Source organism: Barbus barbus (assembly GCF_936440315.1).
Source record: "Barbus barbus genome assembly, chromosome: 44".
NCBI classification, from domain to species: domain Eukaryota; kingdom Metazoa; phylum Chordata; class Actinopteri; order Cypriniformes; family Cyprinidae; genus Barbus; species Barbus barbus.
Window position 1 is genome coordinate 2,773,145 of NC_136722.1, and position 261,835 is coordinate 3,034,979.

Below are 261,835 nucleotides of genomic sequence, written 5' to 3' on the forward strand. Positions count from 1 at the left end.
ATCAAAATCCGATCTGAAAAAGCGACCTTGAGAGATTAGTCTTGATTGAAAAACATTCTGGTGTATGTCAGTATTCTGAAAAATAAGTGCAACAACCCCTCTCCATAAATATATCATGCTTTGACATTTGATGTTTTCGTAGAACAGTATATTTTATTGCAGTAGCTGCTTGTGTGTTATCCCGCAAGTATTTGGTGAAAACAAAAAGGAGCCAAAAGGTGAACCTCGAGGAAAAACAACTGCAAAGGCATCAGGAGTGCAAAGGTAAAAACGCAGAGATCCAGGAGATAGGTTCCATTCGTTGTACCAGAAGTAATAAAATTGCTCATAGGAAGTGTCAGTGTCTGACAGAATCACTTAGGCCCCTGCTACATTTTCCTCTGTTGCTGTGCTCAGGGGGTGTCTGGTAGACTTCCCATCTGGTCTTCCCTCTTTGATTGGAAAAACACACGCTCCCTTTGTGTTTTGCAGTTGTGTCAAAGGAAGCCCTATTCATTAGCTCCAGTGGACGTTCAGGTATTAACTTTCAACCTTTCTTCTCTGACTTCATATGACTAGGCTGAAGAGCTAATTCAGACTAATCCTTCAGTTCTTGCTCTGGGTGTGACCTCGAGAGTTCAGCAATCACCTCACTGGCCGCAAATTGGCTTTATGACCTCTGGAACAAACCAGCCAAGGACTTCATGACTGTATCTTGGCGCCCTCCAATCGTTTGTGAACCCAGTAGACAAATATTTGAATGGCTGCTGTTCTTACACGCACTGAAGTGAGTGAGAAGTGTCAGCATGTGCGGCAGTGGGACCTGGGACCTCTGACTATGATGTAACGAGGGGAGCGCTGCATTCTCTGGCCCAAGCAACAGGCCAAAGCAGCTGGACTGGGTGTTTAGACTGCAGCCTCTCCCCCTCCTCCAAGAACAATTTCCCACTCCGGTTCCACCCCTCATTTCCCACAGCTCCCAGTAAACAGAACACACCCATGGCAGGACTTCAGACACAGCGAACAGACAGTCGAACTTCCAGTCCTGGCTCACAAACACGTATATACACACACACACACACACGTGTGTGTGTGTGGGAGTGAGAGAATGGACAGTCATAGCTGCAGTGTGAGGTCTGGTCAGACACGGATCTTTCCGCAGCAAATGTAGAGGCGAAGCCGAAAAGAGTAAGTTCTAGGCCGCTAAGCAATTTATCATTCTCTAAAGCTACAGCACTTTTAAACTAATGTAAGCATGGGATATCTTCTCCATTAGTAGAGACAGTAGGGAATTTACAACGTTTACAGAACACGCTGGAGGAATTTTTATGGAGCCACCTTCAGAGACAACCTTCGGGAGATGGTGAGAGATGAGAAAGGTGCAGGATTTGTCCAATAGCACTTTTCCCAACACCACATAAAGACTTCAACACTTTCCTTTGTCCTATCCAAATTATACCTAAACCCAAACCATTGTGCAGCATTTCCAGTGAAGCATGCTGTAACCAACCATGTGATTAAGTCCTACCTTGAAGTCGACAGGTAAATGAATTGATGAACTAAACCACACACTCCCTCTAAGAGGAACATCACACATGGACTAAGTCATGTCAGTCATGGAGACCACCCGGCTGAAGAAGCCGTTGTCTAAATGAATGATGACAAGCACAGGTAATTGGACATGTGTGGACTAAATTAAGTGTCTCATGCAGGGGCCCACGTCGTGATGGATAGGAGAGGGTCTAAGGAAGAGTGCACAACATGACAGACAATGTTTGAGGCTGTGGATTTGAACTCCCTAAAACAATTTGTCATTCCCGCCCAGCCCCAGAGCCCAGAGATGAACTCTCAGATTGCTGGAGGTGCAGCCCAACATGTACAAACATTTTTTGGATAAAGAGAAGTGATTGATTACTCTGGACACTTTCCATGCCGTCTGTCCCTTCAAAATGTATATAAAATAAATACTGTTTTATTTTTAGATGGTATTTAGGAGAGACATACTGCATATAATCAAACACTTTGACAAAATGGTTTAATTTCTTTTTAACCAAGTCAGCATTTTAGTCACACTAAAAATGACAAAATTTAAGGTACATGACATGCTGAAAAATTGCCAAAATCAAAGGATATTTTTTGACCAAAAACAAAAATAGGTTTGTGTATGTGTATATGAATCAAACCAATGACTTTGACACTCATGGGTTGAGATCCTGATTTATTTGCATATAATGAAAGGTGGATTGTATTTACAGCATGGAACATTATATTGAAAGGGGTCTGCTCACATATAAAAGAGGAAGGAAACATTTCCTGGCTTGAACTCTCCAAATGCTTTGAATTTGCTCCCTATGTCTTCAGTTACATATCGGAAAAGGTCTTGGAGGTGTTGGCAAGGAAGGGTTAAGCATTACTAAAGTTTGTCTGCAAGATTAATTCCTCTTTTGAGGACACGGAGCCATTTAACAATCAGACAAGAGCCCAAGGGAGCACCTATGTATAATTCCATTCTGAAATAACATTGATTAAGTCATATCCATTTCTCCATGTGTCACAACACTGTGGCATTGGATGATCAAGTACAGCTGGAAAAATGTACAAGGAGCCTGTTTTTCTTCCACGTTTTTATGTATATTCAAGACTTGTGACCAGATGTTCATGCCAGGGTCTTACTGAGGATCTGTGTGCGGTGGAGTTTTGGGCGTATGTTTGGTGTGCCATGCATTATGGTGTTGACATTGGGGAAAAGCAAAAGGGTACAATTTTCTGAGTAATAAACATGGGAAAGGCTGTGGACTTAAGTGTGAATTACATTCTAAACCATGAATGTGATTTTACAATGATCTTTCATATTTCAATGTAAATCAGCTTGAGTCGACTAAACATGGGGAGTTAAATATCCTTGGGAGCCTGAACTACCCCGTGTAAAAAGCCACATGAGACTTACAATATGACATACACTTGTTTTCATATTCCGAGACCAACGCTGATGTGCAAACAGAAGTGGGTTTAATTCAACCAGAACCGATGTCAACACTCTCATGAGTTTTCTGTTATGGGAGAGAAGCATGCAAGGAAAATTTCCAAAACAAAAGTTTAACACTGAAGTTTTCTGAGAGCATCTACAGCACTCCAACCTAGTTTGAGCAGTGTCTTAAAACACTATTGTTATTCTCGGATCAGCTTTACTTAGAAATGGTAAGTGTACTAGTAGTTAGCTACAATAGATTCAGTGCTGGGTAGATTACTTACCAAGTATAGTCTGTTAGTGATTACAAATTATGTTATTAAAATTGCAGTCAGCAATGTAATTGGGGGAAATGGGGGAAAAAATAAAAATTTTGGTGAACTTCCAAATTGTGAACACTACTGAGAGATGAGTCAAATGAATTAGTAAATTTTTTTTTTTTTTTTACCTGATTAGAATCATCTAAATGTACCGATTCTCAAGAACATACCATCTGAGTCAAGAAGTTCCCTAAAAAAATAAGATTTATCAGGCTTCCACAAGCTATTTGAGGACATGCTCACAGATTCTGTTTCATTACTTTCAGAGCTTGGCCCTTATTGCAAAAGTAGTTTTTAGAATGATAATAGGTATGGTTTAGCCACTGCTCTCCCCTAAACAATTTTCTGGGCTATCCTTAGTTCATTAAAATAAAATAAAAAACTATCACCTAGACACGCAGTCCCCTAGGGTGTACAGAGAGGTCAGAAGTCAAGTTGGTTTGCTTGCCAAACCAAGTGATGACCCCATAACCAGATGAGCAGGAAAAAGCCTCGCCGCAGAGGCTCAGGGGATGGGGGACCTTTTTATTGGAGGGGAAGTTTGTGGTATTTGTCTGAGTTCAGAATGACCAGTGCAAGGGAGGACGTCAATATGCGCTCTGGGACAGCATGCAAAAGCCGGCGCAAAACAACATGCCTGTTTCATTAGACGATGAAGGGTGAAGCCACAATAAGGACGAAATGGATTTGAAAGGGAATGAAAAATACATGATTTAACTGGCAAGCCATGAAGGAAAAAATCTTCTCTGCAATGCATCTCTGACAGGCAAGAGTTTTAAAGAACACTAAAACTAAACGCAAAATGATCGTTGGAGTGCTTGGAAGCGGCAGATATCGTGGAAATGGTCAAAGTGGACAAAGCATGCCGATTTGCTTTGAAAAACAAAATTGGGATTGTTTGAGTTTATTCAGATTCTTTTCATCAGCAAGGGAGAGAAGAAAAACTATTTAACTGCACTTGAACCTGTCAGAGGTTAACGTGTTTATGAGAGCGAACAACGGTTCTCTGATTGGCCCAAGTGGAAACTTTATGAAGACTGACATAATCTGACTAGCTCAAGTGGAAACCTAATGAAGAGTGACTTGTGAGTTAATTCACTCAACTTGACTCATAATGGTCGAATGTCACAACAACACACAAATAGTTTCAATGATTTTAAGCACCTGGAATCTCTAAACTTACATGATTACACGAGAAAAGGTCTTCTCCTCAGTAGATCACATCCAAATAAACACTTGATATTTGAACTGACTGGATCTAACGAGTGAACCCATTCCAGCTTCTTCTCATTAACTTTCTGGGAAGGAGTACACAAGGTTCAGAAGGAACACCTGTCAAACAGAAAATGCAAGTGAAAATTGGCTTTGCAGAGTAAATAAAACAACAAAAACATTAGGAACCACAACATGGTTTAAACGAGCCAAACTGTCAGACAAATAGCCTGACTATTTGATGATGAAAGAAACATGCAATTCAGAGATGCACACAGGCAACAACATTTACAAAAGTGATTTTATATAGGCCTACATAGAAAGCATGCAAGTGTCTACTTTAATGCTTCAAATAACGTTTGTGAAAATAAAATATGAGTGATGTTCCATCATCATTCAGCGTAACAGATATACTTAATGAAAAATTAAACAACATATTTATTCTGGCCTTATTAAAACACATAAAAGAAGAAGTAATCATTCAAAATTGTATTATATTTTAAATGATCAAAAACGTCTTGCTGACAAATGGGTGAAACCTATTGTTTGAAGCATAGTGGCAAACATTGGTAAAGATTTGGGGCCTGCACTGTGATACTTAATTGATTCTTTTAATGTCATTAATGATTCTTGTTCTAAATATGCCTGCTGAGATTTTATGGTATATGAACTACTGTCACAATGAATGCCATTTTTCTGTAAATCATGGTAAAAATTATTTTAATTTAGTTTTTCTTCTTTTCTTCAGCATGATATCAGGACAGTATTATATCACCCTAACATTTTTCTCTTCATGCTTAAAACAAACAAACAAATAATAGGATCCATTCTAATTGTATGGAATGTTTTGATGCAAGAAAACCGCTTTTCATTTCTGACCCATATTATTAAATCTGCATTCATTTAAATGTATATAATATATCCAATTCATGAAAATAAATTAATATGTAATATTTCATTATTAAATAAATTTTGTCAAGTTTTTTCATATCTATCATCTCTCTCTACAAAAATATACAAAAATATTTCTATAATTTTTAACAATAATTTAATTTATGCATACATGCACACGCACACACACTTTATATATATATAAATAAATTATAGAATTATAATATGACTTATTATTTGTATATGTGCAGATACATGCATAATTACATTATTTTTTAATTATTTTTGAGAGTGTAAGAGATTTATAGATAGATAAAATTAAAAATGAAATATTTCTTATTCATTTAAATGCATGCACGCACACACACACACACACAAAACATATAACAAATTAATCATTAAAAACCTTCGGCCTACAGGACAGACTTTTCTGAATATCTTACACCGTTTGTGTGTGTGTGAGAATGTCATCAGTGCTTCAGTGCAGACTGGACCACAGCTATTTCCTCTCAGCACTCCCACACTGTTCATTTGAAATCACACACAGAAACACACACACACACACTCCCACCACACACTCAAGGTTACTCACACTCTCACGTTCACTTTCTCTCATGAGACTAAAGGCTGTGGGATTCATAAATCATTAGATATTTAAAAACAAATACATTATTGGAGTGATTTTGTCTTCCTCAATATTGCTTTAACATTGGGACCATTCTATTGAGTCTCTATGGGAGTTGAGAGAGGCAGACTCATGCAGGGGATTGTGGGTGGACAGCAGACTGGAGGTTAGAGCATCCTAAATGTGTGCAAATGGTGAAATCTCTGTGAGCATAAGTAAATACAGACTTGATGAACAGGTGATGAACCGGTTGAATAAATCGTATTGACGTCAGTCATATCTGGGCACCACAACATCATGGCAAGTCATGAAATTCAGTAGTAATACCAACTCCACAAAGGGACACTGTCAACTTCAGACTGAGACGCCAACCTGGTACCTCCGAACCCAAGCTCCAAGAAGTTCACGCTTGCTCCGGGCTGCTGTGCAGATGGTTTTCCAATCCTTATCTTCAGTTTCTTTGTCCTCTTTATTTTTCCCATCTCTAAAACCGCAGGTTCACTCTAGGTCTGCTTAGTTCATTTCGGTGCTCGCTGGTTGCTCCAGAAACCATCCGCCGGCATAGCAACGGCCTACACATGCAAAACTGGAAGTGACGGCGGCATGGGTCACCTCCCATTGGCTGAGGACTGAGAGGTGCAGCGTGGGATGCAGGGAGGGGGCTAATGTCATGTGCAGCTGGTCGGGCTGGATAACCCGTTTCCTTCTCCGAACGTGTCAGCGGAACACAAACTGAAAACAGGAAAGCACTTCCCAGCGCTCTCTCCGGACTTCATATCCGGGCATCCTGAGATTCGTCGCACGGAAAAAGTGCGGAGCGACGTCAAACATAAATAAACAATGGTTTTGTGGCGATAGGAGAGGAGATTGAGTTCGGTTATCGTAACCTTCACACCTCCACCCGCTTTCATTGGGAGTAATTGGCCTCTTTGCATTGCAAGACTTCTGACAGTCAGACTCGTTCGGTTTTTACAGCGCTCTCCGGGGATGCCGCTGACCTTTGCCAAGTTCTGACCTTTACAGTTACCGACGCTCTCCGTGGCTGTCATTAAGACGGCCAACTTTAGCTGGAAAGTCTTCCCCAGCGAAGCCTTGGAGAGCTGACATCTGTTTCTTTATAGACATTCTGGGATTTGATCACACCATTATTATGTCAGCTAAAGGTTATTGGTTTGAGTCTTAATTGTCCGTTCTAACTAAATTTAAGGACTTTAGGGCTGAGTGTGCGACCTTGTGCAGATTATGATTTGAGCGTTATTTCGTCCAAGGAACTTATTTAAAAAAGTCTCATGTGAAATGAACTGGAACAGTATAAACAGATTACTCATTCAGGAAAACTCTCTTTAACTGCACTAAGCTGGGCAGATTTCTCGCAATGTCGTCAGAACGAGGCTCAGGACCTCTATGCTTTCCAACTTGAGCGAAACGTATCCATCAAAACACATTCCTTGCACCTGAGAATGCATACCTGTCTGTTTCATTCAGTCGGCAAACAGTGCCAGGTAACGTACTTCATCTGTGGAGATTTGGAAGTGTGCAACTGTCCCAAAATCTTGTGGGAACTGTTTTGCTTTTATCTACCATCAGACTATCTGAGACGTTGTTGTCATATGGATTGCGTCTTGCTTCGTTCTTGACTGACAGAGTGGCTTTCTAAACTTCATGCTTTCTAACCTTATCTCCACTTTTCCCCGTTATGTTGCAATTATTCTGCTTATTGTACATCTAAAATACAATAAGTTCATATCAGTAGTCCTATATTTATAACTCTGAACACACAGTCTCTCTCTTTCTATATTTTCTGTATCTATCTATCTATCTATCTATCTATCTATCTATCTATGAATGTTAAGCGGTTTTGATTTATATGCTGTTTAATGTTTATTGATCACATGAATTTACATATGGATCCGCTTACATACATGATCACTTGTTTCTGCCTCTTCTTCACCTGTTTTGCTCCAGAGATGCAGTACTCTTTTAGAAGATGTGTAAAACTTGCTAAGTACTTAAAATGCTCCAAATGTATGGCGCTATTTTACTGCCAAATGTCGAAAGTGCATTTTTGTAGCGCAAAAGTAGATTAATATAAAACTCCCTTTGCTCTCGCACAAAACCGGACGCACGCTCTCGGATGTACGCTGCTCTCGCGCAGAGAGAGTGCGCGCACTTATAACGTGTCTCTCCTCTCGCTCAAGTGTGCGTGTGTGAGCTCAAACTTTGTCCTTCTCCGTACTCTTGTGCTAGATATTAATTATTTTTCACACCTGGATTAAACGTCAAAAGTTTTCAATCAATCAGATGTTTCTACGACTGACCCGATGAAAATACTAGGCCTACGTGAAGAGGGAACTGATCCTGGAATTTCTCTACTATTTAGTCATATAAAATGTATATTAGAAATGGCTAGGAATTGGGTGCTTGGATGATTTATAAAAAAAAAAAAAAAAAAAAAAAAAACTAGTTTGTCTAATCATTTGGTCAAACCCCTCTGAGCGATTTATCTAAACAAACAAATAAAAAAGTATAGGATTCTTAAAGTTCATGTGGCCATACATGTATTACATATACATATCTTGGGATGAAATAAATATATATATATATATATATATACACATATATAGTGGTGTGAAAACGTTTTGGCCCCCTTCCTGATTTTTTTTTTTTTACATGTTTGTCATACTTTAATGTTTCAGATCATCAAACTAATTTAAATAGTAATCAAAGATAACACAAGTAAACAACATGCAGTTGTTGAATGAAGTTTTTTATTATGAAGGGAAAACAAAATCCAAACCCACATGGCCCTGTGTGAAAAAGTGCTTGCCCCCTAAACCTAATAACTGGTTGGGCCACCCTTATCAGCAACAACTGCAATCAAGCGTTTGCGATAACTTGCAATGAGTCTGTTACAGCGCTGTGGAGGAATTTTGGCCACTCATCTTAGCAGAATTGTTGTAATTCAGCCACATTGGAGGGTTTTCGAGCATGAACCGCCTTTTTAAGGTCATGCTACAGCATCTCAATAGGATTCAGGTCAGGACTTTGACTAGGCCACTCCAAAGTATTAATTTTGTTTTTCTTCAGCCATTCAGAGGTGGATTTGCTGGTGTGTTTTGGATCATTGTCCTGCTGCAGAACCCAAGTTCGCTTCAGCTTGAAGTCACGAACAGATGGCCGGACATTGTCCTTCAGGATTTTTTGGTAGACAGCTGAAATCATGGTTCCATTTAATCACAGCAAGTCTTCCAGGTCCTGAAGTAGCAAAACAGCCCCAGACCATCACACTACCACCACCATATTTTACTGTTGGTATGATGTTCTTTTTCTGAAATGCTGTGTTACTTTTACGCCAGATGTAATGGGACACACACCTTCCAAAAAGTTCAACTTTTGTCTCATCAGTCCACAGAGTATTTTCCCAAAAGTCTTGGGGATCATCAAGATGTTTTCTGGCAAAACTGAGACAAGCCTTTATGTTCTTTTTACTCAGCAGCGGTTTTCATCTTGGAACTCTGCCATGCAGGCCATTTTTGCCCAGTCTCTTTCTTATGGTGGAGTCATGAACACTGACCTTAACTGAGGCAAGTGAGGCCTGCAGTTCTTTAGATGTTGTTGTGGGGTCTTTTGTGACCTCTTGGATGAGTTGTAAGTAAGTTGTAAGTTTGGTCGGCCAGCCACTCCTGGGAAGGTTCACCACTGTTCCATGTTTTCTCCATTTGTGGATAATGGCTCTCAATGTGGTTCGCTGGAGTCCCAACGCTTTAGAAATGGCTTTATAACCTTTTCAAGACTGATAGATCACAATTACTTTCTTTCTCATTTGTTCCTGAATTTCTTTGGATCTCAACATGATGTGTAGCTTTTGAGGATATTTTGGTCTACTTCACTTTGTCAGGCAGGGCCTATTTAAGTGATTTCTTGATTGTGAACAGGTGTGGCAGTAATCAGGCCTGGGTGTGGCTAGAGAAACTGAACTCAGGTGTGATAAACATGACAAACTGCATGTTGTGTTTAATTGTGTTATCTTTGATTAATATTTAAATTAATATTTAAAACCACTGTGTGTATATATATATATATACAGGTCCTTTTCAAATAATTAGCATATTGTGATAAAGTTCATTATTTTCTGTAATGTACTGATAAACATTAGACTTTCATATATTTTAGATTCATTACAACACAACTGAAGTAGTTCAAGCCTTTTATTGTTTTAATATTGATGATTTTGGCATACAGCTCATGAAAATCTCAAAAAATTAGCATATCATCAAAAGGTTCTCTAAACGAGCTATTAACCTAATCATCTGAATCAACTAATTAACTCTAAACACCTGCAAAAGATTCCTGAGGCTTTTAAAAACTCCCAGCCTGGTTCATTACTCAAAACCGCAATCATGGGTAAGACTGCCGACCTGACTGCTGTCCAGAAGGCCATCATTGACACCCTCAAGCAAGAGGGTAAGACACAGAAAGAAATTTCTGAACGAATAGGCTGTTCCCAGAGTGCTGTATCAAGGCACCTCAGTGGGAAGTCTGTGGGAAGGAAAAAGTGTGGCAGAAAACGCAGCACAACGAGAAGAGGTGACCGGACCCTGAGGAAGATTGTGGAGAAGGACCGATTCCAGACCTTGGGGGACCTGCGGAAGCAGTGGACTGAGTCTGGAGTAGAAACATCCAGAGCCACCGTGTACAGGCGTGTGCAGGAAATGGGCTACAGGTGCCGCATTCCCCAGGTCAAGCCACTTTTGAACAGAGAAGCAGCACTGGACTGTTGCTCAGTGGTCCAAAGTACTTTTTTCGGATGAAAGCAAATTTTGCATGTCATTCGGAAATCAAGGTGCCAGAGTCTGGAGGAAGACTGGGGAGAGGGAAATGCCAAAATGCCTGAAGTCCAGTGTCAAGTACCCACAGTCAGTGATGCTGGTGTTGGTCCACTGTGTTTTATCAAGGGCAGGGTCAATGCAGCTAGCTATCAGGAGATTTTGGAGCACTTCATGCTTCCATCTGCTGAAAAGCTTTATGGAGATGAAGATTTCATTTTTCAGCACGACCTGGCACCTGCTCACAGTGCCAAAACCACTGGTAAATGGTTTACTGACCATGGTATTACTGTGCTCAATTGGCCTGCCAACTCTCCTGACCTGAACCCCATAGAGAATCTGTGGGATATTGTGAAGAGAAAGTTGAGAGACGCAAGACCCAACACTCTGGATGAGCTTAAGGCCGCTATCGAAGCATCCTGGGCCTCCATAACACCTCAGCAGTGCCACAGGCTGATTGCCTCCATGCCACGCCGCATTGAAGCAGTCATTTCTGCAAAAGGATTCCCGACCAAGTATTGAGTGCATAACTGAACATAATTATTTGAAGGTTGACTTTTTTGTATTAAAAACACTTTTCTTTTATTGGTCGGATGAAATATGCTAATTTTTTGAGATAGGAATTTTGGGTTTTCATGAGCTGTATGCCAAAATCATCAATATTAAAACAATAAAAGGCTTGAACTACTTCAGTTGTGTTGTAATGAATCTAAAATATATGAAAGTCTAATGTTTATCAGTACATTACAGAAAATAATGAACTTTATCACAATATGCTAATTTTTTGAAAAGGACCTGTATATATATATATATATATATATATACATACATACATACACACACACATAAACATATATATATATATATATCTTCTGATTTAAGATATAACTGAATATACAAAGCATTGCAAGACTTCATCAGCGAAGATGAAAAGAGGTTAAAAATGGAAAGTGATTGAGAGGGAACGTCACACATTAAGGAGGATTGTGTCCAAATAACACAGAACAACTGAAGAAAAGAGACAGCAAACATCAGTATTCACCCTGAACACCCTGTTTCCATAAAAAAAATGACCACAGAGAACTTCACAAAGACAAAAAAAAACATGAAACAGCTGCAATGGCTAAAACTTCAATCACAGACACTAATGCTAAAATGCAGATAATATGGTGTCATGACCGTAAAATCTGGACAGCTGAAGCACCACGATGAACTTCAGACAAATCGCCTGACAATCACCTGATTCCCGCCTTCAACGTCTTTGGAAAAAAATTACTGTACTTGATTGGCCAGCAAACTCACCTGACCTGAATCCCATAGAGAATCTATGGGGTATTGTCAAGAGGAAGATGAGAGACACCAGATCCAACAATGCAGATGACTATAAAAGCAACCTGGGCTTCCATACCACCTCAGCAGTGCCTCAGGCTGATTGCCTCCATGCCACGCCGCATTGATGCGGTAATTCATGTAAAGGAGGCCCTACCAAGTACTGAGTGCATAGAAATGAACATACTTTTCAGAAGCCTGACATTTCTGTTTAAAATATTTTTTTTTTATTGATCTTATTAAATATTCTAATTTTCTGAGACACTGAATTTTTGGTTTTCATTATCTGTAAGCCATAATCATCAAAATTCACTATATGTGTAATGAATCTATATAATATATGGGTTTCACTTTCTGAAATGAGTGACAAAAAATATTGACCTTTTTCATTATATTCAAATTGTTTGAGATGTACCTGTATTCTAAGAAGGTTTGAAGCTGTATTAAAGGCAAATGGTGGTAAAACACCTTAATAATATTGCCTCTAAGGTATTTACATTATTTTGTCCAACCCCTGCGTGAGTTAAACAAAACAAAACAAAATTGTAAGGCAAAGCAATTTTAAGAAAGCATCAGGTTTTAAGTGGACAAAACGATTGGAGAATTCAGCGTTAACAAAATGAAAAATATGCATAGTTGAACTTTTTAAAGTAAGATCAATAACATGCATTTAGAAAATAAAATTTTTCATTTCATGCCGACTATAATGCTCAACAATGAAAAGCTCTCGTGCCTTGCTCTCTGCATTCTCTCACATTGCTCTGTTATGAGTCAGTGTCCCCAGCCGCAGGAAATCGGACATGAAAGATTTGGCAGTTACACATCAGAAACGGTGCTTATTCTGCTGCACGGCTAAACAGTCCCAACATGCATTAGTGCAGAGCCAAAAGCCTTGAGAAGACAGTGAAGTGACCTTGCGCCTTCAACTCGCACCTGCGACAGCTCACAGCGCACAATGACGGGAATAAGATACTCAACAGAAGATAACAGCACTTCTGGACCATTTCAGATCTAACGAGCCACAGATAAGACACATTGTGATTTCACTGAACATGGAAAATATACTCTCTGTATATGATGAATTATAGAGATTATCCTTTCGGCCCAAGATAAGATGTTGTAGAGCAGTGGTCGGCAACAGGCAGCCCGCGGGCCAAAACTGGCCCGCCAGCAATAATATCTGGCCCGTGCCCGCAGCCAGATTATTTTAATAGCAGCTGGTTCTGAAATAGATCTGTCATGACAGCAACAGTTACTAACAATCAGAGTATCGGAGCGGAGCGCGAGTGGAGCGGTGTGATTTTGAATGGAACGAGGAGCGGATTTTTTAAAAGTCAGAGCATCCTGGTTTTCACTCGCTCCAAGAGCACTCCACTGCCGCTCCATCACGAGTACAATTCAGGCCAACGGCCTGTAATATAACTGCATATTTAGCAAGAATTCACATGTTAAACATATTTAGCTAGCTTGATAGGGAAGGATCACTCAAATCAGAAAGAATGTCAAGGCTGATAGTTCTCGAGGAATTTGTTTGTTCCTTTTAGATACTGAATATTTTCAGTTGAAAGCATGATTTAAACAAGTACTACAACACTTATTCACACGCAATCACTCTCTTAGTACAATTATAATCTTTCAGTGCTACCTCATCTGTATCTGATTTCGATTGAGCAGAAATCTGAAAGAAATGCATCGATCCGTAGGTAAAATAACTGACGAAAACGTACTGTTATTTTCATCACAAACAAAATTTGCACTGCAAAAAGCAGCAATTATACCTTTTAATGCTGACAATCATGTCATTAGCTTGTCATGTGGTAGGAAAAAAAGTTTGCACACTAGTGTTCCAATAAGCCACTTTGAAACTCTCCTGTTATTTCATTTATTTATTTTTTTTATATACGTTATGAACAGAACTGTGATATTTCAAACATACTGAAATACTTTAGACGCGGCGCAAAGGCGGAGCGGTGTTTCTGGTATCAGTGAGTGAGGAGTGGAGTGGGAGCGGGAAATGGTGAACCTGGAGCGGAGTGATTATTAAATGCTTGGGGAAAGGAAATTGTTGCTGCTCCACTCCGCTCACATAGCAACTCTGCCGGACAACGCCACAAATGTGGCTTTTTGATAATGACTGTCCTACTACAGGATTTAAACAAAGAGTAACAGCTCACTACCACTTACAAAAGACACTGTAATAGTTTGTCAGGCAATTCTAGTTGCATTTTTTATCAATTACGTGTGAATGTGTCATTATGTCATTACTTTTACATTCATAGTTTTCTCTCAGATGGACATTCACCAGTTTAATCACAACATTATCACCACAGTGCTAAGAAGCAAGGCAGTATTTTTCCTTTCCTGTCCGCTAGCCGATCACTGCAGGACTGTTCTCCCGGTCAATGAGACGTCTCTCACTGCACCTCGTTCTGAGTGACAGTCCGAGAGGCTAGCAGTTGGTTTACGGTATCATTGCTGTAGCCCAGCGTGTCTCTGAGAACCTGGATGGACCGTGTGCTGGCCAAACACAGGCGGCGGCATCGGATTACTGGACTCAAAACCACTGAAGCGCACAGTAGGACCTGCATGGAAACAATAAATGAAATCAATTAATTGTTATTTTGTAGTATGCATGCTTAAAATGTTACTGTTAACTGATAGAGTGCAGTTTTCCTAATTATTCACTGACAGCTCTCCTGTGCACATGTCGAGAGAAATCAGGAGTGAAGTGCATAGACAAAGCACTTCTTTCAGGCCGACACTTATTAATTTAACTTTTGGTGCCAACTAAAATATAACTTTTGGGTATTTGTTATTCAAAATGAACAAGCAAGCCCAGCTCAGTTGACAAATAGTAATGCAAAAGTAATGTAATGCATTAGTAAAGCAATTAGTTACTTTTTTGATGCAACGTTACTTTAAAAGTTACTTTCCCCAACACTGCATGATCCTTCCGGAATCCATTCCTTATTATTTTCAATGTTGAAAGTGTCTATATGGTCTATATTATTCTATACCTTTCAGTCTGTATTTATTTTACTTATAATTTATATTATTTTTGTTACAAAACTGTATGAAGATTTGATTTTTATTTGTTACTCTTAAAACTAGGACTGTAAATTGAATAAATAATTTGCAATTAATCTCCTCAATCTTCTTGGAAAATATGGGAAAAAATAATATTTTAAACTATATTAAATTAGTTAGAAATCCCATAGTATGTGTTTTATTTGCTCAGTTTAATTAAATACTAAATTTTTGGTTTAACAAAGTTTACATCAACATTACTATGCCACTATACACGAGAACGATGAATCATATCTAAAATAAGTGTGTCAAGTCACTAAACGGAGCTCAAATGTGGCAGAACATACCTAATTTAGGCCCAATTTAAACAGTATGGTAGTCAAAATACAAAACTTTTCCAATGAATTTTAAACAAAGACACCTAAGTGTAGGAGGGGCATTAGAAGAAATGGCTACTTCCGGTTACATTTACTCATATACGTCAAACCAGCAGGAAAGTCCATAAAGTAACCGATTTACAATCTTGGAATATAAACACAGCCTGTTACCCAAATGTGACATTTACAGAAAGATGATGTCAACATGGATGAGTAGGTCATCTGGGTGAGTCACTTCCTCAAAACTCAGATATTGCTGTCATTAGGCAGTATTAGCATATGCTTCCCTTTTCGTGCATCTCCTTTTTTCCGCAAATGTTAATTTTACTGAAACTAATTGTTTGTCCTCCCCCACAATTCTATGATTTAACCGACTCTTGTTCCACGAAAAAGGAAAGAGACAATTGGCATTCATGAATTGTTTTACGCAATAAGGGACACACACCTACATAGTTCACGCATTTCTTCCTTATTGCTTTGAATGAGTGCCGTCCTACGCAGCAACAGGTCACATTCCCATCAGTGCCGGAGCCAAACGCATCCCATAAATGTGTCTTGATTGCTTAACCTCCAACATCCAGCGCTTTTTCAAATGTTTTCAGGGGCCTCGCACAAAAGACGTGCGGTTTTCAAAACAGAGGCGAGGCCTGTCGTTGGGTTATTAATAGCACTTTGGAAAGTCTCATTCTTCAAACGGACTAAAACAAGACATGCAACAGATCACAGACTGGAAGGGTAATGTGGGCTACAGAAGCCCAAGTGACGGCGCAAAAACACTTACTTTCTATTTAGATTCAGGCTATACAGTACATAATCATTTCCATATGTTCTCTTTAATTCAGCGTGCTTCTGATGTGACAAAGATGAGCATGGAGCAGCCTGGCTGGAATGTCAGCCCTAGATAGTGTGAGCCTAATACTATGTATTTGGACACTAAAGACACTTAATACTTCATGCATGACATTATAAATCGATAACTGCAAACGTGATGAATGAACAAACTTTGCTTTTCAAAGTCAGTTTTAGTTTTGGTCAACTGATGTTGATTTTTAGTGGATGTATTAAGTCAGTTCTCCTCACATTTACACAATGTCCTAGATGAGTAACTACCAAGTGTCCAAATATTTTTGTCTTCATTTTCAACAGTATATCTATTGCTTTACAATTTAAAACTCAATTGCCATCTTTCTGTGTAACCTTTGCTTGAAAAGTGTGCTTCTGCTTTTATGAAAGCTCATTTTTTAATCCCCAGATGTATTATTTTAATACTCCAAAATGTCCAAAAACAAAACGGGCCACTTTTTATTGTTTAAAAGGGGCAGAAATTTCCTGAAAATGTACTCAACCAATGTGTTTCTTCATCGGAACAGATTTGGAGAAATTTAGCATAACACCACTTGTTCACCAATGGATCCTCTGCAGTGAATGGGTGCCGTCAGAATGAGAGTCCAAACAGCTGATAAAAACATCATTGCTTCTGGCTAAAATACGAGTCCTCTATCAATAATATTGCTTTCACCAGTGAAAAAGTTCTGAATCTTCTGAATCAGGAGAGAAATATGCACAGATCAAGCACTGTTTACAAGCCAAAACAGCTCTAAACAGATATGTGGGCGGATTTTGATGTGAGAGGACAACAGGAGATATACTTTTTCACTGGAGGAACCATTATTATGGACTATGGAGCATTGGTTTGACTTTCATTCTGACGACACCCATTCACTGCGGAGGATCCATTGGTGAGCAAGTTTTGTAATAATACATTTCTCCAAATCTGCTCCCATGAAGAAACAAACTCATCTACATATTGGATAACCGGAGGGTGAGGGTAATTTTGGTTAAACTATTCAGGATCATAATGCAATCTAAACCAGATAACGGTTTCTGAGAAGAAAAATCTAAGGGGGAAGCTCTAAAAAAAGTCTCAATTTGTTCTCATCTCATTACTATCTAAACAACTGAGATGATACAGATCGAGATCTAATTTGTGTTTCTTTGCCATGCATCGCCTTCCTCTGTTGGGTCAAGCATATGATAATCCACAAAATGGACCCAAATGATCACAAAATGAACTATGCAGACAGGTACTGGCGACTTTTTACATTAATTAAGATAAGAGATTCCAGACAGATGCAGAGAGAACTCCACACAGGAAATGCGGCAACATGAAGATGAGAGTCAAAGGGCCATTTAAATAAAAGAAACATCCAAAAAAGGAGGGAACAACAGATCTCAAACATGATTGTGTGCGTGTGTGTGGTTTCTCAGCCTCAGCAGTTAGAACCAAAGCCTTAACCACATCCTCTATCTCCCCCTCCCTCGCTTCTGACCGACTGGCCGCAGGCTCATAATTGCCTCTTGCTCCCACATCTGCTTCTCCTCAGCTGTTATCGTGGAGAACGAGGGAGCAGGACGCTCTTCTCCTCCGCAGGCACGGTCCAAGGTTTTCCTCTCGCTCTACCGCAACAAAGCCCGCTGTGTTCTCTTCTCCCAATCTCAACTTTATCCATTCTCGCTCTGCACCGCACACCTCAGAAGTATGACCAGATGACTAGACGCAAGACTCTGGACGTAAACTTACAGAAACATAGGGTCAAAAAATGATCACCCACACCTCAATTACAGGGACGTCACAGGAAACGGTGAACGGCTCTTCGAACAAGCTCTTTAATCTAATGACCTGTTCAGCATTAAACTAGACTAGATTAGTGTAATCAAGATGTTAATTTAAATTAAATGTTGTTATAAAGTGGCACCAATGGTTTGTAAGATCTTTACATATCTCAGGGTTCCCTTTTAAATCATGAGCGTGAATTCAAATTGAATTGGTCACACGATACAGGAAGTTGAAGAAAGTTAGAAAAGAGGAAGAAATTCAAAACGGGTAATGCATTGTGGGAAATAAAGTGTTCTATTTATGATAGTAAAGACATTTATAATGTTTTGTAAAAGATTTGGATTTGAAATAAACGCTGATCTTATAAACTTTCTCTTCAAAGAATCGTTCCACAAATTTCCACTAAGATATGAAGCAGCAAAACTATTTTCAAACTATGATAATCAGAAATCAGAAAAGTTTCTTGAGCAGCAAATCAGCATATTAGAATGGATTCTAAAGGATCACGTGACACTGAAGACTGGAGTAATGATGCTGAAAATACAGCTTTGATCACAGCATTCAATTACATTTTAATAGATATTCAAATAGAAAACTTATTTTGAATTCTACTATTTCATAATATTTTTATTTTTTACAGAATTTTTATCAAATAAATGTAGCAAAAGTACAAATCTTACTTGTCTTGAATGGTCATCTTTGACCAATAAACAGTAAAACAAGACACTGTCAATCCAACTTTAAAAAGCCAGAAATTACAGTTTTCCATTGAACTATTAAATACAAATTACAATTCTGTTTGCTGACTCAATTCAAAATCAGGATCCAAAAGCCTTTCTCAATTCAATTCTCATTGGTGCTTAACCATAAAGTTTCCATCCAACTGCATTCAGCATTTTTAGGACGCATTTAGAAATAAACAATGATATCAGCAAGCACAATTCTTTATTACTGAATCCCTTTTCCTTAATCTGTGAAGCACATAAACATCATGACATACATTTATGCTGGAAAAGCTTAAAAGAAGTTAGTTGTGAAATCAATGCAGTGCTGAAGTGAGATGTTAGTCAGCTCCGATTCTCTCGCAGTTTCTCTGGGAGACGGGATTGAAAGATTACGGTAAACCACACTGACATGCCAAATATACAATTGTGCTTCTGATCTAAATTGCTCCTGACATTTTCCGAGCGATATGCATGCATGCATCATGTGGGCCTCTGATTGCATGTAAATATCATCATCCAACCATAAAGCGCACTTTCCTTCCTGATTGAAAAAAGATTGAACTTTGTTTTCCGGTACTTCCATGAAGATTTCCCCACGCTAGTGGAAAACACTGAGTCAAACTTCTTTCCATTGAGTAAATATCAGCGACAATATGTTGTCGTGGTCATCACCTCATTTCCATTCCCTCGCAGATAATAGTTTCCTTGCTTCAAGAAAGATAACCTGTTAAAACTAGATAGTTCTGTCCGGTTCAGATTAGTTACACTAATCTATATCTGATCTACGCCACTTTATCTGACATATATACGGAAATGTATGACACAGATAGTTCCGGCTGTGAAATCTGAGTCACATTTGAAGCCGACATGCACACATCTGTGACCAAATAGATCAAATGAATTCTAAATGAATGTGGCAAGTTGCTTAGCAACTGTAAACAGCCCACATATAGGCACATATATCTTTGGCATCTCAAACAAACGCTTTATAAAAAGCCAAATAAATATAAAAATGTGTTTTTAAAATATAACGTTAAAGGTAAATATATATAATATTTATAATTTTGGGTCAGTGAGTTTTTTTCATAAATTATTATTATTTTTCAGCAAGGATGCATTAAATTGTTCAAAAGTGACAGTAAGTTTTTTTTTTTTATTATTATTATTTTGTATTTTGCATTCAAGATTGCTGTAATTTATGTGTTTTATTATTCCTGTGGCTTTGGTTTTGTTAACTTTTCTATCCATTAGGTACCCCATGTTAAAGAGACCACAAGGGAAGGGAAGGCAAGGGAAGGGTGGGTGGGTGGGTGGGAGGATGGGGGGAAAGTTTAACTGATATGTGATATCATGTTGTTATTCAGGTTTGTAAATTGTTGTTAATAATAATAAAAAGCGACAGTAAGTTATAATATGTTATAGTAAATTACATTAAATAATTATTCAATTAGAAAACAGTTATTTCAAGTTGTAATAATATTCACTATACCATGCAAGTGCATAATTATTGTGCATGATTATTTTTGTTCATAAATGTTATATATTAAAAATTGGCTTCGACTCAAATTAGTGTCATTTCATAAAATAAATAAGCACAAGAAGCTCACCTAATAGTATATCTCTATTTAGTTCACCTAAATTTAGCATTCCATCACTTGCTCAACCAGTGGATCCTCTGCAGTGAATGGGTGCCGTCAGAATGATAATCCAATCAGTTGATAAAAACATCACAATAATCCACACGCATTCACTACAGATGATCCATTGGTTGAGCATGTAATGTAATGCTAAATTTCTCCAAATCTGTTCTGATGAAGAAACAAACTCATCTGCATCGGAGGGTGGATGACAATTTTCATTTTTGGTGAACTATTCATTTAAGGAATTTAAGTGGGTTCTCTTTTGTGTTGTGCACAACAACGCTGTGGAAAACTCATAGTAACAGTCTCTCATGGCTTCATTCTTTGAACACACTAATTCAATATTTCAGCGTTATGGGCAATGGCAGTTAGTCCTCCCTCATGGCTTCCAGCCTTCTGGGGAGATTTTCCACTAGGTGTTGGAACAAGGCTGCGGGACACAAGAGCATCAATGAGGTCAGATGTTGGGATCTGGCTCACATTTACAGCATTACAATTAATCTCAAATGTGCTCTGTGAGGTTCAGGTTTGTGCATACTCTCTGTATGCAGTGTGTATGTGAAGAGCATCTCCGGTTCTGCATGGCTGACAAAACCAGAGGACGCGAAGGAAAGAGAATAAAGAGAATTTCCCACTGGAGATCTACAGCGCTGAGTGAAGTGAAGAGAAACAGGTCTCAACCGCAGTGGGGACTTGAGAAAGAGTACAGATCATTTATCCTGAGTATTGTAAAAGAGTGATGGGATTTCAACAGGCAGAGCTAGGACTATTACACATTAACAGTTATCTAAGTGTACCTGCTTGAATATGACAAAAGATTGAGTTTCACTGTGAAAATAGAAAATAGAAAGCAAGGCCATTGTTAGTCATGCAGCACTTATGTTGTGACTTATATGTTAAACCTTAAAAGCATAGTTCACCCAAAATTGAAAACCTGCAGAAAAATGTATTCAAAGTCATCTACATTTTGGATAGCCTGAAGGTCTTTCTTTATCAGAACAGATTTGGAGAAATGTAGCATCACATCTCTTGCTCACCAGTGGATCCTCTGCAGTGAATGGGTGCCGTCAGAATGAGAGTCCAAACAGCTGATAAAAACATCACAATAATCCACTAGTAATCCTCACCACTCCAGTCCATCAGGTAACATCTTGTGTAAAAAAAAAACAAATCCATCATTAAGATGTTTTTAACTTCAAACCATTGCTTCTAGTTAAAATACAAGTCCTCTCTCATTAATAATGCTCTCTCAAGTGAAATAGTCATCTGGTCTGAATCAGGAGAGAAATATGCGCTGTTCAAGCACCGTTTAAAAGTTAAAACAGTCCAAAACAGCTCTAAGAAAATATGTTGGGTGATTTTGACGCAAGTTGATAACAGGGGAGATCATTTTTCACTGGAGGAAGCGTTCTTATGGATTAGACTCATATTTGAGTTGGAAACAATGGCTTAAAAACGCGCAGCTTTTGGTTTCTCAAGATATTAACTGAAGGACTGGAGTGGTGTGGATTACTTGTTGATTATAGTGATGTTTTTATCATCTGTTTGGACTCTCATTCTGACGGCACCCATTCACTGCAGAGGATTCATTGGTGAGCAAGTGATGTAATTTTACATTTTTTAATCTGCTCCCATAAAGTAACAAACTCATTTACATTTTGGATGGCTGAGGGTGAGTACATGTTCAGCAACTGTTCCTTTAATGTAATCAACATGCATTACGTCTGTCATAATGTCACTGTCATGTGATTTAGCATCAATTGCGTTGTCTCACTGCCCTTCACAAATCCCTCTCCTTTGGCCTCATGGGACCGTAAAGTGTCCATCAGATGTGCATTTCAGAATCATGCCGGAAGTAGTATGTTAACAAGGTATTTTTCTTTTTATACTATAAATTTGGATATACTTTTCATACTCTGACATATAGTAGGGTATTCGGATGAACTTTTGGCAGCACTACTGGGCTTATAAAACCTAAGCTAAAAAGCATTGTTAAATCCTTCTGAAATCTTTGAATCTATATCCAAGATGTTAAATATCAATTTTATAATTACAACGCAAACAAGCACGCAAGTGACCCGTAAACAATCCAATACATCCAAATGTTTATTTATGAAAACCACGTAATACCAACATCCACATTTATCTCTCTTCCCGGGCTCTGTTTCTAGTTTGAGATGGAGAGAGAGAGAGATACAGAAAAAGAGTGGGTGAGATTCAGCGTGAATGCTCATGCGTCCCGATACGGCAGGCTCGAGCTGTCAAGCGGAGATGAACATCTTCATCTCAGGTGCTTTGAGCCCACGCAACAAGTAGCACCTCGCAGTCCTTTTATTAAACCTCTCAGATTCTTTTTAACTACTCACTGCATCTTTAATGGGCGAGAGAGATGACGACTGAAGAAGAAAAAAAACGGAAGCGGTGCTGGATAAAAGGAGAATGTGAAACATACATAAGAGTGGGAAACCTCATTATATTATGGCATGAGCAAAAAGAGCAAGGAATTCAGACTAGCTGGCAAGTGCGCCTACTCATATATGAATCAAATAATGTACGAGGTGCTAGCTTTGTACACTGAGACAGCAAAGAGACGGATATGGTCTCTGGATCTCTGGAAACAGTGAGTTACAGCTGATTCTTTGTTTTTTTAAAGGCAGAAATAAACTTTTATTAATTCTGGCTTGGTTAGTATGCAATGACTTTTGCATGTATTAAAAAAAGAGTATGGCCAATCAAACAGTGGTAAATAACATTATGAGCCCCCTCACTGTCCACATCCAAGGAAACACTAAACCATAAGCCAAAACTCATTTCCGACATAAAACTACAAAACTGGCACAGGAAGACAGGCTAAGCCCTGCCGTGTTATAAAAAAATGTTTTCAGGTTCAGTATAAAGTGAAGTTCTATTTGTGGCTTAATGTCCAAAACCCAAAATATAAATTCATCTCCAAGCGGTTGCAGCAGTGCATTTACAATGGAAGTCTATTAGGGCAACAAAAATTTGGAGCTCATATTTTTTCTTTTAAGTAACGTCTTGTGGCTACTTTAGAAACTTTGTGTATGGGTCAATGACATGATGCTCTTTTTATCTATTATTTCAAAAATACATAAATGTGATGAGAATACATCTCTGATAAGCATGTTTAATTACATTTTTAATTACATTTATTATACATTTATTATACATTACATTACATTTAATTTTTTACCCAAAAATTAATTCTGATAATTTTTTGAGATTATAAAGTAAAATTTATAACAGTTAACTGTCCTGATGTCATAATTAAAACAACAACAACAACAACAATAATAATAATGTTTACAAAACGTATTAAAAGAAGACAAATCCTTTAAAGGAACATATAAAAATGGACCCCCCCCCCCCATTTTTTCACAAAATTAATGTGGTGCAACTAACTTTCAAAAACAAAAAACAAAGTTTCATGACACATTTTATTATAAGTTCAGGCTGTGTGTGGTGTGACATCCCAAAAAGTTCACATTTTTGAATAATTAATTTAAAATGTTTCACTTAACCTTTAAAATATTTAACCCTCTGGGGTCTGAGGTGATTTTGGGGCCCTTGAGATGCCCTGATACTTGTGCTTATTTCAGCTACTTATAACAAACTATTTACCAACATGTATTTTTTTTTTTTGTATTTAGCACAAACTGTGCTACAATAATATGTGACCAAGATGGATGTACATGTTTGCATTTTTTAGAAAAAACATATTATGTGTGGTTAGTAAGTTTTGGGGAAAAAAATATAAGGCCAAAAATCCCACACTAAATCGTCCTGAATAAGACTTTTGAGTAATCAGTCTTGTACAATTGGAATAATTATGTCATTAATCTGTATTTTATTGTTACTTTTGTGTTCATTGACATTGCCACACATGCTCTTAAAGAGCCATAATGTGCACATTTCTTTTAATATAGGAAAATAGTCAGTATGTGTGACGACAACATCTTGTCCCATAAAACAGCCCAGAGAAACCTAAAATCATCAAAACTTTGAGACCTTGCCACATGACAAACAAATTCCCTATGAGAAGAGGAAGGTGACCTAAATGCTCCAAAAAATGAAAACAGCCTGAAGGAAAACTGAGCTTCAGAAAAAGAAATGCGAAGGCTTCTGATTTGAGAGCAGTCTCTGCTGCACCACAGTAAATGTTTGTAGTGCATACTTAGCTAAGTCTACAGGGGGCATTACGGCAATATCAGTGCTAACAACCCCAGATAGCTGGCTCAGGGTGACGTCAAAGCAGCGAGTGGATCTGACAGACTGTGAACATAAACGCTCTCATTCACACAAACTCTGGCCCCAGAGACAACTAAAACACATCTTTGATGTGAAAAGGATCATTTTTCAGGAGCTTCAGCTTTACTGATCTACCAGTCATCTTGTCAGGAAGACTTTGTGTCCGAAACAGTGTTTACCTCTTGATTTTCTCTCAGAAGAGTCCGTTCATGTGTTCTACATGTGTGGAAGAGCGATGAACGTATGTAAAGCTACACTAAATGGAAGAATCGATTGCTTTCATGTTTAAAAAAATTAATATTTTTTATGGATATGCATGCATTTACTGTACGCGAGTACAGATGTGTAGAGAGATTCGAATATCAATAGGTCAGAGGTACTTTTTTTTTAATAATGTGACTTACGAATTTACATTTTAATAAATCATTTAGAATTGTATGCAGCAATAACACAACCAACAGCAAATTAAAACTAAATTGGGTCAACTTTGATTTGTATGGAAGCTTGTTTTGTTTATATCTCGTAAATCGGACTTTTTTTCGCGCAATTGCGAGTTTAAATCTAGAATTTCTGTCCTTTTTTCTCACAATTCAGATTTTTTTCTTGCATTTGCGATTTTATATCTCACAATTCTGACTTTTTTTTTCGCAATTGCGAGTTGTGGGGGAAGTCGTGGCCTAATGGTTAGAGAGTCAGACTCGTAATCGAAAGGTTGCGGGTTCGAGTCCCCGGCCGGCAGGGATTGTAGGTGGGGGGAGTGAATGTCCAGCGCTCTCTCCACCCTCAATACCACGACTGAGGTGCCCTTGAGCAAGGCACCGAACCCCCAACTGCTCCCCGGGCGCCGCAGCATGGCTGCCCACTGCTCCGGGTGTGTGTTCACGGTGTGTGTGTGTGTGTGTGTGTGTGTGTGTGTGTGTGTGTGTGTGTGTGTGTGTGTGCATTTGTTCACTACTCACTGCTGTGTGTGTGCACTTGGATGGGTTAAACGCAGAGCACCAATTTCGAGTATGGGTCACCATACTTGACAATACGTCACGACTTTACTTTATATCTCGCGATTTTTACCTTTTTTCTCATAATTCTGACTTTTTTCTTGCAATGTTGACAAGTGCAAGTTTATCACTCGCAATTCTGACTTTTTCTTGCAATTGCAAGTTTGTATCTCGCAATTCAGAATTTTCTCTCACAACTCTGACATTTTATTGCAATTCTGATTTTTCCTTGCAGTTGTGAGTTTATATCTCACAATTCTGACAGTTTTCTTACAATTAAGATGTTTCGAACAATTTCGAATTTATATCTCACGATTCTGACTTTTTTTCTTATAAATTTGACTTTTTCTTGCAATTGTGAGTTGAAATTTTGCAATTCTGACTATTTTCTTGCAATTCTGACTCTTTCTAACAATTGACCGTTCACAAAGAGCTTAATTGACAGGCAATCTGACCAATCAGAACGCGTATATTATGTGCTGCCGCTGCTATCCGCCATCTTGCCCGACAGCTACGGCCTGTCTCCATAGAAATCCATGTTAAAGCGGGGTAAAAAAGATCGACTGACTTGAAACTTTTTCAATATAACTAAATATAAAAATGTGCGGAGGGTTAAGCTGTGCTATTGTTGGCTGCCATGGTAACGGTAAGCTAAGGTATTCCTTTAAATTACTTTTATGCATGGCTTGCAGCGCTTAAGTTAAATACTGAGTGTTAAATAATAAAACAATATGCCAAAATGTGTGCTCTTAAATATGTAAATGCGCATACGCAGTAGCTGCAGCTGTATCTCTTCTAGCCTTAACCACAAATCAGACAGGAGAGTAACGTTAGATTAACTTCGGTGGACTTAAACTTGAGAAATGGTGTGTTCCGCGGTTGAAATAAAATTCTTTCTGATGTTTATTCATGTTCATTTCATGCTTTAAGTAAATATGAAAAGGCGATACAGTGATCTGTCACGACACATTGAAGAACCACAAAGCGGTATTTATTGTATTAATTTCTTTAAAAATGAAAATTTAAAAGCTGAGGGTCCTGAGATCTTGTTTCATATCAGAAGCAACCTGCTCTGTCTTCTCTGTTGGTGTTGTCAGTTTTTTCTTTGCTCTGCGATGTATTTTTCACTGCGTGAGAACACATGTGTAGTGTGAGAGCGGCATTGTTTGACGGTCACGGCAACAGTAACTAAGGGTGGGCGGGTTTTGCGAATGGTGATTTGTGTATTTCTCTCTCACAATTCTGACTTCTTTTCTACCTTTTCTTACCTTTTTTATAATTTTTTCTTAGTGGCAGAAACTCATCCCATAAATTGCAGCATCACAGCAAAAGTTGAATAGCTGACAAGAACATGAAGCACAATAACAAGCAGGACTTATTTTGGGGGCCTTTCTGGATAAAAAAACTTCACCTGTCAATTCATATGACATTTCAGCGCAGACCAGAGGAGAACGGTGAGGGCGTTTGGGAATGTTACGTCAGAGGAGATGCACTTTCCCACCATCTCATGTCCGTACCTTCTCATTCGTAAAATTTCCCTCAGGACTGCATTCTTTCATCCGGGCCTGGCTCTGAGATGGAGGACGGGGGTGTTCAGCTCTCTGAAGTGTGTATACGTTTCAATAAGGTTACAGATGACAGGCACCAGGGCTTGACAAATCATCTAAAGTTCACATCTTATCAGTTCAAAACAAACTAACCGACCTCAATGCACAGAAAAGCACAGCTATGCGGAAATGACTGTAGGGCACATAAATGCTTATAGTATTGCTTTCAGGTGTTGATATATATATATATATATATATATATATATATATGAAGAGTTCAGATGCAAAAGTCTCTAAGTGCCGTCTGAAATGTTCATATAAAATGAGCATTTTTGTCAGGCTCCTATGTTTATGATTAGTCATTTGACTTTAATGGCAATGAAAAGAACCTACTCATTGCCATGAAAGGGAAATTACTGAACCTACACATGAGAAAAATTTTAATTTTAGTAGAAAATTTCAGATGGCATTTAGAGGTTTTTGCATCTGAACTCTTCATACACACACATATATATATATATATATATATATATACATATATATATATATATAAATCAACAATTTAACCATTCTCAGAAATGTTTTCATTATGCATACCATTTATTCTAAATCAAACTGCAGTTGAGTTATTTTGACTAGGTTAGAGAATAACTAAAAAAAACAGCTAACTAACACAATAAAACAATGAAAACATGATTTCTGAAATTTAAAAAAATGGAGTTATCTGTTTTTGCAAATAAACTCTTCATAGATAGATAGATAGATAGATAGATAGATTTTTCAATAACAAAAAATATACTGTATATATATTTTTAAAATATATATTTTTGGCAACTGTAAAGGCCTTTTTACACCTGATTTCTTGCACTACTAACGGCACTTGCACTACTTATTTAAAAAGTATCTCAGACATTTTCTTGTAAATTTAAAAGTAATGCATTACTTTAGTTACTTGAAAAAAGTAATCTGTAATGTAACATGTAGTAATCCGATGAAGTAATCCGATTGTTACTTGTAATTTGTTGCCCCCAACATCCCAATTTAAAATGCTAAATATCAAACGTGTGATAACACTGGGGTGGATCTGCAAGCAGATTGCGAGGTTTAAGATTTGAGCTGTAAACTCCCCACATTACCAGATAATGCAGTCCGAACATGATAACCGACCAAAGTCCTGGACAAGACTTTTTCTGTTTCTCCTTTAGCTTAAGCCAGATTTTAGAGAGACAGATTATACATTTCTGACCAGTAATCATCACTTCTAAATGAAAAAGAAAAGTCAAAAAGCAGAACTGTGTTATTCATAAGAGTCTCCCTACATCAGAGCACACTCCGTGTCTTCACACGTCAGAAAGTTGAGATGTTTGGAGTTGGCATATCGTTCTCAGGGTTTGTCAGCTGAAGAGCACATAATGTGCACCAGCATTTACGTGTTCTTGCAGAATACATGGACAATTACATAAGATTCTAGAAGATGGTTAAATCAATGTGTTATCATGGAACACATCAAACCCGCTAACGTCAGGAAAAGAAGAACTCCCAGCAGCGGTGAGGAAACCCTACAGCGGGGGCCGTTTCACCAAACAACGCTCTAAAACTACACACCAACAACTATAAGAGCAATTACCCTGATCATTTAATTGGTCATGAAACCTAATCACTATGTGTATTGCTTACTGTTATTATAGCTAAAAGTGCTGAAGATTTTTGAAATCATATTAGTTGTTCTTTTTGGACATCATTTACTCGCCATGTCAATCCAAACCCATATGCTGTTGATTTTTTGTTGAACTTTGTTATACAGCTCTAGGTCATACAACAAAGTCCCAGTCGCACAAAGAATCACCAGTGTTGGGGAAGCTACTCTGAAACTGTAGTTTGACAAGCTACAAGCTACTCGTAAGTTAAAGTAGTTAAACTACAGTCAAGCTACCCTTTTGGAAAAGTAGTTAGCTACACTACAAGTTACTATCAAAAAGTAGCTAGCTACATTGAAACTACTTTTGATTTTTTTGAACAACGTATATTATAAATAACCGAATAACTCCCGGTTTCACAGACAGGGCTTAAGCCTAGTCCTAGACTAAAATGTAAGTCTGAGCTGTTTCAACTGAAATACACTTGCACTGACTGATCTTAAAATATATCAGTGCCTTTGTTTTGTCTCAAGATGCACCCCAGTAATGTTTTTTTCTAAGAAAGTTTATAAAAATTACTCGAATGTCCTAATTGAACTATGGCCTAATCCTGGTTTAGTCTAAGCCCTGTCTGTGAAACCGGGCCTAAGTGTCTGAGGAATGGTTTAAGTAAAATATTTAGTGTTTAAAACAATGCAATACAATTATGATTTCAAAGAGTATTGTTTTATTACACACAACACTCAAATATCTCAGACTGTTACAAAAAGTGTAACCTTTACTTGTCGTTTCTTTGAGAGACATGAACTTGGACAAATAAGGCCATGGGTAATTAACGTTAGTTGTTTCTCCATCCTCCAAATCTGCCGCCACGTCTTGCTCCATCATGGATAATATGGGTGTGTCAACCCACTTCTGTACGTCAGTGAACCGTTAGCCGCAAGATGCGTGATTAAACAACAGGTGGCGGTAATGGCAAAAAATGAGTTTGTAATCTAACAAGAAGAATATCCTTGCATCGCGCTGATTCGCGCAGGCTCGACAAAACGCAATGTAGCTTTTGCTCGCGCTACACCGCTACTTGCTGCAAAAAGTAATTAGTTACTGGAAAAGCTACACTGTTTAAAAAGCAACTGAGCTACTGCCAAGCTACTGAAAAATGTAGTTAAGTTAGTAGCGTCGCTACTTGTAGTTAACTACTCCCCAACACTGAGAATCACAACAACAATTACTACAAACACAATGTTTGAAAAAACTCAGCAAAGATTAATGTTTACTACTGTATGACTCAAGATGACCAGCAATATAGTACAACAGACATAGAGACCACTTTTATTATAATTCTATGGTGTTTTTGTGTGTGTGTGTGTGTGTGTGTTTAATTTTTTTTGTGGTTCCCTGTAAAAAAAAAAAAAAAAAAAAAAATATATATATATATATATATATATATATATATAATATATTTCAAATTGTTATTTATATAATTTTCCTTACATTTATTTATTTATTATTTCATTCAAACTGTTCCTTTAAATGAAATGACTAAATTTACATAATTAGATTCCCTAAGGATATGTGTAAATGTGGGTTGGACATAACAGGAATATATTATTTTCTTAATTAACATTTGTTTTATTATCTAAACTTCCTTAATGCATTCATTAATTGTCATTCATTCATTATTAAAACATATGAGAATATATCACAAACTATTTGTGTCTTATACAATACTTCTGAATTAAACTCATCTTCAAGGATGTTAACATATTCCTGCTGATTTTTTTTTTTTTTGTGGGAAGGAAGTCAAACTTCGAGTCTGCTGCTATACTACACTGGTTTACTGGTTCATGCTCTAATTATTCTACACATGCACAAATACATGCTTCTCTGTTACCCACATCATCAGATATTCACCTTAGCCGGTCAGCTTTGCAGCATCACAGAGAGCCGCACACTCTTAACAAGAAGCTTCTGCCAAGGGCCTTTGGTTTAAATAAAGGGGTTTATTTTGGGAAGTGCCTCACAATACACTGTCCTACACAATCGCTAATGAGGCAGCTTCTCGCAATCAGCGGCACAAAAACATCCTCTGAGCCCATTTCGTCCTCGCTCTCTGGTGCCTTAAAAAAAGCCGGACGATGTTTCTTAACATGCATTCCTGTAGTTTCACCCACAAAGGAATGCCTGCGACTCTATTATCGTTATTCTGTGGTCGTTAGTAATTTGTCGATTATGTAATCCGATAACACTTGTTGCTCTCAGATTGTTTCGTCAAGCCCTTTTGGGCTTATTCAGCTCCGATACACCCCTGACATCCATTACATAATCCTTGCTTACAGTCGACGGCAGCTAATGGCCCATTTCGCGCCTATGTTATTCAGGACTCCATTTTTGGTTCTGCACATTAGATGCGAAGAACAATGTTGGGGTTTAGAGGGAATAAATAGCAAGGTACCAACCACTGAGCACAGAAACATCTTCTGCAAAACGTTAGATAACATGACAGAGTCAGCAAAGGCTCGGAAATGCTCCACATGTGCAGCTGCCAATGAGAAAACAGACAGAAAACACGGACAGACAGTGATCTTATGTTAACAGAAGTGGAAGATTAGAGGCCTCGAGTGTGCGCTGTAGTGAATTTATGGGTCAGGGGCGAGGAATGCGGAATGGAAAAAGGTGTTTGTTGTGGTTTCTGCCCTTTTTTCCAAGAAATTCTTCACAATCATCCTTGATTTGGCTCGGATGGAGACAACAAACGTGCAAACAATGAACTGGTAAACAACCGTTCGTAGCCATCAAAGGACCCGCCTGATTATCCCGGGTATCATTCCAGGGACAGTTGACGCAGAATGCATTTGTTTTGTGGCTGTGGAAGCATGCAGAATTCGTTGGAGTGCAACTTGAACTGCATTTTTGATGCATCCAGAAAAGATCAAATCGCGGAGGGGAGGATGGCTCTTCGCTGTGGTGTTCGTAAAAGGAAGTAAACAGACTCTTTGCAAGGTTTAACCAACTAGCCATGACAAAACCATTAGCGGTCCATTCTGCCAGTGTTTGCTTTTTAGTCACTGAAGGGATAAAGCATAGATCATTAGCAGGGGTCTTACGCTGGTGTCTACGTAAGTGGCGTGTATCTGTTTGTTTACAGAGCTGCAAACCACAACTAAATTCACTGTTAGTAAAACCACCTGTCTGGAGCGAGTCCATCAGGGTCTGACATTTGAAGCACCACAAAAACAGCAGGAATGGAGTCGCTGAGAGAAAAATGACTGTATGTTGTCTTAACAACAGCCAACATCTGCATTTAACCTTTCTAAAATATTGCCTTTCAGTTCCATTCTTTTCTAGGGGCAAAACGCACAGCAGACCGCAAGTCTGTCCGTTTTGGGGATCAATGATCGCTTGTTTCGCATATGCGGACGATCAAACGAAAGGACGAGTTCAGAAAGCGTCTCTCAGGGACTCTCACGCCGAAGTATGAAAGAGCATGGGGTGACTTTCATGTCAATGGAAAAACCTTTATTTCATTGAACGGACAAAGACAAAACAAAGCATCAAAATAAATGATTCTCCATGGTTCGATACAAGAGAGTCACAAAGGGAAGTAGAACTCTTCCAAGTCCAAGGGTCTGAGATGAGATTAAGTGCATGGCTGATTTTTGGAAAGATAATATAGAAAAGCAATATAAAGTTCAAGTGTAAAAAGGTTAAAGAAAGAGTTCATCCAAAAATGAAAATCACAGTTTTATTTACAAGATCCTTATCGTTACAAACTCGTTTGGTTCAGAAAACTTGGAATATAAACTGTGTAAGAAAATGTTCCCTTCTGTGTTCCAATGAAAAAGTTACATACACGTTTTGAGTAATGATGACAGAATCAAAATTTTTAGGCTCAACGCTGCAAAAAACAATGGGTAAAAAGCAATCTTATGCAGCGTGCACAGGTCTAAATGCTGTGAAATGACACTTTTCACATTTCATTTTAGCTGTGAAAGCCATAATATATATAGTTTACTATGCAGGGGCAATTTCTGCCCCTTTATCTTGAATTTATATTCATCTTGATGGCATTTTTGCCCTAAGATTTTCAACCCTGGTTTCTAATTTGCAGGTCTCAGTTTTACCTTGGAATACATGCTTAAAAGTGATCAAAATTGGGACTTCAGAGAATATTTTGCACTTCACCATCAGCAAATTCTATACAAACCTGGAACTGCTATCCTTCCTGATGTTGGGTGGTCCATTTCCAAAATAAGTCCATTGTGAGTAACCTGGGAATGGAGACAAAAGAACGTGAGCCAGAGACAATTACTCTCGCCAGGTTTTTACACTCCTTTTCTTGAAGCTATTAACTCACTGCCCTCTCAAAGACCACACAAATTTGCCATATTAACTTTGACTTTTCAACACTCAGATCTTTTATTTTACCAAAGAAAAACAAGGTTAACCGCTCAATGGTAATGGATTGTTACGGATGGACTGATGTACTGTTGATCATCATTTTGATTGCTCATACAAACATATGTTTCTCAACCTGGTGATACACCATAATTACATTAAACAATACGCCATAAATACATTTCTACTAATTTTAGTTTTGTTAGTTAGAAAAGGTGCAGCACTCACTCTTGAAAAGATCAAAACTTTATTGGTTAAAAATGACGTTTCGCCCATTATCAAGGCCTTCTTCAAACCTAATAATTTTAGTTGTAAAAGTTCACCTAAATATGAAAATTATGCTACTGTTCAAGCAATAAATGCTTTTATTCAGTAAGGATGCATTACATTGATCAAAAGTGACAGAAAAGACTCATGTTACAAAAGATTTTCAAATAAATGCTGTTGTTTTGAACTTTCTATTCATCAAATAATCCTGAAAAAAGTATTAAATATTAAGCAGTAAAACTGTTTTCAACATTGATAATAATCAGAAATGTTTCTTGAGCAGCGAATCAGTGTATTAGAATGATTTCTGAAGGATCATGTGACACTGAAGACTGCAGTAATGATGCTGAAAATACAGATTTGCATTACAAGAATAAATGACATTTTAAAATATAAAACAGCTATTTAAATATTAATAATATTTCACTATATTACTGCAATTCTAATTAAATAAATGCAGCCTTGGTGAACATATGAAACAAAAACACTGAAAATTGTTCTGACTACAAAATTTCCAACTTTCCATAAAAATTCTGTTAATTTTTGAAGATTTGTTTTTCCATATAAAGAATATAAATAATGTCTGGGGCTGCCAAGCTTCAAAAACGACCATAAAAATGGCACATACAACTCAAACAATATGCTCAAAGTATTTTTAAGCCATTCAGTAACTTTACTGGAAGTTATCATCAAAAATGTTATTTCCAGAAAATCTAAAATCACTGTCCTGTGAACGAACATCATCATCTGAAACTACTGCATGGCTTCAAAACACTTTGAATAAAGTACACAAGTCATATGGATAATGTTGTGTTGCTTTTTTATGTCAGTTTCCAGTTTGACAGTATCCATCCCGTTTCATTTTCATTATGAAAAACAGTTGCCAGGGTATTCTCAAATTTCGACGAAAAAAACAAACAAAGTCATACAGGTTTGGAACGACACAAAAATGAGCACATGATGACAGAAGTTTAATTTTTGACTGAACTATTCCTTTAATGCACTAAATTGTGTGTGGGTAAAGATGAAAGGAAATGTATATGGAAACAGATGATGTGCTGGAGTTGGCATCTTTTTCAGTTGTTTTGTTTGGTTCATGAGACTCCAATGCCACTCAAAGTCCGGCGTCGGTCCCACCAGAGTCCAGGGCTCTATGTAGTCTGTCAGAGTGCATTAGTGTCATTAGCGCTATAGGTTCTCATGTCACTGAGCTGAAGCCAGACAGTTATATAAGATGATGTCCAGACCACCAGACGTGGATGACACCCTTGTGCTCTCTCTCGCTCACTCTTTTCTGTTCTCCTCCCCAATGTTTCCCTCTGTGTACTTTTCTGACTCTTCTGGGGAAAGTTCCAGAATTTGTGAGATAGGAGCTCTGCACGATGTCATGCTTTATTTAGAGGCAGTTTGGATGCGTGGCGAGAATGCCGGCTCTCTTAGGGCCGTCTGAATGATGCGATCATGGGTAATGTGAGTGTTAAGGATGTGGCTTCTGATTAGAGAGCCATTCATCCAATCTCCTTCTCTCTCTTTTTTTTTTTACCCAACCTTGTTTTCTTCACTGCCTCTTGAGCCGGCTGTACTCTAAATGATTTTCTTTGTCCATTATGACTGTTTCTTATCAGATTGTACAATATGACAGCAATGAGATCCTGGGTTAAGTTCATGACAGATTGCAGGATGTCAGTGGTCATTCATGCTTGCTTTGATTTTATTTTTTGTGTTTTTCCTGGCTAAGACTTACATCTAAGATTGGGTGATTAGGTGTCTGAAAACACACACACACACGTTTGTTTCTGTGGGGACTTTCTATAGACTTCTATTACTTTTATACTGACCAAAAGATATTTTCTATCTTCTAACCCAACCCTAACCCTAAACCTACCCATTGTTACACTTCACTAAACATGTTTTCCTATTTAAATTTTTTTAATTAACCGCATGCCCCACAATGTCAAAAATGTCAGGGTTTACTATCCTTGTGGGGACATTTGGTCCCTGATTATAAATCGTGCCGTTTGGCTGATTTTTGGGACATTTGGTCCCCACAATGTAGCATAAACAAGTACACACACACACACACACTCTACACTCAATTATTTTATTTGTTCACTTGCATGAATTACAAGAGAATTGTAATTTTTTAATTTTGGTGAAAATCATGAAAAATTCCCACCTCAGTGTCATTTTTCTTTCTTTCTTTCTTTCTTTCTTTCTTTCTTTCTTTCTTTCTTTCTTTCTTTCTTTCTTTCTTTCTTTCTTTCATGCCTTTCAGAGATGAATATTTAATGTATTCTAAAAAAAATACAGTTCAATTATTTATTTACTTATTTACTTTGTTGCATAAATTGGCAAAATTAAAGCTTTTAATCAAAATGAAATAAAGTAAATGAAATAAAATAAAATAATTTTGAAAGACCGTTATAATGGGCAAACTTGTTTGGCGTTTTGGAAATAATGCCACAACTATGGGACAAGTGCAAAATGTGAAAAAAATAAACATTTTCACAAAGTAAAAACCCGTGATTATGTAATAACATTATGCACATTTTTATGTTGGATTTTTTCAGGTCAAGACTGAAAATCTAGAACAGTGGTAAAGTAGTAAATTCTAAATAAATGCTATTTGAAAAAAATAAATGATAGTAAAAAGTAAGTTTCAATGTGACCTTCATATAACAAACTGGAACAGCTGAAATCTAGTTCAGGTGAAGAAACATCAGCTGCTCTACTCACATTGTGTGTGTGTGTTTGTGTGTGTACATGCGTGTCCATTGGCTCCAATGTGGCCAAAACATTGCAGAAACTGACAGAAATCAGTCAAACGGCACAATTTATAATCGGCTGTTGGTGAGCATACTAAAACGATCCAAGACTTCCAATTTTGCTTGTGAAAACTAATCTCAAACTGAGTCTCAGATGACAAAAATCACTGTAAAAGTCCAACATGTGTGCATAATGCTTTAGTCAGTCTGATCGCATTCATCACAAAAGGCTCAATTCTGGGATCTGAGAAAGGCTTTGCTTATTTTTTTGTATCGCAAGCTGTAATATGGGAACGGTTAAATCAAGCTGGATCATTGGGCTCCTGGCCATGAAGCCATACATTCACAACTACCTCAGTCAGTGTGTGCATCATCCAACATATCCGCCGTCTGCCTTTGAAATGCAAATCGCTGAACGGAGGAAGGAAAGTGGAGTAGATGCACGGCAGCAGAGCTATTTTGTGGGGTGTTTGGATGATGCGCAGCAGGAAGAATCAACTGACAGACGGCTCTGTGTTACAACTGGAATGAAACGAAAATGCTAATAGAGGACAGAGCAGAGATAATGGGGGAAGCATAAAAGAAGGGAACAGGGTAATGATGATGTGTTTTCCAGGGAAAAGCTTAGTAATGGATCTGATGGAATGACTCTTTTTCAGGAGAGAATAGAGGGGGGTCTCCACAGTCCCCTACTGATGAAGGTGACCCTATGACCAGCGACAGAAACAAGCCAAACAGACTTTCAACAAGCTATAAGCTGCAGGAATCTCATACCTTTGAATGTGTGTGTTTTGCAGATGGGATGGCTGTTCTTATCCGATGAAAATGTAATGATCTAAAGATAAGCGTTAGAGAGTAACTATAAGAACTTTTCTGGATATAAGTGAGATGTTTTAGTTGCTTGTTGCTATTATAACTTGTTAGCTCCTGACAGATGACACTTGTCCTATAGTTTGTCTTGAATTCTTATTCTTTTTGTATATCCTTAAATAAATCTTAGGTGGTTTATGTGTTATTTTGACTGTAAAAAAAATGTGTTACTTGAAAAAAAAAAAAAAAAATGAAATAAATAATAAACAAAAAAACATAAAAACAAACATTTTATTTCAGCTAGGTGCCAAGGCAATTTCCAAGGCTAATGTTCGCTTAGTTTAACTTGATGTACTAAATTAACTAATGAAAAAAAAAAAAAATATATATATATATATATATATATATATATATATATATATAAAAATCCTTAAACTTATTTTATTTCAGCTAGTTGCCAAGGCAATTTCCAAGGCTAATGTTCGCTTAGTTTAACTTGATGTACTAAATTAACTAATGAAAAAAAAAAAAAATATATATATATATATATATATATATATATATATATATATATATATAAAAATCCTTAAACTTATTTTATTTTAGCTAGTTGCCAAGGAAATATTTATCATTTTCATTTAGTTTAACTTGATGAACTAAAATAACCAAAACTAAAACTGAAATACATAACTGAAACTACTATAATATAGAACTGAAAACTATTAATTAAACTGAAAATATAAAATATATATCCAAATAACTAAAAGAAGTGATTATACCAACTATATTATTATTAGTAGTAGCAGTAGTAGTAATAGACATGCACACAATGTCATAGTCAGTCAGATCCAGTCCATATCCAGACCAGATGGTGGACCTAGACCCAGGAACAACCAAAACAAAGCCCCTGAATATCAGTGAAGGCCACGACAATTAGACGAGCCCTCGGCACAGATCCTCAGAAAAGACCTTGACGGCTAGACAAGTTCTGGGCACAAATCCCACGTCATGAACCCGTCACGTCAGGGCCAGCCAGGAACACAACACTGTTTTTAATAAGATGCATGATCATAGTGCTTACAGCCTCTGATAAGCTAGCTGTTTTCTACTGGCTAAACAGCAACACTGCATTCTTATTTCAGCTTGCTGGATAAACTACATCTATCTCCCAATGCCAGCGTGACGTAGCTGGAGAATATCAGTCTACAACTCTGACTTGTGATGCAGCAGGAATCATGAATTACACCATGTTCATTTGCTTACGCCAGAAGAGAACTGGTTCCTCGACTGAGCTTTGTTTCTCCCAAGGTTTTTTTCTACATTTCTCTCAACTGATGGAGTTTGGGCTCCTTACAACTATCGTCTTTGGCTTGCTTAGTTTGGGTCTGAAAGACACTTAATATTCAGTAAGATCATCGATTTGATGGCACTGACACTGTCAGATGAGAACTAAACTTAAACTGATTTGCGCTGAATAATGACACTGTTGTCGTTTGTATTTGTTTCATAATTGATACATTTTTCAACATTTGAACTGAGCTGAATAAATACTGAATTTGAGCTGAAAATGACACCATGGTTGGAAAGTTTCCTTCTGATGCCATCTGCGCTCAGCGAGATTTCTTGCCCACATCCTCCCTTTGCAGGCTGAGTAACTTATGGCTTCTCCTTTATGAATTATTCGGTCAGAGTGACTTTGCCTAGGAATATGATGACCTGAGTGACGTCAGAAGCTCTGTGGATTGACATGTCAGAACGAATTGAGAGAGATCTGAGAGTTTCATGCGCTCAAACCCTTCAGAGTCATTAACTCTCTGAGAGCACACAGACAGATGAAGGAAGGAGCAGTTCAGAGGTGTTGATGGCTGATGGATAAGAATAGAGCGCTGCAGGCATGATGAACACTTGTAGGACAAAACCAGGAAACGAGTTCGCATTTTTGCACTTCCGCTTCCATCGTCCCGAAGTCAATGAGCTTTTTGGTTAATTGTCTGAAAGGAGGTCTATGGTAAAAGGGATAGTTCAACCAGAAATGAAAATTCTGTCATTAATTACTCACCCTCATGTCATTTCAAACATGTAAGATTTTTGTTCATCTTCAAAACACATATGAAGATATTTTTGATGAAATACAAGAGCTTTCTGACCCTGCATAGCGAGACTGACACGTTCAAGGCTCAGAAAGGTAGAAAGGACATCATTAAAATCAGAAAAAATATCTTAATTTGTGTTCCAAAGATGAACAAATGTGACTGAAACGACATGAGGGTGCGTAATTAATGACAGAATTTTCTTTTTTGGGTGAACTAACCCTTTAACATAAGCTCAAGATATTTACATGCTTTATTCTACATCATAAAATACATCAGTAATACTCCCTTGTGATTTTTTATATTGCCTTTACTTGTCTTGATAAAGGCAGTTACTAACAAGTCTTGAAATAGGACTACAGAGGTAGTTGGAAACATTAAATGTCATCATATCAACAGGTAAATTCATCTACCCACTAGTCTGCTTTTACAGCCACACTGTATTCATAATCAAACTTTTGCAAGCTGTTCTAACCCAAACGTTCATGGAAAATATTTTAAATAAAGACTGAAAGAGTTCTTGGAAGCTTAATGGTGGTAACACTGAAGTCATGTGACTGTGGTTTAGCTCGTTTTTGGCCAACAACTGTATTTAGGATTCAAATAATTTATAAAAATATTCATTTGTAAAGATTGTATGATGAACAAAACATGTAAAAGTCTAACGTGTGTTGGCCACAGTGCTTATTTTCTGTCATATGGAAAAGCCGGTGGAAAGACCCTTGTTATGGGAACCAGAGTGATGCGAACTTCTGGTTTAGCCCACAAAAATACATCAATGTGGCACTCTTTAGAGAACTCAGTATGTTCAAGAAATATTTTCTCAGAAAGAAACTTCCCTTTTTTAAAGATTAGTGGTGTTTGCATGTGCAAAGGGTTGCTTGGGCGTTCTAGATGGTTGCTAAGTGGTTCTTGTCAAAATAACACATCCGTACGTTCTGGTTTTGTCTAAAGACAAACCTGAAAGCTGATAATGTTTCCCTCCACAGAAGCTCTCGAAACATATTTACATCTGTAAAATAAAAACTAAAAAACTAACCAACTTCTAACAGCATTGGTTCGCTGGAAATCTCCATTGATGTCCTGGTATGTACATATGGCTGAAATGTTCTTGTGTATGTCATAATCAAACATGATTCAAATGGACAATGTTTATGTCAAAAATGGAGAATGACATGTAAGAGCCACAACAGTTTTTCAGCGAAGAATTACTTACTAAAGAAAATAACTTTGAAATAGAATCTATTGTAACAATATAAATATCACGTACTAGCATGATCCAAAGATGAAGAAGAGTAAAATGTTCCAAAACAAAGATCATTTTAACAAGCTTACCTTTAACAAGTCCAAATGTGTAACAGTTTGTACTCAAACACAAAGAACTGAACAAATTACGGAACTTAAATAAACACTAATAACGAACTCAAACACAAACAGCTGTGACGATTAAATGGATATCAAGAGGTGGCAAACCTAAAACAAAGACAACAGGAAATAGTCATAAGCAAACTAAAAGTCCATGATAATGAAAACTAAATTGACAGTTCGTAACAATAAACATTGCTGTTACTTTGTTACCTTGATGAATAAAAGTATTACAAAAATTTAAAACTAATTTTATTGCTTGGTCTTAGTTGAGAAGACATTGTATTAAGTCTGCACAAACATATATTAAAAACATTAAATGAATGGTTATTTTCGAATCCAGTCAACATTCAGAATGCTAAATGAACTAATAAACACAAACCCAGCCAACACTGGGATCATTCTGCACGTGTACGCGCCTGAGTGACTTCGCGGGAGAAACAGCGCCACCATCTTGTCAAGTTCACGCGTCCGGTAAGTTGCACTAAATACATGTTATTTTTTTAGACTAAAATTAACGAGAAAATCATGCAACATATTTGATTTTTTTGAGAGGATATTTAGAAATAGTTTTGAGTTGTATAACCGAAGAAAAGTGGATTTACGACAGTGTATGTTAAATTCAGGCGTGACGGCGTCTGGGAAGTCATTACACCGAATAAATATTTGTACTTTACGTTAGACTGAATTTATCAAAACGTTTAACAAGTGTAAATGTTTTATTTAAAACGTATATATATTATTTATACACAAACATACAACATATATAAAAGCATTGAGTAAGCGTTGTATGATATGTCTGAGGGACATTTAAGTGAAGGGAATGTGGTCTTTTACTTTGTTTAATCCATAAAACACTTAATATCAAAAGCTGTGTTACTATAGTGAATTTTAGCTAATTTTGGCATGTTTGATATTTTTGTGTTTCCGTGACGTGAAAAGATGTGAAGAAATCGCACGGTCTATCCATCTTTTATAAGCATTATGCTTAAAATTATTAATGTTAACCGAAATCTATGAAACGTGTAACTTAATGTAAACCACAGTAATGCGCTCATTTGAGGTTAACATGGGTGTGTTGAATGGGTTTTTACAGGTGTAAAGTTCTGCAATTGTCCCGTGAAGTAAAAAGACGACATTAAACGTGACTAATGCTGCGTTCCAGGCAGGTTTTTGAGCCCGTAAGTCACGACTTCAAACCAGGACTCACGACTTTGTAGCGTTCCAGGTACGTCACACCAAACTGCCTGAGCGCAAGGAATTGTGGTAGCTAGATGTAAACAAACCAGCATGGCGGACCGTATGGGACTTATGCTCATTTACAATATTACAAAATCGCCAAAGGTGCTTCCTTGCTTATTTGTGGGAAACGGAGGAGGAAAAACGGCGCATAAGGCAAGAGAAGCTGTTATACCTTTTATTTTACATTATTTGGAAATGCATCTGTAGGGGCTGCCATTATTGTGTCGCGGGCTTTGTGACGTCAGAGCGCGGAACTGGGAGTACATCGATCTAGTTCGAGTTCACGGGTGGGAAGTCACGGGTTTGACTGCCGTTTCAATGCACTTTCCCAGGTAGAAGGTTGGAAAAACACGGGTTACGGGCTGCCTGGAGCACAGCATAACAACAAGCTACGGTGAAATGTTTTCAAATGGGGGGGGGGGGGGGGTTAACGTTACATGGCGTTTCTGTTCTCGTGAATGGCGCTTCGGGATAGAAGTCCGTCGTGAATAGAATGAATATCATACCTTCATGCAAATCCTTCCCAGCTAACACACGCAGTACCAGTTATGTGATTTATCGGTACTGTACTTTTATTTGACGCGTTGCATGCTTGTAGTTTCTGCGCTTTAGTGAATATAGTGCGATAGAACAGTGCGTGCTACGAGCGCAATATAACATCTGGCAGGACAGGATAGTTCGCTTTTCTGAGATGAGAGATGTTTAATTTCATAAGTTATGAAAATAACGATAGAATAATGACAATAATCCTGTCAATATCTCATCTGATGATCTCATCTCAACGCAGATACTGAATTGGGACAGCGCGTTTTTCTCAGGCACTATTTACTTATTAAACTGCATCTGACAGAAGTCTCATCAGCTTTCATGCACGTCTTTTAAAATAAAAGTTTTTTGTAGTTGAAGTCGTTTCTTTGGCCACACACTCTGCGACCCACCAGTTGAGAAACACTGGTCTAGAGTAATTTTTTTCTAGTTGATTGAAGAAAATGTATTGTTACTTGACATAGTGTTTACAAGCTGATTTATTGTCATATTTCCGAGCTTGAAACACTGCAATTACAGTACATGAGACATGATTCATTTCAGTAAGTTGTACTGTTTCATGAAACACCTTCTGATGTCCATTACTGTTTATTCTGTGTTATAACTAGTAATAATGAGGAAGAGATCATCGTTCACATGCTGATTAAACTGAAGCAGCTACAGAGACCAGTCACACCACATTAAAGAGCAACACAATGTCGTAATTTGAAAAGCTGAGACTTTGTAAAAAAAAAAGTACAAATCTTATTGCAATTATTGGATGGCAGATGGGCTACAAATAATGTTTAGTGAAACAGACTAAACGAATACCGAGATCATTAAAATTGTCAACTCAGCCCTGGTTTTTGTGTGAACTATTCCTTCTGCTTAGAGCAACAGTACAACAGCAGGCTCGATTTATGGAGGATTTTTCCGTCACTCTGCATTCCTGTAATGAAAAATCTGTTATAACCACAGGCACACAATTACGCTTCTCTGAACTGTAAAGTGGCTTTAACCTCAAACAAACCTCAAAATCAGCAGCCTTTGTAGCGAGTGCTTATAAATTCGCGACTTAATCATAACTAAATATTAAATCTGACAGTGGCTTCCGTCTTCTCGGTGGACAGCACTAAATAATTAAATGAAACTGGCAGGCCCACAAAGTCATTTCAAGTTTTGTGAGACATGTGGACACCAAATCCGAAGCCCGAAGCCTGCGACCGTCTGTTAAACTCTCACTGCGTGGAGCAATAAAGGCCCATGTGCCAGCGAGCGCCTGGCACGGCGGCTCCATATGTGTGCCCTGTTGCCCCTGCCGTGTGGTTTCAAACCAGATCGCTGTGTCTGTGTGCTGTAAAAGGTCTGTTTATTTGTGTTTCTCTCACGTTTAATGGCTGCCTCCGAGGCCTTCTTTCATCCCAAGAGCTGGGTTCTCCTCCTCCCGCCGCTCTGCGCTTCAAGAGACGACGGTTGGACTGCTGTGGTGGCGTAGGAGTAATAAAAAAATAATAAGGCTCAAACGTTGATCGATGGCTTTAATTTAAACATCATATATGTGTTATTTTTGGTCCATCAGAATTTATTACGCTTGCACTTTCCGTTTTATGACAGTCAATGCGGCGCGTACGCGAGCTGACATGAAAGTTAAAGCAATCAGCTCCTGCCTATGGATCGAAGGAAGAAGGAGCTATTACACAGAGTCATTAAGTGTCACGTTGTCAAGCACTAGTGATATATGCTATACTGTTCGCATGCTGGAGTTATGGGATTCAGAGCATTAAGATGACTACTGCAGGCTGGGAATTACAAAGGGAATTTGTTTTGTAAGCTGATGTTAATTAGAGTGCTTGTACGGCAGGATTGTATTGAGATTCGCTAACATGCAGACTTAATTTAAAATAGAATTCATTATATCAAATAAATTTCCCATTTTTTATGTTTTCGCAAGAAGCTTGTTTCCGTAATGGGATAAAAAAAATAAAACATATAATTTGCCTTCCCTTTTCAGACTTTTAATCTTTCAATTCTGAATTTTAAATAAATAATAATAATAAATAAACTCAGCATTGTGAGATATAATTGCAAAATATATAAATAAAAAAGCGAGATGTTAACACAGAATTCTGAAAAATTGCTGAAAAAGTGCTTGTATGAAAGGGTTGTATGGATATTCACTTTATTTATTTATATATTTTATCTTTATTTTTTGCAATTCATTTGGCTGGAGTCACCTAACAAACAGACTTAATTTAAAATATGTTTAATTATAGGTTAAACTGTATTTTTCCAGGGTTATTATTTGTTTTGCTTTTAATATTCAAATCCAAAGATGAGTCCGCGGTGTCGACATCTGCATCTAGAACTAAGACGAAACTTTGCATGCCCTCTTCCCAAAACAATGCAACTGTAATGACAATCTAACACAGACGGGTCATGACTCAGAAATGCAAGGCAGTTCAAATTTAGATCAAATGTATGAGTTTAACGTGGACAGTGTGGTATGGAAAGTTTGCTTCAGAAGTGGGCATGCAGAAACAATTAGCTAAACCACTGGTCCACCTGCACCATCAATGGCAATGGATGAAATCAATCCTGGCAACTAGCACTGAAGGAAAACACTGCCAGGGGGTTACAAAGCAGTTTCTAAGGTGCTTGCTAGGGTGTTTCATGGCTAAATTACAAAAAAATATTTCTCAGTCTCAGTCTGCCATGTCATGCATTTTAGCAGTTGTCTATTTGATCATGAAAAGACCAAAGTGTTAATTTTTTTATGAAGCATTGAGACAGATATCAGTCCAATCACTCGAAACACTCAGGATGGGGTTTAACACGTATTCAAGACTTTGGTTGTTCAGGCAACATACAGTTCATAACCTTTACATCTCCCCAATGACATTACGTCAGCATTCTGAAGTTTGGGAGTTTTGCAGTCGACAGATGAGCGAGAAATCATACACGAGATAATACGGATGAAACGACAAGTGAAATTCAAAGACCAAACGCTGGATTCAAAGAATGTTTTCTGAAAAGTTTGACTGATCGAGATGATCAGTATATACTGTGTGTGAATAGTGTGGACAATAAATTGTTTGAGTATCAACTTCAATAATAAATATATGGGATTTTATTACGGTATTATCATCCACCATGCGGATATTGTACATCGGATTGCTTAGAATGTTAACAGTGCATCTTTCCCCAAAAATAAGCATGATTTGAGATATTTATATTTCACAATAACAATTCACAATAACATATTTTGCAATTGCCCAAGTAAAAAAAAAAGGAATATTCATTACATTAGCATGTATCACTAAAATTAACATTCTTGTGATTTATAATAAATACATAAATAATCAAACAAGCAAACAAATAAAACACAATTTTTAAATAAGGCTCTTATGTTCACCAAGGCTGCATTTATTTGATAAAATACTGTATACAGTAAAAAGTAAAATTATTAAATAATATTACAATTCAAAATAACTGTTTTCTATTGTGATATATTTTAAAATGTAATTTATTTCTGTGATCAAAGCTGAATTTTCAGCATCATTACTCCAGTCTTCAGTGTCACATGATCCTTCAGAAATCATTATATGCTGATTTGCTGCTTAAAAAACATTTCTGATTATTATAAATGTTGGACACAGTTGTGCTGCTGAATATTTTTTAGGGATCATTAATGAATGGAAAGTAATTTCTCCTTTGTTTAAGATAAAAGTATTAATTTCTGCACAGAATAGTACGGTAAACCCATCTGGGGTCAAAGCTGCTAGATGTGGTTTTAAGTAAACTGAATCTGAACTTGTTTGTTGCATATTTGCAAGTTCTAGAAACCAAAATGTACAGTTACACAACATGCAAACACGTGATTCTGCACACAATAAAGTATATAAAAACACCCTACACACAGATCAAACAATACCACTAAAAGTATTTCTCACAGACTCAACAATTCTCCACGGACTTCTGTGCACTGGACATTCGCTAATATATGAACTTGCCACGGTCAATTTACGTCATCGGGAAGCTCCGTGCCAAGACAGGAAAACAACTGCATTATTTCCCAAATAGCCTCTATGTGCTTTTCTCTCCATGAGTGCTTGAGCAGTGGGTTCACTGGAAAATACTCGACCCCGAAAAATTCCAGTTAATGCGCAACACCGCTTCCATCCCCGCAGCGGAGTGAGATCCCACAACATTCACTGCGCCGTTAATGCCTTTTCATTGTTTCGTCAATGATTTGTTTGCTTATTAGGTCATAAAATTATTACAGAGAAGTCTAATCACAGGTCACATGTGGATTATAGTGCCACGCTAAACTGTATTCAGCCAGGGCCTATTTAACTAAAGTCTTGAGACCATCAATTATTGGAATGAAAACCTAATACAGTCCAGATGTGTCTTGCTGGGTTTCAGAGAAGCTGTACTGAATACAGATTATTTCCTCCTTTCTAAGTATCAAACTGATCAGACTATTATGAGGTTTTGGTTAATTATGGTTAAACATGCAAAGCTTCCTCAAACAGGGTTGCATTCAAATCCAAATCAAACCCTGATATGGCTTAAAGTGGTTATGCATGATTTTTTTAATGCTGTTATTTCAGTCCATATTACATAAATCAATACTCTGGAACAATCTGACAGGTCTTAAGATCACAGATAGTATCTAGACTTGTGATACAGACATGATATTAAGGGATAAAAGGCCATTTCGAGAGACCTCGCATCCACTTTTTCACTTCGTGCAAATGTGTCACTAATGAATTCAATTAATCACATCTACAATAGTTTACAACCCTGATTGCACTGTAATCCAAGCTGGAATTTGATCCAAATGCTTGTCTAAACCAGCCTCATTATATTTCTTACAGATGGCCCACTTAAGCTCCTGTTACATCTAATTGCAACCGTATGAATTCAATGTGTCATGAATGCATCTGTTCAAAGCGCTCGAGATTTTGACCTGCCAGGTGTGTTTGAGGTTTGGGCACCGATGTACGAGTCCAGTTCAGGATTGGTATCGACATCGCGCATTCCTCTTTTTGCTTATGCATCCTGGTGGGGGGTGTTTTCCATTTTTGTTGATCAAAAGATAACGCGATGATGAGAACATCATGTTTTTGTGGCTTGAATGAAACAGGCTAAAACCTTTTCTCCATCTGTCCAAGTTTATTCCTTACTTTCATTTTTCTTTTCCATGCAAGCGTCAAATCGGCTTTCACTTTCTTTTGATATTAAGGCAGCTTATATGAAAGGATTAATCCACATGGTCCTGGGATATGGATATGATAAAAAATACATGAAGGCAGCTTGTCAGCATTGTATGTGGTCATAATGAACAGAGATTCTGAAGAAAGAGGTGCTGGGACTATAAATTCAGCTCTTTTCGTGTTAAAAAGCGGCATGTGTTGGGCAACAACATTTTGATTTTATCTGGGTGCCAAACAACAAAACCAAAGCACAACCATTTGGTCTCTCTATTTTGATACGTATGATCCTTAGAGTCTCCTGGAGGTTAAATTAGAAGCAGACACCTCCGGCGAAGTTCATTTGTCCGTCTGTGTGCGGCGCATGGCTTTGATTGCATCTCTTGGCTCTCTAATGACGATGGCTTATCTCCGGGCTGAACGTCTGACAAACACTGCTACGCTCAGGTCACAAGGAAGTGTTCACCGCACTCCTCTGGATGAAAGCGAATGGGAAATTTTCCAGGCCTGCAAGCTCATACGTCTCCACGTTTGATTTTAGCTCATTTCCTCTGCTTTGACGGCACATGCGCTGGATGTTAGCCTCATCAAGGAGCTTGTGTGGTGGTAAGAAGATATACATATAAAAAGGTGAACTAGGGTGATGTGTTTACTGCAGGGGTTGATGAATGCAAACATGTGGGGAGTCTGACATTCAAAATATCTGACTGAAAAAATTCATAAAAATCTGTTTTCGGGTCAATGACATGAGCTCATTTATAGCGTCATCTATTAATTTGATTTATTATTAATAACACTATTAGTAATATTATATAATATGGTTGGTTATTATTACATTTCTTTGGTTTTGTCCAGCTGTTATTTAATTAGTTTGCTTTACTGTTGACTCCTCTTTGTCTGTGAATGGTGCTATATAAATACATTTTACTTACTATATTATTCATTTATATTTTATTCTATTTATTTTTTTTATTTATTTGTGGGATATAAAGTCAAAAACGTCCGAACTGTCCTAATATTCTACAAATAAAAGTCTCAGTAAATGCACTGTTGTTGTCATCAAGTAAAACTCTTACATCATTTTCTGCAGTTGAAATAAAGCTGACATAAAATAGAAATATTACATTAAAAACTAAAGAAATAAAACATAGGAATTTTGCCTTGTTAGTTAAAAAAAAATATTGAAGTAATAACACTATTCAAACTGATATAAAGCTGAAATAAAAAAATAACATATAGGAATAATACTTCTAATATGCAGAAATTCTTTTGTTTTTATGTCATTTAAAAAACTGAAAAAGTGTATGATATTCATATTATAAATAGCACTGATAATTGTACAAAATGTATAATTTCCATATTTGTTTGATTAAAATGTTAAAATGTATATGTAAGATGTAAAGAAAGCAAACTAATAAAACCAATAAATCAAACCTTTTGTTGACAAGAACAACATTTTTATTTATTTAATTAATTTATTTATTTGTAATGTATGGAACCAACGTCTGGCACATTTAAATCCTTTTTATCATCTTTGTCACTGACCCATGAAAGCAATAAAGACAACTATTTTAATTTGCTGTTAAACACAAAATTGTAAATCTGATGGATACATTTATGTATTTCACTTCTCCATGACTTATGAGCAAAACATTAAGAAATAGAGAGCATATGTTTGTTTGGTGTCATTATTTATGTCAGCAATGGCCCAGAATAATAAAAAGCCAAGCATAGACATACTGAGAAAAAAAAGCTCTTCCAATGAAGCATCTGAATTTGTCAAACCTATTTGTCCAGTGAAAAATCCAAGTGGAAGTGTTTTTTTTTGTTTTGTTTTTTTTATTCAAAGCAAGTGTGATTGATACATGCTCCTAAAAAACATAAAATATATTAAAATTATCCTAGGTCTTTCAACTATAAAGCTTGAGTTTGTATTAAAATGGCCATGGCTGAGTTTTCTGGACAGACAAACACTGTTTCCCAAGACGGTAACTGATACTTCCTATTACATCTCCAAAGGCCTACAGGCAACGAACAGCTAGCTAGAGTAAAGCCCCAGAGACGCTCCTGAGGTTAGGCCATACTGTTGAAACATCCAATTTACCGCACACATTTCTTGGGCCTTCCGTTTTAAACCCAACGACATTACAAACAGCCCAGAGACGGCTGTGTTGACCTTAGCTGGGCTCAGATGGGAGTGAGGAACGATCGGGAACTCCAGCGTCAGCCCTGATCAAGTGTTTCGCAGCTTCTCACCGCTCACTACCAAAGGAGGAACCGGGAATGATTCTGTCTGAGCCAGCAACTGAATGTGTGTCTTGGCACGAGGCTCGTACTTTACAGACGACTGGAAGACAGCTGTCTGCGGAGGCATCGGCGTAACAGAAGCACGCTGAGGGACACGGGTTAAGGTGTGTTGAATAAGGAAGCTCTGCTTTTGATTAATGACTGTCAAAACATCATTTGATATCGTTGCATACTTCAAGACAGTTCGAGACCGATCCGGACGATGGAAAGGAAACCCCTCTAGCTTTGGGGGATCGGTTGGGCACATGTGTAATTTGACGATGCACTTGTCAGCAAGGCATGAGTGAGCAGATACATCCAACTTTACAGGTATTAAAAGAATTCAAGGTCTCTCATCATCAGCCAATTCCAGAAAGGCTTCTAAACTCATGAGGGGATCCATCATATACTGATGAGATATGTGATGAAAGAACCCACATATGCACTTCTATAGATGTTTCAGGTAGCCTTGAGCCAATCTGGCTCCAACATAAAGTGGAATTTGACAATAAAAATGCTGCTAAATCAGCACTGAGAAAAGCGTTGAGATATACATCATACTTATGCCCGATGACTCTCAACGTTTGGGGTATAGAATGACCATAAAGGCTACACAGTAACAAAAGCCGATGAGGCAAGTACATTTCGAAAGTAGAAAAGGTACAAAACAAATGTTGCTCAGGGGAAAGGGAGGGAAAGCCCTCCGTCAAGCTGAACTTCCTCAAGTCAGCGTGCCCAAGAAAACAAAAATGGCTGAATGTGTCCAAGAGGCCATAGCAGAGACAGGATCTACCTAATGTTTACACAGGTGGGCTTCTATTCAGCCATGTGGTTGGCAAAGAGAAAGGCAGACTGGGATAGGAAAGTGTGATAAAATTCAAACTGAGATAGACAGGGAGATACTGAGGAAGGGAAGAAAGTGGTGATGTAACAAAAACCATTATGAGGAAGAGTTACTGATTCATTGACAAAGAAGAATTGAGAATTGGTTGGCCCATGAAAGTGGATTCGGAAGGCCAAGCGGTAACAAATAATATGTGGTTTTACCCTTTTCTATGCTTTAAAAAATAATATTTACAAAAAAGTTAAAACTATACACTAGGGTCAGCAACCTTAAGCATTCAAAGGGAACAACAAACATGACAACACAAAAAGTATAAAGTGTTAAAAATATCAACAAACAAACTGATGCTCCAGAATGCATTAGAGCTGGGGGTAAAAACATTTGAACAGGATGAAGATGTGTACATTTTTATTTTGTTTAACTGTCAATTTTCATTTAGTACTGCCCTTCAGAAGCAACAAAAGATACTTACATGTTTCCCACAATAAAAATACAATTTAAGTTACAGTCACTGCTGGAAAGAGTTAAAATATGCAAAAGATGCTGGAAAACCAGAGAATTTGCGGGAACTGGAGGATTTTTCTGAAGAACAGTGGGCAGCTTAACTGTTCAAGATTCATGAACATTTTTATTCACATTCTACTATTTCCTCTTGTAGACTATGTGTAAACGTCTTTTATGCTGTTATGTTAAATATCTTATTCGCGACAGTAGTAAATAAACTAAATTGTATAATAAACATTAATAAATTATGTGTGTTTGTATGTATGTACACAAAGTTCTGTCATGAAACTCTAGATAGTTTCTAACTCAATCTGATATAATTACATCATTCACATGGCGCAGCTGACTGGTTTCTTTTCATATCAGCAGCTAATGAGCTTACTGCTCAACATTGGAATACTCGGCTAGTGCTTCAAAAATCCTCTACCTCCCCAGCTCCACCTGTATAGATCTGCTACAGGCTGATTCATGTATGCAGCATATGGGGGTTATTTGATATATGTTATATGTGCAGCAAAAGTTTTTCTTATTATTCACTGCATAATTCTATAATAATTAAATCTGAAAGACAAATCATAATTATGGTGTTGTAGATTAAATAAGACATGACCAAAGACAAACAATGTTAAACAATTTTAAAAGCTTAGTAGTATTATTAAGTATTTATTTACTGCAAAAGATCTTGCCAGCTTGTGGTCACCCTACTTTTTTATTTGAAGGGAGCTCTTACATTTTAGTAATAACCCTTTTTGTGTTCCACTGAATAAAATGATTGCAATTGGCATGAGGGTGTATACATCAGGAACAAATTCAGTTTAGGACCTGTAGAAACAGACACTAGATTTAGACACAGGAGTGTGATTTCTGCTGACACTTGTTAACCAATAATAATAATAATTCAACTTAATTTTCATAGATATGATAGAATTATATAATTATCATAGCCATACACTTGGCAAATTGGTCTGTTTCTGTTCCTACATGTGTTTGTGTGGAGAAAGTGAATAGCTCTCTTCAGCAGTAAGCGACTATCTGTGAAGCCCTGATTTACTTCAAATAAAGTTCCTTTGAAATCTCCAATTACATGCTGAGATTGTCTTCTCTGCACCCATGACAGAGACTTTGCCAAGTAGGACATATCTTTTGTTAATCCTGGAACAATGTAACTGTCAAACACAGTTCTAACGTATCCCTAACCCCGATCCTATCCATTAACTGACCCTAAAACCAAACTGATTTGATTGGTTGACAGAGATGTGGTTCAAAGACCAATAAGGATGCTGCTCTAGAAACCTACTTTGCCCTACTTGGCAAAATCCCGATAAGCGTTCCACATCACTCATGACAATCTCAGAACTAAAGGCCGATGGTGGCTCAGCCCCTTATTTATACACGGGCCACACTGAAATGTCTAAAATATAAAGGACATGGCCCAAAACAGTGTTTAGTATTTCTTTTTTTCTTTTCTTTTTTTGTTAACAACTGTTTATTGAGTTTTATTTTGTGGAACAGTAGTACAAAACAAAAATCAGCTGTACAAATTTAAAACCCACCCCAACCCATCCCACCCCTTGGTAGACTTAAAAAAATAATAATAATAATAAAAATAAAAATAATAATAAACTCATTAATTAATATTAATAAATGAACAAATAACAATCAAATATTTTTTTACAAAGATTTTAGAAAAGAAGACACAACATTAAAAGCTGAATGCCATGAATTTAGAGTTTTCACATTAGATCCATGTATACGAGAAGTAGAGAGTTCCATCGAGATAATGTCCAACAAATACACAGTCCAGGTTCGTCTGTCCATTGTGTGAGGAGGATTCCAACGGTTGACCAGCAATTGTTTTGCAGCTGTGAGAGCAGCTAACAGTAAAGATCTTTGTTGGACGGACAAGGTGAAGTCCCAAAAGTTATTCATGAAAAAATGGCACGGAGTCAAACATATCTCAGTACCCAACAAATAATGGGGAAGTCGTGGCCTAATGGTTAGAGATTCGGACTCGTAATCCAAAGGTTGCGGGTTCGAGTCTTGGGCCGGCAGGGATTGTAGGTGGGGGGAGTGAATGTCCAGCACTCTCTCCACCCTCTGCTACCAGCTGCTCAACTAATACCCAACTGCTCACCGGGCACCGCAGCATAAATGGCTGCCCACTGCTCTGGGTGTGTGTTCACGGTGTGTGTGTGTGCACTTTGGATGGAATAAATGCAGTGCACGAATTCCGAGTATGGGTCACCCCATACGCCTGTCGGACCGATCTAATGCGCAAATACATAAAAAAGGAGGTGCCTGCCAGATTATATTGAGTTTTAAGATTCTGGAAGGATTTTAAACCACTATCAATATCATAGATATCTCCCAGATTGTTGACAATGAAATGGAGTACTGCCTGACAAAAGGTTATTATTGTGGAAAATAGGCCTATGCCATTTTGTAACTAGTTGTGAACGTCTTTCAACATCCCTCCATGTGGAGAGGAGATGGCTTACAATGGGACTAAACCAAGGTTTACACTGCCTAAGTAGAACTCCAGAAAAAACAAGATGCTTCAATTTATACGGATAAACGATAGATTCCTCAATTGCTCTCCAAGACACAGAAGCGTCAGGATCAAACTAAACTACTAAAGGGCGGAAAAGACTTGAGCTGAAGCTGGAGTCAAGTCCAAGACCAGGACTAGTCGAGACCGAGTGAAGACCGAGTCCAAAGAGGCTCAAGTCCAAGTCAAGTCCAAGTCAAAACATTTTGAGTCCAAGTCAAGACCGAGTCCAAATGAGAGAAAAAAAGGATCCTCTTCAAGACCACATACTCAATTATTGGTAATGTATGTGATGCGAGAGACAGCATATCTTCTATTCTAAGAAAATAATTTTGCATTATTATTTGTAATGATCAAAAAGCACGTGCAAAGTAACAACTCTGTAGGTCACGTCGGTAGCGATCTTTTCAAAAAGCCCATAGGGTCGTCCTTTTCGGAACCTTCAGGCAATCCGACCAGACGCAGATTGCTGCGCCTATTGCGATCCTGCAAGTCCACAACCTGTTGCTCGAGCACGGCTACTCGTCTATCGTGATCTACAACAGCTTTCTTTTGCTCTCTCATCTCCCCTGTAAGAAGATCCAGTTTAGAGCATAGCGACTGAACAACTGACATGTGAGAAGCGAATTCGTTCCGCATCGCCGTCAACTCGGTTCTTAGAATGTCCTCAAAGTGTGTAACAGTGTTCGCCATCTTGTCCACCATATCTCTTGAGTTCGGTGACTTGGATTTCTTCTTAATCAGAGAAGTCGACGGAGACAACTCCTGATGTTTACGACTACATGCCATCAGGTAAAGCACAACCAATGAATAAAACTTAAAACAAAATGAAAAAATCAGCAAAAAGAGGCCAAACGTACGGAGCTCTACTCAAGTGAGACTAGGTTCATGAGCACGTCACGTGACTTCTGTTTGGTATTTCTTAATATAAACCTTGACTCCAAACCCAAGTATTTAATATGAGCTTTGGTATGTGTTGACTTCTAACTTTACACTTTTGTTGTAGTTTAAACAACAAGGCTGCCTAGTGTAATTCAGCAAAATATTAGTATTAAAAAAAGTTATAGGACAGAGAATTCTGTTCTTATTTAATGGAGAGAAGCCGTTGTGCCTCATTTAGAAGGAAACAATATTATTTATGCCGACATACCAAGACAGTACAAAGTTAAATATGGCGTACTTCATAACTTGACCCAAGAGCAAAGACAGGGCTTTGGCGCACAAAAGAGAGCATAATAAACAGAGCAAGCAGAAAAGCAGAGTTTATGATGTTGGAAGGGAGAATTAAGACTTCAGGGATGTAATTTTCTGATAGCCTTGCAACTGACGCTTAAGACTGTCATAACTGTATCATAAAGTTTTTCAAACCTGTACTTAGGACATTTGTTATGCGGCAAGAACCATATAGGTGGGCTTTTTTTGAGCCAGTAATCAACAATCTAAAACACCTAGCAAAACCTTAGCAACCACCCAGAACACATCAACATTATAAAAACCATTCTGTCGTACACAAGTTCACGTTGAGAGTGGTGTTCCAGCAGATGACGTAGGATGTAGGCATAGCATAAGCTCTGGAGAGAGAAAACCCTGCTAGTCTCGCAAGAACCAAGTTTTGTTTACATCAAAGTAAAAACAGTCTCCTCTTGGCTTTATCGAAATCCTCCAGCATCTTTCTTTACAAATCCTTATTTTGTACTTCTAATTTGTGACCGGTGTTTTGTTTTTCTCTCTCCTCTGTGCATCCTCGTTCAAAGTTTTAAATATTGATATTTTAATTACACAAATGCATCGCTTTGCTTCAGAAGGCCTTTATTAACCCCTCAGAGCCATGTGGGGCACTTATTATGATGGATGGATGCACTTTTTTGGACTTCAAAATCTTGACCACAATTCACTGGCATTATAGAGTTTGGAAGGACATTTTTGATATCACTCAGACTGTATTTGTCTTAAAGAAGAAAGTCATATGCACCTAAGATGGCTTAAGGGTGAGTAAATCATGGGGTAATTTTCATTTTTGGGTAAACTCTCTCTTTAAGAAAACTCTGCAGTCATCCACAATACTCTTGCAACTTATACTAGGAACAAAACAAAAAGAGTGAAATGAAACAAAACCTAAAACAAAACAAAACAAAAAATAAAATAAATTTGTAATAATAATAATAACAACATCAAATCAAATCAATTTAGGACATTGCAACCACCCACAACACTCTAGCACCTTGTACAGACAAGCACAACAGCAAAAATAAATAAATACATAAATAAATAAATAAAGCGAGTGAACTGAAACCTAAAATTAACATAAAACAAAACACAAACAAAAATACCATTCAGAACAATTTAGCAACTGCAAAGCCATGTTCGGCAACCACTCTGAACACTCTAGAAACAAAATAAGACCAAAAGTGAAGAGAAACAAAACTTTTTTATTTTGTTCTAATTATTGATTATTTTTTGTTTAAATCGCTCAAAATTTTACAACAGTAGCCAGGTGGTGAAGACAAGAAAAAATAAACTAAATAACAATGTCACTTGCAATCGCCGCTTGCACTTTCCACTACCTACGACGTCACTTGCATTCGACATGAATCATGTGCGTTGCCAATGGAGACAAGACGCTGTGGTGGTTAAACGATTAAAACTAATTTAGTACAATAACGAACACGGTCCTGCAAGTTATCTGCAGGAGAAAAAGACAACACCTGCAAATCCGTGTCTACAGAACAGCAGAATATGAACACAATGCCCAAAGTTTCTCGTTAAGCGTTTTCCTCCCACAGAAAACCATAAACACTTAATATGGCTTAATGTTAAGATAGTGCTATTAAAATATCAAATTCAATATACAGTTTATTAATATAATGAATATGTATATAGTATTTTCCTCCCATACCACAAAACATGGGATAATGTGGCATAATGGACTAAGATGATAAAGAGCAAACTCAATATGCTCCTCATCATTATTAAAATATACATAACTAATGTACAGGCAGGTGAGCCCAGAATAAACGCAACACACAAAGTTTCACGTTAAGCATTTAACCATTAACACCTCCAGCAACCCCTCTCTCCTCCACACCTGCACTTCAGATCAGCGAAGACGATGTGTGCCAGGTCTTCTGGAAGCAGAAAAGGAAAAAAGCACCAGGCGTACATTGTGTTGCACCAGTCTGTCTGAAATCCTGTGCTGACCAGCTGACCCCCATCTTCACACAGATCTTCAACATATCACTGGAACTGTGCGAACTCCCTTCATGCTTTAAACGCTCCACCATCATCCCCATCCCAAAGAAATCCAAAATTACAGGACTAAATGACTACAGGCCTGTGGCTCTAACGTCTATGGTCATGAAGTCTTTTGAAAAACTAGTGCTGGCCCACCTGAAGGACATTACTGGACCCTTGCTGGAGCCTCTTCAGTTTGCCTACAGAGGAAACAGGTCTGTGGACGATGCAGTCAACATGGGACTGTATTATGTTCTGCAACATCTAGATAGACCAGGGACTTATGTGACGATCCTGTTTGTGGACTTCAGCTCGGCCTTTAACACGATCATTCCAAACCTCCTCCTACCCAAACTAACTCAGCTCTCCGTACCCACCTCCGTCTGTCAGTGGATCACAAGCTTCTTGGCAGACAGGCAGCAGCTAGCAAGGCTGGGAAAATTCTCATCCAACACCTGTACGATCAGGACTGGAGCTTCTCAGGGCTGTGTTCTCTCCCCACTGCTCTTCTCTCTCTACACCAACGACTGCACATCTAAAGCACGCACGTATTGGCCTCATTCAGGACGGTGACGAGTCTGCTTACAGACAGGAGTTTAAGGAGCTGTCTGTCTGGTGCAGTTTTAACAACGTGGAGCTCAACACGCTCAAAAGTGGAGATTACAGTAGACTTCAGGAGAAACTCCCCTGCTCTCCCCCACTCACCATCATGAACAGCACTGTAGGACAGTGGAGTCAGTCAGGTTCCTGGGCACCACAATCTCTCAGGACCTGAAGTGGGACATTCACATAGACTCCATTGTTAAAAAGGCCCAGCAGAGGTTGTACTTCCTCCGCCAGCTGAGAAAGTTCAACCTGCCACAGGAGCTGCTGAAACAGTTCTGCTCTGCCATCATTGAATCCGTCCTCTGCACTTCAATGACTGTCTGGTTCAGCTCAGCTACCAAATCTGACCTCAGAAGACTACAGAGGGTAATCCGGACTGCTAAGTGAATCATTGGTACAACCCTCCCCACTCTCCAAGAACTGTACTTATCCAGAGTGAGCAAAAGGGCTCGCAAAATCACTCTGGACCCCTCACATCCAGCACACTCCCTCTTTTAACTGTTGCTGTCTGGTCGACGCTACAGAGCTCTGAGCACCAGAACGGCCAGGCACAGGAACAGTTTCTTCCCTCAGGCAATCCATCTCATGAACATTTGACAATAATTGTGGAGCACACACTATTTATACACTTATACACTTATTTATCTAACACACATACTTAGTCTACATTTAAAATTGCACATAAAATATCTGAACATACAACTGTGTATTGTTATATACCTGTACATACAATTGTCAATTTGTATATTGTTATTCCTTATTTAATTGTTCTATTTTTTTTATTCTTCTTTTTATTATCTGTGTTTTTTGTTCTGTCACTGTCATTCTGTTGCACTGTGGAAGCTTCTGTCACAAAAACAAATTCCTCGTATGTGTAAACATACCTGGCAATAAAGCTCATTCTGATTCTGATAATTTGATTTGATATTGTTGCGCTTATGTGCTAACAAAGAGCTAAGGACTTCCTCAGATATCTTTTCAATGCTAAAGAGGAATTTCAAGCTGAAGCCACTGCTATCTTCAGCTCAAAGTGTCATAGCTCTGACTTCAGGCAATCCGTGTCCTGTCACTATTTGGATACATGTGTGAAAGGCTTTTCGTCTGAAAGAACAAATCATCAACAATAACTAAAATCTCATTAACATGAGAAATCAGACTGGAGATTGAAAAACAGCTTTCAGGCAAACAGAACTGGTTTTCAGGCCAGATGGTAAGTCGACACTGTCTGTGTTTACATGGTGTACAGTAATTTGACTGTTGACCTGATTTTTTAAAATAATACATCATTGTGAATTTCTTTTTTTTTATTGCAAGGGTTGCTTATGCAGTAAAACTATCCACATTACCATTTACTGTACTTCGTGCATTATATCATGTTGTATCATGACTGTGGAGTTCCCCATCCACACTTAACATCACATTTTCTGTTATGCACACTGGAATTGCCTGCTGTACAAATAAGATAATTATGTCTTCCAAATATGACTGAACTGTCAGATCCAGTGGCATGATGCACCACAATTTCAGTTTCTATCCACCTATTTTTATGCACATTTTGGAATATCAGAATATTTTTGGAAAACCGCTGGATGGAAACACCAAGATGCGCATAAATTCTAAAATTGTGCATAAAAAAAACGTATGTGCACATTTGAGTAGGATAAATAAACCTTTTATCCGATAAGAAAAAATGTGCATAAACTACGATGGAAACACATTAACAAAATTCCTCCATGCGCATCGAAAAAGTCATGTGACTTTGCGATATGAGACGGGATAACTTGATTAGCAGCGGACCGATCTTGTTCACAGCATCTATATGTTGTTTTTGTCATTCTGAAATGCATGAGCAAAGTCTGTCAAAGTATTTCTGTATAATTGGCTTACACGACTGCTTTCCCAAATAGCTGGCATCCACCTCCGAAAGCAATGACTGCATTTATTGTGTTTCGTCTGCTCGCTATGAGGCGCAAGTAATTTATCATATATGAAAATGATTATATTCAGTGGCTTCTCCTAGTTTTCTTAGTGATATTTTGTGCCAGTTTACTAGGGAGTGACGATTTTGTTCTCTTTGACTTGTCGGATGGAAACGGTGCAAATGTTATATGCGATATTCCAGTTTGGCACATAAGTTTAATTCAAATCTTTGGATGGAAACATAGCTAATCTGGTCTGATCCCTTTCTCCCTTGCTTTCCTTTATTTTCCGGTTTGCTCTCTAATCTAGTAAAGGTAGAAATCAATAAACAATAAAAAGTTAAAAAGTCAATGATTTCATTATGCTAAACACAATCTTAAATGGGTTAAAGCACCAAACACTTGTATTTCACACAATTTTAAATGCTCCAACAGTCTTATTTGGACTATGCTGACAGATGATTGCTGTTCATGCAAACACAGCCTCTGTTGTTCGTTAATGCAGGGTAAATGTTGCATATTTCATATGATAAATTAACCTTGACAGCCCCAACATGTTATTCCATCGCTACAGGGAATTACACATGCTAATAAAGCACAGAAAGTTCTGACAAAATTGAACAAAATATTCCATTCCTTTCAAAGGTGAACTTGAAGCTATTCTTAAGGGAACAGAAGTGTAATGAACCATATAATTCTGTAAGTAATTGCTACACAACATGTTTCTGAATCTTTGAAAAGGAAGCATGTGGTATCATCTGACTAGTAGGCCACAGTACGGCCAGTCCTCTCAGACAACTCTCAGATGTTTTTCCCCTCACAATTACTCTTTTATTAACATGTAAACCGCCTCTTTCTGTAGAAATGGGACAATGTTGCATTTCAAACTACATTGTGTGACAAGCCACAGCATGCTGCTTCAAACAAAGAACAGACTAAAGCAATTGAAAATATAATATTCAAACAAAATTACTTCACTCGCGATGTAATCGTTCGAGACATATTGTGTAACAGCCTAGACAAGAAGTCTTGCCACCTGCTCACTGAGGACACCTAAGGCTTGTGATATCGATACCTCTGTGAACAAATTCATATGTAACACTTGATGTTTGATGTTTTGATTTTGATGTCAGGTTTCATTTCTCTTCTTTTGCACAGATGACAGTTTGGATTGGGTCACACTGTGGCTAAATATCAGATCATGATATAAGATATTAAGGGGTCAGATTGTACATTTTGTTGTTATATAATTATTTTCCCTGAGGTCTACTTAGAAATGTTAGTAATGTTTTTTGGGGGTTTTTTTCTGTACCAAACACAATCGTACTGTATTTCATTTTGAGATTTGAAACCTGACTTCTGAACTTTTTAGAAAGGTCCTAACATTAAATGTTTCCACAGAATGGAAGATGCTACACCGGTTTGGTAGCCTCTTGTAAGTTCTGGCATTTAGGAATAATAGCATTTATATCCTGCTTTCCTCTCATTACCTGACCCCCAAAAAGATGTCATATATATATATATATATGTGTGTGTGTGTGTGTATGATCGTATGTTGATTCATGGGATTCATTTGTCTTACAAAGTTCAGAACGGGTCGTATTTTCAACTTGGATTCAAAAAATGCTTTTTTTGGATTGGAAAGGATGTTTTGAGGTCTGAAAGTTACAAAATGTTTACAACCTACATCATATCTCAAAAGTCCAAGATGTCACGAAAAGGCTACTTGAAGCTTTCTATATGCCATTTTGAACAACTGGTTTGTCAGCAACAAGTCAAACACTGATGAAAATCTCATTAAATCCATAACTCGCTGACACACAGTTGCGCTCACATACATTCTGCGCTGTATTCTGGCAAAGGCGGGTAGGTCTGTTTGAGAATGCAAATGCACAGTAAGCTGTGGAGGTGAGCTCAGGACAGGAGACTGACCCAGATACAAGGGAAACTCTGAGGCAGATCTTTCTGGGAGGCACTCCTGGAGTTTCACCGACTGGCCACAGCTCAATGAATGTGCAGTACACTGAAAAAACAGATGACGGCCTACAAGAGGTGTAATGTAGGGCTGCCAATCAACTACGCTCGTAATTAATAAAAACAAAAAAAAATAGAACACTACTTTTAAAAAATTTGGAAACAGTCCACATTTTTTATGGAAACTGTTACTTTTACCCAGCATTAAATTGATGAAAAGTGATATTATAGACATTTAGAATGTTATAAATGGGTTTCGAATAAACACTATTCTTTGGAACATTCTATTTTTCAAAGAATCCTGAAGATAAAAATAAAAAAATAGAATTTCCGCGAAAATAGAAAGCAGCATGACTATTTTCAACATTGATAATAAGAAATGTTTCTTGAGCATCAAAACAGGATATTAAAATGATTTTTGAAGGATCATGTGACACTGAGGACTGGAGTAATGATGCTAAAAATTCAGCTTTGCGTCACAGGAATAAATTACATTTTAAAATACATTAAAATTGAAATCAGTTCATTTAAATGTTACCAATATTTCACAATATTACTGATTTTGCTATGTTTTTTAATCAAATAAATGCAGCCTTGGGAAACATAAGAGAGAAGTCTATCATTGGCCTACAATCCACAGCAATTCATTGTTTGTCAGTCCGAGTATTGTTCACACAGTTAAAAAATAAATAAATAAATATATATATATATATATATATATATATATATACACACACACACACACACGTTTGTTTGTGTGTGTGTGTATTAAAGTCTTTGTCTATAGTGTCACATTGTACTGTTTTTTTTTTCAAGTGTCTCACACCATGAGCTTCATGTTGTTTGTGTGTCTGTCATTTACCATTATTTTTCATATAATACAAATTTCACTTATTTGTCAGCCTATAAGCAATCATATTACAACTGTTATGTCATGATTTTGTACAGTGCCTATAAATATTATTCACCTCTTAAAAGTTTTTTTCTTTTTTTTTTCGATAATGATCGACAATATTCTTTCAAATCAAAACTATTTTCTACATTCAAAATGAATTACAGTCAAACGCAAAATGTATGTTTTGTATCCAGCTTTGAGTCTGTAAGTTTCTATCATCATCGCACATCTGGCCACTGCGGTCCCCATTCATCTTTGCAGAACTACTCCAACTCAGTCAGGTTGCATGGAGATTGTGAGTTAATAGCCTTTTTCAAGTCCACCCACAAATTCTCAATTGGATTGAGATCTGACTTGGCCACTCAAGGACATTAACATTGTTTTTAAGTAATTCCTTGGGCTTGGGCTTTATACTTGGAGTCATTGTCTTGCTAGAAAACACATTTTCACCCAAGTCACAGGTGTCTTGCAGACTCCATCAGGTTTTCCTCCAGTTTTTCTGCATTCACTTCACCTTTACTGGTCTCTAGGCATCCCCACGGCATGATCCTGCCACCACTAGGACTCGTGGGAATAGTTTTTCTCTGACGATGCACAGTGTTTAACTTACACCAAACATGGCATTTGCTTTGATGGCCAAAAAGCTCAATTGTGGTCTCATTGGATCATAAAACCCTCTTCCAGATGGCTTCAGAGTCCACCACATGCCTTCTGGAAAACTGTAGGCGAGATCTCCATATGACAACAGTGGCTTTCTCTTTGCTGCTTTGCCATAAAGCTGTGACGGGTGAAGTGGGCAACACTGTTGCATGCTCATTTTCTCCAGTCATGTAACCGCTTCATTGGTGTCTTGGTAGCCTCCACAGGCCCGCTTTTTGAGGGCAGCCTGCACTAGGTAGATTTACAGCTGTGAGCATACTCTTTCCATTTGTTAATTATTGATTTAACTGTACTCCAAGGGATATGGTGTAAGTTCTGCCATAACACTGACTCACTAGAAGTTGGACTTTCCAGATAGATGTGTATTTATACAACAATCAATTGAAACCTCTTGAGTACACACAAGTGAACTATTTATGTGACTTCTAATAGCAGTTGGCTGCATAAGGGATGATTTAGGTGTGAATACTTATGAAATCAATTATATTGGAATTGGATTTTATAATCACAAATATTTTGGATAATTTGAGATCTGCTTTCACTTTGACATTAGACTTGATTTCTGTTCAAAAGCACTGAAAAATGTTACGTTCAGACAATTTAGACTATAAACCAGCTTGGAATAGCATGGAAATTCTGTTGTTGTTTTTTTTCAACTGCAGTCCTCCATCAAAGTTAACAGTATTATTGAGTAAATAAATGTATGAAAAATGCACATTTTGCCCAATCGATGATACACTGGAAAACATGCGTTTTGCTGCTTGCTCAATTTACTTAATTTAAATGAGCTTTACAACTTGTTTTATAGAAGACACAATTGCATAACATTTTACCACAACTTAATTGTATTGTATTCAGTCCACTTAAAAATGGAAATTGAAAATTTTACATTTTAAAGAGTTGTTTCATTCAGTGAACATAGCTGTGATATCGTCAGTGCAGTGATAAAAGAAAACATCAAATTAAGAAAAAAATAGTTTACACCTTTATAAATTAGTCAAATTAAAAAGTATAATTTTATTGATTTTTCTTTATTTAGTTATGTGGATTGTACTTAATACCATGTGTGAATGCAAGAACTCGCAAAGGAAAAATTGAGTACAATTTTCTTAAAGTACATCTGCAGCAAAGATTTGCCAGATGATGAATCCATTGTCTGAGATGCTTTAAAGAATTGTATTTGTACTACGCCCTTCAAAGCATATTTGTTGTTTATGAAATCTGTGTTAAGAAAAGCAAGGCTTTTTTTACAATATGATGCAACATCTCTTGAAATTTACCTTGAAATTGTTGGTCAGCTGTAAAAAGACTATCATAACAAAGGCAACAAAAGACAGCAGTGCCACACCTCTTACAGCAAAGACCCTGCTTTATTTTACGATCAGGTGGTTACTGAGGTAGATCAAAAATTAAGCTCTTTTTAAACTCTGCCGCTGAGCAAAGACGCAAGACAAGAGGCACACGACACTCAAAGGATTGCACAGGTTTTTATGCAAGCTGCCAAAGTTTGTAACAAAGGCTGGTCTGATGAGACATAATGAGTGAAGTCATACACACAGGATGGGTTCAAAATCAGAACACATTTTTAAAACATTTTAAAATAATAGGCAGCGCTCATGGCGTGAGACGCTGAAAAAAATGTGAAAGGTGAGTTGCAAAGGTCAAAGATGACTGTCTAGTGCATGTTTACATAGAAATCACTATTTTCAATCAGATTAGCTTGCAGCTAAGCAACTTCAAGGTGCACAGGTTTTTATTAGTCTGTCAGGAAAAACAACAGGGATGGGCAAAACTACTAGTTGGTGGTTTGCCTGAATGACTAACCGGTTGTGTATAATTGCACTGGTTTCATGTTTCCATGGGGCATTAATAATTTTGCCATTTAAAGCAAATGATCTGTGGAAGCTGTGAGTCGAGTAGACAGACAAAATTTATACTACAGCATTTTACACAAATGCTAATGATCAATTCTACAATTCTGTTTACAATTGGTATTCATATAAACCAATGGTTGATATTTAAAATCAACCACTTAGCATTCTTCAGAAATGCTTGGTTTGATCCTTATCTAAGAAAAGTTAAGATATATTGTGACTTTTATTTTGGATGTTCTACCCATTGAGAGGATGTTGACTTTGACTAGACAGTGGAATTGGACTGAGTCACCCGTAACCGTCTTTGCCGTGTTCCCACGGGAGGCGGCTGGAACACGTGACAAGCTTTTAAGTGCTTGGAGCTCGTGTAAGATTCATCCGTTAGACCACAAACATTTGGGACAGGGGAAGCATGGTGCAGTGTACAGACAAGGACAAGAAAAAGATAGACATACAAAAGTCAGGAGACTTATAAATACTCTCAATTCTGGGTTCCAAACTTAGCTAGAATTATCACTTCTATTTTATTGTTAAGAGTAAAATAATATATTTACCTTAAAAGTTTTGTGTTATAAAAGTAATTTTATGACGTGACTCAACATTAGCATCTGGTTTACTTCAATTTTACACTGAGTGGGACCTGTAATACATTTTCACAACTTCTGCAGCCAACATCTTTATATTTTAGTGAAGAGCGCATTTTCAGTCTGGAAAAAAAGTTTAAAGGGAACCTACAGTATAAGAAACCCACAGATCATCCATTTGTCAAACCCAAGTAGTCAATAAATCTCTTTGGACCGAGTTTCTTCTTTCTTTCATTTAGTTCAAAACCACAAAATTTTTCTGTAACTCCATGAATTACATTAAAACATTTGCACGCTGCCAAAACCAGAACTCCCTATAGGGTTCAAAACATATTTGACAGTGACAGGCAGATTTTCGTCCATCTTAACAAATGTCATATGGGCCAAGAATGAGCATTTGGTTTAAGTAAGCGTTTTTTTAATCCATGCTGTGATTAACTATGTTTTGACATGTTTTTCAATCACGAAAGACATTACTTTTGGATGACATGAATCTAGGATGAAATTTGATCGATTTTCCAAACCAATATCCAAAATCATGTCAAATTTTTTTTTTTTTTAATCAAAGAAATTAATGGTATTATCATGTCACAATCTCATGCGTTTGGAATCTCAATATCAAATTAAATTGTTGGTCAAAATGCATCACGGCAAGCTCATTGAGTTTGATTGAGAATAATTCGCAAACAATGGCCACACAGTGAGCAGTGTTCAAGAGCTGGCCAGAGACTGATCAACAGACTGTTCTGAACAACAAACTGAACTGCCAATCATCATCACGACACTGAGTGGCACAAAACACATGATGGCAAATCTCCCTCCTGTGGCTGATAGAAATCCTTCCTCCCTGAGGGAAAATCAATATTGTTTTGAAATGTAAAGAATGCGGATGGGCTGCCGGCTCACTCATCTCTAATTGTGAATGGATGAAGAATCAAAGCGTGTCTGTTTTGCCCACTCTTTGGAAAAAGCCCGAGTGGACTCTAAAGGTTCTCAGACAGCTTTGCTTTGCTTTTGCTTGGCATCAGTGTTGTCTTAAACAAACATTTTAACAGTTCACCTTCACAATGTTCAAAAACCATCTGATTTTTTCGCGTCCACATTCAAGCAAAAATAAAAGGGTTCAGAAGAAATGGTCCATATGACTTATGCACTTATGCACTATATTCCAAATCTTCTGAAGCCATATGCATTCGGATTAAGATTTAAGTCATTACTGAGTGAAAATCTTGACCTTTACCAAAGCTAGTTTTTGTATATTCATGAGAGGAAAAAATGTCCAAAAACTAGCTAGGATGGCAATGTACAATTGTGAAAGAATGAGTTTTGATGATCAATTCACAAATAAGACTTATTCAGTTCCTTAGTTTATATGGACAACTTCAGACAACTTCATAAAAAATAAAAAAAATGCATGAAAACAGCACTGAAAACAGTCTTCATGTCAATTTTGGGGTGGACTTTTCCTTTTCCATTTTGCTTAAAGGCGTCAAGTCAACTTCATTCAGCAGAAAATTGCATTGGCAACCAGCAGATGATCTTGAAAAATTAGCTCTTCAAAAAAGATAATGCTGTAAAGACCTTTACCTCACAAAAAAAGCACACTGTCTGTACAGTGTATGAATAAAAGCCACCTAAATAAATAAATGGCTCACATCTGATGATTCTCTGACAGAGATGGTATCCAGAGCAAAGAGGACCTCTATAGACAGAAAAACAGATTACACCTGCAGCACATTACAGTAGTAAAATATCATCCCTTTACAACTTAATACTGAAAGAAAATAAGTATAAACAGTAGACCACCATGAACCACACCAAAGGTTTAGTGAGTAACAACTGTAAACAACACAGATGAGTTGAGACTTCTAAAATCTGAAATGTCACTAATTGTGTACCAAGCTACATAGACAGCCAGACATAAATTAAGACCAACTGCCAGAGCAACTCTCTGATCTCATATAAATGCAGTGTAAAGTTTACAAAATATGTCAGCTGCAGACCTTTGAGAGCTGCATTCAGACAAAATCTGAAAATTTCCCCCAAAACAATCCTGTTGTTTTGATACCTGCAAGATCAGTGGGGGAAAATAAGACAAAATGTTTCAAAGTTTGTTGACAAATGTAAATGTTTCCCAGGTGCCTTGTGAAGCAATTGTGAAAACAACAAGCGATGGCTGGGGAGTGTCCGGTAAAGGTCATTCTGGGACAGTTCCCATGAACAACCAAACACTCTCCTTACTGAACACAGAACAATTATGTGATTTATCAAGTGTGATAATTGCTTATCATAGCCAACATCTTGACCTCATGTTCTTACTAATAAGCAATACTCTGTACTAAAGCATTCAGAGTCTCAGTCTGAACTTCTTCAGTGGCCAGGGGTATAACAATGCATCAGATACTGTAAATACGTAAGGCCTGTTCAAACTAGGAAAACATTCTGTGCGATAAACATTTTATTTTGTATGAAATACATTCGTTCAGACTTGTGTGTGTTCTAATATCTTTTCCATCACACCGTGAATAAAGCTGGCCAACCAATAATACTCATGCTTTTGGTCATGTGCCCAAGGTGTTATGCTACTTTAAACTATGACTTAGTTGTGCTCACAAACAGACTACTTTTTATAAACCACAGTGAATAGCAGAGGAAGAATCTGGAATCGTCTCTTGTTTATCTGTACACTTCACCCGTATTGTTGTTGTTTGATATACACATAAGGAATACAAAAATCTGAACAGCAGTCCGAAAATATATACTGTACATACTGTTTGACTTCCTTCTATGAAAAACAGGTGTCTGAACAGAAAGTTATGCAGTGGTTTGTGTACCAGGGTAAACAGGATATTTCTGCTTTACTGTAAGCACCACCTACTGTCAGAAATTAAAACCTGCATTTTACTTTATTCAACCAGTCTGTAGTTTTTATGCATGGGTCTTGAACAGACAAATTGCATGTGAAACACGGTCTGTGAAAAATGCATGATGTAAACGGACCTTCGCAATCCTACTTATTACCATAATTTAGTTTCATATATTTTAGCAAGAAGTAACTTTTTTTGTCAGTTTTTCAGTAACAGCATAATCGCAAAGTGGAATGTAATGTGTGTTGCTGTATTAACTTCATATGACAAGAACAGCGAGAAATTAATTTTTATTATAGAAGTTTGTTTGTTTATGTGCGGATGTGGCCATAGTCTGAGTCAATCATTACTCACCTAAATGACGCACGTGTTTTCTGTAGTTGAATTCTGTATTTATGTAAAAATGTATAGCAGACTGAAGAATGCCAGCAGCCTATTGAGCAAATAACCTATTTCAAAGGAGTGGGGAAACAGCTGTTGAAAATAACTGCAGCCCTCAACTCTTGAAACACTCTGTACCAGAAAAACCAGTCTCAAATTCTGGACTTTTAAAATTCTGCTAATACATTAGCTTGAAGTATCAAAACCCTCTTCTGATACCGCAACATTTGGATCACAGAAAAGTTGATAAGATTCCACCCTAGGGGCGTTTCACTTATTTCTCACATGTGAAGATCTCATGATGTTGCATTCGAGGTGAAAATATTGGACTCACACTTTGCAGTCTTATAAACACCCTTTATTTGTTACAGATGGTTTGAGCTCCAAACAAGCAGATGAACCTGGACATTTGAGAGGATTCTGTGCCAGCAAAGAGTCTCATGACGGACCAGATTCTCATTCGGGAGTTCATTAAGCTCCGGGCGGAATCATATGTTTTTGACGGCCATTACTCTCTGCTCCTGACCTCTAGGGGCCCCATGGCCATACAGGGCAGGTAACAGGAAGGACACTCCATAAATCAGCTCTCCTTCTCTATCATCCCTTCATTAACATCTTAAGTAGTTAATGAGAAGGCGTTTGAAAGAGAAACCCGTGTGCACTAGAATTCATTTTGGATCATCAGACATGACGTCATGGAATTTTGGAAGTCGGTCTGAAACCAGCATCCATAGGACATACCTCGTACCAAAAAAACACTGCCTGAGAAGTCATTGACTGACTGGGCAGCTGCTTTAGGTTACGGACGCAGCCAGGAGGATTATCATCAGTTGAATATCTCCACCTGCAGCTCATCATATGAAGACGTGCACAGCTGTGCTGATCCACACCATCATCCAGGACCATTAAAGGAAGACCCTCCTATTCTGGAAGGTCTGACCGAGAGGAAGTTGAGGTGATGGCTTGAGGACAAGTACAGATTTAAAGCAAAGCATCCATGACCGCTGGAGGCGTATAAAAAGGGGCATATCAAAAAACCTTCCAGCACATGTGTAGTGACATTTATGGAACCGTGTAGACATACAAAGTTTACTTTCAGAGCACGGTTTCCTCCTTCCTCACCCTCAGAGGATGGCAGGAGGTTTGGGGGCCATTTAGACTTATAAATGTCCTCCCACAAGTCAAAAGGCATAAATTATTCCATATCACAATGCAACAGGAGATGCTTTTACATCATCTCTGAAACTCTGAAATTATTCATTTTGGTATTCAGCCTTGTGAAACAACGCAGTCCATGAACACTTGATTGTTGATTTAATTTTCATTTTTATGTCAGAAATCAATAATTAAGGTGCACTAGGCACTGTAAAGGAAAATTTTGCTTAAGTTACGGCATTCAACAAATGTGTAAATGAATGAGGAGAAGTGTCAACACCACAATCACAGAAATTCCTCTCTAGACGGATTAGATTTCTCTGAAGCTTAAACACACTAGGTGATTTGTACACAAATTTTTACTGAGATTGTGCAAAAAGATATGTGTTTGATTCTGAGAAGATTATAATCACAAAATGCATCCGCAAAGCACAAATTTATCTGACCTAGTTTGGTCCAAATAGAGAGGAGAAATGGGAATGTGATGCATTATGGGCCTGAATCGGGCACTACAGCTTTTTGTGCTTGTGTGAGCAGAGGTCCCCAATGACTGGGTCGTGACCCAGTATCGTGCTGTGGAAAGTTGCTACTGGGTTGCAAGAACATTCTGGCAAAAATGTGCATAGATACTGACACTGTTATGTATTGCGAGTTAATGATTGTTCTCATTATTCTGTATTTTCATTGTATGCGATTGCTATGGAGTAGCAAATTGACGATTTCATGTAAATTAAATGTTCAATTAATGAAAGATTGCTCTGATTTCTCATTTATTAGGGGTTAAACAGATCGCAGTTGATCCGTGATATGTATCGACCAGACCCCACAGTTCGGCATGCATGTGATTCGCAGATTAATTTGCCAATTTGCACGTCCATGTGATTTTAAACCACAAGAAGAAGAAACGAAAGAGAACTCAATTCGTTACGCGCGTGCTGTTCTCACACACTGCCAAAGCACGCACACGCATAGACATGTTTCAGACAGCCCACGAATACCAAGTTGATTCCTCTTTCACTCCCTGCATTTAAGATAAATACACATAAAATAATGTTAAAAAAAACTTCTCTGCATTCTAATTCTATGTGCTTTATTTATTTATTTATTTATTTTGCTTATCCGAAAAATCATCTGATCTGTGACTCAAAAACCACAATATGATCCATTGAACCACTATACACTATATTGCCAAAAGTATTGGGTCATTGGGTCACCCCCTTCTAATGAACAGGTTTGACTACTTTAGTAATTTCCATGAGTACAAATTTTAATGTTTAAGCATATAATGATATTCTAGGGAATTGTGTGCTTCTAATTTTATAGCAACAGTTTGGACAGAACCCTTTTCTATTCTAACATGACAGTGCCTCTGTGTATAAGACAAGGTTCAAAAAGAAATGATTGATTCAGTCAGTGTGGAAGAACTTGACTGGTCTGCAGAAAGCAAAGTCCTAATCTCATCTGAACACCTCTGGTGTGACTTTAAATGCAGACCTTGAGCCGAAAACTCATCACCAAACACCAGTGACTTGTATATGGGTACAGTCATTTTAGACACTTTCAAAACTGTTGCAGCAGAGAGGGAAATACAGTTTTTAAATACGTGAATTATGCTTCCATCTTTGTTGCCACAGTTTTGGAAGTGCCGCCTTCTGTTTTAAAGAAGGGGGTGCCCCAATACTTTTGTCCATATAGTGTATGTACAAATCATTGGCGTTTGGTGATGAGTTTTCGGCTCAAGGTCTGCGTTTAAAGTCATACCAGAGGTGTTCAGCTGGGATCAGGACTTGGCTTTCTGCAGACCAGTCAAGTTCTTCCACACTGACTGAGTCAATCATTTCTTTTTGAACCTTGCCTTATATCAATGTGTGTGTGTGTATATGTGTGTGCAATTTACAGTATATAATATAATATACAGGGAATTTTAATGCCAGTGTACACAGCATACCTGCTCTGTGTCTGCCAGGCTGGTCAGCCTTACAGGTTCAATAAAGCTACAAAGTTATAAAGTGTACTTCTACTTGTTTGTAATTCTGCAATATTGGGTCTGTTCCAAAACCTACTGAGGTGACTCCTGACATCTATAGCAGCATCCTAACTGAAATTACACCTCATAAGTGAATGATTTTTATTTGACCATGCAATTATCCAATAAATATTTTTTTTAAATATAGGCCAATAACCAATATGATATTGTATACAATATTATAGCACTGCTTGATTAGGATGAAGATTAGGATGAAGGGAACTGGAATAATGGTTAGTGTAGCAAATAAATAGTTGACCCATTTCATTTCAAAACTGCAAAAAAAAAAAAAAAAATTACCACATATTTAACTCTATGATGTTTGGTCACAAGACAAGAGTCAATGATGCTTGATGTTATTGATGTCAAACTTGCACTACAATTTTTTTTGAAAGCTGAACAATGACTTCATCAGCAAGAAAATAGCGACTTCAGTTTTAGTTTGTTCATTACACAAAGGGTCTGAAATTAACACTTGCCAAGCACCAAATACAAGGTAAAATCTGTATTGGTGAGTATATGAAACAGTGTAACTAGCCAGTTGGTTGTTTACTTTTTTAATGAATTCTAACAATGCCAGGGAATGCAATGTGGTTTATGTGTTGCGATTAGCATTTTGAAAATGCAACATGCACCAAACATTTTTCCAAGTTTGTTGAGAGTGGTTTACAAGAGAATCGTTTACAACTAATTTGTAAACCATTCTCTTTAACAAACTTGGAAAGATGTTTGGTGCATGTTGCATTTTCAAAATGCTAATCGCAACACATAAACCACATTGCATTCCCTGGCATTTTTGAAATTCATTAAAAAGTTACCGGACAACTTGCTAGTGACACAGTGTCAATTTTGGCAGGCATTTTTGATTGAGTCTTAGCCTTTATCTTGAGACGAAAATGCTTAATTGTCTTAGTCACATTTTAGTCATTTCATAGTTTGTCTAGTTTTAGTCGACAAAAAGTCATTGCATTTTTGTCAACTTTTATTCATTACTTTTAGTCAAACTGCAGTTACCAACATTTATTTTGGTAGCTATTTTATATGTAGTATTCTAACAAAAATAGAAATCAATTATTTTCTCTTTAGACCAAATCAATTAAGTTTTTGAGAAATTTGAATCAAGGATTGAATTAGGAAACTGGAATAAATTTTCTGTTTTTGGTAAGGATACAAATTAAACTCATTTTTCAGATAGAGTAGGTTTACTTAAGTATACATTTATTTAACATCTTTTGTTGGTGAACATTGATGACAGATAATTAGGAGTGCTGTCCATTTAAGACGGAAGGTATGCATGTAATACCGACACACATTCAGTTTTCACCCACCTGTTTACGCTCATACACCATAACCGACTGTATTTAAGTGAGATACTCTGACTCTACACGACAGACATGTGAACTGTTGTGTATATTTGAGAACTGAGAACTGATCGCACGCTGTATGAGAACTGAAGAAGTGGAGCGTGCATGAGAGAGAGCACTTCTATCAGCGCGATTCCGCCTATCCCACCTTCACTAACTTTAAGTTAATCGACAACGAATTGTGACTCTTGGGAAAAACGGGACGTCTGGTCACCCAGTCCCTAACCCTTCGGGTGCTGAGGCCATTGTTTCAGATCGCTAGTTCGCGTTTTGGTAGCCTATCCGTCCACTGCGGCTGCCATACTTTACAGTTCTATATTATTATAACGATATTTTCTTATTGATTTAAACATTATAATTTGATTAAATAATAATAATATTAATATTTGCAATTAGAGTCCCCAGCCATTGGCAGATGCAGTAAAATATTAGTTTTAGGCCCTGCATGGAATGCAGCCCTGCTGTATGGAAAAAAGCTACGTTCACACCTTTTTGTTCCACAGACAAAATAACATTTATGGCTTGGAATGCAAACTTTTCCTTTAAACTATAAAATAGTCATACGTGTGGTACCAGACGCTGGGTAAAAGGTCAGTTTAGCTGTAAGTCATGCAATCTGGCCACCCCCATCGAAGTGATTCAGCCATATGAATCATCACACTGATTTTCATTTATGACATTCTCTCTGATACTCATTTGGAAGCGCATTCGTTCGGAAACGCAATTCGCTGCTTAGTTTAACATTTTTGCTAGTACCCTAATGCAGGCCAGATGTCCACTTGTACAATACACTCTTAGTGAAGCTCATTCCACTCAACAGCTGTTTAGTTTAATTGACTATGACCACCGGGTGGATCCCATTGCACTGTTCATGTGAAAAATGCACCACAATCACGCTCTTGCCTTTCATTCACTTCGCTCCTTGGGAGCTTAATCCCAAAGAAATCAAGCAAACAGTCCGCTGGCCGGTCAGAGAATATGGTGCAGTGACTCAGAGAGGACGGGGTGGAGAGCGGCGCTAGGATTTAACGCTCAGCCAGCTCAAACTCAGAATACACAACGTTCCATTCGAGACGCTAGAACTTCCTCCAAGACGTGCGAATGAAGGATTACGGGGAAGAATTTGACACAGTATTATGTATACCAATGTACTGCCAAGGATGAAAAGAAAAGTTGTGATCGAGGAAGCAGGCGATTGTGCGAACTGAAATATTTGCGAAGAAAATAAATGATCACGTCTTGTTTGACTGACTTCGGCAGATTTGCAATTACTTCGATTTATACTTAGACGTACTTATCAGCGGAATTTGTAAATGAACAGTTTTTTATTTTTTTTTATCCCACAGATGGTTACTCTATACAAAAATATCAAAGATGGGTGGACTTTGGATGAAGACCATGGGAAAATCAGAGGTTTGGGAATTCACGTTGTAATTTACACAAGCCCTTTCCCTGACATTCACACAACGACTCCAATAATTTCTGTTACCCCTGTTTATTCTTGCTAGTCGAACTGTCCAAAAGAAAAATAGCACCAACCATACACCAACATCTCATGGAAGTATCATCTATACTAAGATCCAGACATTTATTGACTGCAACACAAAGGAAACTGTCTGAACTCCTTTGTCATTGCATTGCTGAGAACGTCTGAGGTTATCCAAGCTGATGACAAAACATTGGATGGTAAATTCACTTTTACATGTTGTTTGAACATAAATGTGACCCTGGACCACAAAAAAAATCGCTGTTTTTTTTTTTTTTTTTTTTTGTAGCAATAGCAAAAAATACATTGTATGGGTCAAAATGATTTATTTTTTCTTTTATGCCAAAAATCATTAGGACGTTAAGTAAAGATCATGTTCCATGAAGATATTTTATAAATGCCCTACTGTGAATATATTAAAACTTAATTTTCGATTAGTAACATGCATTGCTAAGAACTTCATTTGTTGGGTTGATTTCTGCAGAGCTGACTTTGACAGGGTAAAAAGGGTGTTGTTTTACACTAACATTGAGAAAGTTTAACCAAAGTGCGTTATAGACTTTTCATTAAGACCCTAAAGAATCATATCAACTTGTGGAAAATAGGCACCGATGAACCCTTTAACCTTTAAACTAGCAAATTGCAAACAAATTTTGGCACTTTACGATTCAAAAAGCATTCAAAAAGCTTTCAAAAATTGAGAGGAAATTAAAAAAGTATTTTAATCATTTTTTAAAAAATTCAATTTTTACAAGTTAAGTCATTATAATTTATTTAATATATATAACTAACAATTATACACTCATCGACCTCTTTATTAGGTACACCTGGTAACATTAGGTAACACAAATTGCTAATCAGCCAATCACATGGCAGCAACTCAATGCATTTAGGCATTTAGATGTGGTGAAGACGACTTCCTGAAGTTCAAACCGAGCATCAGAATGGGGAAGAAAGGGGATTTAAGTGACTTTGAACGTGGAATGGTTGTTGGTGCCAGTGAGCGGCAGTTGTGTGGACGAAAATGCCTTGTTGATGTCAGAGGTCAGAGGAGAATGGGCAGACTGGTTAGAGATGATAGAAAGGCAACAGTAACTCAAATAGCCACTCGTTACAACCAAGATATACAGAATACGCACATCTGAACGCACAACACGTTGAACCCTGAAGCAGATGGGCTACAGCAGCAGAAGACCACACCGGGTGCTGCTCCTGTCAGCTAAGAACAGGAAACGGAGGCTACAATTCGCACAGGCTCACCAAAATTGGACAATAGAAGATTGGAAAAACGTTGTCTGGTCTGATGAGTCTCGATTTGTGCTGCAACATTCAGATGGTAGGATCAGAATTTGGCGTAAAGAACACGAAAGCATGGATCCATCCTGCCTTGTCTCAGTGGTTCAGGCTGGTGGTGTAACGGTGTGGGGGATATTTTCTTGGCACACTTTGGGCCCCTTAGTACCAATTGAGCATCGTTTAAAAGCCACAACCTACCTGAGTATTGTTGCTGACCATGTCGTGGAACGGGAGATTCACATGCTATCATGTCAATATGGACCAAAATCTCTGAGCAATGTTTCCAACACCTTGTTGAATCTATGCCACGAAGAATTAAGGCAGTTCTGAAGGCAAAAAAGGGGTCCAATCTGGTACTAGTAAGGTGTACCTAATAAAGTGGCCAGTGAGTGAGTGAGAGTGTACACACACACACATTTACATTTAGTCATTTTGCAGACGCTTTTATTCAAAGCGACTTACAATTGGGGAATACATAAAGCGATTCATCTTGAAGAGGCAATCAGACAGAGGAAGTGCTCGTACCACCAAGTCTCAGGCATTGTTCAAATAAGTACAAGATAGCAAGGGAAGGAATAAATAAACAGAAAGATAAAATTATTATTTTTGTTTTTTGTTGTTGCTTGAAGATTGACAGGGATCCAGTATTCCGGATAGGGGTGGGAAGATACAAACACACTGTATATATGTTGTTAAAACTGAAGTATATATATATATATATATATATATATATATATATATATATATACACACACACAGGTACATCTCAAAAAATTTGAATATCAAGAAAAAGGTCAATATTTTTTGTCACTCATTTCAGAAAGTGATTTTGAATATTACATAAGATCAATAAAAAAAAGGATATTTTAAACAGAAATGTCAGGCTTCTGAAAAGTATGTTCATTTATATGTACTCAGTACTTGTTTGGGCCTCCTTTTGCATGAATTATTGCATCAATTCGGCGTGGCATGGAGGCAATCAGCCTGTGGCACTGCTCAGGTGGTATGGAAGCCCAAGTTGTTTTGATAGCGGCCTTCAGGTCATCTGCTTTGTTGGGTCTGGTGTCTCTCATCTTCCTCTTGACAATACCCCATAGATTCACTATGGGGTTCAGGTCAGGCGAGTTTGGCCAATCAAGCACAGTAACACCATGGTGATTGAACCAGTTTTGGTACCTTTGGCAGTGTGGGCAAGTGCCAAGTCCTGCTGGAAAATGAAATCAGCATCTCCATAAAGCTTGTCAGCAGAAGGAAGCATGAAGTGCTCTAAAATCTCCTGGTAGATGGCTGCGTTGACTGTGGACTTCAGAAAACACAGTGGACCAACACCAGCAGATGACATGGCAGCCCAAATCATCACTGACTGTGGAAACTTCACACTGGACTTCAAGCAACATGGATTCTGTGCCTCTGCAGTCTTCCTCCAGACTCTGGGACCTTGATTTCCAAATGAAATGCAAAATTTACTTTCATCTGAAAAGAGTACTTTGGACCACTGAGCAACAGTCCAGTTCTTTTTCTCCACAGCCCAGGTAAGACACTTCTGACGTTGTCTCTGGTTCAGAAATGGCTTGGTAGCCCTTTTCCTGAAGACGTCTGAGCGTGGTGACTCTTGATGCACTGACTCCAGCTTCAGTCCACTTCTTGTGAAGCTCTCCCAAGTGTTTGAATCAGCTTTGCTTGACGTATTCTCAAGCTTGCGGTCATCCCTGTTGCTTGTGCACCTTTTCCTACCCAAATTCTTCCTTCCAGTCAACTTTGCATTTAATATGCTTTGATACAGCACTCTGTAAACAGCCACAGCTTTCAGTAATGACCCTCTGTGACTTACCCTCTTTGTGGAGGGCATCAATGTTCGTCTTCTGGATCATTGCCAAGTCAGCAGTCTTCTCCATTATTGTGGTTTCAAAGAACAAGAGATACCCAGAATTTATACTGTAGGGATGGTCATACACTGAAACTCAAATGTAAATATTATAATATTTTGAGATACTGATTTTTGACTTTCATGAGCTGTAAGCTCTAATCATCAGAATTAAAACAAAAAAACGTTTTAAATGTCTTACTTTACATGTAATGAATCTAAAATATATGAAAGTTTCACTTTTTGAAATAAGCAACAAAAAAAAGTGAACTTTTTCACGATATTCAAATTTTTTGAGATGTACCTGTACACACACACAGTATATGTTGTTAAAACTGAAGTGTGTATGTATGTGTGTGTGTGTGTGTGTGTGTGTGTGTGTATATATATATATATATATATATATATATATATATACACTATATGTTGTTGAAAATTGTTATAATATAATATAACTACAAAACATACAAAAACTGGCACAGTTTACCCCACTTTCCTCATTCATGAATTGCTGACGTCAATCAGCTTGTCTTTTTTGAATACCTCCACAACGTAATTCCATACTCAACCGAATGAGTCAGTTACACAAATGTTAAGGTCTTTTGAGGTTACTCAAAATTTCCAATTGTTTTCCTCCCACCAGAAAACAGCAGTGAACTTCACTCCAACTGTTTCTGCACTCATTCATTGTAAATACCAGAGAAATAAAGTTCATCATGTGGACTAGGATCCAAGCAGCGTGTGTGTTGAACTATCTAGTTACAGTACACGGGTCATTTTCACAAGGGCCCTAGGCAATAACAATGGGGAACATCCTCAAGTCTTCAGCCAGGAAAGAACAACTGGAGTCGGCTTTCAGAATAACCACCATTACTCAAACATTACAGTGACAGAGACTATGCAAACTTACTGGAGCTTCTCACGTGACTGGACCAATTACTGCAGCAATGGCGTTCGTTCCTGCCGCAGCGCTCCCTGCAACATCTGTTTAAGCTCCACTGCTTGGCTCTTCACTCATTTGGGTGCATTTGAAGGTCCACGGGGCCCGGAAACATCCCTGTACTTGTAAACATTCAGTGGAAAACTCTGCTGTGAGACAACACCAAGGTCGGTAATTATCTGTTATTGTGTGCAGCTGGTTTACTCCAACATTTCCAAGTCCACTCGAAAATCATGGAGAGATGTATTTCAGGAAAACTAAAGGTCAGCATTCAATGCTCTGAGTCACACTTAATTTTTTTTTTTTTTTTTTTTGTGAGCAAATAATGTCGTCATTTAGGCATTGGCAATTATTTCCATTCATACAATTCATAGCGTTGGTGGCTTCTCTGCAGTTTTCACAAATACACTTTGATGATAATTTAAGCAACAGAGACACAAATCACAGGTTTTTGTAAGAAAATGACACAATCCAAAATATTACATATCAAATATAAAATGAATCTAACAGGAAAAGTAGCTAGTTTTAAACCGCATGTCCATTTCCCTCCTTAAAATAGTGATTTGACCTGTTCCACGTCATAAGTCTTAACCGTTCTGGCTATACCCAACAACAAAGATCATACAACATCTCATAATTTTGACATTATTGGCTGAATTTATATTCAGTTACGTGCATTATATTTTTATCTAGTTAAAAATTATGATTTAAAAAGTAATTTTTAAAACAAACAAACTAAAAATAAATAACACCAGGTTTGTTGTGCTTGTTATGGATGCAAAATGTTGTTCTTATATATCAGTATAACTAATAATAACTAAATATTATGATTATTATTTTAGACTTATACTACATATTTACTATATGATTATACATTACTATTTTAATTACACTTTTAGTATTTAGAAATCAATTTAATTATATAACAAGTTATATGATGATGATAATAATAATAATAATAATAAATAATTTCATGGAAAACTGCAGGTTGCAGTCCTAATCGTGTTAAATTAAATTACATTTATTAATTTTATTTTACTTAGTGAAGTGAAGTGAAGTGAAGTGAAGTGACATTCAGCCAAGTATGGTGACCCATACTCGTAATTCGTGCTCTGCATTTAACCCATCCAACGTGCACACACACAGCAGTGAACACACACACACAGCAGTGAACACACACACACAGCAGTGAACACACACACACCCGGAGCAGTGGGAAGTGCTCCGGGTGTGTGAGAAATTAATGAGAAATACAATATGTGATGCTAAACGACAAAGTTTTGAGTGATAAGCTTAATTCAGACTAAATTTGCATCCCGTTACTTGTCTATTTAATCATGATGTTTATGAATTTACACTGCTAGAAAAAAGCTGATCACAAAAATCTGTGCATTTAGATTTAAATTGCATTAAAATTTTCACCAAACTTTGGGACAAAAATGACAAACCTTGTAGAAAATATTAAATTTAACAGTTTGTATAATATTTAATTTGGCCTAGTAAGGGTTAACGATTTCCTGCAGGTTTTCCAACAAACTGACAGTGAATAAATAATTGTTTTAAGATATACTTTGTACCCTATTAGTGGAAAGTGCCTGATTATATCTTTTTAAAAAAAGTGGCATTATATCTTAGCATATGGTGAAGGTGAAAAATGCACAAAGTTGAATGATACAGAACATGAAGCTTTTTAACATGCTTTAGCAGTCATGTATTTCTCCTAGTATTGAACAAAAAAAAAGGTAGACCAAAGATTTAGACCAGAGATTTAAAAAATGATAGCTTGACTTCATAAGTCACAACAAGCTGGAGATCAGGGCGGTGTGGATTTCACTCTAAGCCCTCCGTGGATAGTTGGAACGAACTCGGGTTTAGACTCACTATGCAGTTCAAACAAGATTCAGATAAACAGGGTTTCATTCACACATGCACACACTCAAACACAACAATAACATTCAGTTATTCAGTTCGGCTTGGAAGCTCAAAAAAGGAAGAGACTCGTATCCAGAAATTCTTCTCCTTCCTTTTTTTCATTCGTGTGAATGCTCAGCTTTCAACCATGCTCACATCTGGGAGCCATTTTGTCCAAATCCAACATCTGGGCCTGGCACCTGATATGACAGGAATGATGCTCTGGAAATATTCAATATTAATATTAATATTTCACCGGACCTAGTCCAGGTGTGAGGCTCGGCGGTGAAACGGGCGATAACCTGCACATTTTTGCTACATTCAGACAGCAACCGGGGACCAAGATTGACTGCCAATAGCTCCAGACCAAAACATAACCCGACTGTCACGAATGTGATTCTTTAAAATGAAGTATGAGCAACATGATACTGTGCGCATGGGGAGCATTGAGGAATAACCCGAACGTCAAGCAAACATCACTGGAAACTGGAAACGGGGCCAGTAAATATCACTGAAAAAGTTCAAATGGTTCAACAGGGATTTTTTCCACTTGTTTGATGACAATAGAGGTCCATCAAAAAAAATAATAATAATAATAATATGGCAACGGAAACTCCACAGACAGTCTGAGACGCCTAACAACACTCGTTATTCGTTTTTTCCCCCAACATTCAATTGGCTACAAATTAAGCTTTAGTAATTTTACCGAAACCCAAACATGCTTCAAAAGACCAATGGAAGATGAAAACGAGCGACTTAACCAGAAGTTATCATCTGTGCATGCCTGGATAATTTCTTCAATACCCAAAAAGCGACTTCAAATCCCACTTGGAAGAGAGAGAGAGATCTGTGTGGTTTATTAGTTTCCATTGATGTAGAACATTGTTTATTTGTGTATCACAATCAAGTGAGAATTTTATAAGAAGGCCTGTGAGCACTTAAATGTTGACGAATGTTTCAATTACATTCAAATACAGCCATCATCTAGTCTCAGCTTCAGGCATCATGTCCACAAACCACTGGATGAACGTCTGATGCATATAATGGCACACGAAATGGGAAACGCTTCTGGAAGTCATCATCTGATTGATTGAATTCTATAGGACTTTCGGGAGAAGTGCGTGTCACGTTTTTTATCAGTCTGCCTAGAAACAAAGCAGTCGTGACACCAAATTCCCTCATAGAAGAAGAAAACCATCATGTTTACAACTGTGACAATGAGCGTTTATCAGAATCAACTAAACACTGGATTTTCAAAAGTATGTAAAGTTCACGGCATAGACTCATGACGAGTGAAGACGATTGAATGGATTACTGGTTGCACAATGTAAGATTTTTCAATTTAACACCCCTAAACAGGGACACCTTTTGCATTTTGGGGTCAAGTATTTTGAGTTATTTGATAAACACCAAAGCAAATACAAAAATGACTGTTTGAAAACTGTACTACTGAATTGTGTACCGGGGGAACAATTGTAACCGCAGTATTTCTGCTGTTTTATAAGCGCCACCTACTGTCAGAGTGTGAACTTGCATTTTTATTTCTACTGTTTTTATTCAGATCAATGTGAAAATCAGACTAAATTGTCATACAGTAGACACGCAGTGTTGTACTATGTAAGTGGTCGATGGAAAAGCGGCTAATACTAATAACAATTTTAGAAATTTTATTTTGAAGTGCCCACGATAACAGCACACCACACTGACACTGTTATTACACTAACACAGTGTCTTCAAAGTGTTCGCGAATGCCGAATTAAACCTCCATTTCAACATCTTTTCGCAATTAAATTCCTATTTTGCCTCTTCTCTGCACCAGACAAGGCCACCAATGGAGCTACGATCAACTTAGGCCTAAGATGCTTATAGAAACGCTGCCCTGATAGTGCCACCTCTTCATTTTCAAACATTAAAGCACACTTTATCACAGTTATTATTGCCAGGCATTACTGTCTGAACCCCTGGCATGGGGCCCCCTGGTGACCACAGGGGCCCAATGCAATCACTATTACCGCTTAGGTAGGGCCAACACTGCCCCTAAACACGGCACTGAACAAAATAAACACTGACTGGTTGCTTTGCTTTACATGTCAGTCAGATGGCCTGCTGGGCCGATGAAAGCTGTGATGGAGTCCAGACCTGCTCTCAGTCTGAAGGTCTGGCTATGCAAGACTAATCCCAAGTAGGCCTTTTAGAGGTTTCCAATAGTTCCTAGAAAGAAATCTTGAATTATTTTCATGCAAAAAGAGGACTTGGTAACTTTTCTAACTTCAGAAAAGGTAGATGACAAGAAAAACAGGAAAAGTTGAAGTTATGCTTCATGAAGAAGAAAAAACACTGAATTATAGTGTTTCAATAGGCCAAAGTTATAGGTGAAGGTCACCCGAAAAACGTCTTATTTATCGACCGGGCTAGGTTTCCTTCTCTGGTCAAAACCCTAAACCCTATTGATGTTCAAGCACTAGCTCAGTTAATCAGGCCACATGACCTTGTGCTTGCTATGGAAGCGCAGCATTAATTTCATTGACCGCCCTACCAATATTCCATCTGCTTTCCTCATTTGTCTTGTCGTAGCGCACCTCCTCATGCACTAAGTCTTAATATCACCCACTCTATCTTGCTCTAATACTAACCTCCCCATCCATATCCTCTCCATCTGGTTTTCTGTCCTGTACATGTGCAGCTGTCCCTTCGCCTGAATCATCTCCTTAGCTCGCTCTTCACGTCTGTCGGCTAATTTCCTCCATGCCCTTGCAGCTACTGCTGATTTCTCTAGTGAACGCTGGATGTTTTTGGTTTTCGCCGTTTGGTCAAAAGGAGCAATGGCTAACAGATTTGTGTTGTCCTCTGACAGATATTATCTCCAGATGGAATCATCAGCTTCGGCTGTCAAAAGTTCACAAGGACGCGATCGTGCTGGGCGTTTCTCAGAAGATATGGACGTGAGATGTGCTGTATATCTTCTGATGGACGTCCAGACACTAGACAAAATCCTTAGAGATGCGCTGACCAGTTTAAAAAAACTGAATGCTGAGACTATTTTAGGGTTAAACAACCCAATTTCATGAAAATGAATCCATTATCCCATTTTATTACATTATTGTAGATGATTATTTTATGATTAATTAAATCGATGGCTTGCAACTGAGTTTCAAATCCCACGAGAGTAGAAAAAATATTCAAATTTTGCTGTTAAACAAGGCACTTAACCTCATGTTACTCCAGGGGGAATGACCCTAGTATACTGCAATAGCATCTGCTAAATAGTAGAGAACTACCCTGACAATGATTGACAACCTAAATGGTGCAATAACTGCAAATGAGGCCAGGTTGATCTCTTACGTCAAAACAGAAGACATAAGTTGTGTATAAGATATTTATCAAAATAAAATTTTATATGTGGTAATGTCAGTGGTGATGTTGACAAAAAAAGGCAAAAAAAAAAAAAAAAGGTCAAGTGTGTCTTCAATTACACACATGGTCAGAATTGCAGGTACCCTTGGTAAATAAGATCAAAGAAGGCTGTGGAAATAAGTTTTTCTCTAATACACATTGGACACAATTAATGGTACACTTTTATTCAATACTTTCTGAAACATCTATTTGTCAGTTTAACAGCTCTAAATTTTCTCCTATAATGCCTGATGAGGTTAGAGAACACCTGACAAAGATCAGAGACCATTCCTTCATCCAGAATCACTCCAGATCCTTCAGATTCACAGCTCCATGACGGTGCTTCTTCTCTTCAGTTCACCTCACTCATTTTCTACAGGGTTCAGGTCAGAGGACTGGAATGGCCAGCAGAAGCTTGGTTCTGTGCTCAGTGACCCATTTTTGTGTTGTTTTTAAGGTTTGTTTTTGGATTATTGTTCGGTTGGAAGATCCAAACATGGCCCATTATAAGATTTCTAACAGAGTCAGTCACTTGTTGATTTTTTAACGGTTGGTATTTGATAGAATCCATGATGCCATGTGTCTAAACAAGATGTCCAGGACCTCCAGCAGAAATATAGGCCCACAACATCAAAAATATATTTCATTGTACACATGGAGTACTTTTTATCCCTGTGTTCACCAAACCCATCTTGAGTGTTTGCTGCTAAAAATCTAAATTTTTAGTTGCAACTTACATCTGACCATAGAAGCCAGTCCCATTTGAAGTTCCAGTTGTGTCTGATAACTGAATATGCTGGAGATTATTTTTTTGGTGAAAGCATTTTCTTTTCTTTTTTTTCTTGAAACCCTCCCAAACAACATGTGGTGATGTAGGTGCCGTTTTATCATTTTTTTAAAGGTTTTCTGACCCCCGAAACTCAACCTTTTTCTGCAATTCTCCAGCTGTGGTCCTTGAAGAGTCTTTGGCCACTCAAATTCTCCTCCTCACCGTGCATTAGGACGATATAGACACGCGTCCTCTTCCAGGCAGATTTATAACATTTTCTGTTGATTGGAAATTCTTAATTATTGCACTGATGGTGGAAATGTGAATTTTCTCTTTTCTTAAAGCCACTTCACTAATTTGTGAAGCTCAGTTATCTTTTGCTGCACATCAGAAATATAGTCTTTGTTTTTTCTCAATGGGATTGTTGATTAATTTGCAATTTGGCCTCCTATTTATATTTCTGTGAAACAGGAAGCCATGGCTGGATAATTTAATGTTCACCATGGACTGCTCAAAATTGTGAATTTGAATGGGAATATACTTCAGAGATATTTTACTCTAATTTTTAGGGGTGCCAGTAATTGTGTCCAACATGTATTTGAGAAAAAAAAAACATTTATTGCATAATGATATTTCCCCCCATTTTAAATTCTTATTCTCCAATGAAAGGTTAGATTTTTGTGATTTTTTTTTTTTTTTTAAATAAAATATCAAAATGATTAACATTGCACATTTATTTTCACAGCCTTCTTTAATCATATTTACCAAGCGTGCCAACAATTCTGGCCACCTGTGTACATGCACTTTTTCCTTTTCCCTTTTGTTATATGAATATTACAAAACTATCTTGTAATTTTTTATCATGCCATAATTTATTATTTTATACTTTTTATTCTTTTTTTTTTTTTTTTTTTACCTATACTTACAATCTTTTCACTCTTTGTTTTTTATGAAAATCCAAAGACAATTTGAATAGCATTTCAGAACTGATTAGCACACATTTTTTAAACAAATGTCTCATTTCCACCACAAACATCAATTTTACCCCAATAAAGTCATTAAAAGTTAGTGAGATACATGAAATATGAGTTGTAATTTTGTCAAATTATGCAAAAAAAAGGTGAAAATAATTATTTAATTTTGTATATTTAGGTTTATTTATTATGTTCTAAAATTTATTACGTTTTCTAAAAATCAAAAAATGCAGTGTCGAAAAAGGTTTCGAGTGAAGGGTAGGTTTAGGGTTAGAGTAAGTGGATAGAAAATAGAGTTTTTACAGTATAAAAAACATTAATTCTCTGGAATGAAACCATATAACATGGAAACCCAATTTGTGTGTGTGTGTGTGTGTGTGTGTGTGTGTGTGTGTGTTAGCTAAACAAAGGATTTGGCCTTTTAATTCCAATAATGTTTCAAAATGTAATTTGCTTCAAACACAATACATTATTTGATGTGTGGTGAAAATGACACTGTGTGAATGTTCATGACGTTTCAGACAAGATGATAAAAATAACTTTCAAACACATTGTTAGCTGAAAAATTAAACTAATGAGTTTATGAGGGGTGTTTTCTATATTTAACACATGGTATACATGTTCTCTTGTTGTTCTCTGGCAGATACCAAAACTTTAAACTGTCTTTGATTACGTAACTATGAATGACTAATATGTTTTCAAATTCTTTGAGTAAAAGTGGTAGTGAAAGGCTAAATATAGCTAACCGCATAAGGAAAATTAAATATTGGTAGCCTCACTAGAGGTTCAAATGAGTGTTTCGAATCAACATGGACAAAAACAATAACTGCTAATTCTGATCATATGATGTGGTAGAGCGAGAGCCTAGGTGCGCTGATGGGATCTTTAAGTGCATGCACTCTTTGTAACAACATGTGGTAGGAATTAAACATTAGTGTGTGTATGTGAGAACGGGAACTTCTGCATAGTTGGTGTACAAAATCGGGTTCAAATTGCAGCAGTGTTAAATTCCTTGCTCTAGGGGCCTGTACATCTGATAGTGTTTCACTTTTCACTTTATTAGCTACTGATGTTGATCAAAGAAATGATCTTGACTTGTTTTTAAGCAATCTCGGCAATAACAGTGGACACTTATTTTTCTGGGTCATTCAATAGGTACTACCAGACAATCTATTACACTTATTATTTTATGGTGTAACTCTGTATGTATGGACTCCCAGGGGAGGAACTAAGTAGCTAAGAAGACATGCTACTAACTTACCTACTGTGCATGTTTCAGTAGCCTGACAATAAGCTATTTAAAGTATCACTTTTCCCCTAAAAGCTGCTTTTTCCCCAAGAACTAACATTTGTGTGAAAAATACTTTGCAAAATAAAACATTAAAACAAATGAAGCAATAAAACGCTTTACCAAATAAAAGATTATGACTTGAAATATTGCTTTCTATTAAATTATAATCTTTCTTTTTATGGAAAGTTGGATTATTTTTTGTCAATAAATTCAGACAATTTATGTGAATTATATATTAAGAAAAAAATTATGTCTACATCTGTTTTATTGCTTTAAACTATATAGGGGTGTAACGGTACACGTATTCGTACCAAACATTTTTGGTACGGGTCTTTCTGTTTGGTACGCATGTTTTCCCGAACAAATCATTCAATTTTTTCAGCAAATTCAGACAATAAATGCCATTTTGGCGCTCTTTGATGTAACGCGACAGATCGCTGTATAATGCCTCAGTTCTAACGGCAGCGTGGAGCATAATTGAGCGTTCATCCCTTCCTCTTTATTACTAGTTTTAACGCGAAATAAACATGAATGAACATCTCATGCCTCATGTAATCGCTCAAGTAGTGTTTCAACCATGGAAAGACATCAGTAAAACAGCTTGCAAACAGAATGACATGTAGCATTTCATTTACCTCAGGCAAGTCATCAGTGTCTACAGCTCATTATTTGCTAGAGAGATGAGTGAAGAGCATGTTGTGAAATATTAGACTACACTTCATTATATTTACTTTACCTGTTAGTGACTAGTAACTGTTAGTCTTTATTATTTAATGTTTAAATATTTTATGAAAAAGGTTATAATTTATAAACAATTTATGTGTTTGCATACATTTTTTTTTATTATTTGAGTGCTGAATATTATAGTTAAAAATAAATAGTAATTGAATTTAAGTTTGGGCTCTGTTGTTAACTGTAACCATATAGTAATGTAAAAGGGCTACCTATTGTTTAGAGCAGAAGCTGAGGTAGATTTTTATCCCTAGGAAAAATGTATTTAATTTTTTTAAATTTATTTAAAGAGAGTAATTTGTTCAGTTAACATTTTTTTTTTTTAAAGCAATTTATGTTTTCTGTACTGAAATCATACCGAACTGTCATGTCATAAAAAAGCTCAATCTAAAAATGACAACAAAAAAAAAGTTAAAAACTAAAAACTTCAAAATTAAAACAAAAAAGAAAATAAAAAAACAAATAATTTATTTATATATATATATATATATATATATATATATATATATATATATATATATATATATATATATATATATATAAGCAATGCACTATATTATCGGACTGATATCGGAATCGGGCTATAATGGCTTTAAATGTAAATATAGGCACCGGCCCGATATGAAAAAATATGCCGATATGTCTTGCCGATAAGAGGAATACATTAACTCATATGAAGTGAAGTGAAGTGAAGTGACATACTGCCAAGTGACCCATACTCGGAATTTGTGCTCTGCATTTAACCCATCCAACGTGCACACACACACAGCAGTGAACACACACACCGTGAACATACACCCGGAGCAGTGGGCAGCCATTTATGCTGCAGCGCCCGGGGAGCAGTTGTGGGTTCGGTGCCTTGCTCAAGGGCACCTCAGTCGTGGTATTGAGGGTGGAGAGAGCGCTGGACATTCACTCCCCCCACCTACAATCCCTGCCGGCCCGAGACTCGAACCCGCAACCTTTGGATTACGAGTCCGACTCTCTAACCATTAGGCCACGACTTCCCCGATGTGCTCAGGGTGTGCTAGTGATTAGATCACGTCAGCAGTGTGGCTCATTCGTGAAGCAAAGTTGTGTCTTAATGATGATTAGATTTACTTTTTTGGATCACTGCCTTTAATCTGTGAAAGCATGTACAGAATGATGTGTTCGGTGTGATAGAGTAAACAGTACTGACTAAACTAACACATGCAGTGGCAGCAGTGACAGCCTCCCCCGGGTCCTAATGTCCGTTCGGTAAGGAGTTTTAATCTGTATGGGGTGCTGTTGGCCTAATTAAAGGGGTCTTATGATGCTATTTTAAAGATCATTATTTTGTGTATTTGGTGTAACAGAATATGTTGACATGCTTTAATGTTCAGAAAACACATTTTCCATATACTGTACATAATTGTAGTTCCTCTATGCCCTGCCTCTCAAACGTGACATTTTCTACAAAGCCCCTCCTTACAACAAGTGCAGTCTGCTCTGATTGGCCAACTGACCCAGTGCATTGTGATTGGCCGAACACCACAAGCACGTGTCGGAAATGTAACGTCCCTCACCATAATCGCGAGCTTCAGCTTTCAAGTTAGTTTTATCAGTTCAAGCCCGAAAGGGAACATAGTCGCGTGACAGACACAGTGACGATGCTCGTATGTATTTGCAGTACACAAGCCTCAATTAAGACGATTTCTAATGGGCTGTACACTCCGCTGTGATATGACCCTGTTCCCCTCACACACACACACGACGCGTTACGTGCAAAACTCCGTATTTGAACAGTCAATAGCAAATAATGAACTAATAACAAAACATACTTACAGTCGCTGATTCAGAAGCGCCAGATTGTCTTAGCAAAGTCGGAATTGACCCTTTTTTTTTTTAAATAGCCTTTTTGCACAGCCAGCCTTGTACTCTACTAGGTTCATGAAACTGTCGTCCATATAATGTGTTGCACACATTCGAACATTTGGGTTGTTCTGTTGTGTTGTAAACAAATCTTAACCAATGATTCCTAATTGCATCTACTTTCGGAAGGCCAAGTAAAGTGCTTTTGTTTTCGCATAGAAACACACAGATTCTCCCTGACATGGCTGCATCAACACTACCGCGGTTACTGAAACCACGCCTTCTTTTTTTGCGTGAACATTTGGGCTGCATTACGCAAATATTTCCACATCGTGACGTAGACAGGTGGGGGCGTGTTTTCATGAGCCATTTTAGGGGGGCGTGGACGAGACTTAACTTTCATAAAGAATATCTCTTTGGGTTTTGAGACTTTAGTCTTTGCAACTTTAGGAATCTCATCTATGCACGAACAGCTTGTAACACTCCAAAGAGAAAGGAAAACTTGAAATCGCATCATATGACCCCTTTAAATTAAAAGTAAAATAGCCTACACAAGTAAAATTTAGACTGTTTCTGATTAAATAAAGCAGTAGTTGATGTCATAAAATGAGTATGTTTTGATTTAAAGGCCAGAAGCTATAGCTTGCATGAAAAAGAAAATCACAATCATGGCACTTGTAAATTAAATAATTTTATATACACTGATTATTCATGTGTAATATGTTTTATTTTTTAAACAAATCATAAGCTCTAAAAGATTTTCTGAATTTGTACAACTCTTTTGCTTTAGACCATCTACAAATGTTAAATCTTATAAATAAAATAAAATATTAGGGTTAACACTGCATCTTTATGGGGGGGGGGGGGGGGGGTGCAACGATTGATACATAGTTTATTTATAGGAATTTTCAAAGCTTCAATGTGCTGTCAAGAAAAATATGGTTTATTTAATTTTAACAAATAAATTCTTGTTAAAAACTAACCAAAATGAAAAATATTTTGCTTATAATTTCTGCACAGGAGAGACTTGGTGTTGTTTCCGAACAAAAAGGAAATATATCAGTATCAACCAAAATAATTTGAAAAATATCGGCATATCTGATATCGGCAAAAATCCAATATTATGCATCCCATATATATATATACATTTTTTACAATGTCAGACCTCCCAACTCCCAATTTTCTAGTGACTGATTACATCTAAATTTTTCCATTGGCTCAACATATTATTTCTCATTGAGCCAATGTTAACAGACTGTTGCCACAATTGATGAAATTCAGTTAGCAGAAATTCAATTGGGCCAATGGAAAAATGTAGATGTAATCAGTCACTAGAAAATTTTGAGTTGGGAGGTCTGAAATTTTTTACAGTGTATAGAACTATATACTGTATATCGGTATGGGAAATGTTTCGCCTTAACAACTGTAATATGAATTCATGTTTGAACAAGACATTTTACTTAAAAGACATTTTTTACAAAAACAAGTGTTTGCACCAAGTTCGGGCCGCCACTGTTTGAAATCACTGATGTGACCTCAAACTAGCCTGAGTGTTGGCGAACACCTGCTGAATGTTGTTGATAGGGCCGCAGGGGACCCTTTGAAGTGTCTCAACCACTCTCCAGTCATCTCTTGCATGAACCTGAGGACATAGGCCTGAATGAAGGTCTAAGAGCAGACTGAAGGGAGGGTGCTGGAAAACGGGGCACGGACACGATAACATAAGTTGAAATGCAAGTCATATGTGGCCACTTCCCCTCCTTGTCCCTTCAGGACAACAGCACTGTGTAAAACCACCAACACACTTTGAAAGATTTCACTTAATATGCCCACTCTAATTAAAGTTAATCCGGGCTTCTCTTTCGAGCAACATTGTAAACATATAAGGTTTCTCATATTGTAAACATGCTCTCACACACCATGTCTTGGCCTTTGGTGACTGATGCTGATTCATCCAGACAGAATGTGCCCTTTGAATTTTATACCGACTTTGGTAGATTTTTTGCACAGAACAGTCCCATTGTTGCCAAGAGCATGGTATGCGAACAAAATGTTTCAATGCCAACAACCATTAATTTGGTTTCTTAATAGAATGGTTTCACAATTCTCAGACATAGACCACAAAATGCATCAGAAACTGAAAATTAGGTTGTGACAAGGAAAGAAGCAGAGACAAGGAACATCTTTGGTTTGCTATTTTGTTTGCTATTTCTCCAGCATATATCAAAAAATGTAGTCAGCATTAATTGGAAATGATGCATCTTACTCATTTTACTTTTGGTAAAGCTGCAGAAGATTTTCAGCATATAAGGACTTAAATTTTAGCACATGAGCTTTTATGGTGCTTTTGCATCCTCAACAGCCCCAGTACCCATTTACAATGATTGTATGTAAAAGAGCAGCATGAACATTCTTCAAAGCATCTCCTTTTGAGTTATGCAGATGAAAGTAAATCATATGAGTTTGGAAACACAATGAAGGTGAGTAAATTATAACAAATACAAAACAACAAAACACACACACAATAAATAAATAAAAAACATAACAACAGTAACAACAAACACCAAAACAAACAAAAAACAAGATTATAAGCCAAAAAAAAACACAACAAAACACAAATTAAAACAACAATAAATAAACAACAACAACACAAATTCAAACCAAAAACAACACCTAAAACAAAAGTAAAAAACAAACAAAAAGTCAAAACAGGAAAAGAAAAGAAAGAAAAGAAAAGAAAATATAGAGCTGGAGACCCTCAAGACGGTGTGTGAAGGTCAATATGTCTTAAAATATCAGAAACAACTATACTGATAATTACGAATAAATACACATTCAAGATGTGAAATGTTTTTAACTTTACATCACAATATTTTTAGTCTTTAATTTTATTAAATTTTAACTTGCATAAATAAATAAAACCTACATGAATTCATTGCTAAGAACTTCACACGTTTTAAACTATATTTTTAATAGATTTCATTTTATTTATATTGAACACTCATTTGTCATTGACCCTTTAAAAGAAGGTAATTTCAAAGGTGGAGCAAGTTATTACATTTTGATGAATGATAAAAAAAAAAAAAACACATTATTTCCTCAAACATTTACCGTCTAAAATAATGTGGACAGATGAATAGTGCACAGCGCTCACAGGTTTGGTTTAGATTTCATGTTGACTTTAAAGGAAAGGACGCTTACCTCTCGGACAGAATCTGCAGCAGCTCTTTGCAGTGCTGATCTCTTAACTTGTTGCTTTTGTACTTTGGGCTTTCTGCCAGGCCATTCATGCTCAGAACCTTGGCAAACAGACACGTTTGATGACAGAACTGTTAGGAAATGTGAAGCCTTTTCCCATCAGTCAAAACAAATGCACATAGCTATAAAATATGACTGTGACTGAAATGTACAAATAAAGATTAGTTAGATTTATTAATATGCGTATTTGGAGTCCTGCTTTATTGCACACTTTCATAAATTGCTGGTCATTTCCTGCTGCCACAATCAAATATCCATCTTTGGTCTTGAAACCCTGCAAACATAGAGATTTAATAAGTATAAAGAGCAGACTGCCAGCTAAGTGTAAGTAATAAAGAAAAACCTCACACACCAACTGCCATAAACAGAACGACAGCATTGGAAACTTTGATATAATTAAATTTATGACTAACGCAACCATGCAGTATTTCAAGCAAATCTGCATCTAATGTTTATTTTCTCTAGGATTCTCCACTTAAAGGGGTAGTTCACATACAAATGAAAATGTGAACATTTACATCTGAGATGTAGATGAGTTTGCTTCTTCATTTGAAAATTTGGAGAAATTTAGCATTATATCACTTACTCACCAATGGATTCTCTGCAGTGAATGGGTGCCGTCAGAATGAGAGTCCAAACAGCTGATAAAAACATCACATAATATAATATACAAGTAATCCACACCACTCCAGTCCATCAGTTAATGTCTTGTGAAGCCAAAAGCTGCATGTTTGTAAGACACAAATCCATCATTTGGACATTTTCACTTTATACCATTGCTTCCGGCTAAAATATGAGTTCATAATTCATAATAACGCTTCCTCCAGCAAAATAATCCATCTCCTGTTGTCAAAACAAAACAAAAAGCAACCACATATATGTTAAAGCTGACTGTTTTCACTTGATCTGTGCATAATATTTCTCTCCTGATTTAGGCAAGAACACTTTTTCATTGGAGAAAGGATTATTACAGATAGAGGACTCGTATTTTACGCCGTTTTAAGTTAAAATGTCTTGATGGATTTGTTTCTTACAAACATGCAGCTTTACTTTCTACTTCTGGAGTGGTGTGGATTACTGTGATGCACGTTTTTATCAGCTGTTTGGATTCTCATTCTGACGGCACCCATTCACTGCAGAGGATCCATTGGTGAGCAAGAGATGAAATACTTAATTCCTCCAAATCTGATGAAGAAGCATATCTATATTCTGAAGGATTTTACAGAGTACTTGAAATTTTCATTTTGAGAAAATGGCTTTCAAAGATATGTAACTGAAATCTAAAGATGATAGATAAACTGCAATTAAATAAACACATAAATGTGTATTTTGGATGTTTTGGAAGCAAAATAGCCCAAAAAGTCAAAATTGTATGAATTTACCTGCAAATGTTTTGTGCTTCTCAGTGACCTGTACAACTGAAGTTGTGTCGAATGCTCAGGGTGAATCAGAATTTTCAATATGCACATTAGCGGTTTGAGGAAAAATCTTTGAAATGAAAGATCAGGCCCAGAAATTCTTCAGGTTGAACTTTGTGGGGCCGTGCTCCCCGCAGAAACGCCAATCCATACATTCCATCGAACCCTACTTTATAGGCTCAATGCCCGCTGGTAAAAAGCACATATTCACTTGAAAGCAGCCAAACCGAGCTTTTCGCAGAGGTAGGATAAACAATAATCCGCAAGAAAATAGCACTAACAAGACTGGCTAGAAACAGAAAAGGTCAAAGATCCAAAACCCAAGCGGCACCTCTGGGACGATCTTCCGATGCCATTGAAACCACAATGAACGGAAATCAACCAGCTTACGTTCAACATGTCAAACGCAATGATTCCCTTCACAGATCATTCCCATTTTTTTCTCGACAGCATCTCGTGAAGAGCAGATGGGCCCAAAGTTCAACTAACGTGACCTTCTCAAATGCAATCCATCAGCTTCCATTGGACTATGTGCATGAGTAAATCAAGACATCGCTAATCGTCTTTTGGCCACAGCAGCACACCTCAACAAAGCGTGCATTCATCGCCTCAGCCTCTCTTAGCACAAGTGCTTCGCTCTATGTGTGTTTAATCTGGTGCCCTCTGGCAGTACAATAGGTCGAACAAGAAACAAAGTGCACGGACCACAGTTAATGAGACAGTGTTTTGACAAAATGTAGCCCATCAGATTAAATGATTTCAAATGAATAAATCAAGCACGGGCCAAAAGGTCACATGCCTGGGGGAGTCCAGGAAACAGCAGGAAGGCGAATACACACACAGCAAACGCATCCGCACACAAAAGCGCTCCAGCTTCATCTTAGCGTGGGCCCGCTTTGACTCGTTCAGCGAAAGAGATCAAGCCCAAATTGTCCTGCTACCAGGATGTTTCCAAACTCGTGCGAAGCACCCTGGGGCTCGCTGGATGCCACTTGCGTGTGTGCATAGAGCTTGATGATGTTCAGCCTGACATCTTTTCCTATTGTGATCGGTTGCACGCAGGAGCCAAAATTAACACTCGCCAAACTCCAATTGCGGGTAAAATTCAGCTTTGGTGAGAGAATAAAACGCACGCCAACTGAGCGGTAACTACAAAACATGTTGACTCACTTGTCTTTAGATGACTTTTGGTTTATCTAGAATGACAACATTTTGTTTTTCTCCAGGATTCGATGTGGTGACACATTGAAAATTTTAACTGAATTATAGTTTTGAAGTTCTAAAATTAGGACTATTAAAGTGTATTTTAAAAGAAAATACTATGTTTAATTCAATTGCATTTCTTGCTGTTTCTTTGCAACTGTGAAATATGCCATCAAAAAGTATACTAGCAAAGAGTGGAAATTTTTCTGGACCATTTTTTCCGTGTTTGTTTACTGTACATGACAAAAATGTACTAAAAACGGAAAAGTTTATCCTTTGTGTTTTTGAAAAGTTTTATGTACAGACAATGTTCATCGTCTATGCACAGGGCTATGCAGGTGCGCATAAGCCATCAAAAAATAAAAATATACCATGTAAATCATTTCAGACCGTTCATTTGAGTACCGACATTGTTGACAGCAGCTAATGCGCAATCGCCATTTTAGATTGACTAACTGTAATCCCGCATAAGATTCCCATCTGAAATGAATGCATAAATTTAGGCTACGTGCTGCCGGTTTTACAACGTAATGCCAAACTGTGACATTTACTGATGTGCTTCACTCTGCAGCACTAAAACCAACAGTGCATATATTTACTTGCTGGCAACCTGGCAAAATCAAAGCTTGCTCATTTTATGAGCACTATTATTACTATTTTTTATTATTTTATTTGAAATAGTTATATTAAATGGGTCACAATATGTGCAGTATGAGCACCAAACTAAATCTCCAGGTTTTCTCATGAGAACCAGACTGTACACTGAACCAACAACACGCATGTATATGATGTAATTATATTTTTGTAGTTTAATAATGCTATGATTTTTAAAAACTTGCACTTTGAAACCCATTTTCAAAAGTTTGCATTTTCAGGCCCCCAAAACGCTGTTGTCATGTAAATGTATGTCCAAAACACTTTTTAATGTTTTTAGTTGGAAATGGTATAGTGTAAACGACCCCTAAAATTAAAATTCTGTCTGAAATTGAATCTCTGATTAATTTCATATTATGACTGATAAATAATGGCAAATAATGCACAATTTTGTCTAAATAAATTAAAGATAGACCCTCAAAACTATTTTGAATGCTACAAATTAATGTAGGCATCACAACATTATAGAGTATAAAAATGTATATTTATTTTGAGATGTTACTAAATGTTTATATAACTGAGTGTTAGATGATGACAAAAGGTAATCTAAATGCAAAAATATGGGAAAAGAGCATGCAAAATGAAATATCCAATATCAACCGATACAGTTTAAACCCTTTTAAAAATCATCAAATTCAAGTCTCTGCATTCATTTTGCAAGTTATTTATACTACAGTTATGCTTTTTATGAGAAAAAAAGCAAAAAGTGAATAGTTTGTTTGTTTGTTTGTTTGTTTGTGTTTAAAGGGGACCTATTATGCAAAAATCACTTTTATAAGGTGTTGTGAAAATAACCAGCCTGTAATGGTAAAAATCCACACACTCATTTTTTTTATATCATGAACAGTCTCTCAGAACGAGCTGTTTCAGATTCTCCCTCTGTTCACGTCACAGAGGGGAAAAAGTCCCGCCCATTTGTGACGCTGCCCTATAAGCATAGACACAGCTCTGAGTGAGAAGCTGTGGTCCGCCTCCGCCATCACTGATCATTTGCTGTAGCTGCTGGAGATATACAATGTCAGCGCCAAAGAGGCATTTCAAGTGTTGTGTTTTGGGATGCACTAACGAACATAGCAGTCTCCATAGACTCCCTCCATCTGAGCCGCTGAGGTCACTGTGGTTAAGTTTCATTGTCTAAGGAAATGTCCCGGAAAAAAAATCAGTAAAAAAAACGTGTAGGGATCAATACCAACACTTCGTGCGTGAACGTCAGCTCCAGACAAAGGAACAGTGTTAATTTTGGCAGGCATTTCTGATTTAGTCTTAGTCTTTATCTTGAGACGAAAACATTTATTTTGGTAGCTATTTTATATGTAGTATTCAAACAAAAATAGTCATCAATTCTCTCTTTAGACCAAATCAATAACATGTGAACTGTTGTGTGTATTTGAGCACTGAGAACTGATCGCACGCTGTATGAGACTGAAGAAGTGGAGCGTGCATGAGAGAGAGCACTTCTATCAGCATGATTCCGCTTATCCCACCTTCACTAACTTTAAGTTAATCGACAACGAATTGTGACTCCTGGGGAAAATGGGACGTCTGGTCACCCAGTCCCTAACCCTTCGGGTGCTGAGGCCATTGTTTCAGATCGCTAGTTCGTGTTTTGGTAGCCTATCCGTCCACTGCGGCTGCCATACTGGGACTAGATATGCAAACGCCCCTTATCCAATGACACAGACGCACATTTTGAAAGACAATACAGTTAACTTACCTATAGGAAGTATTTTGAATGTCCGGTAGTCCTCAAATAACATTTTAGTCCCGTCTCGTCTTGTTAACGAAGACACAGCATGCATTTCGTCAAAGTTTTTGTCATCAGATATTAGTTTTAGCTCGTCAACATCTCGCCTTAGTCACAGAAAAAAAGTTTGTTGACGAATATTTTCCGTCGCCGTCTTCGTCGATGAAATTATATGAAAAGGTTTCATTGCCTCTGTCTGTTTTCACTGGTGCTGTCTTCATGAATGATCGTGAATAGGAATGTGGTGGTTAAAAGTTGCATATGAAAGCAATGCAGGTCGATCGCTTGAGTTTGTCGAGCTCATAATTACGAGTGGGACTTATAAAAGTTTGTGATAACATGCCATGCATCATGAGACCAGCTATGTTGTTATTTTTATCATGCCATGCTCCCCGTCTGTGTAATTCATAAATGCGAATTTATTATGCACGGTACAATCAGATGACTGACTTTGAAACAGAGTACGTTTTCTGTAAAGATAACAGGCTTGTACTAGTCGTGGAATGTTTATTTGCAAAGGCTAGCGCTGCTAATGCCGAGCTTCAGCTCTTGAAGCTCCGCCCTCTTCTCCGGGAGCAACAGCTCATTTGCATTAAAGCAATATACTCAAAATCAGAGCGTTTTGGCTCATACCCTAAAAGTGGCAATTTTAACAAGCTGTAAAAAATTATGTTTTGGGTATTTTGAGCTAAAACCTCACATACACACTCTGGGGACATCAGAGACTTATTTAACATCTTGTAAAAAGGAATATAATAGGTCCCCTTTAAAGCCATTCCAGCTTCTGTGGCTATTTTCATGGCGAGAAATATTATGACTGAATTATATCATGTTTTTGCGAATAGTTAAATCAAAATCTATTTTTAACAATTACTGTCTGTGTTGCGTGTACATGCATGAATATTGCACAATGAAATTTGTATTCTAAACAGCTGACACTGGCTGCTGCCTTTGGGCTGTTATTATAACGAGTTTGAGGTAGGGGGATGTGTAACTTTTGATAAAAAGGCTTAAGATATCCACCGTGAGACAGTGCTTCCAGTAAGGAGACTTAAATTATAATATATCATCATGTTTTCAAGCCGTGTCCTGCTTACAAACTGAGAGGATTTGATTAGATTTTCCACTGAAGTTACATTTACCAAACTTCATTATGAACAACTGAAACACCTGCTACTGACTGCAATCGTCTGATATTATACTGCAAGCACTCATACAAAACCAGCAATTTCAGACCCAGAGCAGGAGACAGATATTCTAAATTAAACCACACTGACTTTACTCATGTAGAGCTGGAATGGCAAAATAAATAGGCTTATAACTTTTAAAAAGGAAAATAAAAGCTTCCGACATACTTTTTATATTACATATAGACTATGTTTACAATCAAAATCAATCAAACAAATTTTGCATGTTAAAATGGCTAAAACTAAAGCAACATTTAGCCCTGTGTTTGATCCAAACAAACAAAAACATGTATAAAACAAAAACAAAAGTATAAATCAAAATTGTTTATGAAACAAAACAGCACACAAAACAGAAACAAAAAATATTTATGAAACAAAAACACAACAAAAAGGTTTATAAAATAAAACACAAAACAAAACTAAAACAGCATACACAAAACATTTTGAAACAAAAACACAAAACAAACAGATTCAAAACAAAACATGTTTATCAAACAAATCTACACACAACACATAAAACAAACACAAAAACAAAAAAGCCTAGCTGTTTATCAAACAAAACAAAACAAACGTATAAAACAAAACACACAAAAACAAAACATTAAATAAACAAAAACACAACATACAAAACAAAAATGTTTATAAAACAATACTCAAAAAAATACAAGATTAAAAAACAAATATGAAAAACCAAAACAAAGCACAAAACAAAACTTTTTTTTTTAAAAAGCAAAGCAAAAGAGCAAACACAAAACAAATATTTATGAAACAGCAACACAAAATAAAAATGTTAATGAAAGTAAACATAATACACAAAAAAACACACACAGAAACAAAACCACTAAAAAAACGCATCTTTTTTTAAATATATGGTTTGAAAGCATTAGATTAAGTAATTTTATTGTATATTTTATCGTTTTTTTCCCTCCCTATTTTTTGTTTTTGTTTCTATTGTGATTTTATAGTTGTTTCTACATCTAACAATAGACCCTCTAATAATGGGTCAAAAATACAGTGTCATACAAAATATTTAATATGTCTGATTATATTTCATGTGTTTATAATCTTTTTAAGTTTCACAGTATAAATCTTATATTTTAGGAATCGGGTCCCTAACAAGGGGATCATCGTTTTTTGGGAGTCCATCTCATCAAAAAGTCTGACATCCCCTGTTCTAGAATAGAGAGGAGAAGTTTAGTCCAACCCCTCCCTTGCTTTCCCAACGGGATTCTCACATAAGAAAGGACAATTAGCACACCCTAATTGAGGTCCAATCTGAAAGTAACCTAATCAGTCAACATTCATTTTCAGTTTTGATTAAGTGCTGGCAGAGACCTGCAGCCTTCGTGTGACCCTGGGGAAATGGAGACATGAAGAAAGTTCTCACGGACGACAAAGCCGTAAACAATCTATGCTTTATTCATTACATTATTCATTATATCATATTATATAAATGGCCTATGGGATGGGACACGGCATTCCAAATCAGTGTCCAGAACCATAAGACCTCTGATACGAATAGTCATCTAGCAATATCAAAAGAGAGGTTTGAGTGAATAAACACAGCAAACAATAAGTGATTTAAAAAGACATAAACCATTTCCAGAATTTCAATGAAACACAGACACATTTTTTTTTTATCATTGGGAGAAAAGGAAAGGGTGTCTTTTATTAGAGCCGTGCCTGAACACAGTAATTGTTTTAGGCTTTGGCTGCACGTCCATGTGGTTTTCCCTCAAGAACATTCTCAATTTACATTATCAAGCCTATCCAACTATTATGTGTGGCTTAAGCTTATCTTGCAGCTCACAAATATCTATTAAGCAAATAAAATGTTAACACAAGCATAATTGTAGTGCTAAACACCTATTACATTGATAAGATGTTTACACTTCACTCCTGGATTTCAAGTTACTGCTGTGCAAACAGTGTATGTTTCACATTTTGCATGCTGGTTTGCCTTACCAGATTTCTTAACTACGTTAACCCTGCGAAGCCTAATGTATCATATTCGATACGGAAATTTAAAAGGCCTTTAAATGATCAACATGGTAAAAATCGAAAAACTCAAATTAACCTTCAGTCGTCTGATAATTTATACTTAAACAAAAGGCCTTTTAGTTCTCTTTTAGGTTGTGGTTCACTTGACATTTTTGCTGTAAAATCTGTGATTTTTATAAAGTAACTGTAAGAATAACTTGTTTTATTGTTAGTAATAGTTCAAGATGAACACTTAGTGGACTCAAGCAATTTAGGTTTATTATCCAGACATCTTTTTTTATTTTGAAAAATCATGTTGAAATGTTAGTTTCAAATTTGATACAACAGGCTCTCAATAATCATTGCCACCGAATACATTTTATTCTAGTTCTTCACGAAATCATCTGTGTACTATTGTTTTTAAAAACTCATATGAAGAACATTAAGGTGCAAAGAGCAACTCAAGTAGCGTAAACAGCCAAAATAGGTTGTTGATGAGAACCTTATTTAAACCTACCAAGGAAAAAATAAAACAAAATAAAATAAAAAGAACATACATATTTATTTAGAAATTATCACATATTGCAATGCATTACATGTTTTGTCAAAAAAAAAAACTCTACAGAGTTTGATTTTAAAACTAAGCATTCAAATATGATCTTTTATATTACTGGAAGATACAGAGTGATGACTGATAATTATTCATTTTCTACTGCCATAAAGATCTTATCAATTCACATTATAATCAGAAATATACTCACTTTTTGTCCACATACATATCAGAAATTGCACCGAATTGCATATTTTTGCCCAGTTTGAGCAAAAGGGTGTTTTGATTATTTGTTTTGTTTTGTGTATTTCTCCCTATAACATACTATGTGAGTCATAAAAGTCTGATGTATCAAATATGTTGCTAAACAAAAAGCGCATATGCAATTATTTTAATATTTTGTCTAAAGCCTCAACAAACTGTTAAAATTTAATTTAATTTTATTTATTTTTTTTCTGGCTATTATTTCATATGTCATGCTTTACAGAATTAACCAGAAATAATTTCTAGGTGGTATACCATCTAAACTGGTATTTAACACGAGTCTATGCTGGTGTTTTCAGCAGGAACTACAACATAAGGCCTCATATTTAAAGAATCTAATAGTTCATTACATCTTGCTATCAGACATTTCCACAAGTGTGGGAAGGCCTCGGTGTTGGATTAGTGGTTGGGCTAATGATATCTGGAGGTTTAGTGGTGTAAGATACAGCTTTTCTTTCAGGGAAGTCTGAAAGCAAACCGCTAGTGCTAGTTTTTTGGCAAGCGTCTGTCCAGAGAGAGTCCCTCGGCTAGACTAATGCAACACAGCCCCACTGTGGCTGAGATACAGCGAGCTTTGAATCAATATCTGATCTGCAGTCGATGAGTAAGGAAATGGCACACAATTCACTGATGATTCCCAGCAAACACTTGAGGACAATACAAAGTCAAAACATTCAGCTAACATTTCATCCGGCTTTGATTTGAAGAGAAAGCCATTGTCTCTTGTTCAAATCCATTTGCTTAGCTGACTACTAAAGCACTACTATTTTTCTTTTTCGTTTTTTTGTGAATTAAATGAGTGATGTTTATTTGTGCTGTGGGTGGGCACCCAGCCACCCCAGTGGGTGGTTGCCAGGTTATGCTATGTGGTTGGTAAGGTGTTATGAGTGGTTTAGAGCAGAGGTTTTCAAACTTTTTGGTGCTACGGACCCCCAAAATATTATTATCCCCACATATATGTTGTCTTGTAAATAAAGGCAAAATATCTGCAAAATATTGCCAGAAAAATGTCATTTATATTAAACTGACACCATGCTTTGCACACCATTAGATAACTTTGAGATGCAGAAACCCGAAGAGCAACATATTTAAAATAAATAATATGAAGTATAATAACAATAACTAAAATAAGTAAATAAAATAAATAAAAATACAATTTTCTGACGCTACAGACCCCCATATTAGGCATGGGCCGGTATGAGATTCTGACGGTATGATAAACTTAAAAATAAAAGGGGAAAAAGTTCCAGGGATTCATCTCCTTTGGCCATCATCCTACACGCAGGTGACTCTCACTGACTGCTCGCACCAACCGCAAGGGGAGGGGCCGTGTGACTCGTTACGCTCTTCGCTGCACCCAACTGAGGGAGTCCTGCACGTGCCGTCTTTACATGTCGTCAAAAAAAACTGCGCATACCGCAGAAACGGTATAACGGAAAATTTTTGTGGTTTTGAAACCGTGACTTTTCCAAACCGCAGTATACCTTGAAACCGGTTATCGTCCCATGCCTACCCTATATTTTATGATCTCCTTTATGAGTCTAATAAATACAAAGCATATACATGTATTGTCACGGTTCATAGGTTCACTGTGTCATCCTCGCTCTGTTTTGGTGTGTGTGTGTGTGTGTGTGGTTGTGGCTGATTGAGGCTGATTCGCTCCAGCTGCGGATCATTATCAGCGCTATATCAGTCGCTCTCACGCTGTCCTGTGTTGTCAGATCCTTGGATTGCCTGCCGTGTTCCTGTTTCCGGAATCTTCGCTTCCAGATCTCAGTCGTCTCCTGGACTCCGTCACCGGACACTTGGCCGCACCTTGCATCCCTGCGTTACCGAGCCTTTTTGTGTGATTAATCGCGATTAATCGCACACTTATGAAATTAAGCACATACCATTTATCTTGCTTAATATGTTAATTTTGTCATTATTTAATATATTCAACAAAGTAAACCAAAAGATTGAAGGGAGATTCTCACAAAACTGTACTTTCTGCAAGCTTATTGCAAGATAAATTTAGATATATTTTCAAAAAAATGACACTTGGGAGACTCCAAAAGGACACCATTTTTGCACCTGCCTCTCGACCTGTCACCGTTTAGAGGCAGCTGCCACCGCTATATGCGCCTGTCACCGGATTCAACGCGACTATGCATCTGCCACTGGACTCCTCGTGGTTAAACACGCTCGCCTCGCGACCTGTAACAGCTGTATAAGCCGGTCACGGGACTCATTACGGCTATATATATAAATGCTCGGAATAATAAATGTTCAGTTTCACGTATGGTCGTTCCGGGTCGAGTGCTATGCGCATATAACGGTGACAGGTCGAGTGCCGGTCAAAAAGATTTTACTCCCTCTCCAACAAGAAGAGCTTGTGTTTTAAAGCAAAACACACTGGAATTAAGAATTCACTGAAAACGCTACGTGAGTATCTATTATCTCCGCCATCTCATATGTAATCAGCCTGGTTTTCTTTACATTAGCTCTGTTTTGGACTTTCCTGGAGTTTGACTGAAGTTCAAGATGCTCACGCTCAGGCAGGTCGCGCCCCAAATCAGGTTCAAGGACTGGTTTGTCGCGATCGATCTAAAAGACGCAGACTTCCATGTCTCCATCCTGAGGTTTGCTTTCGGGGGCAAAGCTTACCAATATCGGGTACTTCCCTTCGGCCTAGCACTCTCACCCCACACTTTCACGATGTGTGTGGACGCCGCGTTAGCTCCGCTGCGGCTACGGGGCGTCCGCATACTCAATTATATGTACGATTGGTTGATTCTCGCTCATTCAAAGCGGAGGGCGGCTCAACATCGAGATGTTGTTTTCACCCACATGAAGGTGTTGGGGTGAAGACTAAACGCCAAGAAGAGTGTTCTTTCTCCAGTACAGAGAACCACTTATCTTGGTGTAGTGTGGGATTCGACCACGATGCAGGCACGTATGTCTCCTGCTCGGATCGAGTCAATCCTCACGGAAGTCAGGAGAGTGAGAAAAGGCCTGTCACTCACTGTAAAGCAGTTTCAGAGACTGCTGGGTCTGATGGCGGCTGCGTCCAACGTGTTACCTATTGGCCTGCTGTACATGAGACCCCTACAGTGGTGGCTCAAGACCACAGGGTTCTCCCCAAGGCGAAACCCGCTTTGCATGATCAAGGTCACGCGGCGGTGCCTACGTGCCTTGGACATGTGGAGACAACCTTGGTTCTTGTCCCCGGGCCTGGTGTTGGGAGCTGCTTGTCGCCACGCAACGCTAGCGACGGACGCATCCCTCACCGGTTGGGGAGCGGTCATGAGTGGCCGCCCTGCCCACGGTTGGTGGAGTGGTCATCATCTCGCCTGGCACACCAACAGGTTCGATATGCAAGCCGTGTTTCAGGCTCTGAAACACTTTCTCCCAGACCTGAGAGGTCACCATGTGTTAGGTCACACATCGGTGGTCTCTTATATCAACCACCAAGGAGGTCTGCAGTCGCGCCCCCTGTACAGGTTGGCACACCAGATCCTTGTGTGGGCCCAGGGCAAACTCCTCTCACTCGGTTTACATCCCTGGGCACCTAAATATGGGAGCAGACACCCTGTCAAGGCAGGGGCTGTTATCCGAGGAATGGATGCATCACACCAAGGTGGATAGTGGACCTCTTCGCCTCTCAAGAGTCAGCGCAATGTCCCCTCTGGTACTCTCTACGTCATCCAGCTCCGTTGGGGCTGGATACAATGGTACAGACGTGGCCGAGGCTTCGTCTGTACGCCTTTCCCCCGATCGCTCTGCTCCCCGGAGTTCTGGAGAGAGTGCGCCGGGACGGACTTCGGTTGTTATTAGTAGCCCTGTTCTGGCCGGGCCGAGTATGGTTCTCGGACCTGATTTCCCTCCTCGACGGCTCTCCATGGGAGATTCCAGTCAGGAGCGATCTCACAGGCAGGAGGCACCATTGTGCACCCCTGCCCGGAGTTGTGGAAGCTGTGGGTGTGGCCCCTGGTGCACTGAGGCTAAGGTCTCCGGTACGGTCCCGGGTTCCCCCCTGGGACTTGGCTGTGGTTTTGAACGCTCTCTGTAGGCCTCCCTTCGAGCCTATTGAGGAGATCTCAGATCGCCATCTCACCCTGAAGGCCGTGTTTCTTCTGGCGATCACTTCTCTGAAGAGAGTTGGGGACTTGCAGGCCCTTTCTGTGGCCCCTACCCATTTGGACTTTGCGCCTGGCATGGCCAAAGCCTTTCTATACCCTCGTGCAGGGTATGTCCCCAAGGTTCCTTCTGTCACACCACAGCCTATCGTGCTGCAGGCCTTTAGTCCTCCTCCCTTTCGGGAGCCTGACCAGCTGAGGCTAAATCGTATGTGTCCAGTGCGAGCAAAAGCTGCCTTGTGGAGGAAGGCGGACCAACTGCTTATTTGCTTTTGTCCCCCTAAGAGAGGTTTTCCTGCTTCCAAGCAGACCCTCAGTTGGTGGATTGTGGAGTCCATTCAGATGGCTTATGAGTCTTCTGGTCTCCCCTCGCCCATGGGAGTCAGGGCTCATTCCACGAGGAGTGTGGCGGCCTCCAAGGCCTTTCTCGCAGGTGTCCCTATCCAGGACATCTGCAACGCTGCGGGATGGTCCACGCCCCTGACCTTTGTCAGATTTTATGGCCTGGACATGAGAGCCACTCCAGGTTCTTCTGTTCTCTTGCCCTAGCTGTGCTCCGTATGGATACACACAGGGCAGGGACTTGGAAGTCTGGAGCCGTGGGCATCTCGTTCCCCAAAGCGTCTCCTGACGCAGCTCGAGTTCCTGAAGAGGAACGTCTTAGGTTACGTATGTAACCCCAGTTCCTCGAAGGAACGAGACGCTGCGTCGCGAGGCCACACTTCCGGCATCCCTGCCAGCGCTTGCTTCATTCTAGAAGCTGACGCCGGTTGCACCGCACATGCTTTTATACCAGCTGGTCATTACGTCGCCTCGCCCGTGACGTCCCTCCCATGTTTTGGACAGATTTCATTGGTATTCAGAGCCGGTTACACTGTAGGCGTTCCCCAAAGCGTTTCCTGACACAGCGTCTCGTTCCTTCGAGGAACTGGGGTTACATACGTAACCTAAGACGTTTTACGTTAATTCCATTAAAGGGGACCTAACACACACAGTTTCACCCAATCTCATGTTAATCTTGAGTACATATAGAGTAGTACTGAATTCTTCATATCTCCAAAAAGTCTTTAGTTTTATCATATTTATAAAAGAAAGATACAGGTTTACGATTCTCTCCGGAAAAAGCTGAGCTCCTGGAGGCGCGCCGTGTGGGCGGAGCTAAAGGGAGACGAGCACTTGCGCCGATCGCCAACAAAACAGAGACATTTGATGCCGTTTCACTTATCGTCTGCAGTTCTGAATCATGACCGGGATCTTTTATAGCTGGCACTGCTCCATCTTTCAGTATTAAACAATGTGCAAATCCAGCGTTGAACTGGGCCTCGTTTATAAAACGTTCATCAACAAACACACTTGAGAAACTCCATTGCTGCCCTGGAAAATCAAACTGCATGCACCGTTTACATAACGGTGGGTTCTTTTGGGAAGCTGAACAAGGTTATCTTTTCCTCACAAGCAAAAACACACTTCTTTAGAGACATTCTTCCCAAGCGAGTCCCATGCAGTGCTGCCGAATGAAACGCGTTGATGAGCGCCCATATAAGGAGTTCCACCGTCGTTTGCGTCAGCAAGAACCACGATTGAAAAAAACTCTCTGAAACTTGTCCTAACCCGGAAGTGAGATTTTTGGCACAGAAATACTCTATTATATGTCCAAATTGTTTTTTGAAACTTTGTCCATGCTTAGCATGACAATCCAACTCTTCAACAGTGTAAACAACTCTGAATATATGAAACAGCATTGTACCCCCACTTTAAATTATTTTACCGCATTAAGGCTTTTGAATTAATTGCATGCGTTAATGTTGACAGCCGTAATACCGTATACGGTATACATATATATACATATACACACATATATGAAGAGTTCAGATGCAAAAGCCTCTCAGTGCCATCTGAAATTTTCTTCTAAAAATGAGCATTTTTATCATGCTCCTATATTTATGTTTAGTTATTTTACTTTAATGACAATGTATAGGTCCTTTTATAAGCAATTAGAATAAAATTACTGAACCTAGGAGCCTGACAAAAATGCTTGTGTGTGTGTGTGTTAAAAAAAAAAAAATTGTTAAATATTATTCGCATTAATTTTTTTCCAGAAGATCAACATAATAATAATAATAATAATAATACAAATAATAATAATAATAACAGCAACAAAATAGCTGTAACATTTTACAAATATTTTGTAATTATTATTATTAGTAGTATTATTAAGATTGATTACAGTATAATTAATATTAATAATACTAATATAATTTAATATATCATAATTGCGTGTATTTTATGATAATATGAATAGAACAATATCATATTTTAGGCTCCAGTCCTCCAGTGACCCTACAGAAGATAAGTGGTTTGGATAATGGATGGATTAAAATTTTTATTTCATAATCAATTATTGTAAAGCATTTAAATGTGCAAATTTGACATTATCACTGTTTCAAGAGTAATAATTCCCACATTAAACTATTTTAATTGAAAATAATATGTACTATTTTAATACTATTTATTACTTTAGCATTATATCTTTTTCATTTTTTTTGCTAAACTTTCCCATAGACTCTCAAGCTCCCTGGAAAACCCCTGGTTTGGAGTGCATTGCTCTAGGGTTGCCAGAGTGTTCTGGGTAGTTGCACACAAAGCTTTGTCTCATGTTAGTGTTCCAATAAACCTTTGTGAGAGTCACTGAAAGTTCTTGGACTTCCTGAACTCTCTCTAAGCCCACCATGACACCTCAGTTATACATCCTCAGTCAGACATCCCCGCAAGCCTGACTCATCCGCTCCCACAGTCAACAGAACAAGAGCACAGAGCCCCGAGCCCCGGTTAACCAACTGCTTCATCTCTATTCCGTGAAAGGAACACAGCGCTTTCACATTGAAACCAAAACCCAAACCACTGCTCTTTTTTTTTTTTTTTTTTTTTTGCTGTTTTTGCCTTTTTTATTTGATAGGACAGTAGATAGCCAGGAAACGAAGTTAGAAAGAGAGGGGGGGGGGGGGCGGATCGGGACAGGTCCGCAAGCCGGGACTTGAACATGGGACGCACGATGCGCATTGGCGCTACAAGTCGACATGCTGCCCAAAAGACTATCGGCGCCGACCACTGCTCCCTCTTTAGCCCAGACAGGAGAGCAGGGAGGAAACAGTGGGGGGAAATGGAGCACAAGTGCTGTCAGCTAACATGAGAGATTAACCCAAATATGTCACGGTTCAGGGTGCCTTCTCAGCTCCTCGTGCTGTCTGTGTTGTCCTGTCATGTTCGGTAGCTCGTGGTCTGGGCAATCAGTGCTGATCGTGCAGCGGGACGGCACGGATCACGAGCTGACTCTCCCCCACCTGTCGCTCATTCCCCCACTCCCATATATGTCCCTGTTTTTCTGTTCCTCGTTGTGAGTAGATTGTTTTGTCCTTGCTCGTGTTGTGTATGAGAGTCTCACTTCTCTATTTTGACCCTCTGTTCCCTTGTGCTACAGGACTCTTAGCACGGAGATCCAGCAGCCTGTGTGGTCCGCAGACGCTGCCGGCCAGCTCTGGAATCTCCGCTTTCTTAAGCCGCTGTTATATATTGTTTATGTTATTTTGTGTTTTGGTGGCGAAAATAAAAGTTTCTCCTGCTCTACTCTGCATCTGAGTCCTCTATTACTCACACCGTGACGGAATCTACTCACCACATTATGGATTCAGCAGAGGAAAGGGAGTTGCGCCAAGCCCTCTCGCAGCAGGGCATTCTACTGGGTCGGCAGCAGGAAGAGCTGGAGGCTTCTCGTCACCCCTATGCGGTGGTTTCGCTCCAACTTAGCCAGCTGGTGGAACGGCTGGACCAGCTACAGGTCAGCTCTTCGGCGACTCTTGGTGTGTCAAGCGAGGGAGTGGGGCACGGCCATGTGGGATGGTGAGCATGCCTGCTGTCAGTCGTTGGAGGTGTTCTCGGAGAAGCTGCACAAGGTGTTCGATCGCTCGGCTCAGAGCATTGAGGCGGCACGCGCCTTGTCACTGCTTCAGCAAGGCATGCAGTCCGTGTCCGGTTACTCCATTGAGTTCCGTACACTCGCCGCCTCCTGTGGCTGGAACGAGAAGGCACTCTGGGATCACTTCCTCCACGGCTTGGCAGAGCACGTGAAGGAGGAGATCTATTCCCTTGAGCTGCCTGCTGGCTTGGATGGGTTGATCGACCTCGCCATTCGAGTCGACGACTGGATCGCTCTCCGTTCCTGGCACCGAAGAGGGGGATTTTCCCGCGAGAGTGTCATGGGCGCCGAGTCAACAACAGCTTGTGACACGCTGTCTCAACGCCTCGTCCTCCCGGAGCAGGAGCCTATGCAGGTCGGAAGAGCACGTTGACTGTGGGGGAGCGATGCCGTCGCTTGGCCAATCAGCTGTGTCTCTACTGTGGGGACGTGGGTCATGTGGCAGCTGCGTGCCCTGTAGCGGGGCGACGCTCATTACGCAGGGGAGAGCATATGGTGAGCGTGACTGCCACTCGACTGCCATCTGGTGGTCGTTTAGAGTTTCAGGCTCCGTTACGGTTCGGGGGACCTGTTTCCCAGGTCTCTGCATTAATCGACTCTGGACCGGAGGGCGATTTTATGGATTCCGTATTGGCCACACGCCTGGGGATTTCGTCTGTTGCCCTGGCCGAACCTATTTCTGCTAGAACACTTTGTGGCACCCTACTGACTAATATTACCCATGTTACTAAGTTTGTTACGTTAACACTGTCTGGTAATCATGCTGAGGAGATCCGTTTCCTCCTTATTCACTCGCCCACCGCTCCAGTAGTGATGGGTCACACCTGTTTGGTCAAACACAACCCCCATATTGATTGGGATCGCAGTTCTGTTTTGGCTTGGAGCCCTTTCTGTTTAGCTCAATGTTTGGGTGCTGCATTTTGCCCCGGTCATGTCTTGTTCTGTGTTGCAGGAGGAGCCGGTGAGCCTGGCGAATGTACCGGAGGCTTACCATGACTTGAGAGTGGTTTTCAGTAAGTCCCGAGCTTCATCTCTGCCTCTGCACCGCCCGTACGACTGTGCGATTGACCTGTTGCCTGGCACTTCCCCACCTAAGGGGCGCCTTTACTCTCTGTCCGGACCAGAGAGGGAGGCCATGGAGAGATATATACACGGTTCTCTGGTAGCAGGCATTATCCGTCCCTCTTCCTCTCCAGCTGGGTCAGGGTTCTTCTTCGTGGAGAAGGATGGTTCGCTGCGCCCCTGTATAGATTATCGGGGGTTGAATGACATCCCGGTAAAGAATCGTTATCCTTTGCCGTTGATGTCGTCGTCCTTCGAACTCTTGCAGGGGGCAACCATCTTTACGAAGTTGGACCTCCACAGTGCTTATCACTTGGTTCGGATCAGGGAGGGGGACGAATGGAAGACCGCCTTTAACACCCATTCTGGGCATTTTGAATACTTAGTTATGCCGTTTGGTCTTTCAAACTCCCCGGCGGTCTTCCAGGCACTCGTCAACGACGTGCTCAGAGACATGGTCGATCGGTTTGTTTTTGTTTACATCGACGACATCCTGATCTTCTCCCAGAATGAGCGCGATCATGTCCAGCACGTCAGGCGAGTGCTCCAGTGGCTGCTGGAGAATAATTTATTCGCCAAGGTGGAGAAGTGTGAGTTTCACGCACAGTCGGTTCCGTTCCTGGGGTTTATTCTCTCGCCTGAAGGTATCCGAATGGATCTTGCCATGGTAAAGGCTGTTGCTGATTGGCCCACCCCAGATAGTTGTAGAGCGGTCCAGCGTTTTCTGGGGTTTGCCAATTTTTACAGGCGGTTCATTCGGAACTTTAGTCAGGTCGCCCTTCCTTTGATTGATCTCACCTCCACCAAGAAACGATTCTGTTGGTCGTCCCAGGCCCAAACTGCGTTTAAGAGTTTGAAGAGTCGGTTTATTTTGGCTCCCATTTTAACGACCCCCGACCCATCTCGGCAGTTCATTGTGGAGGTGAATGCGTCCGATGTGGGGGTTGGGGCAGTTTTGTCTCAGAGATCATCTTCAGACGAGAAAATGCATCCCTGCGCCTTTTTCTCTCATCGTTTAACCCCCACGGAATGGAACTATGACATCGGGAATAGGGAGTTACTAGCTGTCAAGCTGGCGCTGGAGGAGTGGCGTCACTGGTTAGAGGGTGCGGGGTTTCCGTTTATCATTTTGGCTGACCATAAAAATCTGGAGTATATCCACACCGCTAAAATAATAAATTCCAGGCAGGCTCGCTGGGCATTATTTCTTGGATGTTTCAGGTAAACCTGACGCACTGTCACGGATCTTTGAGGCTAAGGCTAGTCCCTCCCCCCCATGGCTATTCTGCATCCCGAACGGGTTGTGGCGGTGGTCACCTGGGGGGTGGAGACCAAGGTCCGTACTGCGCTACGCGATGCTACTGTTCCCGCTGGATGCCCAGAGAGTCTGCTGTTCGTGCCCGAGTAAGTTCGAACTAGCGTCCTACAGTGGGGCCACTGCTCTAGCCTAGCGTGCCACCCTGGAGCGACTCGTACGTATAGGTTAATCAAGCAGCGTTTTTGGTGGCCATCCGTGGCGCGGGATGCTCGCCGGTTCGTGACGGCCTGTCCGATTTGCACTGCGGCTAAGGGCTCCAATCAACCCCCAGTAGTGCTACTCCAGCCGCTGTCGGTCCCTTCGCGACCCTGGTCACACATAGCGATGGACTTTGTTACTGGCTTGCCCCCTTCTGATGGCAAGACGATAGTCCTCACTGTGGTGGACAGGTTCTCAAAGGCGACCTACTTTATTACCCTCCCCAAATTACCCTCAGCGAGGGAGACAGCGACTATTGTCTTGGATCACGTGTTCCATATTCATGGCCTCCCGGTGGACGTGGTTTCTGACAGGGGTCCCCAGTTTGTGTCTAAATTTTGGACAGAGTTCTGTCGACAGCTGGGGGCGACTGCAAGCCTATCCTCCGGATATCACCCGCAGACTAATGGTCAGGCTGAGCGTGCCCAGAAGGTCTGGTTGTCTTCTAAGGACATTAACTTCAGACTTCCCTCGTGTAAACTGGGACCCAAATATGTTGGACCGTTTATTATTGCTAAAGTGCTCAGTCCGGTGACGGTGCGGCTCAAATTAACCCCACAGTTTAAGAAGATCCACCCGGTTTTCCATGTTTTCAAGATCAAGCCCGTCTTTCGCTCCCCCCTCCAGCCCCTGATCTCCGTCCTCCTAGACTCATCGAGGGGTTGCCAGCCTATACGGTGCGGCGGCTCATTGATGTGAGGTGTAGGGGTAGAGGTTACCAATACCTGGTAGACTGGGAGGCTTATGGTACGGAGGAGAGATGTTGGATTCCGGCTCGCGACGTTCTGGACCGCGCTCTCATTGATTAGTAGCCAGGAGGCGTCCCTGAGGTGGGGGGTACTGTCACGGTTCAGGGTGCCTTCTCGGCTCCTCGTGCTGTCTGTGTTGTCCTGTCATGTTCGGTAGCTCGTGGTCAGGGCAATCAGGGCTGATCGTGCAGCGGGAGGGCATGGATCACGAGCTGACTCTCCCCCACCTGTCGCTCATTCCCCCACTCCCATATATGTCCCTGTTTTTCTGTTCCTCGTTGTGAGTAGATTGTTTTGTCCTTGCTCGTGTTGTGTATGAGAATCTCACTTCTCTATTTTGACCCTCTGTTCCCTTGTGCCACAGGACTCGTAGCACGGAGATCCAGCAGCCTGTGTGGTCCGCAGATGCTGCCGGCCAGCTCTGGAATCTCCGCTTTCTTAAGCCGCTGTTATATATTGTTTGTTATTTTGTGTTTTGGTGGCAAAAATAAAAGTTGCTCCTGCTCTACTCTGCATCGGAGTCCTCTTTTACTCACACAGTGACAAAATACAGTTAAAAAAATGTGTGTATATGTATATTTATATTTGTATATTGTATAATGTATACGTTTTTGTTTAGTTTTTTTTTTTCAACAGAAAAGAAAGGTAATGTGTTAGGGGTAACTTTTAGTTTAACTTGACACACTAAACCAACTAAAACTGAAATAAAAAATGAATATAAACTATATAGACATATAAAAATAAAAACTACACAAAAATTTTGTCAAATTTGACACTAAAATAACACTGGTATTTTAATAAACTGACACGGATATTTAAAATACTATGTACTATATTCAAATACAAAACAAAAAATATTTTAAATTAAAAATATTATCTGGAAAACATTGAAATGCAGATTTTTATTTATTCGCAATGTAGTTTATGGTGCACTTTGTTTTGTTTTTTTCTATAGCTGTATAAACCTTTAAAATGAAAAATAAATAACTACTGAATAACCTACTACTGAATTCAGTAAATATGTTCAAAATTGCTACATAAATGTTAACTTGAACAGCCCTTAAAAAGAAAAAACAGAAAAAAACTACATTTTTTTGAAGTTTGTATTGTATTACAAAATTGTACAATATTGTGTTTTTAATTTTCCATGAACAAAAAAAATATTATGAGTACCTTGAGTTTACTGACCCAAATAAAGACTGATCCATTTCAATAAGAATCTAAAATGATAAGAATGCTGAAATTCCTCTGTTTTTCCAAGGACTTGTTTAATGGCAAAACAGATCATCCTCAGAGGAGCTAAACAGAGACTTGAGACGTCTCGCTCCAGTCCAGCGCTGAACAGACTGAGGGAATTACACGAGTCTCTGCTGTAACTGTGTCAAACCCTTTCAGCTTAAGGGGCTTTTTTTCTTGTATAATAAATAATGAGGTCCAGGTAACAAAGAACAGTCGAAGAAACCAATAAAGACACACAGCCATATTAAAGAGACCACTGGAAATGATGGGATCAGATGATTATAGCACTGTATTTCCTTTTTTCGTAGTACAGACACTAAAGTCATCCTGTACTACTCCTTAAACAGGAAAATTGTCATGTACTTATGGCTATGAAATGACTTGTTCTCCTGTGAAAGGTCAAAAGTTGTATAGCGCGAATGGCCACCTCTCCAAATAAAGCAAAACCATAAAATGTTTATTAAAGGTGTCATATGATGCGATTTCAAGTTTTCCTTTCTCTTTGGAGTGTTACAAGCTGTTTATGCATAGATTCGATCCCTGAAGTTGCAAAGACTAAAGTCTCAAAACCAAAAAACAGTGGTTAAGTTGTATTTACAACGCTATTTCAGAACAGTTCAACACAAATATTAGAGTGTGTGCAGCGCATTTTATGGAGGACTATTTCCTGAACCTGGAAGAGTAACGTTAACATACAATGCTGGCTTGCACAAAGGCTTTTTTTATAAAGTGAGGCAATTCCAACTTTGCAAGGACAGTCTGACACTTCTGACTCACAGCCTGTGAGTACATTTCTGCTACTGACGATTCAAACGCAAGTTTTGATCAGTGTAAAGTAGTACTTGTTGTTTGTCATTTCTCCGATCACAAATGCAGACCCCAAATTTACAATTCTGTCGTTTATTCACCCTCAAGTTGTTTCAAACCTGTATGGGTTTCTTTCTTCCGCAGAACATAAAAGAAGATATTCTGAAGAACGTTAGTAACCAAACCGTTGACGGCACCCATTGACTTCCATAGTATTTTTTCTCCTGCTATTGAAGTCAATGGGTACCAGCAGCTAAAATACATTATTTTCTGTTCAACATATGAAAGAAACTCATACATGTTTGAGAATAACTGAATGATGTCAGAATGTTTATTTTAAGATGAACTGTCACTTTACTATGTCAGCGTGATACCAAGGCTTAATCCAGTGATGCTGGATTGGCGAATATATAAATGAAGCGTGCACATTTATAAGCGGATTTAAATGCATTGACTTTATTCCATCTGTGACCATTAACCTCACGGTATCTCCAGATGGGACTCGCTTTGACCTCACAACATACTTTAATTTACCCTTAGAGTGAGTTGATAAGTCACGTCAGGTAAAGAGTCCAGCACACACAGGTCAATGAGGACCTGTGTCACCAGATGAGCCAGCGCAGAAATAAATCTGCACTTAATAAGCGTTTCTGCCTGATAGCGCTCCTGAGGTACTAATGAGATTTGGCATTCAGCCTAGACACTGAGGTACCACGTTTGCTGGGGTGAAACTCAATATCCTGAATGAAACAGATGCCACAGAAAGGCAGCGGTGGGACGTCGGATCTATTGGGGGAACAGTAAATGAGACAAGCCTCAGTTTTTCTAGTGTGATTTGTACAGTGAGTGATTTGAAGCGACCTGTAATCAGTATAAAGCTTTGATGCATAAACTGCAACATTTGTTCTAAAGACATGAATGACAACCCAAATTGAGAGGCTTGAGGTGTGCTATTACTTTTCTAAAGTGATTAGACTTACTAGTAAGCAAACACTTAGCAATGCCTTAGCAACTCCAACACCCTAGAAACTAGAAGTGGGTGGTGTGATGTATCATGGTGGTATAATTGTGTAAATCAGCTGAATGATCGGTTAATATGGAGACATGTAAAAAAAAACTAAAATATAAATAAATAAAAAAATCAAAAACCTGGGGCGATACCCTTTGAAAAGGTACTAATATGAACACTTTAGGCTCTAATATATACTGTACTTTTAAAGTAGTAATACAGGGGTAAATATGTTACAAATATGTACCTTTTAACTTTTGCACATTAGGGTGCCGCCCCAATGACAACCTTTTTTCTGAGAGTGCATAAAAGCTAGCAAAGTATTTCACATCTTTATAATTATTATAATTATCAATTACTTATTATATCATCTACATCATAACTTATCATAAAAACATTAGTTTTTTTGTCCCCAATGAAAAAAAGGTAGAATAACATTATTTATTTATTTATTTATTTGTATTTGTATTTGTATTAGTAAAATTCTTAAATAATGGTTGTTCTGTAAAAATAATTAAATAAATAAACAATATGTTAGCTTAAAGGATATTTAAATGAAAGGATAAAGGACAAAATTAAATATAAATAACTAAAAAATAAAATGCCAAGCAAATCAAAACAAAATACAAAGCCAAACAAAACAAAACAAAGCAAGGCAAAACAAAGACAATAACAAAAAAAAAACAAAGCAAAACACAACAAAACACAAAACAAAGCAAAAGAATACACAAAGAGCAAAAGAAAACTAAGCAAAGTGAAACAAAAGCAACATCTATACCATTACTGTTAATGTTATAGAATGATGTCTTTATATGATGTTTCTGTTGACTGAAATAAAAATACATGATTGTCATAGTTTGAGCGACGAATGCAGCGCAAGCATAGTTCAGGCAGACCACGGCGTGACTGCAGCATCAGCTGACGCTCAGCTGATCGTAACTCCTCCCACTACAATTAATAAGATATATAAGATCATCCGTACTCACACTTGCCATCGTCTGTTGAACAGACATGGGCTTACCCTCCTCCATCCCCAACTCCTCCTCATGCAGATCGATGATCACTTAACTGCTCGATACATCACCTACACTGCCCTCCAAAAATTTGTAAACACCCCTGGCAAAGTGTGGTTTTGGACGATATCAGCATAAATCCTTCTAACTTTTTGGTGCAAATACATTAAAGTAACTTGACATTATCATTGAAGACCGGCCATATATACATGGCAAAGTCAGACATACCCTTTGCCAGCTGTGATGCCTGGTTACTGGTTTAAACTTGGCCCAGGTTTTTTTGGGTCAGCACACCTTAATACTGTAGCTTCAACAATTGATTGTCAATTCAAAGTCAATGTTTGAATAAACTGACAGCTCGGATACCCAGATTATGCAGAGCTGTAATAGCTGCTAATGGTGGATATTTTGATGAATCGAAAATGTCAGTTTTTTCTATGTATAAACTGTTTATGTAATAAAATATGTTTTTGTAGTTTGTGTTGTCCCTTATCAGTGCAAAATTATCACAAATTAAAAAGGATTCATGCCAATACTGTCCAAAACCCCACTTTTCTAGGGTGTTTCCAAACATTTGGAGGGCAGTGTATCCTGCTCATGTTGCTCAATAGTTAAATATTATCCACCATACGGTGTTACTCTACTTAGTGTATATTACTGTGCATATTAAAATATCTGGCAATTGCTTAGGCTTCGGGGGGGGGTTCAAACCTCAGTGAGGTTTGCCTGTGGATAGATCAGAACTGAACCCTTCAGAGCAAAGCCTGCCGCCAAACATAAAGTTCAGGACCTCTACAATATTATGACATCGAACAGAGTGGTCCTGACTGAAATATTGATAATGTCCCATTTGCACAGCTATTAGTGGCTTTACTTCATTTACATGTGAGAGCGATGGAGAAACAAACAATAATGCTAAAACATTATAGTCTATACTACCTGTTGTTTAATATGTTCGTTTTTTTTGCTTTTGATTTTTTTGTTTGTTTGTTTTGTGAAGCTCCGTTTATGCCAGCCTTTTCTGTTTGTGTCAAATAATTTACACACAGGCATTAACAGTAGCAGGTTTTTTTTTTTCAATTAGATAGATAGATTAATCAAAATGCATTTCTTTACAGTGTCCTTATTACATTCAGAACTGTGCAGCCATTCATTGACATTCACCATCTATAATCAATCTATCTGCACTTGAAATGGTGCAGAGGCCTTGTTACACAACGCTACAACTTTATAGTACTGCGAGCAGCCAACAGGCCAAACACTCAGCACCTCAACGCAAATATGGGAGCAATTAGGAGTTCTTTGAAACCGAGAAGGTAATTAAAACAAGATAGACCCTGGTTCATTGTAAATCTTGCCTTTCACCACACACATTCCCTCGCTTCTTTTCTAGTGCTCTTCTACAACGAGCGCTCAGGATAGAGATGAGAGCGCTGAGGTGTAACCAACCTTTCAACTTTCAGTCCATGTGGAAGCTAAAGATTGTTAGAAAACGATAGCTGGAGGACGAATGTTTCTTCACTGAGTGTTGGTCCATGTGGCGAGCCAATAGTGCCTTAAGGACTTTCTGAGAAAAGACTTCTGTTCTTAGTGTCCTGCTGTGGATGAAATTACACCCTAGCCATTCAGGACGTTCCACTGGTCGCCCCTCGTCAATAAAACTGAGAAAAATCAAACGGAGGACATCGTACGTCACACTGTGAACATCTGCCGACCAGAGCTGCCAACTAACGCAGAAGCTGTCTTCGGTCTTCCTGTTTCGTACGTGCTATACGAAGCGATATAGACGTTTGCTGGGAAAACGGGGTCCAATGTTTATCCTGGGAGAGCTGTCGGAACATGAAAGGCCGTGGCTCATTAAACTTAAGTGAAAATAAATTAAATGTTGTGAATGACAACAGAAGAAGCATTTATGGACCGTCTTTGGTCTTAACCAACAAGTAAACTGTTGTGACCAACTGATTTTTGTTCTTTAATATCATGACCACAAGGACTGGAGATGTTAAGTTTATTCCTGTATGGCCATATTTGATTGGTTAATGTTGTGGTAGGTTTATTGCCGTAACTGTGCTGTATAGATGCCACATGTCAGTCTGATTAAAAATAAATAAATAAAATAACAAAACTCGCTTTGAAGAACTGCACTACCCATAATCTTGACGAGAGGATCCACCAATCAGAGCCACTGGAATGGAAATGAACATCATGCCAACAAATGAACTGTAAATGATAAACTGTACTGGCACTACTGTTAAAAAGTTTGGAGTCTAAGATTTTTAAAAGGTTTTAAACAACATTTCTTCTGCTCACCAAGGGTGCATTTATTTAATCAAACATACAGTAAAAACAGTAAAACTGAAATATTATTACCATTTAAAATAACGTTTTACATTACTTTAACTCATCAAAATAAGTTAAGCAATTTTCAACTTTAATTTAAATCATATTTCAACAGATTTTTTAAGCCAGTTTAATGTAATTTAAGTTGAAATGACTTAAACAGCTAAGTTGATTGTACTTGAGAAAAAAATAAATAAATTGATGCCGTAAAAAAAAGTTTTTTACAGTCCACGTTTGTGAAGAAATTATACAAATTTTATGTTTTTTTTTCTTTTTTTTTTTTTTTTACTATAATACAGTAATAGGTTGCAAACTAATTACCAACCCCAGTTAAAAATGCCAATCAACCTGATTTGATGAGAATTCGTAAGTACTGCACAAGAAACTTCATATAAATTAGTACAATCTGACTCTTATAAAAGTGTATGATTTGTAGGTTTATCCCCAAAACTTAACCCTCAGAGCAGCGCAAGAAGAGCACACAAAAACATACAAAATGAAACCTTATCAACGATTTCACCAAATCATGAATAACTCGTGATGGAGGCATCCCGCCTGACATGTCTGACATGTGCTAAAATGCCCTCATGACAGTGAGGCTGCAGTTTACAGCGTCGTTGCAACCTCTCATGTCTAAAAAGTTAGTTATATATATTTTTTTTTTATGTGAGAGATTAATATGTGAACACACTGACAGAATAATCTCATATAGAATATGTGATTTTAATCATATTTCTGAATCATGTTTTTATTAAACTAAAAATAGAAAGCACAAATTGGATTATTTGTTCATCTTCATGTACCAGCAGCAATATTTCAAAATAATCCACTTCACTGACAATAAAGAGCATTTTCCTCTGCTTACATAGATTGCTGGCCTGCTATGAGACGTGGGAGCTGTCAGCTCTTTTTTCACTCCTCTCCTGTCCTGACTGTAACACATACTCTCAAATACATTAAAGCTGAGGCGTCTCAAACAAGCCTTATAATAAACCAACAATAACCATACGCAAGTACAAGCAGCTCCATCAAATATCATCATTAGTATTAAACCATAAGCACTTGGGTAAATAAACAGTAAAATGAACATAAAATGAGAGTCTGTTTTCCTCTAAGAGTGGATAAAGAGGCGTTTGGCACAACGGTGTCAATCAATTCCAGAGATGCAGTCATCCGACAAACATTTGATCAGATTATCTTTAAAAATCCTCTCCATGAACAATTGTGTAAAACAAACAAAGGTTTGTATGTTTGTATGCACTGATCAAACGTATGCACCAGTCAAACAAATGTTTGTATGCACTGGTCAGTCCTTTCTCAAACATAATCACTCACAGCAGAGAAGTGGGAACAGATATGACTGGACGAGACTAGAACAGCCACACAGGCATAACAAACCATGTGTTGACTCATCAGGGCAAATAAATAATGATCATAAATAAGGGCCTGAGAATAAGTGATCAAGAGTCTTAGTCTTTTTTAGTTGAAACATAAATGTTTTATTAAATAGCATAATGTTTTATTCAATAATGTTAAATTAAAATTAAAAATTAAATAAAAAAATAAAATTAATTAACACTGAATAAAGCAACGTTAAATTATATTGTATTAAACTGCAATAATTTAATTTAAAAACTTAACTGTATTGCAATAAAAATTAAATTAAATAAAAAATTAATTAAAGGTCACATATTTTTCACCTTTCTGGAGTTTTATTTTAGGTCGCACACTTCTTAGCAGAAAAGTTTCAATAAAGTCTTGTCTTTTGTTGTTATGGGTACATTAAGATGTCGTGTATGAAATAATGTAAAACAACAAACTGACGATTTGTAGCGTAATTGTATATTGTTTTGATTAATTGTGGCTGGAATAATAATGTAGCAGTAAAAATAGTTAAATAAAATAAAAATAATTAAATTAAAAATCAAATCAATTAAATAAAAAAATCTTATTAAATTATATTATTATTATTAAATATTAAATTACACTTAATTGTATTAACTGAAAAAAATTAATCTGTTACACTGAATTAAATTACATTAAATTGCATCAAATTAAATTATGTTGCACTAAACTGCATAAAATAAAAATTACAAAACTGTGTTAAAATTCATTACATTACAAAAAAGTAAATGATGAAATTAAATTGCAAATTTTTATTTGCAATTTTTGTCATTTGGAAATTATAAGCAGCAAATAATGAGGACAGCGGAAAGCTTTAAGCTTATATAGCGAGTGTTAGAAATGGTGCTACCTGGTAAGGGCCAATGCTCCCGTGGGCAGTTCCCCATCGTCTGGCTTCCACACCAGCATTGAGGTAGTTGGCAGCGATGTGAGTTAGACAAGCAACCTGTAGACAAATTGAAGAAGAAAAAAGAAAATAGTTAAAAATCTTAAGAACTGTCAGAAGGCTCATTAAACCCTGCTGTTTTGTGAAATTTTTCATGGCTGACACAGCAGTTCATGCGACCGTGCCGTAAAACCTTCCTCCAACTGGAATCCACTGTTTGTTATTTTGGAAAATGAACCAACAAAAACTTCAACACTTTTAACAAACACCTAAAAAAGTCACATAGCATTTCAGCTTTACTGTAACAATCATCTTGGTTACAGCATTTAAATAAAAGGCGTTAAAAAAAAGGTCCCAGCTTTTTACGATGCCCTGGTGACATCATATCAGAAGCCATGCAGCTGAGACAATATTTTGCAATGTACAACCATGTACTGAGAGGACACAGAGAAAATTAAGGGAGGTGGAATACTTTGTCAGATCAAAGCCTGTCGGTGATGATTTAACAGTCTGGACAGCACAGAACTCCTTCCTCGGCCCGTCCTGCCCAACACCTTGAGCTGAACCCATTCTTCACTTCCCAGCTGCTTTATTTCCATGACGTCTTACGCTGAGGCTTTTGTTTACTGAAACTTTGGTTTCTGTTTAAACGGCTGGAAGCAATCTAATTTTTGTCCATATGCAAGCAAAAAATAATTTATTAGATCAGCACTAAATCATATCGGTGATATTTCTTAACGTTCTTCTTCTTTTACAATATTAATTTACATTGAAGTAAAATGGAGCTAAACATGTATGCCTTGAAAAGAGCTGCTTGGAGGCGTTGGAAATAAGACCTTCAAGTGAACTGACTTGCCTTACAGGGACTGAACTTAAGTTATATAAATCATATCATAATATAATATCAAAGACAGAAAAGCCAAGTAGCATCTTATTACACTCACAACACTGATCTCACCACAGATCTTTAATTTAACATACGATAAACGTTTACATTTTCTTGTAAATGTCTTTATGTTGTCAATTTGATTTTTCTTCAAACAGCTGTTCAATTTACGATTGACAGTTCTAGAATTAACTTACTTAGGGTGGCAAAAACAAAAAGGGTTGCAACTGCAAAGTAAAAACAGCAGAAGTCAAAATCTGAACATGCTCATGTCCCTGCTACAGATTCTGCGAGAACGACGACAGACTGAGATTCAGAAGTGTGCAATCAGTGAAAGCTTTGTTATCCCATAAAACCACAGGAGACGATGAGCGAAGATATTAAAAAAACTGAAAAACAAACGAAGAACCAGGCAGCTTATTCAAAGTATAAGAGCTACAAGAAAATGTGTTGTTGTGGTTATTTATGGAACATATGAGGTCGAAGGTCAACGTTAACATGGCAGATATACTGATGTATAAGGATGAGTACAAACACGTTCAATTCACAATGCAATTTCGATTCACAAGCTGTTTTATTGACTTCTTTCCACAGATGACTGAGTGATTACATGAAAAATTATTCATTTCAGTAAGTTGTACTGTTTCTTTCAAGAGCTTGAGATGTTCATTCATGTTTATTTCATGCTATAACTAGTAGTAAAGAGAAAGAGATGATCGGTTCACATGCCGCTTGAACTTAAGAGGCTGTCACGCCACATTAAAGAGTGATAAAATTACATTTATCGTCTGTATTTTGTGATAAAACTGACAAAATATGAAAGCTGAGACTATTTCATTTCTAAAGGATAGTTTCTGTATTTTTCCCCACCTTGTCATATTTGTGTTCCTGGTCAGAAATGACCAGCCTGCAAAAAACAATGGCTTGAAAATCTCTCATTATGTTATATTATTACTAGGGATGCATGATATTATCGGAACAATATCGGAATCAGCCGATTATGGCTTAAAATGCACGCATTGGCCAGATATGAAAAATTATACCGATATGCCTTGCCGATAAGATGAATACCTCACATATGTTCAGGGTGTGTTAGCGATAAGATCACATCAGCAGTGTGGTCATTCTTTAAACTTTTCGGCATTGGCTATGGGCTAAAATGAGTTGAAAAATATCAGTATATATTGTCAAGCAACTAGTTAATGGTGAGAATTGGTCCCTAAACTAAAGTTTTACCAATCATTAACCAACCCTACTCTAGTATGTCCAGAAATATCAACAGCCAAAAAGCATAGAGGAATTTGGGCACAAACATAATCACATTAGCCTATATAATTGAATCGAAGAATAATGATTTCCAAACAACTTAAGGTTTTCCTAGGACACAAAATGCTGCCCATAAATGCCTGTGTTTGCATCTGGATTAAGGGAAACTGTGTGGTGTGGTTATCTAATGCCCTCTGTGCTTTTGCTTTTGCAGAGAACCTATAAATTTGCTGAAGGGTTAGATTACTACAACCACAGGATGATCGGTGGGGAATGTTCGGAAAGAGGCGGAACTCACTTATCTCTGCCAGCTTAGGGTCTACCGCAGAAACCGTGACCCATCATCCCTTCAGCCCACAGATAAGACACATGTATCCGATAAACTCCTACCAGCCAAGTATGAGAAAACCCATGCACAATATCCAGCACAGTCATCGAGAAGAGCCTGGATGACTTCTCCTCAAATGGGAAGCAATTAAAAACGTATGAGAGGTACGAGAAAAAAAAGTTCCAAGAGAGAATGTACTCAAACCACAATAGACGATCACAAACAATCGCATTATTGGAACCATTTCTGGAAACCACATCCTTCTTTCAAAGTGGTATCATTCAGGGGACAAGTGCTCTGACTCGTTAGCTCTGCACAAAGGTTTTGCGGTATCATGTCAGAAACAAGAGTCGGACAAGTTGTGGATCTTTTGAACGAGCTTTTCAGAAATCTAAAGGGACAAGATGACCGACTTAAAATACAGCTCTTTGCAAGGCCGGCGGGACAACAGATTTAACTCAGATGCCTAATTCTGAACCCCTTTATTCATTTGCTAGGTTTACACAGAGTCCAAGGCTCTGTTCCAAAACACAGCTACCTACGTAGGCAGCACTTTAAGGCAGCATAATAACAAAAAATTATTAATTTGTTACATTTACATAGCGCTTTTCTAGGCACTCAAAGCGCTTTACATAGTAAGGGGATATCTCCTCATCCACCACCAGTGTGTATCATCCACCTGGATAATACGTCGGCAGCCATAGTGTGCCAGAACGCCCACCACACACCAGTTTATTGATGAAGAGGAGTCAGTGATGAAGCCAACCAGTAGATATGGGGATTGTAAGGAGGCCATGATGGTTAGAGTCTAATGGGCAAATTTGGCCAGGATGCCGGGGTTACACCCCTACTCTTTTTCGAAGGACATCCTGGGATTTTTTATGACCACAGAGAGTCAGGACCTCGGTTTAACATCTCATCCGAAGGACGGTGCTTTTTACAGTATAGTGTCCCCACTATACTGGGGCACTAGGACCAACCCAGACCACAGGGTGAGCACCTCCTGCTGGCCTCACTAACACCACTTCCAGCAGCAACCTAGTTTTCCCAGGAGGTCTCCCATCCAGGCACTGACCAGGCTCAACCCTGCTTAGTTTCAGCGGGCAACCAGTCTTGGGCTGCAGGGTGATATGGCTGCTGGCAAAAACAAGGCCTTCTAAAAAACCTTGTTTTGGTCAGAATCTAACGTTGCATTGCAAGTGTTCTTGGTGGGGAAAAAAAGACAATTACAACTGACGCAATAACAATATGTATAGATAAAAGGTTCAAACTAATTAAAATTGATAATTTTACCAAATATTACTGTGCAATTATGAGATTTTATTTTGTGTTTATTTATTTATTTTTATTTGTATTGTTTTCAAACAACATTGCCAAAAAAAGGTTTGGAGCTAGTAAATGTTTTGTTTTTTTCTAATTGATACTTTTGTTTAGCAAAGATGCATTAAATTGATCAAGTGACAGTAAAGGCATTTATAATGTTACAAAAGATTTCTATTTAACATAAAATATTTCTTATCAAAGAATCAGAAATGTTTCTTGAGCAGCAAATCAGCATATTAGAATGATTTCTGAAGGAACGTGACGCTGAAAACTGGAGTAATGATGCTGAAAATACAGCTTTGCATCACAGGAATAAATTACATTTTACAATATATTCACATAGAAAAATAGTTGTCTATCATTGTAATATTATTTCACAACACTATTGATTTTACTTATTTTTTTTCTGTCAGCTGCCTTTGACGTCATGGCTGAGGATAGTTGATAGTCAAGCACTTGGTATTTTCCTGCATTTTGAGAGCGATTAGTCACATAGCAATTAAAGCTCAGCATGAGCAAAGACGGCAGATTTCCGCCATACTTCCGGCAGGTCCTTCATCACCCGAGCAAGAACATTTAAGAAGAATGCAATCAGATAGACCTTCCTGCAACAAATGAAGCATGACGCATTTTTTTCATTACAATCATATTTCAGGATATTAACAGATTAGATCTAAAATGAATGTTGACTCATTCGCCTTGAAACTCTTAATTGCAACTCACATTTCTAAATAACGTGTTCCTCAGTCCCTCCACATTCTCAGTGATTTAGCACAGTTTGAAATGTCCCATTTCTGCAGAACTCAAAGTGGTTCTCTTCAAATAAACAACAGAAGATTCAGACCAAATCTGCCTTGTGAGTTTTGGACTCTTCCAATGCATTTCTGATTGAGGTAATCTTCAACAGTCATTATTATGAGTTTTCCTCTATTATTCTGTTTCAAAACACAATGAGAAGCTGTGAGGAGGAAACACTTTTGTCATTCAGCATAAAATTAAAAACATGTTTGCTGCATGCAAATATTTATCTATCAAGACTTCAGTCGATCTAGAATTTCAGCTCGGAAAGCAGCCGCAGCTGAAGAGGGTATTTGAGGTTTCAGGTAGTTACTATGGTGAAAAACTCAACAAAAAATCCTGTTAAGTGATACTGCAGATGCAAAAGTCATTTGAAAGAAAATTGCTATACTGAACGTCTCTGTCTTTAAGTTTTCAGTAAACACATGTAATTGAAAAACAAGAAGGGAGTATAAAACATTCACCAAGTGAACCAAATGTCATGCATCAGATTTCTCCTGGCACACAGTGAAGTCTGCTGAATATCAACGTCAACACACGCTCATGAACAAGTAAACTTAGCATCCTACACTCCATTGATTCCCATGATGCTACACTTTTGGAGTCTCAATTGGCTTCTTATGGCACTGACGTCTTCTGAGCGAGCGCTGCTATTTAGATCCTCTGTAATTTTGCATTTCTGGGCAGAATTGGCGGTAGGCAGGCCAGACGCGCTACGAGCGGCATGATATTTTTTGAAGTTACTCGTTCAAAAACCAAAAGAAAATGGCAGGCGCAAATTATTCAAAATCACATTTGTAAACGGTGTGCTATTTTCTCCACAAGGACAGGTATTCAACTGCTTCAAAACCTGTTTTGTTCATGAAATGTGCAGTGGCATGGCAGGAAAGCCTACTGCTACTTACAATACATAATACTTATGAATTAGCATTTACCTCTTATCATGCCTACCACACCATTATTTACGACAGGAACAAATTGAGTCACCACTTATACAACGAAGAAAAGTCAATCCAAAAAGTACATGTGACTAATCTTAAAGTTCAAGTTTGAAGTGACCGCATGAATTAGAAACTTTACTTGAACTTTCCTTAAAAGCCATATAAAGGTATAATTTACTAAAACAATATTCAGGGTGAAAAATGAAAGCATACACTATGAACATTATGAAATATATATTCTATTCCCTCAAAAACCACACAAAGTCAAAACTACCAAGCCATCACGGTAAATTAAATCGCACACGCTGAAGTCTAGTAGCTAGGGACAACGATTGGTTTATACGCTTATACAGTTATGGAGAGCTGATTTATTTATACTGTAAAGTAAAACGCTCATGTTTTCTCTTGAGTCGGGAATGGGTCAGATTAAACTCACTTCCAGGGAACTGAATTCTTTCAAGCCAAAGAAACAAACAGAGTGGTCTGGTTCAATTTAAAAAGTTCATTTCATGTTTTGAGCAAGAGACAATAACTGCAGCCCTGAAATCAGAATAAAGGATCCTTCTAAGAGCTGAATATTTCATCATGCAGATAAACTACGAAGTACTGAACGCATCAAATGCAGTCAGTGTTATTGAGCTCTCAGTTTAAGAGCATGAAAGTGAAATGATGCTCTGTATCAGAACATCAGAAAAGACTGAATCACATTAAAGAGGCTTTCAATCGGTTCTGCCTCCATATGCATATCTGCCTCTCTAAATGTTTTCTGAATGAGAAATTATATAGTTTACTGAATTTATAGAACACATATGGTTTTAAATCAATGCTACTAAATTAATTAATGGAAGTGAAATCTTAATTTGAATGTCAATTATTCTATAATAAAGAGACTGAGATAATAAAGAGACTGTGATCAGTTGCCTGTAACAAAAATCACTTTACTGTTTAGAAGAAAGGGAAGTGGTGTGTGGCCAAGTATGGTGACCCATACTCAGAATTTGTGCTCTGCATTTAACCCATCCAAGTGTACACTCAGTAGTGAACATACAGAGAGTAGCGGGGAGCAGTTGGGGGTTCGGTGACTTGCTCAAGGGTCTCACCTCAGTCGTGGTATTGAGGGAGGAGAGAGTGTTAGTTAATCACTCCCCCACCTACAATCCCTGCCGGACCTGAGACTCGAACCCACAACCTTCAGGTTCAAGTCCAACTCTCTATCCATTAGGCCACGACTGCCCATGTCATTAGTGTCATTATACAAAAATATTGGACTGAAATTAGAATCAAATATTCTAGAGACCTATGTAATAACCATATCTTCTGAAAATAAGCTAAAATATTTGAAAGTCTATGTTTAGCATGTGATTAAAAACATTAATATAATTATTTCTCCAATGAATTTGTTTTTAACCTCATTCTAACATTAATTAATTTAATTAACATTATTTCAAAATGTTTTTATATAAGGGCTCTCCAGGGGCGTCCAATTTGTGTGCATGCAAGATTAGTGAATGAGACCCATTGTTCATTGTATTTTTGTTCCTTGAATTTGTTACTAAATTAAATGAATAGTTAACTCAAAAACAAACATTTGCTGAAAATGTACTTACCCTCAGGCCATCCAAGATGTGAATGAGTTTATTTCTTCATGGGAAAGGATTTGGATCAATGGATGCTCTGCAGTGAATGGGTGCCGTCAGAATCAAACAACTGATAAAAACATCACAATAATCCACAAGTAATCCACACCACTCCAGTCCATCAGTTAACGTCTCGAGAAGTGAAAGCAGTGTGCTTGTAAGAAACAAATTCACCATTAGAAATATTCACAGATCAAGCATCGATTACAGTTGAAAACAGTCCAAAACAAATATGTTTGTGGATTTTGATGTGAGGAAAACATAGGGATGAACCTTTTCACTGGAGGAAGCGTAATTATGAGTTATGCACAGAAATGATGGTTTACATTAGGGGTGGGCGATATGGAAAAAATATCATATCACTATTTTTTTTTTTTTTTATATCACGATTCACGGTTTTATCACGATTCTTTGTCATGTAGGTTTTACTATTTTGGTTTTACAAGTTGTCTGAGAATTACAGCCAAACTAGAAAGACAAAGCCTTTCAAGGTAACAAAAAAAAAAAAGACATGGCAGATATTTAGGCCAAAGTGGGCGAAGATAAAATCTTTGTCATTATTTTATCTTCCTTATTAAAAAATAAGAACAAAGATACACATTACAAATACACATAATATACAAATAAAACAAACAGTGCTTTATTTTCAGGTACAATAGGTGTATTTAGCAGAGCATTCAATGAAATTGAATGAACAAATATAAAATAAAACACTAAATAGACTGATTCCTAAAGCAACTGTATTAATGTTTTTCAGTCAAGAATAGTGAGTGATTTTTCTCTTTGCGTTTTGTTATTTTATTAACGTTAAATGAATAGTTCTCCCAAAAATAAATATTCTGTCATCGGTCTGTCAATTCTGTCATAATGTTTTATTTTTATACCATCATTTACTCAAAAGTAGTTTTAAACCTGAATGAGTTTCTTTCTTCTGCTGAACATAAATGCTATTTTGAAGAAGGTGGAAAACCAAACAGATGCTGGTCCACAGTGACTTCCATAGGATTTTTCTTTCCTATTATCAAAGTCAATGTGGACCAGAAACTGTTTGGTTACCCACATTCTTCAAAATAGCTTATTTTGGGTTCAGCACAAGAAATTAATAGAGGTTTGGGACAGCATGTTTAGTGTCCTGTCTCTTTAAGACCTGCACGCATCTAATATACAGACACACATCTGTTTCGCTCTCAACTATTTACTTTCATTTTAGAGATAACCAACTCTGTATGTAAACCTTGTGTGTTTTGACAGTATTAGTGCAAAAGATAAGTTAGTTGAGTAATCAGGCGCTCTTAGACGCTGTTTTTAGTGCGTGCTTCAGGTGTATGCGCTCAGAAAAAGAGCACATCAGACCAGCGCGCGAATTAAACATTTAACCAGCAAGGCTTGTGTGCAAATAATGCACTTTTGCGATCGCGAATAAGTGCAGTGTCCTGTCAGAGTAACTCTACCGCTGTATGTCGTGTTGTACAGTATATAGAGACTGATATATAGAACTGTATTTGATATAATGTGTGCTGTAGCACGATACTACGATATTTCTTCAAAAGCAGATCGTGGAGACATTTTTATCAAATATCTAGTTTACAATTAAAACTTTTGAGAATTTGTTTACTACAAACACGTAGGTTTTGGCTTCACAAGACATTAACTGATGGACTGGAGTGGTGTGGATTATTGTGATGTTTTTATCAGCTGTTTGGACTCTCATTCTGACGGCACCCATTCACTGCAGAGCATCTATTAGTGAACAAGTGATGAATGCTACATTTCTCCAAATCTGTTCCCATGAACAAACAAACTCATCTACATCTTGGATGGCCTGAGGGCGAGTACCTTTTCATTTCTGGGTGAACGTGCCTGCTTTTGTTTGCAGATGAGTAAATGTCATACCTGTGAGGACAGAAGATTGCAGTCTATATGAAGGCCTCGTCCTGTTTTCTGTCGCTGAAGCAAAGCAGCCATGACGGCTCCCTGAGTGTATAAACCAGTGGCCAGATCTGTCACAGCAACACCTGGCCTGACTGGATCTCCATCCTTAAAACAGAAAAGTTTTTTTAATGTTAGAAACAAATGGTGTGGGTTTGGGAAGGGTATCTGTCTCTTCCACCAATATTTCATAATTTGTTGATGCTATAAATTACAAGCACATCAGATCATTGCCCTCACCTCAGGACCAGTGATGTGTATCATACCAGGCAGCGCAGACGCAATGGAGTCATAACCAGGTTTGTACAAATTAACAGACGTTGTTATTGATTATATATGTGTGGACGATTATCAGATGAAAATGTGCTTACTGCTCACAGTTTCGTGTAATATGAGCATGTCAGAGCTACAATCTCCAGCATATTCTGCTTTGCCAGTACGGCTTGATTTGGGCCTGTGTGCGGCTCTTAGAAATCCCTAAAGCTGAGCACACACGTCCAGAGAGAATGTGGGCAAAGACCCGACTACATTTCTATTATCATCAGAGCAGTCAGATTAATTTGATTCTAGGAACTACACTGTAGTTCTAAGACTTTTGACTCACTGGAGGTAAACATCTATGGATGTGTTTATTTCCTTGGCAGAGGTATGAGCGGCTTGTCATGCACTAGTATGAAAACAGCAGTCTACTGGCCAGAGTTTGCGCAACTATATTTCAAAAAGCAGTATCACTTCAAAACATTTTTCCCTCTCTCTTTGCTTTAATTACTTGTTTGCTCAGACAACCATCCCTATTATTATTGTTCATACTCAGTTTTAAGTATTTCTCAAAAAAAAAAATAAACCTTTTGTGCTACAGTATAAAAATATCCGGTTAAATTTGCAAAAAAAAAAAAACCTACCTGTGCCAAAAATTCATAATAAAAAATATACAAAATATATTATTTCATTAAGTGATATATTGTTAAAATACAAATCTATCTGAACTACCAAAATATGTTTTTGCCTTAAAATGTACCGATAAACACCATAATGCAGGGAGAAAAATAAAGTCAAAGCACTCTATTGCATCATGCTAACTAATAACAAAAATTTTAAAAAATGATAATTATCTATACAAAATATAATCTTGTGATTTGTCACACAGTGATTTCTGAGAATACTCTTTTACTTATTTAATATGGTAAATTATAGTATTTACTTGCAAAGAAACAAATCTAACAGTATTTTACAGTAAAATTACATATAATGTGATGTTAAGCCATTTACAATTCTTCACTGTACATGAAAAGCATTTTTCCAGTATTTTTCAAGATTTTTTACAGCATTCAGAGTAGAATGATATCTCAAATCAAGCAAGTTGTTGAGGAGAGGTGTGAGCTTTTACTTTTCTAACTGGACTGTATTCTCACCTGGCAGACAAGAAAACAGGACACTTGCATTGAAAGAGGGAACCAAGCCATTTCTGGAAACCTTCAGGTTATCACCGTTGAGACAGATCTTCACTGAGCAGGGTTTCTACAGATATGAACAAGTGAAATGTAAGACTTTTTAAGACCAGCTTATATGAAATTTAAGACCTAAAGCTGTAACGGAAATACACATTATATTACATACATACTGTATAAGTAATATTTAATGCAAAAAGAACATATAATCGCTGTCATGAATTATATTTTTTGTTACGATATAAAGTGAACTTTTCATATCAGCAGACAATATTCCAAACAAAATATCTCCACAAAACTACCACATCAGCGAGATTTAAACAATTATTTTGAAGCAATATTCATCAGCTTTTACATACTTCAATCTGCATATTTTTTATTTACCTTTATAAAGGCCTATTTTTTTTTGTACTTTTTAAATGTAAGCATCCACTGTCATGTCAAATTATTACAATTTATCAATAAATTGTAATAATGTTAGCAGTCAAATTAATTAATTTACGCTGCAAAATGACAACTGCAATAAATAATGTTATGAGATTAATATTGTAAATACATTTATGAATATACAAATAAGAAATGTCGGTGGGAAAATGATTACTTTTCAACATACTAAACCTCCAGTAGGTGGCGGTAATTCACTTAATGAGTGAGTCATTCATTCAACTGATTCGTTCAAACGTTGACTTATTCAGTAACAAAACACCGCCGAGTGTCGTTTGGAGAATGTGCGATAGTTCGGCTGTGATCCTTGTTTGGAAATATTTGGAAATATAAACAGTAAATATTGTGTCTAAAATGTAAATAACTTAATAACTACTTGACTAGCTAACTTTATTTGTTTACTGAACTGAAATCAATGTAACATTTGCAATCGTGAGAATAGAGAGCTCCCTTATATGTTACTGAACTATCATGTTATAAATAAACTACATATTTTGAATTTTTACCTGTGTAAACAGACAAACATACAGTTTGTTACAAAAATACAAACTGAAATGAGATTCATATCATTTATTGCAGCGGAAATTATTCATTTCTACCGTCCCTCAGATGTAATACCCAAGCACACTATATTCATAGCATCTCTTTTACTACTTATGTTATAACCAATAAGAACCACCACAAAAACGGGTGCAAAGATATCTGCAACTCAATTAAACAAAGATCTCCCTTAATCACTGCTTCTTCGAGACCCCCATCACTGCTGTAACCACACCAATATTAACATAAGTGTGAGAACAGGAAAAACTAGATTGTTACATTTTCTAAAGAAAATGCGAGTGGTCTGTGAAAAGTTGAAGCAATAATTCTAGAGCTCAGTGGGTGTTTTTCAGCACATTGTAAATTGGGTGTCCTATAAACATAGGCGCTGTCAAAATATTGAGAATCCTGACCAGCAACATCTCAACCAATGGTGTGATTTTGGGGTGAAGCTACCTTTTTACCCGACCAGTGGCAAAGGGAGAGAGTGTTTATAAAACTCATTTGAAAACAGTCCTTATTTTGCCATTCTGTTGAAGTAGGTTTGAAATGAAAATTCACCCAATTTATTTTCTAAAACCATGTTATTGAGCTTATTACGAACGATTCATCCATGCATTTTTTTGTTGTTAGTTTTTTTTAATTGATCATAATTTTTAATCAAAATATGACTCTGATGTTCCTGTGAAATAACAAACTTCTTTCTGGCAATGTATGCAGGACTCTATTCATTTAGCCTGTAAACTAGCATTCATCTGCCTCTACCCACATCTCAAAATCCAATTAACCAATGAACTATTCCTAACCTACACTTTCCCTTTTTCATTAATGCATTATACTCTCATGTAAATCACAACAAAGAAAAAAAAATTATCTGATGCTTCTGAATTTTTTTTCCTTCTTTTCCCCCACATTTTCCACCAGGATTAAAAAAAAAAAAAAACTGAAACAAAAAAAAATCATCATTTTCAGACAAACCAAAATAATTTAACTTGGGGACAATATCCCTTTAAAAATCCCTTACAAATGCGCAGGTTTTCACTTCACAAAATCATCATGGATTATTGTTTTTGTTTTGTTTTTTCATCTGTTTGGACTATTATTCTGACGGCACCCATTCACTGCAGAGGATCCATTGGTGAGCAAGTGATGTAATGCTAAATTTCTGTTCAAATGAAGAAACAAACTCATCAACATCTTGGATAGCCTGAGGGTAAGATATTATTAGCAAATTTTTAAAATAAAATGAAAATTAGTATTTTAGCTGTTATTCAGCAAGATTAGAGAACTGGTTTCTCAGAGAATCCATAACAGCAGCAGAATTAACTAGTAGTAATGCTGTATCCATTCATCAGACAGCCCAGGTTTCTCCACTGCCAGCTTTGACACAATGTGAAAGGCATCCAGTGCCAAACCTCAGCACATTCGGGTGTGGGGGCCCATCTAATGAAGGACATATGCTGAAAATAACTCGCGTTCTCAGACGCCACTAAATCCTCTTTAATTTGCTGTAAAGAAGTGAAACCCCAATAATAAAAAGAAACAGGGAGTTTTGTCGCTTCTGTGGACGCCGAGCACCATGGAGACCTCAACCATCTCCAGAAGAGGACCGGGAGTCTGTGGTTCTCGTTCTATGTACTCATCGGTGTATAACCAAGCCTGATTATTCCACATTAACCAGACTAGACAGTGCGTGTCTCGCCCTAAATCGCTTGTTTCATATCTGCATGGACCGTAACAGACATGATGTACTCCTGATAAAAAAACAGTGTGAAATCAAAACCACCTTTTTACAAGGGAACACGAAAATAGGAAGAAATCTGAAGGGCGTTTTTTTGTTTGTTTTGCTGGCATTTCGAGCACTGTGTTTGCCATTTTGTTGAATATACGATCCTCTTAGACGTTATGGCTCAATGGAAGGACTAGTTTTGGAAATGGATGGCTTGGCATAAAACAAGAAGTCAAAAGTAAAAATCCAATGACTATGAGGTAAACCGCTAAAAAAGAGTTTACTAGATGTTCCACTCAAAGCATAATGTTCTACCGGGTCGTCCAAAAACCCAAATGGCTCAGAATTACAACAGTGATCCAAAAACCCAATTGGTAATATTTTTGACAGAAGGAAAAGTAGCATATACTGAGCATTCTCGATACTTTAACCCAGCAGGAAGAAGAAAAACCTTTCATAGAAGAAAAACAGATGAAGATTCGATGTTCTCGGGACAAGTTTGGTCACCGTTACGCCAGCTATGGCATATCCCATGGCTCCTGACAACGCTGATGTAAACATCTGATTAATCTCCCATGTGCGGGACCTCTTTTTTTTTGGAGCACAATGCGAATTATGTCTCATATCAAAGATGCTTCTAGTCTGCCAAGTCATGGTTTTAAGCCTCCACGGGGATTTGCACAAGCAATCACAATGTATAGGTTACGCAGTGCCGTTTCCTGACGAAATTGGGCCAAAATAAAAAATGGGTCACTCCCAAATTGCTACTGGACCACAATTTTGCCCCCTCAGGACTGAAGCAATAAACCAAAGGATGTCAATAAATCAACTGACGGCATGCCACTGCAAGGCCTATTACAAATAAATTAGACAAGACTGCAGAACTGCTACAGTATGTGAGAGACAAACCAGCCATAAATGAATGGCTTCCCTTATTCCTGATTGGGGCGTCCAATTAAACACAGATCAAGTGGTGGGGCAGGAGACTGGTAATGATATTTGCTTAAAGCAAAGATATAAAGGCTTCAACAAGAGGGCCACAACAGACCTCTAGCGCTGCATCCAACATTCCCAATAATCTAAGGCCTGTTTGCAGAGCATATGCAGTTTTCCATGTCTATGTTAACAGGTTAGCACATTCACAAACTGGATGGGGTACGGCAATGCAGTCCAGGAGCAATGCAATGCAAGTCGTCTATTTTTGCAGTGCTGCATGTCCTGAATTAAAGTGACAGCACATTGTTTGCCGTATATATAAACATAGATTGATATGAAAATGTAGTAATTGCACCATAAATGCATATAATTAAGGACTACTGTATTTCACAGTCAACACGTATGGCTTTTGGCTAGGTTTAATTGTTTTGCCACTTGCTTAAGCAACTTAATATATAAATATATCAAGAAGTACAATGCATTGAATAATAACTTCATATTTATTGCACAAAATGTAAATACTATGAAAAACTGTATTAATGTACTGTGTAAAAAGAGAATCACAATGATGAAAAAGCATGCATTTTATATACTGATTTTTTATAATGGGGTCCAGTGCACATTGTGAGAGCTAAATATTACATTTTTGTAAGTCACTTTCCAAAGCAAATTGTCAAAATGGTCACACCGTATGATTTTAATTGTTACATTTGACGAACCTTGCTGAAAAGACCTGTAAGCTGCTCACCATTTTAGATGTTTACCATGTTTCAAAATAGATACTCATCGTGCGATGTTAATTTTATGTTAGATAGGACAGTTCCTAATATCTAATAACTTTTTCAGTTTGTTCACTTTGTCAAGCAGACATGGCTTCAATTTAATAAATTCTCTAGATACCACAGAAAGCCTAAAAATACATTTCTATCTACCATATCTATTACAGTCAACACAGAACAAATTAAGTTTTGGCCAAATCTAATTGAGGGGGAAATGATCAGTTTGCTTCAACGGTGCAGCTTTAATTGTATCTAATTTGTTAGACTTTTCTGGAGAATGAATGAATGCATTAATGCATGGATGAATGCATGAATCAATCAATCAATATACTGATATCCACAGGTTTAAAGAAACCAAAGAGGTCAGCAAAACAAGAGAGACATGACAGTCGACTAGAGAGGCTCATCCTAAAAATCCCTTTCAAATAATAAATCAAATAGCACTTGTTGACACTAAGCATTCCAGACTGATTTTACACTCAAAAAGAAAGTGAAAAATTAAACGATACAGGATGAGCACAGTAAATCATTCCAATTTAACTGTCCAGCATCCACACTTTAATGAGGTCTTGTGGGTTACACCTCCAGGTCTTTATAAGCAGTGCGAGACATGGGAATTCGGCTGTGATTTGTGATCTTACAAAGAACAGCAGAAAAAAAAATGCAGTCTTTGAATGCAATTCACAGCTAACCGCAAGAGATGCCATTGCAGTGTTGACACAAGAACTAAGATCACTGCCAACATGAGAGTATTGCTTGCTAAACTTATTTTAATGGTTTGAATTTTTTGCATGCTGATAAAGATGCTGTAATTTAACTACACTCATGTTTCCATGTAAATAAAAACAGACATTTCTCAGTAGTTCTGAAACGGTATTAAATCCAGATGCAATCTGTAGTAAAATATTTTATACCTATATAATCAAAAAAAATGCATGGTAGTTTGACCAAAACTGGTGACTTTTTACAAGGTTTCTGACACACAGAGAGATGTGTGCCTGTCTACAGAAATGCTGATTTCCATTTCCTTATCAAGTGTGACTTGACTGCAGGATTTATGGGTGACTGACACGTGAAACCAATCACCAAAGCAGCCAGCGTGGTGACAGTGCCCATCCGCTTCAGATTAGCGTGGCTACAGAACAATTTTCAAATAAAGCGTGGCTTTGTTTATGAGTGTGATAAAAAAAAAAAATCAGACAGTAAAGTAAATTAGCCTTTTCATAAGGGCCATACAACTGAAAACATTAGGGTTTATGGGTTAAAAGCAGGCCAGATTTAGAATACCATAAGCGTGTGTACAGTACAGAAACCCTGGGCTTTTACATATTTAACTGGAGATGTAAACGTAATGAACATGTCAGCTTTTTGTTGCCGCTGTCTTCCTCCATTTATACAAACACACCCAGTGTGTATTTCTGTTCATTTATGCCATGGACTGCATCATAAATACACAATAAAAGAGAAAACGCTGCAAAAATATGCAATGGCACACATCTCCTCAACGGGTGCAGTAGTTCTTAACCAGGGAGCCAGGGTCCACTAGGGGGCCTGTATGGTTTGTTAGGATCGGACAATATTTGGCCGAGATACAATTATATGAAAATCTGGAATATGATTGAAAAAATCAAAATACTGAAAAATATCGCCTTTAAAGTTGTCCAAATGAAGTCCTTAGCAATGCATATTACTGATATATTTATGGTAGGAAATGTACAAAATATCTTCATGGAACATGATCTTTACTTAATATCCTAATGATTTTTGGCATAAAAGAAAAATCGATAATTTTGTCCCATACAGTGTAATTTTGGCTATTTCTACAAATATACCCCAGCGACTTAAGACTTTATCTTAAATCTAAAAATGTAAGACTTTTATCTTAGGTTTTGTACTCCAGGCAGGGTCACTCTGGCTATCAGAGCTGTTTACAACCAATAAATAACATGCATTTATGCCAAGAGATTAACAGAGTATATCATAATTAATGTTTACTTTATGGTGTTTATATAGTAATATGTTGTAAATGGTCGTATTTTATGCTTATTTTGTCTCCTCATCTTTTTGAATGAGCAGCTGACAATGGTTACATTTCAAGATAAAAGTCTAAATGTATTTCTGGCTTGTTTATAATTAAAAGTTTTCCCCTGGATATTACTGGTATCTGGCATTTACTTAGAAGTAAGACATTGTAGCTTCTGCATGGGCTTCCTCGACACAGGACGGAAACACTAAGAACATTGTTTGTCATATATGTAATGAATACATTTTACTGTTCATTACAGTTAAGTAATAAACAATTCAAGTTTATATAGTTGTAATAATAAAAATGAATAATGATTAATTTAATCTGGTTTCCAGTATTTAATTCAATACGCCCACTTTTTGATGGGGGAAAAAAAAAAAATCAAGCAACTTTGTCATAATTACAGCAGAAATCACGTAAATAGCTTATGTTAAGGGAGTCTTTTCATGTTGCAAATATTGTGTTCACCTGTTATAGAGCAATAGATGAGCTGAGGGGCCACTTTACTCAACTCCTCGTACCCAAGTCCCATCTCATTCAGCTTCCCGGGCAAGTAATTCTCCACCAGAACATCACAGACTTTGGCAAGCTGACAAAAGAGACAACGCAGTGCGAGAGACAAGGTGTTCAAGCCAAAATATATCCCAACAACAAATGTTATGTTAATGCATCAAAGAATAATTAAGCACTGAGTGTCGAACTTTCACCTCAGTTTGATTCCCTTTGGATCTTTAAGATCAACAGCAATGCTCTGCGAGACAGAAATCCCAATTACAATAGCAGACATCATGATCTCATGCATTTTAAAAGTTGAAAATTGATAAAATATGAATAAAATGGAGTATACCTTTTTGTTCCTGTTCACACTCAGAAAATAAGCGCTCTCTTCACCCACAAATCCACTCCCTGTGAAGCTCTCCCAAGTGTTTGAATCAGCTTTGCTTGACAGTATTCTCAATCTTGCAATCATCCCTGTTGCTTGTGAACCTTTTCCTACCCAATTTCTTCCTTCCAGTCAACTTTGCATTTAATATGCTTTGATACAGCACTCTGTAAACAGCCACAGCTTTCAGTAATGACCCTCTGTGACTTACCCTCTTTGTGGAGGGCGTCAATGTTCGTCTTCTGGATCATTGCCAAGTCAGCAGTCTTCTCCATTATAGTGGTTTCAAGGAACAAGAGATACCCAGAATTTATACCGTAGTGATGGTCATTTAATGAAACTTAAATGTAAATATTATAATATTTTGAGATACTGATTTTTGACTTTCATGAGCTGTAAGCGCTAATCATCAGAATTAAAACAAAAAAAACTTTTCAAATGTTTTACTTTACATGTAATGAATCTAAAATATATGAAAGATTCACTTTTTGAAATAAGTTACAAGAAAAAATGAACTTTTTCACGATATTGTAATGTATTGAGATGCACCTGTATATAGTGGTTGAAAGCATGTTTTGAATGCACAGCTCCTATCTTGTCAGATCTAAGACTTTAGCACCATCTAGTGGTCTGATCTGTATTCATGGAGAAATGAGTTTGCATTATTATTAACAATAAATCAATAAGGTAATTAAACGAAATCTACAATTCCTCATTGATAGCTAAATTAATAAATAAAAACAATGAAAATAATATATACTGCAACTAAATAATCCCGGTTTATGCAATTCAAAAGAGCTCATCCCTGGAACATGCAATTATTTACTTGTTCTATTTTTATTCTTTTATTATCTGTGTTTTTGTCATTCTGTTGCTTCTGTCACGAAAACAAATTACAAACTCATTCTGATTCTGAACAATGTTCAGCTTGAAATCATACTTTATATGGTTTGTCAAACGGGTTAAAAAAATAACTGATCTTTCAAGAATTCAGTTTACAAAAAAAATAAAAAATAAATGCAGCTCAAAAATACGAAAAAAGCTACAACTGTTTGTCATTTTTTTTTAAATACAGGTGTTATATGGGTCTGCATACAAGTACCACAACATAAACAAGCAGGTGTGCAAATATATATATATATTATCTTTATTTTTTATTGCTCTTTTCTGTTTATTTAATTTGATGCTACTATGATAATAACAAAATTATAATCAAAGTTATATAAATAGGTTTCATATTTGAGGTCATGTGATAAATGTTACTTTTCTAATAGCTGAAGTCAAAAATCTAAACCTCTATACTTTTCAAAAATCAGGATGATATTCTATATTTATAACTTTATCCACTTATTTTTAAATATGCAGTTAGCAGTATTGAAATCAAGTACATTTAGACCCCTTTCTTCAATTGGATTGCATAGAATGGTCTTTTATAAATTGTGTTGTCTGTTGATCTTTGTTTAGATGATCTATATTGGTATAAAGATGATGAACCACTACTCCACTAACCACTAGAAAGAAAGAAAGAAAGAAAGAATGAAAGACACCTTTAAAGAAACAACAGTAGCCTTTATAAATAGCTATTTCAACTGGCTTTGTTGCATTTATAATACCTAACCAAAACTTTATTATTTGTTTGCATCATTATTATTTGACTGTAAGCTATTATATATTGGTGTTGGTGCCCATTGGTGTAGTTTTGCTGGTATATTTCTTAATATATATTATATACAACTGCTGAGATACAACTATTTGCAAATCTGGAATCTGAGGGAGCAAAAAAATCTAAATATTGAGAAAATCACCTTTAAAGTTGTTCAAATGAAGTTCTTATCAATGCATTTTACTAATCATAAATGAAGTTTTGATATATTTACAGTATGGAACATGATCTTAATATCCTGATGATTTTTGGCATAAAAAAAAATCAATAATTTTGACCCATACTATGTATTTTTGGCTATTGCTACAAATATACCCCAGCGGCTTAAGACTGGTTTTGTGCTCCAGGGTCACACATATATATATATTCTTAATATTTACCTTTAAAGAAACTTTTTTTATTAACAATATCAGAAAGATACACATAAACAGAACAAGAACATGTAGGGGATTTCAAGAAACTGTGTAAATGTATAAAAAACAAGAAAAGGTATAAATGCTGTACTGCACCTATATACAGTATTACTTACGTAAGGGATAATGTACAGTCAGCATATATGTATACATATCTGAACTGGCATAGGGGAATATAAATATAATTCTACATATTTATAATAATTCATATCTAGAATTATTTAATATATTAATTCTTTATTAATCAAAATGAGAGCACAACTAAACTCTGACCAGTAGGTGGCATGAGACACCAATCAGTTTGTATCTATCATTCTATTCTATTCTATTCTATTCTATTCTAGAGATGTCTCAATGTCTGCCTCATTATCAGGTTAAACTGTTGTACATGTGCTCTGCCTATTCAGTTAGTATAGTTGACAAACAGTCCTAATAATTTTAACTAAGTTAACTTAGTTTAAGAACAAGTCTGAAAAACTAGCAGTTAACCAAGTGGTGATAATCAGTCTTACTTTTCAGATTCAAATTAGACCAATATACCATTTATGTAACTGAATTTAAAAAGGCTGACCAGTCTTGAAGAACAAAAAAATGGATGACTAACTTTTAAGATTAGTCTAAGTAGTTTATGCAACTGGCCACAGGACTTTTCGTTAACAATTTGTTAACATGCATTACGTGCCATCAAAATATAGAATGTATTTAATATGGAATATACACATGTAAAAATATACACAAATATACAATATATTTATGTAACAATATCAAAAAAATGTAAGTATACACCTTTCTATTTTACAGTCATATAAATTACAACCTAAAATCTTCCCAAGTGCAGGCACATAGCCTATAGGAAGCCACGCCCCAAAGATCACGAACCAATCAGGGCCGTGTCCGCAGGGCCTGTTTGGCCACGTGACTGGCAGCAGTGTGTATATATATATATATATATATGGAGAAGGTCCGCGCTGGTATAAATGAACTCAGGACGTGATACAGAGTCTCTTTTATTGAAGTGACACTGTTCTGGGAGTCCGAGCTACAAAGTAGCTTTGACAAATAACGAGCATGGCAGGTATGTGACAATGCACTTTTCAATTAAATCTAACAAAGCTGTTGAAGTTAAGGGGTGATGATAATCTCATACTGCAAAAAACAATCGATAGGATTTTATTCATGCATATGTAACTAAAGGCTTTAAGAGACATCCACTGCATTGCTCATATTCATATTTCTGTAGCACTATGGATTATGTAATGCTGATTTATACTGGCATGATTACTCAAGAGTTAAAGATGATTCATAATCCCAATATTTTCGACTGAAAAGCATTAACGATGAATCGGCTGAAGTTGTTCACAAAATCGGTCTGAATGCTTCTCGAGTCAACAGTTAATTGAATCGAGAACCATGTGTTTTGAATTTAGTCGATGACTCATTATATGTTTGGTTTTAATAAATAACATATCATTAAAACAAGCAAAAACGTTTCAGCTGAGAGATCATTTAAGTATTGTTTAATGCAAATTATATTCGTCTTCTAAATTACTGCTTTATGAATTAGGCTATGGCTACAAACTCGTGCATTTGCTACAAAAACGCCTTTTTTTAAGAAAAACATAACAATATGGCTTAATTGGAGTATTTTAGAGAATATGGCACCAGGAACACGTCGTTAAGAATCACTGAATCAGTTTTTGAACAGATTCTTCGAAACGTATTGTTCAAAAGAACCGATTCTTTGAATCGAATGCTTTTTAAACCATATTCAAAGGAAAACATACATCTATGATAATCAATTACACAGGCAGAACTTATAATTGTTCATCTGTTCAATAGTTCATTCAGCTTTGTAAGTTTCACCACTTTTTTCATTATTATGAGGGGAAATGTGTAGGCATTGACTTCCATTAATGCTTAAACATGTCTTGTTTTTGGGGGGGATACATTCATTTTGTTGCCATATCTGTTATGCCTTGAGCAATCAAATTTGATAGACCTTATCTGTCAGTCAGTGCTATGTCAATCTTCATTTCTTTAGCAGAACAGGCATTTGTCACTTTGGCCACAAACGATAGCTATGCAAGAGGAGCTATGGTGCTTGGAAAATCCCTTAAGAACCACAAGACTTCAAAAAAGCTGGTGGTGCTCATTGGGCCACATGTATCTGGTCAGTCAAGGTACAACATGCTTCATTCAGCCAGTATTGTACTGCAAACACTCTGACTTTCGTGGAAAACAAAATGAGATGTTTGTGAATGTCTTTAGGGCGGTGCTTCATAAGATCTTCGATGAAGTCAGGCTAGTGGATGTGTTGGACAGTGGGGACACAGCGCACTTGGCCATGATGAAGAGACCTGATCTGGGTGTCACTTTCACCAAGCTGCACTGCTGGACTCTCACACACTACTCCAAGTGTGTGTTTATGGATGCAGACACACTGGTGAGTTCACATCATGACTTCGAACCAGCTGGTTAGCAGAGGGTTCAAGTTGTGCCTTGTCAAAACATGCATGAAATATTTATATTGTGGTTTATGTCATTTGAATTACATTGTGCACCATTAACTCGGTGTGTGAATGTATGCCTCTGCGTTACATTTAACTTGTTTAACTTGCAAAACGTAGTGAAGGCATCTGTGCATGCCTTTTATTCAAAATGCAATTAAGAGACATTTATCTGATCAAAAATAGTAAAAACAGTAATATTGTGAAATATATGACTACAATTTAAAATAAAATGTCTATATTAATATGTAAATTAATGTAATTTATTCTTGTGAATGGTGTGATGGCAAAGTGGAATTATTATACATTTAAAAAAAAAAATGTGTTGCTTAATATTTTTTGTGGAAACAGTGATACATTTTATTTGTAGGATTTTTGAGAAGTTAAAAGACGCATTTATTTTTAATAATAAATCTTTTGTAACATTAGAACTGTTTTTACTGTCACTTTTAAGGAATACAGCATTCTTGCTGAATAATTAATTTAAGAAAACTTTGACATTAGTGTATTTCTTAGTAAAATAGATAGTCAATGCATTTATGGGACCTTGAGGTGAAGTTTTTGGACTTTTTTTTCTTACATGCACTTATGTATATAATATGACCCGAAATATTTATTTATAAAATAATCAAAATATATTAAAAAATAAATATAATTGGGTCAGTCTTATGTGGGAAGTTTGACACTTTTCTGTTGGCTGTAGGTGGTCTCAAACATAGATGAGCTGTTTGACAGAGAGGAGCTGTCTGCGGCTCCAGACCCCGGCTGGCCTGATTGTTTTAACTCTGGTGTGTTCGTGTTTCACCCGTCGAACGAAACCTACGGCAAACTTCTGCAGTATTGCACAGAGTATGGCAGCTTTGATGGTATGTAAAACACCACTATCATTCGGTTTTAGATGTTTCAGAGCTCTGAATTTCAGTTGGGGCAAATGGCTGTTAGGGCATTGACAGTTTTACTGTGTTTGAAGCATTTTAAAGGAATGTTCCAGGTCTGTATTTTCTCTAAAGGTCGTTCACACCAAGAACGATAAGCTATGACTATGATGATAGCTATATTAGCATCCTCACCAATGAACAATATCATTTTGTTTATTATGAGTATGCACAACTTTTGTCATCTACCACTTTAAAAGCTCAATCTTTGGGAGGATTGATTCTGATTGGCTGTCACTGTTTTTGTTCATCATATGGACAAACATGTTCTGAAATTGATTCAAATTATATCATTCCTCTGTGCCATTACTGTTATAGCTGTGGTATGGACTATTCTCATAGAATTAGAATGATTATTAAAACTTCATAGTTTTAGTTATCATTATAGTTATTGTCCTTGGTGTAAACTGGCCTAAAGTGATTTTTGCAAGCTGAGAGACAAGTATATTTATTTAATAACTTACTTAATGTTATATATTAAAAAGGAGAAATTCTGCAGAATCTTTCCCTCTGCTTATTTCCTCACAACAAAAACAAAACAGCGATACTAGGAGCTATATATTTTCAAAATGGAAAAAAAGGCACTGCAGAAGTATTTTATGTGACATATGTATTATATTCTGAATCAGTTGTGGGTCAATAAAAACAAATACTTACTAAAAATGTAAAAAAAAAAAAAAATTAATTAAATAAATAGCAAATAAATAAAAATAGTCAAAACAATTTTTATCAGAAATATATAAATCAATGTATAATGACAACTGGATTAAAATAAACAATAGATGAATAAATAAATAATAAAAAATAGATTCAAATAAATAAATACATTTATTAAAATAAATGCAAATTTGATTCAAATAAAATCAATACAAAATACATAAAAACAAATAATACATAGTACAGTACTGTAGTGGACTGTTAACATAAAATAAATAAATAGTGTTTTATAAATTAGTCTGTGGCTAATGAAATGGAGTACTGGCTGACAAAAGGTTATTATTGTGGAAAATAGGCGAATGCTATGCCATTTTGTAGCTAGTAGTGAACCTCTTTCAACATCCCTCCTTGTGGAGAGGAGATGGGTTACAATGGGACCAAACCAAGATTTACACTGCCTAAGAGGAACTCCAGAAAAAACAAGATGCTTCAATTTATACGGATAAACAATAGATTCCTCAACTGCTCTCAAGACACAGAAGCGTCAAACATCAAACTAAACTACATGAGGTCTTTCTTTCCCTAATTTTAGACTGTATGCTCAAGCCTTTTCCCTCCGCCTTTAGTAATCTACATCGTTGTAAGGTAGTCAGTTTAATACGAGGACGTTTCCCATCCCATATATACCGTGAAACGCATGCATCTAGTTTGTTCCAGTAGCCAACCGGTGGAGTGAGAGGAATCATGGAAGAAAATAAATTAATACGTGGGAGAACATTCATTTTAAAAGAAGTAGGAAGACGAGACCAATTTTCCAAATCTGAGGATACTTTGGCTAGAATACCATTATAGTTTTTTGAGACGATTTCCTGCAGGGAAGGAAAAACATCTATCCCCAAGTACTTAAAGTGTTGAACCAATGGAATAGAAAGGGACATTTTTAGAATTGAGGGGAAGTAAACATTTCTTACTCCAATTAATTTTAAACTCAGAGAGAGATCCAAAATGGTCAAATAAATTTAAAACATGAGTAATAGAGTGTGACGGTTTCTCCAAAAACAATAAGATATCTTCAGCAAACAAAGAAATATGATGATGAGTATTCCATATATTTATAGGAGAAATAGTTTCAGATTGTTGGACCGCTTGAGCTAAGGGCTCCAAGGATAGGGCAAATAACAGAGGAGAAAGTGGGCAACCCTGATGAGTACCTCGATGTATAAAGAGTGGGTTAGAGCGAACAGCACCTGTGAGAACAGTGGCTGCTGGATTGGCGTACAGAACTTTATCATATTTATGAAACTCGATCCCAGACCCAGATGCTGTAGAACCGCCCATAAATAAGTTCCATTCTAGCTGGTCAAAAGCTTTCATCGCATCTAGAGATAATACTGCGCAAGGGGAGGACAAACTATTATTTGAATTAATAATATGATAGAATCTGCGTAAGTTATCCGAAGCTGGGGTTACACATTGACGAAATTTGTCAGAACACAAATCTTGAGAGTGTGATTCCTTTGGTCCAGATCTATCTAGGATATGCAACATTACAGAATTCATATCTGCACCCAATACAATTTCAAAATCTGAAAACTTCAAGAGATAGCTTGACAAAACAGAGAAAAAAGTAGGGTCAGGAGTACAAGGGGCATAAACTGAGAGAAATACAATATTCCTATTCTCCACTATTGTTTTTATGTGTTATTCTACCATCTGTATCACAACCTTTATCTAAAATAGTAATATTTAAAGTCCTCCGGACCAATATTAGGACACCCTTTGTTTTAGTATCCAAACATGAGTGAGATACCACTTCATAAAACTTATTATTACACCTGCGTATATCCTCCTCTTTCAAATGGGATTCTTGAACTAACACTTTTATCAATCTTTCTTCTTCGCAAAAAATCCAGTAAACCTGTACGTTTGTGAGGGCCATTTAGGCCATTAATATTACAACTCAGAATATTAAGGTCAGTCTAGGTATCAAACAGAATTACTGCATAATAAGACAAAATACAAGTTTGAAAATAAAACCAGTTGAGTCTACCATTAAACCACCCCCCACCCTTCCCGTTACCATTAAAAAAAACATAAACACATTCCCATGAACTATGGCAGATCAAACCAAGAACAAACCTTGATCTGCCAGCACCCCTTAATATGGTCCGTGGTGTCAACAAAACCTGCACATTACTGTAGCACCAACATTTGGCCCCATAGTCACATATTGACTAGGTAGAATTTTTATAATAAAAAAAAAAAAAGAGGAGAGAGATAAAGAATACAATTAAACAAATAAAATATCATAATCAGTAAGCAATACTGTATGCACAATGAACTATGAATTAAGAAGTGAACATTAAAGTGAACAGTGAAAGACACAGTCACCAAACCATTTAGAGCATCTCTTCTCCGATTAGACACCAAATGTCCAGCTGAAGTTCACTGAGAGTTGGTGGATGAATGGGATCTGAGAAAATCTCTTGATTCTTGTGGGGAGTGTGGCATTTTAGGTTCACCTTGATTGAGAATGACCTTCACCGTTGCAGGATAAAGGAGAAAATTCTGGATGCCAGCGTCTCTCATCTCCTTCCTAATTGGCGCAAATGCACTTCTTTTTGCGGTGACCGGAGAAAAATCTGGAAAGAAAGACAGCGTTGCTCCGTCGGAAGTTTTCACCGGGGCATGAAGTCTGGCAGGCCGCAGAATGAGCTCCCTGTCCGTGTACCGCAGCAGTTTAAAAACGAATACCCGTGGTTTAGCGCGATCTGAGGAGAGCCTTGTGTACACACGATGCGCTCGCTCCACTTCAAACTCTTTGCCCGCCAGAGATGGGAGCCACGTCGGTAGCGATCTTTTCAAAAGCCCATAGGGTCGCAGATTGCTGCGCCTATTGCGATCCTGCAAGTCCACAACCTGTTGCTCGAGCACGGCTACTCGTCTATCGTGATCTGTGACAACTTTCTTTTGTTCTCTCATCTCCCCTGTAAGAAGATCCAGTTTAGAGCATAGCGACTGAACAACTGACATGTGAGAAGCGAATTTGTTTCCGCATCGCTGTCAACTCGATTCTTAGAATGTCCTCAAAGTGTGTAACAGTGTTCGCCATCTTGTCCACCATATCGCTTGTGGCCAGTGGCTTGGATTTCTTCTTAATCGGAGAAGCTGACGGAGACAACTCCTGCTGTTTACCACTGCATGCCATCAGGTAAAGCACAACCAATGAATAAAACTTAAAACAAAATGAAAAAAATCTGCAAAAATAGGCCAAACGTACGGAGCTCTACTCGAGTGCGACTCTCCGTACTCGTTTTCTTTCTTAGATAGTCACTATCTATTTACAGCAATCTTCTAATCCTAGTCTTGTCTAGATGGTAATCTTAGTTTATACAGCTTTTAAAACTTCCTATATTTATCTCTCTGGTGATCCGGATGCTTATCAAGTACCTTGTTTGCAATCAAGGCTAATCGTGGCTAAATAACCCAACAGATTTATTTTAGCTAATGTTTCTGAATGGATGCATCTTCCTGCATCAGCCCTTATCATTCCACCTCTCCATTCCATCTGAAACATCTCTGCATTTCCCCACACGTCCAGCACTTTGACGTGTGCTCATCTTACGCACACTGTCAGCATAATTAAGTCGCCCTTCCCTGTTTGCGTCACAAAATTACTTCAAGCGAAAATGCCCAACAGAGCCTCTCGAGTATTGCCCAACACAGCTGGTTCATAAGCCCAGCGAGAGGAATTTGGCACGGGCGCCGTTAGCAAACAAAAGCCCTTTCAAGGCAACCCTGTTTTTCCTTTTCTTTAGGAGCCAAGCGCCATTTTTCTACAGCCACCTCTTGGCGTTGTTGCTCATTATGCAACTTTTATGGGTTTTAGTAATTTTGTAATATGGCTATCAGCAAAAGTGCATGTTTCTTTTTCCCTATGCTTTTTGTTTTTGGGCTTGTTTTCAGCTCGACGACACAGTGAACCCATTCTTATGAGTCTGGCTGTGAGTTTGAGCATGACGGTAGAGGAACCAATTAGATCGCTGCATTGTGAGGGTGGGTTCTGCTTACATTATGGAGATTGGCACCTTTTCAAAAGCCTGTTTATTATGCTTTTGTTAGTCCACAGAATCCAGTGGCTCTTTTGGTCTGTCATAATTGCAGGCTGCATAAATGCTACACAATCTTGTCCGCCTGAGTTTTTGGTCTATTTTTGTCTTTGTAGTTTTGAAGTGACCAGTGACTGTCCTCTGACACATCAGAGCTCTAATGGTGTGGTAATTTGTAATGATTGCTTTATTTTTAGCTGAGCTAGATTGTTTGTGGTCATAACAGGGAAACTCTTCTTGACTGTTGCCATGATGTCTTGTGGTATTCTCTGCTTAATGAAGTTTTGAGTTTGGGAGAGAAGGACATGAGAAACTAAAAATTTTCAGAGGATAACCTGACTAGTGCTTTTCTGTGCAAATCATGCCACCATGATGCTGGGGTCTTCTGCCAGGCTGGCATATGAGGTTGCTAAGGTATTCTGTGTGATTTCTAAGGCATTGTTAGGGTGTTCCGGGTGGTTGCTATGGCATTCGTAGGATGTTCTGGTTGGTTATACAGCAAGTGTCCTTCTGCGTGGTTGCTAGGGTGTTCTGTGTGGTTGCTATAGCATTGTTAGGGTGCTCTGGGTGGTTGCTATGGCCTTGTTAGGGTGTTCTGGGTAGTAATGCATTATGTGTGTTGCTATGTGGTTTATATGGTGATCTGTGTGGTTGCTATGGCATTGTTAGGTGTTCTGGCAGGTTACACAGTAAGTATTTTGCTGCGTGGTTGCTAGGATGTTCTGTGTGTTTGCTATAGTGTTGTTAGGGAGTGGTTCTCATGGTCTTGTTAGGGTGTTCTGGGTAGTTATACTGTAAGAATGTTGCTATGTGGTTGTTATGGTGTTCTGTGTGGTTGCTATGGCATTGTTAGGGTGTTCTGCATGACTATACTGTAGGTGTTTTGCTGCATGTTTGGTAGGCTGTTCTAAGTGGTTGCTATTGCGTTATTGGGATGTTCTGGGTGATTATACAGTAAGAGTGTTGCTATGTGGTTGGTAGGTTATTCTGGGTGGTTGCTATGGCATTATTAGGGTGTGCTGGGTGGTTGCTATGGCAATGTTAGGATGTGCTGGTTGGTTACTAAGGCATTGTTAGGGTGTTCTGTGTGGTTGCTATGACATTGGTAGAGTGTGTTGGGTGGTTGCTATGGCGTTGTTATAGTGTTCTGCATGACTATACAGTAAGTGTCTTGCTGCATGCTCGCTATGGCGTTGTTAGGATGTTCTGGGTGATTATACATTAAGTGTGCTGCTATGTGGTTGGTAGGGTATTCTGGGTGGTTGCTATAACATTGTTAGGGTGTTCTGTGTGATTTCTATGGCAATGTTAGGGTGTTCTGGGTAGTTATACAGCATGTGTGTTGCTATGTGGTTATGGTGTTCTGTGAGGTTGCTATGGCATTGTTAGTGTGTTCTGCATGACTACACAGTAAGTGTTTTGCTGCATGTTTGCTATGGCGTTGTTAGGATGTTCTGCGTGATTGTACAGTAAGTGTGTTGCCATGTGGTTGGTAGGGTATTCTGGGTGGTAGCTATGGCATTGTTAAGGTGTTCTGTTCTGTGTGGTTGCTATGCAATGTTAGGGTGTGCTTGGTGGTTATAAGTGTGTTACTGCATGGTTGGTAGGGTGTTCGGGGTCCTTGGAAGTGTGTTCTGAATGGTTCTACGCTAGTTGCTAAGATACTATAGTTGTATTGGTGTTGCTATGTGGTTGCTAAGGTGTTGCTAGGGTATTGTGGATGGTTGTAAGGTGGTTGCTATGGTTTGTAAGCAAGCTGTAAGAGTACTGATAGATAATTGCTTGTGTGTAGCTAGGTGATTGTTAGAGTATTGTAGATACTTGTAACGGCAATGCTCAGTGGTTTCTAGGGTGTCCTGGATCATTTCTAAGTGATTGCAAGAATGTCTTGGATAGTTGCTTAGATTGTCTAGGTAGTTGAAATAGCATGGCAAGGGTGTTTCTAATTATTAGGTGATTGCTAGGATGTTATGGATGAGTTGTTAGGTGGTTACTGTGGTGTTCTAGATAGCTGTATGGCGGTTGCTAAGTGGTTGCTCCAGGTGCTTGCTAGGGCATTGTTAATTGATTGCTAGAGTGTTCTCTTTGGTTGCAAGATGGTTGTTCTTAGGGTGTTCTAAATAGTAAAAAGGACATTACTTTGGTGTTCTAGGTGATTGCTACACTGTAAAAAAATTCAAGGTGCTTCAACTTATTATTATTATTTAGTAACTAGTTCCACAGAAATTTTACGTTCAGTCAATTTCTGACTTCAAAGTGTTATCTGAATTGTTAGTTCTCCTCTGGCCAGATGAAACTAGCATGGCGTGGTTTAATTCTAGGCTGCAACACAGGTGAGACTGAGCAGGGGACTCGTCTGGTTCTCGTGGTCTTGTCCCGATGGCCAACAAGGTCTTCGGAGGGGATCTGTCCAGTGTTGCCAACTTTTGTTGCTAAATTTAGCAACTTTTCAGACTACCCTAGCAACTTTTTCTTCAAGTTTAGCTATTTTTTATATTTATTTGGCAACTTTTAGCAACTTTTGATAAGTGACTCAAACAATAAAAAGGCATGCATTTTCCATCTAAATTACACAAAAAGAGGAAATTAAAGATGACTAGCAGTACATACATCACATGATTTAAGTTGCAATTGTTAAATTTAATAATCATAATAATAATTGAATAATTGAATCATTGTTCATTTATGTCCGCGCGATGCCTGAACTTCGGATATACAACTCCTAAAACACTTTCTAAATGTCCACTCAAAAAAAAAAATCGAATATGTTGCATGATTTTTCGTTACATTTAGTCTAAAAAATTTAATTTATTTAGTGAGACTTAACTGACGCATGAACTTGACAAGGTGGTTGCGCTGTTTCTCCCGCGAAGTCACTCTCAGGCGCGTGCACGTGCAGAAGGATCCCAGTGTTGGCTGGATTCGTTTTTATTAGTTCAGTCAACATTTAGCATTCTGAATGTTAATGAATTTGAATATAACCATTCATTTAATGTTTTTAAAATACATTTGTGCAAACTTAATATAATATGTCTTCTCAACTAAGCCCAAGCAATAAAATTAGTTCAACTTAAATATTTTTGCCCTTCCAACATTTTGTTAATTGTATTTTTTACAGTGTAGGGTGTTCCAGATAGTCGTAAGGGCATTGTAGGTTGTTACTATGGCGTTCTGGAGGGTTATAATACAATTTCTAGATGGTTGATAGGGTGTTCTGGGTGATTAGATGTAATTTGTACTGTTAAGTCATGCTTACATTGACAAATGACATAGCAAAGAACCAGGGCCCTCATTTATCAATAGTGCGTACACACAAATGTGTGCGTAATGAGCGTGTAAGTCAGCACAGTTTCACACAAAGTGTGTGATTTACCAATGGAATGTGTGTAAATATAAGGACAAAATATAGAACCTTTTCTACGCTCTGTTGATAAATGAGACCTCAGTTGTTTTGGATTTTAAACTTTATAGTTTAAACAAAGAACAGTGAGTGTGTTTAGGAAGGATCTCAGTAACAAGCCGTTTCAAGAGTGTTGCACATCAGACTAACAAACCAGCCAAATCGCTTCCAGGTTTGTTGGTCGTTCAGACAACTGGCATCCAAAGACAAAGCATCAGCGTGTTCTCTCATACCTGCAGAGCATGTGAATCTCTGAAACGGTGAATCAAACAAGCATATTTCCATTTCCTGGTTTATTACGGTCCTGATGACCTAAGGCTATCATGCGGACTTGTTCTCATCCTCTGCCAATGTAAACCAACCAGAGACTATATGTGCATTCCTGCACAGTTCAGATCATCCCCTCAAAATGAACACTCCAAGGCCGCAGTAATGTTTGTAGAGCCACTTGCACAAGGAAAGCCCGGGGGAGGATTCTGAACCCTGTTTCTGGGCTCCTGAAGGCACGCCCAAATGAAATAGCGCTGGATTGGTTTAGCTGCTAAACCAGCATGCTTTGCTAACAGTGCTCCAGCATGTTGGTTAATCTGCTATAGGCACGTAGTATTATTAGGTGACTTTGCAAATGTCTTCTTTGGCTAGCAGCGAGGATGCTGTATATGGTTTGTGCAGACTATATTCATTTCCTTACAGCGTGCACTTGGACTGTCCTGGGGCAAATATTCATGTGTTTTAGTGCAGAGGATGGTACTGGATTCTAAGTGCAGCCCATAGGTTTACAGACAGATATTGAAGAAATAAACTGACTAGATAACAATATCCTTTAAACTCAGCATGAATTGAAAATCTATGATGTATGCATGTGGTTTTCATAATTTTTGAAATCAAAATATCGTAACTCGATCAACAGACTTGGTGATGTACAGTATTCTGGACTTCTTCGATCAGTCCTCTCTTTTTTTCTACATTCGACCTCATGCTCGCATTTAGATCTGCTTCCGTCCAATCAACAACTGATAGATAGAATAAAGTCCCGCCCTGTGTTTTTTCACTCTGATGCAGTTCACGATAAAAAAAATCTGGCACTACTTCTGTTTCATTGTGCTTTTAACAATCATAATCCTCAGAAAAAACTGAGGCCTAATCTGCCCTCTGTAGGCAGAATCCAGTAACTACACCAGCTTTTTTGAGTTCGTTTTCATAAATCTTTAAAAAAATATTTCATTAACTCATTTCATTCTCATTCATTATTAGTCATGTATTCCTTTAATTGTCTGTTATTAGCTATTTATTCATCAGCTATTTATTTATTTTAATAATTATTAGTATTCATTCTTAGTTGTGTATTCTTTTTTTTTTTATTCAGTTATTTATGCATTTAATTGTTTGTTTGTTTATTTATTTGTTTATTTATTCATTTATTTATTTATTTTTGGAATTATTAGTATGTATTCATTCATTCATTCATTCATTTTAGCTATGTATTCTTTTAGTTGTTTGTTTATTTGTATATATTATTTATTTATTAATTCATAGTTATTTAAATATTTATTTGTTTTTATTCATTCATTCATTTTTATTTATTGATTGCTGGTAGTGCAAATATTACACAGTTCAGCTTTAATTGCTTAAACTGTGTTATTTACTTCTAAATTATATTGATAACTACAAGAGAGCTAATTCCATTTGAAATTCCATTATTTATTAATAATCTGCTCCACAGGAGGGGACCAAGGAGTTCTGAACGGCTTCTTTGGTGACTGGGCGACAGCCGACATCAACAAACACCTTCCTTTCATCTATAACATGAGCAGCATTGCTATCTACACCTACCTTCCTGCGTTTAAACAGTGAGTGTGACTGACTCCACTCACTGATCAGTGATGCTGGCATGCGCTGGCCAGTAACAGGATCTGCACACGAGTCCCATGAAGGCTGCTCATGCTGTAACATTGGGTCACAGGAGCTGAGGAAGAAGAGTGTGAGACAAAATCATCTGAGGAGACGCTCGTGCTAATTTGATAATGCTTTCAGCTGCCAGCAATAGTGTGCATGGTGTTCTCACTTCAGGTTTACACCATACTGTGCAGATTTGAACTCACAGAAAATGTCAGAGCTGATTTTAGTCAGGACTTACCATCGAAATGCATTCATATTCCATATGACGCCTGCTATTTTTCAGGAATGCATGCTGAAAATGTCTTTCTGTCCACAGATATGGTGCAAATGCAAAGGTTGTGCACTTCCTGGGCCAAATGAAGCCGTGGAGCTACATGTATAACCCCACGCAGAGGAAACTGAGAGGAGACACGCAGGCCTCGTCTCAGCCCAGCTTCCTGCTGCAGTGGTGGGCTCTGTACAGCGCCGAGGTGCTGCCCATGCTGATCCGAGAGTATGGAGACCAGCCCTTCAACTCCGGCTGTGAGGTCAGGCCTAAACATACAGTAGAAAATATCCATGTACATGAGTCTACATGCCCGGGTACCAATTGCCATACTTGCACTTCATGCTAAGCATTGTTCATTTTAATAATATATATATTATTCACACACAAAACAATCTTGCATTTACATGTTAGTATCTACAGTAGCAAAGGCCACAACAATATTGATTTTTACAGTTATTTGTGATTTACTGAGAAAAAAAAATGTCCTGTATTGTTCTCTCGTTCACAGGAGGAGAGCGAGGAGAGCGTTCAGCCGCTCATGTCCTCAGCGGAGCGCAAGCAGAGGTGGGAGCAGGGCCAGGCCGACTACATGGGAATAGACTCTTTTGACAACATTCAGAAGAAGCTTGACGTTTTCCTGAAATAAAATGTCAAACACACCCAAATCTGAAAGGGTATTCAGCTATGCAAGACGGTCACACTGTGGCCCGCTAACACATCATACTCTGTCTTCTTCATTCAAGCATTTAATGCTAACTTTACCTTTGAACCTCATGCAAAATGTGAATTCTGGCAGTGCATGGCAATTTTAATAGATAAAGGCAGTTTTGGGCCAGCTTTCTCTATCACATGCTCAAAGTTTCCATGTTTGGGATGCACATTCAGTCATTTTTCTGGACTTATACTGACACCTAGAGGTGTGGATTCCTGAACGTGCAACATGCCAATGTACAAATGCTCAATTTGCAGTGATAAATATATACAATTCACTTACAAAAGTCCAGTATTGGGGTTCCTGAGTAACCCAGCTACTGTGTGAGTTTCATCTCACATGCACATGATTTCTTTAGGGATTACTTTTTACTGAGGAAACAAAAAGAAGAGCTGTGCACCATTAACTACAGCACATCATGTACATCTTCTCTCTTTCGTCACCTGTTGTTGATTGGTGCCTTATTGTTTGACTTTTTGAGTGTTGGTCTGGTTGAGTTCATCTTCACATGCTGGATGGTGTATGTTCTCTGGTTTACAGCTGTTGTCTTCTCACTGTGCAATCTATTGTCACATATCTTTCTTTTTATATCTTTTTGAATCTCTGTTTTCTTTTATTCAGTGTTACAGGAGCATTATCCCCTCTGGCTACAAAATAAAACTTTCAAAATGATTATGTGTGAAATGTTATTGTTGCATTAATGTACGTTGGAGAGGCAGGCAAATGAGCTGTAATAGACAATATTTCACTTCAGCTGTCAGGAACATCTAGGTTTGTAACTGAAGTGTTGCTAAAAGCATGAGTGTAATTTGAGAAATAGAAACATTTAGATAATATTTGTTGAAAGATTTAGTACAACAATAACATTCCAGAAAAAAACTAAATTCTGAATTTATAAATTATGTTACCCTGTGTTTGTTGGTGGAACGGCATCTTTACAGAAATTATTTTAGTTTGTATTCATGATTATTATTATTTTTTCATGCAGTTCTTAAGTCAAGCAAAATTACTTTATGGGTATTTAACAGTAAGCAATAACAAATAAATTAATAGGCTATAATGAGATTACACTCCTTTCGTTGTTTTCAATCTTATGATTTTTAAAATTTCTGTTACAGTTTTTCCCATAAAGTTGTAGGCTATTTATATTAAGGTTACATATATAATATTTATATATATGTTTTAAATGTATTTATATCGTATTATTTATATAATATTTATATAAAGTTTTCCATTGGGAAATATTAGACGGAATCTTTTTTTTCTGATTATGTTTCTTTTAATTACATTTCAAATGTCCCATTAGAAATATTCTAACCATTTTTTTTTAAGGTAGCATAATGATTTTCATTAAATTAATAGATTTAAAAAAAAATGCGTGCCTAACCTGTTTGTTTTGCAGCCTATTATTGACTTATTGGTTGATGAAAGTGGACTGTTATTCATGTTATCATAGTTTATGCTCGTGGCCCCGCCCCTCAAGTGCATTAAACGTCCTGTAATTTGCGTAGATCTGCATAATTCATGAGGTGGATCTGTAGCCCCGCCTCCGGCAGAGTTGTCAACAGTCAGTTGAAGATGGCTGCGCTGCCGATGGTGAGGGTGTCGCTGCTCATCGCGTTCTCGGTGTTTCTGACGCTCCTCCTGGGCTTCGGCTTGCCGTCTGTGCTCAACATGTTCGCGAGGCGCTGCGGTTTTCCGGAGGCGAGCGTCACCGAGAGCATAGTGCTGCTGTACGCGCTGTTCGTGCTGTATGTGGCCATGCCGCGCCTCCCCCGCGGGACACTGAAGGTACAGTAACTTACACACACCTCAACTAAACTAACGGCGTTTCATCAAACACTACCATATTATATATTTTACTGAGTCTGAAATCGGTCTTTCTCTCACATAAACACTAGATCTTTCTCTCAAACACTATACAGCACCTGAAGTTAATGCACTTTTGATTAAATGTCTAATTCAATTCTATGAAGCACAAAAAAAAGTGTATCAGTAGCACTTTATTGAATTCTGTAACTTGTACAAGTTCACTGTGCAGGACATAACGTTATGTATTATTATCATGCAACATAGTGGTACATTATGCAATGAGTGTGTGTGTGTGTGAGTGCATGCCATGAAATATATTAATAATCATGCATCTTTTCCTTATATAGAGTCCTAGTGATAAGTGATATCAATTTCTGTGCTTTTTTGCATTTATTTTTATTCATTTTATTATTATTACCATGAAAACGGAGGTACAAGGTTCCAGGATGAAATAATATGCAATGCGTCTGTAGGATAAATGGTACATTATGCAATACATGACCCTGGACCTCAAAACCAGTCTTAAGTGTCAATTTTTCAAAATTGAGATTTATGCATCACCTGAAAGCTGAATAAATAATATTTCCACTGATGTATGGTTTGTTAGGATCAGACAATATTTGGCTGAGATGCAACTATTATAAAATCTGGAATCTGAGGGTGCAAAAAAAATCTAAATATTGAGAAAATCACCTTTAAAGTTGTTCAAATGAAGTTCTTAGCAATGCATATTACTAATCATAAATGAAGTTTTAATATATTTATGGTAGGAAATTTACTAAATATCTTCATTTAACATGATCTTAATATCCTAATGATTTTTGGCATAAAAGAAAAATCAATAATTTTGACCCATACAATGTATTGTTGGCTATTGCTACAAATATACCCCAGCGACTTAAGACTGGTTTATATATGTATAATGTGTGTGCACCATGAAATATATAAATAATTATTTTCGCCTTATAAGGAGGCACAGATAATTATGCGATATGAATTTCTGTGCTCTTTTAATATATAGATGCAGTGCATTTTGTATTTCAATGCTCATGAACTTGCATCGTCATGAAAAGTGTAGACATATCAGACTTTTATAGGTTTCAAATTTATGGAAATTAATGACATACTTAAAAGTACAGGAAATGTAGTGCTTTTTTTAATTCTAGTTATTTTTTTAATCAGATAGAAATTGGTCTCAGTGCATGCAATTTCTATACAATTTTCTATTTTTGTGTTAATATTTTATATTTATTGAAATACTAACTAATAAACCTAAATGAGGTGATTGCTGAGCTATGGTTGACCAAACACTGACAGAAACTAATGCATAAATGTGATATTTTTTTTTACTTTTTCATGTGCATTATATATTATTTGTCAGTTAACCATTATCATTTAATTGAGCTTATTTAAATTAATGCTATTAATTGGTTTTGAAAGCACAGTTTGATTTCGTAACACATTTTAGGAATAGCTCAGTTGAGATGAGGCTCGTTTTCTTCTTAGCAGGCCGGTGGATTGTTGGCACATTCACTTGCAGTTGCACAGTAATGCCGTGGCTTTATGAAAGTAATATTGCATAATGTTTCCTTTGTAGGTTGAAGGGAAAGCTGTGCTCATTACCGGCTGTGACACTGGATTTGGACTGGCTTTGGCCAAGCACTTTCACAAGCTTGGCTTCTCTGTGTTTGCAGGTTGTCTATTTAAGGTAATGGTTCAACTATTCCTGCAAAGAGCAACTCAGCTGAGCTTCTGTTGGACTTATAAACATATGCTGTTGGTCTAAAGTCAAGGGAGCTATATATATATACATATATATATATATATATATATATATATATATATATATATATATATATATATATGTGTGTGTATGTGTATGCAATATGTGATGCAATATATTTCACAAGATTCAGTTGGGCTTGTGTCAAACCTTTTCATAATTCTAGAAGTATGACCAAATAATCATATCACGGTTATGTATAGATTATTATATAGTTCTCTGTGGCTGGAAATTCCATTTTAAAGTTGTACTATATTTTTTGCTAATACAGAATAAATTAATTACTCAAATTAATATCAGTCAAGTCTACAGTGTAAATGTCTGTGATGTTATGGCGGGTTACTCGGTGTGTTTTGTGTGTGGAATAAGGACGGAGAAGGTGCAAAGGAGCTGGAGAGCCTTCATTCAGAGAAGCTGAAGGTCGTGCAGCTGGACGTCTGCAGTGAGGAGCAGGTCTCTCAGGCGGTTCAGTTTGTGACCGCTAACCTGGACGACCCGGAGAAAGGTGAGGGATGTCTGGTTCAAAGGTCATTCAGGAGGACTAGACCACCATGATGGGAAATGGGGAAATTTCAGTGCAAGTTATTTGAGTTATTTATACACTAAAAATTAAAATAAATTCAAAAATATTAACAAAGTTGTAGCAAATTTGTTATGTGCCTTTGTCTTATAATTCCATAAAGCTTAATTTTCTACTTATCTTCTATATAGCTTTAACAGATTTTCATCTAAAATGTATATACATGCAAAATTAATAAAATATCGCCACCAATATAATTTATTTATTCAGTAGCATGTGAAACCACGATAATATAATTTTTGTTAGTGCTTTTAATTATTTTTTTATTTAATTGAGCTTTATTTCTTTATTTATGCAGTTTTAGTAATTTTAGATTTTATAAAGTAATTTTTTCAGATAGTAATTTTAGATCTTCAACTCATTTTCAGCTAGTTGCCAAGGCAATATTTCTAATTTTAATGTTTTCTAAAATCTATTTATATTTTATGTAATAATTTAGATATTTTATTTCAGCTTCGTTTCAGTTAATCAATGATTTTTTACAGTCCCCATCAGATTTTTAATGGAAGGTGTTCTGGTGTGGCTGAAATTAAGGTGCCATTTATTTGCAAGTGACCGTTAACTTTCTCAAATGTGTTTTTCAATTTGTTAACACCTTTTTTTTTTACTTTTATATTTTTGAATGTTTATAGAAAATTATGAAGATTTAATGCTGTCAGTAGAATAAATTGATCTAATGTTTTCCAACATCAGACCGTCTTTAAGCAGAATGACTTTGTATGATGTGTTAAAAATTGTTAAATGCATGTAAAACATCTTCACTTTGACATCTCTATTTTGTTGCATCTTTTTTTAAAAATAGACCTAATGATATTTATGACACCCGTGCAGTTGATAAATTGCTTCTTAGGAACTTTTTCCTCAGTGATTAAATTTATGGTGTTTGTTTTTTTCCATATGTGATTTTTAGCATGTAGATTTACTCGTACGGTTCCCGCAGGTGTGAACAGTGATGAACAATAATTAATCTGAAGGTCAGGAAATTGTTAAAGCTCATTTGTTTAGAGAGAATAATGACCCCGCCCCCTGCTGTCAGTCACTGTGTCACACCCCCATCACACAACAAACTAAGCCACACCCACCAGATACAGCTGCATAGATTAATGATTGATCATCACTCTTTATACCTGCTATACACCATACGAGCAGATCTATGATCACAGTTCAAACTGAAAATAATAAACAGCATGCATTTCCTTAAAAATATGGCACTCTGTAAAACCGTTGAATAGTTTACAAAACGCACTACTATTTACGGACTTCAACTCAGAACTGAAGCTGCGTGATCCTTGTGCCATCCTTGATTTAAACACTTGAATGATGAAATAAATATCTTAACTGGAGCTTCTTATAAACTAATCGCCTAAGAATCCCTTAGCAGTTGTGTGGAGTTTGGTACTGAATTTTAGAGGTTTAGTAATAAACCCTAAATTCATGAAGAATGTAATTTGTACAAATTTTGGGGGGGGTTTCAAACAGGGGTTCAGGGACCTCATGAGGCCACAGGAGGGTGATAGGGAGTCTGACAAATGAGTGGAAAAAGATGCTACAAGACAGGGATGTCAAACATAAGGTATGAATTCAATGTATTTAAGACTGTGAAAACATTAGATCACTTGGAATGATTTTATTCTACTAACAGCTGTACTTATGCATAATTGTGTAAAAAAAAAAAAAAGCAAAAAGTTCATAAGTTTAAGAGCACTATACTGTAGGTAACACAGTGGTTTCGCTGTTATCAGAGACGACCGAAAGCAGTGCAGAGGAAACATCAGCAGAGATGATGTCAAGATAAAAGTTCTTCTTCTGAAACTAATTGGCCAAACAGGAAAAACTTGCTGGCTGAATAAAAAAAATAAAAACTTTTTGGTCTCACTATACTGACTTTTTTCACGCAAATGCAATTTTAAATCTCGCAAATCAATATTTTTTTTTATTTCTCAGAATTGTGAGATATAAACTTAAAACTGATTAGTACAAAATTGATTTTAAAGTCCTGCTGCTGGTTTTTAAGACTCTGAATGGGTTAGCTCCTGTATATCTGTCTGACACAGAGATTTTTCAACGTTCCTCGGGCTAAATTGAAATCAAGAGGCGACCGAGCCTTCGCTGTTGCTGCTTCGAAACAGCTTACCGGTTTCTATTAGAACTGAATGAGTTTACAGCCAAACTTTTCTCTTTGGCTTTTAATTGTGCTGTGTCAGCTCTGTTCTGTGCAGTAATCTATGTTGTTCTGAGTGTTAATGTTGTTGATATTGTTTTTATTGTTGCTATATTAATAAAGTTGAGTTAAGCTTTAAATTGCGAATTGTAAAGTCAGAATTGCGAGATATAAAGTTGCAATTGGGAGTTATAACGTCTAATTCGGAGAGAAAAAAAGACAGATTTTTCTTTATTAGGGGTGAGAATCTTTTGGTAACTCACAATTTGATTCATTTCAATTCTTGCTGTCACGATTAAATTAAATTAATTAATGATTTTTAATCAGGGATTCACGATTTTATCAAATATTTTGTGCACACTGGACGTCAAACACACCAGTCTTTTGTTACAAAAACACACCAGCCTATAGTATGGGTAGTCCTGAAATCAGTGTTTCCTATTAACTTCCTAATGAATAAAAAAATATTTTACACTTCCCATTAGGGATGTGTCCGAATCCAAATGCTGTGTTCAGAAATTATTTGTACCATGAAACCCCTAAAGGGAATAAATACGAGATGGGAGGGAAAAAAATATATTTCAATGCATTCTCTCATAATTATATCGTTGGGTAATTATACTGTATATAAATTGTGGGCATCAGAGAGGTGTTATTAATATGTGGGGCATTGAAATCTCCTTTGAATGCGCGCTTGCTTTTTACTTTCACTTTCGAAATTCGCAATCACACGTATTCTGTTTATACTATGGAGCGGCAGTACTTACCACGTTTTACAAGAATATATGTTTGTCAGTGGTGCTCAGGATCTGCAAATCATTCGCCATCGTCCTATCAGTCATCTCCTTACTTTGTTTATGTGGTAAATTAAATTGTATGTACTGTAATGTAACAGGCATCTTCTAGAAAGTGGCTAACCATGTCCCTTTAGTGGCTCCGTAGAACGCGCTGTTAGTTTTCCGTGCCTTACACTGCTCTTGCAGTTTAGTTCTGACAACATCATGTTTTTATTATTATTATATTAATTAGAAAATCTATTTTTGAAATGTGTGAATCAGTGCAAATCACTAGAATACTGAATCGCGATTCATATAAATCAGTTTTTCCTCCCACCCCTAGTGTTTATATCTCACAATTCTGCCTTTATTTCTCAGAATTTTGCATTTCTGACTTTGTAACTCGCAATTGTGAGTTTATCACACAAATCTGAGAAAAAGTCAGAATTGCAAGAAAAAAATCTTTGTGGGATAAAAGAATTGTGATAGTCGCAGTTAACTTTTTTATTTTTTTATTCAGTGACATAATCTGGCTTCCATATTCCATTTCTTCTTGTAAGATTTCCAAGAGTAAGTTTTTTTTTATGTTTCAATATAATCCAGTATATTACTGCTGTAGGTAAATAGCTAGCAAAACAACAAAGTGCAACACTATCTGCACTACTAACCAGTTTGTAATTCTGACAGTACTGTAAATTAAAATAATACCCGTCTCGTATTATACGCTGTATATAAATTAATACCAGTTTGCAATATAAAACAGCATAACAGACTGTTTTTGTACAGCTAAAATAACTGAAAGTGAATGACGCTAGATGCCTCACAGATTCAAGCTACAAATTGCCACCCCCGTTCTTACGTTAAAGGTGCTGTATATAATTTGTTTTACTGTACAAAAGCATAAAAATAGCATATGTTTGCATATATTTAGGAAATATGCTAAGTTTACATACTTTAAGTTCACATACATTAGTTATTCTACTTTTAAATGTCAATGCACCCCAATAGTATTTGGACACACCGGGTTGCCAGTTGGCGGATAACACAGCGTATTGCAACAAAGGAAGCCAGCAAACAAACTGGGTCAGAGATCACAGATTCTACCTGATCTAAAAATCTGGCAACCCCTGTGAGGAAACAATATTTTTAATTTGGACTGCAGTACCAACTTTAGCCACTAGTTGTCAATAGTACATACTGCACCCAAAAAAAAATAAGTGGGGGGAAGCTATTAGGTTTAATAATTTAAAATGGCGAGAGCAATTTTTATTCATAACTGTGTGAATTTTATCAGTATGTCTGATCTGTGAGTTTAAGGGGGGTGGTGATTATATCTTGCAGGTCTGTGGGCTGTGGTCAACAATGCTGGTCTCTCCACATTCGGTGAGGTGGAGTTCACAACCATGGACACATACAAGCAGATTTCAGAGGTCAACCTTTGGGGCACTATCAGAGTAACCAAAGCCTTCCTGCCTCTCATCCGCAGGGCTAAAGGTAAAATAATAACCACACACTCCACAATGTCATGCAGTCCCAAGCGTGTCTTCCTGCTGTCAACCTACTTGGAGAATGTTGCAGGCCTTTTGGTTGTGATGGACTTCTGGGTGTAGAATTTGGCAGAGTTTAACTCAAAAGTTTATTTTGCAGACAGATGTTAATGTTTCTCTACAGTTTCCACTTCTGTTGGTCTTCCACCGAATTAAAGGAATGTTTGGATCTGAATGGAGCAATAGTCAAAGCAAATGGACTTTGGAGTGTATTGTCTGACAAACACTTGCGATTTCCGTGATCCAGTGTTTTCAGTGAAATTATATACTATATACACACATACATATATATATATATATATATATATATATATATATATATATATATATATTAGTGCTGTCAAATTATTAATTGTGATTAATCGCATCCAAAATAAAAGTTTATTCATTTCAGTTTGTTTCATTAAATTCCTTTGTTTCATTAAATTCCTTTTGAAACATTAGCATATTGCCCGCCCACTTGTATACAAATAGAAGAAAACAATTGTTTTAATTTGTTATAATATTTGACTTTGCTTTTGTCTTTTGGTCACAGGTCGCGTGGTGAACATCGCCAGCATGTACGGCAGAATGGGAAATGCTCTCCGGTCTCCTTACTGTGTATCCAAATACGGAGTGGAGGCTTTTTCTGACTGTCTCAGGTATGAAATGAAGGCTTGGGGCGTCAAAGTTTCCCTCGTTGAGCCTGGAAACTTTATCGTGGCCACGGGCATCCTGACACGTGACATAGTCACGACAACAGCAGAGAAGCTCTGGAAGGAGGCGCCCCCCGGTGTCCAGGAGGACTATGGGAAAGCTCACTTTGAGCAGTACATGGCTCTCATGCGCTCCTACTGCAACAGCGGCCAGCGAGAGATCGAGCCGGTTTTAGACGACGTCACAGATGCCATCACGTCCAAACGGCCGTACACACGGTACAACCCCATGGAGCCGCACTGGTGGATCCGCATGCAAATAATGACCCACCTTCCTGCGGCCATCTCAGACAGACTCTACTTCTAATGAGATGCCAATTTCCAATATATTCATCACAGGGTGAATCAATTAATTAATATTTGCCATATTGAACGCAATCAAATTACTATACAATCTTTTAAATAAAAAAAGAAAAAAAAAAAAAGAATTAGCATGCAATCTTAAATCTGAAAAAAATAAATCACAAAGCAATATTCTAGTTAAAATACAAGTAAAACTATGTGTGATACCACAGGAAATAAGACCAAGAAATTGTCCAAAATATTCCCTTGAAGGAATAGTCCACACAAAAATGAACATTTGCTGTTCATTTCCTCACCCTCAGGTCATCCAAGATGTAGATGAAAGTATTTTTCTTCAGTAGAACAGTAAAGAAGATTTTTAGCTGAAACCGTGGTCCTTGGTGATTCATAAAATGCAAGTCACCAGCTGCTGTCACTTTGAGAGACAATTAATACCCGTGGCTCCTAATAATATATTGAACAATCGATCTGTGCAAGAAACTGAACATTAGAATCATTATTACGTGTAATCCAGAGCCCAGGGCACTCTTGTCATGGTCTCGTAATCTTAGATTTTTTTAGATATTTTTTAACGTGACACTAAAACGCCGTCGTACTATTTGAATATATTTTAAAATGTATTTTTTTCTGGTGATCAAAGCTAAATTTTAAGCATCGTTACTCTTCAGTGTCACATAGTCCTTCAGAAATCATTCTAATTTCCTGCTCAAGAAACATTATTATTAATATCAATATTTAAAACAGTTGAGTAGATTTTTTCAGGATTATTTGATGAATATAAAGATCCAAAGATAAGCATTTATACACTAAACATTCAAAAGTTTGGAGTCCGTATATATATATATATATTTATTATAGAAATTAGGCCTAATAGTATTATTTAGCAAGGATGCTTTAAACGGATGATAAAGACTTTATAATAAATGAAGAATTTATAATGTTACAAAAGATTTCTATTTCAGATAAATGCTGTTCTTCTTTCTATTCGAAACCTGAAAACAATTTTACTATCAACATATACTAATGTTTTTGAGCAGCAAATAAGAATATTAGAATGCTTTCTGAAGGATCGTGTGACTGGAGTAATGATACTAAACATTCAACTTGAAATCATAGGAATAAATTAGATTTTAAAATATATTCAAATTGAATATTAATAGCAAGAATTAAAGTGTGACAAACTGCTAAATATTCTATATGATGATATACCTGCTGCCTTGCTGGAGCTTTGAGTTCATGTTTATGATGTTGAACTGCCTTAGCAGCCTCCCTTTGCTCTCTCTTTCTCCTTTTTTGTGAAGGCATTTGTTTTAACAAAGTGTGCCAACAACAGCAAATGTGGTGTCATTTATATTAGATCTGATCGGGTACAATACATTTGATTATACATTCGAAGAACAGATATTCTGTACAAGTTATGACTTTGAACAAATCCTTACCGACAGTAATACATAAACTACCAAATTACTAATTCAGCGAATCATCCACTGACTGTAATGTGGATTGCAATGCATCTACCTGTTAATGCTTCGGCCTTTGGGAAGAACCGTCTCCAGAGAAGCAGGCACACAGATCGTGAGTGATGCCGCGGAGCGGATTCGCAGAATCAGTGGATCTTTAGCGGAGCGCTTGAGCTTTTTGGGGCACTTCAGCCGATGAGGGCAGAGGGGCAGTGGCCCTGGTCAAAGTACTGTTAACTCGCATTATATGAATCACCAAGAACCACAGTTTCAACTAAAAATCTTCTAAAAAAAAAAAAATTTGTGGGTGAACTATACCTTTAAGTTTAAATGTATGCACTTTGATTCACTTTATCGTATTTTAGGCTCATTAATGGTTAAGTATTTTGGAAATGTAAACACTTCTCAGTATATTGATTTGGTCACGCAGACATTTCCATAGAGCGATCACGAATCACCAGAGGCCTGAAGCAGTGAAAAGCAGCATTACACAGCTGGCTGCTGATGTGGCAGATGTCTGAGTGTGGCTCAGGATGAAACCACAGATGAACAAAAGAGAGGATGCCTGTGGTTCGGTCACTGCTTTCTGAGGAGAAACAATAAGAGTGAGGAGCTGAAAGGGTCATAGGGTCAACACATATATTCCCTTATGAGCCTTTCCTTTGAGCGATTCTTCTAAGAATCTGAATGATTCAATTTTGAGGTATTATGGGATCACTTGCCATCCACTTTAACAAATTGTGTGCTGAATTATTCTGAATGTTGAAATTAACAATATATGCATCCCAATTTGCATACTTCTATGCAATAAAAAGATGCAATTTGCTTGATTGTATGTAATAAGACTGGCTGTGTTTAAAATAGCACACTATTCTTACTGTTGCTGCAGTATGTACTAGCATTCAAAAGTTTGGGGTCAGTGTGATTATTTGTTTTTGATTTTGAAAGGCATAGGCTGCATTTATTTGATCAAAAGTACAGTAATAATGTGAAGTATTATTACAATTTAAGATATTTTCTATGTGAATATTTAATGCATTTTTTACCGGGATGCAATGCTGAATAAATAAATTTCAGATTTTGCTGCTCAAGACATTTCTTAATGTTGAAACAGCTGCTTAATATGTTTGTGGAAGCTGTGAAACTTTTTCATGACCCGTTGATGAATAGAAAGTAAAAATGATAATACTTTTGTAACACTATAAATGCTGTCACCGTTGGTTAATTTAATGTGTTCTTGGTGAAAACACTATTACTGACCCCAAACCTTTGAATGGCAGTATAGTTTGCACAGAATGCAGATTTTATGAATGAGAGCTTAGACTTGTGTATCCCACAATTCAATGCACTCGACTTGACCTTCCATCCAGAGTGGTGGGTGAACGAAGTAATACTCGCTTGTTGTGATTTTTCACATCTCTTGCTTCACTTATTTGATTGGTCTTGAATTTTCCACATACATTATATATAAGAAAAACACATGAAGGTAATAATTGGAAACCAGAATTACTGTTAAAATGTGTAGAATAAAGCCGTACTGCTTTACTTACTCTGAAAAAGTACAAGTATACAGTGTAAGATATAGTATACAATTTCGAACAGCCAGAATGGTAGAAACGACCACATTATAAAATTCTGAACCAGAACCCATTTAAATGCTTGGAAGCATTAAAGCCTCTACATAAATGTATTACTATTTTTATTGAGAAATTTAAGGATTATACAATTATCTGCTGTGGCAGTTTCAGCCTTGTATTGCTTGCTTTTATAAAATTATTGAAAATTCATTACAGCATTGTCACAAACCACTACTCTTTCTATAGTGCAAGGGTTAATAGGGCATTATTAGCCTAAACACCACATATATAGTATGGCATTTGGAATCACTAGGATTTGGGATTCACTAATGCTGATTTACAAACTATAGGATGGATTGCATGAGTCCAGGAATGACATCACATGTTGGCCACCGGAGGGAGCAATTGAGTTGGCATCTGTAGCCATCAACCTCTTTCAAAAGAAAAACACTAACAGTATTATCAAATAGTGTATTGAGTTATGGCTTTGCTCTCTCAACACATGATGCAATTGCCTAATAAGGACCAAGTGTTTGCATGGCTTTCTTGCTTGATTTCCTGTGAATGTGAAAACCAGTGAGTTTCTGGACATTCTACAAAACTAGTTGAGAAACTTTCATTACAGTTTGCCTTATTCAATATAACTTACTGCATGTTGCAACGCAATAATAGGGATTTTTCACTGGCTTTGGTTGCGAAAGCATGGGGAGTACATTTATGTATTTAGGGAACTATGCAGACGCAAGTAATCTCGCTGGTAATGGTCACACAGTGCTCCTGCTGTTCTCTATCAAGTCCTTTCTCTTCCCATAGCTCACATTGTTTCAGTATGAATATTGCCTGTTTTTTGTCTTAATTGTCTCATGCACAGCATGTGTAAAGTCATTATGATTCAGCAGGTCTTCATTAAATGCCAGAAATATCATTTCCATAGCAGTGGAACAGAAAATCATGCTGGATAACTTATTTCAAATGACATTTACTCATTAAGCCTTTATATATAGTTTTAACCTCTGAAATTGTGACACCACATTTATGCTCTGACATTAAAGAGATGTCAAAATTGATTGATGCAGTTTATTTCTTCCTTTGTACAGTCTAAGCTCTTAATGGAGACAGTGAGCATACAACTACATTTGATTTTCACAGCACCTCCAGGCCCTTTTACAGAAACGGTTCACTCATAGTTCAGACAAAATGAGGTTACTCAATAAAACTGGTCAATTCAGCGCACAACATCAACTGTGCATGCTTTTCAGTAGAGGATCCAAGGGCCTGAATTCAGAATTCATTCTTTTGTAACAAAATTAAGTTTATAAAGGCAATGCTTTCTCTATTTCTTTTCTCAGATAGCTTGAATAAAAATCCAAAGGTAGATGGAGAAATATCAAGTCAACATGATTGATAACAACAGTACCTTTTTCAATTTCTAGGTACCTCATAAGCTGACAGGTATATCTAGCCGTCAACAGCACAGGTATACTCTTATATCCAGCACAAATACTAATAGGTAACCATGTTTTCTGGGCCTACTTACCTTAGTCAAGAGTAGATGCAATATTTGGCACAAATTAAAGATGTGAAGCGAAGATTTAGTTTTGTTGCCAACTGAAGGGTGTCCAATCCTGGTCTTGGAGAACCCCCAACACATTTCAGATGTGTCCCTAATCAAACACACCTGATTCAGCTCAGTGGTAAAGACACCAATACCTCAACCGTGTGTGTCAGATAAGAGAGACATCAAAAACGTGCAGTGTTGGGAGTTCTCCAGGACCAGATTGAGAACCACTGTCTTAGGCCATGTCCACACATACACGGATATTTTTATAAATTGAGTTTTTCCTTCTGTTTATAAAAAAATCTCCGTCCACATGAAAAAGCAAAAGCATGCTATGAAGCACTGACAAGACCATGCCAAACCAACAGGTGGCGATATAATCTCAACCGTAAAGCCATGTTGGCCAATCAGAAGCCTGAAAAAGTCTCCAGCAGGCAGAGATAACAGTGCATGCTCCAACGTCACAAGCTAAAATCTCTGGATTTTTTCCTCTTTTTTTGAAAATCATCATCCTGGCAGGTTCGTGACCTGGTGCTGCGTTTGCGTGTGGACGAATGGCCAAACCGCAGTTTATAATACCCGTGTTCGTGTGGACAGGGCCATAGATGGCAAACTTCTTGCAGAATTTACTTCCAACACACCTGAACCAGCTAATCAAGGTCTTCAGGATTACTAGGAACATCCACACAAGTGTGTTGGAGCTAAACCCTGTATGAAAGTGGACCCTTCAGGAACAGGACTGAACACCCCTGGTATAACCCACTGAACTTAAATATGGCTTTTACTCCAACTAAGTTCTATAGGGTCTTTCGCACTGCTTTAGTTCCAAAACTATAAGTACAGTACCTTTTTTTGCGCGAACTATTTCCCAGTACCATTTAAAGGGTTGCATTCGCACAGACAGTGGGTACTAAGAAGTGACGTTAGCCAGTAGATAGCAACGTCATTTGTATGCGGCGTTCAACAACGTAAACAAAGAAGAACAACAGGAGGATGGAGGATGCTGTGATGGGAGCTGTGTTTTAGTTGTTTCGCGGGTTTCACAATAATGGACATGGAATTTCGTCGTATATGTCAAGCGATTGAAAGAATGGAAAGGAGGACTAAGAAACTCCAACGACAATTTGCAGTCTTACATTTCATTGAGGCTGATAGAAGCACAAAACGCCGTAGACGAAGTCTTCAGGTAAATGCCGTTTATATACAATGTTTACACAGTATATTTTTACACAGCGTTTTAAATCATGGCGGTGAGGGCGTTTTCGTACGCGTTTAGCCAATCAGCGTACACTTACGTCACGGATAGTTCCTAGAACTGTTTTAAACCCTACTCTGAAGTAGGAGCTAATTTAGTTCCTCCAAACGGAGTTCCTGGAACTAAAACCATTCCTAGTTCCCGCGGTCCGAATACGCCAAAAAGTGGGTAGTTCCACAATTAGTTCGGGTACTATGAAAAGGTTCCTGCGGTGTGAAAGGCCCTTATATCAGGGATTTCCAAACCTGTTCCTGGAGGGCCACTGTTCTGCAGGGTTTAGTTCCAGGCTTCCGGTCTTAATTAAACACACTTCCAGGGCTTCAGACTCACTAGAAACGTCCAGGCAAGTGTCTTGAAGCTGGTTAGAGCTAAATTCTGCAGGACGTTGGCCTTCCAGGAGCAGGATTGGACACCCCTGGTCTGTATGGTAAGGTCACTTAAGTCAGGAGACAAATCATGGTAAGTTCCACAATAGAGATATGATCAGAACATGGTCCGTGCACATCTGTCACTTATTAGGGGTGTATTACGCACATGCAAAGTGATACTCAAATGACAACGTGTGCATCTTATAATAGCATTTTGGTTCTAACATCTGAGATGAAGGCACATTTTAAAGCACAAACTATCTGATAAGACTACACGTCTCAGATATCCCTCATTAAAACAAGTGGATCTCAACTGGTTGATCAAAACCCAAAATTTGGTTGCAGGGTTGTTTTGATAGGGTCTTGGTAGACGTTATCCAACAAGTACTTGTTGCTTGGTATCCCCTTAGCCTCAAAAACCATTACCAAACTACTCAAGGCAGTAGAAAATTTATACGGTTTGGTAATGTTCAGTCACCACTTGGTCCTGAAGCAAAACCTGTTGAGAACCACTTGACACACTCTGAACTGGTCACATTGATAGAAATCGGACATTTCCACTTAATTCAAGATTAAATAACTCGAGCAAACTCTGCATGTCTCAGCACTTTTTTTTCTCCACACACTCCACAAAAAAATCCCCATTCCTCAACTCTCGCCCCAGTCCAGCTCCGAACAGCTGGAGAAGTAATTACGGTCGTAGTGATGGTCCCCTGGAGAAGAGCCCAGATAAGTCTTCAGAAAAGAAACTTCTATGTTTTTCCAACTTGAATCAGATACGTGTCCAGGGAAGTGTCTTTCCCATTCCCTGGTCCTCCAAACATACTTATCTATGAAGTTTTACATACAAACATCTGATCCTCAATGGAACATCTCTTACCATTTATCATAGTATAAACTGTTGAAAACTAAAAGGAAGCAGCGCTGTGGATCTTTATCGCCAAGCGAAGTGGATCCTTCCTTGAAACCTGAGCACACAATGCTGCCTTCATGCTGACACGCTTTCATTCATCCTCTACACTACAATACGTATGCTCATTTGAGAAAGTGAACAACCAAACGAGTGCAAAGAAAAGGCAAACACCTGATGAAGCATTAAACCAATCCACCACCACCACCGATAACTAAAACCATACCCATTGCATCAGTTGTAATGCGATTGCAGCCTTGATCATGAAAGACAGCTTTTATTAGTAAAACACAATCAAAGACCTATTGTGTATACCAATGTGGTTTTATCTTCTTTAATCTTCGGTCATGGCATTGCAATTTAGGCTCCAATGAAGATCTGAAAATCTTGCACAAACTCCCATATTCATTCAAATAAATGTCTAGTAGAAGACGTTAATCACAGCTAAACCCTTTGACAAAGCAGAGACATATATATGGCATGGCGTGTACTGACAGATCCAAGATGTGGATAAATTTAGGACTAGCTGACCAACCAAAATAATCAGCACCTTGTTTGTCAGGGAGGCAGAACGTCTGAAACTTTACCCCTGATAAATACAGATGTCATCCTCAACAAGACCTCAAGCTTGTTTTAATGTTGGAAACATGCAGTTGCAAGACTATAGTTCAACATTAATCCCAAAAAGATTGTGCCTAATTCTGAATATTGGTTTTGGTCACTCACTTTTATTGTTGGAGCATTTTGCAGAAATATTGATTCCTAATAAATATAGCAGATTACGTCAATTTCAACCGTTCTGTGTGGTTCAGGCAATGCAGGCAGTAACAGACAGTATGTGAGACCTTTGAAACATGTTGAGCAACGGTCTTCTGCAGTCAGGACTTAAACAGCAGAAACTTGAAAGGACAGTTAAAAAATTGGCAGGGAAGTAAAAGAACAAATGAAAAATACATTTTCGAAATCAATGAAAAGAATATATATTAACAAAAGAAGACATAGGTTGTAATTCTAATACATGTTGACATCAAAATACACCGCATCACCTATGGTCTAAACATACTGTATTTTGATACATTGGGTGTATCCCTCAATGAAATTCGAGCAAGTTTCCGAGCGAATGAATGGGAGTCCATTGTCCGTCTCTCCCTGTACCTCCCATTCTTGGAATGCTTGATATTCCCAGTCTGTCTGGAAGTGTAGACACTGTTAACTGGATGTTCTTTCTACTTGGATCAGGAGGCAGCCATAGCCTTGACCAGGTAGAGTTTGTCGCCCTGTTCGCTGGTGAAGATGGGCGCCTTTTTGTAGTGTTCCACCAACTCCTCCATTGAGTTAAACTTGCGTTGTCCAATGCAGTACAGGTTGTCCTTCAGTTGGACTTTGAAATGCTTGTTTTTGGACTGAGCTTTCAGCGATATTGAAAAGTCATTGGGCTATAAAAAGAAAACATAGGGAGAAAAGGAAAAAAAATCATTTAGACCAACTGCTGAAAGCAGGAATCTTAGTATATTTATCAGAATAAAAGAAGGAATGTTTCGGTCTACTTACTGAGGACTCACTGTCCCGGATAAGAAAGTCTCCCTCTGTGCCCCTCTGGTTGAGTGCCACCTCTGCCTGATGACGCGTCACCTTCCCATAGTACCACTGCTTGCCAGCGAAGCGTCCACTGGACGAAGGCTCAATGTAGTCACAGTCAGGTGTGGGCGGCCCGGCCATGCTGGCTGAGTTGTGCGACTCCTGCAGAACAGTCACGTAGTTCTTCGGCACAAGTCCCATCTGCCCATCAGCTTTGCGACACTTCCACCACTCGGGGTCATTTTCTGGCTTCTCCACAACATCCATAACTTCCCCCTTCTCAAAGTTCAGCTCTTCATCGTTGCCCGAGCTGAACGGGTAGAGTGCCTGTACTGTGTTCAGCACCTGGTTGCCGTTTGCACTATGAACAACAGCAGCCAATTTCTCAGACAAGCCGGCGGAGTCGTTGCTCGCTGATCCGTCTGCATCCTCCGTCACGTAGTTGGATGGAAACCATCCTGAATGGCCGCTGTAGCTCCCCCTCCACCAGCCATCACTGCACTTCTCCATGACGATGACCCTTGTGCCTTTAACCAACGACAATTCATCTTCCCGCTCGGCCGTGTAGCTGAATTTGACTAGTGCAGGAAGGTTTAGGTCATACAGTCGTTCGCCATTGTCCTGGTAGAAGTCAGAGTCCGCGTTGGAGGCCGTTTCACGCATGCCTGTCTTCCGTTTCACCTTGCCGATTCCTGCATACATAAAGAAAGAAGAACCATTCAGCTTTTCCCAAATACACAATCAGTGTCCCTTCTTTGTACTCAACTACTTGTACTTGTATTATTATTATTTAAAACAGTTGAGTAATGTTTATCAGGATTCTTTGATGAATAGAAAGATCCAAAGATCAGCATTTATCTGAAATAAAAAGCTTTTGTAACATACACCATACCATTCAAAAGTGTGGCGTCAGTATTATTATTTTATTGTATTATTTTGGAAAATAAATTATAGAAATTAATAGTTTTATTTAGCGAGGATGGTTTAAATTGATCAAAAGTGATGATAAAGACATTTATAATGTTACAAAAGAGTTCTATTTCAGATAAATGCTGTTCTTCTGTGAATGAACAGCACTGATTGAGGTACCGAACCCCCAAATAAACCCTTGGCGCCGCAACAAAAATGGCTGCCCGCTACTCCAGTGTGTGTCACCTCACTCACTCACTCAGAAGCATACACCTGACACCTTCAAATGGTTTTGTATCAGTTCTTTATACTGAGAAAAAGCTTATGCAATACCTTTATGACTGCACTACTGTCCATTAGAAAATAACATTTAACTAAAGGCATCTGTCAATCAAAGCCTTGATCGGAAATGAAAAATGTGTTGAGAATCTCTTCAGGGGGTAATTTCATCACCCCCGCGCCCTGCACTCATTCCATTCTTGTTGAAATTATCTGTGAAACCAAAGAGCATTGTATTTTGATACAAGCACCAACAGGCAGGGCACGAGTGAAAGGAGAACTTGTCCAAACACATGTTACAGTGCAGTCAGGCTTGTGTTTTCATACTGACAGGGGTTCACAGTAGCTATCAGCTCCCGCCTGCTTGAGCAATGTGTCCTCTCTTAGTAAACACGGGCGCTAGTCCAGTTTCAAAACCACTCAATTACAACCAACAAATCATGTTCTCACCACTTCTTACCACTCATAGATCATATGACAAGCTGTGTATTTTAGCCTTCCTCCTTGATCATGGAAATGATTCAATTATTCCCATGAGAACAAGCATGTAGGAGCAACAGAACAATTCTGCAAACAAAAAGAAATGCTTGCTGACAATACAAAAAAATATAGCCGCCATGATACAAGGGTGCAAGTTTATTTTTAACAAAGGTTCTTTATCATTTGCCACCTGTCTCGCACAGCTGTGTGGTCTAGTTCTGTTATTCAGAGAAAAGTACAATTAACTGCAAAGAGACACTGGAATGATTACCACACCCATCGTCCTCCTCCACGAGGAAGGAATGAGCGAGGGAGTGTTGGGTTAGGTTCATGGATACTGTCGGGGATTCCGGCTTGTCTGACCACATTAGGTCAAGCCAAGTGGGCTGATCTGGAGGATTAATGAAGAGTATCTGACCCCGAGGCCTTTTGACCATGTTGGCGGGTTTGGCAAAGGTTTGTGAATAGTGTTACTGTGCAGGAATGTCCACTTGGCAGTGAAGTTTGCACCGGCCCAATTCAAAGGCCCAAGGACAGACAAACACTCTTTCTCTTTACATACTTTACCGCAGCAACAAAATTATGGTACCGGATGGTAGTACCGTGGTAATTTATAGAATACAAAATGCATGGCACTTCAAAAAATACCATGGTATTACAATAGTATCTCTTCTTAAAAAAACAGCTTAAACTAGCCCAAGGTTGTTTGTTTGCTGGTCTAAGATGGTTTGCTCAAAGTAAGCCAACCCCCACTAAAACCATCAGACTAGACCATTCTCACCAGGGGAAACCAAACCACACCAAATTACTTTAGGGTGGTTTACCCTGTTTTCAACATGGAAGTAGGCAAACTCAGCCTTTATATTTCAAATGAATATAGGCTACCTGTAGGCACTGTTCAAGAATAATACTTACCCGATGTGATTTAACAAAACTTGACACCCAAAAAGCAGGTGAAACCTTGGAACCACTCTTATCTAATCTAAAAGGAAATCACCCAATTTACTTTATGCTTACTCAGGGGTTAAAGGTTAACAGAGTGAGAACAAAGCTTTTCCAACGGCTCGTTCTGCTTTCAGCGAGATGCTCATCACAGCTCGAGGCCAGAAGAATTCACTCTGTGCTGGTGGACACCTCTACTGCCTGATTTGCATTACAAATGTATGAAATCCCAAACCAAGATGTATTTGCCTCTGGCCTCCAAGCTATGTCTGATTAAGGGGACTGACATTTGCATGGTAAATGTGAGCAGGAAGTGAATGTGAAGTGTACGAGCGATACTAACTGGAGCATTTAGTGCCCCATGCGTGAACGTGTTGGTGCATGTAACCGTGGGTGTGTGACTCTTCTGACAGCATGAGTTCAACTCGTCTACAAATTCAAAAGGCTTTTCTTAAAGGGACAGTTCACCCAAAAATGAAAATTCTGTTACAGTTTATTCACTCTCATGTCATTCCCTTCCTATGACCATATCATTAGGTCAGCTAGTTGATGAGAACCAGATCAGTATGATTTATGACAGAATCATTCAGAAAGGTTTTATAAACGGATCAACTGATTCATTAAAAAGATCCAAATAAAAAAGTAGTTAGCTACTTTTTCAGTAACATCAAAAAGAACATCATTTAATGAGTGCCATCACAAACCTAGACCTGGAATATAGTGAAAAAGTTTAGTTTTATTGTATTTTTTGAAGTGTTTTTGTGATTTGAAAGCTTAACTAATCGAAAAGAGTGACTAGAACAATTCTTAATTTCTCCAAAAGAAAGTCATACAGTTTGGAAAGACATAAGGGTGAGTAAATGACAAAATGTTCACTTTCAAGTGATCTAATTCATGAAATAAATAAGGAAAATTTGAATGAAGAAGTGAATAAATGCATGTTCAAATATACAAGGATTACGACGGCAAACTTCAAGTTGTCACTTGTTAAAAAAGGCAACTGATCTCGGGTGTGTGAATGTTCAGACCAGTGGTGGGTTTCTTGAGCATGATACGACTGATGTTGTTTCTCGAGACAGGAGAAGTAATCCACATCCACTCAGTCATCGCATTAGTCAGTCTACATGGTCTCTAGGGAGCTGACATGGGCACTTTACGCAAGTTTGTTTTCAATTCTCTTAACTAACACTTCTAGACAGTAACCAACCACATCAGCACAAACACACAATTTCGCAAACAGGTTGGATCACACATGGCGGGTGTATCCCACATAAGTATATGCCTTTTTTTAACACTTGGAATTGTTCTTTTTAAAAACAGATCTGTGCATGTGTTGAAGATTATGTTAATGATGCTTGTCCATAATGCAAAGAGGTTTGGTCCACCCCAAGTCTGATATTCTAGTCTCTATGAGTCCATGGATGTGCTGCTGAAAGAACAAAACACATTGTATTGAGCCATGGTGTGTTTCCTGAATACAGATTTTCCTGGATTCCTATGGAGGTTGCTCAGGAAGGAAGCTGCACGCTTTGTATGGTCATAGCTCAACATATCTGTTTTATTACAATTATAAATCAAGTTTGACCAAAAACTGTCATTTGCAACTAACTGGCAACCATCACAATTTTTAAAATCCTTAGTTTCATCTAAAGCTTCTATTCCACCCGCCCGGCGGCCCAACACTACATCCGCTTCCCTTCCAAGTCTTTCCTCTGAGTGCAACATGAGCTGACTTAGATTAGTTGTTTCCTATGGTGAGTTCATCCTATTGTTCTCCAATATAAGGCTGAACTCCATTTAAAAAACAACCTACGGTTATGAATAGGTGGATTTTATGCTAGGTAAATAAATGACATGAAAGTGTGGCAGATAAACATAACCTAAGTCTAGTTTAAAAAAAAGGTATTGTGGTAGTATCATGGAAAATGTATCATTTCAGATGGTTACATTATGTATATATACATAATGGTACTTAATGATGACCATATTGTGTTTACAAGTTGCTTAAATGTACTAAATAAAGAATTTTTGTCATGGTATGGTACACGTCCACATGACAGCTGCCTACAAAAATCATACAAGAATGAGAAAACCCAAGAAGAGATTGTGTCGTATTCATTTTTTTAGATTTTGCACAATGTGCCCAAGTGTTTGAATGAAGGAGATGCAAGCAAAACTGTGAAAACAGGAAAGAAAAATCACTTGGACTTCGAATGTAAAAAGCTGGGCTCAAAGCCGAGCGGAAAAACTAAGACATTCTTTTAACTCAAAAAAGACGAGACATCAAAAGGCCTCCAATGACAGTGACTGTAAACCACAGAGCCCTCTTCAACTGCTCAAGACCGTGTGCACATCACATGCTCGCTCGATCAAAAACAATCTGCAATGAACAGACCTCGAAAATCATTTTAACTTCCCTAAATGAAACCCGCAAATGCTCAACATCAGCTTAAAAACCTAGATAATACAAAAACAGATTCAGCAATAATAGGGGGAAATTCTAAGAAACACCAGGGTCATATTTCATCCCAACAATAAACAAAAATAAAAGATAATAATGGCTATTTTAGTTCAAGTTTGATGACATTTATTGTTTCTTAGTCAAATGTCTTATTTATATACATAATTGAGATTTGCTAAATGTTTAACATCATATAAAATGTACTCATATATACAGTTTCTATGATTTATTTGATTAATAAGTATACACAAATTCTACAAAATATAATGTATGTATTTCTTCTGATTTTGAGGTGAAACATTCAGTGAGATTGGCCGTTATAAGCACTGACACTCATTTCTGGTGCAGGTACTCTAATGACACGCTGGTATAAATAGCCTCTGTTGCACATCTGTGCTTGTTTGGCTAGAGAGCTCCTCAGGGAGTCAAACGGGGGTCACAGCCCATCCACGTATGCAGCACCACCAGCCTGCTGTGTGTTTTAGTCAGGAACACTCCAGAGAGCCATCAGCACTTCCTGTACACGTCTTGTGTGAGAGGACGCTAGCATCTGAATTAAAGCTGCGCATTATCTGCTGGTGTTTTCCATCAGCTTTATAAGTGGTGGAGTGGGAAGTGGAGAAAAACAGACGGATGGGCTGACGCTGCAGTGAATCAACAATCCAGTTTCCTCACTTCCTCCCTCACAGGCTCCAAAGAACTGAGGAGAAATCGGTCTCAAATTAGAGCACTTCCGCTACGAGCGGAGGCTGTGCGACAGGAAAAGAGAGAAAGGGTGAGATGGAGTTGAAAAAGCATGCCAAAAGCTAAGACCACCTCTCAGGATGGGTTTCAATGATGAGCTTAAAGAAAAGGAATAGTTCACACAAACATGAAAACTCATTTTGTCGCCAACTGTCGTTCAAACGCATATTTTCTTCTGTAGAACCCAAAATGAGATATTCCTTTAAAGAAACATTTGTGTTGACATATTTAAATACGGCACATTTAGGTTTAATGTCATCAAATGCCAAACACTGTTGATGGTCGCATGTCATGTGGCTACATGCATGGACGAATGAGAATTAAGAGCGTATGAGCGTGAACTAGGCACCAATAATCCAGCCAAAACAATATTTATTGTCATATCGATGAGTTCTTGATTATAAAATGCTATACTATTTAGTTTAAATGAACTGGAAATAAAACAAATACTACAAATGAATTTAGGCATCAAAAATGTGAAATATGCTGAAAATTACATTTAATAATGTTATTAAATTATTACTGTAAAATGCAAATGCATTGCTTTGCTTCAGAAGGCCTTTATTAAAAAATTCACTTTAAGTGTGTGTTAGATGACCATGAAGGTAATCTAAATGTAAAATAGAGAAAATTAGCAATTAATAATATTAAAATTATAAAAATAATATTAAAAACGTTCAAAGTTCTGGGTTCAATAGGATTTAAGATAATTGTTGTATGTTGCTGTTGTTGTTTTTTCCAGCAAGGACACTTGGAATTGATCATAAATGACAGTAAAAGACATTTATAATATCAATTCTAACACAAAGAATCCTGTAAAAATGTATCATGGTTTCCAAAAAAATATGAAGCAAAATGACTGTTTTGAACATTAATAATAAGAAATATCTTACTATATTAATATTAGAATGATTTCTAAAGGAAATGTGACACTGAAGACTCGAGTAATGAAGCTAAAAATGTGGCATTAATACATAAAAATATTCAAATTGAAAACAGCTATTTTAAATTGTTTGAAAAAAAATGTGTTTATTTAATAAATGTAGCCTTTGTGAACAAAAGAGAATTCTTTCAAAAACAAACATTAAAAAAAAAAAAAAAAACTTACCATCCCCAAACTTTTAGCTATAATAGTGATAACCAATATTAATATGGCTCATATGGGTTTTGAAATAAAATAAGTTTTTGGGTGCACAGTCCCTTTAAGACACAATTTCATTCCGATGCACTTCAAACACGACCGCATTGCATCCTACGGTCCTTCAGCATCTTTTAATACACGCCGGCAAGACACTAAACTGTCTTTACTGCACAGCTACAGAAAGACGCACATCAGTCCTGTCAGTGACTGCAGAAACTAATAACATATTCCTCCAGCGGCTGTCCCAGAAGAGATATGAGCTTCATCAATCAGCTCCAGCGGTATGGATGACACAATGCTTTCAGTGTTTCACCGAGAGCTGACATCGGCCCGCTGACACGAGGAAACCCCACAACACCCAAACTACAGAAAAACATCGAGAAGGACCGGTGGGCTTCAGAACCAAACTTGATTAAAGAAGGCTTGGGCTGGGAGAGAAAATTCCGGTTGAGTGTAACAGGAGAGTTTAAGTGCACAAAGAAGAGTGGAAGTTCTTTACACTGTGTCGATTGCAGTGTGTGTGTGTGTGTGTGTGTGTGTGTGTGTAGTGCAATTACAGGCTTTTCAGAGCACTGCCCGCCCAGCTGCTCGACTAACACACAGAGAATGACGGGGAAAAATAGGAGACTTTCTAAGCCAACTTGCCTGTTTGCGCATATTTGGTTTCCAATCAAATAAAAAAAAAAGGTAAAGTGTGTACTAATGACAGATTAATAAAAAAGGGAGTAAAAATAGTGTGTGTGTGTGTGTGTGTGTGTGTGGTGGGGGTTACTGAAACTCCCACTGAGCTCAGAAGGGAAAAGCCTTTCAAACTTCCCTAATCTTGCAACCAAGAATGTCTCAATGCAAACTCAATCCAAGCTAAAACTTTCAGCGCTGTCAGCTTTCTAGACAGGCGATAGAATAAGGAGGAGAGAAAAGTGGCAAAACTCACGAAAGAAGTGTTTGAAGAGGTTAGCCATATCCATTTTGGGCTATCCCAGCGACTCGGCACTTCCCTCTGCAGCTGTGCAACTATTCCATGTGAAACACCCTCCTGCGAGTGAACTGCTCTCCGCCTGCACAACAATCTGCTGCCTGACCTCGTGACCAGTGTGGACCAATCACAATCAATCCCTCCTTTAGCAGGACTAGTCTGCCCCCATAAACACATAGGGAACTCATGGCGACTATCAGGCAACCCTGTCCCTGACTGCCAATATCAGTCTGCTTTAACAAACAAAATACAGCTTTTTATTCTGTTTTCACATTTGATCAGCCTCCAATGATTGATATTCATTGACAGCAGCAGGTTTGCACAGAACGAGCCATGACCACCCAGTCTGTTCATCCTAAAACAAGAACATGTTACAAGTTTGGACATGCTATTAATGTGGTATTCTTTAAAGTACCATGAAAATACCAAAATGATTACCATATTTATGTGCAACATACTAAAATGCTATTAGCATCTGATATCAGCATTTAATACAGAAAAACCCCACAAACTTAATAGTTGAAGTACATAATCATTCATATTAAATAGGCAAGTTATGTAATTTAAAAACTGAAAAGGTAACCGGGTTGCAAATTTAGCCTCAATTAAACTGTCACTTCATAGGTACTAGCTAGTGTGAGATTTTGTTATAGTTATTAATAAACGTATTTAGTTTGATCATATTTTCTTACAGTAAACCGTGCAGCATGGCTGAAGGTTGAGCAGACTGAATGCAATCAACGCCACAAATGTGATTACGATTATTTGTCATGTGACCCTGGACCACAAAACCAGTCATAAGAGTAAATTTTTTGAAATTGAGATGCATACATTATTTGAAATCCCAATAAATATGCTCTCCGTTGATGTACGGTTCGTTAGGACAGGACAGTATTTGGCTGCGATACAACTATATGAAAATCTGGAATCTGTTTGCATTAAAATAACATTAAACATTATGGCCAGATTTTAAACAAATTATTATATATCCCTCATATAATATATCTGCTTACGGTTCAGAAACTCAAGTAACATATTTTGCTGGTTAGCTATATTTTAGGATTTCTACAGTAATTCATCACTGAATGGATCACCTAAAAAAAATCTATTCAAGGAGTCCTTCATGGGGTCCAGGGAGGTGCAATATGACAGAAAATCTGTGTACGGCAGGACAGGAAGGGCACCTAAAGGTGACAACATATGCAAACACATACGCATACACTTAAAACACAACAACAAACATATAAGAGAAAGCCTTAAAAGCCGCAGCCGCAAAGACAGCGATAGAGAGATGCTATCAGCACACACACAACGCTCATTATACACCTCCAGGCTAAACACAAGAACCCGTTCCTGTTCCTGTGTACCAACAGCACAGACCAACCTCCAGCTAACCACCACAGAAACGCTTTAGGAGTACATCGGTATGTGAAGATTAGATTAAAGTGCAAACATGTGTGGGATTACAAATTTATTAAAATGATAAATCTAGGTTCCAATGTAATAGTATAACTATTTATATAACTATATATAAACTGAAACAGTGTGTTTTACATTTTGAGGTAAAGATGATGACATTCTAAGATGAAGTCAGGCAGCCCAGGTGTCTGAGACATTAACCTTTTGTCTTTAGGCACTTCCTGACCATTTGGGTGATATGGTCAGGCTGATTGGATTAGCATTTATACAGTTGAATAGTTATGCTGATTGAATTAGGACTGGTAACACTCTAGAGTCTGGGGCGGGTTCCTAAACCTGTATACTTCATTTACATGCTTTGTTCCGAGTGTATCCACCTCTATGTAAATCCCTCCCCCTTGAAATGTATATAAACTACAATGTATACTGTTTGAGTCAGACTTGGATGACTACAGCGACTACTGCGAGTTCTCAATAAAGAGTAACTTATCCCAAAGTCTCCTGGTCTCTGCTTTGACGAAGGAAAAAGTTTCCAACAGTTTTGGTGCCGTGACCCGGATAGAGCTCCTCACCTGAATCCAAATTGAAACTTCAAGCTCAAAGATCTGACTGCATTCCAGACTGAATCTTCTGAATCCAGATTGAAACTTCAAGCTCAAAGATCTGACTGTGTTCCAGACTGAATCTTTCTGTAAAACCAAGGGTTGGTGAGTGCCACTCTATCCAAAAGAACCTTTAAGACCAGTACAAATGTATTATCCTCTGCGCCGTCAGAGAAGAGTTAACAGACAGCTGTAGGGTTTGGTTAACTAAGTTATCCTCTAAAGTTTTCTTTTAGAGATGAAATTTATCCTCTGTTCAGGCAGGGAAGATTAGCATTACATGTTAATATTCGTTATCCTCTGTCTAATCAGGGAAGGTTGTTTAACAGACTAGTTTATCCTCTACGTTGCTAGAGAAGGTTTATCCTCTGTAAAGTTAGGGAAGATTTATCCTCTGCTTTACCAGGGAAGGTGATTTATCCTCTGTGTAGTCAGAGAAGATTCATCCTCTGTTCAGGCAGGGAAGATTAGCATTACGTGCTAATATTTGTGACCCTCTGTTCAGGCAGGGAAGAATTGGTTATCCTCTGTTCAGGCAGGGAAGATTAGCATTACGTGCTAATATTTGTGACCCTCTGTTCAGGCAGGGAAGAATTGGTTATCCTCTGTTCAGGCAGGGAAGATTAGCATTACGTGCTAATATTTGTGACCCTCTGTTTCGGCAGAGAAGATTAGCGTAAAGTGCTAGTAATTTGCGTTATCCGTTGCTCTGGCAAGGAAGGTTAACAATAGTTGATGTGTTAACAAGCATACCCTCTGTTGAACAGAGAAGTTTTAGTGTTTTGATTGTGTGGTAACAAAGAAACTCACAATATGTTTAGAAAGAATGCTAGACTGATCCCCACAACTGAAAAAGGTGGTCTAGCGACTCCTTTGTGGTCAGATAGCGAATTCAAATCACTGTTAGGAGTACAAATGAACCTAATAGTCACTGAGAAAGTTAGACAAGAACTAACGCAGAAATATGAGATTCATCCAGACAAGACTTGGTCGGTAGATGAGTGTAAAAAGGTACTAGGAGCATGTATTCGCAAGAACGACGTGAAAGGCATTATATGCTGCCACAGAGAATTTGGTTTAGCGCTAGCTACACAACAGTCTCAGCGTAACTCAGAGCTAGAGGAACAGAACAAAGAGCTCCGTGCTAGAGTATCCTCTTTGACTAAGAAATTGAACCGAAACAAAGCTTCAGCAAAAACTGACGTGGAAGAAGTTAGTCAGCCTGATAACAATTATCCTGACTTAAAAGCTTTCTTTGAAACAGATGTAACCATCCAATCAGTAACTGATGTGCCTGTAGATTCAGTGAAGGTATGTGGCGCTAGGAGAAGATCTCAGGGAATTGAGGGAACTGAAAGTGTTCCTCCCAACTCTTCTGTTGTCCAAATACAAACTGTTGCCAAAGTGCTAGGACCTAAAGATATAGAGAGACTATCCCAGAGTTTACCCTCAGCACGCACAAATTTTTCTGAATTTAGAAGAGCATTGATCAGCAAAATGCGTCTCTACGACATGTCATTGGCAGAAGTCACACAGCTAATGTCAGAAATTCTAACTGAATCTGAATTCAACAGTTTTGAGTCTGCTGTTACTTCTGAACTACAACATGCAAGTAAAGGCGATTTGAGAGAAGGTGTTTTGAAAATTCTAAAGAATATCATGGGACCCAAAATAGACTGGTCCAGAATCACTAACTGTGTGCAAAGGAAAGAAGAAACTGTAAGTGAATACACTGAAAGGTTTTGTCAGTCAGCCGTAACTTACAGTGGAATAGTTGATGATTCTGAAAGTGTGTTAGATGACAAAGGACCCCTAGTCCGCATCTGGGCAGATGGCCTTGTAGCTGAATACAGAAGAGCCTTGCCATTTCTAGATCTAACTTGGTCTAACAGAACTCTCAGAAGTAACCTAGACAGGTTAGCTACTTGGGAAAGAGACTCTGATGTTAAAGCCAGAGTAAAGATTGCAGCAGCATCCTATAAGGTCAATACAGAGAACCACCAGAAACGTAAATGTCCTAAGAAGGAGGGCAGTTGTCATTACTGTGGCAAAACTGGACACTGGATGAAAGAGTGTAGGAAAAGTAAAAAGACATTAGGAGAAATTAACAGCTTTACTCAGCTCCTACTCAGTCTACTTACTTCTCTGAAGCAGCCCCTCCCCACTTCACCGAACTGTTGGAGCAGCTTGCTCAGGTGTTAACTGTTAGGGCTGTGAGTGCTTAACTTCACTAGTAATGTACAACAAAGATGAAAGATCCTTTGTAATTTAAATAACAGGAAGGTGACTGTCACGTCCTTCCATTGAGAGAACGCTAGCTAAGTACACTCACAGCCTTCAAAGCTATACTACAGCACACTCCAGTCACTCACCTATCCTCTCTGGGTTATGATGTTTGTTATGACTGATGTTCCATTAGAGGATGGCGATGTCGCACAGTAAAGTTCGTACACCAACTACAGGGACAGACTAGGACACACAGACCAGTGAGAGCCCAGGGAAGAACCGAATGCAACAGGCTTCGGGGGCCAACCCTGCGGTGAAGACTCCCTCATAGGCCTTCCCCATCCACTAGTCCATCCTTACCTCACTGTTCCTTAGGTGTCGCAGGAATTAAGAAATAGGGAAAGAAGGAACAACAATAGCAGACTCAGATCGAACAAAGGAAACAACCCTAGTGTTTGCAATCTTTTAGAACAAATACTGCTCTGTCGTCTTTTGTTTTCTTTCTTACTCTGTGCAGATACCACTTGATGGCTGTCCCGAGACCCATACGTACCGACCTCCTCATCTGCGTATGAAGCCACAACCTCTAAAAGATAACTAGACCCACTGCCGAGCCAACTGTCACGGAAGACAGAACAAACAAAAAAATACACAACGCAGAGACTCACATACGGGAACTTCAGTCATCCATCAACATGATCAAGATTGTCGTACTACTAACAAGATCCAACAAGACATTTTTGATCTTTCAGAAAAAATACACAAGATGACTGAAGATAATTCTTCATGGTTTGGAAACTTAGGTAAACCCTGGCTGTGGATCAAGGAAATAGCAATTCTTCTGTTGTTTCTCCTACTGGCGTACTATCTATGCGTCCACAGTATCAAGTGTTTCATTCAACAAATGACTCACGCGTCTCACGAGAAAATGACAGTTCCAACCAGAGAAGACTATTACCCGTAAGAACTTCACGGACCTTAATTGCATGTTTGTTTCTGTGTCAGCATGCAATTACAGAAAATCAACACAGAGCATGTGCTATGTGCCTGTAACGATCACAAGTTACACGAATGAACTTTTAAGTGTCTAAATTTGTATTTTGTGAGAGTTATTAGAACTCTCAAAGGGGGAACTGTGGGATTACAAATTTATTAAAATGATAAATCTAGGTTCCAATGTAATAGTATAACTATTTATATAACTATATATAAACTGAAACAGTGTGTTTTACATTTTGAGGTAAAGATGATGACATTCTAAGATGAAGTCAGGCAGCCCAGGTGTCTGAGACATTAACCTTTTGTCTTTAGGCACTTCCTGACCATTTGGGTGATATGGTCAGGCTGATTGGATTAGCATTTATACAGTTGAATAGTTATGCTGATTGAATTAGGACTGGTAACACTCTAGAGTCTGGGGCGGGTTCCTAAACCTGTATACTTCATTTACATGCTTTGTTCCGAGTGTATCCACCTCTATGTAAATCCCTCCCCCTTGAAATGTATATAAACTACAATGTATACTGTTTGAGTCAGACTTGGATGACTACAGCGACTACTGCGAGTTCTCAATAAAGAGTAACTTATCCCAAAGTCTCCTGGTCTCTGCTTTGACGAAGGAAAAAGTTTCCAACACATGCATCTCACAGACGTGTGCCTGCAGTTCCATAAACGTATTTACAAGCAGAGACTGTCGCTTTAAAACATAGACTTACACATTTATTTATTTATATGGCACAAACTAACATGCATTAGCAAATTTAGGGGTCGTTTACACGACACTATTTCCAACTAAAAACTGAAAACGTTATGCTTTTTGTCCGTTTCTCATGACAATTGTGTTTTGGGGACATGAAAACGCAAACTTTGAAAACAGGTATTTGAACACAATACCGCTATCGTCTCTGTAAATTATAAAAACGTGACTTTGTGAAGTGACATCATGCGCATATCGTTTCTTTACAAAGTGACATCGCCAGCTACTGGCCTGGCATGCATAATGCAACGTTTTTAGTCGGATCCATGTGAACGGGGATCGTTTTGATAACATTGCCATCTGTATGCAAAATTTTCAAGAATGCAAAGGAAAAACGTTTCTGTTTTTAGTAAAATCGTTGTTGCGTAAACGTATCTTTAAACGTAACGTAACTTTAAAGGGATAGTTCATCCAAAAATTACTCATCCTCATGTGGTTCCAAAGCATAAGACCTTCGTTCATCTTCGGAACACAAATTAAGATATTTTTGATGAAATCCAAGAGCTTTCTGACCCTAGACAGCAATGGAACTTCCACGTTCAAGGTCCAGAAAGGAAATAAGGACATCATTATATTACTCCATGTGACATCTGCGGTTCAACCATAATGTTATGAAGGTACAAGAATGCTTTTTGTATTTCTTCTCTTCAGTGTGAGTCTTCGATGCGTGTTCAGGAGAGTACCACGATGCATGCTGAGTCAGAGAGATCTCAGATTTCAAAAATATCTTCATTTGTGTCCAGACGATGAACGAAGGTCTTACAGGTTTGGAACGACATGAGGGTAATTTATTATATATATATTTTTTTTTATTATTATTATTTTACAGATTTTTCATTTCCCTTTAAGCTTTTGCATCAAATAGAGGCTTGAAAACCATGATGTTCTGTTAAGAAAGAAAGAAAAAGACAACTAAAGAAAGGCCAAAGAGACTTGGGATAACTTTATAGTACGATGCATTGATTTTCTTTGGACAGCTCTGACTTCACTCAAGCCAGAGGCTCAGAGCAGAGTTTGCACTCTGGTGCTTGTCCTGAAGCCGCTGACTGAGGGGTCCAGGAGGTCTTCAGGTTTGGTAAACATGGTCTAGTCTAGACAGGAACATGATGAGCTAATCTTCAATCTTCTCCGTTTCTCTTTGTCTTGCTTATCTCCTGACACTACGCTTCACATTCCAGTGTCACAAACGCTTCCCTCATCAACATCTCAAATGCAAAAGAATTTGGCATGGAATGAAAAGTCACCCTTTATACGTTATGCATGCTATTGATCATATTGTGAACGATTCATCAATGCATACGTTTAATTTTTAACCTCAATTTTATTAGTAAAATATCAAAACCTAATCTTCTGGTGTAAGGGTAGAGTTCTCTTTGGCAACATACTGGTCTTCTCCAATTATTTAGTCTGGTTAAACCTCGCATTCAGACCTGATGCATAAAACCATGTCACCACCGTAAACAGTTTTCTCTTTCGACAACCTGTTTAACTTCGATGTACATCACAACACAGAAGAAAAGATCTGTTGCTACTTCCGTTACATTGCAACTTTAAGTACAAACACTAAGAGCATTATGCTTGATATCGCTGAATGTATTTAATGCTTTCATCAGATTTATGCCACTCAAATATATTTGCACCAATATCAAAAAGAGAATACCATATAAAAATAAAAAATATATATATTTTTTAATTATTATTATTATTATCATGGTACGCAAATTCTCCCCTAATTCTGTTATCACTAAAATGCATCACAATATTTTGCAGAGTTGTTTTTTGACTGGAATTAATTTGCTAATTTAATAAAATATATATTTACCGTTATTACTAAGAATTTAATGAAATCAAAAACAATTAGAACAATAAGCCTTGATATGTAAATACTATAATCAACAAATATAGATTTTTAAACAAAGTTTGAAAAGTTGAAATACAGTCCGGACAAGTTTTAATGAGATTCAACCCTTTAATAAGCCTCATTTTATGCTAAACGTGGAGCATGCACTGCAAAACACAGTGTCGTCACTCAGAATGTTTCATCGAAGAAACATCGAAGACAAAATAGGCTGAAAGATGACCTTACTTTCTTTGATGTCAATCAATGCATACACACTATCATATGACTTAGGGTTTAAAACATCTCTAGACAGCTTCAAAATTATGAGACACTTACTGTACCTGAAAAACCATTCACTGAATTTTTGAGAGCGAGCGAGCAGTTGAACGCAGGTGGTTTATCAAATGAAAGCTCTGTACTTTATCTTCCTGTGTATCTCGGCAACATCGTCGTGGTCAAAAACAAGACTCCTCAGGAAATGACAAGACGAATATGCCCTACATACTAAACCGCACATTACCCAATTAGAAACAAATATATCTGGACCTCTTTAAAGCAGAAGTGGATTCAAATGTGTTTACAAATGGTTTTGTTGCCCACACAACAGTGAAAATGATCATTGTCATTATTGACTCACGCTAGGGGAGGGCGATATGGCAAAAATATAATATCACTATTTTTTTTACAAATTCTTTGTCATGTTGGTTTTACTATTTTGTCTGCACAGTACAGCCAAACTCATTTCTCTATTATAAAGACAAAGGATGTTTAGGCCAAAGTGGGCAAAGATATAGATCGATTCCTATTAAAGCAACTGTATTATTGTTTTCAGTCAAGAGTAGAGAGTTGGGGTTTTTTCTTTGTGTTTTGTTGCTTTAACATTAAAGAATAAAAATTCTGTTATCTGTCTGTCGATTCGGTCATAGTGTTTTATATTTATACCATCATTTACTCACTCAAAATGAGTTTTAAGCCTGAATGGGTTTCTTTCTTCTGCTGAACATAAATGCTATTTTGAAGACCGTGGAAAACCAAACAGTTGCTGGTCCTCAGTGACTTCCATAGGATTTGTTTTTTTTTTTACTATCAAAGTCAGTGTGGACCAGCAACTGTTTGGTTTTCCACGTTCTTCAAAATATCTTCTTTTGTGTTCAGCACTAGAAAGAAATTAATATAGGTTTGGGACAACGTGAGTGAGTAAATAATGACAGAAATTGAATTTTTGGGTGAACTATCCCTTTGATGACAGTCGGCAGCATGTTTAGTCCTGTCCCTAGTTTAAGACCTGCACAGATCTAATATACAGGCACGCATCTGTTTGTCTCAGTTGGTCATGTCTAAAATGAAAGTAAACCGCTGAGTCTATATATAAACCTTGTGTGTTTTGACAGTATTAGTTCAAAAGATAACTTAGTTGAGTAATCAGGCGCTGTTAGACAGGCTTTTTAGTTCGTCAGACCAGCGCGTGACTGAAAAGTTTAACCGGCAAGGCTTTAAAGCACACGCAAATAATGTACTTTTGTGATCGCGAATAAGTGCAGTGTCCCGTGAGAGTAACTCTACTGCTGAGTACAGTATATAGAGACAGAGGCGCCAGAACTGCAGCGCGATGCTACCATATTTCTTCAAAAGCAGATCGTGGAGACAGTTTTATCGTCCACGATCAAAAATCGTCATATCGAACACCCCTAACTCATGTTACTTCAACCCTTCCTTCTATATGCAACCAAAGTTGTTGCAGAATTCGAGCATAAATCAAGATTCTCGATGTATAATAACATCAATTTGTGTCTGTCTTTCACACAAAGCTATTACAGGGCTTCAGAAGTCAGAGTTTAGTGTGTTTTTATCATTTCTGGAGCTTGGTAACATACTTTTTCACTTTCGTTGAATGAAAGAGAGACATTCTGCTAAATAACTTCTGGTGAATTGTGGACATTCTGCTGATTGAGGTTACATGGGTTTGAAGAAACGAGATTCTGAATCTAGAGATCTAATCGAATAACAACTGGGAGATGTTCTTGAGTAAAGCAGAAGTTGCGGCCTCACCTAAAGTGTCTTTGAGGTTCTTGACGATTGAGGCTTTCCTGGCACTGTTCTTCCGTTCGACGTAGTTAGATGGCACGAAGCCCGTCTTGTTGGTAGCGTTTCGTACTCGCCACCAGGACTTGGAGTCGTCCAGGAGCCAGAGACGCTCGTTCTTCTTAATGTCCAGCTCCTGGTCCTGCTGGGCAATGTAATCAAACTTGGCGATGACAATCACCTCTTCCGTCATCTTGGATTTATTTCAACACTGAGGAAGACAATAATTGAATTGAGGTTACATAGTGGAACTTGAGTCTCTTTAACAACTGAAAGCAATGATGAAAAAGCTCTGGTATTTAAGAAAAGACTAAATCTCTTCCAATGTCCCATTTCAAGGTCAAATTGCTTTTTGGAACACCAACAGAAATCTTCAAATGAACTCCGTAAACAACTACTGACATTTGCCGGGAACACTCTGGAGAGAAACTGGAAGTTATAGAGCTCCTGATGTTCAATTGGATGACTAAGCCTGACATGCTGGATCTAAAATGACAATTTTGTATTACAAAAACAACAACAACAGCGAACTGGAGAACAATCAGGCACTGCAGACCTTTGAGCCTAAAGGATATGAGCAGGTAGCGTTCTCAAGAACAGACCTACGCTGATTGGCTTGCAAGGCTCAGGACAGCAAACCTGGCTGTCAGAATGGGTTTACATCTTTGTTCACCTTCTCATGAACATCTCCAGGCCACAACATAAGTGACCTACTTTCTAAAGGTCTTTGGACTCTTTTTTCATTAAACAAATGCCATCCAGCGACAAAAACGTTGAAATGACGCCCTAAACTGAGACACAAGGAGTGTCTGGACTAAAATGAATACAGGTACATTTAATACTCAAAAAAGCATTTGTTGCAACTGATATGCAGATTTTGGAAACACAATGACCACATAATTTGACTGGTTATATAATGTAAAAGTCTAAAGGTGCAGTCACAAAATGTTGGTGAAAAAATCCATTGTCTTTTGTTAATAGGGTTAGAACTCAAACCAAGCAAAATCTACATGGAGAAAGCTTTTGTACTAACGCTAAATTCCCAACCGTATGGATTCCTACTGAAATTAATGGATTTCTTCAACAAAAATTCTGATACCGAAACAAAACCTTGGCAACTATCCATGTATGTTTTTACTAGTTCTGATAATCCAAAACCACTTAGAAACTGCTTAGCAATGCCCTAGCATTAAGGCTAGGCCAAAAATATCATCACAGTATTTGTTCCATATCATACAATATCAATAGTTTTATTAATTTACCATCAACTCTTTCCCCACCATTGACGAGTTTTTACTAGATATATTACGTAAGGAAAGCCCTAGCGCATGTCCTGAATGAGTTACGGGTCCGAATACAAGATGATCGGCATAAATGGAAGGATCAGAGAAAATCGTATATATGTAGGTCATGTTTTGACCATTTTTAGGGGTGTCAACGTTAATGCGTTAACGCATGCGATTAATCAAAAAATTTGAACGCGTTAATATTTTTTTAGCGCAAATTAATCGTTTGATAAGGTTTGACCCCAACATTGCCGTCATCGCAGCGCGTAAGGTATCTATCATTCATTGGTAATCTATCATTGCCTGCGTCCCAATGTGCACACTATCCATCCTAAATTCTGTGTGATATTAGTCATTTATAGTTACTGCCTATTTACATTGATAGTATGCACATTGGGACGCAGGGATTGTGTGATTATTATGATGCACCGGGCTCAATAAAAGTGAAGCGAACGTGGAGAGAGAGAGAGAGAGAGAGAGAGAGAGCGAGCGAGAGATATGTATACTCATATGTGATAAGGGTACAGCGAACCAGTTTTCCCGCACAACTGGGCTATTTTGAAAATACAGTCGCGGGAAAAATTACAGAGCCGTTTTTTGGGCTACATTTATAATGTACCGCGGCCGCCCAAAGTGTGTATATACATGTGATTGCAAAAGGAAGTTATTACAAACACCCGATGGTGGTTTAAAGTAAGTTCTGAGTAAAAGTGTACTATTAATCTCATAAATGGTCTTATGTAGCATGATGCTAATGTTAGCTCTAATGCACCTGCAGAACAGTTCGAATTCTTCTTCATAATGCTATTGTTTTCTTAAACTAGTTTGTCATGCATTCCTTTATTTCAACACATTTACAGGTAAATCCTAGTATTTTCAATTAAATTTTTTAATCGATTGACAGCACTAGTTATTAACATTACTTTATTACTTTTCTGTATACAATAGCAATTTATTTCTTTCACAATATCTTCAATTTAAACCAAACTTTTATTTTGACGGCTTGTTCAAAAGATCTTTCGGTTTCAGTCGTGAAGAGCGTTTCGGTGTGAATTAGAAACTGTAAAGTGCTTGTGAAGTGACTGTCAGAGCAGCTCTGGAGATGACGTTTATGTGTTCATGTCCTCATATATTGAGACGCAGATGCTGAAAGCACCATGAACATTATGCGTTTGAGTTTGTAGACATGCACTGTGGCTTCTGACTGGCTGCTGTCGTGTTTATTTCTGTATATTGCTGTTCTATATTCGGCTGTTAGATTAATCCACACAGAGTCCAGAGCTTATCATCATCATAAACACACATTTTCTCAATATGATATCTTTACCTTATCTTTATGATACCAAACACCTAGCAAACAACCACTCAGAATATCAGTACCTGCTTGTGTATAAACGTCAGTATAAATGCTTACCTGTGCTGCATCAAAGCTGTGGATATCTTAGTATAGATGCTCTATGGCAGACCTAGAAAAGAAGAAAAAATTATCTAATCAAAGTTCAACAAAACGGCATGTTCACAAAGACAAACACAAGAAAGGAAAACAACTAATGGAAACAGACTGCAACGACTTTGGAAAGAAACCAATGCAACACACATCTCCCGTCCGAAGCGTCTGGCATGAGCGCTGGCGAAGCCCTTGCTGGACACACCCTCAGTAGTGTACAACGGGAATTTACCACCGTCTACTCGCCAAAGACAAGGATCTCCCCAGCGATTGTGTGCCATTTTGTTAAATAAATAACTGATGAAGATGACCATTGTTTTAAAACCTCAACGTAATGACTGCCAGAGGACAGTTTATAGTCAAATGATGTCCGTGCAGTCAAAGCGAGAGATCACTTCCTCTAGAACGATGGCCAGCGATTGTCTATTGTCCAAACATGAGTCAGGAAGATGGGAAAAGGCAGATCCCAAAGTAGGGCGCAAACAGGATACGCCATTTCATTTCAAATGCATTGTACAGGATAACGAGCGCATGGGTAGGAAAAAATAATAATAATTTAAGAGCGCGAACGTGGCTTCCCATCTATAAGATCCAGATATCATACCAGACAAACCGAAAGCAGACTTCAGTAAAAGTAAAAACGAGAACAATTCCTGAGGCGATGATTTATGTTGCAAATTCATATATTTCCCTCAACACCATCTCACATAATATTTTAACATCTTGATATTGTACTACTTTAAGTAGAATGTGTTAAGTAATAATAATACATTTTTATTTTAAGCTTTATTGTTTAAGGATTAATTAGGCTATGCAATTTTTCTTCAATATTTTAATAGTAAAATACAAACATTTTTTGTATCGGTTTAGCAAAAATAATAATAATCAGTATTTAATTTGGATTTGACTGCATTTAAAAAGATTAACTGCTTTGATTTCCTCTGTTTTTGATGATACATTTGTATTAAATCACAATTCCAGAAAATGTTAAACAATTTCTGAAAACAAACAAACATTTTATAGGGCATATGTATTGTTAAAAATAATAAATGTAACTAAGTTGTTATAATTTTATGTATTCAATTGATTGATTGATTCAATATATTAATATAAAAATGAATATCAATTAAAATGGAATCCAGAAAATTTACTTAAAATTAAAACCAAATTTGGGGGAAAAAAGGGGGTCCTAGAAATGCAATTTTTGGTCAACTTAAAAAAAAAAAAAAAAAAAAAAAAAATGTAAAATTGTATATGTTTAATGAGTTCAATTAAACAGGCATGCTATCTGATTACTAAAAATGTATTTAACCATTAAAACAGAGTCCAGAAAAGTTTAATACATAAATAAATAAAAATAGCTTTCGTAGAGTAGGGCTATGCAAGTGACGGCCACATGACTACATCAAGTGTGCAATTTTGGACATGGACGCATGCATTGCATTGCTGCCTCAGATTTTGACCAGAACAAAGAATCTTAGACAGCAGCATAACGTTTCTGACTGCCTATACATGCTGCACGCTACACATCTCGCTAGGTTTAGGAACAGATCAACACCTCTGTGTGAGACCAAATTGTCTGGTAACCAACCTCTTGCTTCTGAACACCCCAAACAAGTACAACAGGGGCGTTTTGTCAGATGGTGGTTTCTGCGTTGAATGATTTGACACGATGACTGAAGTTCTCACACATCTCTAACGTGCACAATAATAAACTCCCCTGCATGGTAAACCAGATCTATATTACGAGTTCTATTACGAGAACTTCAAACCTCTAGCAGTCTCACTAATTAGATTAATGAACGGTGGGAGGCAAAGTTAACAACCGTGTGCAGAGACAGTCAGACACACTCCCTAACTCTGGCAGACAAAGCCTACAGTCCATCCACTCCCACCGCATAGCTGAGTTCACAGCCAGAGAACACAAAGCGAAGGCCAATCGTACGCCACACGCTAATCTGACTATCACATTCTCCTCAAACCAGCCTTTTCTCCATCACTGCTTTCTCTCCTGTCATCTGTCTGTTCTCTGGCAGTCTTCTTCATCTCCTTCTTAAAGGTGTTCCTACTGAAAACTCAGGAACTAAACATTGGCTAAATACTAGTGCTGTCAAACGATTAATTGCGATTAATCACTTTCAAAATAAAAGTTTTTGTTTACATAATATATGTGTATGTGTGTGTACATATATATATATATATATATATATATAAACAAACACACACATTAAACATTTTTTACATTTATAATATTAAATGTATACTATATGTAGATATATTATATGAATGTAAATATTTTCAATATATATACTGTATGTGTGTATTTATATACAGTATATTATAACAGTATAATAGTATATTTTTAAAACAAATTAATGCATATAAATGCAATTAATGCACCTTTTATATACAAATATATAATAGAAAAAAATAGAATGGATACTGAAAACACTCTCTATTCTATCTACTTTTTTCTTTTTAATTTAAACAAAAAAATAATAAATTCTATTCTAACTCTAAAAAGATAAAAAATAAGGTGCCTCTAACACTAGTTTTCTCTCTTCTATCTACTTATTGTAAATAATGACCGTTTAACCCTAGTATTCTCTATTCTTTGTCTATTCTTGTATTACTCTTATTTAAAAAAAGACCCTCTATCACTAGCGCTCCCTATTCTTATTCTGAAAATATATCATTATATAAAAAAACCTTGCTACTTGTACTGCGTTATGCTAGTGGAGACTTGTCACAGCACGTATATATCATTGCTCTTTTGTTGGTTTTGATTGCTTCTATTGTCCTCAATTATAAGTCGCATTAGATAAAAGCGTCTGCTAAATGACTAAATGTAAATAATTGTAACTGTGCAAACACTGACGATAATTTGAAATGCTTTGACAGATATAAAGAATAAGGTATCAGACCAATTGTATTTAGAAACATTCCCCTGTAAAGGATGCAAATATGAGGTAGAAGTGAAGAAAAGGGGAGGAAATGATGCTTGTCATTGAGAGAGACTTCAAAAGCCTCTAGGCCTAAACTCCAGTTCTGATTTTTACCCATTGAAGACGCAGCAAACATGCGGCTACAGAACAGAAGCGCTCTGCAGCTCTTTGCTGTCTGAGTTTATCATCACAAAAGGCACAGAGGGCACCGCTTCTCAGAAGCGCGCTCTTTCAGTGCTTTTATGCTGCTGTCTGATAAACACGTTAGCTTCAAGAAACCTCCAGCCGTGTGCATCTGCTGGTAAAAGGGACGCACTTCAGAGAAGAGAGCAGAACATCTGCACTCTAGACACACTATTGAGGGCAGGAGAACTGAATGAGCCGCTATCCTCCCTCTCCATCTGTCTCTCAGCCCTAAATTCTGCCGTCCCAGAAACCTTTTCACTCATTTGAGTTGGGGTGGAACAGCACAGATGTGTTTGGTTTGTCCCACAGGTTCATGTCTTTGACATTTACAACCTCGCCAAATGATTTTACAAATGATAAGTCACGAGATAAAGCACGAAAAAAACTCCCTTCATTTTGGAGATACAGATGTAAGCAATAAGAGTACAGTGCTCTATTGACTATCGGGGCTATTTCTTTATTTGTTTTAACTTGCATTTACAATATTACTGTCTTAATACACATTGAAATAATATTTAAAATTCTAAAACTAAATAACTTTGTACAGTATGAAAAATGATAACTTCTGATAACCAGAAACGCCGCTGTAGAAACCGTGTCCAAATTTGCATGTTTTTGAAACTTATGTTTGTAAATATTCATGTAACTCACTGTAACGTCATAAAAATTGAAGCTAAAGCAATGAACTGAACCAACCTGAAGAGGTTTGCTCCCCATTCATTCCTGTTTAGAGCCAATCTGAGGACATCTCAACATCCATCAACACATTCAACAACCCTGATAAGATCAAGAGGAACTGCAGAGGTGATCTGGAGCATCTCACTCGCCTCACGACACGCATCTAGTGAAAGCCAACTACAACGGACACGGATAAAAGGAGGAATTCACATGTGAATGCTATGAATGCCACAAAATAGCTCTGTATTATAACCTCTCTATAAAGAAGTGACTGACTGAGTCTCCTCTAAATTTAAGGAAACTCCAAGTTTGAAGGCAGCATCACAAAAACTTCACAGAAAAGTCAGATTCACAATGCACCAAGCTCACTGAAAAAAATAAATCATCTAAGATGGTGGAGGAAGAGAAATGTTGATTATATTTAATTCAACACTGAAAAACAGGTAAAATTGTGTTTCAATTACAGTGTATAGCAATTGTTTGCATATTTGTATGCTAATTAGAATACAGAGTTGTTAGCTTAGCGAAATGCTAACACAAATCTAAAGCAAGTTGAGACTTCTCTACATTTCATAAAAAACATACTGTTCTTTGTTATATCAAACTGAAAGAAACCAAGACCATAAATTATTCTTTTGACCCAATTCGGTGAATTAGTTCACAATAAACGTCTCATTTGCTAACAACATGCTAGCATCAAACACACCGTTTCTCATTAAGCTAAACTGAAAGAAACCTAAACCGACTCGGATAACAATCATTCTTTTCAATGAACCTGTTGAATCAGTTCATAAATTGCACAGAATGACTCATTTGGCGAGTTAAGGTGTTTGTTTTGCAGCTAGTTTTCGTGTTTTTTATTTTAATTAGAATACTGAGCTGTTAGCTCAGCGATATGCTAACATCAAACGCTACCGGAATCAAAAGAAAGTCAATTCTCCTGTTCAGAGCTTTATTTGTTGTGCTTCATAGAGAGACGCTGCTCATGTAAAACATTGCAAATTCTCAAGGGGCTATCGCTTTAATAACAAAATTAACATCAGTCACTTACAAGGTTCCATCTGTTATAATGTCATCTTAGACGGTAGCAGTCTACCTAGGTTTTGTAACAGGCCAGGTTTCACAGATGCAAAGCTTTTCAGGCGAGACATGCAAGCGCCTCTGATGCTCATTGTACGTGTAAAGTGCTGATAAATTATTTCCTGGAGGACAAAAACATGCTGAAAATGCACAAAAATTGAAAGAAGCCCCACCTTATCCGAAATCCGCAGGTTCGTTAGTGACCTTTTCCAGTCTTGGCATTGACAACAAATTTGTGACATATCTTCTTCTTCACATTCATATTGCTGCTCGCTGGTTAACAGGTAATCATGCTTTGTAACCTGCAGTAAGGTTCACCACTCCCCTGAAACCTGTTACTACTAACCTGTGCATTCAAAAAGACGAGTGCGTGCACTGCAAACCGAAACAAATGAGGTCTACAGCTGGATTAGCAATGCTGCAACCATTGCGGCAATAGAGCTAAACCACACATGACACATTCTGCTGCACCTTAAGAGTGCACAGCTTCCTCTCTCTATTGTGTCTTGCTGAGGTGAGAGGGTGATGGTGTCGCTCACTGCTTCCTTCAGTTCTTCTGCAGCGTCTCAGCCCGCCACCAGGGCCTGACGAGCATGCAGCGAGTGTGTGATGAGTGACGGACAGCCGCTGGAGATCTGACGAGCTGGGAGAAGCTTTCATGTGCCATCACAGACAGAGGGGGTCCGAGAGAAAGGGGCGACAGGGGAGAGATGGGTAATGATGAATGGCAGGGTTATATTACAGAGTGATGCCACTTTTCGTACTGTGGTATGCATGGCAGTCTCTGCATTATTCAGTGTGTTATGGGTATGCAGGATCAGTAAAATATATCCATTCATCAATATACGGATAACACTGAACGTCTCAAGCTGTCTGGACAAACGTTTGCTTTTAAAAACCTACACAAAAGCGTCACATTTCAGAATTACGCAGAATATTGAGTGGGAAATATTGTAGGGGCGGGACTCGAATGATTGACGGTGAACCGTAAACAAAAGTATCAGGGATATTATTATGAATAAAAATATGGTCCATTTTGATTTCATGGCTAAACCAGATTTGTACATTTAGACAGTGGTAACCAGTAACAAAGCATTTTATTTTGCAAGTCTCTTATTTTAGTATTATTCTAAAGTATTTATAAATATTATTCAAATTTTAATATTTTGTATTTATTAATAATATTAATTTATGTTTAAGTTTTAGAGCTTTTGCCATTTTATTAAGCATTTGTATTTAGCAATATTTATATTTCAATTTTAGTATTTTATAGCACTTTTTAAGTTTGTTTTAGTTTTTTTTTTGTTAAGGTTATAATATTTACACTGCCAGTCAAAAGTTTGTAATTGTTACAAAAATTTAAATAAGTAAATAAAAATGGTCAAATTGACTTTAAAATGACATTTCTATGTAAATATATTTTAAAATGTCATTTATTCTTGTGATGACAAAGCTTCATTTCAGCAGCCAATTATTCTTCAGTGTCACATGATCCTTCAGAAATCATAATAATATTTGTTTTTGCTGTATTTTTGATCAAATAAATGTGCATAATAGAGCATAATTATTACAAATCTTTGACCAGCAGTGTATATTCTAGTTTATTTCAGCTAATCAAATTAATATTTCAATTAATGAACACAATTTTTAAATAAGTTTTAGTTAATACAAGTTTGGGTACTTTATTAGTTAATGTTTCGATCATCCGTATTTCCAGGTATTTGTTTTTAGGGAAACTTACTTTACTACAAACCAAAGCAGAATATATTCACAATATATTACTTTACTTCACTACATTTAATAAAAACATAGCTACTGTTCCTTGTCGTTTTAAAAAGAAAACACAGAATAAAAGCCGACGCTGTTGTGTTATGGACGTCCTAAATTTGCTCCAAAAAGTGAGAGTCATGTCAGATTTCCCAGTGAATCATTCTTTTGGGCCGATTGTTCACAAGTTGCACTGAACGACTGGTCATGTCTGACTCAAATGAGTCAAGAACAAGGAGTAATATGATCCTCAAGTGTGCAGAAGATTTGACTAATGGTGCAAACAGTTTGAACGGATCCTGTCTGAACCAAACATTCCACTGATTCAAATACAGATCACCTCATAAAACTTCAAATCCCATGACTAAACCCTGAGCCAGCAGATTGGAAGTGCTATGTTTATGAGGTCGAACTAGCCGTTCTGGTGGACCAGGACGAACTCCCAGATGCTGTAACCTAATGCCTCTGACAGGGAGCTCAAATCACAAGGCTCTGGTGCCTGCTGGAATGCAATCTGTGTGCTTCCCCCTCCAGCACTGCCTCACTTCCTCTGACACATCACACACACACTGATGGACTAGCAGCCGAGGAGCAGAAGCTAAACCAGAAGAGCCTGAACTAACGTGGTGGTCACAGGAACTTCATGCAAACAAACAGTGAACACTTTATAATACTCTACAGGAGATATACATTCATTTTTAACAGAAGTCCATTTATAATGTTACTCAATGTTATTATTATAAACACAAAACAGTCCATTTTATGCCCTCAATTGCACCTTTAAGACTGCTATATGTAAATTATTTATGATTGGCTAATGTTTTCACATGTGAAATGAATAACAGCAGGTGTTGATAAGTAAAAAAAAAAAAAAAAGTCGTAAAGTCGTGACGTATTGTCAAGTATGGTGACCCATACTCGAAATTGGTGCTCTGCGTTTAACCCATCCAAGTGCACACACACAGCAGTGAGTAGTGAACAAATGCGCACACACACACACACACACACACACACACACACACACACACACCGTGAACACACACCCGGAGCAGTGGGCAGCCATGCTGCAGCGCCCGGGGAGCAGTTGGGGGTTCGGTGCCTTGCTCAAGGGCACCTCAGTCGTGGTATTGAGGGTGGAGAGAGCGCTGGACATTCACTCCCCCCACCTACAATCCCTGCCGGCCGGGGACTCGAACCCACAACCTTTCGATTACGAGTCCGACTCTCTAACCATTAGGCCACGACTTCCCCAAATGTAGGCTCGTGGCTGCAGAGATTTTTGAATATGCCATTTGTGGATTATTTTCAATATTTTCATTTATTATTGTGATCATAAACAATCTGGTTATATTTACGCATTTGGCATTGCATTCAAACACACTCAATCCGTTATTGGTTTCCCTAGGATTCAAACCCATGACATTCACTGTAAAAAAATGACCTTTGAATTTAACGGTAAAAGACTGTAAAAATGCTACAGTAAAAACATGTTAAATGGTTAACTGTAAGTTCCCCTATACGGTGAAACACTGTATTTGACATCATTTTACAGTAGTATACAGTTTTTGGAAGTGGAAAAAGGACGTATAATTTACAGTGAATAAACATAAATTGACATTCCCAGAATTCCATGTGTCAAAATTTCAAGGTTTTTTTTGTCGTTGTTGTTGAAATAACTGTTTCTTAGTTTTTTTCTTTTCAGTTTTGTACGTTAGGGTTGTATGTTACATGTAATATTGTTAAATTAATGTTTATTGCATTATGTCAGTTTCATGTGTGTTACCATGATGATGTTTAGTGTTTGTGTGAATAACACACAATATATGCGCCTTCTATACATTTAAAAGCTGCTTGTGATGGGCTTTGGTTCATCATGGGACTTTCTCTTCACCACCTGCTTTTGGTGGTTATCAGTGTAAAAGGAAAAAAAGGATAGGACGTGTATGCCAAGTATGCTGACCCATACTCGGAATTTGTGCTCTGCATTTAACCCATCCAAGTGCACACACACAGCAGTGAACACACACACACACACACACACACACACACACACAGCAGTAAACACACACACACACACTGTAAACACACACCCGGAGCAGATTTAGGCAGGGTACGGGGGAATGAGTGCCGCTTACGTAAGTGTGTGAAACAGGATGGCCACACAAGCCCCTGGAAGACACAAATTCAGTGTATTAGGCCTTATATAGGGCAGGGGGTGACCGCTTGAGACGAACTAGAGCAAAAGTCATACAAGGAAATTGTTCTGTTCACAAAAGGACCTCAATCCCTTAGGGCTTCCTTTGACATTTTCCATAATAAAACCAGACTTATGATCGTGTTAACAGACTTCCAGTGTCTTTGAATAGTTATTGCACTTCATATTTCAACAAACCCCAAACCTTAAGTATTAAACATTAGCGTGTAACTCGTCCCGGGCCAGACATGAATAATACCTCAAATCATGCAGCTTGTGCGATTACTTTTGCAAGCATTCACACTGAAAAATCCTAAATTCTGCTTAAAGTACTTTAGAAAACCAGCATTGAGAAGAACCACGCATTTTCTATACAAAACGTGCAAACCTAAAAGTATTTATAACTAAAATTATACTCAGGAGTCAATTGCCAATAAAAGCACCAATAAATGCCAAGTTAAAATAAAGTCTTGGCGGTTTTTACATCTCAATCCGGAGTCATTTTTAAGGCCCTTTGGCATTACAGAGGAATTAGACCTAATGTATTACGCCATGTGGTAACAGCATGATCATAATTTAACCACCCGTTTCCCCACAAGGCCCAATAAAATGAATTAACCCTATAGCTGTTTAACCACAGAACCTATTTAGTGCAGACGAAATATCTTGCAGAGCCGGATTTTTGCTTATTGACAAAGTCTGGTCCACTTAGATCAGCCAAGAACCAGCCTTTAGGTAAGAAAGTACTTTAGACAACTTTTTAACAACTTTAGACAACACTTTTGAAATCGCCCGCGAGCATGCGCTGATGCAGGAGAGGTGGGTCTGACTACGGGCTACTTTTACACTGTTGCAGGGGATTATAATGCAAGCTCTAAATTCCCATTAAACCACGGCTTCATGGGTTTTTTGCTCTAATTTATGTTTGGTTTTGTGCTGGTATTGGTATATTTTGCATGCTAGTGATTGATCCCTTGACGTGATTGGTTATTGGTTTGTGACGCAGCAAACCGAGGGCTGTTTCAAACAGCATTTTTGGGTCAGCCATTGGGAAACTACAGTTTTAAGGAGAAAATACTCAGCAATGGTGTTGATTAATGGATGGCTTGTCTAAAAGCATATTAAAAACACCACATAGACAAATAAACATCATCAAAAACTTGATTTTCACAACAGGGGGACTTTAAGTACATTATACAATACTAATATATTTCTGTCATGACTTCCAAGTTAAACCTGACTTTTATTTTGACGGGTTGTAGCGGACCTTTGAGTTTCAGAGTGTATTTGACAATGGTTTTTCCCAAATAAAACTGGGAAATGTTTATTTAGATTTTCTCTCAGAGCAGCTCTGGGGCCTGTTTCATAAAACAAGATTACCAAATAAGCCAAGCTTATTTCAGTTAGCCTGACTTATTTTGAACCAAATCAATTGACAATAAGTCAGACTCACTGAAATAAGCTTGGCTTGTTTGGTAAACTTGTTTTATGATACAGCCCCCTGGTGACGTTCATGTTTATCTAGACGCTGAAAACACCATTAGTGTCATGCATGCGTACTTCAGTATGTAGTAGATAAAACGGCGCCTTTCATCTACTTTTGATTCATCCATCCATCAGATTGCGCGTTTTACGTGACAATCTCGTTATACTGTAAATCCCATGTTCACGACTGCACCGGGATTCCCTCTGCATCACGGAAATCCTACGGCCTTATAACTTGTTATAAATGCGACACACCTTTATCTGCACACTGCAAAAAAAAAAGTTGAGCCAACTTCAAATTTTAAGGCAACCAGCTTCAGCTCAGTCTCAAAAAGTTGTTGTATTGGCCGATACCGAGTACTGATCCGATACTTGGGTGTGTATCTGGTTATACAGCTTTATGTACTACTAGGCCTGTATGAATTGATACAGTTATTTTATGGTGTGCTTCATATATATATATATATATATATATATATATATAGTCTGGCGAGTAAACAAAAAATATATATGTTTGAAAAATGGCACAGCTTTTTAAATATCTAAAAGTACACTCTTAACATCAGTGAGTCAAGCATTATAAATATATTATGATAATCAAAAATGATTTAATGATAGAACTTTAGTAATTAGAATTAAAACTTGGTAACCATGTATGAATGCATATTAGTCATTTTAACTGAACTTAGGACTGGTGGTGGTGCTTTTTTGGTCATTAAGTGTTTCTGTAAAAAATGGGGGGAAAAAACTATCAATAATACCGATAAGATAATAATCATACTATGAATTCTACTAAGAACAATATAAAACGCACTAAGGATTAACGAGCTGCTGGATTCATGAATATTAATCAAGTTGTCTGCATTGGCTCGAAGTGATTTGCTGAAATCAAAACAGGGACGATAATCGGTGCGCACCAGCCAATGAGATTGTCGTTTGTGCATTAGCTCCGCCTACTACCAGAAAACCCGGCAGTTCTTAAAAGCTGAAGAATTCCAAAGGAACTCCGTTATTTTGACAGGAAAATACAACAAAGAATATCGTTTACATACCATGCAGAATTGACGCGCTACATGTAAGACTCTCTCTCTCTGCGTGTGAGAAAAACACTAGAGCGTACGGTACGTCAAAAACATTCAGATGATCTGAAAAATAGCACAGATCGCTTGACGGAGAGTGTTCAGCGAGTGAAAATATATCTGTGCTAAACTTATACATAGCCTCCAACTCACACACTGGCAAGTAAAATCGGAGCATTTATTAGCCAGTGGCTAATATTAGACGTAATTTAGTTGCCCAGGGTTTAGTCAGATATGCGAGTGATCTCTTCGCTGCTCTAAATAGTGGTTGCAATATAGTACAAATTCCTGTATTTGCATTCTGAGCAGCAAAGAATTAATTTCCGATTTGCAGCGTTAAGCAAATCTAGCGGACATAACTATAGGTCTTTTAAGAAAATGGTATCGGATCGGTACATGGGTTCAAGTACTCACCGATACCGATGCCATCATTTATTTGTGGTATCGGTGGAATTTCCAATACTAGTATCGGAATCGGAACAACCCTACTCCTTTCACATACCGTTTTTCACCTATTAGGGCCTATATAATATAGGAGACGGCATATTTAAATGCAGCAATTGTTTTCATCTCTCATGCATCTCCTATCATCAATGCACATGTTTCTGTGAGAGTTTGTGCGGAATAATTTAAAAATGGTGTGCAATCCTCAGTCATTAGTTTTACTTCTATAACCATATGCATGTCTGATAATGTGTGCAAAACTGCAAAATACAGTCTCTAAATGAACCAACCACAGACTTTCGGTTGACTCAAATGTAAGCATGAAGTGAAAAAAGGACCCAGTCGTTCTGAGATAGCAGCTTAAGACGTGTTCACGTTTAGTTACTGATGCATCATGGACTAAGGCAGTTTAATAATCAGACTAGGACATTCGATATTTATTTTATTTTAACTAGTGACGTACATGTTCAATAAAGAATAGACAATGGAAAACAACAGTCTTCTCTCAGCTCCATCATGAGGATGAATTCACTGCTGCAATCAAAATATCTGCTGATTTATAAACCATGAGACCTGCCACAATGGCAAACAAACACATTAGTGCACTAAATCCTGCAGCAGAGAAGTGGAAAACAGTCACTTCACACACTGAACACCTGTTTTTCCCTTGGCCTATTTTACAGATCAAGGTCAAATGCTTAAATATTTCAGTTTCTCCGTTTCTCCCACTCAAACACACAGGTGACACACCACTTCAGGTGCATTGATGTTAGTTACAAACCCTATATAAATCACAAACTTTCAACATGAAACAGTAACTGTTAATGAGATGTATTTCCAAGTAAAACAGGATGCTAAAAAGCCAAAAATGTCAAACAGAGCTTGGTTTTTTTTATCCATCAGGAATTGATTGGAGTGTAAGTTTGCAGTGGATTGTGGAGGACTACATCCCTCCTGACACACTATCAGTGCCCAGTGGTTAAAATATATGCAACCAAGTTGACGTTACTACATTCAGATGAAATATTACGAAATAATAGTGAGTAGCGAATAGTGTGCCATAAGACCAGGAATATGTCTAATGAAAGTCAATAGGGTCAATTTTGATTTCATGTTGCCTTCAAGCCATCTAACAAGGTGAACTCGAGAGTCTGAGACTGATTTTCAGGCCCTATAAGGCCATTAAACATTGAAATACACAGAGGAAATGCCACAATGGACCCCTCTATCATGGTTTAAAACAAACCATAATAAACTATGAGATGCTTAACAAAAAGGCCCCTGAAAACAGAACTGAAAATTACATGATAACCATAAACGCATTTTCTATTACCACTTTGTTCTCCTTTATTTCTTATTATTCTTATCATTATTATTAGTCATACATACTATGACTAATAATAATGAAAAATAAAAATGAAAATAATAATCAATGTTAAAATTGTCTGTTAAAACCATTGCCTGCTGGCCACTTTTGAACCTGTGGACTTTCAAGCCCGATCTCACGGCAATTTTAGAGGGTGGCTATTTCGTTCGACCTCACTCTTTGTGCTAAATCATATGTATTTTACAAGTTGCACAATTTGTATGAATTTGTACAAATTACCTACACCTAACCCCGCCCCTAAACCTACCCATCACAGGGGATTAGACAAATCGTACGAGTGAGGTTATATGAATTAGCCACCTAATAAAATACGTACGAATTGGACTTTCAGAAAAGACACTTTTCAAACACACATTTAACGCTTAGATTAACTTGTCTACTAACAATGTCCAAGATTCATCATAGAAGAATTCGGTCATTTCTGCCAATTCTTTTAAACCAACATGTATCATTTGCAATTTAAAATTAATATACATTCTGTGGTGACATTTTTAGAATAAATGTGTAATTTCTTTACTTAAAAAGGCAAATCATATCTTAGGAAAATGCTAAATAAAACATTATTTTTCCCCCACCGTATTTTCTTCAAACCTCACGTCTCATTGCTTTCAAGCTCTTCTTTGACTAAAGTGCACTAAAATTTGGAGAAACTTCAGAGTGAAGCTGATGGTTGTGGTGAAAACTGTGCATCAACTGAGGAAGTGTCCATTTGTGTCATTTGGATATTTGTGTAATAAAGTATTTAAATGCTTTGTCTGTGAACTTAGACTAATTTTTAAATGAAGGATTTTCATAATTTGAAATTTAATATTTGGGTCTGAGACAAGGTTAAAATAATACCAAAAATTATATATAAAATGTTAAAATAAAAACTAATGTGACCTTCATACTACAAAAAAGTTGCAGTTTATTAGTTTTAATAAAAATAAAAAAATAGCAATCCCATATAAAAGTGGTCACACAGATATGAGTGTCTCCCTTGTGGCCTCGTCGTGTTTGCTTGAGCAGGTTTGACTATATGGGCTTACTCAAGCAAACAGCATTACTGTGAAACAGAGAACAGAAACACGTGTCGGGTAAATGAGGGCAGATCTGGGTACTGCAGCAGTTTCCTGATACACAATACTTCCACCTTTTCAGTGTCTTACCCTTGTTTTTATGTGATATATGCCCAGAAATACAAGTAAAGATACATAATGACCAATGCAATGCAAGCTTGTGGTGCCACTGTTCAAACATAACAACACGCTCACGTTACTGCTACTGTTATAAATCTCAGTACTCCAGGGACGATAGAGTTACCTTCAAATATCTGAGCCATTACACTGAAGTGTTATTTAGGATATTAAAGGTGCCATAGAATGGAAAACTGTCTTTACCTTGGCATAGCTGAATAATAAGAGTGACACAAACACCTTCGTTTCCTCCTCCTTATGTAAATCTTGTGAATAAAAAAGACTGAAAAATAGGCGAACATAACACAAACTGTTACGTAACAGTTGGAATCACTAATAGTTACGCCCCCAACATTTGCATAAACCCGCCCATGTTCTAGACCAGCCGCCAGCTGAACCATCAGAAGTTCTGCAGGTGTTGTGAAGAAATACGAGCGAGGACAACAGCGAAGATGGCAGATCATGGAAATAAATGTTATGTTCCAGGCTGTGCAGGGGGTGTGAAGAGCAGGGATGGGTTGTGTCTGTATTCAGAAAGGCACGGAAAGCAAAAAACACGTTCTAATAAAATAACAGGAGCCACTAAAGAGACATGGTTAGCTCCTTGCTAGTGGTAGCCTGTTACAGTACATAATATTTCAGTTACCACATAAACAGAGTAAGAAGAGATAACAGAGGATGATGGCGATTGATTTACAGATCCTGAGCACCACTGAAGCATCTGATCTTGTAAAATGTGTGGTAAGTACTGCTGCTCCATAGTATAAACAGAGTACATGCGATCGTGAATCTCGAAATTGAAAGTGAAAGTAAAACGCGATCATGCATTCCAAAGCAGTTTCAATGCCCAGCATATTAATAGTGGCTCCCTGATGCCCGCATTTTATTTATAGTATAATTACCCAATGATATAACTGCACAAGAAAGTATTGAAATATATATTTTCCCTGTGTTTCCTTCCTGTGAGCTCCTGAAATGAGCCACGCTGTGAAACAGCCAATAAGAGCAGAGCTCAGCATTATTATTCATGACCCTGCCAAATAAGCCAATAACAGACCGTTTCATTCTGGGGAGAAATATTAGGGTTTGTAAATGGACATGTAAAACTGTTTCTGCAGAATTTTTGCCCTTACCTAAGCCACATACCTTCTGTGTAGATATCAGAGAACAATTTAAAATACTATATCAATGCATTCTATGGCACCTTTAATTATATAAACATGTCGAGCAAGATTCTCTTCAAAATGTTGCTCTGCCATGACAGGAGTTACTGTAAATCGAACCAAAGTTTAGGGCCTTATGATTTCTGCAATGTTGAAAATACAGACGGAATTGCAGAATCCAGTCATAAGTGTAATTTACTGAATAACTTGGATGGAATACAGAAAATTATTGTTGTTAATTTTTATCAAATAAATTCAATTGATTAGACGTGTGTTGTGATTCCTAAAATGTAATCACATTATATAAATGGAAACCAGACGAATCAAAATGGAAAACAAGGAATAAAAAAAAAAAAAAAAAAAAAGTATTTCATAGTGTTGGAAAAAGTTTAATTTTTGTTAAACTTTTAATAAATCGTTGTTAAAGTTTCATGATTTCAATTAATTAGAAATTAATTTCAATTAATTTTTGATTACTAATATTTCAGTTAATCATTAAAATGGAGTCATTTAAAAGGAAAAAAAGAAACCAGGACAATTTAATTGGGGGGAAAAACTTCATTTGAAGGAAAAAAAATAAAACGGGCCCTACCCATTTCAGCAGATTACTTCTTCAAAATGAATGGGATTTATATAAAAAAATAAATTAAAAAAAGTAAAAGCTGCAGTCCGTAAGTTTTGCCTCTTTGTCGCCATCTCTGTTTGAAAACCAGGAATTGCAGCTGCTTGCAGAATTATCTTCCTAGCGTGGGGTTGTGCTCCGGCGCGGATGAATCTAATGTTTTGAGGTGAATGTGTGGCAGTCAGTAGCTGCACCAGTGTGGATGTTTACTGTACTTCGCAATCACAGATTTTCACCATATATTGCCATCTGAACAAGTAACAAGTCTGTCACATTTGTTCTGCCCAACTGAGGAAAAAGGCATTACCATAAATAATGTTGTGGTGGTGATGGCGCAGTGTATAAGACACATGCCTTTGGTGTGAGAGACCCGGGTTCGAATCCACTGTGAGACACCAATGTGTCCCTGAGCAAGACACTTAACCCCTAGTTGCTTTGGATAAAAGCGTCAGCTAAATGAATAAATGTAAATGTAATCTAAACGAGGTTTTGAGAGCATTTACTGTAGATAAATCGTGCTACCAATGGTGATTAAATCTAACGATCAGTTACCTCATATCACATCAAACCGTGCAAATTATTATTACTGTTATACTTTATTCTCAAATTATTAATGTTAACATCAGCATTGCGTGACTATGAGTATAGTGCAGGGCTCGACAGTGCGAGCCTTTCACTCGCATTTGCGACTAAAAATAGATGCGTGCGAACTGGAAAATGTATTTAGGAGCATGAGTGCAAATACAATACAAAATACAAAACAGCCTAACTTATACAGTAGCCTATAACAATCGTATTAATTTATTCCGTTTATGGAAAAATTGCGATACAGCCTCATATGATTACTGTACTTACTGAGAATTACTGAGCGGAGCGAGTGAAGGAGACGCGCATCGCCACTAGAGGGCGCTGACACTGCTCTTACCCCAGTAACCCTGTAAACTATCAGCTGCGCTACTTTCCTAAAACTGTGTAAATAGTGTTTCACACTAACACTCATTTAGATATTTATATTCGCTTTAGTCTTCACAATAGCATCAAATAATTTATTTGCCTAGCCTAAAGCATGGCCTATCCACTGATCTATAATAAAGAACAGTGGGCCTATATATCTATATATTGACTGATTCGTTATTATTGTTCAGTAACACAGTAACATGAAAAAACAATGACTGCATTTATTAATAATGTTCATCTTAATTTCAACTTTTAATAACACATTATAAAATCAAAAGTGTCTGTTAATATTATTCTAACATTAACAAACAATATTAACATGCACTTAGAAAATAGATAGGGTGAATAAAAAACATCTTAAAATATATATTTTATATTAAAATCTAAGATCTAATGTATTAATATCAAAAAATATTTCTATAACACAGTCATTAGCATCCAAAAAGCAACTGTTCAGTAAGAAAAGGAATCCCAGTGAAAGCAGATTTCAGGCCAAGCACAGTCTCAGCCAACTTAAAGACCCAGAAACGTAATACTGCAGTAGCTTTTGGCCGACTGCTCTAACAAAAGCAGCGAAAGACAGACGCGTGCGGCAAATCAATGCCACGTCACTGCAGGCATCTGAGCAGCAGGTGCTGCTCTGAGAGCGGGGGGTCACGAGGACTCAATGAGACCGCTGTGCTTCCACAGACACGTTTGGGGACGGCGGGGTCCCCGCAGATAAACCGTCCAACTTCTGTGAATCCTGCTCCCCTCACGGAGGAAATGGCCAAATATAAATAGCTGCTTTCACCATTTTCCCAACCCTTTCTCCTTGATCCCGGACCCCTCAGCTCAGCGGGATCCGGGGCCCCAGACAAAATGTCTCTCTCTCATTCATTTGAGTTCACTCTCTCTGTCTTTTTTAACTTAATGAGAGGCTGCGGAGAGAGCTGTCAGTGTGACAATAATTAGAAACTCACCAGCTGCAACAGGAGCCGGGCCCCAAAACATTCATACACACAAAAATGGAAAAAGCAAAAAAAAGGAGGGCCACCGTCTCCCAGACACTGGGTTACTTTAATAAGACGACAGTAGAGCGAATCAAATAACAGTAGTTAAGGCTGCTCATCCCTGTAATTCAGATAATGTCAAGCTCAGTCATACAGGCCACCAGATAAACACAAAACCACAGAAAGGGGGGCATCAGCAGCTGACTCACTGGCTGGACCAGGAGTGTATGTGACATTTGTATTTGTATAAGACAATAAAAAGCTGCATGTACTCTGACAGGAGGTGAAGTGTGCAGATTTCTGCAGGGCACCACACCCAACACGCCACAAACACACATGTGATCGACTGGGAAAAAACATACAGTATCCCATCACAAATAACCAAGAACATTTGGAAATGCATGTGTAAAGTTATAGGCATGTGGGTGTGTGTCACGTGGTTGCTAAGGTGTTTTAACATATGGCAGTGTGGTTGCTAGGGTGTTAGGGGTGGTTTCTAAAACAAAAAGAGCCCATGCTCAAGTCTCAGGGATATTCTGATCTGTAGAGTGAAGTTATCTACAGAAGTGATCTGTATCAGTAGTGAACAACTAGTTGGTTTGGAATTATCGATAAACTTAAAACTATATTTGTTTTATCATTCTTTCTTACAACAGCTTTGGTTTAATGTTTGATCTTGAAATTAAAGTCGATAGCAGAACGAGTGTAAAAAATGATTTAATCCTGTTCATCTGTATGGAATACAGACCATAAACAAATCACAAATAATGTTATTTCCTATCATTTCAGATATAACGTTTCGCTCTACTAACAAACCATTAACTATGACGTTTGCCTCAATTAACTCCTAATTTGCTGCTTATTAATAGTTAAGTTTAGGAGGATGCAGAATATGTGCTTTATAAGTAATAATAAACAGACAATATGTTAATAATATGCATGCTAATAAGCAACTAGTTAATAGTAAGAATTGGTCCCTAAACTAAAGTGTTTTTCTTTACTTGCATATTTTTGTCAGTACAAAAATCTAAAAAGATGCTAAATTACTTGTTATGCAAATGAAGTGAGAACTATTAGTCCTTTCTTATGTCATTTTGCTTCTCCTGTAATCATGAGTTAAGAAAGTTTAGATATTTTTCTGGCCTTTATCCCCTCACGTTCCCTAAAATTGCAAATATCAAATAACGAGTAGACGGGCCAATTATTGAATTCATTATTAATTGTACGTTAGATCAAGCACTTGAGACACTAACGTGACCTTTGTTTGAGGAATGTGCCATTTAGGCTTTTAACTTCTGCGTTTGCTGAGAAATCTCACACGGATTTGACTGTAACTCACAGTTTGATGTGAAAGTAATAGAAGTGCATGAAGTACAGTAGCATTAGATTCAACAGAACACAGCAACTAAATCTAATAATTGTTTCTGTCTATTTGATCTGTTGCATAATAACCAGATATCAAGAAGGAAATTAGATGTCACAGTCAAAAATCATAATCATATCTCATGCATAATGATAAAAATAGCAATATTTGCAGTTTATAGCAAATAAAACAGCCTTTTATCAGAACAAAGACCCCCATGAAGCTAACAGCACTGCATTGTTTTGAACAATGTAACATTACAGCAGTTTGTGCATGATTCATGTTTTTCATATGAATCACTGTCAGGCCACTTTTCAGTATATATGTATGGATATAATGCAGTTTGTCCTGAAATCACAGCAATGTGAGGCCTGACCACAGCCTTTCCACAATCCCTTTCCCATTACACTGATGTATCTGTAACATATATCTGTGATTGTTTCCTTTTATCTGTCATCTTACCCTGATCCGGTGTGCACCCCTGACTCCCGTGTATCCAGCTCACACTCGATGATCAGCACTATTTAGATCACAGGCGTGTTTTCCAGCTACATATTCGCTGATGCTTTCACGGGAAGGGTTTTCTATGCATGCAGCGTGAGACCCGCGGTTCTACTCGATCAATGCACCGCTGCGCTATCTAACCTGCTGCAGGAGGCGGGACCATCTAGAGCGTACTCCTTTACTCATTGGGTCGCCAAGAGTGACGTCTTTGCTCATTGGTCAGCGCACACGTCCATCAATTGTATGCGCTGGGCTCGTCCCGAAAGTAGCTATTGGGTACTATGGAGTTTATATTATATTATATTATATTATATTATATTATATTATATTATATTATATTATATTATATTATATTATATTATATTATATTATATTATATTATATTATATTATATTATATTATATTAGATGTTTTATGCACATTGTTGTTTGCAATAAAATCACTTTTTTAAATAGATTGAATCAAATATCAAATTATCCTGTTATGGGAATTTTGTTGTGGCCTAGATGATTTTATCTGTTAAATAACCATATCACTGAATACTGCTAAAGATCATCACTGGAGTACATAACTTTCTAGCACACTTATAAATTGTATCTATTAATCAATACTGTGTAATATTAATATATATTAAATTGTATTTTTTTTTAAATCCCCAATTAACTAATTATGTAATATGTATGTAATTTATGTAGGATTTTTTTTATTTTTTTTACCCCATGAATGATACATGTACAGTGGAGACCAAAATCAAAAAAAAAAAAAAAAAAGTTTGTTTGTTTGCTTTGATTTAAATTTGGAAATTATGTAGCATATTTCATAATTTTAAAGAAAGAAATGCTACAGCAATATATATATATACAGTATATTTCTACAGATTTCTATATCAAATCATCTTAAGTATTATTATCATTAAATCATTAAAGAAAAGAAAGAAGTATCAGACACTAAGACACTTTAACATATATATATATATTTTTATTATTATTATTATTATGCCAGAAATATAATTTGTAATCAAAAACTTTGTATTTAATTAGAAAAATAAAAGCAGTGATCTTTTGGACCAAGGGTATACTACATTATAAGATGACTGGATGCATTGTGTGTATAATGCCTCATCTTCTGAACTCGCCATCATCTTATCTCTAAACGCACCTGAATGAGTTGCATTGATAGGACCGTATTCAAAGTCCCTCACGCATGGCTGATAGAGCCATTAGATGGTGCACAACACGCTGCAGGATGCAATCTGTTTCCTGTCCTAACAGATGGACTTTACTGTACGTGTCCTGCACCACCCCTGCCTTCTCCTGTCCATAATCCCAGAGCCTGATATGAACACGGTCTTCACCAGCATCCCTCACTACTCTGAGAGGCATCTGTGCTCTGAGCTCTCTGACTCAGACATTCACCAACATCTGATGATAATATTACTAAAAAAATATTCATTCTAAATGGCTAAATATCAGATTTTAGGAGGGATTAATAAAGAACATTTTATAAAGTGTAATTACTGATAAAGTATGAAATTGTGAATGTACTGTTATTAAAGGAATAGTTTACCCAAAAATGATAATTTCCTGAAAATACTCACCCTCGGGTCATCCAAGATGTAGATGAGTTTGTTTCTTCATGGGAACATATTTAGAGAAATATTGCATCACTTGTTCACCAATGGATGCACTGCAGTGAATGGGTGCCGTCAGAATGAGAGTCAAACAGCTGATAAAACATCACAATGATCCACACCACTCCAGTCCATCAATTAATGTCTTGTGAAGTGAAAAAATGCACATTTGTCAGAAACAAATCCCTCATTAGCACATGTTTAACTTCAACCTATCCCTGTTGTCGTCTCACATCAAATCCACCCACATGTTTGCTTAGCGCTGTTCTGGACTGTTCACACATGTAAACGGTACTCAGTCTGTCCATATTTACATTTATATTTAGTAATTTAGCAGACGTTTTTATCCAAAGCCACTTATAAATTAGGACATTAGAAGCAATTAAAATCAACAAAAGAGCAAAGATACGCAAGTGCTACAACAAGTCAAAGCAACGGTTTTTAGCCGTTTCTTGAAGATGGTGAAGGACTCAAGGCTGATCGGGTTGAGTTGTGCACCAGGAGGGAACAGTGCATGTAAAAGTCTGTGAAAGTGATTTGTGCGTCTTTGAGATGTCGTTCATTTGCAGAACGCAAGCTTCTAGAGGCACATCAGTCTGAAGCAGAGAATTTAGGTAAAGGGGTGCAGAGCCAGTGGTGGTTTGTAGGCAAACATTAATGCCTTCAATTTTATTTATTTTATTTCTCTCCTGATTCAGGCGAGGTGAGTTTTCAATGAAGAAAGCAATATTACGTATAGTGGATTAGCATTTTAGCTAGAAGCAACAGTGTGAAGATAAACCGCTTTAATGATTTCTTGTGGATATTTTGTTTTTATCAACTGTTTGGACTCTCGTTCTGACGGCACCCATTCACTGCAGAGACTCCATTGGTGAGCAAGTGATGCATTTCTCCAAATCTGTTCTGATAAAGAAACAAACTCATCTACATCATGGATGGCCTGATTTTCATTTTGGGTGAAATATCCCTTTAACTCTTATAGTTAGACTATAGTTTTTTTCCACTTCTTTTATAAATAAATAGAAGAAGCTCATGTTGCTCAAAACCCATATACTGTTATTTTTGTGGAACACTCCATTTCTTTAAGAATCTTCATACAGCAAAGATAATCCATAAATGAACTAAAATAAGTAGTTCATTTGACTGTGCTGTATATTCCAGGTATTATATACAAATACAATAGCTTTGAATGTAGTGCATCTTTTTTTGGAGCTTTACAAACTGTATTGAAAAGAGCTGCATTCATTTGAATTCTTCAAATCCCCTTTTTGTATCCCACAGAAAACAACAACAACAATAAAAAAACATCTTCCTGGGAATCAATGTGAGTGAGGCTGAGTAAACAGTGACATCATTCTTGATTGAACTATTCCTTTAAGAATAAAATGTCTCCAAAGCCTCCAAAGGGCCACCTTGTGGAGAACTGGGGAAATCTCATGCTCTCTCATTTACAAGAATTATTACAAAAATATCTGTAGGCCCTGCCAACAAACCGAGCAGCGATTCATCATGACCACAGCTTTCATATGCATGAGGGAAACAATGATTACTTTGATCTTAAATATAACCTTTGTGGCAGGGTATAAACAAAACTAAATACCACTGAAAATGATGGTGGTAAACAGCAGAGCGGCTGGGGTTATTTAGAGTGGGACTAATTTCATGAGATTCTACCACAGACCATCAACATGATGACAGTTATATATATATATATATCTATATTTACAGACTTTTTCAATATTTCGTATCGGAAATAGGACATGGGGAATAAAAATGCACAACGGCTACAAAAATGATGGTTATGAATGATAAAATATGAACAGATATTTATAATCATGAGAGTGAGTCAATTAAGTTCAAGAGAATTGTCAGAACTGAAATGGAAGGCACTTCCTCTGAGCCTATAATACATCATTTGAGGTTGCGTAATCTTATCAGAAGAGGGTTTCTGTCAAATCTGATGAGATTATAAAAATAAAAAATACAACGATGCTTAATTCCAAGCACAAATTCCTCCATCACACAGGCAGGGATTGTATCGATCGCCTTCGCATACCGAGACAGAACTGAAGAAAATCAATAAAAGGTTAATTTATAACATTTTTACAAAAGGGTTTTTGTTCTCTTTAGATATATAGCCCACGTGGTCAGATTAGAGCAGTTGTTCTGGACTGGTGGGTCATGACCTGAAGAACAGGTAGAAATGGGCAAAAAAAAAAAAAAAACAATAGCAAATGCTCAATAAAATGCATATAATTGTGCACATTTAGATATCAAAATAAGTATGGAATCTTAAAAGAGAGGAGAAAAGGGTCTCTGTCCTTTGGTTGAAGCTAAAACATTTTTTACATTTATATTGGCTTAAAAATATTACATATGTATTATATATATATATATATATATATATATTATTTTTAGTTATTATTATTTGTGAATATGAATTAGCATTCAATATGAAACACAAAAACATCCAATCAAACAATAGTTTTTGTACAAATTAATTTCTATCATTTGTTTAAAGCTAAATTAAACTAAATAAAACAATACTGTGAAATATTGGCCTAGTATATAAATGATCTTATTATTCATATATATATATATATATATATATATATATATATATATATATATATATATATATATATATATACACATGTGTACACACACACACACACACACACACACACACACACACATACATACATTATATATAATATATATTATAATATATTGTACATTATATATGAACAATCATTAATTAATTAATTATTAAATAACTAAAAACTAATAAAATATTTTGATACATTTAATAAATAGTTAATAATTGGATCTGCAGTATCTGGGGAAACAAGGTGAGAACCACTGGATTAGCACTGGACATTAAACACAAAAAGTGTAACAAATTTAGTATTTTGTGTGTGAAATTGTGCAATACTGCATTCTGATTTATCTGTAAGAGTATCCAATCCCGCTGTTCATAGATTTAAGCTACTGCATCTCACTCTTGCTTCAGTGACACAAGAAAAAAATCAATGCTATCAGAGGGGGGCACTATGGAGCACTGTTTTTATTTCCACACATCAACAGTTAGCAAAGACATTACACCAATGGCACTCTTCCAACGACACGAAACAAATGCCGAAGATCCAGACATTCAATGATTGCACATTTGTAAGAGAAAAGGGGCCAGGAAACACTGCACACACGCACATATACATGCCCCCTCATGCGCTCGAGTACACACACGTTGATGCTCTCATTTGATCGGTGAGTCCAGAATCTCTTGGTAATCTTGTCGGATAGCCCGGCTCACCCTATAAAGCTTGAGCCCCGTGAGGACGAACACGCTGACCATGATGACCAGCGCTCCGAAGATGTCGTACACGGACGGGATCATCCGCAGCACGATGAGCTGAAGAAACATGGCCACCACGATCTCCAGATGCTGCACGGTGCTGACCAGAGCCGGGTGGAACTTGTTGAGGGCGTAGTAGACGCCCAGGAACGCCACGGTGGAGCAAACGCAGATTCCCATGAGGTATCCCCACGTCTCGCCATCCAAGGGAATGATGGGTTCTTGCATGATGAACATAGTGGACGCCCCCCACACGGTTCCCGTCCAGCCGAAGGTGAAGAGCGCTGTCCACATGCTGACTCGCTCTTTGATGGCCCGGTACACGATCATGGACAGGGCGGCAGTCAGACCCGCCATTACAGTCATCGTGTAGCCGAAGGCTTCCTTCCAGAATCCCAGAGGAGATTTTTCCTCGTCGGCGATGTTGGGGATCATGACAAGACACAGGCCAAAGAGGCTACCTACGACCGTCACTACGTCTGTGTAACCGAGGCGTTCGTCTAGGAGCAGGAAAGCCAGAACGGCGCTAAAAACCGTGGTGGTGGCCCGCCACATGATGGTGCCGTTGCTGGGTGGAACGATGGCGAAGGACGTGTATGCGCACGTGATGGAGATTACGTTGCAAACCCCGTAGAAGAACAAACGCAGCCGATAGCCCTTGGGCCCGAAGGGAGCCTCTTTGTAGTAGAGGACCACCAGTATAGACAACACTTGGATCACCGAGCGGATGAAGATGAGCTCTAATGATGGCACTTTGGAGCGGTCGGCTGCTAGGCGTGTAATGAGGGCCACACATCCGTGAGCGATAGCCGCCCCAAAGAGGGCCCCCCAGGTGACCCGCGAAGCCAGGACCGAGGCCTCGCCAAAGCTCGCCAGCTGACCTCCCACTCCTTTATCTCTCTGATCGGCTTTGGGACGGGAATCCATAGTGCCAAATAAAGTCCTGCCCTGACCGCTCTCTGACACCAGTCTCTTGCTCGGGTTGTTGTCCATGAACGAGCCGAAGTCCTCGAAGGACGGAGCGTCGTCGTATCCCTCATCACCCGGCTGGGGGAAATGCGTGGCGTACTTCACCGTCACGGTGTTGGGGTGGATTTTAACCCTCTTTTTGGAGCCGTACTGCTGCCTCGTGGGGGACGGATCCATTTTCTTCAGCTACAGAAGAGCTGTGAAACACACGAACATCATGGGATTAACACAAACAAGTATATGAAAATAGAAGATGCTGAGTTTGGAGCAGGGCTGTAAAATGAACATTATATAATTAAGGGCTTTTGAACCTGGTAGATGTAGGAACTAGCCACCAGGGCGGCCCCCGAGAACTACAATTTCCCATAGAGCCATTTTCCTGATTGCATTCACACTATCAGTAGTAATGTCATTTAACGTCAACAACTGGAGGATGGAGGATGGGGAACTGCCTGGACTTCTGTGTTCAAGCAACCTAATGCTGTTTTTCATGTGCGTGGAGTTATATGTAAACTGTGTGTTTACATGGCTTTTAAAAATGGTGGGTGCCGTGTTTCATACGGCATGTGTTTAGCCAATCAGTGTGCACTTACTGTAGGTTACTGCAATGTAAATAAAAAAAATAAAAAGTTGAGCAAACTTAAAAAGTTTACGGCAACCAGCTTCAGCAGATCTTTGAGTTTCCTAAACTTGTTGTTTTAAGTTCATATAAAAAATAAGTTGAAAAAACTCAAAAATCTGCTGAAGCTGGTTGCCTTAAACTTTTAAGTTTGCTCACCTTTTTATATTTTTATTTCTTTTTTTTTTACAGTGTGGTAGCTCCTATTTTGCTGGGTTAGACCCTATTCTGAAGTAGGAGCTAATTTAGTCCCACCAAAAGGCATTCCTAAAACTAAAATCGCTCCCAGTTCTTACGGTGTGAACATGGCAATTAGGAACTATGAAAACTTTCCTTTGGTGCAGAAGCCCTTATTATTTACTCATTTTCTTGTCATTCCAAACTCATATGCATTATTTGTTTGCACAACACGAGAAGAAGAATTTTTTAATAAGTTGCAGTGGAACGGAAAAAAATAAAAATAAAAATTTAATCATACAGACAGTTCACAAACATCATCCATCTGAAATTTCATTTCATGCTGATTTTTTTGTATAGATATGTCAAACTCCAAAAAAAAAAAAAAACATCTAAGCACAATGAAAGTAGTCCATATTACTTGCACACTGTTTCCCAAGATTTCCCAAGCCATCTGATATTAGTACAGACTAGCATAAGGCATTTATTGCTTAAAATCTTCCCCTGCAGTGAGCTATGAACCGCTATGAATCACTGAGTCACTGAGAACTTGAGAACAACTTGAGAACCGAATCAATCCAGTTGATTCAGTTCAATTTGTGAAGCCAGAATCAGCTGGTTCATAGAAAAGAACCGGCTTGATAAATAAGATTGACTGAGTTAAAAAGTAAATGAAATAACTAAAAGATTGACTGAGTTCTACTAAGTGACTCAATGACCTGTTTTCAGCTGTTCACAGGTTAATAGATCACTGGAATATATACCAACTTAAATGCCAATCATATGAACTATGTTTATTGTACTTTATGGTGCTTTTTTTAAAAAAGCTTGACAAACATATGGTCATGGCACTGTTATTGAATCTGCATAAAGATTCTTTAAAATTGCTCCTTTTGTGTTTGACAGTGGAATAATAACAGCATATGGTTTGAGAACGGCATGAGTATGAGTAAATAATATCATAATCTTCATTTTTGGTCAAACTGAACACATTAAGATCGACATGTTGTCAAGAAGGTGAGTCTATATTTAACAGTGAACATCAGAAGCATTTTTTTTTTTTGCCAATTCAAGCTTGCACGGTGGTTTCACAGAAATGCAGAAGAAAATCTTACATAATTCATAACTCGCTGCTTCAATGGTCTCCTTTCTCGCATGCTCTCCCTGTGTGTCTCTCTCTACTGCTGCCCCATGTGTAAAGCAATGTCTATATTTAAGTGCTGTAGCGCCTGCTCAGATAAGCAGAATTTGATTCAGTGTGATGGGAAGAAATTATGTAATGGGGAAGGAAACTAGAAAGTGGTGAAATGGTTGAGTTTGGATTATCAGTCCAATTACAATTTTAACATTAAGTAATGTAAAAATCAGTAAATAGTAAAACAAGATGTATCATTATGGATCTAGTTCTTTGTATACACTTCAAAATACTTTATAATGGGCTAAAAAAACTAAAAAATAAACAAAGAATTTTCTTCTTGAGTGCATCACACAACCAAAAAATATGGTCTGATTTTTTTTTTTTTTACCCGATTGAAAGCAAATTATGTTGCTAACAACCAAAAGCCCCACCAGGGGGCAACAATATCAACAATATCCTTCTGATGAAAGCCCACCTATTATGCTCTAACCTCATAACTCGTAAAAATGTCATGTTATACGATACAGCTATTATGAATCATATTGGCATATTGCCCTCATGGCACACCGTGAGGCTGGAGACATGAAAAATTATTTATTGCAGGTTTGCAAGGGGCACAGCCTTTGAACCAAAAAATGAACCTGAAATCTCTCTGGTTTCTGTAATAAATCTTCTACCAAATGCTAGATATCATGCATTATCATTTAAAACCACAGTAGCCTAAATAAAGCAGAGAGGAGATTTGGTGCAGAAAATATCAATTTAGAAAATTATACTAGACATGTATTTCACCCGAAAAAAAGATAAATCATGCATGCTTATATTATTATTATTTTGCATTAATTTGCATGCAAATACACTAACTGCAAATTCTGCACGCAGCGTAAAATACTCGCCAAAATTAAATTATTTATGAGAATTTCAGCATTCAAACACAGTTGCGCAAAAACGCACATGCAGCAATCAAAACGCGTCATATTTATTTTCTCCTGCAAATATCGCCTGCACAAATGCGTCTCCATATTGCGCATCAAATCCAGCAGTTTTCACTCACCACGCTTCTCTGAACGAAAGGATCCAGCTGTCTTTAAAGCTCCTGGGGACGAAACATAAATGTTTACTTCATTGGAGTCAAGATATGGAGAATTGCGCTTGCCATGTCTCCATCCTTTCCTCACGGACGCGCTGGACGTCTCCAAGGTGCGCGCCTCATCCACGCGATGCTCCACACGCCTCCTGACGCTCGTGTTTCTGTGCTGGGGTGACAAAGAGAGGCGATGCTCCCCAAGACAAACCCCTTGTTTCCTGTCTGATAGAAAAGTGAGGGTGGGGTAGACCGCGTGAATACTGCTTCAACCTAACATCATCATCTTCAGCGTCAGAAGAGGCACATGCATGTTGAGCTGAGCTTATTTCTTGGCAGAAATGGGCACCACGCTGCCTTTTAGTGTCTCTTTTTATATTTTACTTATTTAATGTGGAACTATTTAACGTTAGAATAGAGTTAATTCAATGAAGTCCTCCTAACACCTCTAATATCTTGCATGCGCATCTTTTCTACATTTGAGTTACATAATAAGTCAAAACAGCTTTTCACACTATAGTTTAATATCTTTTTAAATGTTGAGTTAAGCAACATTTCATACTTGTCATGCAGAAATATATGATATTCTCCCTCTAGATAAGGCTCAGGTCCCATTTCAATGTAAATGTATAGAATTGATTCACTCTTTCTTTTGTGGTTGTAATTGTGCTGGAAATAAAATTGTCCCAATCACAGAAAGGAGGTGTTTACATGACACCATTTTCTTCTAAAAATGGAAAACATCCTGCAAAGTTTTAAATCTGAAAGTGCACCGTGTATAAAGTGTAAAGTTATATATAAGTATAAAGTTATAAGTCGACTCTGAATCATTGAAACCAGTCGTTTTTAAAACGAATCCCAAGCCGTTTCATGTTGAAGTCAACATGAAACATTAGCATATTGCCCGCACACTTGTTGAGCTTTTCACATTGGTCTGAATGAAAATGCAAATTCATTCTTTGCCACTAGGTGCCCTTTTGGAGCGGTAACCATAGTGGCCCTGCAATAATGCCATGTAAACGTACCCATAGGAGAGACAAGCTATGTGGCAAAGTTTAATAACTGTTTAGATCTTTCACCCTGAACATGAGCAGTAGGAACAGTGTGTCCCTCAGCAGTGAACATCTCTGTTTCTCGTGAGGAGAGCCCGGTGAGCTGAAGGCATTATTAATCACAGGTAGAACACCAGAGAAAGCTCAGATCAGACTGGTTTATGTAAACTCGCCGCCCCTATGGGACTCTAACTCCTCCGGCTCCTGCCTGCCCAGACACAACAGTTATTCACAGCGCTAATTCTGGTGGGATGTAATTCATATCTGTGCCTGACTGAGTCCAGTGCTTTCATATCACTCACAACACAAACGCTCTGCTCAGCATTTCTGACCTTTATTTATTATCATTACCCAATGCCATCGACTGAAGTGATGAATCATGTTAATTTATCGATCGATACTGATTGATTTGTCAGAAAGGGCAGAAGCCGTCTGTTTGGATCATACTCTTTGACTCCACTGGGTGTGTTTGTGTTCAGTATTGAATGTTGTACCACCAGTGACGGGTTTGTAAAGTCTGTAATGGGAATATAAGTTCTCCTCTGGCACTTGTTGCCATAGTTTGGATTTTTACATTAAAATGTTCAAGGTAATAAGAGGTGATTTTGTTTTGAGTACCAGAATAGCTGGACTGAACTGACTGGAATATTTGTGATTGGAAGGTATATCTCTTTTAAAATATCATGTATTTTATAAAGAACATGTCAAAAATGAACAGGTGACAAATTCAAAAAAATATTATAGGTTAAAAAAAACAAAAAACATTAAAGGGTTAGTTCACCCAAAAATGAAAATTCTGTCATTAATTACTCACCCTCATGTCGTTCCAAACCCATAAGACCTCTGTTCATTTTCAGAACACAAATTAAGATATATTTGCTGCATCCCGTGTGCTCTCTGACCCTCCCATAGACAGCAATGATCCTTACACGATCAAGGTCCAGAAACGTAGCAAGGACATCGGTAAAATAATCCATGTGACATCAGGGGTTCAACCGTAATTTTACGAAGCTACAAGATTACTTTTTTTCAGCAAAAAGTCCAAACAATTTTCCCTCAGAAATGACTAAATATCACAAATAATTACACACCAAAGTAAACATAAAATTTTGTTCCAGAAAGACAAAAACAGTATTTTCCTTAATCTTTGTTTTATTTACTGCACATCTTTGAAAAATATATAAAAAAAACATTATCATCACAGAAGATAATGTCAACGTTCACCTGAATTTGTAGAATCATATGATTACCTCAGCATTTCAATCTAAAATGATTCAAATCTTTTTTTGTGTGTGTGATAAATGATAGATTGTTAATAGAGTGTAACATGTATTTAATCTATAATTTCCCTTTAACATCTTAGATTTGACAACGGTTTAGCCTTAGCGCAAATGTGCATGTTTTAGGCAGGAAAATGGCCTCAACCTCTTGGGGAATTTACCTAAGGGACAAACGCTGTGAGTCTCTGCAGTGTGTGTTCTACAATCAGCAATGAATGAACAGAAATGAAGAGTTTTATAAAGCGTTCAACAGCTCAGATTGGCAGGCAATTCACCAGGCTATGAAATGTCAAGTAAGCCATATTTTATATAATGAAGCCATTTCTAAAGGTAATTCCTGCCTGGCTGCCCATGAATTGTTCTGTAATAATGACACTGCAGTTTTAAATTAGATTAAATGGCTAGATAGTGTTCTGTTCAGTAAAACATGTCCTGGAATAAGTTAGAGGATGGCATGTTCAGCCAGTCGAAAACTGCAAGTGACTGCCACACTAATACAGCCATGCGAGATCAAAGACCTGCTATTTGTGAGCTGTGCTGTTTGAGACGGGAGAGAGATTTTGATTACTCAGATCCCTGACCACCGTCATGCGCTTTCATTTTTCCACTGGAGGTCGGAAAAACCAAAAATGGCAGAATAACTTACTGAAGAAAACATGAGCTGCTCTGCCACAATACTTGAATGTTGTGGGTGGTTGCCAGGGCATTGCTACATGGTTGCTAACGTATTCTGAGTGGTTTTTAATGTGTTGTTATCAGGTAAATTACTCAAAAACGTAATCCACTACAAATGACTAATACTTTAAATTTGCAATTTGATTAAATCACTGATAACTGCAGTTAAAAAGTAATCAAATTACTAATTACTTTACTTTTAATTTTCTTTCAAGTAAATGTGCACATTCCTATAGACTGAACATGTAATACGTGTGTGTATGATGTCACTATTTTCACAAATTTGTAAGATTTTATTGCTACCAAATCTGACCTCAGAAGACTACGGAGGATAGTCCGGACTGCTGAGCGAATCATTGGTGCAACCCTCCCCACTCTCCAAGAACTGTACTTATCCAGAGTGAGCAAAAGGGCTGGTAAAACCACTCTGGACCCCTCACATCCAGCACACTCCCTCTTTGAACTGTTACCGTCTGGTCGACGTTGCAGAGCTCTGAGAACCAGGACGACCAGACACAGGAACAGATTCTTCTCTCAGGCAATACATCTAATGAACATTTGACACTAAATGTGGAACACACAACTCTATTATACATTATTTATTCACCACACACTTATTTTTTAATTTCAAATTTGCACATATCAGACCTGTACACTCATAATTGTCTATATTATATATTGTGTTTTTGCTATTTTGTACATTGCCTATTTATATATTATTAATTTATTATCGGTGTCCTGTCCTGTTGCTGCCTTTCTGTTGCACTGTGGAGCTTCTGTCACTACAACAAATTCCTTGTATATGTAAACATACCTGGCCAATAAAGCTCATTCTGATTCTGATTCTGATTACGCTAACCAACAGAAGCGTCTCGGTTTGAAAGTGACTTGTGAGCTTGCTTCATACACAACTACATTGTACGATATCAGAGTGAATCAGACAATTTAAGATTAGATCAGAACATCGAAATATGAGGAGCCGAAATTCCACACAGAGGCCCAATAATGATAATCCCAACTCAGGAAGGAGATTGTCAAATTTGGGGCAAGTAACCAAGATTGATGGTCAAAGACACAGCACATCAAGACCAAAGTCATTAGTAGAGAGCAGACTGAAATTCCTTATGAGACCTCTTTGGTCTTCACAGAACACATTCCCACGTCCACAGAATGGCACAGAAACTGTGTAGATGCACCTTAAATCATCTTAGAAGGATTTATGGGTAGCTAATAATTTCTATGCATAACTCCATATAATGTATATATCCCACACTTTTAACTTTCATGTCCTAATCACTCATTGTGCATGTCTTTTTTAACAACTATTGAATAGCTTAAGGGTTTATATTAGTGCTGTCAATCGATAAAAAAAAACAACTAATTAATCGCACATTTTTCTAAAATTAATCATGATTAATCCCACCTAACATTAAAGTTTTTAAATATACTTTTATATTGCAATAATTTCACATTCAATCTTCAAATGTACAATGTACAAACAATATGAAGACAGTATAATTTAAATATTTCTTTAATGGCATCATTTTTATGATTGAAGACCAGCATCACTGATATCAATCCTACTGATGTCTATATAAAATTGTTTTTCCCTCTGAATATTTAACCGTTGACTGTAGCCATTCAGCATTACTGTAACGGGGCAAACGAGACGTGAGACGTGCAGATCCATTTGCAAACTTTATTAAACAAAGATGGGATCAAAAAACACAAGCAGGGTCAAAACATTAGCATACAGGTATGGCACAGACAAGATACAAGAATAATCCAGAGGGCAAGCATGGGTCTTTGATCGGTAAACAATATCGAACGAGAAGAGGGGTAATCCAATAACGTGAGCAATAATCCAAACGAGGTACAAACAGGGGAGACAAGGGTAAATCCAAGATACACTGGCAGGAATAAGGAAACAGGAAACAAGGAAACACAGAATGATAAGACTAACTAGGACTGGACACTAGACTCAGTAAAGCAGCTATCACTAGGTGAGTGATAAACGCAGAACAGTACATGAGATTAAACAGAAACACAGAATGGCTCGGTAAGGCAGCTAACTCTAGGGGAGTGCTATACGCAGAACAATACACGGCGATCTGTGAAAGGAAGTCCATAGTTTAAGTAGGGTGTGTGATTGTGTGATAATTCTCAGGTGTAAGCGTGTGATTGAGACAGCTGTGTGTACTTAGTGCAATGAATGATGGGAAATGCAGTCCAGGGTAATATATGACAGTGGGTGTGGTGTGAGAGTCGATTTGATGGAAGAGGGACCTCTGGTGGCGAGTGAATGAAAGTCCATGGACCTGTTTCATGACAATTACAGTATAATTGAGAGCTATCAATTGCAACATTTATTAGACTTAACTTCTAATTTAAGTGAACTTAAAACAATCTTCACACGAGCTCATTATAATAAATGACTTATTTACCTACCTGTGCCCTTCAGCAGAAATATACAGAAAATGAATAGTTACCAAACACTATTCTAAATTAAATATAGATGAACCCCTTAAAACTATAAAAGTTTTTGATTTCCTCTTTTTTCTTTTGTTCTTGGATTAATAGACATCACAGCAGCTGGTTATTAACTTATTTGCCTGCTATTGCTTTAAAAGCTGCTGCTTTTATTTTCTCACAAATCTCCTTTCTGACCCACTTCAGGTCTTAAAGTCTCTACTAATGAGCGGACGAGTTGAATCGGGTGTTTTAGATGAGGGAGACAGTGCTGTGGTGCCTCAGGACAGTTTTTTAAAAAAACATTTCAGAGACATGTTCTTAAATGTGACGCATATATAACATATTACATGCATGCACACAGTTTTTTAAAAACTCAGGACACCATCAAACCAGGCTCTCTTTTTGATTTAGCTTCTAGCTTTTTGCCTTGTCAGCTTTTTGACGCTGCTTTTTAGCGTGCTCTGGCTTACATGCCAGCTGCTACTTTACACCATAATGAGAAGAAAAACCACCTAGTCTCGTTACATCCTTTTATTCTTTTACTTTAGTTTCTTTTCTTTCTGTTGAGTTTCATGCTCTAAGTTAAGTTTGCCGCAAAGTCAAGCTCCGACTGCACCCGCTTCAAACTCCAACTAGCAACTGACTCCAAAACCATTCGCCAGCCAACGGCCAAGACGTCACTTCAAAGACTACTGAACTTCCAACCAATCAGCAACCTCAGGAAGCCCCCTTTCTGCAAAGACAACAACAAAAGGGAATCCCTTAACACAAAGGCAACGCAAGTAACCTCCAGATTCTAGCTGAGTTGGTGCATTTAATATAAATTTTCGCCTCACTGAAAAACTCAATGCGAGGGTTAAATAAGTGATTTATGGTTGTTCAGGTCTATGCAATAGCACATATTGCTAAACTTGGGATTTCACATTTTCATTCTCTTAAACTCATCCTTTCCTCACTTTCTCTCTTCCTGCAACTTGTATTAATGTGTGAGTGCATGTGATTATGTGTTAGATTGGTTTACATGTCTTAGATTTATCCAATAAAGCCTTATTTATATTGAAAAGGGAAGTATCTTGTGTTTTGTGCTTACAAGTTAATGTCTTAAACTGTCGATCTTGTTACTGTGCTATTAAATAGTTTACACTATATTTTGGATTTTAATATCCAGTGCAGGGTTGATGTTGTACGGCTGAATCAGCCGTAAAACAGTGATTCTGTCCAAATTCCCTATAAAATCATAAATGATTCCCTTTGAGCTAAATTGACCCATTTCCCTTACAACATATTTGACATCGGAAAATCAGTGACATGGTAACTGAACTAAAATAAACTAAAATAAAAAACGTTATTTTTATTTATTGCCTTAGATTCCAAGCCAACACTGTTATTTTCTTGCTGTACTAAAATAACTAAAGCTAAATCGGAAATAAAAATTAATAAAATATAAATATAAAAAAAATTAATAAAAAATTATAATAATAAAATTGACAAAAACACTACAAAATTACTAAAACTTTAACTAAAATTAACAAGAGATCAGAAAATATAGAAATAAAAATCAAATTTGAAAAACTAGCAAAAATAATAGTATCTCAAAAGAACATTCGCCTCAACAAACTATACAATTTGAGGTATAATTAATGTAATTAATGCTTGCATAAACCTAATTAGCATTTGTTACCACTTTTTATGGTGCAGTTTTAACTAAATATCCAACCCAACCTTCCCCCAAAAAACTGAATCACTTTTAGTGCTGAGAATATAAAATATATAATATTTATCAGAGTAACATGTCACACTGGTCCTGAGAGATGCTCATGCTCTTTCTGTATCTTATTATAGGCCTATATACAGAAAAGACAGAGAACGCTTGTTTCTTTCACATGAATTTTGAATGAGGAGTGAGTCAGACCAGTTCTGCAGAAAAGAGAGATTCCTTCTGCATTCAGAAATAACATGCACGCTATCCTTTTCTACAGCTGTCGTCTACAGTTCTTATAAGTAGATGCGAGGTGAATCAAACTCAACAGAAACATGAAAGAAGGCAAACAAATGGAAAGAGTGTTCACTCCAACTCTCTTAAAGAGATAGTTGATCCAAAATAGAATAATGGAAGGCTACAAATAGATTGAACTAGACTTTTATCTGTCCCTGTCATTCTGCATGAATCTGTGTCTGCTCATATCTCTGTGTAATAATGAGTCTCCAGGATAATAGAAGGATGTGAGCTCACATGGAACAATTACCTCATGAATGTCAGTGCCATTGTTATCCTTTAAACTCTCTTTCAGCACATGTCATGTACCACACATTCATTGTTTATATTGACTGATATAAATGGACATCTTCCAATGACCAAACCATTTATTGATTCCCTTGCTGACATGCAGCACTTCTGCTGGTCTATACAAATATCAATAAAAAGCTGTGATGTTGTGGTCAAAATAATCAATGGCATTGAAACGTGAACTGAAATATGTAGGCATATGGAATCAGTTGTTAATAATAAAATATAATATGATATATATAAAATATATATTTTTATTAGAAATACTTAATAAGATTTTTAATGTTTGAAAATAAGTTTTTTACGCTCTTCACCAAGACTGAATTTTTTATCAGAAATTATTATAATTGAAAATAACTGTTTTCTATTTGAATATATTTTAAAATGTGATTTATTCAAGTGATGCAAATGAGAATTTTAGTGTCACATGACACTTCAGCTCAAGCTCACTTTTCTGCTCAAGAAATTCAAGCTGAAAAACATTTGTGGAAACCAAACTATATATATATTCCCAGTATTCTTTGACAAATAATAAATTAAAAAGAGTGGCATTTATTTGAAATAAAAATGTATCAACTTCATGTGGCCTTGATGAGTTATGTAAAAAAGTATTAATTTATTATTATTATTATTTTAAACAATTGCAAATAGTTTAAATTCTAGTACAGATTTTATTTTATTTTATTACATTTTAATATTTTCTGAAAACAATTTGAGTGGTGCTTCTAATGCAATTGTTAAAGTTTGTTGAATGTTCCCCCTTCACATTTACATGAACCCAAATACATGCAATAGTGTAGAAGTTGCCTTAGAAAACAGTAATAATAAGCATGATCTTTGACACACAAATACATAAAAACAGTGATTTATGCAGATGCGTTGCTTGCAATCACTCTTTTAAAGCCATGATTGTTCAAAACAAGCAAACAAATGCTTGAAACGACAGCTCATTAAAACGAGTCCAGTGAAAATTGGCAGCTAGCATTGATTTTATTTCTATTGAACTGATTTAATGAACTATGCTATCATGTTTGCTTGCTTTAAACGCTTTCAAGAAAAGGCAATAGCAGCTCTGTTACAGCAACCTCATTCTCCTTTGAAACACAATGTGTTTTCATTTTCCCTTTATCACTGTGGCTTGCATTTGGTTGTAGACCATTTCATTTCTAGTCAGCTTCCATTAATCATGCACCATTTAGTTCTAATAAGAAAAGCATTACAGCGTCCTAATTTGTCGGGAAGAGAAACATCATTCAGTGTTTACATCACATAACAGGGCATTTTTAGTAGCTTCAGGTAAATCTGAAGCATCTGCATCCATTCTAAGGCAGTAAGTGTTGAGGACAGAGGAACGGTTATTAATAGGAATTCAGTGACATGCACGGTTACTTAGTCTGCAGCATGTGCTGTGTTGGTGTTGTGCTGGAAGCTCAGTGTTTTCTCATGTTTTAAGTGACAGATGTTAGAAAGATGTTGGTTCAATGTCTGGTTTGAAACAGAAAGCAGAAAGCTCAGTATAAGTTATTCTCTCTTGAGTGAAGGAAAACTGTCCTCTCTTTCATTCACTGGCACAATGACAGACAGATTGTTCAGTTTCTGTTCATCTGTTCATGAGCAAGACTCCAAGTATAAGATTTCATGATAAACAAAAATAGCAAATGGTAGTGATTTATATTGGTGGGATAAATAAACATTAAATCATAAATATTCATGCAATTCAATAACTTTATACAAAGCATCAGTTTAGCAACAGAAATTATTTACAGTACAGCATTTATTAAGATTTAATTTTTTGTATTTTTAGTTTCAGGAATTATGTTGCGCTTGTCATTGGTATTAGCTTTTTAAAATATTTCTATTTACCTTTAATCTTCATTTAAATTATTTAGTCATTTTAGTACTTCATCTTCAACTTATGTTGTATCCTCATTTTTATACTTAACTGTTTTAATTCATTTTAAATACAGTTTTTAACCATTTCAAAACTTTATTTTTGTGATTTTTTATGATTATTTTAATTCATTTTTATGAAAAGTGTTGTGTATGAAATGTGATATTGAAATAAACTTGCCTTGCCTGGCCTTATTTTATTTGTTAGTTGCCATCTCTAATTTTCTTTTAAGTATAGTTTTTGTATCTAATATTTATTTTTAATTATTGAAAAGTATTTTTAATAGTTCTAAGCTAATAACAACATTACTTCAGAGATGTTATATAATGCATTATAAATTGTTATATATTTATATTTTTGTTTTGTTGGTTTGTTTATATGTCAACTACACAATTGTTTATATTGCCTCTTATATTTACTAAAGAGCCTCAAACATTCCGATGCCATCTCACAACTGTGTTTGGCTAATTCACACAAATTCGTATGATGTCACTTGTACAAATTTGTAGGATTTGTCTAGACCCTAGTAACAGTAAGGTTTAGGGTCAGGTATAGGTCTTTCGAGTTGGGGAAATCGTAAAATACATACGATTTCGCCAAAAAATTGCCACCTCATAAAAAATGCATGAATTGCTGTGAGATCATGTTGAACATTTTGATTTCAGGTGGCTTTTAAGGACAATAATTATAGTTACATAGACAATCCAATATGAATATACAAATATTGCAAGCCATATTTCAGTATGAATGGATTATAAAACTAATATTGTGCATGTGTCTTGATTCGTGTCTCAGAGGCTCAGAGCCGAGCAGGAACGAGCCAATGATCCCGAGAATAAACACTGTTGTAACTGTATTACTGTACGCTTTCAGATGAGTCCCGGATGCCCACGGTGAACTAATGAGCCGATCTCTGTGTGATATTATCATGAGCTTCTCCAGAGAAACAATAATGAACTGCACATATACAGAGTGTCACACTGTCAACAATTTCATCTGCACTGGTCATTCAAAACATTCATCTGACTCTTTATAACTCAAGCATAATTGAAGCAACACAAATATCACCCAAACAAATGACGGATGCTGAAGGTTTTTGCTCTGTGATGCTCTGAATGGTGAAGATTGCTCTATTTATAAATGGGTAATAGACATACTGTATTTTATGATCATATTCTCCAGAGCTGCAAATAATCAATGAAATTAATAACAATACATGATGAAAACTCAACTTTTTCAATACATTTATTGGTAACACTTTATTTTAGGGTCTCTTAACTAGTTGCTTATTAGCATGCATATTACTAGAAAATTAGTCATTTATTAGTAGTAATTAAGCACATATTAATGCCTTATTCTACATCCCTAATCCTACCCAATACATAAACTTAACAACTACCTTACTAACTATTAATAAGCACCAAATTAGGAATTTGAAGGAAAAGTTGTAGTTAATAGTGAATAAGTGTTCCCTATTCTAAAGTGTTACCCATTTATTCCTTTTAAATTATTTTAATATTTCAAAAAACATTTTCTGGATATTATTGATGCATACGCCCTCTTTTGCATTACAAAGCAGGCATTAATTAACTAATTGTTTGTTTGTAGAATTGTGACGATTCTAAAATCATTTATTATCATTTTTCATTTGTATTATCAGAACATTAAAATATGTAAAAATGCATTTAATTCATTTATGTATTTATTAACTTTTTATCATCAAAACATTTTCAAAAATGTGAAAATGCATTGAATTAAATTATTAACTGTCATTAATATTGTTATAAAACATCATAATAGTATAATTAAATTATACTATTGTATTTTTTTTCAGGTGTTACGGGGCGAACAAGACATGAGAGGTGCGGATCCATTTGCAAGCTTTTTTCCAAGATGTGGTCAAAAATACAGGCAGGGTCAGAACATCAGCAAACAGGTATAACACAGGCAAGACAAAGAGTAATCCTAGGGCAAGCGTGAGTCTTTGATTGGCGAACAATATCCAGAGGGCTTGAGAAGAGGGGCAGTCCAATAACATGCGCCATAATCCAAACATGGTACAAACAGAGTCCACAGACTTGGCTATCTGACTGAGGAAGTCCATGGCTTAATAAGGGGAGTGATGGGAATCAGCTGTGTGATCAGTGCAATCAGCTGTGTGTGTGTGTCATCAGTGCAATGGATGATGGGAATTGTAGTCTGTGGTGAAGTGCAAGAGTCAATGTGGTGAGTGAACGGAAGTTCATAGACAGGATTCGTGACACCAGGACATTTAAATGTTTTTATGGAAAACAAAACAAAGCAAAAATCTTATTTGCAAATTTGAGAATTGATAAATAAATCTGATTTGTGAATTGCAAGATGTAAAGTCAGAATTATGAGATATAAACTCCTATCCTTTTGTAACAACCTCTAAAAGTCATTTTATACTGTATTTTTATAGGTTTATAACCAGTTTTTGTGCACGCTTAGAATAAAATATATGGAATATCTGAATAAATTAAGAAATGACTGACAGATTCGTTATTAAAACAATAGTTAGTTGTTGCCTTGTGTTTTCTTGTGCCCTCTATGGATTGTTATAGTCTTAAATTATAGTCTGTAAATGAAATGGACGGAGCTGGACGTCTGCGAATCATATTTGAGCTTTTAGGTTCAATCTCTATTAACCTCTATTTAGACTCCATGGGTAAAGACTGGAGATGTACTTAAGTGTGCGTTTAGTTGCCTGTGAGCCTACAGATGGTGTTGCATATTTTATGGCTACATTTCTCTTGTGTTAATCTTCGTACGCCTGATCGATTTCAGTTCTGTGTTCCATTTCTGCATCTTCCATTCATGACTTTTACAGGAGAGTCTGATAAAACCAGATTTACATTTAAAGTCTTCAGGTCAGCTGAGAAAAGGGGACTTTGCAGTGAACAATTCAGACTAAAGGATGTATGAGTGTTTGAGCGTGAGGTGTGCAGCCATCCTCTCCTCCGTGTTAACGCAGTATCGGCCCATCATCTGTCTCCATTATGGCTTCAGACAGCTCTGTACGGCTAATGCCAACCCTGTGCCGCCCAGCATGGCCAAATGTCTCAGAGCAGACGTCTTTATCTCAAGCATATTTATTTCATGTGCACTCCACTCACTTGCTTGTTGGAGTGTCTGGGACTGAAAGGAAAGACACATTTTTAAAGAAATATTCTGAGCAGTGTTACTTTAGTATCATTGAACTGATTTGAATACAAAAATGTTCATGTTAAAATATTATTTTAATGTGTATCTCATAAAGTGCAGTAAGTGTTTTTTAAACCTGCAGATTGATTGTTGCCTTCAAATCATTATTTTGAGCCAATTCTGAACAAGAATAAATTTAATTAAACATAACCATCTATTTTATCACATGAAGCCCATTTTTAAGGTGAACATTTCTTCACAATGTATATCACCTGAGCATGCATTGCATAAATGCTTTGAGTTTATAGTAAAGGCTGGCTGTTTTATTTTGCTGACTGTCACTCATATTTTTTTTTTAACCATCTGACAGAGTCTTTTTAATCTTAGACATCAGTGAATGAGTCACAAAGGGGTGAGGGCGATTATATATTCATTTTGATTTAGCAGCATGATTCCGGTTAATAAGCTCTATAATATCTACTTTTCTATGGGGTTGGTTTAATAAAGACCGACTGGTGTGTTTCCATCAAATGCTATTGTCAGTCACATCTGACAGTATGGAAAATGTGCTGGGTCTAAATTTACCATGATCAAAACCACACATCACTCAGCATCTTAATAGTACCCACACAGTTGGCATCGAGGAAGAGAGACAGATTGCATAATGACAGAGGCAGAGAGAAGCTGTTGATGAGAAGACAATGGCTCATCATTAGCAATCCATCAAATTCTTCAAAAAGTGTCAGTGGTGCTTTACACTGCTAAAAATAATGCTTCTTCATTGGCATCTATACACAGTTCCATGAAGAACCTCTAACATCCATAGAACCTTTCTGTTCCACAAAAGGATCTTCATAGCGAGAAAAGCTATTTTAGAATTTAAAATTTTCTTCATACTTGAACAGTTAATTGAATGGTTCTTTGGGGAACCAAAAACGGTTCTTTTATTCTACTTTAGGGAATTTAGTTCTTTTGTCTGCTTTATTACGGGTCCTCAATGATACTTTGTTGGCGACTGACTCTGGTGACTCTTTTATCCTAATTCTATTAGACTTAACCTCGGCTTTTGATACAGTTGATCATAAAATAATTTTATCTCGACTAGAACATTTTGTGGGCTTCTTAGCTGGTTCAAATCATATCTGTCAGATTGGGTCATTTTCTTGGGGAGTGCCACAGGGTTCTATTCTCGCACCCATTCTTTTTTCTTTGTATTTACTTCCTTTGGGCTCTATTTTCAGAAAGCATGGTGTATCATTTCACTGCTATGCAGATGATACCCAAATTTATCTACCTCTGAAACAAAATAAACATGCTGCTCTGGAATCTCTTTTTGCGTGCCTGGATGAGGTGAAAACGTGGTTCTCTCAAAATTGTTTATTTCTGAATGAATCAAAACCAAGGTTATAGTCTTTGGCCCTAGTGAATCTTCAGGGAGCAGAATTCTCGATCTAGACTACCTTGCTCCTTTTACTTCTTCCTGTATTAAGAACCTAGGTGTCTTTTGGGATCAGAGTCTTAAATTTAATGAACAAATAAATGCGGTAATTAGTTTCTGTTTTTTTCAGCTATGTCTTCTCTCCAAAATTAAATCTTTTATCTCTGTGAAATCTTTAGAGATTGCTATCCATACGCTCATTGCATCTCGCTTGGACTACTGCAATTCTCTTTATTTTGGCATTTCTAAATCTCCCATTGCTCGTCTTAGTACAGAACGCTGCTGCTAAATTCCTCCAAGGACAACGAAAATTTGATCACTTTACTCAAATTTTGAAATCATTGCATTGGTTACCTGTGCATCTTAGAATCAAGTTCAAAATTCTTCTCTATGTTTTTAAATCTATAAATAATCTGGCACTGAGCTATCTAGCTGATAAACTTTATCCATACAATCTCACACAAAATCTGAGGTCTGGTGATCAAAGACTTCTCTCTGTTCCCAGACCACAGTTAAAGAGGGGATAGAGTCTTTGCGGTTGCTGGTCCTATAGGCTGTGGAACAGCCTTCCAGCCTATATCAGATTGGCACAGTCTTTAACGCTTTTTAAATCATCTCTTAAAACCTATTTCTTTTCTTTGGCTTTTAATTCATTGTGAGTTTATGGTATGAATCTGTGGGTTGCCCTGTGTTTTATGTCTTTGTTTGTTCAGCACTTTGGTCAGCCGTGCTTGCTATTTTTAAATAACTTGAAACTTATTCGATTTATGTGAAAACCCCCTTTTGGAACCTTTCATTTTAAGAGCATAACGAATGAAGATCTGTAACTTTTGCACTGCATCATCAACATAAAATCAAAATTGACCTTATTTACTTCATAAACGTTCCTGGTCTTTGTGTGCACGGCTTCTTCAGTCGTGCTCTTCTACAAAATAGATTGAACCACTGAACTAGTAAACACAAGTATCGTCTTTTATGTTCTGCAGAAGAAAGAAAATCATATCACTTTGGTACACAATTAAACTCTTTACTATTTCTTTAATATTCATGTAACAGGTAGCAAATAGCAATAGTGTTAATACTTTGAGATGCTCTGGTGGGTGAACTTGATCAATGACTGTCACATCTTCTCAAAAAAGTCTTCTCAAAAGGTGGTGCTGGTATTTTAGGTGGGGACCAAAAATCCACTGCAAACCCATATTCAGGTCTGGCTGCATTCTGGTATTTAATACACACTTTTCAGTTTACACACTAATCGATTGCCTAGAAGAAAAAGTTTTTTCCCCATGTTAAATATTAATTTTTCACTCAAATACCTCATACAATATTTCTAAATATTGACAAATATAGGATAGAAACTGATATCAAATCTTTAAGGCAGGGTTATGGTCAGTCTGTTTGTGCTGTAAAAGACCTTTTGTCAGATATTGATTTTAGCTCCTGGATAAAATGGGAAATACAAAATACTATTCATGCCTCACTGAGCAGTGAGAAAAAATGTCCTCCCGAATTAGTCACTCATATTTTTTAGTCAACACAAGATAACAGTTTTGACAGTCTGCGGGATGTCACAACAATATAATTTTATCACATATTACTATTTTTCTGTTAATCCAATAATATGACACAGTGGCCATAGGTTTGATTCAATCTGGCAATTATAGAAGCTTGTCACAGAGAATGATCAGAGAGAAAGTTATTCAAAAAGAGATTTGTCATGGTGCTTAAAAAAAGCTGACATTTGGGAAACGCTGAGCTACAGCAAACCAGAAATGTGATTTAATGCAGAGATAATGCAGTTAAACATTGATTATAAGGTTCAAACTGCTGTGGAAATTTCCCTAATATCACTCATATCTCTATGATTTACTCGTATGTGATAGCACTCATTGTCTTTTTGTTATTGCATATTTGTTGTCCATATACAACAGGATAAAAAACGTTTAAAAAATCAGTAGTATACTAGTAGCTACATAATACCCCTATGAGGTGCATTTGCAGAATCTAAAATATGAATGCAATGCACGGCTGGGTTTTTGGTAAATGGAAAATGCTGGAAAGGGGACTGAAAAATGTATTCCAGGGCAGTGGTTTGCATTTGTCTTGCCGTGACTGACAGTGAGTCAACCTCATCATCTCCCCTGAGGCAAAGGCTAATTGATCTACAGATCCGACTTACCTAGAGAGAGATATTGTGACATCTCTATAGGGAACGTGTAACACATGTCCACATTGTGGAGCATTGGCTGCAAAGTTCTTCCATTCCCTTTTTTCACAAGTTGGCATGCAGTAAATGGACAAGGTAAATGCTCACACTAATTTAAACACTAATAAACTTATTCTTACAACACACTCCAGAGAGCTCAGAATACCAACACAGTCCATTAGTTTCTACATACTCCTAGCATGTCTTGTACTGCCTTTTACCTTGTTTTATCAGATATAATAGTTCATATAATCAAATTTGATAACACACAGGGCTGTGTTTCCCAAAAGCATTGTTAGCTTAATTACATCGTAGACCCATTGAAACCAATGGAGCTACGATCAATTTAGGCTTATGATACTTTTTGGAAACACAGCCAAGGTTAGTTAAACGTGATGTCTGCCATTTTTCTCCTTTTTATGGTTATGCAAATAAGCATAATATGATAAATCTAGGTATTTATCCAATTTGTAATACTGTCTACTTCAATTAGTATAACTACAAAGAAAAAATATTTTTTTTTATGACTTATCGATAACGCATTAAAACACTGGTAATACTAAATGCATTGTTAAACATTGGTAATTAGAATACTATAAATATACTAGGAAGTGACTATTAGAGAACAAGCTACATGCACAGAGATGCATTCTTGTTGCTTTACTCTTAAATGGTTTTGTGTGATTTTAAGGAAAAGACGATGTGTGCTCTGTTGTGGAAAGAGGCATGGACATAAGGTATTATATTACCCCAGAGGACCATTTTGTGAGCTATTTGGTTTAGTGGAGAATGAGCCTGCAGGGTGGATGAGCTCCATGATTGGTGTTTGGTGATAAAGAGGCACTTAGGGGTCTCAGGTGAGTTGGTGGTAAGCGTTTGTATCTCAGCTAAGTCACCAAATGTATCAGGATGGGAGCATCATGACAGTCCATCAGCACTGATGTTGGCCGCCCCTGCAAATTCTGTAATAACCACAATTGCAGTTGCATCTGAATGATGAAAGTGCCATAAATTACAGTGTCAAGGCACTGCTTCTTTGTTTGTCTACTGTCCTTTAATCAAATTCCTGATGCTTTGAAAACCCATGTTATAAGTAAACCTAGGGATATTTCTTTTAGGTTAGCAGATAGCCTGAGCAGCTTTTGGAGACAAAGTAGATCCGCCCAGTTTCTTTAAGTTTATGACAACCTCGTCCAGGTATGTTGCAGTGTACAAGTGTTCCATAATTCCAGTAATGCATCAAGCACACTGAATAGGTGAAAATGACCAATAGTCCTCTGGAGGAAATCTAGTATGCTTTTTGTAAGGCCATGCTTTCACTCCAAAAAATCCAAAGTTACTACACAACTGGAAGGTGCCAAGTTTCTGCAAGGCTCGACCAGGAGTTCCTGTTTACAACAGTAACGCCTTGTCATTCATAACATGTTTTATGATAAAACTTTGCAGTTGTCACCTTAAGAATCAACTTAATCTAACACCTTGAAAATTACTTTAAGTTGTATAACCAGGATGTAATGCAGCCAGGAAGTTTAGATGACTTGACAAGGCCTTTTTTACTGTGAGAATGTTAAATTTAATTTCAGGAGTTATATTAAATCTCTCAAGGAGTCCATCTATCCATCTATGTGCAATAGATAATACTTGTCTGAGTGCACTGGTCTGTGAATACTTCCTTCGTGAGGCCACCTTGACAGCACAAATGAAGAGATCATTGCAATACTTGTGCATTTACCCCCTTCATCATTGAGCTACAGTTTCAGTGCATGGACTGTTTAAACCAAGACCACTTAGTGGGATAGTTCACCCCAAAATGAAATTCTTCATCAAGTCATTCCAAACCCACTGATGTCACATGGACTATTTACTGATGTCCTTCCTTTCTGGGCCTTTAATGTGTTAGTTCTGTTGCTTTCTATGCAGGGTCAGAAAGCTCTTGGATTTCATCAAAAATATCTATATAAATCTACAAATTTGTGTTCCGAAGATGAACAAAGGTCTTATGGGTTTGGAACGATATGACGATGAGTAATTAATGACAGAATATTCATTTTTGGGTGAACAATCCCTTTAAGATGCAGTTGGTCCTCAGGGGCCCTATCATACACCCGGTGCAAAGTTTTTATTGCTAGTTTCAGCCCGACAAAGTTATCATTTTCACGTCCAGTGCCACATTGAATAAATAGCAAATGCATTTGGGCCCATCTGTTCGCCTATGGGTTTGCTGGTCTAAAAACAAGGTGTGGTCAGGTGAACTGTTGCTATTTTGAGGCAACTGAAAATGATTGCGCCACTGACCAAATAAAGCCTGGTCTAAAGTCAATGGCACAGTATTTATTTTATAAAAATCTAAATATTTTTACAACCCGAATTCCGGAAATTCGGGTTGGGATGTTTTTTAAATTTGAATAAAATGAAAACTAAAAGACTTTCAAATCACATGAGCCAATATTTTATTCACAATAGAACATAGAGAAAATAACAAATGTTTAAACAGAGAAATTTTACAAGCCCATTTACGATCTTATTTCAAATTTCAGAGTCTCTCAGAAGTAAAGGTGTGCAGAGGCTCTCCAATCTGTGAAAGAGTGCATAAAAAGATTGTGGAATACTTTAAAAACAACGTTCCTCAATGTCAGATTGCAAAGGCTTTGCAAATCTCATTATCTACAGTGCATAACATCATCAAAAAGATTCAGAGAAACTGGAGGAATCTCTGTGCATAAGGGACAAGGCCGAAGACCTATGTTGTATGCCCATGGTCTTCGCGCCCTCAGACAACGCTGCATAACTCATCGGCATGATTCTTTCATTGATTCTGCCATCTGCAGATGCCAACTAAAGCTCTATCATGCAAAAAGGAAGCCATATGTGAACATGGTCCAGAAGCGCCGTCGTGTCCTGTGGGCCGTTGCCTTTTGGAAGGCACTATGAATGCTGAAAGGTATATAAAGGTTTTAGAGCAACATATGCTCCCCTCCAGAGGACGTCTATTTCAGGGAAAGCCTTGTGTATTTCAGCAGGACAATGAAAAACCACATACTGCAGCTATTACAATAGCATGGCTTCGTAATAGAAGAGTCCAGGTGCTGAATTGGCCCGCCTGCAGTCCAGATCTTTCACCTATAGAGAACATTTGGCGCATCATTAAACGAAAAATACGACCACAAACTATTCAGTAGCTGAAAATCTATATCAGGCAAGAATGGGACCAAGTTCCAACACCAAAACTCAAGAAACTCATAACCTCGATGCACAGACATCTCCAAACTGTTTTGAAAAGAAGAGGAGATACTACACCATGGTAAACATGACCCTGTCCCAACTATTTTGAGACCTGTAGCAGGCATCAAATTTGAAATGAGCTCATTTTCTGCATAAAATTGTAAAATTTCTCAGTTTAAACGCCGGCAGGAGCAACAATACTACAGCTAGTTCCGCCTTCTGTCTTTGTGTATACGTTTGGGCGGTGTTTTGCAAATCTTCCCACACCATGATGTAGACATGTGGGGGCATGTTTGAATGAGCCGTTTTAGGTGGGCGTGGTCAAGTCTTAACTTTTATAAAAAATATCTCTTTGTTTTTGAGACTTTAGTCTTTACAACTTCAGGGATCTTATCTATGCACAAACAGATTGTCACATTCCAAAGAGAAAGAAAAACTTGAAATCGCATCATATGACCCCTTTAAAAATTTGCTCTTGCAAATTCCGCCATGTAAATAGCGAATCCACCATGGTGCAAGCGCAACTGGCTTTTAAAGGGAAGGGGAGATGAGACTCATTAAGAGAATAGGTACAACCCTTTTGGACAATGTGTCTGGTGCACTGACCATTTTTTTCCGTCTTTAAACTAGCAGAAGTGGATTCGGACATGCCCTAAGTGCACCTGCACCATGCGCTTCAGTTCTCCCAGCTTGACTGCAATGGTCACTGGCATTACTGGTACAACAAACTGTCTCACTATAGAAATGCAATCATCCTGTTGGATTAAATCATGCCCATGGATTACATCCTTGTTAGGTAGACCAATGTCAATCCTGTGTCTTGTGTTTCCCCTCCTCCCGTGCCCTTATTTGGTCTAGTTCCTGTTCCTGTCCCTGTTTAGTTCTTTAGGTCCCTTGATTAGTCCCCAGCCGTGTGTCGTTAATTATTTAGTTTACTCCTCATTTCGTTTTAGTACTTAAGCCCTGTGCTTCCCTGCCTCTGTGTCCGGTCTAAATCGTCATTCGGATTGTCATTCTGAGTGAGTCCTTCCATGTCTCCAGAGTTCCCTAAGTGTTTGTATTAATAAAGTCCATGTTTGATGAAAATTCCGTGCCTCCTCGTTTCCCTAGTCCTACAAAGTGTGACAACCAGAAGGTCCACTTGTGATTACCTTTGAACTACACTCAAATTCTTTTGGTGGGATATTGTAGATCCTGCTGCCAACTGGCCAAGTTCGTCCACAGCCCATACTGGGGTTGGCAGGCATTGGTTCATCCACTAGGACCAGTGCCATGGACCCCTTCAATGTCTTATTGGATGTCCAGCTTCTGTGACTAACACCTTGATTCCTCTTCCTTGAATCTGGGATTGTGATCTTAATATAACTAACAACAAGTATTACCCACTTTATCAATGCACAGATGGCAATAATTGCCTGGATTCAAACTAGAATAAAAGAACGATTGGGCATGAAAGTAGGCCACACACCAGGGGTGGACCAGTCTGAGCCAATATCTCCTCCTTCAGTCTGTCACAGTTGTCAACCAGGAGGTTTGCCAGCAAAGAGTAGGCATGGTGCATCTCCTGCGAGGAAGGGTATTATGATTCATGTTCATATGCCTGCTAGATACAAGCTCTTCTCTCAGCATTGACCTCAGAGGTACATCCTGTTCAGTGAGGCCTGTCAGATGATTATGAGCGCTCTGTCAGAGATTCATTAGTAGTATATATACGCCTTCTTGTCCAAAATATGCAACTGTATGATTTGGATGCTCAAAAATAAGAACAAATTTCTCTAAAGCCCTTTTCTCAGCTGGTTGTGATTATCATATACAGATGTTGATCAGACCATGGAAATTAATGCATCTTGATCTATCATGGCTCACACAGGCTTGGGACCTCAGCACAACACAAAAGTGGGTGTAATGCAACATTTAGCGCAATCAAAAATTGTTTGCTTTACCAGGCTAAATACTACACTCTCTAATAGCCAGGAGTTTATGGCCGCCGCATTGTGAGAGTCAAACATATGGTTTAGCATGCAAATAAAGCTCATGCTTCTAAAACTTGGAATAGCACCATAGGGCAATAAAAGTCACAAATCTCACCCATGCCTTCATCACTATGGAGAGGAATGAATTTTAAACACCAAAGATGTACACAGTAATGCAAACATTCCAGCATCTGCCTCTTCTTTATGTGTTTAGCTTGTGAATCTTAGTGAAGGGGGATGGTCTTTTTCCACACCGTAAGAGGGATGAAAACAAGCCCCCCTCTGAGTCATAATGTGGGATTACAGCCTCACGTGTATCTCTGCAGTGGGTGAACACAGTGTGAAATCTCATATGAGAGGTGTAAGAAAAAAATAATTAATATCAATAAAATGTATATAAATGTAAAAAGTTGATAAATATGCATGTGTGAATTCATTAGTTGAACGTTAGTCTTGTAATGTACGGAAGTTCTAAGCGGCCATGCATTATTATAATTTTTCTGTCTTGTTTTCTTGTGATCACGACTTCATTTTCTCGTGATCTCGACATAACGAAAGTTGTTGATCTCAACGTAAAAACCGTTTTCTCACGACGTAATTGTAGCTATCGTGAGAAAATCAGGGTCGCTATATTGTCTTCGACGATAAAGTTGCAGACCCGACAGCCTCCTTCTCAAGTGTCGAACACTTATGTGTAAGTCGTCAATCACTGACAGACATAGAGCTATTTCAGTTTGAGTGAGTCCCTGATCAAAGTAAAAGCGAATACGATCATCCATGATGCTGCGATGATGCTGCTTCTATAGCATTTTCTCATGCCGAATACACAGAGAAAATTAAGTCATGATAACGACAAAACAACTTTCGTTATGTCGAGATCACGAGAAAATTAAGTCGTGATAACGACAAAATAACTTTCGTTATGTCGAGATCACGAGAAAATTAAGTCGTGATAACGACAAAACAACTTTCGTTATGTCGAGATCACGAGAAAATTAAGTCGTGATAACGACAAAACAACTTTCGTTATGTCGAGATCACGAGAAAATTAAGTCGTGATAACGACAAAACAACTTTCGTTATGTCGAGATAACGAGAAAATTAAGTCGTGATAACGACAAAACAGCTTTCGTTATGTCGAGATCACGAGAAAAGTAAGTCGTGATCACGAGAAAACAAGACAGAAAAATTATAATAATGCATGGCCGCTTAGAACTTCCGTAGTAATGGCCTAAAATAAAAGTTAAAATACTTTAATGACATAAAAGAGAATAAAATACTTAAAGTGGTATAATTTTAAGATGTAAAATGTATTTGTGTATGCATTTAAAATGTACAATACAAAAATTCTAAAATTTTTGTTACTTCTGCATGAATTATCCTACATATTCATACTAAATGGTTTGCATGCAGTGTGTTTGCCTTGACCTTCAACATGATGGATAAACCAGATGTAATCAGCCATGCTTTTTAACATCTGTTTCTTAACATATTATTTGATCAGACTGCCAAATGCCAAGATGGAAACTGGATGTACAAAATTACTGTACTGTAGATTGTATTAAATTAAAAATACAACATTATGCATCATGACAACAATGTAGCATACTACTGTTTACTGAATATTGCCTATTGTTGTAAATAATGCAGTATACATATACCATGCGGCATTAAGGAAATAGTAAGTATTCAATTACAAGCATAGCCTCTTTGGTAACACTTTAGTATAGGGCCCAATTCTCACTATTAACTAGTTGCTTATTAGCATGCCTATTATATTAGTACTTATTAAGCACATATTCTGCATGATCATATTCTACATCCCTAATCGTAACCAATACCTAAATAACTACCGTACTAACTATTAATTATCAGCAAATTAGGAGTTTATTGAGGCAGATGTCGTAGTTAATGGTTTGTTTATAGCAAGAATTGGACCTTAAAATAAAGTGTGACCCATTCATTAGTCAATATAGTACACTCTTAAAAACAGAGGTTCAAAAAGTGGGTTTTTACAGTGATGCCATAGAAGAACCATTTTTGGTTCCTTAAAGAACCTTTTAGTAAATAGGTCTTAAAAGAACCATTTTTTTTCTTAGTGTGAAGAACGTTTTAATATTATTAAGAACCTTTTCCCACTGAAAAGAACCTTTTGTACAATGCAAAGGTTCCATGGATGTTAAAGGTTCTTCATGGAACCATCAATGCCAAAGCTTAAGGCAACACTTAAAAGTGTTGACATGTAAACATTTAACATGCAGAATTTATAGAGGATCGCTATAATTACAGTATGAACACCTGTATTACTTATCTAATTGTAACAAAAAATGTTTCACTTAATTTTTTATGGTTCTTTTGTAATTCTGTGGTGCTAATTATTATTACACTACAGAATTTATTTTCATGTATCATCAATATTTTGGTAAATATTTCGGAAAGGTAAATTTAAGAACTTCTATCATTAATTATGATACATTGGTTTTTTTTTTTTTTTTTAATGGTCGAATCAGTTGTAAAATACTAATGGCAATTTATCTCAGATTTGTTATTTATTTTTTAATACATTGAATCCATTTGAATCAAAGTTTGCTGCTTCCATGCCATGTGACTGCTGTCTAACAAGAAAATTGCTGTCAAATCAGCACACTGGAACACACACACACACTCACTAATGTGAACTGACATTTAACCACAGAGATGTATGCTTAGCCTTATTGCATGACATTATTTACAAGATGAAAGCAGGGAAGTCCTATTTTTCTCTTGAAGGTCTCACACTACAAAAGAAGAGAGCCTTAATTAAATTTGTGGGTCTCTTTGGAGACTGAAAATTATCTGGCTGATTTATCTGGTATAGTCTAGAGTGTTTGAATGGTAGAAATTAGAGGACTAACATGGTCTTTGTCTCATTTTATTGTCACAATGCTAGGTAAAATATGAAATTAGACATTGAATTTGATTACATTTTCTACACTCTCAGGTACAAAAGCTGTAACTGTGATTGTGCATATTATTACCTCAAAGGTACATTTCAACACCTAAATGATGCAATTTAGTACCTTTTTTTTCTGAGAGTGATCTTAGGTCTATTAAGTTGTCTCTTATAGGAATAACTCATTCAAAACTTACAATTCTGCCATTTACTGTACGAGTTTTTGTTCTTCCGCTGAAATTCAAAACAAGATACTTTGAAGAATGTCCAAGCTGCTCTTTTCCATACAGTGAAAGCATACAGTATTGTGAGTACAACCAGTGATCAGCTACTTAAAAACCATACAAACATCCTAGCAGCCGCATAGCAACATGCCAAAACCCACCCCAAACAGCTCAGAAACTGTGTGGCAACCATCAACAACAAAAAATAAAATAGAAAATCAAGTTATCACAGTTAGCATATGGCTTCTGACCAAAATTTTCAACACAAATGCTTTGAGTAAATGGGCCAACCAGAAAGCCCTCTTCCAGAAAAGTCTTTCAACAGGAAAAAAAGGGCAGCCCATAATTATGTGCAATTACACAGCAATCACACAGCAATCATGCCCTCTTGCCCAAATCATAAGAGAGCTTTATAACACGACAGGCCTGTGGCAGATGAACAAACAGTATAACAGACGTTAATTAGCCTTTCTCAGACAGGTGAACTCAACTAACCCTGCAGGCTTGATAAAGGAGGCACAGGGCGATGACTCATGCATCTCTGACTGCTTGCTATCAGCCAATGGGAACACGGAGAGCCTGAGCGGGGCATAACGTCATCACGGGGAACAGGGGCAGCAGCTGCGGAGCCTCAAGGCAGACATGTGGATATGCCTTGTCTCAGTTCACCACGGGGACCGGCTGGACCGCTCTTGACCGCCTGTCACAGACAGCAAATGAAGCCCACCTGATAATGTCCTAATCTTACCCATGTGCTCTGCTGGGATTTGTTCTATCTCAGCTGTCAGCAACATCCAAATCAGAGCCACTCATTGTGCATATATCAGGAAATGATGCAGCAGAAAGTGAAGGAAATGTGAGGCTTACTGATGTTGACTCGGTATTTTGAGCGCAGTGCGATTATGTCTTTGAGTTTGTGTGAATAAAGCCATTTTATGCAGGTTTGGGGATTAAACACACTTTCTTTTTGCACTAGTGTCGGGAAAGCCAAGCTACTCTTTAAAAAACTGAACTACCTAAAATACTGTAGCTCTTTTGTATTCTTGATTCTAATCAGTCCCGGCATTCGGTGGCTAAATATTTGTTAATAATAACCATGGTTCGTAACAATGGCGTGTCCATATAAACAAATCATAGCTGTTCCTCCACCAGTAACAACCTCACCAAAGAAAATAAATACATAGACATTACATTTGAATAAGTTCTGTAGTTGTGTGTTTTAGATACAGTACATAACACTTTGTGCTCTTTTGTCCCACTGTTCAAACCCTAACAAGTCTATAAAATTACTTATTTTCTTCCTCATATCTGAATACTTTTCATAGAATGAGGCAGAAAAAAATAATTTGTAGTTTTCTGTTCAATGCTAAAGTTGACATCTGCTTAGCTTTTCTCATACACTGACATAGTGTTTATAAATTTGGTTACCCCTTCTGATTATCCCTTATATATGGCTATTTAATTTTACAAAACAAAAAGAGTATAATTTACAGTGACTGTGAAAGAATAAAATGTAGCAATTTTATAATAATGCACAATTAATAAAACAAAAAAGAAAACACTCATTTATAGTCGAAAACAGTGATGACCATTAGCATTTATTTAAATATTTAACTTCAAGTCTCAGAGACTTTTACACTGAATGTTCATTCAAATGAATTGGATCTCCAATACTATAAGAAAGAGGACAGTTTAGTTTTGCACTATACACTGTTCATTGGAAAAATGTGCTTATTACTAGACCGTTACACATTGTTGTTAACAGTTCAACAGTTTTAGTTTGTTCCCAACGCTTGTTAGTACACAAGAACGTGAAGCTGTGCTGTTCACAACCTTCTCTCCTTTTCTCAGATTCATAATGAAGCGTGATTCATATGCACAGTGAAAGCCTCGAGTTTATTTGCTGCTTGTAGACAACAGCTCAACACCTCATCACAATTTAGCAACTAAAGTGGCTTTAATTTTCTGGTTTTAGACAGCCATCATCAATAGTGCTTGGATGAATTTCCATCAGCTAATAAATACATAAAATACTACATTTTTAAATATTTATAAAATGTGCTGTAAATGTTGTCATTCACATCAACTTTAAGCAATGTGCTCATCAAGATTCGTAATGTTGACACGCCGTGACCTGAAAGAAAAAGCTGTCCACAGAGGCAAAGGGTTTATGCTAATACTCACTATAACGCCTCCAGCAGCAGTGCTGGGAATGCAGTGTTGCATTATGACTTGCATTCTGACACATTTCTAGAAGCTTGTTTGCGAAGAGTGTTTTTGGCCTTAGGGATTTTGGAGAAAAGGACAAGAACTAAATCTCACTGCATGTAGCTTAGCCTACATGTTACAAATTTTACAAAATAGCATTGGGCTCCATCTCAGAAGTCTTGAGCTATTCAAGTATTAAAATGATTTGAGAGTGCACTGTACGAACAGCATAACAGTTGTTCAATACAGTCTCAGACAAAAACAAAACAAAAAAACTACAAAAGCTGTCACTGGGGTGGTACCTATTTCCAAAGTTGAATTTTTGCACCTTAAATTGTGAATTATATGCACCTAAAAGGGAAAAGGGATCACCACAGTGTCAGCTTTTGTACCTTTTTTTTCCTGAGAGTTACTGGAATTACGTGAAATGATTTCAGTCTTTCAAGTCATGAAAAATGGAGCACAAATTGCATAACAGCTACAGCATTTATTTTCATTAACAGCTACAACAGCAATCCATAATAAACAAAATGATACAGAAATGTATTACATGACATATATTGCCCTATATCAAGAGTTATATTTCAAGAGTTACCTACTATATGGAGATATATAATTTCCACATACATATGTTCACTGGGTAGATGAAGATATGAGTTTATAACATAAATAAAAATCCCCATATTCAAACTTGTATGTTATTAATATCTATGATGATTGATTATATGGTGTTATATGTAGCAACCATATACAGTATGTCAACAATATATATTTTAATTATATATACAACTTTATTAAAACAAAATTACACAAATAAGCTGTATCATTACATGTTTTTATTTTACTTGTTTTTAAATACATGTCTATCTTTTATATTTACTTGGACATGTATTATATATAAAATATGTTGATTTATGAAACTGTTCCAATATCTAATAGGTTTTATATATGGGTTTTTTTTTCATATGACAATATATTTCATATATGACAATTTTATATGTGTACATATATTACACAGCTATGTTACATTTATGAACTTTTACATTTTAACAATTGACCTTTGCAGTCATGTTGCAAGTGATCAAATAATCAGTTTCCCAATGTTTAGTGTATCAAGGCTCATGCTAGTGCCTAAATTTGTGTATAATGTATTTAGTGCTGTCATTAAGGAGTTGAATGAGACACAGCCCATGCAGGAAGAATAACTTATGTGTTGCTAGGCAGTTTTATTAAAGAGACCTGCCAATCAGCCAAGCTAAAAGTACTCTGATTATAAATAAGACACGCTGTTCTTAAGAGTTGCAAGGTCATAATCTTTTTTTTTTTTTTTTTGCAATGAGATATTTAGTGTCTTTTATGTTTGCTCACTTATATGCCACTGATGCAGAAGTCGAAAACGTTGGTGTGTGAACATCAGAGATAAAAGCGGCCTAAAAGGAAGAGGGAGAAGATAAAAGCATTGTGGAGGCTGGGCCCGAGCACTACACAGAGAAAAGATAGGCAAACCACAGCGCCGGCCGCTGAAAAAGCACCATTACGTAGGTCACGAGCCACATGACACTGTGTGGTCTACTGGGGATCCATGCAACACCCTTTTTCTCTCCTTTTCGCTCTCACAGCATGCTTGAGAGTGCTTCTGCTGCTCTGGGCAGACTCTGTCAAAGAGGGCATGGGTCTCGCTGAGCAGTCTCTTGTTAAGGAGCTCACTTTGTCTCTGGAGGGGTCTGAGATCTAATGAGAGCAGTGTGGCATCAGGAGGAAACCCTGGATGGCTAATGGCCAGAAGAGGTTCAATGCTGATGGATCTGCTGGAGTAAACGAGCTTGCGTCATTGCATTAGTGGCACATGTTCATCAGTGTCACAGCTGATTGGTCCCTCCTCCAGAAAGACTTCAGCACAAGCAAGAGCAGTCCTTCATTATGGACTGGCTTAAAGCCATTTTCATGGGTTAATTTGTTTCCATGGTAACTAAAATCAAATTTTCAAAAGAACCTGAGCACCAGAAAACAGTGTCAATGATTTGTTGCTCCACAAAGAGCTTTGAAAAAATATGGCTGTAATTGACTGGTATATTCACTGGTACAGTATATGTGTATGTATGTATGTATGTATGTGTGTGTGTGTGTGTGTGTGTGTGTGTGTGTGTGCATGTTTATGTGGTTTATGAGGACACAAATGTGTATAATGACATGGGTATGACAGAGGTATTACAATATGAAGGTGGTTTATGAGGACACTGCCTATGTCCCCGTAATTCAAAAGGCTTAAAAAACATACTAAATGGTGTTTTTTTGAAAATCTAAAAATGCACAAAGTCTCCTGTGAGGGCTAAGTTTAGGTGTAGTGTTGGTGTAGGGCAATAGCACACACAGTTTGTTCAGTATAAAAACCATTACGCCTATGGAGAGTCCCCATAAACCACAAAAACCAACATGTGTGTGTGTGTGTGTGTGTATTTGTATGTATTTGTGACCCTGGACCACAAAACCAGTCATAAGGGTCAATTTTTCAAAATTTAGATTTATACATGATCTGCATAAATAAGTTTTCCATTGATGTATGGTTTGTTAGGATCGGACAATATTTGACCAAGATACAACTACAGTGCCCTTCATAAGTATTGGAACAGTAAAGACAAAATTGCTCTGTTGGCTGTGGAGTCGAGACATTTACAAATATGATTAAAAGATGAATATGAGCTAAAACTACAGAATGTCACATTTTATTATTGGGTGATTCAACACATAGATGTTTTAGCAGCTAAGAAGTTCAGCACTTTTAGAGTTTCATCCCTCTATCTGATGTGAGCATAAGTATTGGAGCAATTGCCTCACAGGTCTTTCTAAGTGATCAGCTGTGTCCTGTTGCATTAATTCTTCAGATATTAAAAGCAGGGAATGTGTCGTATCAGTTATATCCATTACTTCTGTATTCTGAATCTTGCATTCGATGATGACACACACAAACCAGGATGAAGATGAGGGAGCTGACTTTGAGAGAAAAGCAAGCAATTTGGATGCTAAAAGAAAAGAGGAAGTCAGTTAGAGCTACAGCAAAAACAAAGGGCATGGAGAAATCAAGAGTTTGGAAACCACCAGCAACCAACAACAACCTGATCAGCTGAGAAAACAACAGTAGTGTGAAAATTAATCCTAAAAGACGTGTCTGTAAAATCATCAACAACTTCCAGAAAGCTGGGGTGATGCTCTGACAATTTACTGTCCTCAGGAGACTTTGACACAGAATTACAGATGCTACACAGCAAGATGCAAACCTCTGACCAGCACCAAAAATACAAAGACAAGATTAGAGTTTGCAAAAAAGCACAAAGGTGAGCCAGAAGAGTTTTGGAACTGTGTTTATGGACCGATGAGACAAAGATGAACCTTTATCTAAGGGATGGGAAAGCAAAAATGTGGAGAAAAAAACAGCTGTGATTGTTTGCAAGGGATCTGCAACTAAATAATCATATTTGCAAATGTCTTGACTCCACAGCCAACAGAGCAATTTTGTCTTTATTGTTCCAATACTTATGGAGGGCACTGTATTTTAAAATCTGGAATCTGAGGGTGCAAAAAAAAAATTAAAATATTTTTTTTGAGAAAATCGCCTTTAAAGTTGTCCAAATGAAGTTAGCAATGCATATTACATGACAAAAATTAAGTTTTGATATATTTACTGTAGGAAATTTACAAAATATATTCATGGAACATAATCTTTACTTAATGTCCTAATGATTTTTGGCATAAAAGAAAAATCAATCATTTTCACCCATACAATGTATTTTTGGCTATCACTACAAATATACCCCAGCGACTTAAGACTTTTTATTTTTGAAATATTTTTTATTTTTTAAATTTTGTGGTTCAGGGTCACATTTATGTATATGTTTATAAAATAAATCCAAAATAAAAGTTTTTTTTTTACATTATATATATGTATTGTGTATCTTTATATATTTCTTAAAAATATACATGTATGTGTGTGTATTTTTATACATATACACAATACACACATATAATGTAAACACAATTTTTTATTTCGGATGTGATTAATCGATTTGACAGACACACACACACACACACATATACAGCCATGGTCAAAAATATTGGCACCCTTGGTAAATATGATCAAAGGCGGCTGTGAAAATGAATATGCATTTATAATCCTTTTGATCTTTTTTTTTTTTTAAATTCGCAAAAATCTAACCTTTCATTGGGTAATAAGAATTTAAAATGGGGGGGACGTATCGGTCACGGTGCACACAACAGGGAGGAACAAGGAACACGAGACGAGGATGTAAACTCAAATAACAGTCTTTAATGACTCCAAACAAGGCAGGGCAGGGCAAGGCAGGGCAATTCAAGGCAGACACAGACAGGAACGAGTAGACTAGATGAAATCTAACAGAACAGACAGGACTTAAATACAAGGGATAAACATAGATAATGAGACAAACACAGCTGGACAAAAATTAACTAATAATCACATTTAACAAGGACAGGAAACAAACCAAATAAGGACACTAGAGGCAGGAACACATGACACACACGACAGAGGACTGACAGCATCATTATGAAATAAATGTTTTTCTCAAATACACGCTGGACACAATTATTGGCACCCCTAGAAATTCTTATGAGTAAAATATGTCTGAAGTATATTCCCATTCATATTCACAATTTTGAGCAGTCCAGGGTGATTATGAACATGAAATTATCCAGCCATGGCTTCCTGTTTCACAGAAATATAAATAGGAGGCAAAACAAAGCCCAAATTCCCCTTAATCATCCATCACAATGAGAAAAACCAAAGAATATATTTCTGATGTGCAGCAAAAGATAATTGAGCTTCACAAATTAGTGAAGTGGCTCTAAGAAAAGAGCTAAAGCAGTGAAAATTCAATAATTAAGAATTTCCAATCAACATAAAATGTTACGAAACACCCTGGAAGAGGATGCATGTCTATATCGTCCTAATTCACAGTGAGGAGGTGTAACGGGGCAAACGAGACGTGAAGATCCATTTGCAAGCTTTATTCCAAGACGTGGTCAGAAATACACGCAGGGTCAAAACATCAGCAAACAGGTATAACACAGGCAATAACATGAGCAATAATCCAAACGAGGTACAAACAGAGTCTGAACGGCGAGACAAGGGTTAAGCCAAGATACACAGGCAGGAATCAGGAAACAAGAAACAAGGCAACACGAAATGACAAGACTAACTAGAACTGACCACTAGACTCAGTAAAGCAGTCACTATTGTTCTGCGTTTATCACTAGGTGAGTGATAAACGCAGAACAATACGAGACTAAACAGAAACACAGAATGGCTCATAAGGCAGCTAACACTAGGAGAGTGTAAAACGCTAGAACAACACTCAGCGATCTGGAAGAGCAAGTCCAAGGCTTATAAAGCGTGTCTGAATGGATTCAGCTGTGTATGTGTAATCAGTGCCTTCAGCTGTGTATGTGCAATCAGTGCAATAGCTCATGGGAACTGTAGTCCGGAGTGACATGTAAAAGTCTGTGTGGTGTGAGAGTCAATGTAAAGAGAAGACAACATCTGCTGGTGAGCAGACGGAAGGCTACGAACTGGATTCATGACAGGAGGAGAGTTTGAGTGGCTAAAAACTCTCCAAGGACCACAGCTGGAGAATTACAGAAAATAGTTGAGTTTCAGGGTCAGAAAACCTTAAAAAAAATTGTCAAACAGCCCTTACATCACCACATGTTGTTTGGGAGGGTTTCAAGAATAATTCTCCTAGCTCATCCAAAAACAAACTCCAGCATATTCAGTTATCAGACACGACTGGAACTTCAAATGGGACTGGCTTCTATGGTTAGTTGAAACTAAAAAATTAGCTTTTTAGCAGCAAGCACTCAAGATGGGTTTGGTGAACACAGGGATAAAAAGTACCCCATGTGTACAATGAAATATACTGCTGTATTTGTGATGTTGTGGGCCTATATTTCTGCTGGAGGTCCTGGAGATCTTGTTTAGACACATGGCATCATGGATTCTATCAAATACCAACAGATAAAAAATCAACAAGTGACTGACTCTGTTAGAAATCTTATAATGGGCCATGTTTGGATCTTCCAACCGAACAATAATCCAAAAACAACACAAAATTGGGTCACTGAGCACAAAACCAAGCTTCTGCTGGCCATTCCAGTCCTCTGACCTGAACCCTGTAGAAAATGAGTGAAGTGAACTGAAGAGAAGAAGCTGTGAATCTGAAGGATCTGGAGTGATTCTGGATGAAGGAATGGTCTCTGATCTCTTGTCCGGTGTTCTCTAACCTCATCAGGTATTATAGGAGAAAATGCAGAGCTGTTAAACTGGCAAATGGAGGTTTCAAAAAGTATTGAACAGGGTGCTGTTAATTGTGGCCAATGTGTATTAGAGAAAAACATTTATTTCATAATGAGATGTCCACCCATTTTAAATTCTTATTATCCAAAGAAAGGTTAGATTTTTTGTGTTCGTGTCATCAGCTATTTAGATACAAGTGCTGCAACAGTGTGGTTGGGAGTCCTATAAAACAATCTGTGAAGATAATTACTTTGGGGTACATGCTGAATTTATTTCAGGTATATTTTGAATTACTTTCAGTTGCATGTTAAATTGTTACATTGTAAATTAAACTATTTAAAAAAATTATGAAAAATGAATAGTCTATATAATGTTACAAACATGCCAATACACTGTAAAGAGTTCAGTAATATTTCAAAGGAGGTCTATATTAAATGTAAGCAATTCAAGCTTCAGGTTATAGATAATAAAAGCTGAAAATATAACAATAACTGCCAGAAACTGTCAGACTTAAGGTTTATTAAGATACATGGCAATCTAAAAATGGGAAAAGTATTTAAAATACTTTATATCAAGTGAAGACGTTCCTATCAGAGCAACAGATGCAAACAAACGTGGATTACCGGGAGCTCTGCTGTTATTTCTATATCTCTTAGGAATTATAAAAACCTGCGGTGGACGGAGTTTAAAGCTAAACTCTAACTTAGCCTAACTATTTTAGCGCTGACCAAATCAGTGCAGCAACGTTATCCAGTCTTATTAGCTACATTTGCTAGAAGACAATAGAACAATACTCACCCTAAAGTTGTCGATGTAACTTGAAACGTTTAATGCCCTTCTCCGTGCGATGAAATTCATTTACAGTAATCTGGGGAAATTCTTGTAAACTGAAAAATCATCTTTATGGACTCCATACATCTTCTCCTCTTGTCATTTTGAAAGCTCTATGTATTAAGGAACAATGGCTTCCGGCACAGCACCGGATTTAAGCCCCCTGAGGAAAAACGCAGCAGTGAACACTTTTGGACATTGGAAACCGCTACACTAACCTGTTCCAGGACACATTATCCACGAATCCATCATGGCCACTGGAGATTCTTCGGAACGCGGATATAAACAATATCCCCCCAAGGAGACGGATCAAGAAACGCCGCGGCAAATGCGCTGGGATTCGAGAAAAGGGCTCATAATCATCCTCTTCCGAACATTCTGCTCACAAATGTCCAATCCTTGGAGAATAAGATGGACGATCTTAGAGCAAGGATTAGTTTCCAACGGGACATAAGGGACTGCAACATCCTTTGTTTGTCTGAAACACCCGGTGCAGCAGTGAAATGTAAGTCAGGTCCGCTCCAAGGACAGTGCAATTATATAGAATACAATTGCACTGTCCTTGGAGCGGACCTGACTTACATTTCACTGCTGGTTATACTCTGTATAATTGTGTATGTGACAAATAAAAATCTTGAATCTTGAACATTGAGAATTTCTTGTGGCCTCGAGGAAATATCGGGGTTTAACGGTCAACAGTGCCCCCTAGTGGTCGGGAGCATTTCCGTCGTGTTGTGACTAAATGTCGTTGTGTTGTGAGCTTATGTTTGCTTTTTTAATTGCGTTGTGTTGTGCACTACTGGGCCACCGTAATATGTAGCAGCCATATATGTCAACAATATGTATACATACATACAAAACATTTGTTTAAAAAAATCAGTTTATATATATATATTTAAATACATGTCTATCTTTTTTTTTTTTTTACATTATCATATCATCTACTGGCAGGTTTTAGGATGGATATATATGACATATGTCAGAAAATGTATTACATATAAATAAACATATTTTTATGCATTAGATACATATGCAGATATATGAAATTGTCCCAGCTTCTAATATGATTTCTTATATGACAATATAAAATATGGAAATTTAATAAGTGTGCATGGGCTGACTACGTTTTTTTTTCACATTTATAACTAATTGCACTGTGAAATGCAGTAAAACCCCCTGCAGTCGGGACTCGTAGATGAATAATTATTTTGGAATACACACCATATATCAAGTATGAAGTCTTAATTATCATCTGACAGGTTTAAAATATAAGAGGGCTGTTTTCTTAGGGCTGAGTGCCAAAATATTTCTGTAGGTGTGTTTTGTCACACAGCGCTGCCAGGAAGTTACTGAAGATACCTAAGAGCTGTGAAATAAAGATGTTAACCACAGGACTGAGGCTATTTATACCTTCCCATCAGACCTCAGTGGGAATATACATGCACGTGTGTGTGTGAAACAAATCTGTGTGCAGCCGTGTGAGAGATTCACCATATGTTCAGCCAAGTCAGTGCCAGGAAAATCTTAGTATTACTGCATAGAATTTCAGAAAAACACCATTTGTATTTCACATTTCATCATATATTTTGATACATAGTGGGGTCATTTTAAAAAGGAATATACCAAGAAATCAATTAAAAATTTTTTGACCAAAAATTATATTCATAATATAATTGGCAATAAAAAAAATTCTGAAATTTAATAAAAAAATAAAATTAAAAATTAAAATATATATATATATATATATACACACACATACAGTATATATATATATATGCTATTTATTCTGTCATTTTTTTCTGTGTATTTTTTAGCATTCAAATCAAATATGGCATCATTGGTGATTGACTGTTAGTAAATTAGTATCATTATATGGAAAAGATTTGCATTAAGACATTATAGTGAGTAAATAGTGACATAATATTCATGTTTGGGTGCACTATTCCTTTAAAGCTCCAGTCTTTTTCTTTGCACGATTGCAGGATTCTCGTCGACTATGACAAAGCCTTCGACATTTGCAGCCTTCATCTCTGACCCTTCTTTCAGAGATCAGCATCTCTGAGGAAAAGAGTGCCACACTTTTACAGTTACATCACGTATAAGCACTATAAAAGGCCAGTTCTTGGGCTCACACAAATATGAGAACGGCTTATGATTAGCAGCGTATCTTACTGTCAATTTCATGGCAGCAGATTAACCTGGGGGTTAAAATTTTAATTAATTTAACCGCTCGCCCCCGCCATTCAGAATTTTACCCTGTATCATCACCCAAAAGCACACAAAGGCAACTGTGACTCTTGCAGTCCGTTACGGTAACATCAGGTTGCTATGGAAACAGATTAGCAGTAGTCATTTTGGGATGTGGAGGCACATGAAGTAATTAATCTATCATGCTCTAATGAGCACACACCCACTGTCTCTTAGTCGATCATATTTTATCACATATGCCATTATTATGTCAGAATGCAGCATTGTAATTGAATGCAGGGTCAGTTGCCTGGAATAATAAAATCAATCAAGCAACTTTCACTGATGTGCTTTAAAAATCAAACTCATTTAGCAAGTGACTCATGGCCTGCATCGAAACATGTCTGCTTTGTGTCCTGCTTAACAGTCATGAAGTTCTGCATCAAATGCTGTCCATCGGGCAGTCGTCCAGCTGTGAACAGCCTGTGTGGATTCAGTAATCGATGCGATGGCGGTGTCATCAAGTCTGATAATATCAGCCGGCCAGCAAGAAAGAGGCACATTGATATTCTGCGAGATAAACTGAATCATCATGACTGGCTTTGATTGTTAAGATGAGCTTTGTGCAATAGCACTATCATCTGCTGAGTACAGGGGACAGAATTATAACAAACCGTAAGTTTTTAATATTGACTGACGGCAGAAATGGTGAGTGGATAAAATATCGAACATGCTTTGCTTTCATACAGAATCTTGAAGGTTTTCCTTCAGTGTTCCACTAAAATGAAGGCTCAAGGTTTAATGCAATGCTGTGTTAAATGAATCATA

The 261,835-nt window shown here is 37.5% G+C and overlaps 4 protein-coding genes and 1 pseudogene across 11 annotated transcripts; 2 read left to right on the forward strand and 3 right to left on the reverse strand.

Annotated features, from left to right (window-relative positions):
• Positions 1-14,564: 14,564 nt before the first annotated feature.
• LOC306863257 (succinyl-CoA:glutarate CoA-transferase-like) lies at positions 14,565-140,220 on the reverse strand (annotated as a pseudogene). Its single transcript has 11 exons — positions 140,098-140,220; positions 139,958-140,001; positions 139,719-139,846; positions 131,589-131,680; positions 131,313-131,456; positions 122,205-122,300; positions 93,336-93,398; positions 93,068-93,195; positions 91,413-91,508; positions 33,189-33,252; positions 14,565-14,732 (listed from the first exon to the last, which is right to left on the reverse strand). The product of its transcript is annotated as a succinyl-CoA:glutarate CoA-transferase-like (transcript).
• Positions 140,221-143,144: 2,924 nt separating this feature from the next.
• On the forward strand, positions 143,145-157,369 carry LOC306863048 (glycogenin-1-like). Of its 2 annotated transcripts, none has more exons than XM_079406209.1 (7): positions 143,145-143,284; positions 144,251-144,389; positions 144,478-144,652; positions 145,420-145,582; positions 155,541-155,667; positions 156,033-156,243; positions 156,493-157,369. In XM_079406209.1, exons 1-7 carry the CDS (start codon positions 143,278-143,280, stop codon positions 156,628-156,630), a joined length of 960 nt encoding a protein of 319 aa, XP_079262335.1. In that variant the 5' UTR covers positions 143,145-143,277; the 3' UTR covers positions 156,631-157,369. The 2 variants fall into 2 exon arrangements, with proteins under 2 accessions (XP_079262335.1, XP_079262336.1); XM_079406210.1 differs by having other exon boundaries at positions 143,175-143,284; positions 144,254-144,389; positions 156,493-157,364.
• Positions 157,370-158,246: 877 nt separating this feature from the next.
• On the forward strand, positions 158,247-166,500 carry LOC306863291 (D-beta-hydroxybutyrate dehydrogenase, mitochondrial-like). The gene is made up of 5 exons (XM_079406544.1): positions 158,247-158,487; positions 160,106-160,216; positions 160,661-160,796; positions 165,150-165,302; positions 165,891-166,500. Exons 1-5 carry the CDS (start codon positions 158,275-158,277, stop codon positions 166,355-166,357), a joined length of 1,080 nt encoding a protein of 359 aa, XP_079262670.1. The 5' UTR covers positions 158,247-158,274; the 3' UTR covers positions 166,358-166,500.
• A 3,954-nt stretch (positions 166,501-170,454) lies between these two features.
• Positions 170,455-215,808, reverse strand: LOC306863290 (SH2/SH3 adapter protein Nck1-like). Of its 6 annotated transcripts, none has more exons than XM_079406539.1 (5): positions 215,629-215,808; positions 195,617-195,668; positions 192,884-193,127; positions 175,033-175,751; positions 170,456-174,917 (listed from the first exon to the last, which is right to left on the reverse strand). In XM_079406539.1, the coding sequence occupies exons 3-5, from the start codon at positions 193,107-193,109 to the stop codon at positions 174,717-174,719; spliced, it is 1,146 nt and encodes a 381-aa protein (XP_079262665.1). In that variant the 5' UTR covers positions 193,110-193,127; positions 195,617-195,668; positions 215,629-215,808; the 3' UTR covers positions 170,456-174,716. The 6 variants fall into 6 exon arrangements, 5 of the variants coding, with proteins under 5 accessions (XP_079262665.1, XP_079262668.1, XP_079262667.1 ...); XM_079406541.1 differs by lacking the exon at positions 215,629-215,808 and adding an exon at positions 200,712-201,036 and having other exon boundaries at positions 171,988-174,917; XM_079406540.1 differs by lacking the exon at positions 215,629-215,808 and adding an exon at positions 195,800-196,053 and having other exon boundaries at positions 171,988-174,917.
• A 4,540-nt stretch (positions 215,809-220,348) lies between these two features.
• Positions 220,349-224,821, reverse strand: LOC306863019 (solute carrier family 35 member G2-like). The gene is made up of 2 exons (XM_079406159.1): positions 224,613-224,821; positions 220,349-221,821 (listed from the first exon to the last, which is right to left on the reverse strand). Exon 2 carries the CDS (start codon positions 221,799-221,801, stop codon positions 220,557-220,559), a length of 1,245 nt encoding a protein of 414 aa, XP_079262285.1. The 5' UTR covers positions 221,802-221,821; positions 224,613-224,821; the 3' UTR covers positions 220,349-220,556.
• Between the last annotated feature and the right edge of the window lie 37,014 nt (positions 224,822-261,835).

Bases quoted from the DNA above. Each gene is read 5' to 3' on its own strand.
- LOC306863048 (XM_079406209.1), top strand. The intron at 155,668-156,032 runs GTGAGTGTGACT...TTCTGTCCACAG, and splicing joins TACCTTCCTGCGTTTAAACA to ATATGGTGCAAATGCAAAGG. The intron at 156,244-156,492 runs GTCAGGCCTAAA...TCTCGTTCACAG, and splicing joins CCTTCAACTCCGGCTGTGAG to GAGGAGAGCGAGGAGAGCGT.
- LOC306863291 (XM_079406544.1), top strand. From the start codon at position 158,275: ATGGCTGCGCTGCCGATGGTGAGGGTGTCGCTGCTCATCGCGTTCTCG. The intron at 158,488-160,105 runs GTACAGTAACTT...TTTCCTTTGTAG, and splicing joins TCCCCCGCGGGACACTGAAG to GTTGAAGGGAAAGCTGTGCT. The intron at 160,797-165,149 runs GTGAGGGATGTC...TATATCTTGCAG, and splicing joins CCTGGACGACCCGGAGAAAG to GTCTGTGGGCTGTGGTCAAC.
- LOC306863290 (XM_079406539.1), bottom strand. From the start codon at position 193,109: ATGACGGAAGAGGTGATTGTCATCGCCAAGTTTGATTACATTGCCCAG. The intron at 175,752-192,883 runs GTGAGGCCGCAA...TTATGTATGCAG, and splicing joins GAACCTCAAAGACACTTTAG to GAATCGGCAAGGTGAAACGG. The intron at 174,918-175,032 runs GTAAGTAGACCG...TTCTTTTTATAG, and splicing joins TCCGGGACAGTGAGTCCTCA to CCCAATGACTTTTCAATATC.
- LOC306863019 (XM_079406159.1), bottom strand. From the start codon at position 221,801: ATGGATCCGTCCCCCACGAGGCAGCAGTACGGCTCCAAAAAGAGGGTT.